The following is a 251,652-nucleotide window of genomic DNA, read 5'->3' as shown; positions in this document are numbered from 1 at the left end:
CCTCCGTCCATGGGATTTTCTAGGCAAGAGTACTGGAGTGGGGTGCCATTGCCTTCTCCGAGTACTCTAGAAGAGGATTATTTAAGAAATAATTAAACCCCAGGCTATGGGATGAGTTTGCCTCCTGACAGAGGATCTGCAATTTACTGTAAATTTAGAAGAGCTGTTTTCTAAGCAAAATCTACCCCCAAGGTTCATTTTCTTCCTATCTTGGGCATTTTGGGCTTCAGTCTAAACTTTGTGCCTCCTGCTTGCTATCTGACTTCAGGGCTCACCCCTGTCCCATTCACCTTGCCCGTTCTGCAAAGCTTCTGCTTTAAGGATATTGTTGCCATTGGAAAGAGATGGGAATGCTAAAGGTGAGGCTTAAAGCTAAAGAAATCTTGATGCTTTTGTCATGACAGTTAAGTAAAAGATAAAAGCAGAAGAAAATTCCCTTACTATGTGGCCCAGACTAGGAAAAGTTTGGTTTGAGAATCAGAGCATCCTTTGTCTGTCTTCCCACATGACCTTGCTGAGAGGGGCAGAGGATGCTCTCCTGGGCTATTTCTCACTAATGTTCTTCCCTCCACACCCTAAATCACTCTTGGGGCTGGACACTTTACATAAGTGGTCTTATCTGGCCCTCAAACAGCCTCCAAAAGAAGGAGTTCTTTGCCCACTGTACAGATGAGAGCCTGAATCTCAGAGGCATTGAGATCAAACCAAGCACAGACAGCTAATCAGAGGCAGAACTGAGCCTGGAATCAAGGCACTGAGGTTCAAGTTGATTCCTACTGAAGCCTCATACCTGGTAGAGCCACACAGGACACACACTGGGGAATAAACAATGTTTATTCAGAACACCCATGGGTCGTAGTGGAATAGCATGCATTTTTGAGTCTTGACTTCCCTAGCCCATCTTTGCTCCCTTTTGACCTTCACAGCAGGTCTACTATTAAGAAGGCCAATCCCAGGGAGTACCCAGAGGCCCTGTAAATCAAGATGCTTTACTGGGGAGATGGTCCTGAAAGTGCCTTTGATTCTAAATCTGCTGTCATAAGCAGAAGCCAGAAAGCATGGTACGTGACACATGATTCAGATCAGGTCGTCTGTGAGCTGATTCGTGTAATTCTGTGCACAAAGCCCTGGTATTAGATCAACTCGATTTGTGAGTTTCACTTCTCAGATGACTCTATAACTGCACATTAACAGAAAGAACAGAGAATACAAAAGCCACCATGAGGTTCACAGAAGAGGAAGGGGGTGGCGTTACAAATCAAGGACATGATAATAAAGTAAAACGCTGATAGTCCATAAACGAGAATACTGACTGTCTGGAAATTGAGAAAAGTCAAACTGCTAGTTTTACAATATAGAAGGAACAAAGAAGAAGCCAGCTTCAAAGCCAGCCTGTGCAATTCCTCCATGGCAGCATGCATTTGACTAAAGCCCCGCTGTTCTTCAGTGTGTTCCTATTAGTGTCTTAAGCAATCAACATCCCCAGTAATCCCCTCTGAATTGTCTAGGAATTCACCTTGTCATGGGGAAACTTGTGACCTTATGTTTTTAGAAAACTTCTTCTCTTTTCAAAACTGGACAGTTTTATTCCAAATAAAAGAACCTTATCCAATGTATCTCTAAAGAATATTTTCAAAACGTTTTCAGTTAAAAAATAATATAGGTTCACTGTAGGTTTGGAAAATATAGGAGAGTGTTATTCTAAAGCCTCATTCCTAATCTTACCATCAAGAAATAAACACTGTTGGAACTTCCCTGGTGATTCAGTGGTTAAGAATACGCCTGCTAATGCAGGAGACATGGGTTCGATCCCTGGTCCAGGAAGATCCCACCTGCAGCAGGGCAACTAAGCCTGCACGCCACAACTACTGAAGTCTGCACACCCTAGAGCCCGTGCTCTCCAACAAGAAAAGCCACTGCAATGAGAATAGCAACTAGAGCAGCAACTAGAGAATAGCCACTGCTCACTGCAACTAGAGAAAGCCCTTGAGCAACAACGAAGACCCAGCACAGCCAATGTACAATGCATTAATTAATTAATTTTTTTTTAAAAAGAAATGACCACTGTTATAGTTGGTGTATTTCCTTTTAGATTTGCATTTTACAGGCATAGAGGACAGAGCAAAATTTAGTTTTTAAAACAAAAATGAGAATCCTACCATATGTACTCTTTTATATTCTACTGATTGTTTTCTTGTTTGGGGCTTTTTTGGGGGCTGAGGGCAACAGTTACTGAACAAATATTAATTGAGCATCTGCTTTGTGCCGAGAATTGTGTTGGCCTTTGGGCATAGAACAGTGAGACAGGGGGAAAGATATGAATGGTCCCTCTCAAGATGAGTATGCAGTGCTATAGGGAAGATAATTTTTTTTAAATAACATACATTAGTATATAATTATCAAAAAGAAAAAGTGCTATGCAAACACGTTAGAAATCCTGACAGACATTTACTTTTCTCTCCAGGATCCATTCTCCCTGCTGCCTGAAATCCCAGTTTTGGTTTGGAGACCCAACATACACATAACTCTTCCCTTCAGGAGTAGCACATGGCCCGACAGCATCCTGGCAGATCAGAGTGTTTTTCCCCAACAGAGACAGTGATTGGTCCTGGAACAGGCATATGCTTGGAGTTAAGTAACCCAAGCCATCAAGACTGAATTCTGGGGTATTAATTGGAATCCTCTTGGAGAAGTATATCCACTTTTCCCACTAGATTTGAAGTTAAAGGAGGAAGCTGGAGCCGTTGCAGCCATCTTAGCACCATGAAGAAGGAACATCTCTTTGAAGCCATCACCAAAGAAATGGGGGCCAAGAGACAAGATGATAATCAGGTCCTCATGACACTTTTTGAGTCTCAGATCAAGCCTGAATTTTGCAGTTACCTGAACCAGTTTGGTTGTCACCGTTTGGCTGGGTAAGATGATTCAGGGAGTAAATGAGTCAGGAAAGGTTTCTCAGAGGAAGGGAGGTATAAGATGAGGCCTGAGGCCTGTAGCAGAAGCCAGCGTGAAGGAAGCAGCTGAACGGAAGAAACAGCGCGCAGGGTCCTGGAGCCGATGGAGCTTCAGAGCACTGGACAAAGAAGCTTGAGCACACGCAGGGCCTCGGAGGCGGGATTAAAGATGCAGCATATGAAATCAAGAAATGAGAAGCCATTGAAGGCTTGCAAGTAGACAAGGGCCAAAATTGTGGCTTAAAGATGTTTATTAACAATCCCACTTGCTGTGGTTTGGACAGCCGCATGGGCGGCAGACAAAAGAGGATTCAAAGAGACTTAAGTGGTCTTTACAATGTTTCAAGTGAGAGATGATGCAAGCTTCAACCAGGAAGCTTGGTAATACATTTTTATGTAACGTTATTTTGTGAGAATCTCTCAATATCAACTTCTAGTTAGACACACACATACACAGGGAATTCTCTGCTGGTCCAGTGATTAGGACTCTGCCCTTCTACTGCACGGACCGTGGGTTGGATCCTTGGTCTGGGAACTTAGATCCTACATGCCACAAGACAGGGCCAAAAAAAAAAAAAATTAATGAAAAATACATAATACTTAATAGTCCATTCTTGAGCTATTCATGTTCTAGTCCCTTATAAGAAACCCATCATGAAATTCTAGAAATCTAAGTCCTTACAACTAAATACTGAGATTGTTTCCACTTCTTATGAATATTACAATGGAAACCTTGTACATACAATTTTTCTCCAAGTTTCTGGTTACATCAGGATAAATTCATAAAATTCAAACTATTTTTCAAAAGAATAAACCTTTTGAAGCCTCTCTCTATATATCCATCAAAAAAGAGTGTCCCAGTTTATACTGGTCTACATTCCCACCAGTAACAAACACCCCAGGTAACTCTTGAATTAAGAATAAATTTCAGAACTTTCCTGGTGGTCCAGTGGTTAAGAATCCACCTGTCAATGTGGCAAACACAGTCCTGGTCCAAGAAGATCCCATGTGCTGAAGGGCCACTAACCCCTTGTTCCACAACCGCTGAAGCTCTCACTCTAGAGCCCCTGCTCTGCAATAAGAGAAGCCACTGCAATGAAAAGCTCTCGCACATCACAACTACAGAGTAGCCCCCATTCCCTGCAACTAGAGAAAGCCTACTTGCAGCAACCAAGATCCCAAGCAGTCTAAAATAAATAAATAGATAAATAAAATAAAAGTTCAGTTTAAACAAGGTTGGGGTCTCCCAGATGATGCTAGTGGTAAAGAACCCACCTGCCAATGCAGGAGAGTTAAGAGACACAGTTTCAATCCCTGAGTCAGGAAGATCCCCTGAAGGGAATGGCAGCCCACTCCAATATTCTCACCTGGAGAATCCCATGGATGGAGGAGCTTGGCAGGCTACAGTCCATGGGATCACAAAGAGTCAGATGCTACTGAGCAAACAGCATTAACTTACCCAAGTCAGTGTCTGGACCTCTCTCATTTTCACGCTCACTTCCAAGTTTAGCTGAGATGTGGTGTGAATTAAGATAGTGTTTCAAAGCCGCTAGTGTGGTTTTGCACCAATTTTTGAAGGGCACTAATGTCAGTCAAGGGCTTCCCTGGTAGCTCAGCTGCTAAAGAATCTGTCTGCAATGCAGGAGACCTGGATTCGATCCCTTGGTTGGGAAGATCTTCTGGAGGAGGGCATGGCAACCCACTCCAGCATTCTTGCCTGGAGAATACCCATGACAGAGGAGCCTGGCAAGCTACAGTCCATGGGGTTGCAAAGAGTCGGGCATGACTAAGCACAGCACAGCACAATGTCAGTCAAATAATTCCTGTTTCAGTTTTAGACAACAAGAATCTATTGATGTTTTTATAGCAGGGGCAAGGATGTCAGGAGGGGGAGCAGTGGAAAAGGTTAGCAGCGTGTGGCTGCAACAAAGCTGTCCTTGAAAGAGATAAACTTGAAAAGGTATTTGGCTGCAAGGCATAAGGACATGCTGCCAGAAGGAGTTGTTCAAACTGGATGCCCAATCAAGTGGGACCGTAAGTGTCTTTTTTGAGATCTGAAGAGAAACTAGTAACTTGGCCAAGAAATTCAGTGTGTGAATGTGATTTAATTTACTGACATGCATGTGAATTAACACACATGTGCATACACACACACACACATATTCCAATGAAAACAAAGTTTCCACAAGCAGTTCCTTCAGGTAATGTCTTTTATTGATTACTGAGAAAGCAGTACACAAACTTTCAAGTTGTTTCCATTTCTGTATAAGTGTGTTTCCAACATGTTTTTCATGCCATAGGGATTTATAGAAAGAGGGTGTGAACTCCAGAGCCAGAGCTGTGGTGAGGTTGGGACAGATCCTTGAGGAAGATGGGAAAGCCAGAAAGTCAGATGCTGTAGGTTCACCGTCACCCCTACAAGTTCTTGGTGGGGGTACTTTGAGTAGGCTCCTCCCTCTTCGGGGAAAGTCTTGGACTGCCAAGCCCTATTGGTCCCTCCATGAGTTAATTACATCTATTTTCTCTAGAGACCACAAATGGGCTTTAAAAGCATAGCTATGTGCATATCACTAAGAGTGGGCTGCTCTAACATCCCATCTTGACATACTGAAGGATTCGTGCAGACATTGCAAATCCCTGAGAATGTGAACTTATTAAAGAATGAGGAAAATATCCCTGTGGTTACCTGCATCTCTGCCTCAGAGGTTTAATGGTACTTAACCAAATGATATATTAATATATATTGATTAATACTATTCAAATGTTTCTTTATCACACTGTAACTTCCAGATTGTCTTTAGAAAAGAAAAAAGGTACAAAGTACGCATTTGTGTGTGTGTGTGTGAGATTAAGCAAAATGCTTCCTGATAGCTATTGAATTCTTAAAAGTAATCTTTGGAATCTGACTTTGGAATCTTTGGAATAAATGACTTACTAATGTCATCAAAGAAGATTTGTCAGGAAATGAATAAGGTTATTCTTTTTTTCTAATCATAATGGTAATTTGGTTAAAGGCTAACTAAAGTAAAAATAAATGGAATGGGAGGAGTAGTTCCTGGGTTTCTCATCTTGTTAATCTGGTCAAATACAAGATACTTCAACTAAAGTAGGCTGATGGTTATCACTGCTTCACTGAAGGAGAAAAGAAAATGGAATGCGGATACAACTTGACATTGGCTGGCAGTTACAATTACGATTAAAAGTGCAGAATATGTCAGTGTAATGGATGCCAACTAAGCTCAAGAGCCTTTGAAACAATTCCTTGAGAGCTGTCCTTTGATCCTCCAGTCATGTTCAGAGACTTGCCTTGGTTTCAAAGGATTGGCATAATTCCTGACAACAGCACTGCACTTTTGTCTGACTTATGCCACCATTTTCTCCTTACTTATTCCCACCCTACTTTGGAATTCTGAATGCTCAAACAATTGCCATGCTCCAGGAAGCTCTTGTGGCCACTCACGATATCCAGTGGTGATGCTGATGAGTTGCCTAAGGCATAGATATGTTGTTTGGGGGCAGATTTATAACTGGGGAGGAGGGGCCTTCACTGAAGCTTAATGCCACAGTGGTATCATCATTGCCAAGTGCAAGTGTTAGTCACTCAGTCATGACCGAATCTTTGCAACCCCATGGATTGTAGCCCACCAGGCTCCTCTGTCCATGGAATTCTCCAGGCAAGAATATTGGATTGGGTTGCCATTCCCTTCAGAGGATCTTCCAGACCCAGGGATTGAACCCAGGTCTCCTGCATTGCAGGTGGATTCTTTACCATCTGAGCTAACAGGGAAGCCCATCATCATTGCCGGTCTCCTGTGAAATATACTGGACTCCATGGTTGATATTTAAATTTCATATCACTGCAGAATCCTTAGTCCTGATGTTCCTGATAAGCAACAACCTTTGGTTTTGTAGGATTTAGTCTAACTCCCCAGGTAATCCTATGGTCATGTGTAGGATGAGCATGCCTTCAGAATCATTAGATCCATGTATATGTTGGGCAAGGGATTGAACCTCAAAGCCAATGATTTCAAAATCCAAGGCAGGGAGTGGGAAGGGTGATGAAGAGTCAGAATCACCTAGTCCTCAAGTGAGTAGGGACAGGGAAAGAGTGGAGAGTTAACATGGCCCAGGGAAATGTGCTAGGATTGTCTTACGGAGGAGGAGTTTCTGCAATCAGATGCCCTAAGTGCAGACCAGGTGAATTTGGGCAAGATGCTTAACCTCACTGCACCTCTATTTCCTCATCTCCAAAATGGAGATAACCATTGTCATGCCTCCAGGGATTCGTAGGAAATTAGGATTCCCTGGTGGCTCAGATGGTAAAGAATCCATCTGCAATGCAGGAGACCTGGGTTCAATCCCTGGGTTGGGAAGATCCCCTGGAACAAAGGGAATGGGTACCCACTCCAGTATTCTTGCCTGGAGAATTCCATGAACAGAGGAGCCTGGCAGGCTATGGTCCATCGGGTCACAAAGAATCGGACACGAATGAGTGACTTTCACTTTCACTAAAGACACTGGCTATAGACCATGGGGTCACAAAGAGGTGGACATAGCTGAGTGACTGAGCATAGGATTAAAAAGTTCACACTCAATAATTACAGTTGCTGCTACTAGTAGTAGTTAATTTAATTAGTGTTAACTTTATCTTTTTTAATTAATTTATTTATTTTTTATTTCTGGCTGGGCTGAGTCTTTGTTGCTGCCTAGGTTTCTCATTGCAGTGGCTTCTCTTGTTCTGGAGCATGGGTTCTAGAATGCAGGCTGCAGTAGTTGTTGCATGGCTTAATTGTCCCAGGGCATGTCTACATGCCATGGGCTTAATTGTCCCAGGGCATGTAGAATCCTCCTAGACCAGGGAATCAAACTCCTGTCCCCAGCACTGGCAGGCAGACTCTCAAGCACTGTGCGTGCATGCTCAATCACTTTAGCTGTGTCCAACTCTTTGTGACCCCGTGGACCATAGCCCACCAGGCTCCTCTGTCCATGAGATTTTCCTGGCAAGAATACTGGAGCAGGTTGCCACGCATTCCTCCAGGGGATCTTCCCAACCTAGGGAGCAAATCCAAGTTTCCTTCATCTCCTGCATCTCCTGAATTGCAGGCGATTCTTTATTGCTGAGCAATGGGGGAGCCCCTCAACTAGTGTACCACCAGGGAAGTCCAGCATTAACTTTATTTAAAAGCTGACTTATTTCCTTACTGATCAAAACACCTTTTCCAAAGTCTGATGTGCCTTCTTAAAAGCATGTTTCACAGAAAAAAAATTTTTTAAGCATATTTCAAAGCCATGGAAAGAGCTGAGTGGGATGGAATGGTAGCTCCGTGTCTCCAGCCAGCTTGTCCCCAGCAGTGCAAGCCACACTTGACTTTCACACAAAACTCAAGCAATAGGCAGAGTAACAGTCTGCACACACAAGCAGGACTTGGGTGATCACATGGTCTCAAGAGTGTTTAGGCTCAGTGATGTCAATGCATAGGGGAGATGATCACCTAAGAAAATGTCAGCTCACTGTCTGTTGCATTCAGGAACTTGTGAGAGAATGCTTTCCCTCCTTTGTTAAAAGAGATCAGGTTTTCTGCCTTATAATTTCTGTCCTTATAATGTTATGCCATCAAAATACTTAATTACATGCTGGCTTTTTTAAATAATAATAATTAACATTTACTAACTGCTTACTGTGATATCAGTGGAAGACTTTAAATGTATTGCCTTATCTAATACAGTTATCCATTGATATGGGTTATATGTTTATAATTGCATTTTTATTGAAGTATAATTGATTGACAATGTTGTGTTAATTTCTGGTGTACAGCAAAGTGATTCATTTGTGTGTGTGTGTGTGTGTGTATATTCTTTTTCATTTTTGGCAGTGCCTCACAGCTTGTGGGATATTGTTCCCTGACCAGGGATTGAACCCAGGCTTTCAGCAGTAAAAGCATAGAGTCCTAACCACTGGACCACCAGCAAATTTACGTTTCTCATACTCTTTTCCTTTATGGCTTGTTATAGGATAGTGAACGTCGTTCTCTGTGCTATATAGTAGGACCTTGTTGTTTAACTATTTTATATATACTGGTGTGTATCTGTTCGTTACAAATTCCTAGTTCATCCCTCCACTGCTTTCTCATAGTGTGTTTTCTATGTTCGTGAGTCTATTTCCGTTTTGCAAATAAGTTCATTGGAAATAAGTTCATTTGTATCACATTTTTGATTCCACATAAAAGTGATATCATATGATATTTGTCTTTATCTGACTTACTTCACTTAGTACGATAATCTCTAAGTCCGTCCATGCTGCTGCAAATGGCATTATTTCATTCTTTTATATGGCTGAGTAGTATTCCATTGTTTATGTATACCGCATCTTCTTATCCATTCATCTGTTGATTAACATTTAAGTTCCTTCCATGTCTTGGCTATTGTAAACAGTGCTGCAATAAACACTGGGGTACATGTATCCTTTTGAATAAGAGTTTCCTCTAGATGTACGCCCAGAAATGGGATTTCGGGATTATACATTTAGATTTTGTTTTACATAGTGGCTACACCAATTTACATCCCCACCAACAATATAGGAATGTTCCTTTTTCTCCATACCTTCTCCAACGTTTATTATTTGTAGGTTTTTAGTGATAACCATTCTGAATGATGTGAGGTGATACCTCATTGTAGTTTTTATTTATATTTCTCTAATAGTTAGCAAAGTTGAGTATCTTTTCACCTGCCTATTGGCCAACTGTATGTCTTCTTTGGAGAAATGTCTATTCAAGTCTTTTGCTCATTTCTTGATTGGGATGTTTTTGTTGCTGCTGCTGCTCTTGTTGATTTGTGTGAACTGTTTGTACATTTTGGAAATTAGGCCCTTGTCAATCACTTGGCTTTTTTCTATTATGGGTCAGTACTCTAAAAATAGTGTTAGTAGGTACTAGATAATGGCTGTTAATTTTGTCTTTAATATAAACATACTGCCCTTTTGATCTAGGATTTTAAGACTTGGGTGAAGCAAACAACTAGCCGGAATTCATTCAGTGGTGAGGTTTTCTATGCAGGCTCAGTCCCTTCTTTATCTATTTTCTTAAACCACATGCTTTTCCTCTTTGGCTACTCATTTCCTCTCTGGTCACACTTGTTTCATTTTGTTTCCACCCTGGTCACACATTTTGAAAAGTACTGAGATTGCTCCAGATATTGTGTATGCTGTTATCTCTCCTTTGTACATGAGGAAACTGAGGCTCAGAATGATGAAAAATTGTTAACATCCCCTCAGTGGTAAAGTGCAGATAGAGCCGGGGTTCAGATTTGGGTAACTGTGGCTTCTAAGACCATCATCTTTCAGCCCCCAGCACGTGTTTTATCCAGACTTGAGCCTTTCTTTAGTCTTGTCCCCTTCATCCCCAACTCCAAACCTTCCAGTGCGTTAGAGGACAATTCTGTGTTTTGTTTTGCCATGCCACATGGCACGTGGGATCTTAGTTCCCCAACCAGGGATTGAACCTGCACCCCTTGTGTTGAAAACTCAGAATCTTAACCACTGGACCATGGGGAAGCCCTCAACCACAATTCTGAAGAGGCTTCCCAGTCCTGCACACATCATTCATACCCTTCTTCAGACTGAGGTATGCAGTCTCTACCTTAAACATGGGTCAGAGTCCCAAGGATGGGAAGGGTGAACTCAAACCCATGAGAAAGGTCCTGCAGTGGGAAGCTGTGAGAACTCTGGCCCTGCTCACTAGAGCCACTGAACTCCAAATTTTGGTGGCACAGAAGTGAGAAGAGCCCATGCTACTTCTCCCCTGCCTAGAGAAACGCAGTCTCAGGATCTCTGTTCCAGGGCTTAGAGTGAGGGCTCAGATTCTACTACAGGCTTTGATTTCAGTCCTGGTCTCACCACACACTAGCTCTGCCACCTTGGACTGATTGCCTAGCTTCTCTGTGCCTCGGTTTCCTCATCTGTAAATGGAGATGTAACATCAACATACAATTCAGTCTTGTTGTGACCATGAACCACAATAATCGTACCTGAAAAATATCTAGTGTGGTGCCTGGTACATAGTTGTTGCTGTTTCAATCACTAAGCCGTGTCCGACTCTCAGGGACCCTATGAACTTTGGCACACCAGGTTCACCTGTCTATGGAATTTTCCAGGCAAAAATACCAGTTGTTGTTCAGTCACTAAATTGTGACTCCTTGAGATCCCACGTACTACAGCACACCAGGCTTCCCTGTCCTTCACTCTCTCCCGGAAATTGCTCAAATTCATGTCCATTCAGTCAGTGATGTTATCTAACCATCTCATCCTCTGTCACCCCCTTCGCCTCCTGCCCTCAATCTTTCCCAGAATCAGGGTCTTTTCCAAAAAGTTGGCTCGTCACATCAGGTGGCCAAAGTATTGGTGCTTCAGCTTTAGCAGCAGTCCTTCCAATGAATATTTAGGGTTGATTTCCTTTAGGATTGACTGCTTCCCTGGTGGTTCAGATGGTAGAGAATACTGGAATGGGATTGCCATTTCCTCCTCCAGGGGATCTTCCTGTCCCAGGGACTGAACCCAACTCTCATATGTCTTCTGCATTGGCAGGTAATTCTTTACCCCTGAGCCACCTGGGAAGCCCCTGGTACATAATTCAGTTCAGCTTAGTTCAGTCGCTCAGTCGTGTCTGACTCTTTGCAACCCCATGAACCACAACACGCCAGGCCTTCCTGTCCATCACCAACTGCTGGAGTCTATCCAAACCCATGTCCATTGAGTCGGTGATGCCATCCAACCATCTCATCCTCTGTTGTCCCCTTCTCCTCCTGCCCTCAATCTTTCCCAGCATCAGGGTGCTTCAAAAAAATTAACTGTTTGGGGGACTTCCCTGGGCTTCCCTGGTGGCTCAGATGGTAAAGAATCCTCCTGCAATGCGAGAGACCTGAGTTCCACCCCTGGGTTGGGAAAATGCCCTGGAGGAGGGCATGGCAATCCACTCCAGTATTCCTGACTGGAGAATCCTCATGGACAGAGGAGCCCAGCAGGCTACAAGTTCATGGGGTCACAAAGAGTCAGACATGACTGCGCATCCAATGGCTAATACTTCGTGCTGCCAATGCAGGCAGAGCAGGTTTGATCCTTGGTCAAGAAGCTAAGATCCCACAGGCTGTGCAGTGCAGCCAATAAATTAAAAAAAAAAAAAAAAACAGTTCTTGTTGATACTAAAAGTTTGTGATTTATTTCTTAGGCAAAAACAAAGATCTCATTCAAACTTTCTGTCCCCCAAGACCAGTAGAAAATTTGGAGTTCTGAGTTTGCCCTCTGTCCTGGCATCCACACACAAAGGCAGTTATTTTTCAGTTCACTTCTGTCTGGAATGCTCCCTATAGGAGGCTCTCCTCAAGAGCACTCCAAAGGCAAGGTAGAAACTACCCCTCACTTTCTAACATAAATGATTAGAGACCTCACAGCTTGTGAAGACCCCAGAGTCACTTCCTTATTCACAAGCACCACATCAATACGCCACCATTCCTTTCTTTGCTAAGCCCAATTGTACTATCCTGTACTTTGCCCCTACTAGTTGGAGAAGGCAATGACACCCCACTCCAGTACTCTTGCCTGGAAAATTCCAGGACGGAGGAGCCTGGTAGGCTGCAGTCCATGGGGTCGCCAAGAGTCAGACATGACAGAGCGACTTGACTATGTGCTGGGCACTGAGTTAGGTGCATAAGCCCCATTGGATGAAAGAGACAGCATCCCAGTGGATCATAATCTAGTAGAGAATGGAAAGTAACCAGTATACCAGCAAAAACATTATCACTGGAAATTGTGATAAGTTCTATGATGGATAAAATCAGAGACCAGAGTGTAATGGGGAATCTACCTAGAAGAGGAATAAAAGGAGAGACTCTCTGATGAAGAGACATTTAACCTGTGGGCTGAAAGGGGACCTGCCAGGTAAAGGGGAAGGGAGAGAACAGATGAGTGCTTGGAGGGACAGAAGGGAGGCAGGTGGAGCTGGAGCACACCAGGGAGCAGAGCATTTGTCAGGCAGGAGATCCTCCAGGTTCCACTTTTACAACTGGCCTCCTGTTTGCATCTCATGGGACGCCAAGACCTGAGCTTCAGGCTGAATTTTTACAATTAGACTCCTGTTTGCTTTTTCTGAGAGGGGAGATAGGAGGGCTCCAGGTAACGCATTTACCATCAGCCTCCTGTTTGCATTTCAAAATAGAAATAACAACAGAAACAGGGTAGACAGTCTTTGTCTCCTGTAAACACCTTAAGATAACAGTCAAGGCAAGAACAAAGAGGGAAAAAACCCTGTTTGAGTAAACGATTAAGGGATCACCACTCTCCCTCCCCCCACTTCTTGGGGCAAGGGAGACACTACGCATGCTAGAAAGCCTCTTTGGGGTCAAAAGTCAGAATAATGCCAGACTTGCTCCTCCCAGAAGCCTTCCCGTCAAGATCCATCTTGGCTGAGGAGTGAGTGCTCTGCTCAGGAGAGTATCTTAAGACAAATTAGCCAGAGGGGGACAGAACAAGATGATTGGCCTAAAGGAAGACAAAGACCCAAGAAACTGTCCCCATATACCGCAGCCATGAAATTAAAAGATGCTTGCATCTTGGAAAGAAAGCTATGACAAACCTAGGGAGCATGTTAAAAGCAGAAACTTTGTCAACAAAGGTCCATGTAGTCAAAGCTATGGTTTTCCAGTAATCATGTGTGGGTGTGAGAGTTGGACAATAAGGAAGGCTGAGTGCCAAAGGATTGATGCTTTTGAACTGTGGTGTTGGAGAAGACTCTTGAGAGTCCCTTGGACTGCAAGGAGATCCAATCAGTCAATCCTAAAAGAAATCAACTCTGAGTCTTCATTGGAGGGACTGCTGCCGACGGGAGGAGCTACCCCACGCCCCAACACCGGAGGCCAGGGGCAGTGGCCAGGAGGAGCTACCCCTCGCCCGGGACAGGGGTGGCAGCCGGGAGGAGCAACCCCACATCCAAGGAGCCATGGCTGCGCGGGTGCAGGAGGCCTAGAGAAGCTATCCCACGTTGAAGGTCAGGAAAGACGGTGGTGAGGAGATACCCCTCGTCCAAGGTAAGGAGCAATGGCTGAGCTTTGCTGGAGCAGCCGTGAAGAGATACCCCATGTCCAAGGTAAGAGAAACCCAAGTAAGATGGTAGGTGTTGCAAGAGGGCATCAGAGGGTAGACACACTGAAACCATACTCACAGAAAACTAGTCAATCTAATCACACTAGGGCCACAGCCTTGTCTAACTCAATGAAACTAAGCAATGCCCGTGGGGCAACCCAAGACGGGTGGGTCATGGTGGAGAGATCTGACAGAATGTGGTCCACTGAAGAAGGGAATGGCAAACCACTTCAGTATTCTTGCCTTGAAAACCCCATGAACAGTATGAAAAGGCAAAATGATAGGATACTGAAAGAGAAACTCCCCAGGTCAGGAGGTGCCCAATATGCTACTGGAGATCAGTGGAGAAATAACTCCAGAAAGAATGAAGGGATGGAGCCAAAGCAAAACAATACTGAGCTGTGGATGTGACTGGTGATAGAAGCAAGGTCTGATGGTGTAAAGAGCAATATTGCATAGGAACCTGGAATGTCAGGTCCATGAATCAAGGCAAATTGCAAGTGGTCAAACAAGAGATGGCAAGAGTGAACATCGACCTTCTAGGAATCAGCGAACTAAAATGGACTGGAATGGGTGAATTTAACTCAGGTGACCATTATATCTACTACTGTGGGCAGGAATCGCTCAGAAGAAATGCATTAGCCATCATGGTCAACAAAAGAGTCTGAAATGCAGTACTTGGATGCAATCCCAAAAATGACAAAATGATCTCTGTTCATTTCCAAGGCAAACCATTCAATATCACAGTAATCCAAGTCTATGCCCCAACCAGTAACACTGAAGAAGCTGAAGTTGAATGGTTCTATGAAGACCTACAAGACCTTTTAGAACTAACACCCAAAAAAGATGTCCTTTTCATTATAGTGGACTGGAATGCAAAAGTAGGAAGTCAAGAAACACCGGGAGTAACAGGCAAATTTGGCCTTGGAATACGGAATGAAGCAGGGCAAAGACTAATAGAGTTTTGCCAAGAGAATGCACTGGTCATAGCAAACACCCTCTTCCAACAACACAAGAGAAGACTCTACACATGGACATCACCAGATGGTCAACACCGAAATCAGATTGATTATATTCTTTGCAACCAAAGATGGAGAAGCTCTATACAGTCAACAAAAACAAGACCAGGAGCTGACTGTGGCTCAGATTATGAACTCCTTATTGCCAAATTCAGACTGAAATTGAAGAAAGTAGGGAAAACCACTAGACCATTCAGGTATGACCTAAATCAAAACCCTTATGATTATACAGTGGAAGTGAGAAATAGATTTAAGGGCCTAGATCTGATAGATAGAGTGCCTGATGAACTATGGAATGAGGTTCGTGACACTGTACAGGAGACAGGGATCAAGACCATCCCCATGGAAAAGAAATGCAAAAAAGCAAAATGGCTATCTGGGGAGGCCTTACAAATAGCTGTGAAAAGAAGAGAAGTGAAAAGCAAAGGAGAAAAGGAAAGATACAAGCATCTGAATGCAGAGTTCCAAAGACTAGAAAGAAGAGATAAGAAAGCCTTCCTCAGCAATCAATGCAAAGAAATAGAGGAAAACAACAGAATGGGAAAGACTAGAGATCTCTTCAAGAAAATTAGAGATACCAAGGGAACATTTCATGCAAAGATGGGCTCGATAAAGGACAGAAATTGTATGGACCTAACAGAAACAGAAGATATTAAGAAGAGGTGGCAAGAATACACAGAAAAACTGTACAAAAAAGATCTTCATGACCCAGATAATCACGATGGTGTGATCACTCATCTAGAGCCAGACATCCTTGAATGTAAAGTCAAGTGGGCCTTAGAAAGCATCACTACGAACAAAGCTAGTGGAGGTGATAGAATTCCAGTTGAGCTATTTCAAATCCTGAAAGATGATGCTGTGAAAGTGCTGCACTCAATATGCCAGCAAATTTGGAAAACTCAGCAGTGGCCACAGGACTGGAAAAGGTCAGTTTTCATTCCAATCCCAAAGAAAGGCAATGCCAAAGAATGCTCAAACTATTGCACAATTGCATTCATCTCACATGCTAGTAAAGTAATGCTCAAAATTCTCCAAGCCAGGCTTCAGCAATACGTGAACCGTGAACTTCCAGATGTTCAAGCTGGTTTTAGAAAAGGCAGAGGAACCAGAAATCAAATTGCCAACATCTGCTGGATCATGGAAAAAGCAATAGAGTTCCAGAAAAACATCTATTTCTGCTTTATTGACTATGCCAAAGCCTTTGACTGTGTGGATCACAATAAACTGTGGAAAATTCTGAAAGAGATGGGAATACCAGACCACCTGACCTGCCTCTTGAGAAATTTGTATACAGGTCAGGAAGCAACAGTTAGAACTGGACATGAAACAACAGACTGGTTCCAAATAGGAAAAGGAGTACGTCAAGGCTGTATATTGTCACCCTGCTTATTAAACTTATATGCAGAGTACATCATGAGAAATGCTGGGCTGGAAGAAGCACAAGCTGGAATCAAGATTGCCAGGAGAAATATCAATAACCTCAGATATGCAGATGACACCACCCTTATGGCAGAAAGTGAAGAGGAACTCAAAAGCCTCTTGATGAAAGTGAAAGTGGAGAGTGAAAAAGTTGGCTTAAAGCTCAACATTCAGAAAATGAAGATCATGGCATTCGGTCCCACCACTTCATGGGAAATAGATGGGGAAACAGTGGAAACAGTGTCAGACTTTATTTTTCTGGGCTCCAAAATCACTGCAGATGGTGACTGCAGCCATGAAATTAAAAGACGCTTACTCCTTGGAAGGAAAGTTATGACCCACCTAGATAGCACATTGAAAACAGAGACATTACTTTGCCAACAAAGGTCCGTCTAGTCAAGGCTATGGTTTTTCCTGTGGTCATGTATGGATGTGAGAGTTGGACTGTGAAGAAGGCTGAGCGCCGAAGAATTGATGCTTTTGAACTGTGGTGTTGGAGAAAACTCTTGAGAGTCCCTTGGACTGCAAGGAGATCCAACCAGTCCATCCTAAAGGAGATCAACCCTGGGATTTCTTTGGAAGGAATGATGCTAAAGCTGAAACTCCAGTACTTTGGCCACCTCATGCGAAGAGTTGACTCATTGGAAAAGACTCTGATGCTGGGAGGGATTGGGGGCAGGAGGAGAAGGGGAGGACAGAGGATGAGATGGCTGGATGGCATCACTGACTCGATGGACGTGAGTCTGAGTGAACTCCTGGAGTTGGTGATGGACAGGGAGGCCTGGTGTGCTGTGATTCATCGGGTCACAAAGAGTCAGACACGACTGAGCAACTGAACTGAACTGAATACTTTGAGCCCCTGATGCAAAGAGCTGACTCATTGGAAAATATCCTGATACTGAGAAAGACTGAAGGCAAAAAGAGAAGGGGTTGCAAAGGATGAGATGGTTAGATAGCCTCACCAACTCAATGGACATGCATTTGAGCGAACTCCGGGAGATAATGGAGGACAGAGGAGCCTGGCGAGTTGCAATCCTTGAGGTTGCACAAAGTCGGACACGATTTAGGGACAGAACAATATAAAGGAGTTAAACTTCCCAAAGGCGTGACTCTCTCTCTGAGTCCGCCTGTGGATCTTTCTGCATGTACTTTTCTTTACCAATATACTTCTTCCTTTTCTCCTTACCTTCTGCTTCCTCGACTGAATTCTTTCTTGACAAGGCAGGCATGGACTAGGGATCCAGACCCTAGCTGCTGGCCTCTGTGGTCTAATGGTTTAGGATTCCTGGTCTGGGAACTAAAATCTTGCTCCCTGCTACTGCTCAATGACATTTTCTGCTGTGTGTGTCCAAAATCAGTTGGAGAATATCTTGGTCCCAAGTGAGGCAGGCCTTGAGGACTCTGGTAAAGCTAGAATTTTATTTTTAAAAAACCTTACTTCTTTTACCTTTCTAAACAAAATGGGCCTTAGGAAGCACTGCTATCAATAAAGCTAGTGGAGGCAATGGAATTCCAGCAGAGCTATATAAAATCCTAAAAGATGACCCTATCAAAGTGCTACACTCAATAGGTGAGCAAATTTGGAAAATCCAGCAGTGGCCACAGGACTGGAAAGAGTCAGTCCTCACCCCAATTCGCAAGAAGGGCAGTATTTAAAGAATGTTCAAGCCACCGGACAATCGCATTCATCTCCCATGCTCCTAAGGTCATGCTCAAAATTCTGCATTCTAGGCTACAGCACTATGTGAACCAAGAACTTCCAGACATCCAATCTGGGTTTGGAAAAAACAGAGGAACCAAAGATCAAATTGCCAACACTGACTGGAACATAGAGAAAACAAGGGAATTCCAGAAAAACATATACCTCTATTTCATTGACTATGCTATAGCCTTTGGCTGTGTGTTGTGCTGTGCTTAGTCACTCAGTCGTGTCCAACTCTTTGTGACCCCATGGACTGTAGCCCACCAGGATCCTCTGTCCGTGGTGATTCCCCAGGCAAGAATATTAGAGTGGGTTGTCTTGCCTTCCTCCAGGGGATCTTCCCAACCCAGGGGTTGAACCCAGGTCTTCCACATTGCAGGCAGATTCTTTATCATCTGAGCCACCAGAAAGCCCAAGAATACTGGAGTGGGTAGCCTATCCCTTCTCCAGGGGATCTTCCCAACCCAGGAATCAAACCGGTATCTCCTGCATTGCAGGCAGATTCTTTACCAGCTGAGTTACCAGAGAAGCCCTAAACATATCTAGAAACACTCATTTGGAGAAAGATGTTTTCATACAGTTTGGGTGAAAATGAAGCCATCTGACAGAACCATGCCATAAACAACACTGACAAGTACAGACTTCCAGGCTGGAATCCTTCCCAAGCCCATAGTTCCCGATTGCCTCTTTCTGTCCAGGACCCTGGCCACACTCTGTGTTAAATGGTCACCACTGGGTACATCTTCTGTTTGCCGTTAGTGTGAGGGAAAGGAGCCTGGATCTGCTGGTAGCCCGTCTGCAGTCCGTCCAGGAACAGGGGCACTGGGGTGATGGGCACTGAGTCTGGCTGCATGGTGTACCCTGCAAAGCAGGAAGGCAGGTACTGCCCCTGATGGGGCACGATTTGGCTTGCTGGGAGTTGAGCATGACGTTCATGGGCATGTTCATGTACACCTTGTTCATGGTGCCCTTGGGCAAGCAACAGTTGGTCTGGGACCTGGTGAGGGGTGCCTGGGCCCCTGAGTTGGCCCTGGAGCTGGACTGTGTGGATCATAACAAACTGTGGAAAACTCTTAAAGAGATGGGAATAACAGACTATGTTACCTGTCTCCTGAGCAACCTGTATGCGGGTCAAGAAACAATAGTTAGAATCTTGTATGGAACAACTGACTGGTTCAGAACAGAGAAAGGAATACAACAAGGCTGTTTACTGACACCCTGTTTATTTAACTTATATGCAGAGCACATCATGAGAAATGCTGGGCTGGATGAGTTATAAGCTGGAATCAAGATTACCAGGAGAAATATCAACAACCTCAGATATGCAGATGATACCACTCTAATGGCAGAAAGCAAACAGGAATTAAAGAAACTATTGATAAAGGTGAAGGAGGAGAGTGAAAAAACCGGCTTAAAACTAAATGTTAAAAAAGCTAAGATCATGGGCATCCAATCCCATCACTTCATGGCTTTCTATTGAAAGGGAAAATGTGGAAGCAGTGACAGTTTTCCTCTTCTTGGGCTCTAAAATCACTTCAGATGGTGATTTCAGCCAGGAAATTAGAAGATTGCTTGTTGGCAGGAAAGCTATGACAAACCTAGACAATGTGTTAAAAAGCAAAGAGATCGTTTTGCTGACAAAGGTGCGTATAATCTAGGTTATGGTCTTTCCAGTCACATGCGGTTGAGACAGCTGGACTATAAACAAGGCAGAATGCCAAAGAATTGATACTTCAGAACTGTGGTGCTGGAGAAGACTCTTGAGAGTCCCCAGACAGCAACGAGATGAAAACAGTCAATCTTAACAGAAATCAACCCTGAAGACTCATTGGAAGGACTGATGCTGAAGCTGAAGCTCCAGTACTTTGGCCACCTGATGTGAAGAGCCAACTTATTGGAAAAGACCCTGATGCTGGGAAATATTGAAGGCAGAAGGAGAAGAGGGCAACAGAGGATGAGATGGTTGGATGGCATCATCAGTGCAATGGACATGAACTTGGGCAAACTCCGGGAGATGGTGGGGCACAGGGAGGCCGGGCATGCTGCAGTCCATAGGGTCGCAAAGAATCAGACATGGCTTAGTGACTGAACAACAAGAGACAAATGGAGAGACTTCTCTCTGCAGTCCAATGATTAAGACTCTGTGCTTCCAATGCAGGGGACAGGGTTCGATTTCTGGTTGGTGAACTAAGACCCTACCTACCGCAGAGGGCAGCCAAAAATTTTTAAAAACTTAAAACAAAATGGCACCCAAATCTCATTAGTTCCAATGACTAACAAATTCATGAATAGAATGTTTGTCCCCTACTCCTGTCTCCCTTCTCTGAATCCTTTTATAAATGGTGTCACCCATCTCAGCCCTTGGCAGTGGAGTTATTTGCTTATCTGAGTCCCCATAAGCAACACAGGAAATCATTTTTCTTGGAATAGGGAGTTTTCCACATTTACCACTGCTTCCATATGTAATCACTGAACATTTGCCCACATAGTTCTCTTGCATTAAACTACACTTCCAGGCAAAAAGAGGAGTATACATATTAGCTCAGAGCTTGTTTACTCCTTGCAAGGAAAGTTATGACCAACCTAGATAGCATATTCAAAAGCAGAGACATTACTTTGCCAACAAAGGTCCGTCTAGTCAAGTCTATGGTTTTTCCAGTGATCATGTATGGATGTGAAAGTTGGATTGTGAAGAAAGCTGAGCACCAAAGAATTGATGCTTCTGAACTGTGGTGTTGGAGAAGACTCTTGAGAGTCCCTTGGACTGCAAGGAGATCCAACCAGTCCATCCTAAAGGAGATCAGTCCTGGGTGTTCCTTGGAAGGACTGATGCTAAAGCTGAAACTCCAATACTTTGGCCACCTCATGCGAAGAGTTGACTCATTGGAAAAGACTCTGATGCTGGGAGGGATTGGGGGCAGGAGGAGAAGGGGATGACAGAGGATGACATGGCTGGATGGCATCACCGACTCGATGGACATGAGTTTGAGTGAACTCTGGGAGTTGGTGATGGACAGGGAGGCCTGGCGTGCTGCGATTCATGGGGTCACAGTCAGACACAACTGAGCGACTGAACTGAACTGAACTGATTTCTGGTGAAATGAAGCTCTCAGAGGAATAAATAATCTTTTCTGTCTCTGCTGGATTTAAAGACTAGATTCAAACAGTCTTAGGAGAGTTAGGTGTTAGTATAGCTTTCAAAGAAGACCAAGAGTGAGCTGATTTCAGCCAAAACATGGCAGGAGAGACCCCGTGTGTTCATTCTGAGTAATAGCGACTGGCATGAACCTGGTTTTCCCCTGATTAGAAACAGAAAGAATAAATCAGGAGCTTGGAATGAACACAATTCACTACTATATACGACAGATGACTGATGGGGACCTGCTGTCTAGTCCAGGCAACTCTACCTAATATTCTGTGATAACCTATATGAGAAAAGAGTCCATTTATTTATTAATAAAAACAAGTGACATTTCACATTAAAAAAAAGAAAATTATAGAAGTGTAAAAATGTTCTTTATGCACCAGAGCCATTCTTAAGAAGTTTATTTTTTTTCTCTGTAATTAGTTGCCATATTTCCGAATACAACTTAAGAAAGTCAGCTCAGATTCAGTGGCACTAAGAAATAGGAAGTTAGCCTTACAAATGCATTCCAATATACATTAGGTGCAGACAAGTACAGTTTGAGTCCACTTACATAAGTTACCTGCATGCATGCCTGCCAAGTTGCTTCAGTTGTATCTGACACATTCAACCCTATGGACTGTAGCCCACCAGGCTCCTCTGTCCGTGGGATTCTCTAGGCAAGAATACTGGATGGACTGATATGCCCTCTTCCAGGGGAACTTCCCAACCCAGGGATCAAACCTGTGTCTCTTACATCTCCTGCATTGGCATACATTCTAAGTTGTTTCAGTCACGTCCAACTCTTTGTGACCCTCTGGACTGTGGCCCGTCAGGCTCCTATATCTGTGGGATTCTGCAGGCAAGAATACTGGAGTGGATTGCCGTGCTCTCCTCCAGGGGATTTTCCCAACCCAGGGATTGAAGCCGCACCTCTTACATCCTGTATTGGCAGGCAGATTCTTTACTACCAGAACCACCTGGGAAGCCCATAGACAGTACCTAGAATAGTCAAATTCATAGAGTCAGAAAGAACATTGGTAGATGCCAAGGGCTGGGAATGGGGTGGGGAGCGAGGAGTCAGTGTTTAATGGGAACAGTGTTTCAGTTCAGAAAGTGAAAAGTTCAGGAGATAGATGATAGTGAGAGTTGCACAACAATATGAATGTACTTCGTGCCACTGAAATGTACAGGTAAATATGGTTAAAAGAGTATGTATTATATTATGTGACTTTTACAATAAAAAACATTAATAAAATAAATGGATCTGCAGGAAAAAAAAAAAGAAGTTGGGTCAGTAATGAGCTGTCTTTCAGCCTTGATGAGACATGGTGTTACCATCGGTGAGCATAGTACATTTGGTCCATGTACTATCCAGCGGCCATTTCAACTCTCAACTTTCAGGAGCCTGTGATGACAACTGGAGATCTGGGTTCTAGTCTTGCCTTTGCCTTGGGTGGTTATGTCACTGAGCTTCACCCGGTCTCAGGGTCAAGAAGGAACTAGGGGATTGGATTCGGTGCTCTTGTAGGCTCTTCTCAGCTGTGTTCAACTAGTAACTTTCAAAACTTCTACCCAAATTCCCAGGCCTGAAAGAGTCCCCACTGCAACTTGTCCAAATATATGGCACTCCCCAAGCTTGGCTGTCAGTGTTTGGGAACACTGTGGTCTCTGTTCCCAAAAAGACCTGAGTACAAAAGGCCAGTCAGGAACCAGGGAAGACAGATTCAGACATGAAACCATGGGAAGCATGTTGGACTCTTCAAATACCCTCTCATCAAGCAGGGCTGGGAACTGGGTGGAGGACCTGCTTGACACTATCTCTCCCTGGATAAGGACTCCCAGACTCCACCTGCTGGGCACGAGGGGCCTCTGAGTGTTTTGGAGGCCTCTGAGATACATTATTATTCCTTGAATTTCTAATCTTCTGGCCCAGGCTGGTGCATCAAAAAAGTGCAAATTTATTGGGCATTGAATGTGGCAGGCAATGTTCAAAACATTTTGCATATATTAACTCATTTCACCTTCACTACAAGACCCTCCGCAGGCAATTACTGTCCCCACCACCTGGGTAAAGAACTCTTAAGCCAGAGGTTAAATAACCAGTTTGAGACCACACAGCTCCTAAAGGAACCTCAAGTCCAGGCAGTCGGCTCCACAGCCCATGGTCTTGGTCACCACCAATACTCTGAACCCCCACAGCTCTGCAGAGTGGCTGCTTAATGAATACATGTTGAGTGAATCAATGTTGAGTGAATGCTTGAATGAATCAAAATGCAACTCACTTCAAGATTCAAGATCCCACTGAGCAGTGTTCCTAGGTTCCAGATTCTCCCAGCCCCTTCCCTTCCTTTCTGGCCCCTATGCGCTTCTTGGCCAGCAGGTCAATTCCCGGCCCATGGAAGGTGTTTGCCCTTCATGACTACAGATCACTCGTAGCCACCTTTGGAGAGGCGGCCTCACCCATAATCCGCAGTCCTGCTTATTCAGATTTATGTTTATTTTTCTCTAACTGATAACAAGTACCGCTGGGCCTGGGCTAAGGAACACCTGCGTGCCCTGCCCAGTATAGGCATTTTGTTAAAGCATCCAGTGTTCTCTTTAGGCTGTGAACCAGGAATTCAGGATGCCATCAGGCCACACACCTTAACTCTCCACCCTAAAGTGAGCCTTGCTTCAAGGAACGTGTCTCACACACACCTCTATCCCCCATCAGCCTCCCCAAAGCAGGTTCAATCTCCACTTTAACTCCATCACTTCTAGTGAAGGGAAAGAGGAGAGAGAAACTAATATCTAGTACGAATGCTAGGCTAGCTACTTCAAAAACTTTATGCTTTCACATATACAATATTATTGCACTGATTCTACAGGTAATTAAAGCAATGAACAGCCAGGATGTTTGCATAACTCGCCAGTGTTAACCTAGCCAGTGAACAGCAGTGCTGGAATTCAAACCAAAATACATGCTCTTTCTACCCCATGCTGTCTTTGAAGGTGCTTATTAGCACTTCCCCTGGGCTTCCTCTAGGATGCCAGAATCAATGTTTGGGTAGGAAAAACAAAACAAAACAGTATTTAAGGACCATTTATTTATCTGCAAAATAGGAATTAAAATAGTTCCTACCAGAAAGGGTTCTTAAAAGGGTTAAATGAAAAAACCCAAATAAAGAATTTAGCACCAAGATTAAAAAAGAATAAGCACCACGACCCTTTCTCTTCCATTATTTTCCTCCTCTATCTCCTCTGGACAACAGGTGAACAAAAACTGGACCTCACACAAGAGAAGCAGTAACACCAGGCCATTTGGAAGATGAAGGAGCAGTGTGGTGGTAAAAAAAAAAAAAAAAAAAAAAAGAAGTAGGTGGTGTAAACATGTAACTTTATATCCAGACAGGCTTGGTTTCTAATGAATACAATTTAAAATCATGTGCTGGGACTTTCCTGGTGGCACAGCGGTTGAGAACCTGCCTTCCAATGCAGGGGACATGGGTTTGATCCCTGGTCTCAGACGGTAAAGCGTCTGCCTGTAGTGCGGGAAACCCAGGTTCGATCCCTGGGTTGGGAAAATCCCCTGGAGAAGGAAATGGTGACCCACTCCAGTACTCTTGCCTAGAAAAGTCCACGGACTGAGGAGACCGGTAAACTACAGTCCATCGGGTCGCAAAGAGTCAGACACGACTGAGAAACTTCACTTTCTTTCTTTCTGGGAACTAAGATCCCTCATGCTGCTGGACAACTAAGCCCCTGAACCTCAATGAAGACTCAGCACAACTAAAGAAATAAAATAAGTAATCATATGCTAGCAAATTTGTTTTCAGTAGAGAAATTAGTTAAGTTCTGATTCGAAATTTTTTTTTGGCCACACCACTCAGATTTTGTGAGCTTAGTTCCTTGACCAGGGAGCGAACCCAGGGCCATTGCTAGGAAAATACTGAGTCCTTATCTCCGGACCACCAGGAAAACTAAAAATTTTTAAAGAACTGCCGGAAATTCAACAGAGAAAATCACACATGCAAAGAGAAAGCAACAAATAACAAAACACAGAGTTCTGAGATGCTGTGTTGTCAGAATTGGGCCAGCCCCGCTGCCTAGTGGGCTACAGTCCATGAGGTTGCAAAGAATCAGACACCACTGAGTGACTGATGTTCCCATACTGAAAGGTCTTCCAAGGTGGCACAGTGGTAAAGAATCTTCTTGCCAATGCATGAGTCACAAGAGATGTGGGTTTGATCCCTGAGCTGGGAAGATCCCCTGGAATGGCAATGCACTACTATACTGTTGCCTGGAAGATTCCATGGACAGAGGAACTAGTGGGTTACAGTTCATTGGGTTGCAAAGAGTTGGACACGACTGAGCACACACACCCACACACATCCATGCTAAAACACAAGCACTGGATTCAAAAACAAAATATAATTCAATTCTATGCCTACTTTTACCATTTTTTACAAATTTCAGCATAGCTGGTTGCTCAGTCATTAAGTTGTGACAGACTCTTTGAGACCCCATGGACTGCAGGACTACAGGCTTCCCTGTCCTTCACTATTTCCAGGAGTTTGCTCAAACTCGTATCCATTGAGCCAGTGATGCCATTCAAACATCTTGTCCTCTGTTGTCCCCTTCTCCTCTTGCTGACAGTCTTTCCCAGCAGCAGGGTCTTTTCCAGTGAGTCAGCTTTTCCCATTAGGTGGCCAAAGTATTGGAACTTCAGCTTCAGCATCAGTTCTTCCAAAGAATATTCAGGACTGATTTCCTTTAGGATTGACTAGTTTGGTCTCCTTGCTGTCCAAGGGACTCTCAAGAGTCTTCTTCAACACCACAGTTCAAAAGCATCAATTCTTTGGAGCTCAGCCTTCATTATGGTTCAACTCTCACATCCATACATGACTACTGGAAAAATCATAGCTTTGACTATGTGGATCTTGGTGGGCAAAGTAGTGTCTCTGCTTTTTAATATGCTGTCTAGGTTTGTCATAACTATTCTTCCAAGAAACAACCATCTTTTAATTTTGTGGCTGCAGTCACCATCTGCATTGATTTTGGAGGCCAAGAAAGTGAAATCTGACACTGTTTCCACATTTTCCCTATGTATTTGCCATGAAGTAATAGGACCAGGTATCTTAATTTTTTTAATGTTGAAGTTTTAAGTGAACTTTTTCACTCTCTCTTTCACTCTCATCAAAAGGCTCTCTAGTTCCTCTTTGCTTTCTACCATTAGAGTGGTATTATCTGTGAGGTTGTTGGTATTTTTTTCAGCTTGCAAGAAGCTATTCTTTGAAGGTGAACATTTTCAAGTTCATTTTTATAAAAATATGGCAAATGGTAAGAAACAAGCTTATTAAAGGGTTTTAAGATTACAGTTAGAGGGAGCCAATGTAGGAAAAGCTGTAAATTAAAGATGAAAAGATGAAATGGCATGGACCTCCTCATGGTTCATAACATTGTATAGGAGGTGGTGATCAAAACCATCTCCAGAAAAAGAAATGCAAAAAGGCTAAATGGTTGTCTGAGAAGGGCTTACAAAGAGCCGAAAAAAGAAGAGAAGCAAAAGGCAAAGGAGAAAAGGAAAGATATATCTATCTAAACGCAGCATTCCAAAGAATAGCAAGGAGAAATAAGAAAACCTTCCTAAGTGAACAATGAAAAGAAATAGAGGAAAACAATAGAAGGGGAAAGACCAGAGATCTTTTCAAGGAAATTAGAGATACCAAGGGAACATTTCATGCAAAGATGGGCACAATAAAGGATAGAAACAGTATGGTCCTAACAGAAGCAGAAGATATTAAGAGGAGGTGGCAAGAATACACAGAACTATACAAAAAAGATCTTAATGACCCAGATATCCATGATGGTATTATTACTCACCTAGAAACAGACATCCTGGAGTGCAAAGTCAAATGGGCCTTAGGAAGCATCATTACAAACAAACCTAGAGGAGGTGATAGAATTCCAGTTGAGCTATTTCAAATCCTGAAAGATGATGCTGTGAAAGTGCTGCACTCAATATGCCAGCAAATTTGGAAAACTCAGCAATGGCCACAGGACTGGAAAAGGTCAGTTTTCATTCCAATCCCAAAGAAAGGCAATGCCAAAGAATGTTCAAACCACCACACATTGCACCCATCTCACACACTAGCAAACAATGCTCAAAATTCTCCAAGCTAGGCTTCAGCAGTACATGAACTGAGAAATTTCCTTCCAAGGAATAAGTGTCTTTTAATTTCTTGGCTGCAATCACCATCAGCTGGTTCCATCACTTCATGGCATATTGATGGGGAAACAATGGAAACAGTGAGAGACTTTATTTTCTTGGGCTCCAAAATCACTGCAGATGGTGATTGCAGCTATGAAATTAAAAGACACTTACCCCTTGGAAGAAAACCTATGACCAACGTAGACAGCATATTAAAAAGCAGAGACATTACTTTGCCAACAAAGGTAGTCTAGTCACAGCTATGGTTTTTCCAGTAGTCATGTATGGATGTAAGAGTTGGGCCATAAACAAAACTGAGCACTGAAGAACGGATGCTTTTGAATTGCAGTGTGGGAGAAGAATCTTAAGATTCTCTTGGACAGCAAGGAGATCCAACCAGTCCATCCTAAAGGAAATCAGTCCTGAATATTTACTGGAAGGAGTGATGTTAAAGCTGAAACTCCAATACTTTGGCCACCTCATGCAAAGAGCTGACTCATTGGAAAAGACCCTGATGCTGTGCAAGATTGAAGACAGGAGGAGAAGGGGACGGCAGAGGATGAGATGGTTGGATGGCATCACCTGTTTGATGGACATGAGTTTGAGCAAGCTCCAGGAGTTGGTGATGGACAGGGAAACTCAACGTGCTGCAGTCCATGGAGTCCCAAACTGTTGGACATGACTGAGTGACTGAACTGAACTGATCCATGTTTTAAAAATCCTTAGTATGCAGTAGCTGCTGCATAACTTCCTACTCAGTTTTGTCATTTTTTCCAGAGAATGACTTTATTAAAGTTGTATATCTAGACATAGATCTATATCTTTATCCCATAGGGCTGTTTTACTAACCAATCTAATTAGTCCTTTGCCAACCATCTTCATATCCTACTCAGTGTTCCTGTATCAACACCAACTAAGGAGTCATCTCCAATTAATGGAAGCTTCCCTGGAAGATGGACTTTTCCTTCTTGTTAAACTCTGGGTATCACACAAAGACCCTGTAATTTTAATTAAGATCCAGATAGATTATCAATAGTCCCTGGACAACCAAAATTTCAGCGAATGATTTCCCTCATTCTGTCATGTGATATAAAATCCATTGCTATATTCCTAGTGTTTTTCTTAAAACGGTGCCAGAAACTAAATATGTGAAGAAGATATTTGAAAAAGTGAATAAATAAATAAACACATGAATCAATATTTACCCTCTTTGAAAAACGGGTTCTTCAATGCTCTACTTTTTAATTTGACTTTGTTGAAAGCACTAGTCGGCTCTAAGTAATAACCCAATATTCTTTCATTTCACCAAAGGTATATAGAAGAATATATTGGACATTTTTTTCCATTGAATTAACTCTGAACTCTCTGATGTTGGGAAAGATTAAAAAAGGGAACAAAGCTTTAAGAAGTACACATACTTCCTTTTATGGCATTTTGGATACTTGATTTCTAGACACTGAGCACAAACACTGAGATAAATTCTATAATGGTATCTTATTTTCTGAGATGTAAATGCCCTTCTGAATCCTGCCATGACTTAGTTTTGAGGCTTAGGCAATAGGTGGAAATATTCAACACTGGATTTAATTAGAAGCTTTCACTGAATTCATTAGGATGCAGATAAATAGTTTACATTGGGAGATTAAGGAACAATTAAAATGATTATAGGACTACAGAAACAACTTTGTAACTAGTGAGAATTCTCCTAAGTGTGTAATTGCATTTTCAACACAATTAGGTGCTTAATTGTGTACAATCCTTAATTAATACACTTTAACACATAAACTCTTAGATTGGGGGCGGGGGGGACTGTCTTTGTCTACTGCCTTTTGGCAATCTGAAAAATATATGGAGTTTTCTCTTTACCCTTTACCCAATAGGTTGCTCAAGTTTTGAATGGTGAACCTAGAGTATGTCATACAGAGTGAAGTAAGTCAGAAAAAGAAAAACAAATATCATATATTAACACATAAATGTGTTAGGGAAGCACACTGAAACAGCCCACCCTGGCCAGGCACCATAGTAACCATTTGCATGAGTTGTTTTACGACAGGTGGTCCAGATAAGGAATAAGGAACTAATAAGCCACCACCAACCGGTAGAGTTCAAGAAAGGTCAAAAAGTGACACCACATGTCCAACCGCCTCCCAGAATCCTTCTCTCTGCCAGCCATCTTGGCTGAACAAGGCGTGCACCACCAGGAAGGACTCTGAGTCAGAATGATTGGCTAAAGACAACTGGGAAACTAATCCCATCACCATAAAACCCAGATTGCAAGCCAGAGTGACAGAGCAGTTCTCCTGGGTTCCCTTACCCTACTGCCCTCCGCCCTGGCACCCTTTCCCAATAAAATCTCTTGCTTTGTCATCACGTGTCTCCTTGGACAATTCATTTCCGAGTGTTAGACAAAAGCCCACTTTTGGGCCCTGGAAGGGGTCTGCCTTCCTGCGGCATACGTGTCGACTAAAAAAGATGCACAACATGAGAATTGCAAGTTAAGTCTTATTTGGGGCAAAATGAGGGCTGCAGCCTGGGAGACAGCACCTCAGATGGCTCTGAGAGACTGCTCTAAAGAGATAGTGGGGGAAGATCAATATATGTGATTTCGGTTAAGGGAGAGTTCATGAAATCAAGTGTTTATCTTACTCTACCAGTCACAGGAAGCTGATGTCACCACGAAGGGATTCGGTGTTTTTCTAGATATGAGGAAATGCAAAGATTGGGATCATGAAATTAGTTCCTGAGAATGTCTATCTAAAGATCTGTTGCACCAGTTTTCCTGGAGCACAGAGTGCCTCATTCCCCATCCTGAACACCCTTTGGGTGTGTTGAAGGTCAGCAGCTACAGCAGCACAGGATTCCATCCCTTCAGAGGCAGATGGCAAATGCCTTTCCTTTGGTTCAGTTCAGTTCGGTTCAGTCACTCAGTCGTGTCCAGCTCTTTTCAATCCCATGAAATGCAGCACGCCAGGCCTCCCTGTCCATCACCAACTCCCAGAGTTCACTCAAACTCATGTCCATCGAGTCAGTGATGCCATCCAGCCATCTCATCCTCTGTCATCCCCTTCTCCTCCTGCCCCCAATCCCTCCCAGCATCAGAGTCTTTCCCAATGAGTTAACTCTTCGTATGAGGTGGCCAAAGTACTGGAGTTTCAGCTTTAGCATCATTCCTTCCAAAGAAATCCCAGGGCTGATCTCCTTCAGAATGGACTGGTTGGATCTCCTTGCAGTCCAAGGGACTCTCAAGAGTTTCTTCTCCAACACCACAGTTCAAAAGCATCAATTCTTCGGCACTCAGCTTTCTTCACAGTCCAACTCACATCCATACATGACCACTGGAAAAAACATAGACTTGACTAGACGGACATTTGTTGGCAAAGTAATGTCTCTGCTTTTGAATATGCTATCTAGGTTGGTCATAACTTTCCTTCTAAGGAGTAAGCGTCTTTTAATTTCATGGCTGCAGTCACCATCTGCAGTGATTTTGGAGCTCCCAAAAATAAAGTCTGACACTGTTTCCACTGTTTCCCCATCTATTTCCCATGAAGTGATGGGACCGGATGCCATGATCTTCATTTTCTGAATGTTGAGCTTTAAGCCAACTTTTTCACTCTCCTCTTACACTTTCATCAAGAGGCTTTTTAGTTCCTCTTCACTTTCTGTCATAGGGGTGGTGTCATCTGCATATCTGAGGTTATTGATATTTCTCCCAGCAATCTTGATTCCAGCTTGTGCTTCTTCCAGCCCAGCGTTTCTCATTATGTACTCTGCATATAAATTAAATAAGCAAAGTGACAATATACAGCCTTTACGTACTCCATTTCCTATTTGGAACCAGTCTGTTGTTAGCAAATGCCCTTCCTTGGTAAGTGCCAATTTGTAGTTGACATATGGAATCTAGAAAAATAGTACAGATGAACCTATTTTGCAGGGTAGGAATAGAGATGCAGACATAGAGAATGGACTGCACATAGGGTGGGAAGGAGAGGATGGGATGAATTGAGAGAGTAGCATTGACATATATACATTACCGTGTGTAAAACAGATAGCTGGTGGAACCTGCTGTATAGCACAGGGAGCTCACTTAGATGGGTGAGATGGGGGAGGTGGGAGGGAAGCTCAAGAGAGAGGAGATATATGTATACATAAGGCTGATTAACATTGTTGTAAAGTAAAAACTAAAACAACACTGTAAAGTAATTATACTCCAATTAAATATTTTTTGTAAGTTTTGAGTGGTTCAAATTCGTGTAAGTATAATCTGTTTAATATTTATAAACAATGGTTAAAAGTTTGACTTTTTTTTAACCTAGTTAAATATGAAGATTTGAGAGAACACTATATTGAAATGTACATTTCTTAATTTTCATTGATCTACTTTTACAAGTTGGGTTGAAATGTAGCAGGAAAAATTCTTCAAGTAAATCACTGTATATCAATGATGTCCAGGTTTTATGAAAACTAACAGGTTTTTTGGGAGCAGAGGCAGAAACACAAAATTTTTTAAAACAGTCAGCACTCAATAAAAAAAAAAATCAGTCAAGAAGCTAAGTATAATTTCAAAAGAGAAAAAAAAATCAATAACCTTCATATATACAATTACCAATTAGAGGATATAATGAGAAGCTTTCAAATCAACAAAATGAAAAGAAAAAAACATTTGGGAATAAATTTAATACAAAATGTGCAAAACTGTAAAGGAGAACCAAAATCACTGGTTGGGGAAGAAAGATTCTCCCACCAAAATAGTGGGTTTTGGGGGATGTGATCCTATTAAGAGTCTAGGAAGGTATCTATACGTGCTGTGCTGTTCTTAGTTGCTCAGTCGTGCCCAGCTCTTTGCAACCCCATGGACTGCAGCTTGCCAGTCCACGGTGATTCTCCAGGCAAGAATACTGAAGTAGGTTGTCATGCCCTCCTCTAGGGGATCTTCCAAACTCAAGGACTGACCCCAGGTCTCCCTCATTGCAGGCAGATTCTTTACTGTCTGAGCAACCAGGGAAACCCAAGAGTCCAGCAGACATGGGCATTTATGCAGCAGTAACTCCTCACCCAGCCCTGCCACTGTTTTTCAATATCCTCCTATTGCATAGAATAGAAGTCTATGAAGATTTAAGAAAAAAACGTAGTTTATCAGGCATTCCTAATAAACAGATCATCTGGCATCATAGAGAATTCAGATGTCAAAAATAAAATGGTGCCAAAATCAGCACAGCAAAGATCCAGAAACTATAGGTAACTTATATACCTATGCTTGGAAACCCTAGGTATTTATTACTAGATAACTATAGGTAGGACTCAAAGAAACTTGACTTCAACAATCTTTGGCAGCAATGTGTTCGAGCTATACAAGATAATACAACAGTAAGAACAGAAGCCATTCAAGTTGAATGGATTAAATCAAGTTGATTTGTAAGTATAAGGATACTGGAGAATATATTAGTTCAGAAAAATGATTTAGAAGGCAGTGACACTTTTTGTTGTTGTCGCTAATTTGTGTCTGACTCTTTTGTGACCCCGTGGGCTGTAGTCTGCCAGACTATAGGTGCTACAGTTCCTACAGGCCACAGGCTCCTAGGTCCATGATTTTTTCCATGCAAGAATACTGCTGTGGGTTGCCATTTCGTCCTAGGGGATCTTCCCAACCCAGAGATCCAACCCATGTCTCCTGCATTGGCAGGCAGTTTCTTTACCACTGCATCACCTGGGAAGCCCTGTGATACTTTTTAGTCAATATTTTTGTCCTACACAACTGCATAGTTAAGCAACATATTATGATAAAGTAATCGTGAAAATGCCAGCTGCTAAGTTCCTAGAAAAAGACCTTGATGCTGACCCTGATTCTGGGAAAGACTGAAGACAGGAGAAGGGGACAACAGAGGACGAGATGGTTGGATGGCATCACCAACTCAGTAGACATGAGTTTGAGTAAGTTCCAGGAGATGGTGAAGGACAGGGAAACCTGGTGTACTGCAATCCATGGGGTCCCAAAGGGTTGGACATGACTGAGCGATTGACCAACAATAACAAGGTCCTAGTGGAGGAAAGCTCCCTGCTCCCCCTCCCCTCAACTAGGGTGCAGCAGAATCAATAGGCAGTAGAGTCGAAATGGAATTGAATTCTGGCTCCTCCTCTTAGTAGGTTGGGCAAGGTCACTGAACTTTAATGTCTCTGAACCTTTCAGAACTTTAGTTTCCTTCTCTGTAAAATGAGGATTCATCCTCATTCATGAATGTTGTGTGAAATCAAGCAAAAATGCACAAGGAGTATTAGTTCAGCATCTGGACCAAATACGCTGGGTTCTTTTTTGTGGTATGAGGTTCAGATAAAGGTTCCCAGCATCTACTCTTCAGCTCAACAACTGATCATAATTCTGAGCTATATGTGAGCTTTGCCCTTCCAATGCTCAGGGCAAACCTTGGAGCCTTTTCTGACTGAGCCACTGTCACTTTTTGCCTCGATTACTCCCCATTCTTGCCACTACAGGCAAAGAACAGCAGAGTGGCTGGTGACCCTAATGTAAGAGTCAGATCACATCGCTCCTATACTCAAAACCTTCAGATGGCTCCTACCTCATTCAGTAAAAGCCAACATCCTTGCAGTGGCCTCCATGATCCAGCCCCCACGAAGCCCTCACCGTCTCTGCTAACTCTCTCCTTCATTCAGACCACTGCAGCCACTCTGTGCTCTTTGCTGTTTCCTGACACACCAACCTCACTCCTGTCTAGGAACCTCTGATCCAGCAGTGTTCCCTGCCTGGGAATTCTGACAAATTGCCCCTCACCTACACACTCCATTTGCAGAAACCTGCTCTGTAGCACCATTAGAGTATGGGCGTGTGCTCAGTCGTGTCTGACTCTTCGAGACCCCGTGGACTGTTGCCTGCCAGGCTCCTCTGTCCATGCCATTTCCTTCTTCAGGGGATCTTCCCAATTCAGAGCTCCAACCCACCTCTCCCGCACTGAGATTCTTTACCAGTGTAAAGAATTCTTTACCTGGGAAACCCACCTTCGAAGTATGCTATATAATTCATCTGTCTTTTACGTTTATTGTCTCCCACTGCAAGAATGTAGACTCCACAAGAGCAGGATCTTTGTTTAGTTCATTTTTTTTTTCAAGGATCTAGAATAGTACCTATACATGGTAGATTAATTTTTCAAAGAATGGTGTTGTGTCAACAGAAACACAATATATATGCATCTCATAGTATAATTCAGAACTCCCTATGCCCTAATCATGGTATATAATTTACATTTCCATAATGGGCAAAAACAGAGAAAATTGAGCCCCCTTAAATATGGCCCATATAAAATCTGAATGTGCTTAGTACAGACGGGGTTAATTCAAAACTAAAGTCAATGTGGCCAAAATGAAAACCTCAAAGAAAAATTTGGAATGGAAATAGAAGGATGAGGCTAGGTGGGCAGGAAAATGGAGGAAATCTGAAGAAAAAAATAACAAGGCTCATGACCCATTAGCTATAGGCCTGTAGAATACTCATGCAAAAAAACTCATTGTTTCTGAATCAGCTCACAATACTATGGTGACTTGGGTCCACTTTTCTTGCTAAGGTTGGAGGGGGAGGGGAGGGGTAGCGCTCTGCCCTCTGGTTCCCAGATGGGGAATTAATGGCTCCTTGTTCAGGTTACTCTATTGCTACAAAACAAATCACTCCACAACTTAGCAGCTTCAAACAAGTACTTTATTTTGTTGACAGTTTGTGGATCTGGAATTCGGGAAGGGCTCATCTTGGTAGTCCTCAGCTGCGTGTCTCTCCTGCTATGGCAGTTGGCAGCTTGATCTGCAGACATCTGAAAGCTCAGCTGGGCTAGACGTCCAAGAAGGCACACGCACTCGGCTGGCAGTTAATGCTTGCCATCAGCGAGAGCTCAAGCTTGGCGGCTGACCAGAACACCTGTTGGTCTGAGGTGCCTGGTGTCCCGCAGAGAACCAGGTGGAAGCAGCAGGGCATGTTCTAATCTAGCCTCAGATATTGCAGAGTCCCTCCTGCCACATTCTATTGGTGAATCACTAAGGCTGGCCCAGATTCAAGGGGAAGGTACATAAGACCCACCACTCAACAGAAGGAAGGTCTAAGCATTTGCAGAAATATTTTAAAATCACACACCGCTTCAAGCATGAAGCTACAGACTGGTTACATCTGATTAGGTCTTATGATGATCAGAAACCCGGAATTAGTGTTTGATGTTTTAGAAGTGTTTCATGTCCCCTGTGTACTTAGCCCCTGTAATATCTCCCCACTTTTCTCTAACTGTTCCTTCTGGCCACTGGAAACTGTTTGAGTAGCTTGGAAGGTAGGACAGGGTGGGCAGGAATGATGGCAGTGGAGGAACAGGAATTTCACACTACCGACTCACTCCCTAAGAAAATTCACCTAAGTTCCTTGTCATTTACGCACACGGCATCCAAACTGTACACATACAGGTAACATTATGTATTTATTTTTTAAAGTATTGCTAGTTAAAAATTTTTTTTTGGCTGTGGTGGCACAAGGCTTGCACAATGAATCTTTGTTCTCAGGGATGGAACCCATGCTTCCTGACGTGGAAGCACAGAGTCTTAAGTAAGCACTGGACCACCAGGGAAGTCCCACATCATTCATTATTGATTGCCTACCGAGGTCTATGCTGTTTGCACAAATTCTCTGTCCCGTAGCAGTTAGAGAGATGAACACAACAGCTGCGTGGCTAGACCAGAGTGAGCAAGGAGAGCAGAGGTCAGGGAGGTGATGACTGGATTGTTTACAACTAGGGTGTCTACTGTGGGTGGGGTGGAGTTTTGAGGGTTTTGTGTCCAACAATGGCATGATCAGAGTTGTGTTTTAACAGGCATGTTGAGAAAAGGCTGGTAGGGGCAGGAGCTGGGGGACAGGTTAGGAGGCCACTGGCACAATCCAGATGACAGGGAACTGAACCGTGGTAATAGGAGCTGGACGGTGAAAAGTGGCCGTACTGGGAGGATGCACTTTGAGGGCAGAGCCACTAGACTTGTACTGAGGCTTGGGTCTGCAAGCTTGTCTGTTATTTCAACACAGGTTTGCAACGTGGGACTTATTACATAGATACAGTTGATAGACTCCTGCAGCAAAAGACAATTCAATGTCAATAAAATACAAACAACAAGAAAGTACGTTAATAATGTAGAAATAAAGTCCCAAGTCACTTGAGCAAAAAATTATTTTTATGCAAGTAAATCCAAAAATAAACAAATTTGTTTGACCATATGCTGTTTCCTCTGGAGTGGGTTTCCATTTCCTCCTCCTGGGGATCTTCCCGACCCAGGGATCAAACCTGCATGTCCCGCATTGGCAGATGGATTCTGTACCACTAAGCCAACTGGGAAGTTCCCTTTTGACACCACACTGGGTTAAGTCCACCAGATATTTCTACTTCATTTTAGAAGCTGCTCTCTAATTAGTTCCTCCAACTCTAGGTAACAGCTCAAGGAAGAGCACACAAAACCAACGCATTCAGCCTAATGTGGCATTCTCAACGGATGGGGAGAAACTCGGGTATGATGGGCAATGACAACACAGAAAGGCTAGTCCGTGCCTTCCAGAGGCTGTTTGGCAGGAACCAGTGCACATGTTAGCAGGCCATCACCATGCACGTGGCAACTTTCCTGTCATGATTTAAAGTATGTGGTGGGTACAGAAGAGTTTAAATAAACCTGCAAGTGTTGGAAAATCATTTGCCTTTCTACGACTTAAGTTATCTTGAATTCAACAAATTGTGCAATCATGCAAGTTTTAATATCACTGCATTAACTGGGAACATCTACGGAAATACTTGGTTACCATTATATTGTCAAAAGAATTATCATATTTAATAAGGGAATGACACTCTGAATTCTGAAACAGTAAAATCATGAAACATGTAAATGTAACATGAGACTCCATTAGGTGAGTTTGATTGTTTCTAGAGTCTACAGGCTACTGGGCATTCTTAAATGTTGCAGGAATAGATGATAATCCTCATTATGAGGGCAGATCTAAATACAAATCTGTTACAAGTGTCATACGCTTTAACAGCCATACTTTAGAAGAGTGATTCCCAAGTTCTTTCAAATTTTTGATTTGGGGGCATGCCTACATTCTTTATTGTGCATTAATCTATTTCAGATAAAAATAAAATTTACTTTCTAGAAGGAATTTAACCACTGTGAAATTATGTAAAAATAACAGAGAATCATTAAGTATCATAAAGCATAGATTAAGGATCCCTGTTCTTCAGAATATATGGGAAATGATTGGCTTGTAAGAAATTTTGGCATTATGTCACCAAAGAAGCCACTTTTTAGGGCCACTGCTGATTCATGACTGGGGGGTAAATAGAGTCCTAATGGCCCTCTCGATCTCAAACACTAGGCTGTGGGGAAACATGCCACACAACCCTTGTTAACAGTATAAATAAACCTCTATTACTTCGTCATTCTTCAGAATGTCAAGTTCAGGATTTAAATGCTTTTCAAAGAAAGGTTTTTTTCAAAGAAAGAGCTAGATGGGGCACTAGAAAGAGGAGCATGGGTTTTGAGGTCAGATGGACCGCAGCTTGACTCTTCAGTCTTCCACTTGGGTTTGACCTGGTAAACTTTCTCTCAGGCTCCATCTCTATGCTACAAATGATAGGAATCATGGTCTCAACTTTTATGGGAAACCATATGTATCAGTATGGGACAAGCCTTCTAAGGGATGGTCTGTATGTGTGGTGAAAGGATATAGAAAGAGATCTAATTATACTGTTGTCAAGGAAACTTAGGGACTAAAGACTGGCAGTTGGGAAAGGAAGCATATCTCAAGTACCTACATTCTCCTCCTGAGAATGTTTTCACAAGGAAGCCAGGTAACACCTAAAAGGGAAGGCAGGACACAAGAACTCGTCTTGTGTCTTGCTTCCACTTTCCATCGTCTTGTGTCTTGCTTCCACTTTCCAAGTAGAGACCAGCTCACCCTCCAGCGACCTTGGAGACACGCCTATCAGGCCGTCGTGACAGCAGCAAGGTCATCCACAGAACTTTCTTCCTCTGCATCCTGTCCACTAAGCAGCCTTCCTGGGGTGACTGGGGTTCTATCTAGACTGTCCCACAGAAACTCAAACATTAATAAACTGGAATTTCATAGACTAGGACACTAAGTTATGCCTGTTTATTGCCTGTGCAAAGGAACCAATTCAAGTATTGGCAATGGTATGAGGATATTTGCAATAAGAGTTAAAAACTTAGAACAGATATTCTTTGACCTAGCAATTCCTACTTCTAAGAATGCATCCTAATTGGATGCATTGGAAATTCCAAAATAATTGGAAAAATGTGCAAATATGAATATACAAGCATGCTGAGTTTAGTATTTTTAAATGTTTAGTTTTATTTGAAAATTTAAATATTCTAAAAATGTATAACCTAACTTCAACTAATGGGATCAGTGAAATAAAGGATGGTTTAGTCACATAATGGAATAATGGAATACAGTTGTCCAGGCTAGATTATACTGCAGCTAAAAATCTGTGGTGTTGGAGAAGACTCTTGAGAGTTCCTTGGACTTCAAGGAGATCAAACCAGTCAATTCTAAAGACAATCAGTCCTGAATGTTCATTGGAAGGACTGATGCTGAAGCTGAAAACCCAATACTTGGGTCACCTGATGGGAAGAACTGACTCATTGGGAAAGACCCTGATACTGGGTAAGACTGAAGGTGGAAGAAGGGGACGACAGAGGATGAGATGGTTGGATGGTATCACTGACTCGATGACATGACTGTGAGCAAGCTCTGGGAGTTGGTGATGCACAGGGAAGCCTGGTGTGCTGCAGTCCATGGGGCCACAAAGAGTCAGACACGACTGAGCAACTGAACTGAAAACCCTTATCTCAGCAGACTAAAACAACAGAAGATTTAGTAACACCCACTGTAGATCCAGAGCACGTTGGGTTTCATGGGATGGCTTGGCATCCCGAAGAAACTGGTGGTTAAGCCTCTTACCTGCAATTAAACTCTCCTGACTGCACGTCATGGGCTGAAGCAAGTCACGTGGGCTTACCTACCTTCACAGAGTAGGAGGCTGACAGTCCCAGTGCATGGGCACAGAGCCAGCATCCACTTCGACTCTACAGCAGCTGATGAGGCTAATAGGGGGCACAACTTTTGGGCATGGGGCAAACTCTCCACACTACATCAGGTGTGGCAAGAAGGTAGGTACCCATTAACAACAGGTCTATAAGTATGTGTCCTATATGTACATATGCATTAAAAAAAAAAAGCAAAAATACTGGGAAGATATATGGCATAAATTTAACAGTGGTGTCTCTGCATGGTTGCATGCACTAAAGGACTTTTTAAAAATAAATATTTTAAATACTTTTTTGGTATTATCTTTTTATTTTCCTTTTTTTTAATTGCAATAAACATATTATTATATTTTTTTCTTTGGCCACACTGCACACTTTGTGGGACCGTAGCTCCCCAACCAGGGAGGGAACCAGGGCCCCTGACAGGGACAGCACTGATTCCAAACCACTGGACCACCAGGGAACTGCCAATAAACATTCTGATGATGAGAGAAAATAAAGCTTTGGTTCTTAAAAAAAAAAACAAACTCTCAATAAACTGCTGTTCTGATCTCTAAATCAACCCCTCAGTTAAGCCAAGGACTCTGTTCTCCTGGATCTGAATCATCCTGTTTCTTCATAAAACTGAGCTGTTTGTGAGGGGACCCAGGGCAGAGCTCATGCTGTCTCCACGAGGCTCAGTGCTCTCAGGGGGCCTGGGTATCCTGAGCAATCTCACTCCAGGGCCTCATAAACTTCAAGATAGATCATACCTACTTCCTTTATACCAAACCCTCATTACACGCTAGCACATTAAGGCACGCGATATAAAGAAGGCACGTGCTTTTGAGTCAGACAGACAGACAAGATTCACTTCGTTTTCTCATTTGTAAAATGGAGAAAACAGTGCCTTGCAGAAGTGTTGCCAGGATTAAATAGTACGAGGTCGGCAGGGCACCCAGCACACAGGCAGCACTAAACTCATGGTAGTTACTCCTGCTGTACTATGTCCAGGTCAAACAGAACAAAAGCTAAATTAAACAACCGGGTAACAAGCAAGGAACATTTTATTGTATGCATGTTCTCAAAAAACCCACAAAAACAGAACCCACAAACAGGAGCAAAGAACAAAGGTTTCTAGCTCTCTGGGACACGCAGGGCACCCTATCTTATAGAAATGTAGCTAGTAGTACAAGACAAAATGTACTAATCAACATTGCCCTTTGCCTCCCTAGTCAAAAAAGTCTAGAGAGAAAAACACTTTAAATTGTATTCTAATATAAATTTGTTGCACAATTAAACATCAACTTACTCAAAGAGTTATTGTGTAGTAAACTGCAGAAAATAGAGTAGGCATTCAATAATCTGCTCACAATTAACAATTAAGCAATAGACACACAAATACAGCATGTATTACTTATTTGTTAATCTTCACATTTAAAATGAGCAGACGGTTTATCATTAATAGTAACCGGTTTCTTACATTTTAAGAGATACCAGATCCAGGAATGAAGTAGGAAGTAATTAATGAAAACTGCTTTTAGAAAATAACTCCTTGAATCTGAGCCACTGTGGTTTTATTCCATACTTAGGCCAGTTTCAACAGTTTAAATCTGTAGGTACTACCAAACTGAATGCTGTAGGGGGAGAACAAAGTGACACCACCTTCTAAAGTATAAAGCAGTGTGTTTCGTTTATGGCCTCTAGGCAGCAGGACAGAACTAAGACACAGTAAACAGAGATTTACAAGTAATGAAGAGTCTGCTTCCATCTAATGCTACAAGAGTATACTCCTATCGCTTCCACTAATAAAGAGCAATTTTAAAACATGTTTAGAAGGAAGAACTGGCAAGTCTTGATCACGAACCTTTTGTTGTTGTTGTTCAGTCGCTAAGTCGTGGCCAACTCTGCGACCCCACGCATACTAGATCTAAACAGAAAGATCTTCTCTTAACATTCTGTTCTTCGTGATCCCCAAGTGGGACTCTGCAGGAGCATTCAGGAATGGAAAAACTGGTAAACCATTATTTGAAGAACTATATATTGTCAGTGACCCGTTTAAAAGTAACGCAGTCAAAATAAGGCAATAACCAGAAGTCTAACTATATGTGCCCAATCACTAAAATTTTTCCCCACCTCTATAAAAAATATTACCCCATTTACTACCTTGTGTGTGACAGAGACAAGGCAAGCCTACCACATGTGTGTTTAAAACAAAAAATGGTAGTAAGCTCTGGTGGAAAGAAAATACATTGAAACTTTCTCCTTTCCTTTTCCAGATACCTGGCTCCAATTCTTCCTGACACAGACCTCTCCCTCTTGACTTATGTTAGCTTAACCCCTAAGGAGGCACTGTATCAGCCTTACACTCTCTGTGAAACATTAGGTTTTTCATTAGGAATCTTTTAAAATAAAAAAAAGTCAAAAAGCTATGGCATATCCTTGACAGCTGCGAAACTGCTCAGTCTACCACAGCATCATAAAATCACATTTTACAGAGGCTGAAAGAAAGCAAAACCATCGTGTAGCATTCTTCAGCACGGCAAGGAATAGTTCATATTCTCTTTTCCTTTCAGGACTTCAGAGAATCCCCAACACAGCACCTTTGTGTGTATGAGCCAAACCATTAACTAAATTAAGCTGACATTCAACACTACCGTTCAAGTTACCACCACTCGATTTTTCTCCTGGATTATGTCAGCAACACACATTCTGCCAAGGGCCTAGGGCAAGTTTTGAAAGAAAACATCTTTTTCAGGTGATACAACACAAAAATTACAAGGAGCAATAAAACCCTTCAGTCTTATTTCTAAAGGCAAGTCGACATCTACTGCAGATCATTCTAGAACATGATGACCTGATCTCCTTTCCTAATTTGTGCCACTGGCCATTAAGACATCTTAGTTTAATTGCCTGTCTTAAACTGTTATTAAAAACACACTTTCATTAACAACTGTTATTTAAAACTATCAAGTCCCTTAGTTATGTCACACAGAATGATGCTGTCTTGGTTTGATCCCCTAAAAGCAATGCAGTAGTATTTTTCTATATCCATCAGTAAGACTAACAAAAATACTGCTGCTATCTATTTTAAAATCTATCCTTAAAATAGCCCTAAAGTAACAAGACACATGTACTGCCGGTTAAAAACAAATAAATATCTGAATATTAAAAGACAGGCTCCCCATTTCCTACCTCTTCCCCAATCCTAGTACTAAGTGGCCAAAAACTTTTAAATTAAAATGCCATTTGATAACAAGAGATTTTGCTAACTGTTCTGGGAATAACTTACAAGTTAGGAATACCTGTGCAGGACCTTGTTAATAGTCACTGCTCTGGGTTACCAATTTCCTTCTACGAAATAAGTTTTAACTAAAAGTCAACCTAGTTTAAAAAGCTTTGGAGTTCTCTTCTGAGGTGTCTACTGAAGTGTCACGGTATTTACAGGGGCTCATCTTGGGCTGCAAATAGACTGTGTCTTTCAGGAGGACTGGGCTGTTCCACGGAGCGGACTGCTCGTTTCCCATCCCAGTCACGCTGGTAGCTGGGTTTTCCATTAGTCATCCCTAATTGCAATGAGAAAAAGTCAGGCGGCTTGTGCGAGTCCCATGTTAACAGCACCATAGAGACATCTTGTCCTCAGAGCACATCTGGGGGACAGGGAAGGATGTGGACTCCCTTGGTTAGTATAGACACTGTACAGCTCACTTGGTGACAACAGTAAGGATCCGCCCACGGCACGCTGGCTGGGATGAGAAACAACTGAAGTGGACCACACACTAAGTGCACACATGGCACTACCTGGAGAGGACAGGTACCATCAAGAGGTTTGTCAGTGACTAGGGGCAGAGAATGTTCACAGACGCCAGTGGACGAGGAGGGGCTCTGGGTTTCTAAGACCCCTGCACCCCCCCAAGAGAGAACGCAAGTCCTCCTCCCTGGACCCCGGCTCTGACCACAGAGATGCGTGGGAACCCCCGAGGGCCCAGCAAGTCTGGGAGGAGGGGAGTGTGTTTGCACTTGGAATTGCTTGAAGAAACTTCTAGGCTTTAAGTTTTTCGTTCAGTGTTTTTCTTCTGAAACTCTCGTGTGCTAAATTACTGTCTCAGCACATATCAGCTCACTGCTCGTGGGACGTCTCGCTGGAGTAACTCCACTCCTTGGGGACCCGCTATGTCAGTCCCCACGGATAGTTCCATAAATGCCCAAAAACACACGTTCACGTTTTGTTCTTTATAAAAATGCTGATTTGATTTTAGTGGCTGGCTGTCCATCCACCTGAAAGGGACTGTGGAGCTAGAGGGAAGCGTTGTGTGTAGGGGAAGGTGGCCGCCGTGAAGACTCAGACCCCGCTGGCCCCTGCATCAGTGTGGAGAGAAGCCGGTTGCCAGACTGCAGCCCACCACGGGCGTCATGTCCCAAATCTGCAAGAGAAGGAGGGGGAGGACCTGGAGAGGTGGCACTGGCTACGTGGTCCCACAGGAGGACAGACAGCTGGTACACTGGCCCGCAGGTCAAGACACACAGCTCAGCCTCTTCTTTCCCTATAAAGCTTCTGGAGATTTACACAGTGACAAGACAATGTGGTTGGCTAGAACACAAAAAAAGCTTATAAGCAGTATTTCTCTCAACACCTGCGAATTACATCATAATAATGTTTCACTACAATTTACTTTTATTTTTAATAAAAAGCCCACTGGGAAAAAGTCCATTTTTAAAATTATGAAACAAATTATGACAGTTTTACGGGGTTTCTCAGGTGGCTCAGTGGTAAAAGAATTGACCTGCCAAAGCAGGAGCCACAGGAGACATGGGCTCAATTCCTGGCTTGGGAAGATCCCTTGGAGGAGGAAACGGCACCCCACTCCAGTATTCCTGCTGGGATAATTCCACAGACAGAGGAGGCTGGTGGGCTACAGTCCACGGGGTCACAAACCGTTAGAGACAAGTGAGCGGCTGAGCACTATGCAGGCATGGCAGTTTTATAACTCAAGAACAGTACTAAGGATAAAGCGCTCACACTCAGTTTCTGTGCTAGTCACTCAGGGATTTAACAAAGGAAAGTATGGTTATTTCTTATAAATGGGGAGTATTCTATCCAGGATAAAGGACCATTAGCCAGGGAAGGAGCGACCAGAGAAAGACGTCAGCTAAGGCCAGGCAGTGGGAGGGAGGACCCTGGGGCCGGCTCAGGGCAGATAGCGACAGAGAGGTGGCAGACCCTCACCAGCTTACTTGGAGAGACTGAGACAGTGCAGGGAGACCCCACTGGACTGAGCCACCGGGAAGGGCATGGAAACTCACAAACATGCAATTTGTTAGCCAGGGCTTTCACCTCGCCATGGGGAGTTCATCCAAAGGGAAGGCGAGCTTGTCCATCTGAACTGCCTTACACACTCACAGCATATCAGTGGAGCAGTCTGCACGGAGGTGCTAATTGGGACAATTAGGCAGCTTACCTTCACCACGCGGTCGGTCCCGCAGGTCACCATCAGGCCCCTAGCAACATCCATGGACATGTGGGAGATGTTATGTTTTCCTTCGTGGAAGGTTGCTAGAGATGTCCGACTAACAGAGAGAAGAGAGGCCATTTAAACTCACCCGATGGTTTCTAGAGCTGAGGGATGAGTCATCTTAGCAACATAAAGGAAATGTTTACGGTAACAGTGTCAAAATTTGCTCCCCGAAATGTGGCTATGGTTTTGAAAACCAATTTTAATTAAAGGATGACAGAAAGCCGAAGTTGCAGGACTGGTTTTCTGGGGGGTTTTTTTGGTCTTTCTGTTTGTTTTTGGTTGTGCCGTACAACCTCAGGGATCTTGGTTACTCAACCAGGGACTGCACTTGCACCCTCGGTGGTAAGAGCAGAGGTCTGACCACTGGACCTCCAGGGGATTCCCAAAGGCAGTTTTATAAAGGATTTTCCAAAATTCCCAAAATATTTGATTTTCTTTTAGTGGACAGGCTTGTACATTCCTAGACATCAGAATTGAGAGAGTCATTTCCTAGTCAGGTTGATAGGGAGTCTAGGGGTCCCCAAGGAGAGGGGTCTGGAATTCTCAAGGAGGAAGAAAGGACAAACTTTTTTTCTTTCTCCACATTCCTTAGGATTATATAACAATAATGTATCCTGCCAAAGGACAGTCTTTAGATTCAACCTTCTGTTATCTTAAAATGTTAATTATGGGAGTAGACCTGGTCTTTACAAGGATGTATCTTGCCTGAGGACAGTGTTATCTTAAAATGTAAATTATGGGAGTAGGTCTGTTAAGGTCTTTACAACCTCCAGACATTCTTTGGATTATATAACCTCATTGTCAACACTAGCAAGCGGGTACTCTTTCTGCCCCCTTCTGATGCCTATGTCAGAAGCTTTCTCTATCTCCTTTATACTTTAATAAAAGTTTATTACACAAAAGCTCTGAGCGATCAAGCCTCGTCTCTGGCCCCGGATTGAATTCTTCTCCTCCGGGGACCAAGAATCCCGGTGTATTCGCGTGATTCAACAACCTTTCAGAATGAGAACCTTTAACAGAGAAGAGGAACTACACTGCATGAGATCACAGGCTGCAGGCTCCCCGCTAATCCAGGCTGGAGAGGCAGTGCTGCCCCGGGGTGCTGACCCTCACTCTACTCCGAAGCCCACACCCTGGCCACATCACCAGCTCACTGACCAAGAGCAGTGGTGGTGTCACACCAGCCTTCCTACTTGGGCATCCACCAAGGTGTGCCCAGCTACTGCTTTCAAAGATGATTCAAAAATGAGCAGAAGTAGAGAAGGAAATGGCACCCCACTCCAATATTCTTGCCTAGAAAATCCTATGGACAGAGGAGACTGGAGGGCTATGATCCATGTGGTCGCAAAGAGCCAGACACGACTTCGCGACTTAGCATGCATAGCTGAAATTAACACACCAAAATAACTCAACTGCATTTCAATAAAATACATTTTTTAAAAAAAGGAGCAAAAGAAAATGCTGGTCCTGCCTTCATGGATCTATCTGATTCAGAACTGAATGGGGGACAGACATGTCTTATACACAGTTATTTAAGCATAGATCACTAGGTCAGACTTTATGTGGGAGAGAATGTGGGTCTCCAGGGTTTTCCCACTAATAAATTGTCCATGAGTGTGAGCACAGGTTGAAGCCGGGGTGCCTCTGTAGAGCGCCTGCTCAGCCACCCACCAGTGTACACACAGCCTTGACCCTCACAGCACTCTGAGTGGCTTGGAGTCTCAGGGCCGGCCACTCATGGCCTGACCGGTCTGAGCAGAATCATTCCTTCAAGTGTTTGGGAGAAACGTGTTAAGTCACAAAGCCAGGGCAGAATTCTCTCCTTGGAAACTGTTTACAAGAGACAAAAGATCAATACAGTGGATCCTTGAACAACACAGATTCAAACTATACTGGTCCACTTATATCCGGATTTTTTTTTTTACTAGTAAATATCATAGCACTAAATGATCTACAGACCCATGGATAGGAAGGTCTAAGTTATATCCAGATTTTTATACCCAGTCAGACCCAGAGGGTCTAAGGTATACGCTACACCCAACTCTTTAAGTTGTACCCAGATTTTCCACTGCATGGAGGACAGGACCCTAACCGTTGTGCAAGGGTCGACTGTGTATCCATGTCATTTCCCAGGCTCTCCCACTGCAGATGAACACACAGTAAGACAGAGACAGGCAAACACTCACTCCTCGTCCTTGATGGAGTCGTAGCAGGAATCACAGACTCGGACCTGGAACTCGAAGCCCATGACGGGGTAGCTGGAGCGCTTGCTGCTGCACTTGCCACAGACAGCCTGCCCACACTTCCGGCAGTGATGCTTCCAGAAGGAAGGAGGGAAAGGGGGAGTTAACCTCTTGTTTTAAGGTACGTGGTTTCCCTTCAGAGCAGGGGAATGGGATTGGGGATGATGTGCCTTGAATGATACTGCAAAGTCACTTCAGTCGTGTCTCTTTGTGACCCCATGGACCGTAGGCCGCCAGGCTCCTCTGTCCATAGGATTCTCCAGGCAAGATACTAGAGTGGCTTGCCATTCCCTTCTCCATGAATTATAATCACCCCTAATTCAGTGTATCAATTAACACACCAAAGGCTGACGATTTCAACACTTTTAAGGATTTCCAAATATTCTTGCTTTGTTATTGGTGAAATACTGATTTTTATTCTTTCATATTTTCGGCCTAGATGACAACAAACGACGTTTAAAACCAAGTTCAAGCTCACTTAGGAACCCAAATGGCTAGAGGCTTTGGGAAGGAAAAACAATCCTATAACAAAGAAAAGTTTTAAATGGAAGTAAAGTTTTAAATGTAATTTGCCCTCATTAAGAAACAAACATCCATAATCATGTTTTGTTCTTTCTTTTACTCTTTCAAATGATGATTCTGAAAATGAGCTTCAAGAACATTCCAAAATAGTTCAGCTATTATCACTACTTTTGACATATATATATTTTTAAACCACTGAAATTTTGTGACCCATACCTTTCCATGCTCTTCTATTAGCTGTTAACTCATAAGATTAAAATTAATTCTCCATGTTTCCTTTGAATTAGGGCCTACTTCACCCACCAGTTACTACCAGTCACGTGTTGTGAGAACGAGGCTAAAGACAGAATATTGCTGCAATTTCTGAGCGTTAGAATGTTATGAGTGATAAAATAATTCCTACACTGGCAGTCTTATATCTGACCTTGCTACAGAGCAGCTTCATAAGTAAAACTTTATTGACACACACAAACTGCACCAATTCCTTAGAGAGGGTACAACCCATAAGAAAAGCTATTAAAATTGGCATTCCATTTTTACTTACCTGCACAAATTCACATTCAGTCTGAGTGAGTGGCTACCTTCAAGCTTGCTATAGAACTATGCTTTTTGTAGAACTTTAGTATTACATGAATACCTAATGGTAACAGCTTCCTTGAAATCTATAGGCTATCTGGAACACGTTTTTTCAATTAATTTACAAAATTAAAAAACAGTACATACTTGAAACATGCTTAACAGAAATGCTGCGGGTATATGCACATGGAACAAGCTAAAATTCTTACTGTCAGAATATTTCAGCGAGGGCTAACCTGTTACTTTTCGTCTGTTCGTGAAAGTTTAAGGCTTAGAGGCCGAGTTCATTCTGACTTTGTGCTGGGCTGGTACAAATACTAACTTTAACAAGTAATAGCCCTAAACTCAGAGCTCTTTCATCCCTTTACAAACAGGCTCTGGGGGTTTTCTGGACATCCCTGCTTTTCCAGAGCAGGATGAGTGATGGCATACTTTGGGAAAGTTAAGTCTCACTATTACCCCAGGAAAGATCTGCTCATGTTTGTCACACAACGATGGGTGACATCACAAACGTAGGAATTAACAGCATTCATAGGGAAAAGTGTGATTCCAAATAAAATGTTAGACTAATCATATAAATAACAAAATATGAGATTAACACAGTGACAACTGGATGCCAGATACTCACCTGTCTCAACCCCAGTGTCTTCGTGTCCCACATCTGCTTAATATTCCAGAAAAAGGGCTGTTCACATTTCTGACAAGAATCACTTTCCAACCACTGAGGAGCCTGGGGGAGGAGAAAGTCAGACCCAACATCAGAGCATCTGCTGATTTATACCAAGTTTTCAGAAATTAATACAACAGTTCTAGACCTCACTGGGGTTCTTTTTTTTTTTTTTTCTATGTATTATAGCTGTTTCCATATTCATTCAATATTACGTTTGTGTTTTGAGTAATCTTTGCCATTTTTGCAATGTTTTCAAGATTGTTTAATTTTAGATTGTTCTACCTATAGACAGGAGGGAGGAATTCAATCTGCATTATGAACTCTTAAGAGTTGTCCTTGCATATTTGACCTCAATCACTTGGCATCATATATATGCAATAAAAACAGAAAATACTCTAAGGTTATACCAAAGATCATGAAGTAAGGAATAATCTTTTCTTGATTCTGAAAGTTAACACTCAAGAAAAGTTTATCTGATAAGAAGAGACAATATGGGAGAACCAGAGAAATCAAACTACACTGACTCTTAAAAAATCTTCAGTGAAGATGGTCAGCTTTACAGATTTGACAAGGTGGTTTAAAGAGTTGAGTGCCCCTAATTTTTTGTTTCCTATTGCATCAAAACCTTTGGCTTTCCTATTTCTTATTTTAGATATGGCATTACAAGTATTTCTACATAAGACAGCCATTACAAAAGTCTTTCCTCCTGGAGTGGGGGTGGAGAAGGGACCCACAAACAGAATGAAGCAGGCTAAGACAGAAGAGCCTTCCGTAAATGACTGGGGCAATGCTGGAAGTGGGAAGGGAGGACAGAAAGAGTGAAGAGGAAATGCATACCCACGTGACAAGGTTACTACCCGATGTAGAACTGCTCATTTCTGTGATCAGGGAAGAGAGGAGGGGGTTTGAGAACCCTGCCTGTGAACAACGTCCCTCAAGGAAAACCCGTGACACAGTGGGGCCTGCTGCCAACACCACAGGAATGTTTAATTGCAGTGGAAGGAAAGCAGGGCCACTGTCTAGTCTTAGTTTGTGACACAGGCCAGTGTAACTCCAGCAACACTACCCGTATGTGGAGCAGTCACATGGAACAATCAGCACAAAAATGTCTTCATGGCAGCGACATTCAAGCATGAGTACACCATGGGTAAGGCTGTGAGCATTAAATGCAGTGCTTTGCACAGTGCCTGGTATACAGCAAGTGCCATATAGTCCACCAGTGTGCTTCGTTCTCAACACAACCCTAGGAGATGCAGAAGAACATTCTCTCAGTTTGACAGGCAAAGACACTGTGGCTCAGAGACTGAGGTGGCCTGTCCACGGTTGGTCAGTGGGCGGAGCTCCCAGGAGATGCAGGAGTCCCGCCCACATCTTTGTGCTTGTCCACTGCACTCTACACAGCCTCTGGACATGGTCCTCTTCATTTCAACAGGGTCTCCAAACATGTTTCTGGAATATGACAACCAATGGGACTGAATTTCTGCCCTCAGGGAGCATAATTCTGTCTAAGGGTTAGGGAAGAATATCATTTTGCTGAGCTGGAAGGGACAGGGACACAAGGAAAGAAAAAATATGCTTAAAATAATCAGATAATGGACAAAAAAACAAACTCAGAAATATATTTTTGGAACATATTTTAATATAAGAAATAACCATGACTTTGTTTCTTTTAATAGGATTAAGTGTTATGGTATAGGCTCTCATGAACCATCCTACTGAATGCTCATTCTCTAAGGAGAAAAAATTTTCTTTTGTGCTGAGAAGAGCAAAAGAGAACATTATTCAAGTATTCTGACTATTGCACTCTCTTTTCTAAATCTTGTTCCACCTGCCTAACCTGGACAAAGATGATGTAACAAGAACCCCAGGGCACTGATAATCTGTTTTGCACTAATGTATAAAATACTTCCCATTCTGTAACCAGCTAGCTTCAAATACAATTTCTTCATGTGGATTTATTATGGCTACTTGCTCATTTACGTCTCTTGCCTCCTTCCAAAAAGGAGTCCCTTTGATTACAATCAGGCAGGGATCGTCTGCTTCCAACCTGCCTGTGTGGTGGCCGACAGCCACTGTGGGTTGGAGATGCCCCAGTCAGTGATTCCAGGTGACTCAGAAAGAAACTCCCAGCAAGGGCTGTGGGCCTAGAGAATCTGGGGTTAATCCTCTCAGCTGGTGCCTAAGGAAGTCCTACAAATTGTAGAAAACCCTAATGCAAGGTCAGAATCTCATATACCACAGGCTGCTTACTTTTGCACTTATATACTCAGTTGGTAAAAACAAAACAACAACCAAACCAAAAAGTCCTACTAAAAATATTGCATCATTTTGACATAATTTTATTTCCCACCAACACTGCCAACCACTGAGACAGTGTTACCAGCCAGTGTGCACATGATTTGGGATAATTGCCTATAAGTGATTCAGAGGAAAAGAGTCCTCCCCTACACACACAGGAAGCACCTTGAATGAATAGCCCCCAAAGAGAAGATGGGACTCTCTTCTTTCCCTAGAGGTACAAATAACCTCACACTCACATAACCTTGGAGGTAAGAACCCTGCTTCTACTTTCCACTTCTAAAAGGACTTAGCAAGGATGAGAACAGTGGACTGAAATCCAAGTAACTAAACCCTTACAAGAGCCACTAGTAGCATCAGGCCCCGATGGTCTCCTCCCTCCTGATTTAGGGAACACATCCTCTCCCCATCCTCCCCGAGTTCCTGCTCTCTCAGAATTAGACTGAAGAGCAACAAGTCTAGGAAACAGGGCCTGGTGCACTGCAGTGCATGGGGCTGCAGAGTCGGACACAAATGAGTGACTAAACTGAACTGAGGCAACAGTGCAGTACACTAGCTGCTGATGTTGCGTGAAACTAGGAGATGACAAATACATAACCCAGTTCAGATAAACATTTGCAAAGGCAGTATTACACATTCTGTAATACTGAGTCAATTTTACATATGTTTAATAACAAGTTATTCTAAGCCTTACCAAAAAGCTTTTTAGAAAATTCAAATAGAGAAATTAACCAGCAGATATGCCATCAATATTTCCTCTGACTTGTCTCACAAGGTCACTAAAAAACTAGCAATCAGTACTCCAGATTACAAACGAAATTTTATTATTTATATGGGAATCTACTTCCTTCATTAGATTGCAAGTTTTTGGCAGGCAAGAATCTTTACGTATGCTGCTGCTGCTGTTGCTAAGTCGCTTCAGTCGTGTCCAACTCTGTGCGACCCCATAGATGGCAGCCCACCAGGCTCCCCCGTCCCTGGGATTCTCCAGGCAGTAACACTGGAGTGGGTTGCCGTTTCCTTCTCCAATGCATGAAAGTGAAAAGTGAAAGTGAAGTCACTCAGGTGTGTCCGACTTCTAGCGACCCCATGGACTGCAGCCCACCAGACTTGTCCATCCATGGGATTTTCCAGGCAAGAGTACTGGAGTGGGTTGCCATTGCCTTCTCCGATCTTTATGTATAGAGCACAGTAATTATAAAGCCTGCAAGTGTAATGTCCTGTAAAGTAATGTCGCTGTTTTTTTTTAATAGACGGAACCCCTCTGATTATGTCCCCGAGGGTATGCTAAAGATGCAACTGTATTCAGGGAGAATCAGACTCGCAAGTAATCAGAGGCGACACAAAGCAGCATGTGCAGGGCTTGTGGGGAATGCTGCATTCACGCCCAGCATCCACTGCAGTGGGCAGCAAGCTGACCTACACGCTGTATAAAGGACAGCACTTGGAACACATCGCGTGACATCAGAGTATGAGTTGTTTCTGATTAGCTGCTCAATTGTGCAACCCCATAGACTGTAGCCCTCCAGGCTCCTCTGTCCATGGGATTTTCCAGGCAAGAATACTGGAGTGGGTTGCCACTTCCTTCTCCAAGGGATCTTCCTGACCCAGGGATCAAACCTGTATCTTCCTGACCCAGGGATCAAACCTGTGTCTCCAGCATTGGCAGGCAGATTCTTTACCACTGAGCCACCTAATATGCACCACAATACAATATCATTTACGAGGTATATGTGGCTAAGTTTCCAGACTTTAGGGCTACCGTTTAGCTAATCAGTAAATGTGTCTGAGGTTAAACCATAAGACCCTAACCCCCTCACAAAAAAATCTTTGGAATCAATGCCACTCTCTACACCACAGGTGGTAGACGTCACTTGGGAAAGACAAATAACACCTATGCCGGTAAAGATGAGAATGGAAATCCTGCCTGGAAATCATCTGACAACATCTAGAAAAAGCCTTAAGACTGTATATACCCTTGACCCGAAGGGTCTATTTTCAGAATTTTGTCTGAAATAAATAACTGAACAATCACACAATGACAAGGTCAAAAATGTTCACTGCAGCATTATTTAAAATAGAGAAAAAGGAGAGACTGTTTATAGTGTCTGTCTAAATAACTGGAGGAGAGCTTAGAAGTCGTCTCATTCAATTATTTCACTTGATGGAAGAAGGAACCGAGACGAGGAAATTAAGGCACTTAAACTCAGGTCTCCTGAAAAGAACACTAGAGTGACACGGACTCAGTGGGACAGAGCTCATGGGAAATAAAAGCAGAGAATGGGGAAATATTTTCCCAGATGAGCTATGTCCCTGGTGAGTGTCTTGGGGACCCCATGGCAGATGTGGAGCACCACCCTGGAGCACCTGCCTGCAGTCCATTCCCTGGACGGGCTGGGCTGTCTCCAGCGTCCTCTCCATGCACTTCTCTGTGAAAATCAGCCCAATGCCCCATGTGTGGTTACTGCTTGTCCCCGTGGAAACTCTCCAGTGAGTAGAGGACACAGTGACGGTGACATACAGGACCGCATTGGACAGCAACCAGTAAGCACAGCGGGGAGGAGCTGGGACTGCCTGCATCTCCAGCCAAAGGGTGGAAAACCAAGAGGCGGGCTGTGGGACCTCCCCGGGTCAGCCCTGCCTTGCTCCCTCTTACCTCCTCTCTGCTGACATCCATGTTCCACACTGCAATTCCACCATCCGAGGAACAGGAGACCAGCTGCCTCGTGAGCTGCAGGTAACACAGCGCCTGCACTCTGTCACTGCAAACAGACAGCAGTCACTGCCTCAAGCTGGGACACACGCAGTCTCTATGCAGGCTCCAGGGTCTCCCCTCGCTGGAATCAGCAACTGGCATTTTATCACTAACTAGTTGGTATGGTCATCTGGATCCCTGTATATACGTTACCAGGCATTCTATAATGTACTATACAGAATAACAGTTACTATGAAATAAATGCTACTGCTTTCAAGTCCGTCATTAAGAACTGCAGGTCAGAGAGGAGATGGTGACCATAGTTTTCTGGACCAACCACTATAATTTCTTGCCAGGTGCACAAGATTGTTTCTGAACAAGTAGGTCTTCAGAACTTGAGAGGTGTTCACCTCTTAAAGGAGGTGTAACTCCCTTACTTACATAATCCGTAAGAACTAGCAATTGAACACGATGGAGATTACTGGTGCGCGTGCGTGCACGCACACACTCTGACAGGGTAAGGGAGTCTGCCCTGCTCCTGCATGCTTGTCTGCTTCCTCTTCTGGACGCCCTAGGAAACAACCTCCTGACCTGTAGATTTGTGGGGAGAAGCTTTCCTCTCCTTGGCTGCTTTTCAACTTGACTCTGCTCGTAGCCAAGCAACAGACAAGCCTACCCAATGATGAGGAAAGGGTTCCTCTTCAAGACTAGATGGCAAAAACCTGAGCATTAAAATGCCATAGCTTAGGCGAAGCAGGACTGGGTCAATCCAGACATTATTCCTTAATGAAATTCACTAATGAGACTGGCTTAAGTGTCGTACCGCAGGCCATCTTCCAAGGTCAAAGTCCCCATCCATGGTCTCTAACTCACATTTGCCTGAAGCAGACATTTCACTGGGGTGACTCCTTGGCAGAGAAAGGTGGGAGAAAGCCCTATCACCTGGACAGCTGAAAGGATGCGATTTGGAGACAGTGGTCTCAGAGTACTCATGCCTCCCCCCGCCTCGCCCCAGCTCGGATTCCACCCCCACCCCCGCCCCCCAGTCACGCACTGGTGGCCCTGGAGCAGGAGTGTGCGGCCCTTCCTTCCCCCGATGTCCCACATGATGACGCTGTTGTCAGACGCTCCTGAGAAGAGTAACCGTTGAATAGGGTCCCACCAGAGGCAGGCGATACTCCCTAGGGGTGAGAGAGGGAGGTTAGCTGGAACACTCCACTGGCACACAACTGACAAGGGAAGACTGAACCAGGACCAGCTGAGTCTGGATGTAAAATGGATCTTCTTGGTATAAAAGGGCATCTAACACTTTATCATGTGTCACAGGGGAGACACAGCACAGTCCCTACCCAAGCTACAAGAAGAGGATTTTCAGGAGTTGTATATCAGACTACTCTGAACACAAAGGTGTTTAAAATAAGATTTTCCTCCTCTATACCAAAAAACTATTTTATAGCTGTAAATGAGGGTTAGTTCAGAAAAAGCTTTTGAAGGGGAAAAAAAAAAAATAGCTACCAGTATCTAAAGAGCAAAGGCAGTGAAGGTTTCAGGAGTTTTCTGATTTAAAAGTCTGGATTATTCCAGGTCTCTGGGACCTTGTGGGTGTCCTACTCCAGGATGCCTCTGTTTAAGGAAATTAAGTGTCTTAGAGGAAGGGAAAAAAAAGTGAAATCGTACCACACAATTATGCCAAAGAATGTAGGTAAAAATCCAAATCCTACGTTTCACATTCTGTATTGACTAAACTTACTAAATTTGATACCCTTGGGAAAACTCTTTCTTTCTACAGATTTCTCTTTCAACAGATCTCTTCATTGTTCCATTAATTGCTGCTTGCCTAGAAAAAGTAATAAACTTATTAAACCAGTCACACAAGCTAACAGTATTTTTGGTGGGTGTATAGAAAACTGGTAAAGCCATATTCAGAAGCAAACCACAAGAGACTTGTTTCTCACAGAAGCTTAACCAAAGTGAAAAAAGAAGTACTGTGCAAAACTGGCTTCAGGGATCAATTCTGTAGAAACCTTAGCCCTGTTTGATCCTATGACCCACGTTTTTCAGCTAGAGCCTAACAGCAGACAGGCCAGCTCTTTCTACATGAACCCTGCTGAGCAGTTATCAGAACTCATTCTGTCCTGAGCAACCCAGAGAATACTTAAGAGCCTGGGATCATGAGACCATGAGTCATACACAGAAAGTGGTTTCTGAGGGCCTGTGTTTTCCTGCCTTTAGATTTATCTACTCAAACTTACTGTCCTTCCCTCCCCCTTTTCCTCTACAAGGTCACAGACCCAGATTTATCTAAATAAATTACCTACAGAGGACATTTAAACTGGCTATACTTAAAAACACTATTTTCATAAATCAATCCATCATTAATTCCTTCAACAAACTCCTAATTCTTCAATCTGAACCAGATGGCCTCAAAGCTTCTAATGTTACGAAATACAGTCAATTGAGCTTTAAAACCTTTCCACGAAGCCCTGCCAGATCACTCTGCTACAGAAATAACAGAATTCCGCCCAATCATTCTTTTCCCTCGGTCCCTCCCCAGTGGATGTTTCCCAAATAAAGACAGAACCAGCTCATACACTTCCAATTGTACTGACGGACCTACTGTGTCTTGGTGTCCTAGAAAGCAACAAATTTAAAATAACAATCTTTTTCCAAAGGTCTTACCATTTATATAAAATTTTAAAAAGGGGAACAAAATTAAATTACTTTAAATTAAATTTAAATTTTAATTAAAGAAGGGGAACAGAACAGAAAGTAATGTCACATAAGTATTACAAATCTAGAAGGGATCATGACACCTAACCCCATACCTTGCCTTCACTTAGTTTTCATAAGATCTTCTGGGACTGAAGTCCCACATCTGGCCAGTCAAACTGAAACCTGACAAGATCTTAGGGAGCTAATCATTCATGAAACCACAGAGGCAAGAACTAGATTTGGATGCCCATATTGGGTGAAAAGGGCTTCCCAGGTGACGCTGGTGGTAAAGAAACCACCTGCCAATGAAGGAGATGTAAGAGACTCATTCGATCCCTGAATCAAGAAGATCCCCTGGAGGAGAACATGGCAACCCACTCCAGTATTCTTGCCTGGAGAATCCCCATGGACAGAGGAGCCTGGAGGGCTACATACAGTCCATAGGGCTGCAAAGAGTTGGACATGACTGAAGCGACTGAGCAGGCATACATGCACACATATTAAGTGAAAAACAGCAGTGATCACACAGCCTACCTTCATGTCCTTTAAGGGTGGTAATAACTGAACAGGTGCTCTGTTCAAGTTTCAGCAGGGTGATCTGTCCAGAGTAATCACCAACAAACGCATACTGAGTATCAAAGTCGTATCTGTGGAGAAGCAGTCAAGGATGTATAACACAATCCATCTCAAAGTTACAAAGCAGAAAATGTACATTCTATAAAGGGTAAGCACAAACCTAAAACTCTGAGAAAAGAAACACTCCACTGAAAATCATACAGCATGGAAACACCAAAGGAAAAAATGCTTTAAGCTAGAATTATCAGGAAAGTTAATATTCATTCATTCAATAAGCATTCACTGAGTACCTGTTATTATTTCAACTAATATCCTAGGAATTGGCAACAAAAAAGATAAAAGAGCTGATATATATAGAGAGAGACATAAAAATAAGTAATCATATTAAAGTTTTAAAATGTAAAATATTCAATAATGAAAACAGTCAAAAAGAACTGGAAGAAAAATGCTTTTTATGAAATTATCTCTGGAAATAATGTAAAACTGAGAGCAAATGATGGGAACTCATCTTTTGGGGGGCCTAGAGGATTTAGATTTAAGTGAAGAAGATGGTTTACTTTAAATTGCTGTGAAGAGTTTAGCCGTCCAAAAGGCAGTCATTTGGGGCAGTAGTAAATTTAAAATTTAAAAATATATTAACTATTGGTAACAACTTGCCATTAACACTCAGTTACTCTATGGCCATAGCAGTTTGTGGTAAATCAGGTGTCTACACACAATAAGATAATTACTGTTTTAATTCCAAAACATGGATCAAAAGGAAGACCACAGGCTGGACCACAAAGATGTAATTCTGTGCTATTTTCTATCAATCCATATGAAACACATAACAGAAAAGCCTATATAGCACATGATATATCTGAGTAGTCTTCCCTTGTTTGATTCTAAAGTGTATGGTACTATTTTAAGTATCTCATGATGTACGTTCATTTGTAGCAAACATTTTTATAAAGGCTCTCAATGGAAGAAAGAATTTCACTACACCAGATGTCCAACACGGAAAGAGAAAATACCATGGGGCGTTTGCCTGCGGCTGACAGCCTTGACCTTGCCAGCACTAAGATACATAGCTACCACAGGCAGCCTGATGCAAGAGCGCACTCTACATGAAACGAATACAGCAGCAGAATTTCAGAGCGGCAATTTCTTAACATCTGAGGGATCCAGAGGCACCTTCGAGAGTCATATAAGGATTATGAACCCTCTTCAAACACACACAAGAAAATGAAAAAACTCCTTGTAGCCCTTTTATGAATTCCAGGGTCACAAATTCTTATATTCTCTTGCCAGGTCTGCAAATAACCCACTACTAGAAGATTCATTCCTTTTTTTCCCTCTTTATGCAACAAAAAGTCTTTTCTTTCACTTCAAAAAGCAAAGGAGTGAAGGAGGGGTCTGTATTAATGAGGTTTAGATTTTCTGAGATTTCTATATTAAAACACCTATGGCACACCCCAGCAGAGAACAGCAATTCATTTATCACTTTTAATAAACCGTTTTTAAAAGTATTTCATTTGTTTGTTTTAATGTGGACCACTTTTAAAGTCCTTTCTGAATGTGTTACCATAGTTTTTCTGTTTTCTGTTTTGGGGTGTTGGCCAAGAGGCGTGAGGGATTTTAGTTCCCCGACCAGGGATCGAACCTACACCCTCTGCATTGGGAGGCCAAGTCTTAACCACCAAGTCCTAATAAACCAATTTTATACCCAAGAAAAAATTCTTCGATTTTATGTGAAATATGTAGGAATCATTCAGCCTTTAGGTCTCAATTAGCAGTTGAGGATCAGATGCAGAGCTAACTGCTGAGACTGGGAAGGATACTGCAGACACGAGGCCCAGGAAGAGAAGAAGTGCCTCCCGAGCATGTTCCCGCTGCGGGTGCACATCCAACTGACACACTTGTCGTGGCCAGTGCTGATCACCCACTCGGTGGCCAGGCTGAAGATGATCGCCGTCACCCGGTTCTGATGAGCTGCGGGAGCAGAGAAGAAACACGACCTGGGCAATCCAGTCTCAGTGGGTGGGAACTGGGGGTCCCCTTCTCCACCCAGTCAGCCTGCAGACTCACAGGCTGGACAGGCCCACCCTGGAAAGCCTGCACTCTCAACAGGCGGCAGAGAATCTGCCCGACCCCCAACCCATGATCTAATGGGCAGGCTCTCCGAGGCCCTGCCCTCTGCCTCCCTGCAAGGGAGGAGACCATCAGAAGCTACATATCCTTTAAAGAATAATGCTCAAGAGGGATTCAAATAGTATATCAGAGGACAGATTAAAAAAAAATCTCAAACAACTATCAATGAGTTTCGTATGGAAAGCAGTAGTCTTTTCTTAACAGAACAGGTTTGTTTGTTTTTGTCTGTACCTTTAGTGCTTTGACTCTTTAGAAAACAGTGGCATTGTGAAAAGGGCAACTGAAATTTTCTGAAATAAACTTTTTATTATTTCTAAGATGAAGCATTTGTAAAGTTCCACATTCCAAAGTAACAGCTGAGAATGAGGAAGTATTCTATTACCTAACTTCTGGAATATTTCTATCTCCAGGTCAATTTTAAGCCATACCAGGGCAGTGACCTGTCTACGTGGAGCAGGGTCTTGCATACAGCTGGTGTTTAATAAATGCCAAGTCTGATGAATGAAGTCAGAAGCTAGACAGAGACACATCTGACCTTACTCTCAGCTGTACAGGCTGCTTCAGAAAAACAGAGGGACTGTTTCTTATAAATTAACCAGAAAACACTACAACCCCCTGGAAATGCAGGCGTAGTCATGTAGACATTCATAAAACATAACAAATGGCCAATATCAAATAAAGTTTAAATAATTTTAAAACAGAACTATTTTAACTATCAAACTGGCAATAAGCATTTAAAAAGAACAATGAAGACTTAATGAACAGGCACTTTCTCGATCACTACTCATTAAAATATTTACACTATTGCTGGAAAGAGTTTTGCAAAATAAATCTAGAGTATTAAAAAAAAGTTTTAATGTTTGATCCAGTTATTCTACTTTTAGTAATCTATCTTAAAGTAATAAGAGTTATAGGATCTGAGTCAGTAACCATCAAGGACACACACACACATATATATGAAATCACTTTTATACATATATATATATATAAAAACACACAGATATATATAAACACACATGCCTATGTACATATCATCATATGTCTTAGTATGTGTTATCAAAAAATGGGAGCAGTACACATTTTCAAAAATAGAGGAATGGTTAAACTAAATCCGACACACGCACCCAGTGGAACAGTATACAAAATTTCAAATGTTAATAAGCAGGAAAAGGATGTGTAAATAACTCTGAAGAGATAACAGCCTCTCTTAATAACTGGGGTAACCAACCTTTTAAAAAGGTAATGTGAAAATCTAATTTTGATCATAAGACATGGTGTTCTAGTTTATTTTTGTGTGTATCTACATGTATATGTGTGCAAATGAGTGTGTGTATTATAATTACCTGGGTAGGTCTTGATAAAGTTCATTTTATTAAAATCTTCAGAAACGTGGAATTCCTAAAAGTAAAAACATGCAATAAGAGAACAGTTATAGTTTTAAAAACAATAGGAACTCATCTTCCAAAAGGATGTAAAATCTAAAACTGGCCATCACCAGCCTTATGACTCAAGACTGGCTCCCCAAGAACAGCAGAGAATTGCTTCTTGGTCCTGTCCTTGCAACACTATTTATTTTGGAACCAGACAAGTAAAGAAAGTGCTGCTGACCACCACAGAATTTTTGTCTACTTCTTCCTCTACAAATGAGTGCTCTACACTTCCTTTCCCTCTAATTGCAAAGGAGGCATCCTGTTAACTTTGCTGTCTTGGTATCACTAAAAGTTTCTCAAGGTGATACATCCAAAGCAAAGTGATATACAAAGACCCATTACTGACAGAGTTCTCAGTACCAGTGAAAATAAGGCATTGGGTATCTGAAGCAACAGAAGGGGCATATTACATATATTTAACACACAAACACACACAAAAAAAAGAAATTTAAAGATTGTGGTGATTTTCCTTTTTTATCTCCCAAAGTTTTTATGGACTGTGTAATACTTTCTAACTAGGAAAAATTAAAAGTATGCGCTTCTTAATGGAAAAAAAATGAGCCTCAGGCATAAGACTAAGATAAAACTCTAAAGAAAATACACTACTTAAAAATTCTATTGATCAGTGCTAAATTGGTAAGCTCTTAACTGTCTAGATAACATGGACATTATGAATTGTTGATTGGTCAGGATGAAAAAAAATCCACAAAGGAATACTGATTTCTTGTTCTTCATCTTGGTTCTACAAAGTACAAAAATGTATCGGCATTTTATACATACTAATCTTTGCTGGGACTCATAGCTCAGTCGGTAAAGAATCCACCCACAATGTACGAGATCCAGGTTCAATTCCTGGGTTGGGAAGATCCTCTGGAGAAAGAAATGGCAACCCACCCCAGTATTCTTGCCTGGAGAATCCCATGGACAGAGGAGACTGGCAGGCTACAGTCCAAGGGGTCACAAGAGTCAGACATGACTTAGCGGCTAAACCACCACCACAATCTCTGATGGGAAATCAACAGTTCAATACTAACTAATGCTAAATTGGACTTACAATGCCCCTTTCAACCGAAGAGCTGTAAGAGTTTTATATGCCATTCTATAATGGCAGTAGAGAGTACCCTTGAACCAGGAGCCACAAGAAGGGTCCCTAGAGAAAAAAATTCATGGCCACTGCCATTCCTGGAGATGTTATTTGAGGCCTGCACTCCTGGCCTCTTATTATGTGTAGGCACATCACCATATTCTGATAAAAATCTTCAGAAGGAGAAAAACGAGACCACTGGCATTTATTATCACACAACGGATTTACAGCAGCAAAAAACTGGTGGGCATCAACCCCCAACCATGCAGATCCCCTACCCCGCCCTCCGTTCTCACCGCCTGTCTATTATCCAGTGAACTTCTTATGCAGACAGCCTAGCAAGAGAGCCTAGCTCTTTCCTTCCTGGCTCTTAAACATACTCAAGACTTCTTCTAATTTAAAAAGCAAAACAAGTCAACAAAAAACCCTTTTAACAATGCTAAGAGTTTCTTTGCCGCCCCCCCCCAACCCATCCCAGCCAAAACCTTCTCTATAGATCAGCCCACACTCAACAACTGAGGCTTTCTAGCTCCTCACCCCAGTCACCCTTCAATCCACTGCACCCCAGGGCACCACCCCACTGCATGGAAACGGCTCTCCCTGCAGCCACCAGCTGCTAACTGCCATCCCCAAGGTCATGTTCCTGTCCTGATCTCATCCTCTCTCTGCCCCACCTGAAACCTACTGCCCCTCCAGCTACCATGACCACTGTCCTGGCTGGTCCTCCCACCCGTTGGCCCATTTCACATCACCCATGAATGGTGTCTCCCCGGTATCTTAACTGCACCACTGATTCCTCACTGTCCTTTTGCTCTAAATGCCCTCTCCCCGCACACCCTTAAGCCATTTCTTCTCAATGATGCACCATCCACCAGACACTCAAGCCAAAAACCCAGCTGTCATCTGGCTTGCTCCTCTCCCCACCCCTGCACCCAACCTGCCACAGCTGCAGCTCAAGACATCTGCTTCTGTCCGTCATCACTGCCACAACCTTCTCACCCAGATGGCGACAACAATTGATATTTCCGCCTCCATTTGTAAAATTTTTGTGGCAGTATAATTGATTTACAATGTGCGTTAGTCTGCGCTGTACAACAGAGCCGAACAGGCACACATATATAGCCACTCTTTTTAGATTCCTTTCCATTATAGGTCATTACAGAGTATTGAGTAGAGTTTCCTGTGCTATATGGTCTATTATTATTTACCTATTTTATATACAAAAGTGTGTATATTATCAATCCCAATGTCTCAATTTATTTCTCCCCTCTACTTCCCCCTCTGCTAACAACAAATCTGTTTTCTACATCTGTGACTCTATTTCTGTCTTGTAAATAGATTCATTTGTGCCATGTTTTACCATGCACATGGAAGCGACATCATATATTTGTCTTTCTCCACCTGGTTTACTTTGTATGATAATCTCTAGGTCCATCCATGTTGCTGCAAAAGGCATTATTTCATTCTTTTTATGGCTGAATAACAGTCCATCTTCTTCATCCATTCATCTTTCAATGGACAGTTAGGTTGCTTCTATTGTAAACAGTGCTGAAATGAACACTGGGGTGTATGTTATCTTTTCGAATTAGAGTTTTCTCTGGATATATGCCCGGAGTGGGATTGCTAGATCACATGGTAGTTCTATTTTTAGTTTTTTAATGAACTGCCATACTGTTTTCCATAATGGTTGTACCAATTTATATTCCCATTATCACTGTAAAGGGTTCCCTTTTCTCCACATCCTTTTCAGCATTTATTGTTTATAGATTTTTTAATGATGGCCATTGTGAGGTGATATCTCATTTTAGTTTTGATATGTATTTCTCTTGATGTTGATCATCTTTTCATGTGCCTCTTGGCCATCTGTATGTCTTCTTTGCAGTAATATCTATTTAGATCTTCTGGCCATTTTCTGATTGGGTTTTTGTTTTTTTTTTAACTTAGAGTTGCATGAGGTGTTTGTATATTTTGGAGATTAATCCCTTGTCAGTAGCTTCATTTGCAAATATTTTCTCCCATTCTGTGGGCTGTCTTTTTGTTTTATGGTTTCCTTTGCCTTGAGAATCTTTTAAGTTTAATTAGGTTCCATGTGTTCATTTTTATTTTTATTTTCTTTACTCTAGAAGGTGGATCACAAAAGATATTGAATGCGATTTGTGTCAAAGAATGTTCTGCCTGTGTTTTCCTCTAAGAGTTTTATAGTGTCTGGTCTTATACTTGCATTTAGGTCTTTGGTCCATTTTGAGTTTATTTTTATATATGGCGTTAGAGCATGTGTGGTTTTTTTCGCTGCACTGCATGGTTTTGCAGGATCTTAACTCCCTGACCAGAGAAGGAAGAACCTGGGCCCTGAGCAATGAAAAGGCCGAATACTAACCACTGGACCACCAGGGAATTCCCTCCCACCTCCACTCTTGTTGCCCTCCAATCCGTGCTCCACTGAGCAGCCAGGGGGATCTTTGTAAATTAAATGACACCATTCTTCTGCTGAAAACCCTGGAAGAGCTTCCCACGGGTTTACAAAACTGAAAACCTCACCCCGACCCACAAGGCCTTGAATGACCTGCCCTCAGCCCACCTCACCCCGACCCACAAGGCCTTGAATGACCTGCCCTCAGCCCACCTGGTCCCATCACCCCCAGAGCTGCCCTGTCACTCAGCACCAACCAGCCAAGAGGATGTCCTCCAAGTCCTCAGACACACAGAGACGTCCTGCCTTGTGCCTCCACACATACCTTCACTCCTGGAAAACCTGCTCTGCCTGGTTGTCTCCTGCCTGCCCTTCAGGCCTCAGCTGGACGTCACAGCCTTGGAGCGGCCCTCCTTCCTGCAGATCCTGTCTGCTGGGCGCAGGGCCACACACCTCTCTGGACCCTCTCCTTCCCACTCCTGTTCATTTCTCCACAGTGCTCAACACGACCTGCAATGCGATGCTGACTTGTGTATTACCTGTCCTCCTTACTAGTCCAAAAGACCCCTGGGAGCAGGGCCCATGTCTACTTCCTTCTTAATCAGCATTCTGCAGGACACCCAGTGCTGAGTAAAATCTGAACGCACGGCTCTCTCTGACCTGCTCTAGCCACCTCTTCAGTCTTACATGTTTCATGCTGCCAAACCACTTCATTCTTTCTCTCTGCACACACTCTGACCTTGAAAACCTCTCTGTCTTTGCTCGTACAGTCCTCTGTGTCTGCAAGTCCTCCTCCTTCTCTCCTGGTTAACTCCTCGCCACCCTCTAGGGCTTAGCACAGTTACAGCTTGGCCATGCCACTCTCTCCGGCCAGGTGAGTGCAGGCGCCGGCCTGTGCTCTCACTGCTCTGTGTGCATTCTTCACTTTACATGTGATGGAACCCCACTAGCCAAATCTTCCTTATTGTTACCATTCCCAGTTCTGTAAAGCAGTGCTACTCAAAATGAGGTCTGCTTCTTTAAAGCAGAAAATTAGGGAATGAGTGTTCAGAAAACTTTCCAGCAATTTAATATCATCATGACATTCAAGTGGATAAAGTTAAAAGTGAAAGTCATCCAGTCGTGTTAAGACTCTTTGCAACCCCATGGACTGTAGCCTCTGTCCACAGAATTCTCCAGGCAAAAATACTGGGGTGGGTTGCTATTCTCTTCTTCAGGGGATCTTCCCGACCCAGGGATCAAACCTGGGTCTCCTGCATTGCAGGCAGATTACCATCTGAGCCACCAGGGATCCTTCCAAATTTTCTCCCTTAATAATGTAATATCCAAAATATTAACCAAGCAAACTAAACTCAAAGCAAACCAAAGGAAAAATCTGAAACACATTATCAGAGACTAGAGAAATAATAGAGAAATCAACAGAGAATCAATGAAAACTGGTTCTTTCGAAAAAACTAACAAAATTGACAAACATGTAGCTAGAGTGGTGGAAAAAAAAGAGAAATGACTCAAACTACTAAACTCAGGAATGAAAAGGGGACTATTAAATCTTACAGAAATAAACAGGACTAAAAAAGGCTGCTATCAACAATGATTTCCCAACAAATTAGATAAGCTAGATATCATTTCACACTGACTAGGAAATAAACAAAATCAGAAAATAATAAGTGTTGGTAAATATGTAAAAATTTAGAACCTTCATAGATTGCTGGTGGGAATGTAAAATGGTACAGTAATTTCGAAAACAGTTTGGCAGTTCTGTAAAAAATTAAATACAGAGTTACCATATGACCCACAATTCCATTCCTAGATGTGTATACCCAATAAAATGGAAAACTCAGGTTCACACACACACTTTTATGTGACTGTTCATAGCAACATTATTCATAGTAGCCAAAAGGTAGATATAATCCAACTATCTATCAACTAATGAATGGATAAACAAAGTGTGGCATACAACAGAATATTATTCCACCACAAAAAGGACTGAAGGATTAATTCAAGCTACAACACAGATGAACCTTGAAAATATGATGCTAAGTGAAAGAAGCCAAATATAAAAAGCTATACATTTTATGATTCTATTTACATAAAATGTTCAGAATGAACTCAGAAAGTATATTACTGACTGCTAGGAACTGAAGAAAGGGACAATGCAGAGTGATTGCTAAAGGATATGGGATTTATTTTTGGGGGTGGGAGGCACTGATAAAAATAATCTAGACTATTAACAGTTGTATAATCTTGAAACTATACTATAAAACCACTGAACCGCACACGTCAAGCTGGTGAATTTCATGGTATATGAAGTATATCTCAATGAGATATATGCATATGCACCCTGTGGCTCTGACAGTAAAGAATCTGACCGCAATGAGGGAGATCCAAGTTCAATCCCCGGGTCGGGAAGATCCCCTGGAGAAGGGAATGGCAGCCCACTCCAGTATTCTTGCCTGGGTTATCCCATGAACAGAGGAGCACGGCAGGCTACAGTCCATGGGGTCGCAAAGTCAGACACGACTTTCAAGAGTGACTACACTTTCACTTTCAATTTTGTAACTATACTATAAAACCACTGAATTGCACACTTTGGTGAATATTATGCTATATGAATTACATCTTAATGAAATATATATATACACACACAATTAGACTTACAAAAACACCAATCTCTAATAAATTGAAAATTTAAATATCTGGTCCTTAACCAAAGATGGTTTGAGAAGCACTGCCTCAAAGAGTTACACGAGTTGTTGGCCGAATGACTGGTCCCTGATCTTGTTCTTCTTCTCCCTCCTCTGTCATACACACACACACACACACACACACACACACGCATGCGCGTGATCTCCCCCACGTCCTCCTTGCCCCAGTCTCCTCCTTCATGGGCTCAGGGATGGGGATGCCACGCGACTCATGTTTCCTGTACAAAGGCTGTGCATTGTGGGTTAGCCTGAGAATCAGCCATCAATCATCAGAGCTCCGTGGAGCTACAGCTGGTCCCTGACTTAGGATGGCTCAACTATGATTTTTCAGTTTTACAATGGTGTAAAAGCGGTACACATTCAGTAGAAACTATACTTTGACTTTTGAACGTTGATCTTTTCCCAGAAGGGTGATAAGCCGTATGATCCTCTCTTGTGATGCTGGACAAGGGCAGCCACAGCCCCTATTCAGCGTCCTGAGGGTGAACAACCGACACACTTACAACCATGCTGGACTCATACAATCATTCTGTTTTTCACTTTCAGTACAGTATTCAATAAATTACATGAGATATTCAATATTTTAGTATAAAATAGGCTTTGTGTTAGATGACTTCATCCAATGGTAGGCTAATGTAAGTGTTCTGAGCATGTTTAAGGTGGGTGAGGCTAAGCTATGATATTCAGTAGGTGTATTAAGTGTATTTTCAACTTACGATATTTTTAAACTTAAAATGGGTTTATCAGAACAAAGCCTCGTCATAAGTCAAGGAAAATCTGGAGTTTATTAATTTATTAATTAATGCTAGTTAATTCTAGAATTAATCCATTTTGGGGTCTACCATCTGTACTGAAACATTTCCTAATGCCAAACAACTGGGCATTCTTTGTTAACTTTATTTAAACTGTCCAACGGTGAACATGGGGAGGTCAATACAATGAATACATTCTGGAAGCTACCTACCATCACAGCTCCATTATCCTGGCCCACAAATATCCGTCTACTATCATGATGGTAAGCCATAGCAGAGCAGGGAGCTGCCAGAAAGACAAAGATCATATTATGAGCAGAGTTAAGCACGTTAAGTCATTGTTCAAGGTACTTTATTAAAAAGAGCTATATGACTTAGGTTAAAAAAAAAAAAGAGGGCAAAGATGTTTTATTTTAAAAAATGTTATTAAATTTCTTTCTGCTGTTTTAGTTTCAAATTTTAACTTTAATAACCTTCCAAGTTACTTTTATGACTTTGGGTGAAGCGAGTCAGCGTGAAGTTTCATCTGATTGAAATTCCTACCTAGTTCTGGAAAGGTGTGGGGACCAGTGTTTAGAGCAGGTGATCTGCCACCCAGACTCTGTGGGTCATCCTGCCCCTCCTCCCTTCCCCATCACAGGCAAAACAGTGGCGGGCATCTGTGGAAAGAGAGGTGTCCAGTACCACAATTCCCATTCCAAGGCATGTGAGCAAACTGGGGAGGCTACTTGGGGATTACTTGTTGTTGTCTTTTTTCCCCAATGGTCAAAAAAGGTTCCGTTTTGCAGTGACTCATACAATCCCAGCTTGTTTCTTTGTCTAAAGCAGCGTCATGTGACTGAGACAGCCTGACTCTTCCCTTAGACACGACCCTTCCAGGTTCCACCTAAACTTCTTCCAGAAAACGTGTGCCAGAGAATGAGTTTCAGAAAGGAGAAACTCTAAATCCCTTCCTTCTGCTAAAAATCAAAATTAAAGTGATTTAGAAAATGGAACACTTGGAAAAAGAAATATTTGGGTTCACTTCAGCCTTAAGAATTTTAATTGACCACGGAAAGAAATGAATGTCAGGAAGCAAACAAACAAACTCGAGCTTACTTTGAAATAAAACGTCTTATAAAAAAGTAAAAGAGAAAAATCCTATAAATGAAGTTACCACTTGAGAACAGTTTAAAGTTCTCTAACTACCATGGCGGATATTCTCCACCAAAGGCAGAAAACTGGAAGAAAAGCTGGATTGTACTCAAAGGCAGAAACAGAGTTAGCTGCATGATCAGACTATAGAAAAAGACTATTTCAGTTGCATTCCAAGAACTATGTCGTTGAAATGTAGATACTAAAATTGTCTAACACCTAACAATTAGAATAGACTACAAGTTTGTACACCCTTATCCACCATATTGATGTTTGAAACTACAAAGAATGGTCATGTTTAAGGATTATAACCACAAAGATACACGTTTGTTTGTTTTAGTCACTAAGTCGTGTCCAATTCTTGCAACCCCCCTGGACTGCAGCCCACCAGGCTCCTTTGTCCATGGGATTTCCCAGCCAAGAATACTGGAATGAGTTGCCATTTCCTTCTCCTGACCCAGGGATCAAACCCGCATCTCCTGCATTGGCAGGCAGGTTCTTTACCACTGAGCCACTGGGGAAGCCCAACGATAGATGCTATTGTCACACAAAATGCTCTTTAATAATCACACACAAAATTATCTTCAACAAATCAAATGCCTTTGATGATTTTAAAGATTCACTGTCATCATTTTTGCTTGCTTTTCAGTTGTTACTAAATCTTAATGTTTTAGTTTTAAGCTTCTTTTCAATTCTTTTATGCTCAATCCTATAACAAACTGCACATGAATATGCAAAACCTCTCCTTTGTGTAAAAATTACAACATGCTGAGTAATTTTATAAGGTTAGAGACATCTCACATTGAAAAAAAAAAAAAAAGCAAGCCTTCCTGGTTTATTTGTTTAGTATATAAAAATGCTCTTTTTTCCTAGAAGGGAGGCTTCTAGTGAGATAAACTTTTTTAAAAAAGATAATCTTTTTTTTTTTAATGTGAATGTTAACATAGTTTTACAAACAAGGAAAACACAAATCATCTTTCAAATCAGAGACCTTTTAAAAAGGTCAATGCAGTACAAAATCATTTGCTTTAAACTCTAGTTTTATAAACAAAGGGTTTTCTGGAATACAGCCAGTCTCATTCATCTATGTATTCTTTATGACTGCTTTTGATTCTGCAATGGTAGAGTTGAGAAGCTGCCACAGAGACTGTCTGGCCCACAAAGTCTAATATTTATGTCTGGTACTTTGTAGGAGAAGTCTGTGGACCCACCCCACACTGTGGTGAGCAGCCCAGTTCTGGAGTTGGATGCACATGGACTGGAATTCCAACCTCTGGCCTCAGTTTCCTTGTCTACTAAATGATGAAAATATCATCTTTCTTATAATAGCTGTTGTAATGATTTGGTAAAATAGTACCAAGAAAAATGCATGAGACACAGAGAAGATGGGCTTTCCAGGTGGTGCTAGTGGTAAAGAACCCGCCTGCCAAAGTAGGAGACATAAGAGACACAGGCTTAATCTCTGGGTTGGGAAGACCTCCTGGAAGAGGAAACAGCAACCCACTGCAGTATTCTTGCCTGGAGAATCCCATGGACAGAGGAGCCGGGCAGGCTACAGTCCATGGTCCACGGAGTTGCAAAGACTTGGACATGACTGAGCATCTGAGCAGCACACACAGTAGAAACAGAAACTGACAGTTACACTTCTCTTCAGCTAAAGAAGATTCTCAAAGTTCTTTTTGTTACGTGAGGATTGTTATGATTCATAATTGGTCCACGTACAGCGATATTCTAAGGTTTTACTTACTGATCACCTCTGTTTCATCATGGGGAACAGTTTAAATCCATGGATGACCACTAAAATGTCAACTGGTGAATCTGCAGTAGTTTTTAAATGCAACATGGCACTTTTCTTCTTGGGTTTTGAATTCAATTTTAAAAGTCACCCTAAAACAGACAAGCAAATTTCTCAACATTCATTCATTCTGTTTTCTTCTGGCAGTGTTCCTGCAGTTTCATCCACAGATACTGCTCTAGCTGGAGGTCATAACCACTATCCGGAAGCAAAAGGCTGCATGCATGTATACAAACACGAAGGTGTCAGTCACCCACAGCAGAGAAGCTGTGCCTGTTCTGTCCTGTTTTTTCCTGATCCTTCCAGCCACAGAGTTCTGGGAGCTACTTCCGGAGGATACAGTTAAGCCAAGATAGCAAGGGATGGCAATGGAGAAAGCAAAGCCATGTGCCCAAGACTCAAAAGGCAAGGAAGAGTGTGTGCTGCTGCTGCTAGGTTCTGGTGTCCCAAGAAAGAAATCAGTTACAAAGTGAACTAAGAATTTGGGGGAAATGCAAGAAAAATCCATCTTAGACTCTCCTTGTTCTAAAGGCATAAACTCCACAGTTGAGGTCTCAAGGAGACTGAGCTATGGCCAAAATCTGAAGTGTAAGGGAAGGAGGGAACAATCACAGTCAACAGCATTAATAAGACCATCTCCCAGCACTGTCAGAGGTCCCCGGGTTGCTGTGGCTATTTCCAGCTACGGACCCATCACTGGACCATTGGAAGTAAGGAGTTACTCATCTAAGAGAAGCCTTTTTTTTTTCCCCAGTTGAGTAAAAGGTAGGCTCAGAGGATGAGGGTGCTCCGTCTACCTTTGCCCCACTTCCCCAAAATCCCAAAGTAAATTTATTAAATGGAGAAATTTGTATACAGGTCAGGAAGCAACAGTTAGGACTGGACATGGAACAACAGACTGGTTCCAAATAGGAAAAGGAGTTCGTCAAGGCTGTATATTGTCACCCTGTTTATTTAACTTATATGCAGAGCACATCATGAGAAACGCTGGACTGGAAGAAGCACAAGCTGGAATCAAGATTGCCAGGAGAAATATCAATAACCTCAGATATGCAGATGACACCACCCTTATGGCAGAAAGTGAAGAGGAACTACAAAGCCTCTTGATGAAAGTGAAAGTGGAGAGTGAAAAAGTTGGCTTAAAGCTCAACATTCAGAAAACAAAGATCATGGCATCTGGTCCCACCACTTCATGGGAAATAGATGGGGAAACAGTGGAAACAGTGTCAGACTTTATTTTTCTGGGCTCCAAAATCACTACAGATGGTGACTGCAGCCATGAAATTAAAAGACGCTTACTCCTTGGAAGGAAAGTTATGACCAACCTAGATAGCATATTCAAAAGCAGAGACATTACTTTGCCAACAAAAGTTCATCTAGTCAAGGCTATGGTTTTTCCTGTGGTCATGTATGGATGTGAGAGTTGGACTGTGAAGAAGGCTGAGTGCTGAAAAATTGATGCTTTTGAACTGTGGTGTTGGAGAAGAAACTCTTGAGAGTCCCTTGGACTGCAAGGAGATCCAACCAGTCCATTCTGAAGGAGATCAGCCCTGGGATTTCTTTGGAAGGAATGATGCTAAAGCTGAAACTCCAGTACTTTGGCCACCTCATACGAAGAGTTAACTCATTGGGAAAGACTCTGATGCTGGGAGGGATTGGGGGCAGGAGGAGAAGGGGATGACAGAGGATGAGATGGCTGGATGGCATCACTGACTCGATGGACGTGAGTCTGAGTGAACTCCGGGAGTTGGTGATGGACAGGGAGGCCTGGCGTGCTGCGATTCATGGGGTCAAAAAGAGTCGGACACGACTGAGTGACTGATCTGATCTGATCTAAAGGACATTTACTGAGACAATGGCCACTTCATGTTCCACACTGAGTAACCAAGGTGACCCACCCACAAATAAAGGTGAACGTAGGACAGAAGATACTACTGCCTGCACAAGAGACCATGATTAGGGTTTCAGGTAGTCTTAACACGCTACATACATACAATGAAGTTTTACTTTTTATAATAGTTTTTTATAACTATTTTATAATTATATAAAAGGGTCCTTTTATAATAGTTAGCTTTATACCAGTATTCCAAAAAGTCTACTTCATTCTCATTGAATGGTTATCAAGACAGAAGGTGACCGGCCTGCCCAAGCTGTTAGTGGATGGTAGGACAAAGGAAAATCCTGATAAACTACTAATCCTTTGTGGAAATATTTATAGGATTGAAATCCTGCAGGTACCCTGCAATAAATGAGAAAGTGCTAGCAAGACAGGCAGTGCTTGGAAGGGTGACTCAAGCTGACTGAATAGAATCTGCTGAATAACTGGCTACTCTGCGTTTGTAACACACCCCACAGCCCCTGCAGTAACTCTTCATGGAGCTGCAGTGTCCGCAGAGTTTGGCCCTGGCAAGCGCTCTTCTTTGGAGAACTTCATAATGGTCTTCAGTAACAGACCATCAATCCTGCCCCAGAACCGTGTGTCTTTTCCCAGGGGGGGGCTTCTGCACATTGAAACCTTAACTGAGGAAAATCTCCTCATTAAGGACCAAAACCACCCAGAAATAAGCAGCTATGATGCCTTCCATGTGGCCACTGGGGCGGGAGGACTCGATTCCAGCTTGGACCTGGGTGGTACCACATCTTTTTTTCAAGAAAGGGATGGAGAAGTGGGAGAGAAGGAGGCAAAGCTTAGATTGGCAGGAAGGGCAGGATTTAATTGCAATTTTATGTCACTACATCTCAGGGCTCTTCTAAAATTTCAATACAAAATCTTTATATTTTGGGTTTATTTTTAGAACATGTTTGACTACTGAGAAAAAAAAATCTCCATTTAGGATGTGTCGTGCCTTGGACCAAACTTCCCAACAGTACCCACAGTTTAAGAAAAAGCAGCACAAAGGCCAGGAATGAGACAAAGGAGTGTTCAGAATCTGATTTAGTGTCAGTATCGGCTATTACTAAGTAGAAAACTACTACTAATATAAGTTGGCAAAATGAAGACAAAGGAAAATGGGGGAGGTGGGCAGCTTTCCTCTTCCTATTTTTTTTCCCCAAGTTTTGTTCAAGTTGATTCAGTTAAACCAGTTGACTCAGCTTCCTTTTTGCAAAAGAAGGGGAGTTTTCCTGCATTTTAACACAGAATGCTGTAGGTATTAGGTAACCAACAAGCTCATTTTGAAATTTAAATCATCAAAGACATTTTTCTTGGGTGGAACAGTGTGGCTACTCACAGGCCATTGTGTGGTAAATGCTGGGCCAGTACTGACCGCTGTCTCTTTTCAGCCATACTCGGATAGTCCTGTAGAGAAAAGAAAAGAATGAGTAGTCTTTAATAAATTTATCCTCTTTGTCACGCAAGTTAACTTCTTATTTTCAATACTATTTCCCATTGACCTTATAACATTAATCAATTGGACAAATTAGACAAATACACACACATACACACACATAGAGAACATGGTATATTATACTAGTATGTACATGTACACACATACTCTACATATTTATTGTTGCTATTCAGTCACTCAGTCATGTCTGACTCTTTGCAACCCCATGGACTAGAGCAAACCCAGGCTTTCCTGCAGGCTGGCCAGGAAGTTCACTTGGTTAAGTGACTACACTGTTCAATAAAGTTCTTGGTGAAAATGAAAAATATGTCTTTTATTTTTACTTACAAACAAATGAACTTTTTGGCCAACCCAATAGCTACCTACAGTTATGTCTATACATGGTAAGTTATGAAAGAACTAGGAGTCAGGATTCTAAATAATATCAATAACATGGAAAGTGCTCATTATATAGCGATATACAAATAACGCTGAGGACTACTGATTTCTTGGCAACCAACTGCAAACTTGGTGTCTTGGCCATCCCACCCAAATGAGGAAAGCAGCTGAGGTAAACAGAAAGAAAATGTTTCTGGAGAACTGGGAGAGACCTGCATACAGAGTGGAGCCCATTATCACTGTTCATTCACCGAGAGTTCCCAGCCATCTTGGCCTTGGGAGGAAACCCTTCCACACCAGTCCCTGGGCCTCTCCTTTCACCAGAGCACACGTGGGAGATGAGGAAGTCCTGCCCACAGGTGGGCAAAGGACACACGACCAAAACAGCCCAGGTTTAATATTTTGGCTCATTCTCTCAGAAGAACAATAAGGAATGCCTCTCCTGCACTCCACCTAGCCTCCTGGAAGCTCTCGGGCTCATCCCCTTCGGAGCAGGACACCGGCCGCCTTGCCCAGCACAGCCGTGCTCTGCCTTCGCCTTGAGTCCCAGCTCTCTCTTGTCCCTTACTGTCAGCTCTGTCACAGCCACTCTTGTATTTCCAACAGCAATGAGATTCTGGCTCACAGCCAGCACTGAATTAATGTTTACAACCTTGAGCTAGAATACATTAAGGCTAAGTGCTGACACTCTCTGTTTCCATTCTGTTTGAAGTTCGAGACAAGGAAGACTGGTCTCTGAGGATAAAAACTGGAACAGTGGCTGCTTCCGGGGTTGAGAAAGGACAGAACACAGCAAAGGGATACGAGGGAACTTTCTGGGGCCGTGTCAGGCTGTGGAAAGGTGGTGATGTGGGTGTATGCATGTGTCAGAATCTGCCTAGCTTATTTAAGATCATTGTGAATGATTAGACCGTAATAAAGAAAGACTAGATGTTGACCCTCATTTATCCAAATAAATAAGATGACTGAGCAGCACAGGGGGCATCATGCTATTTTATATGTGACCTGGAGACAGGCCTTGGTGTATGAACTGCCATTTGTACAACACGTCCCATCTTCCAGCCACGGCAGACTGGTCACAACAGAATCTTTGCCAAGTTGAATCCAGGATTTTCCTCTACATTATCCCACCTCTGATCACCACTGGTCAGACCAGAGAAGAGATTAGTCAGTTCCTTCCCTGGGAAATCAGAAACCAGGAGAGAGAAACAGACTCTACCTCTCCAGGAGTTGAAATGACTGTTTCTGGCCACACGTTTTGCAGTTTGGACTGGAGAATTCTGTACGTTAATAAATGGGGAAGAATGAAGCCGACCTATGAAGAGAAGCTGGAGACAGTTCAGGTGGAGGGGCCTCACACCGGCTGCTCTTGAGGCCCCTCTTGTGTTCTGAGGGTTCTGTGAGGCAGACACCCCAGCATCCTCACCACAATCACCCTCAGCAGCCTCAGCGAATCTGAGTGATTTTCATCATTTGCAATCAAGCAGGTACTAATATACCACGTCTGCATGGGCACCATGAAGACATGGTGACATGCAGTCTCTTTGTTCAAGCACCATCAAACGAGCTCCTACGTCACACGGTTCACAAAGCAAGAATCAGGCAGACTCCTCCATGAGTACCTGTACTGTGATAGGAAGTTCTAGGAAGTTCAAGTTCACATCCAAAATTAAAAGGGAAAGCGAGACACAGATCAGACTAAAGCATGTGTAAACAGATCTATACTGTTTACTGTTTGTAGTTCAACATCTTAAATCAAAATTTGACACTCTGAGGTAATGTTTAAACCGCTCTGTTACTATTTGTGGGTTCTTGGTTACTGTTCACGATTATTTAGTTTTCTTCTTCCACAAATCTCAGAGGTTAAGATATTTCCATGAACAGAAGGAACAGAACAGGAAGAGAAGGGGATGACAGAGGATGAGATGGGTGGATGGCATCACTGACTCGATGGACAAGAGTTTGAGCAAACTCCAGGAGTTGGTGATGGACAGGGAAGCTTGGCGTGCTGCAGTCCGTGGGGATGCAAAGAGTCGGACAGGACTGAGCAACTGAACTGAACTGATGGAACAGATCTTTCTAGTTGGAAACCATTTAAATGAAGTTATGAAACAGAAAAAATACTTAATGGCATGGGAAAATGTTCATTATACAATGTTAAGTAAAAGGCCCTATATAAAATTGATAAGTGCAGTATGATACCAACTTTATTTTACAATACATCTGGTCAAACCTCTAGATCCAACTATCAGTCTATAGGAAATGCAGAGGAACACAATAACCACCACCACTGGGGTTTATTCAGCAAAAAAGCAAGACTACAGGAAACTCTGTAGACAAATGACCTAGTTTCTTCAACACATAATTTGCAAGGGGGGAAACACAGAGATGGAGGACCAGCCTACCACTATAGAGGTTTAACAGACACATCAAGTAATCACCATGTGGAGACTTATTAGATCCTGATTCTGTCAAACTGTTACATATACATGCCTATATTATCATGCTGCTGCTGCTGCTACTAAGTCGCTTCAGTCATGTCTGACTCTGTGCGACCCCACAGACAGCAGCCCACCAGGCTCCCCCATCCCTGGGATTCTCCAGGCAAGAACACTGGAGTGGGTTGCCATTTCCTTCTCCAAGGCATGAAAGTGAAAAGTGAAAGTGAAGTCACTCAGTCATGTCTGACTTAGCAACCCCATGGACTGCAGCCTACCAGGCTCCTCTGTCCCTGGGATTTTCCAGGCAAGAGCACTGGAGTGGGGTGCCATTGCCTTCTCCAATATTATCATGAAACAGCTGATAATAGGAACACTGACTAGATATCTGATATTAAAAGACACTGTTCTTTAGATGTGATAACAGTGTTGTAGGTTTCTGCTTATTTTTTAAGAAGTAATTCCAACCTAAGACACTGGGCCTTGCCTCTGTTCTTGGCACGTCCACCAACATCCAACCCTCACCACTCATGCCTCAGTGCACCCTCCTCCCATGTTACCTGGTGGGCTCCTCCCTCCAGACCACCTTGGGTATGTCAACTACTGGCGACAACTCCCAAGGAGCCACGCATCCCATTGCCCCTGGGCTCAGAGACCACCAGTGGTAGTCTCAAATCAGGGGTTCAACTGACATGCTTGTGATTCCCACACCCAGACCCTGCATCCTAGCAAGCTGTCATCCTCAGGTGCCCAAAATACCGAGCTCAGGTTGTATCAGAAGCCCTCGTCCCTCACCTCCCTACCAAGGACTTTTCTCTCCAGGCAGTAGTCCCCCTGGGCAGCACACCACAGGATGAGTAGCATTTGGCATGGCCTTCCACATCTAAGGGCTTCCCTGGTGGCTCAGCTGGTAAAGAATCTGCATGCAATGCGGGATACCTGGGTTGGATAACTGGGTTGGGAAGATCCCCTGGAGAAGGGAAAGGCTACCCACTCCAGTATTCTTGCCTGGAGAATTCCATGGACTATATAGTACATGGAGTTGCAAAGAGTCAGACACAACTGAGTGACTTTCACTTTCTCTTACCTAAAATCATCAATAGACGCTTATAATGATGATCCTTAGGCCTGAAATGGGAGAAGGCAATGGCACCCCACTCCAGTACTGTTGCCCGGAAAATCCCATGGATGGAGGAGCCTGGTAGGCTGCAGTCCATGGGGTCGCTAAGAGTCAGACACGACTGAGCGACTTCACTTTCACTTTCCACTTTCATGCACTGGAGAAGGAAATGGCAACCCACTCCAGTGTTCTTGCCTGGAGAATCCTATGGACAGAGAAGCCTGGTAGGCTGCAGTCTATGGGGTCGCACAGAGTCGGACACGACTGAAGCAACTTAGTAGTAGTAGTAGGCCTGAACTACTAACACAATATCACATTTTGTTGACAGTATTTTGTTACTTAGTATAGAATGCTTATGGATACATTCCATTATATATGTTCAACACAGGGGATGAAACAGAAGGAATTATAAGAAGGTAAAGGCCAACTCTCCTCTAAGCATTAAATCTGCTCCAGGAGGGACTTCCCCGGTGATCTGGTGGCTATGACTCCATGCTCCCAATGCAAGGCCCCTAGGGTTCGATCTCTAGTTGGGGGACTAGATCCCGTGTGCCGTGAGTGAAGAATTCACACGCCTCAACTAAGAGTTCACAGGCTGCAACTAAGATCCAGTGCAGCCAAATAAATAAATAAATATTTCTAAAAATTACATTAAAGCCTGTTCAAGGATTCTACTCCACTCGCAAACAGGACAGTAAAGGCCAAGGCACTTGGAGATGAGGGTGTCGGGCAGCACCTTCCTTCACTCAAAGCGATTAACAAGCTCCCTATCTGTGTGGTTTTAAGGGTCTAAAGATCAGAATGCGGACATATTCTAAACCCCCCAAAATCAACCCCAAAAGTTGTAGACACAAATGCGTCAGTAGTTCAATGGAGGCCTCAGGGGACGTGCTCTTCCCTGTGTCTTCTTGAAAGAAGAATGATTTCAGACAGCAGAGAAGCTGCTGTGAGCAGAAAACCTTAAAGTCACCTCTTCCATTCAATCATCTAACCTGAAAAAATCACACTTAACTTCATGAAGCTTCAGAATGATAAACTGGCCCAAGGTCAAAATGCGACCTACCTAGACCCCAGGAACTCTGAAACACAGTAGTATTTCCTTTGGAGGACAAACATCAGACTACCATGTGGTCTGCACCCAGCTCAAGCGGACACACTAGAAAATTGGCAAGACTTGTACTATTTGTTGGGGGTGTTTCACCTGAAAAAATTTTTATCACATTCAGGCTGAGAGAAGACCATCCTTGCTTGAGAATCAGGTTTCAAACCAGGCAGCTGACCTTGATAGCTGGCTCTACTTCCATATTCACACGTTCTATCTAAAATTCCTTCTTGCTCTTTTTCCAGGCATACTCCTTTACTTCCTTGGGTGACAAATTAAAATCTCCCACTTCTGAGATAAAATCAAAACAATATTAAGTTCAACTCCTAATACTCCAGCACTCTCAAGAAACTGTGTATTAAACAAAGTTGTATAACTTTTATTAAGTAATACAGAAATTTGTTTTGTATTTAGGATACGTCTCATTGGTTTAAAAAATGGTTATTAAAACAGGCTTAAGTTGGGCTGTTTTATTTTTAAAAATCAACAAATTCCAGACTAAAAAAATTTACTATTAAGCAAACTGGAAACAAAATCTACTATTCACAACAATACAGTTTAGCAACATTTTATAGGCACAAGCTATTAAAAACTCCTGAATGATATTAATAAACTGTATCAAAGTATCAAGACCAGATGGCTTTATTTTTACAAAAACTACCTTCATGAATGTCTAAGCCATACTCTCTGTGTTACTCGATCAGTCGTGTCCAACTCTTCGCAACCCCACAGGCTGTAGCCCGCCAGGCTCCACTGTCCATGGGATTTTCCAGGCAAGAATACTGGAGTGGGTTGCCATTTCCTTCTCCAGGAATCAAACCTGGGCCTCCCGCATTGTGGGCAGATTCTCAATCATCTGAGCCACTAGGGAAGCCACGCTCTGCACCAAGATAAAATAGCTTCCTTTTCCTTCACTGTTTTGACAACTTACACCCACTCACCTAAACTCATTGTACGTTTTGCTTGCTGCTTATTCTACCCATTTTTCTAGTAGAGGGATTTTCTTGGATAGTCTAAGACTGTGTCAATGTAGAAAAAAAAATTTTAGAAACATGTTCATTTTGCCAAGCTCTATGTTTAGGTTATTTTAAAACAATAGCCTGAAACTTTTCCAAAAGGTACTTAGAAAGGAAATGTGTCATTTCTTCCAGAGAAGAAATGTGCTTTTAAAGTGCTTTTTAAACTTCCTTACACTCCTGCTGATCGTGTGGAGGGCTCTACCATCAGTGTCCTTTGCCCTCCTAGTCCGAGAAGCACGAACTCACGTAGGGCTGCAGAGTTTTTCATGGAGAGAAAACAAAGAGAGGTCTCTTCGTAAGAGATCAAATCATGATCTTATTTGTCTTGCTGTTCACCCCAGTGGATCATCATTCATTTAATTTCTGGGAAAATGAAAATGCCAAAGCTGGATTATATTTCTTTATTTTAAATATTTCAGACTGAAACTGCTGAGCAGGGCTAAGCAAGGAACAACTGAGAACAACAATAACGTGCCATTTCCAGGGTTCTCATGATGTTTTGTCAGCACTGCACATTAGAACTACTTCTGTGGCAAGAATCCTGTTCCATTTAGTGAGAAACACATTACCTACCTAATAATAATAACAGTAATGATGATGATGATAAAAACAATAAACTGATTTAGGAATTCCAGGCTTGGTAACTGATCTGCAGAAATTTTTTAATAGATGAAGAGAAAAGAACTATGTATTTTTAAAAGTTCATATGAGCCTTATTCAAAAGAGTAAAAATTAAAGGAAAATGCCATATAATCAAATCGGTTAATGACATATTAATTCAATAGCCTATATAGTCACTAAGATGAGTTATGATGACCATGGTAGCATGAAGAAATGTTTACAATTTTTTTTTAAGCATAATAAAAGATAATGGAACTAAATTCCACAGCCACTCGGAGTCAGGCTGGGCAGAGAGGGCAAGAAGGCTGATGAGGGGCAGAAAGAGAGAAGTGAACACGCCTTCAAGGTAGACTAGGATTTTGGCTTCTGAGGAGGGCAGGATGGGGGGTGGTCCCCAGAGAAAAGATGTGGAGCAGCTGAGAAGCAGGAGGACAGCAGGGCCACCAACTATTAAACACTTCGTCATAAGCCTTGGGGCCTCCCTGGTGGCTCAGACGGTAAAGAATCTACCTGGAATGGAGGATGCCTGGGTTCGATCCCTGGGTCAGGAAGATTCCCTGGAGGAGGAAATGGCAACCCACTCCAGTATTTTTGCCTGGAGAATCAATCCCATGGACAGAGGAGCCTGGTGGGCTCAAGTCCATGGGGTTGCACAGAGTTAGAAACAGCTGAACGACTAACACTTTCATAAGCCTTGAGGTACATAGGTCTTATTTTGTCTGATTTTTCAAGTGTGGCTATCTCAAATTCTAAATGTAAAAACCGTCCACTCCCTGGAAGTATGCTTAACAAATTGTTACCACTGAAAGCAAGAGAGGGTGAGGAGTAAAAACAGGATCAGCCTGAAGCTCTGGGCAGCTGCAGGCACTAGAATCAGTGCTGGCGTGCTCACTCGCTCAGTTGTGTCTGTGGTCACTGTCTGTGAACCCATGGACTGTAGCCCGCCAGGCTCTGTCCATGGGATTCTCCAGGCAAGAACACTGGAGTGGGCTGCCATTTCCTCCTCCAGGGGATCTTCCCAATCCAGGGACCAAACCTGCATCTTCCGCAGCTCCTACACTGGCAGGAGGATTACCACTGAGCCACCTGGGAATCAGAGGCAGTTTCAAACAGGATACAACCACTTTATTTTTAGTGTGGCAGACTCTGAGAGGCTCTGTGGCTGCTCAGAGTCCAGCTGATGTATCCATGGAGGTCAGCACAGAGGGGTGAGGAGGGCTTGGACACAAGGGCGAGAAGTGTTGGGTGGATGGGGCCTTGAGAGCAACAGTTACTCCCTGGGATCTGTGAACAGGGGCAGGGCAGAGCAAAGAAGTCTGGGGCAGAAAGGCAGGAAAGAGAAGGCACCAAAAGGCAGGGACTCACTGGCCTGAAAAATATAAGCAATAAACCATGCCTCTGTGCATTCAATATCATAGTAATCCAAGTCTATGCCCCAACCACTAATACCGAAGAAGCTGAAGTTGAACTATTCTACAATGACCTACAAGACCTTCTAGAACTAACACCAAAATAAAATGTCCCTTCCATCATAGGGGACTGGAATGCAAAAGTAGGAAGTCAAGAGTTACCTAGAGTAACAGGCAAGTTTGGCCTTGGAGTACAAAATTAAGCAGGGCAAAGGCTAATCCAGTTTTGCCAAGAGAACACACTGGTCACAGCAAACACCCTCCTCCAACAACACAAGAGACAACTTTACACATGGACATCACCAGATGGTCAATACCAAAATCAGATTGATTATATTCTTTGCAGTCAAAGATGGAGAAGCTCTATACAGTCAGCAAAAACAAGACCAGGAGCTGACTGTGGCTCAGATCATGAACTTCTTACTACCAAATTCAGACTTAAATTGAAGTAGGGGAAACCACTAGACCATTCAGGAATTACCTAAATCAAATTCCTTAGGATTATACAGTAGAAGTGACAAATAGATTCAAGGGTTGAGATCCCATTGAGTGCCTAAAGAACTATGGATGGAGGTTCATGACATTGTACATGAGGCAGTGATCAAGACCATCCCCAAGAAAAAGAAATGGAAAAAGGTAAAATGGTTGTCTGAGGAGGCCTTACAAATAAATGAGAAAAGAAGAGAAGCTAAAGGCAAAGGAGAAAAGGAAAGATACACCTATCTGAATGCAGAGTTCCAAAGAAGAGCAAAGAGAGGTAAGAAAGCCTTCCTCAGTGATCAATGCAAAGAAACAGAGGAAAACAATACAATGGGAAAGACTAGAGATCTATCTCTTCAAGAAAATTATACATAACACGGGAACATTTCATGCAAAGATGGGCACAATAAAGGACAGAAACAGTATGGGCCTAACAGAAGTAGAAGATATTAAGAAAAGGTGACATGAATACACAGAAGAACTATACAAAAAAGATCTTAATGAGCTAGATAGCCATGATGATGTGATCACTCACCTAGAACCAGACATCTTGGAATCTGAAGTCAAGTGGATCTTATGAAGCATCACTATGAACAAAGCTAGTAAAGGTGATGGAATTCCAGCTGAGCTATTTCAAGTCCTAAAAGATGATGCTGTGAAAGTGTTGCGCTCAATATGCCAGCAAATTTGGAAAACTCAGCAGTGGCCACAGGACTGGAAAAGGTCAGTTTTCATTCCAATCCCAAAGAAAAACAATGCCAAAGAATGTTCAAACTACCACACAATTGCATTCATCTAACATGCCAGCAAAGTAGTGCTCAAAATTCTCCAAGCCAAGCCGATGTTCAAGGTGGATTTAGAAAAGGCAGAGAAAGCAGAGATCAAATTTCCAACTTCTGCTGGATCATAGCAAAAGCAAGAGAATTCCAGAAAAACATCTACTTCTGCTTCACTGACAATGCTAAAGCTTTTGATTGTGTGGATCACAACAAACTCTGGAGAATTCTCAAAGAGGTGGGAATACCAGACCACCTTAACCGCCTCCTGAGAAATCTGTATCCAGGTCAAGAAGCCACAGTTAGAACCAGACATGGAACAATGGACTGGTTCCAAATTGGGAAAGGAGTATGTCAAGGCTGTATATTGTCACCCTGCTTGTTTAACTTATATGGAGAGTACATCATGCGAAATGCTGGGCTGGATGAAGCACAAGCTAGAATCAAGATTGCCAGGAGAAATATTAATATCTTCAGGTATGCATATGATACCACTCTTATGGCAAAAAGTAAAGAACTCAAGAGCCTCTTGATGAAAGAGAAAGAGGAGAGTGAAAAAGCTGGCTTAAAACTCAACATTCAAAAAACTAAAAGATCATGGCATCTGGTCCCATCACTTCATGGCAAATAGATGGGGACACAGCGGAAACAGTGACAGATTTTATTTTCTTGGGCTCCAAAATCACTGCAGATGGTGATTGCAGCCATGAAATTAAAAGATGCTTGCTCCTTGGAAGAAAAGCTATGACCAACCTAGACAGTATATTAAAAAGCAGAGACATGACTTTGCCAACAAAGGTCCATCTAGTCAAAGCTATGGTTTTTCCAACAGTCACATATGGATGTGAGAGTTGGACTATAAGGAAAGCTGAGCACCGAAGAATTGATGCTTTTGAACTGTGATATTGGAGAAGACTCTTTAGAGTCCCTTGGACTGCAAGGAGATCCAACCAGTCCATCCTAACAGAAATCAGTCCTGAATATTCACTGGAAGGACTGATATTCAGTTTGAAGCTCCAATACTTTGGTCACCTGATGCAAAGAGCTAACTCACTGGAAAAGATTCTGATGCTGGGAAAGATTGAAAGGAGGAGGAGAAGGGCACCACAGAGGATGAGATGGTGGGATGGCATCACCGACTCAATGGACATGAGTTTGAGCAAACTCTGGGATGTGGTGAAGGACAGGGAAGGCATGCTGCAGTCCATGGGTCACAGAGTCGGACACCACTGGACGACTGAACAACAATAAGAACAACTGCAGAAACGTGCTTAACTCTTAGAGTTCACAGTGAAGAACCCCAGTGGCACAGGCAACACCTGCCTTCTACCTCATCGGGAGTCTAGAAAAATTGTGGTCTGTTGAGTACATGCTGGCCACATCCTCTCGACAAAGATGCCAGCCAAGACTTCTGTTTTATACTTAGGGAAGCAGAAGCCAGGAGGGAGAAAGCCCTACAAATCAAACAAGCCAACAGCAGCACTGGATCAGATTTTCTGACTCTTGTCTACTTATTCTGCCAGAAGGTGATGAAAATTCACATTTCAAGACAACACCAATGTAAATAATTCAAAGTAAAGACGCTTCATATGGCAATTAATACACAGAACAATTTTCTAAGGGGCATTCAGAAAACTCTACATTTTATCCTCCAAAGCTGATTCCTTTTTTCTCCAAATAAATGCAGAATGTGGAAAAGTCTAGGTTCAACCCCAAAACTCTCACTTGGTTAAAAAAAAATAATAATAAAAACCCAACTTCTGCGCTAAACAGGAATAGTGATTCTAACAAAATTTCTCAGTACCTTAAGATCAACTGCAGTATCCAATATGGTATTTAAGTGCTTGGGGTGGTAAATTGCAAGAACAAGCCCAATTCTTACCCCTCCCTGCTTGTGTGCGCTTTACAATGTGCCCTTGCAGTTCTTCCCAACAAGAGGTGGAAACTATTGCTCCAACCTTGGAGATGGGCTGTCCTGAGACTTGCTTTGACCCAGAGAACGTGGCTGCAGCAATGCAGTACCGGCTCTATACTGGGCCTGAGTAAAGGCTACGTCTACATGAAGAAGAGGGGTTAGCCCGCTAGAGGATGGACCCCAAGGAAGAGAGCTCCAAGTGTCAGGTGATGCCATCCTCTACCAGTCTGTGGCCAGCAAGCCCCGTGAAAGAGACTGGCTGAAATGAGCAGGGCCAACACGTGTATAAGCAAGCCTGGCTGTGAGCAGGTGGACTGTCTAGGGGATTCACAGGCTCACAAGCAATGATGACACTTCTTGTTTTAAGCCTCTAAATTTCACGACGGCCTGCAACACAGCAAAGAGCTAACCGATACTATGCTGCCTGTTCCAAGTAGTACATCTTTAAGAATAATTAGGACTCTGACCTTAAAATTGGAAATAAAAACAGCATTTGGCATTGACCAAGTGCCAAAAATTTCAGAGTACTTAGTAAACACATTAAGTCCACTTTTAATTTTAACTGAGCTCTAGGATCCTCACTCTGCTGCTGCTGCATCGCTTTAGTCGTGTCCGACTCTGTGTGACCCCATAGACAGCAGCCCACCAGGCTTCCCGTCCCTGGGATTCTCCAGGCAAGAACACTGGAGTGGGCTGCCATTTCCTTCTCCGACGTATTAAAGTGAAAAGTGAAAGTGAAGTCGCTCAGTTGTGTCCGACTCTATCGACCCAATGGACTGCAGCCTACCAGGCTCCTCCGTCCATGGGATTTTCTAGGCAAAAGTACCGGAGTGGGGTGCCATTGCCTTCTCCTCACTCTGCTCAGATGCTAATTTGATTTCCAAGAAATTGAAGTTATGCAAAAGCACAAATGATCATATTACTCTTAATTAAATATTACTCAATATTTTTCATCCTATCAAGAATAAGAATTCTGTATGTTCCTTTAACTTACTGGAGTAGATACATAAAAAGCAGACTAAAACCAACAGGTTTGAGAAAGAAGCACCTATTCCAGGGAGATGAATCTGTGACCTGCTCACAGATACTCCTGATGAGGAACAAAGGTTCCTTTGATCTTTTCTAGCCCCTTGGTTTCACTCTGTCAAAGAACTGGTGAAAAGCGAGTTAAAAAGATACTTTAGGAAATCACCAAGTTTATAAAAATCTCATTTACATATGCTACAACACAGAGAAAAGACAGATTAAAGCATAATTTTCCTCCTGAAAAGCACTGGCTCTCAAACCAGGAGGCACCTTGTGCAAGTCACGATTAATACCGTTTTCAAACCTATCGCCCAATGAGAACATACATTTGGGTTCAGTACATATTATTTTCTGGTATGGTTACTTTGAAAATCATGCCCATACTTTGATAAAGAGATTCAAATAGCACACAGGTATTTCTATAAAATCCCAAGGCCAAATTCTACCTTGCCTGATACATCAGCATTTCTAAAACCGGCTCTTTCAAAACGCTCTCCAAAAAACACCCTAATCATCCCCAAATAGCTAACTCAAAGCAATTCAATCATCTTTAAATTGTAAACTGATATACAGGGCTTATTCATTGAATTGGCTTAAAAGAATACAGAATATAGCATGTGTTACAAATTAAGCCCCAAGCCTGACTTTTTTTAAACTTGGAAAAAATAGTAAGTTTGGGGAACTCTGATTTTCCAGTCGCTCTTAGGATTGCTGATGCTATTTTATACCTTGATAAATGACCAAACATTTGTGTTACCTATGTCAAAGGATGTGTTTTCCTAGTCTGACAGTATCTCCAGGGTTACAGATAAAAATGCATAACTCTGATAGCCCGAGTAATTTCTACTGATGTAACACTAAGATGTTGGCCTAAAAGGGAGAGGAGGAAAGGATACGGTACAATGCTGTTTCAGTGGCTTCAGTTGTGTCGGACTCTTTTGTGACCCTATGGACTGTAGTCCACTAGGCTTCTCTGTCCATGGGATTTCCCAGGCCAGAATACTGGAATGGGTTGCCATTTCCTCCTCCAAGGGATCTTCCCTACCCAGGCCTCCAGTATTGTCAGCTGGGTTCCTTAACAATGAGCCACCAGGGAAGCCCTAATGGTACTATCTGTTTTTATCAAACAAACAGCAGTTTCCTTCCAGCCAAGTCTCTTGAACTCTGCCCTATTCATTAGTATGACAGAAAGCAGCCTTCCTCTTTGAATAACAAAGGGAGAAAACACTAGATTTTTACTGAATTAACTAAACTGAAAGGCAGGGAAACTTGCCTCTTTTGAATAAAGGAAAATCAGATTGGCTTAGAAAATTTAAATTTCCATCCCCTTCTACAGTCTAGGGAAGGAATCCTGTCCATGACACTGGTGACCCTCAGACTGCTGATTCTGTCACCAGCAGACTTTTACCCAGGGGAAAAGGGCATGTGCACCTTTGCCAGCCCCTAAATTAGAATAATGGCTCCACAAGCCGGGTGGCTGGGTCTTCCACCTAGAAGATGTTTTCTTTCTGACTTGAGGAACCATTCCTGTTGCTGTTTCCACTGTCAGCCTCAAAATTATCTTTTGTGACCTCTGTGCCACCCAGGATGGTAAAAGCTATTTTACCCTGTGAGCCAGTGTGAGGGTAAAAGCTATTACAACCTCTGAGGAGCAGGAGGAGAGGATGGAGTCAGTCCAGGTAGGGTCCATGCAACATTAACTTCCAAATTACAAAAAAAAACCAAAAACATTCCAAACTCTTCACAGCCTTGAAGTCTTGAAACACAAGGGCAAACAAACTTAAAAGAAAAACAATTGGAGACAGTGAGGCTGTTTTGCAATTCTGGTCCATGCTTCTTCCAGATTTATTTACTGAGGGTTTTCTCAAATTAACATTTGAGCAACTTCCCTGGGGGTTCAGGGGTTAAGATTCTGAGCTCCAGATGCAGAGGGCCTGGGTCTGATCCCTGGTCAGGGAACTAGATGCCACACACCACAACCAAGAGTTTGCATGCTGCCACTAAGACCCAGCACAGCCAAATAATTAAATATGGGAAAAAAATAAAACAAAACCAAAACCAAACTACCATTTGAGAGACCAATGACCTCCTGCTTTCCTTCTGGGAGTCTGGGATTTCGGCACGTGTGAGGCAGAGGCTGCCTTCAGGAACATCCCCCAGTGAGAGCCTGGGTATCTTGAGCCTCTAAACAGCTTGGAGGTAGCCAGTGTGAGTATTTCACACGTGTGGGATGACTCCAGGCTGGGGGAATGGAACGTCTCCTGAGAGTTTCTACAGGGCCAGGACTCCTGGAAGCTCACGCTTGGTTTCCTCTGGACTTCACCCCATACCTTTCCCATCATCGATTTTGTTCCCTGTCCTCCCACTGAAATACAGCGAGGCCGTGAGGATGACCACTCAGTGGCAGTCCTCCTCGTGAATCAAGGAACCTGGCAGTGGTCCGGGGGGTCCCTTACACAGCAAGCAGGGCAAGGACTTTTATAAGTGAAAACATGTGACTGACATGACTTGCAAGCGACCAAATATGGAAATGCTGAAAAGGCATGACTCAAAGACAGTTATAAGGTCTGTAAGGGACCCCCAAAGTGGAAGTTCTCAGTTTATACACAAAACCAGAATGTTAACTGCTGTATTTTTGTTGTCTCGCAGTGCCTAAAAATAGACTTTCATTTGTGTTACAAAATAAAGTGAAGAAGTGAGAAGTCGGAAGCCTGGGCAGGAAGGCATCTATTGCTCTGAAACTGTTCTATTCAGGCAGGAAAAATTTCACATTATTTACACACACACATATATACCAGGGGCTTCCTATATGGCTCAGTGGTAAGGAACACACCTGCAATGCAGGAGACGCCAGAGATGCGGCTTTGATCCCTGGGTCAGGAAGATCCCCTGGGGGAGGAGATGGCAACCCACTGGAGGATTCTTGCCTAGAGGACCCCATGGACAGAGGAGCCTGGCGGGCTACAGTTCATAGGGTTGCAGAGAGTCAGACACAACTGAGCACGCACGCACATGCATACTCAAAAGTCACCGTAAGCAAAGACATGTTTAGCTTCTGATGAGATTAAAGCAATTAACTGCAAAATAAATGGGAATGAAAATAATAATAGCCAACACACATGAACTCTGTGCCAGGTACAGTTCTAAGTGTTTTACATGTGAATTCATCTAATTCCCACAATTAGGAGGCTGGAGCCTTTATTATCTCCATTTTACAGATGACAGAACTACAACACTGGGAGAAAAAAGTAACCTGCCCAAGGTCACATGGCTAGGATTCAAACTCAGGCATTCAAGATTCAGAATCTGTTCTAAACTATGCTATGAAAGAAAATGATCTTAACAATGAAAACCCATTCCTAACGACACAGCAATAGATGCTTTCCTGCCCAGGCTTCCAACTTCTCACTTCTTCACTTTATCTTGTAACACAAATGAAAGTCTATTTTTAGGCACTGCAAGACAACAAAAATACAGCAGTTAACATTCTGGTTTTCTGTATAAACTGAAAACTTCCAGCTACACCAGGTTTCTTCCCAAGGATAACACTTAAAAATCAAGTTGCTTGTTTATTTAGCATTGTTTCTATAAGAACAGCTACTAAATACACAATTTTCCTTCAAACCATCTTAATATGCCTAGAAATGTCTAAAAGGAAACAAAAAAATAAACAGCTAATGTTTATTAGGGGGGAAATGTTTATTGGCGGCGGGGAAGGAAGATGCTACCAAAAATATTTTAAAAGTTGGTCTTCTGTGATCTCTATTGCTTACCAGCCTAAGTGCAACATCCTAAAATATCTTAAAATATACGCAATCTCTCTTTGTTTGACTTAGGCCAGACAAAACAATTTCTTGCAGAAATCAACCTTGACCTTTAGGCCCCTGAAACAGTAGTATCAGCAGGCATCTCTCCAAACTCTATTTTTCAAAATTGAAGATAGCTAGCCCACAGCCTTAACTTACTGGTAAGACTTTTAGTAAGATTTTACCTTTAAAAAAATGCTATCTATCCTTTTCAACCAACTGTCTAAATATGTGGTGCAACTCCAAGAAGTTCAGAAAGCAAACGTGTCTGGGGGATCATTTCCAATTGCCTCACAACATTTCAGTTCTGTCCTGAAAGTACAGTCTCATTTCTGTTTCTCTGACCAGAAAAATGACTGCTGCAGTTAAATTCTGAAACGTAATACTGAGGTTATTACTTTTATTTTTACAGTTTCCTGACTAGAAAGACAGTCATACTCCACTGACTCAAGAATATCTTTTTTTTACTTTACCAATGTATCGTTTTTCTACGCTGCATGCTCAGATATTCTAGTTTCAACGTGCAACTTTTGAAAACTAAAATTTAAAAATACTAAGGTTTCATGAATAACGAAGCTTAAACAAAGGAATTTGTGTGTATGTGCTTAATCATTCAGATGTGTCGCTCTTTGCGACCCCATGGACTGTAGCTCACCAAGCTCCTCTGTCCATGGGATTTCCCAGGCAATAATACAGGAGTGGGTTGCGATTTCCTCCTCAGGGGATCTTCCTGACCCAGGGATTGAACCCATACCTCCTGCATTGGCAGGCAGATTCTTTTATCACTGAGCCACCTGGGAAGCCCCAACAAAATACAAATGAATCCGCGTGAAAGAGCAGCACGTTCTCTGTTAACCCTTCAGGGCACAGTAATCCCTGAATGTTTCTGATTAGACCCCTAAACTTGCTGCCCAAACCATTAGCAGTGACTCCAGGTCCCATGGAATTAAGCTGAATCCTCCATATTAGTTTATTACTCCTTGGGGGAATTCTCTGTATTTAGCACTACCAGATATAGCTCGGTTTTACTAGGAAATAGATGGGTATATGTAAATGGCTCCAGGCAAATATATCCCATAAACTGAAAAAAAAAAAAGAGGACAAGGTATAAACAGTATTCTTTCCCAGTGCCTCTCCACAGACAAGAACGACGAATAATTCTCTTTTGCGTAAAGCAATTGCCCTCCAAGTGTGACCAGCAGCATCAGCATGGACATCACTGGGAACTTGACAGAAAGGCAAACTGTGGGGCCCAGCCCCAGACTTACTGAACCAGGATCTTTGTGCTTTAACAAGATCCCTCTCCAGGTGACCCTGATGCACATGCAAGCCCTGAGAACCACTATCTAGGCAAATCAGACGAACAAGTACATTAAGCCTAGACAAGGGTTTCTCCAACTCAGCACTGGCATTAATGACATTTGGAGCTGGCCAATCCTTTTCATGAGGGACTGTCCTGTGTGTTACAGGATGTTACATCCTCTACCCGCTAGATTCCAGGAGTACCCTCCCCCAGTTATGACAACCAAAATATCTCCAGATATTGCCAAATGCCCCTCCCCCAGCGGGCGGAGGGGAGGGCAAAAGGCAGAATCCTAGCATTTTACACTTGTTGCTGGAGTCATCAACCACTGACACTGCCTCAACTCAGGTTCTCCAAACGTGTAGGCCCGGCAGAAAGAACCTGGGCCTCAGAATCAGACCTGGGTTCAAATCTCATTCCCATCATTTACTGGCAACGTGACCTCGGGTATTAATAGTTACTTCAGTGCCCCTTGCACCCCAGTTTTCTAAATGGCCAAATGCTCATTACAATCAGACACCTACACTACATGTTCCATAAAACTCCCAGTAGGACCCGCAATAAAATGCACTGATATCTCCACAGTAAAACAAATGAATATTCATGCCACACGGGATAAATACAGATTACAAATACTCTCATCTATTGAGGTCAAGTTTTAGCACCAATGAGTTTTCAGGCCTAACTCACAAAAACAAACAAACAAAAACACCTCTGACTTTTACAATACCTTGAATTTTGGAACTGTTGATAAGAGAAAGTGATTGAAACCATCTCACCAGGAGATGTGAGGACTGGATGCAGTCACACACACTGGTCCAATTCTCTACTGCAAGAGGGAGGGCACTTTTAAAGGTTAACTATTGCTATTTTTGAAGTACAAATGCTGGGGACTTCCCTGGTGGTCCAGTGGCCAAGACGCCATACTCCCCATACAGCGGGCCTGGGTTGGATCCCCGGTCAGGGAGCTAGATCCCACATGCAGTGGTTAAGAATCCGCCTGCCAATGCAGGAGAAGAGATGCAGGTTAGATCCCTAGGCCGGGAAGATTCCTTGGAGGATGAAATGGCAACCCACTCCAATATTCTTACCTGGACAATCCCAAGGACAAAGGGGCCAGGCGGGCTACAGTCTATGGGGTCACAAAGAGTCGGACATGACAGAGTGACCAAGCACACATGATGCAACTAAGACCCCCTCGTGCCAAATAAATGAGTAAATATTTTGAAAAAAAGAAAGATTTCACGTACACATTCTGAGGGTATCATTTGCTTGCTTTAAACTCTTTGATGGTCTCTCACTGCTCGCAAACTGAAGTCCAAATCTTAGCAGTGGCACACAAGGCAGATCCTTCTATAACTGGACACTGGGCCTTCAGCTCTCAGTACACTTTCCGCTCTGGGCATCTAGAAATAACCATGGTTCTGTACCGCCTGTGATTCCCTCCTGTCCTTTCCCTCTGCCTGGACCAGGGTAACAGAGACCACTCCTTTCACCAGTGATATCTCTTCCAGGAGGCTTTTCTTGAAACCCAGTGCTCACCCAAGGACCCTCCTTCCCCTGTGTCTCCCCAGCACCCAGGGAGTTGAGAGCACAGGGCCATCTCTTCACCATACCATCCAGCCCTTTGGGAACATCAATTTCAGCGTGTTTTCTACCCACAGATCTAAGACGGGCCTGCCACACAGAAAGTGCCCAATAAATGCTTGTTTGATGATAAATGGTGGTCAGTGTTCTATTTCCTGGCTGGTTCTAAAAGGTCGGGGGCCATAAAATCATGAATCAGAAGTTATATAAGGGCAAGTGCTATGACTTTTGCTCTTTGTTCTGTCCAGGGCCTGGCACTCAATAAGGAGATTATTTCTAAATCTATAAATGAGTGAATAAACAAACGATTGAAGAATATGACACAGACTTATGACAATGTGAAAACAAACCACCATATCCAACAACAAAAAAACCTCATAGCCATATGCTTTCATAAATCTCAGAAAGTGTAGAACCTGTTTCAACCAGTGTCCTGCCTCCCAGGAAGTTCCATGGGCCTGAAACACAAATTAAAAACCCAAGGCCCCAACCCCCACCTGGTCCAGTCCTCTGCCAGGACCCTGCTGTGCCCCCATGAAAGTGTTTCCTGCAACACTTCAGTCCCAGAGCAGCTAAGTAATCACTTTCCATAAAACACTGATCAACACTGCTCCTGGCCAGTAATCGCAAATACTCAGCAATTTACCCAACACACATGAGTCACGACTAAAATATTTTACTGAACAAAGACAGCTAACTTGTATAAAGTGATGTCTCCATCTATGTTCACATCATGCAAATATCATTATTGTGTCCTTTGTCTTTTTTTTTAAACAGTTCCCTCTTCTCCCTGAGAAGGACAGGAGACTTAGCAACTGAACAAGAACAATTTCACCCTGTGGCTCAGGCACCCCTCTGTCTCCCACTCCTTCCTGGTGACACACCCACATTCAGGTTTAACCAATCACTCTCCACCTCGTTGGCGGTCAGTGACTGGTAAATAGCCTGCTCACAACAAACTCACTCAAAAGCCAAATACAAAGGTCAAATAGGCACTGGGGGCTTCAGGTTTCCTCTTATCAGTGGGAGCAGGCCCTCAAAACTACCGACTTCAAAAACTAGACGACAAAAGGCTGTACCGTGCCTCCCGCTTTAACAAAACAGCACAACCTTCCTTCTTCCAAAAAGACTTTCCTCTTTTGCAATATCACCGTTTAAGAACACTCACTGCAGCAAGGAAACAGTTTCTCTCAAAAACACCAGTCATTTCCTCCAAATTCCCACAGTAAAGCCACTAACCTTTGAAACTTTTAAGGGTTTACAAAACGCTAAAGTTACAACACAAATAATGTCTCTCCCATACAATCACAAAACCCTAGAAAGACCAGAGAGCTGGACTGGGGAATCTTGGAGTGCATTTCTGGCGTCACCAGAATCTCTGTGCCTTTCTACGAACCTGTTTCCTCTTGGGGAGAATGAGAAAATCGCATAGGATCAGTGTTTCCCAAAGTATGATGGGCAAGACGCCCTGTTAACAAGACAAGAGCTGACTTTAGGTGCACAGAGATGAACGTTTTAGCCATCCATTTTTTATGGAAAGGGATAACTGGTTTTCCATTAACAGTGGAAATATCAAATTTCTTTAAAAATAAAAGCATTTTTATTATTCTTAGAGTCTTAAGTGAGTCACTTCTGGGGAGGGGCGGGGGGGAACCTTGTTTTGTAAATAACAATCCAAGTGGTTCTAACAGCTGGGGAAAAGTAACTGATCTAGAGACCTGGTGAGCGCCAGAGAGAGGTGTAAACCCCAGCATAGAGCAGAAGAGTGCTGAAGCCCCGGGAGGTTTGTTTCAAGAAAGGGATCCCTGGCACCCGGTCCCGCGGGAACCAGAGGCCAGTCCTGGCTACCAGAGAAGGCGGCTTGGAACGGACCGCGGAGGAGACACTTCCAGCTCTAGGCAAAGGGGCGGGGGAGGGGGGGGGGGCGGTGCGCGCGGGGGTCCCGGGCTCGAAGGGTATACCATGGGGGGTCTCGGACCGGAGGGGCGCGGCGGAGATGAGGGTCCCTGGCTGGGAGAGCGCAGTGGCCGGGGGTTGGGACAGGTGTCCCGGACCGGGAGGTGAGAAGCACAGACTGGGGTCTGAGACCAGAGAAGCGCGGCGGCGGGTCAAGGGTAGAGGACCCCACAGGCGGGAACTCGAGGGAGGGGGTCCCGGCGACCAAGAAGGTCTGGCGGGGGGCGACGGGCCGTGGGACCCGGGGACCGCGGACGCCCCCACGCGGAGAGGGCCAAGGCTGGCGACCCCCACGGCCCCCACACTCGGGAGCCGGTGGAATCCGGGCCGCCCTCGTCGCGCCTCGGCCCCGCCGCGCACCAGCCGCCGGCCCTACCTGTCCTCGCTGGCCGTGATCACTCCGTCCTCCTTGGGGATAAGCAGCGCGGCCGTGACGGCGTCCTGGTGCCCCTCTATCTTGCTCAGCAGCACCGGGCGGCTGCTCTGCGGCCTGGAGTGGATCTCGGCCGCCATGTTCGAGCGGCGGCGGCGGTCTCCGCGACGGGCGGCCCATCAGCTGACTGCGGGCGGGCGGGGACCAGTTGGGTTTCGCTCCGGCTCCCTCGGCCGCGTGGGTGCCGCGCCGCCGTAAGCTCCCGAGTGCGTCCGCCGCCTACCGTATTGGCTGCGGAAGCCGCGCAGATAAAAAAATTACGTGGCCAGGAGAGGCCTGTAAAGGGCTCGCCTGAGAAGTGGGGGAGGTTACAAAGTTCGAAAAGGAAACTCACGGACCCAGGAATGGATTGAGCAGTTGGCGGTGAAAAGGAATTGTCCCTCAAACTAGAACCTATCGAAAATAACAATACTATACTGTATCCATTCTAAGAAGCCTTTGTTTGGACCACACCTCCATTCCAGACATGTTAAAGTGCGAAAAATAAGAATGCAATTTAGAATCTTTGAAAGGCACTCATTGAGTGGTGACTGTATACCAAGCACGATCCTAAAATCTTTATTGGGTTCAGTCAGTTCAGTCGCTCAGTCGTGTACGACCCTTTGCGACCCCATGGACTGCAGCACGCCAGCCTTCCCTGTCCATCACCAACTCCCGGAGATTGCTCAAACTCATGTATCAAGTCGGTGATGCCATCCAACCACCTCATTCTCTGTCGTCCCCTTCTCCTGCCTTCAATCTTTCCCAACATCAAGGTCTTTTCCAATGAGGCAGCTCTTTGCATCAGGTGTCCAAAGTATTGGAGCTTCAGCATCAGTCTTTTCAATGAATATTCATGATGGATTTCCTTTAGGATTGACTGGTTTGATCTTGCAGTTCAAGGGACTCTCGAGTCTCCTCCAACACCACAGTTTAAAAGCATTAATTCTTTGGCCTCAGCTTTCTTTGTAGTTCAACTCTCACATCCATACATGACTACTGGAAAAACCATAGCTTTTTTACATGGGTTATCTTCATCCAGATAACAATTTAAGAGGTGAAGAGGTAAGTGCTCTCGCAGTCTCACTTTGGAAATTACAAAACTGAACCATGGAGAAGTTGAATCACTTGTTTAAGGTCACAAAGCTATGAGAAAGAGAAAAGCAGCCTTTGACTTCTAGGAGTTGGCTTGGTACTGTCAGTCAGACTTGGGTGTTGCTAGGAGCTGGCTGGGTGCTCACAGCTAGTATCTGTGGAGCATAAATGTTGCTGAACCAAATTTGGATCTGTTAGCCCCAAGCACAGCAAAGCTACTGCCACCACACTGTAGTGAAGGAAAGTCAGAGTTAATTTGCAGGTTGGCTTCCCTGATGGCTCAAACACTGAAGAATCTACCTGAAACACAGGAGACCCAAGTTTGATCTCTGGGTAGGGAAGATTCCCCTGGAAAAGGGAATGGCTATCCACTCCAGGATTCTTGCCTGGAGAATTCCATGGACAGAGGAGCCTGGTAGGCTATACAGTATGTGGGTTCACAAAAGAAAACACCAAAACAAAAAACATGACTATGCAGCTGTGTAAGAGAAGCAAGGAGAACAGGCAGCTCATGCTCAAAAGAGCCAATTCCCAGAATGGCTTTCAGTGAAGGTTTTAAAGGCAACATTTGGGGTAAGGGTTGCGACTCATGACTTTCTTCTGGTTGCTTGGTGGTGACTGGCTATGTTTAGAAATCTTAATCATCAACCTTCTGGTTTCCACTTGTCTAGGGTACTGGTACTTTTGGTCAGCCTGTAGATACCATTCTCCACCTGAGTGGAGCGGGTCTTAGTTTCTGCAAAACAACTCAAAGATATGCATCAGATTGCTAGACTCTCCCTTGAGGAGGAACAAGGACTGTTACCACTGAACTACTGTTTAAGCTACTATTACTTTTCTTGATGACCGCTTTTCCTTTGTTTCTGTGTTCCCTCACTCCCCTAATTAGTAACCACTCTTTGGAACTCAGGAAAGGTCAGTGACTCGAGCCTTTTTCTGTAAACAAAAAACTGTGGTCCCCCGTTTCCTTTAATACTCCTCTCTCCAACTATATTAGTAGATCATTTATTAGAGTATTTCTCTCAATTAATGAAATACTGCAAAAATAACAGTTCCTTGTGCTTTCTTCAATTTATTTGAATGATATTCCATGAATTTTCAGTATTTCACATGCAATGTAACACAAAGCCCAATCACAATCCCGTCTCACCTCTTCTGAGAGAACTTGCTTCACCCAGAAATACATAAGCTTGTTGTACCATATGTGTCATATCCCTCTTTTCTTCTCTCCCTCCCCATAGGGAACCCTTTTACAAACTGGAATGAACCATTCAGATTCTTCCTCTTGATAGGTTAAGCTAAGAGATCTGAACTGAGTTATATGACCTGTCAAAGAAAAATGAGAGCTGGACAGTAGTTAATACATTCTATTTAGGAACTATTTAGGAACTATTCCCCTAAAAATAGGGGAAAAGACACACCAGCATAGAACTGGGCTCAGTTTCCAATACAGCATGGACAAGTGGCGATTTTTGAACTGTGGTGTTGGAGAAGACTCTTGAGGGTCCCTTGGACTGCAAGGAGATCAAACCAGTCAGTCCTAAAGGAAATCAGTCCTGAATATACATTGGAAGGACTGATGCTGAAGCTCCAATACTTTGGCCACCTGATGCGAAAAACTGACTCATTGGAAAAGACCCTGATGCTGGGAAAGGTTGAAGGCAGGAAGAGAAGAGGATGACAGAGGCTGAGATGGTTGGTTGGCATCACCGACTCAATGGACATGACTTTGAGCAAGCTCCAGGAGTTGGTGATGGACAGGGAAACCTGCCCTGCTGCTGTCCATGGGGTCACAAAGAATTGGATATAACTGAGAGACTGAACTGAACTGAAGTGGGGATTTAAAGCCAAGGCGTAGGGTAGAGGTCAGTGACTAGAAAAGTACCAGGAGGAAACATCAGGGGTACTAAGGGATTCTGCCTAAACTAAGTTGACAAAATTTTTACAAAAGGCAGGCCAGGGTGATCAGACATAACTGGAGGATAGTAAGGTTTATGAATTTGATTAGATATCAAGGATTGTCAGACATTGGGTGGGAGGAGCCTCTCTAAACTGACTTAACTTTATTGCTGAAACTGTGATGCAGGCCTGTCAACAGGGCAGACTGGAGCCTGAGGTGGAAGCCTTGTTGAGAAGAGGGTTTAGAGAAGCCAGACTGAAGTTTGGTCAAGGAGAATCTTTGCCAGATCCTAACACTGGAGATTCTTGAGCTAAGTTGTAGCATGCTTTGGGATGGTTTTGGTCACCACCTCCTGTACATTGTTATGAACCAGTTTTCAGGGAGATGAATGTAAGTGAGATGTGTCCAGGAAGAAAGGAAGGAAGAAGATTGATTACAGTGGAGGCTGACTACAATAACCTGGGAGAGGGGTAGGCTGGCCATCAGGTAGCTCCTATGGAAATAAACTGAAAGCAGACTTGCCACCTGGACAAAAGAGGGTATTTGTGGAAATAGGAACAACTGAAGACATAGCAGTCCAACCTGGGTGACTATGGGGGATGCCATTAACAAGTAGAGAGATCACAGAAAGAGGTGCTCTTTCAATATCTACATGTTTTGTGGGCAGTTCAAAATTTGAGGATTCAGTCTTCTTTTGTGACTTAATATTAAGTTTAAAAAATAAATTAACAGTTTGGTAAGAAAGCAATATTCATTGGAAGGACTGATGCTGAAACTGAAGCTTCAATACTTTGGCCACCTTATGTGAAGAACTGACTCATTGAAAAAGACTCTGATGCTGGGAAAGATCGAAGGCAGGAGGGGAAGGGGACGACAGAAGATGAGATGGTTGGATGGCATTTCCTACACGATGGACATGATTTTAAGCAAACTCCAGGAGATGGTGAAGGACTGGGAAGCCTGATGTGCTGCAGTCCATGAGGAGGCAAAGAGCTGGATCCGACTGAGTGACTGAACAATAAAGAAAGTGATATAATGATATTGCTAAAGAGTGAAAGATAAAGAAAAAAAATGACATAAATCCACTGTTCCCATTTTGACCCATTTCTCCCATCCTCCTCCCCCTTTTGCTGTAAAACAGTTTGTACTTAGATTGTTTTTAAATAAAAATGTTTATTTTGGATTCAATAATCTCTTAGTCTAGGGCTCCTAAAAGGAAGGCTTCTCGAGACATGCCAGGTAAATATTTGTCCATAAACAGCTGCTAGATTCATTGTCTTGAACTCTTTAAGACTACGCCTTGATAAGAAGTATTTTCTTTTTAAGAATTTAAGAGTTTTCTTTAAACATGAAACAGCTTGTCTTACTTTAATTAGGACAGAAGGAACAAGAGCAACAGACAAGATGAAGAAACTTCTTCCAGAAATTTCTGGACCCCAAAGCCCATGAAGCTCTGTACACTCAAGAGTAATTAATATCCAGGTAGGAATAAAAAGGTCAAATTACCAGAGATAAAATTGTCAACATCCATTGGATCATTAAAAAAGCAAGAGAATTTCAGAAAAACATCTGCTTCACTGACAATGCTAAAGACTTTGACTGTTTGGATCACAACAAACTTTGGAAAATTCTTAAAGAGATGGGAATACCAGACCACCTGACCTGCCTCCTGAGAAATCTGTATGCACGTCAAGAAGCAACAGTTAGAACTGGACATGGAACAACGGTCTGGTTCCAAATTGGGAAAGAAGTACATCAAGGCTGTATATTGTCACCCTGCTTATTTAACTTACATGCACAGTACATCATTTGAAATGCCGGGCTGGATGAAACACAAGCTAGAATCAAGACTGCAGGGAGAAATATCAATAACCTCAGATATGCAGATGACACCACCCTAATGCCAGAAGCGAAGAGGAACTAAAGAGCCTCTTGATGAAAGTGAAAGAGGAGAGCAAAAAAATCACTTAAAACTCAACATTCCAGCTCGCGTCAGCACATATGCTAAAACTGGAACGATACAGAGGTTAGCATGGCCCCTGCGCAAGGATGATATGCAAATTTGTGAAGCATTCCATATTAAAAAAAAAACAACAACTCAACATTCAAAAAGCAGATCATGGCATCCTGTCCCATCACTTCATGGCAAACAGATGGGGAAAAAATGAAAACAGTGGCAGATCCTCTTTTTCTTGGCCTCCAAAATCACTGTGAATAGTGACTAAAGCCATTAAATGAAAAGATGCTTGCTCCTTGGAAGAAAAGCTATGACCAGCTAGACAGCATATTAAAAAGCAGAGACGTTAATTTGCCGACAAAGGTCCATCTAGTCAAAGCTATAGTTTTTCCAGTAGTCACGTATGGATGTGAGAGTTGGACCAGAAAGAAGACTGGATGTTGAAGAATTGATGCTTTTGAACTGTGGTGTTGGAAAAGTCTTGAGAGTCCCTTGGACTGCAAGGAGTCAATCCTGCAGTCAATTGACTGCAACCAGTCAATCCTACAAAAAAATCAACCCTGAATATTCACTGGAGCCACTGATGCTGGAACTGAAGCTCCAATACTTTGGCCACCTGATGCAAAGAACTGACTCTTTGGAAAAGACCCTGATGCTGGGAAAGATTGAAGGCAGGAGAAGGGGACGACAGAGGATGAGACGGTTCGTTGGCAAAGAGCCAGACACGAATGAGCCACTGGACTGAACTGAGGGAAAAACAAAACAAAACAAAACAAAACAACAACAACAACAACAAAAAAAATCCAACGTTTGCGCATGCCCACTAAAACACCCCCACTGGCCCCCACCCACCGGGCGCTGGCTCAGCCCCCGCCTCTCCGGCGTCTCCTGGTTTCCGGGGGAACTGTGTTACCGTGACACTACTCCGGCTCTCCTTTTTCCGCCCTCCATTGCTTTCTCCGGTGCAATGGCGTCCGGCCTGACGAGGTTGCTGCTGCGAGGTCCCCGTTGCCTCCTGGCAACGGCCGGCCTCACTCTCATCCCGCCTGTTCGGGGAGTGAAGAAGGGATTTCGCGCCGCTTTCCGGTTCCAGAAGGAGTTAGAGCGGTGGCGCCTGCTCCGGTGCCCGCCGCCGCCTGTACGCCGGTAGGAGCCACCGGGGAAAGAGGTTAGGGGTGGCGGTCCTGGAGCCGGGGCGCGCTTCCCCGCGGCTTCGGCCGGGTGGCGGGTAGGGATGCTCATCGCTCGTTTGCTCCTGGCCTGACCCTAGTTGTGCGATAGAGACACCCACGGGTCGTGGACGCGTGGCGGAGGTAAAGGGAATACATTTCTGCTGAGGAGTTGGGCTCATGGCTGCCCCCGACGCTCTTGGAACTCCTGTTTGGAGTCCTGTAGACTGAAACTTGTGAGAAATAAGGCCAGCTAGAGGGTAACCTCGGAGAAGGCAATGGCACCCCACTCCAGTACTCTTGCCTAGAAAATCCCATGGACGGAGGAGCCTGGTAGGCTGCAGTCCATGGGGTCGCTAGAGTCGGACACGACTGAGCAACTTCACTTTCACTTTTCACTTTCATGCATTGGAGAAGGAAATGGCAACCCACTCCAGTATTCTTGCCTGGAGAATCCCAGGGACGGGAAGCCTGGTGGGCTAAAGCGACGCAGCAGCAGCAGAGGGTAAACTATACCCGGGCTTGGGTGTTTTAGCCCCTTTATATTGCTGCCTCAGAATTCCTTGGGTACGGACAAGAGGGAGGAAAGCACAAAACAGTATTGCGATATAGGGCAAGAAAAAGTACACAATCACAAGTCCACTATCCAGAGGAAAGGGAAAACAGTTTGGCTTTAGGTTTTTGCCATTATTAATCTTGTTCTGCTAGTGGAAAGTCTGGTAGGAAGACCCTCAGATCTTTATATAACTCCAGAAAAGATCCCCTTATACGTGAGGTTTTGCATTTTTTAAAATAATGTTTCTTTGACGTGTGTCGTGGTCGTACAAATAGATGCACCTCACTCTTTGATGGCTCCGTTTGATGGGTGTTTGAGTTACTGTTGCTATTACAACCGATGTAACACCGAATAGCTTTGAAGTTACTGCTCCTTTGGAAATTTAGTATGAAAATTGATAGCTATTTTAATATTGCCCTCCCCCCAAAAAAGCCGATCTAGTTTATACACCTGGTAGGAATATATATGTTCATAGTTCTATATTTTTTCAACACAGAATATTAAGTTTTCTCCTAAAAACAATAGTAAAATAGTGTTCCTTCTTAATCTACATTTGGTTATAGTGAGGTTAGTCATTTCAGGCTTTAATAGTTGTTAGAAACTTTATATATTATATAGATTATATATATCTTAATGACTTACAACCCAGATCTTTTTGCAGCCCCTTTTTACTTGAGAGTTTTATTTTTGGTTTATTGTCTTTAGTTTTTAAAAGACCTTTTAGTCGTTCTTGAGAATGATTGTGAAGTTTTAACCTACTTACAATATTGATAACTAGATTTTGTTGCTAATTTTCACTGAATGCTTCCAAATCTTACAATAATGAAATACAAGATAACTATAATATACTTAGTGTTTATGACTTGAACATATGACATTATAATCTGTGTTTCATGTGTAAGTATAAAGCACAGTTCCGTGGTTATAACAGTAGAACCTAAAAGTGAGGCTAAGGTCTTAGTCTCTGTTGATGAACTGCTTTGATGTGGCAGTTGACTCAGAGGGACAATTAATCCAGCAGAGGACCATAAGTAATCAGCTGACATAAGTAATTTTTAGAAAATCAGATTCTGGAATTAAAATGAAGCTCAATCTTCATTTTAAAATTTTCTAAAATTTTATATAATTAAATAAAATTGCATCACAACGAGAAATGTTTGCATCACAGCAACATCTTGTTCTCTTTATTATCTCTTACTGTCTTCTGTTTTACATTTTCAGTTCAGAGAAGCCCAACTGGGATTACCATGCTGAAATACAAGCATTTGGCCCTCGGTTACAGGAAACTTTTTCATTAGATCTTCTCAAAACTGCATTTGTTAATAGCTGCTATATTAAAAGCGAGGAGGCCAAACGCCAAAAACTTGGTATAGAGAAGGAAGCTGTTCTTCTGAACCTCAAAGATAATCAAGAACTATCTGAACAAGGGACATCTTTTTCACAGACATGCCTCACGCAATTTTTTGAGGACGCGTTCCCAGACTTGCCCACTGAAGGCGTTAAAAGTCTGGTTGACTATCTCACCGGTGAGGAAGTTGTGTGTCACGTGGCTAGGAACTTGGCAGTGGAGCAGTTGACGTTGAGTGCGGACTTCCCTGTCCCCCCAGCTGTGTTACGGCAGACTTTCTTTGCAGTGATTGGAGCCCTGCTACACAGCAGTGGACCCGAGAGGACTGCACTCTTCATCAGGGTAGGTGATTGTTAGTTGCACATGCTGGAACATGCTTGAGGTAGAAAGAAACATTTCTTTTTGTACTTTACTTCTTTGTGCTATGACCTTGGCAGGTTACATGTGAATTATTCTCCTGATCCAAACTGAGAAAGACCTAAAGCTTTTTATCAGTTCAGCTCAGTCACTCAGTTGTGTCTGACTCTTTGTGACTCCATGGACTGCAGCACGCCCGGCCTCCCTATCCATCACCAACTCCTGGAGTTGATTCAAACTCATGTCCATTGAGATGGTGATGCCATCCAGCCATCTCATCCTCTGTCATCCCCTTCTCCTCCTGCCTTCAGTCTTTCCCAGCATCAGGGTCTTTTCCAAGAAGTCAGTTCTTGGTATCAGGTTTCAGCATTCAGTCCTTCCAATGAATATTCAGGATTGATTTCCTTTAGGATGGACTGGTTGGATCTCCTTGCAGTCCAAGGGACTCTCAAGAGTCTTCTCCAACACCACAGTTCAAAAGCATCAATTCTTCGGTGCTCAGCTTTCTTTAGTCCAACTTTAACATTCATACATGACTACTGGAAAAACCATAGCTTTGACTAGATGGACCTTTGTTGGCAAAGTAATGTCTCTGCTTTTTAATATGCTGTCTAGGTTGGTCATAACTTTTCTTCCAAGGAACAAGCATCTTTTAATTTCATGGCTGCAGTCACCATCTGCAGTGATTTTGGAGCCCCCCAAAAATAGTCCATCACTGTTTCCACTGTCTCCCCATCTATTTGCCATGAAGTGATGGGACCAGATGCCATAATCCTAGTTTTCTGAATGTTGAGCCTCAGGCCAACTTTTTCACTCTCCTCTTCCACTTTCATCAAGAGGCTCTTTAGTTCCTCTTCGCTTTCTGGCATTAGGGTGGTGTCATCTGCATATCTGAGGTTATTGATGTTTCTCCCTGCAATCTTGATTCTAGCTTGTGCTTCATCCAGCCCGGCATTTCACATGATGTACTCTGCATGTAAAATAAGCATGTAAATAAGTAGGGTGACAATATACAGTCTTGACGTACTCCTTTTCCTATTTGGAACCAGTCTGTTGTTCTATGTCCAGTTCTAATTGTTGCTTCCTGACCTGCATACAGATTTCTCAGGAGGCAGGTCAGGTGGTCTAGTATTCCCATCTCCTTAAGAATTTTCCAGAGTTTGTTGTGATCCACACAATCAAAGGCTTTGGCATAGTCAATAAAGCAGAAGTAGATGTTTTTCTGGAATTCTCTTGCTTTTTCAATGATCCAACAGATGTTGGCAATTTGATCTCTGGTTCCTCTGCCTTTTCTAAAAAAAGCTTTTTATGATAGTATCTTAATTATTTTTATGATAGTATCTTAATTATTCTTGAATAATTAGAGGTGAATTAAATATTAAATTTAGTGTTTACCTCATGGCAGGACTGCAAGCCATGTTTTTAGCTTTACATCCTAAGGGACAAGGGTAGTGCCTGCACAGTAGAGGCTCAGGAGTTTAGTGAGTGAATGAGTCCAAAGCACACCGCTGGAGGGCCTAGTGTGGTTTGGCAGCTCCTTGCTTAAGTACCAGCTGCTATTCTGCTTTTCTGAGTGATACAGTCTTGGATTTCTGAGTCCCTATTATGGGCTTTGCTGGTGGCTCAGACGGTAAAGAATCCCCCTGCAATGCAGGAGACCTAGGTTCAATCCCTGGATCAGCATGGCTACCCACTCCAGTATTCTTGGCTGGAAAATCCCATGGACAGAGGAGCCTGGCGGGATACAGTCCATGGGGTTGCAAAGAGTCAGACACAACTGAGTGAGTAACACTTTCATTATATACACCAAATTCCTTGTTAGCCAGTAGCTTGCCTAATTAAAATACTTGAGTAATTGGTATGATTTAACTCCACTGTCCTTTTAGAAGTTGTCAATTGGGAGAAGTTTTATTCTTTGCTTTTGGATGAAAACATGAGTTTTGGTCTTTCTTACATAAATCATTCAAGTCACAAAAAAGAGTCTTGACTCAGGCCTTTGAAATTAGTTGTTTTAAACTAGTTTCCCTTACTGTTGGAATCTATGTATTTAGTTTTGACACTTAAGTTGATCTGATCATTTTGATCAAGAAGGATACTTGCATTAACCAGCACTCAGACTTCATTCAGAGTTAAGGTCTCCCTTCCAACTTCCCAGCCAGGACTTATCTGTCTGTCTGTCTTATGGAAGCAGGTTTTTAACTGACACCTCTGGAGATGGAGCTGAGGGAAATAGAAGGAAGGGAAGGCAGAAGGTGTTTACTTGACTTGATGGCTGAAAGCTGGTTTAGTGCTTTCTGAGTCTGCTCACTGTTTAAACAGACACTAGTGAGCATTTTGTTCCCAGCTGGAACCTTACAACCATGTACCTTCATGTGGGCATTGGCTGTCAGCTTCTAGTTTTCTGGATAGGGTTCCTTTCAAAATGACATCCCTGCTATGAATCCCACCTCAGGTCTTAAGGATTTTTATACCCCTGACATCAGGTGCAGACTTCGGCCCCATTACTGCAGGTAACTTCTGCCAGACTGTCGCCTTAAGCGGGAGTGTTTGTTGACTGCCAGTTGACTGAACATCCATTGCCTCATTCGGAGGCCAGGGGACCCTTTGAAGCCCTCTAGGAGAAGGCAATGGCACCCAACTCCAGTACTCTTGCCTGGAAAATCCCATGGATGGAGGAGCCTGGTAGACTACAGTCCATGGGGTCGCTAAAAGTCGGACACGACCGAGTGACTTCACTTTCACTTTTCACTTTCCTGCATTGGAGAAGGAAATGGCAACCCACTCCAGTGTTCCTGCCTGGAGAATCCCAGGGATGGGGGAGCTTGGTGGGCTGCCGTCTATGGGGTCACACAGAGTTGGACACAACTGAAGCAACTTAGCAGCAGCAGCAACAGCAGGCCTGAGGTGAAAAGGAAAGCCTCGCTTGCCCCCTCTTTCCCCTGCAATTAAACATTTTTTTATAAAGAAATTCTAACAAAATCCTCCCTTGATTTCCATTCTCTCCCAATCACTATAGCTTATGTAGAGTCTTAGAACTATCTAAACAATTTTTGGTCACCATTTTGAAATTTTCACAGGGTAGTCATGAGACCATTTTGGAAATACTTGTTTACCATATTTTAGTGCCTCTGTTGACAGTTCCAATTATAGATCCTCAGGTCTCCCGCATTATAGATAGACGCTTTACTGTCTGAGCCACCAGGGAAGTCTATAGATCCTCAAAGAGATAGATGATTCAAATATCTTACTTCTCAGTCAAGAGCTGTGACATCTCCCATAGTAGAACTTACTGTGTTAGTGGTATAGTGTGAGGACAGCCACTCTCCATAGTGGAACTGACTGGTTTGAATGGTCTTATTTCATTCATTTGCTCACCTAATATTTATTGTTTCCTGTGTGCCAGGCACTGTGCCAAGCACTGGAACCAGAGTTTAATAGGATTCAGTCTTTGCTCACAGCTCATAGGCAGAGAGAGTAGAATGTGGACAGTGCCCTCAGGTATTATAAAGTGTAGAGGGAACTCAGGGGAGGCAACTACTATTTCCAGCAGGATTAGGGAAGTTTTAGAGAAGTGACATTTGCCCCAAGAAGGTCATTCCAGGAAGAAACCTTGAGCATATTCCCTTTGCTGTACAACATACGCTTGTACTTTATTTATTTTATATTGAGTTGCCCAAAAAGTTTCTTTAGGTTATTCTGTCACATCTTATGGAAAAACCCAAATGGACTTTTTTGGTCAACCGAATACATACTAGCTCATACCTTTTAATCGCATTAAATTTTAAAGTTTCTGTTAGAAGTGAACTTTAAATTATGGTCCTTATTTTCCTTATACTAATTTAAATGTATAAATTATGTTTTTATATGCAGGACTTCTTAATTACTCAAATGACAGGAAAAGAACTCTTTGAGATTTGGAAGATAATAAATCCCATGGGGCTACTGGTACAAGAACTGAAGAAAAGGAATATTTCAGTTCCTGAATCTAGACTCACTAGGCAATCTGGAAGCACCACAGCTTTGCCTGTGTATTTTGTTGGCTTATACTGGTTAGTAACATTTTAATCTTTATAATATTGATCAGAAGTCTTAAAAACTGACTTTTCACAGTTCTTTAATAAACCTCGAATTGCATTAAAGCATTTTTTGAAAACCTCATTCCCTTGGTGATCTAGTCACTAACTACTTCCTTTCCTGCTGGTCATCCTTAGGGGAAGGTAGGTAATCTGTGGTTTGCTAATAGTAGCTTTTGTTAACCAACCATTTACGATGGAAATCTCATAGAGTATCCTGCTAATCTAAACATTTCTTTAAAAAAAATTTGACTTGTAATAGAGATTTAACCCCAGTCCACACTTGTAACAGCTTCAATTGAGCCTAGAACTGAAAAAGAAATTGAACGTTGCCCATCAAAATAAGTCAGCCCATGCTGAGAACTTTTAGGTTTCTTAGTAACAGTCGACCTGCCTCAGGTTGATTTCAGGTGGATAGAAGTGTTAAGTGTAAACTATGAAAATATTTACGATGACTTTTAAAATTTAGGTAAATATTTTTCTGATTTTATATGATGTAGGACTTCATAGGTATAAAAGCAGTGGAAGACATTGCAAAGGAGAAAATTGATGGTGGTGTAAGATGTTGCATCTTTAATTTTAATTGAAGTGCAAAGCAAAATGAGATGCTCTTGCTTTTCAGATTGGCAAGCTTTAAATGCATCCTTCATCAGCAGTTCATACACTGCTGGTAGAAAGAAAAGAAAAGGCATGATATTTCTGATAGTTTTGGTGAATATTGCTGCGAAAATTAGACCAGGGAAAACTGATCTGTGTGCTTTGTTTTATGATGCACCGTGTAATTTCAGGCTATTGTTGGGTTTTTTTCCTAGTGATAAAAAGCTGATTGCAGAAGGCCCTGGGGAGACGGTACTGGTTGCAGAAGAAGAAGCTGCTCGAGTGGCACTTAGGAAACTCTACGGGTTCACTGAGAATCGCCAGCCCTGGGACTACTCTAGGCCCAAAGAGCCTGTGAGAGCAGAAAAGACCATTGCTGCCAGCTAGCCAGCCAGAGATGTGCAGCCTGAAACTTGTGAGCAAAACAGCGAGACTAACAAACGTCAAAAGATGATCCAAGCTGGACGTTTTTTAAATTGTAAAGAAATATGTCTTATTCCTCATACTGAATTCCTAAGATTGAACAAATGTTTATCAGGTCACTTCTTTTATTTTCTTTTTAGTCATTTTTGTTCTGTCAAAAATCTTTTGATCTTTTGGTATTTTCCTGATAAATTTTAACTCAAATTCTTCATCTTATTATTGTATTTAAATTGTACAGTTAGGTGTATTTTATTCCTTTCTGACTTTGAAGTATCATAATTTGTATATTTTACATGAAGTTTGCTGTAATGCCAATTAAAAAAAGTTATTCTTCATGTATTTCATTGTAGCTTAATTTGATTTACCCAGATTAGTGAACCCTGCCTCTCTAATACAGTTTTAGCTAAAATAGTTATAACTCTTAACTTTTAGAAATGTAAGGTGCTGATTATAACAATTAGGCATTTACGATAACTTAGGTGGCGACTACTGAGCCTGTGTTCTTAGAGCCTGTGGTCCATGGTGAGAGAAGCCTCGGTTTAAAATTCTGTATGCAAGTTAATTTCATAGCTATTTAATTTCTATAAAATGAATGGCAGGGATGTACATTTTATGCTTTCAAAATAAAACATGAAAATCAAAAGCAGATTAAAATGTTGAAGCTAATGGAAAAATAAAGTATGTATTTATCAATTTAGTATTCCATAATCATGGTGACCATGTCCCAAGCACAGCTCTTAAATATTTCTACACAGTTAATTCAGTAGAAGACACATCTTAAGAGTGTGTCTTTCTGATTCTTTAATCCTTTGTGTTTAATTTAGTAATCTTCCTACTGCAAATTCCCTTTATTTCTTTTAAACTTTTTGGCAACAGTAATAATTTTCAGTTTTAGTCTGCCAGCAGTCACTCCCCAGAAGTTAACAAGAAAAGTGGGAGTTGAGAATAGAAAAGAGGTAAAATGTTTAAATTGGTAACACTTTTTGCCATGAAATCTTTTTGTAAAGGAAGATGAAGAATCTTTGAAACTCCTAACCAGTCTCAGGCAAGCAGTTTCAAAGCGGACTTAATATCATCTAGGAGGACTTACTGAAGAAGGAAATGGCAAGCCACTGCAGTATTCTTGCCTGGGAAATCCCATAGATGGAGGAGCACAGTGGACTTTAGGGGTCGCAAAGGGTTGGATGCAACTTGGCGACTAAACAAGGTGAAAAAAGAAGACTTATAGCTATGACAGCTAACACAGAGACTGCTTTCGAAGGGGAGTTTGAGAATTACCTAGTTGGCTGGATTGGTTAGGTTAAGTGTAAACTCTTTCATCTTTCTTTTGAGAGTAATTCCAACTCCTCTAATAATTCAGCACAGGGATAGAGGACCAAACCCAATAGTGAAATGGTACCCTTAAACGTATCATCCACAAGTAAATACATCAAGTATCTCATTGACAACATAGGAGAAAAGAGATACTATATAAAAAGTTTCTGGGAAGCAAAAGATGGTATGTGTCCTCCAACCACTTCTCATCCAGCATGTGCTAGACCAATGTTCTAGTTTTATTTTAGTTGAATATTTTTTCCCAAAAGTCTTTGGAGAACTTAGTTGTAAACTGAGTAATCCTTTTTTTTTTTTTTCTGAATAATCCTTTCCTTCTCTGTAAATTCTATGGATATATTTCTCCTGCTCAGGGCAGTTTGCAGGACCGTAATCTACAAGTTTGGAGGGGAATTATCTTCACCCTTAGGTTTTTCAATCTGCTAATCCTTGAATGCTTTTAGGGTTACACGTGCAACAAGTCTAGGTCTCTAGTTCATAAAAACTACTTTGTAGTGTGGCGTTGGAGAAGGAAATGGCAACCCACTCCAGTGTTCTTGCCTGGAGAATCCCAGGGACCGAGAGCCTGGTGGGCTGCTGTCTATGGGGTCGCAGAGTCGGACACGACTGAAGTGACTTAGCAGCAGCAGCAGCAGTGTGGCGTTAGTTGCTCAGTTGTGTCCGACTCTGCGACCCCGTGGACTGTAGCCTGCCAGGCCCCTCTGTCTATGGAATTCTCCAGGCAAGAATACTGGGAGTGGGTAGCCAATCGTTCTTCAGGGGATCTTCCGACCCAGGGATTGAACCTGGGTCTCCTTCTTTGCAGGCAGATTCTTTACCATCTGAAACACCAGAGAAGCCGGTACCTTTAAAAAGCACCAATCAAAATACCATGAACTAGAATGTAGAAGACAATTAATACACTCTCGCCCTTCCATGTGAAATAGCTTGACACTTGGGACCAACTTGAACGACTACTTAATTTGCTATATGAGAGTAAGTATTACAGAAGTTTGATGTGTGGGCAAGAGGACCATGTGGGTATGAGGGTGTTGCCAAAGGACTGTACCCAAGAGCACTCAGTGACCATTCCAGGACCCCTTTTTGACTGATGTTTAGTCCATGTTGAGAAGACAGTCGTTATAACCGTGGGAAGTTGGTGGCATATGAAAGCACTGACTAAACCTTGGTACTGGAGAAGAAAGATGTTGAAGTTATTTACTTTGAAATTCAGACACTCCCATCCTCCAGTTTCCTCAGCCCCAAAAAAGTTCCTTATCCAAAAGTGTAATATTGATGTCTATAGACTCAGTTATCTAAGCCTTATTTTTTTTACTATAGTTCATATATTATTATATGCATATATAAAATAGGGCATATTATTCTCAAAAGTATCTTATGTGGTTTTAAGGAAGTGAAATATTAGTAAAAACTATCTCTGCAACTATACATTATAGTAAGTGAAGTAAGTCAGAAAAAAATACCATATGGTATCACTTATATGTGGAATCCAAAATATGGCACAAATGAATGTAATTATGAAACAAAAACAAACTCACAGATACAGAGAACAAACTTGTGGTTGCCAGTGGGGATGGGAGAGGATAGACTGGAACTTCTATATTACATATTGAATCGATAAACAAGGTCCTACTGTTGGGAACTGTACTCAGTATTCTGGGATAAACCAAAACGGAAAAGAATATTAAAGGAATGTATGTATGTGGATAACTGAGTCACTTTGCTGTACAACAGAAATTAACACAACATTGTAAATCAACTACACTTTAATTTTAAAAAGGCAAAAACTCTCCCCCAAACTTTTATCCTAGTTAGGAATGAAACAAACGAGACTGTTTTTTAGTGCTCAGCATTTTAGGGATTTTGGCCACAAGATGGTGTTCTAACCCTACTTCTCAGTGAAGTATTAGTAGCATGCAAAGTAACATTAGGGGGAACACTTTTCTCCCCAAACAGGAAAGACTGATTACATAGAATTATAGTGAAATATGACTTTTCTAGACCTCTTACAGCTCTCTTCTGCGAGCTCGCCTTTTCTGAGCAATTCACTTCTGATGAAAGAGCCAATGTTTGGAGCTCTTTTTATCTTTACTAGAAAAGTGAAAATTTAAGGGTTGTCATAGATAATATGTTCAAAAGACCTTTTTTTTTCTTCTTTTTTTGGCCCCTTCTTGTTATTCTTTCCTCCTCATTTTTATGATGGAAGAAAATGCACTGCAGAAGCAAGGGACACTGTCCGTCTTGACACCAGATGTTGCCATCCTTCTCGTGGGGGTAGGGAAGGGTGGGGTCCAGCTCACAGCTTTCCCCAGCTGCAGGCAGCCCCTTGAGGATGCCCAGCAGGCAGCATGCTGCACACCTCTGCATCTTCAGGCCCACCTTTTTCTTCCTTCAGCAGATCCCTGAGTCGTCTCCATTGGTGAAGCCCTCCAGCATGGTCGCTAGATTCTAGAACCATGGTTCACAACTTCTGTTGCTTCTCAGACATTTGAAAGCCACAGTTCTTTCTGGGATACCAAGGCTGATTGCTAGACTGAATTGAATCTTGCAAACTGAGGACAATTTTTCCAAGAAAAAATGCATGCAGTCAAAAATTATAACCACAAGCACACAGGCTCCTGAAAGAAGCAAGCTTTCTTGATATTAGTAGTATCTGTGCTTCCCACTCAGTGTTCATGGGCTCTTGTTCAATAACCTGGCTACCTGTTAGGTCTCACTAACGACCAAAGAGTAAGGGTTTTAAGAAAATTTTCTGAGATGGAGAAAATGGAATACGTTAGTTTATTCCCCTTCAATTGAGGAGGAACCCATTATTTGAGTATTCATAGAACACTTTTTTAACCTATCTGTTGTGCAGTAAAATTGCACAGTGAACCTGTGACTTTATTTTAATGAGTTTTGGAGAAGAGAAGAGAAATGAGGACATTGTCAGCTGGAGAAGGACATTTCTAGTTAGACGAGGAAGGTCTACCTGACTCTCTGATGACACTTCCTTTACATAAACTATTGGTATCAGCGTCTCTACAGCAAGACAACATGTCAGTAAGAGATATTTATCAGCAGACAATACAGTTAATGAGGCAAATGCAGTCAAAACAGCACAACCCTCAGACTAACAACAACGATCACCATTAGGTCAGGCTCCTGACAACCTGCCGCTCAGGTTTTGATCCTGGGATTGCTTTTTGTCCAAGAGGGACAAGCATGAAGGCCTCCAGTCTTCTCTTTACCTTCTGCAGATGGGATTATAAACTTCAAAGTTTTTGTTATTTTTTATTAAACTTTGTTTCTAATGTGGACCATTTTAAAGTCTTTATTGAACTCGTTACAATAATTATGTTTTGGTTTTTGTCCCCAAGGCACATGGAGTCTTAGTTCCTCAATCAGGGAATGCACCCCTCGTTAGAAGGCAAAGTCTTAACCACTGGACCACCAGGAAGACCCAGGATTACAAACTTTAGATGAAAGAGGTACAGCATTAAGAAGTTAAAAAACTTGTTTACATTTTGCTACCTCATATACAGTAATTTAATCTGCAAGCAACAATGTACCTGGTATTGTGTAGAGTACTGGTTTCTCATTTAGCAAATTCCTCCTTTAAATCACAACTGCCTCCTTTTTTCTTCAAGATTTCAGTGAGTGTGAGAGGTACGGTTTGGGGAATCTTGAAAGAAATGGAGCTTAGCCAGTGGTGTTGTCTACTCTTTGGCCGTCCAAAGTGGACTCTTGGTAGGACACAGTGTCTTTCTGCATCACAGGACGTCAAGGACATAGCAATCGGCCATCAGCTTACAAAAAACCTCACCTCTCCTAGGGAGTCACCACCAATCACAGCTACTCCGCTTGTTCCCAGCAAACTCCACCCTTCCTCTTTCAGTTTTTAGGTCCTTCAGTGTGGAGCTCAGGTGTCCTTCAGTTTTTAATTTTCAGAAAAACAAAGAGCTACAGGGACAAAAGCCACTCCTTTGTGTCTTTTTGTAAAAATGATTGGCATTTTTTTCAGGTCATCTGTCATCATTTCCTTTTCAGGACAAAGACTCAAAGGCTGACAAGACAGCACTTTCAACTTATTTGGGTCAGTGCCCACTCTTTTTCCATTGTGTCTCAGGTGAATTGAAATCCCCATCTCATTAAGTGTCCAAGGAGTGAGTTTCCTGGTTGTTGATCTCCACTTTTCCATAAGTTTACCATTTTGTGACCTTAGGAAATCGCAGCCAATCTCCTGTCCAACTTCAATGTGACATCTAATCCACATAAGAATTGTTTGCTCAAATATCTACATAGCAAATAAAGATTCTGATACCCAGTTCCAGCTTGTGCGGGGGTTTTCCCCACACCAGCTGAGGGTCCTACAATTCAACTCAATTCCAACACTACCCACCTGAAGAGAGCATCAGATTCCACAGATTAAGGGCTCATAAGACTGCTCCATTTGACATGCCAAGTGCAAGCCCAGGTTGCCATTGACCCACTGGCTATAAATGAGAGGTTTCCATGACCTCTCCTTGGGTTCAATAAATTTGCCAGAGCAGCTCCCAGAATGCAGAGGAATATTTCATTTACTAGATTACTGGTTTCTTATAAGAGGACATAAGAACAGCCAGATGGAAGAGACCAATAGGGCAAGGGCTGAGGGAAGGGCAAGGGCAAGGAGTTTTCAAGGAGCATGGTGCCCTCCCTGTATCTCAACTGTTGAGTTCACCAATCCAGGAGCTCTGCAAGCCGTCATCTTGGGTTTTCACAGAGACTTCATGTCATAACCTGCTGCTGTTGCTGCTGTTTAGTTGCTAAGTTGGGTCTGACTCTTGGCAACCCCAAGGACTGTAGCCCATCAGGCTCCTCTGTCCAGGGGATTTCCCAGGCAAGAATGCTGGAGTGGGCTGCCATTTCCTTCTCAGGGCATCTTCTGACCCAGGATTGAACTCGCATCTCCTGCACTGGCAGACAGGGTAGCCAATCGTTCTTCAGGATCTTCCAACCCAGGGATTGAACCTGGGTCCCTTCTTTGCAGGCAGATTCTTTACCATCTGAAACACCAGAGAAGCTGGTACCTTTAAAAGCACCAATCAAAATACCATGAACTAGAATGTAGAAGACAATTAATACACTCTCGCCTTCCATGTGAAATAGCTTGACACTTGGGACCAACTTGAACGACTACTTAATTTGCTATATGAGAGTAAGTATTATAGAAGTTTGATGTGTGGGCAAGAGGACCATGTGGGTATGAGGGTGTTGCCAAAGGACTGTACCCAAGAGCACACCAGTGACCATTCCAGGACCCCTTTTGACTGATGTTTAGTCCATGTTGAGAAGACAGTCGTTATAACTGTAGGAAGTTGGTATATGAAAGCACTGACTAAACCTTGGTACTGAGAAGAAAGATGTTGAAGTTATTTACTTTGAAATTCAGACACTCCCATCCTCCAGTTTCCTCAGCCCCAAAAAAGTTCCTTATCCAAAAGTGTAATATTGATGTCTATAGACTCAGTTATCTAAGCCTTTTTTTTTTTTACTATAGTTCATATATTATTATATGCATATATAAAATAGGGCATATTATTCTCAAAAGTATCATGTGGTTTTAAGGAAGTGAAATATTAGTAAAAACTATCTCTGCAACTATACATTATAGTAAATGAAGTAAGTCAGAAAAAATACCATATGGTATCACTTATATGTGGAATCCAAAATATGGCACAAATGAATGTAATTATGAAACAAAAACAAACTCACAGATACAGAGAACAAACTTGTGGTTGCCAGTGGGGATGGGAGAGGAATAGACTGGAACTTCTATATTACATATTGAATCGATAAACAAGGTCCTACTGTTGGGAACTGTACTCAGTATTCTGGGATAAACCAAAACGGAAAAGAATATTAAAGGAATGTATGTATGTGGATAACTGAGTCACTTTGCTGTACAACAGAAATTAACACAACATTGTAAATCAACTACACTTTAATTTTAAAAAAGGCAAAAAAACTCCCCCCAAACTTTTATCCTAGTTAGGAATGAAACAAACGAGACTGTTTTTTAGTGCTCAGCATTTTAGGGATTTTGGCCACAAGATGGTGTTCTAACCCTACTTCTCAGTGAAGTATTAGTAGCATGCAAAGTAACATTAGGGGGAACACTTTTCTCCCCAAACAGGAAAGACTGATTACATAGAATTATAGTGAAATATGACTTTTCTAGACCTCTTACAGCTCTCTTCTGCGAGCTCGCCTTTTCTGAGCAATTCACTTCTGATGAAAGAGCCAATGTTTGGAGCTCTTTTTATCTTTACTAGAAAAGTGAAAATTTAAGGGTTGTCATAGATAATATGTTCAAAAGACCTTTTTTTTTCTTCTTTTTTTGGCCCCTTCTTGTTATTCTTTCCTCCTCATTTTTATGATGGAAGAAAATGCACTGCAGAAGCAAGGGACACTGTCCGTCTTGACACCAGATGTTGCCATCCTTCTCGTGGGGGTAGGGAAGGGTGGGGTCCAGCTCACAGCTTTCCCCAGCTGCAGGCAGCCCCTTGAGGATGCCCAGCAGGCAGCATGCTGCACACCTCTGCATCTTCAGGCCCACCTTTTTTCTTCCCTTCAGCAGATCCCTGAGTCGTCTCCATTGGTGAAGCCCTCCAGCATGGTCGCTAGATTCTAGAACCATGGTTCACAACTTCTGTTGCTTCTCAGAGCATTTGAAAGCCACAGTTCTTTCTGGGATACCAAGGCTGATTGCTAGACTGAATTGAATCTTGCAAACTGAGGACAATTTTTCCAAGAAAAAAAATGCATGCAGTCAAAAATCATAACCACAAGCACACAGGCTCCTGAAAGAAGCAAGCTTTCTTGATATTAGTAGTATCTGTGCTTCCCACTCAGTGTTCATGGGCTCTTGTTCAATAACCTGGCTACCTGTTAGGTCTCACTAACGACCAAAGAGTAAGGGTTTTAAGAAAATTTTCTGAGATGGAGAAAATGGAATACGTTAGTTTATTCCCCTTCAATTGAGGAGGAACCCATTATTTGAGTATTCATAGAACACTTTTTTAACCTATCTGTTGTGCAGTAAAATTGCACAGTGAACCTGTGACTTTATTTTAATGAGTTTGGAGAAGAGAAGAGAAATGAGGACATTGTCAGCTGGAGAAGGACATTTCTAGTTAGACGAGGAAGGTCTACCTGACTCTCTGATGACACTTCCTTTACATAAACTATTGGTATCAGCGTCTCTACAGCAAGACAACATGTCAGTAAGAGATATTTATCAGCAGACAATACAGTTAATGAGGCAAATGCAGTCAAAACAGCACAACCCTCAGACTAACAACAACGATCACCATTAGGTCAGGCTCCTGACAACCTGCCGCTCAGGTTTTGATCCTGGGATTGCTTTTTGTCCAAGAGGGACAAGCATGAAGGCCTCCAGTCTTCTCTTTACCTTCTGCAGATGGGATTATAAACTTCAAAGTTTTTTGTTATTTTTTATTAAACTTTGTTTCTAATGTGGACCATTTTAAAGTCTTTATTGAACTCGTTACAATAATTATGTTTTGGTTTTTTGTCCCCAAGGCACATGGAGTCTTAGTTCCTCAATCAGGGAATGCACCCCCTGCGTTAGAAGGCAAAGTCTTAACCACTGGACCACCAGGGAAGACCCAGGATTACAAACTTTAGATGAAAGAGGTACAGCATTAAGAAGTTAAAAAAACTTGTTTACATTTTGCTACCTCATATACAGTAATTTAATCTGCAAGCAACAATGTACCTGGTATTGTGTAGAGTACTGGTTTCTCATTTAGCAAATTCCTCCTTTAAATCACAACTGCCTCCTTTTTTCTTCAAGATTTCAGTGAGTGTGAGAGGTACGGTTTGGGGAATCTTGAAAGAAATGGAGCTTAGCCAGTGGTGTTGTCTACTCTTTGGCCGTCCAAAGTGGACTCTTGGTAGGACACAGTGTCTTTCTGCATCACAGGACGTCAAGGACATAGCAATCGGCCATCAGCTTACAAAAAACCTCACCTCTCCTAGGGAGTCACCACCAATCACAGCTACTCCGCTTGTTCCCAGCAAACTCCACCCTTCCTCTTTCAGTTTTTAGGTCCTTCAGTGTGGAGCTCAGGTGTCCTTCAGTTTTTAATTTTCAGAAAAACAAAGAGCTACAGGGACAAAAGCCACTCCTTTGTGTCTTTTTGTAAAAATGATTGGCATTTTTTTCAGGTCATCTGTCATCATTTCCTTTTCAGGACAAAGACTCAAAGGCTGACAAGACAGCACTTTCAACTTATTTGGGTCAGTGCCCACTCTTTTTCCATTGTGTCTCAGGTGAATTGAAATCCCCATCTCATTAAGTGTCCAAGGAGTGAGTTTCCTGGTTGTTGATCTCCACTTTTCCATAAGTTTACCATTTTGTGACCTTAGGGAAATCGCAGCCAATCTCCTGTCCAACTTCAATGTGACATCTAATCCACATAAGAATTGTTTGCTCAAATATCTACATAGCAAATAAAGATTCTGATACCCAGTTCCAGCTTGTGCGGGGGTTTTCCCCACACCAGCTGAGGGTCCTACAATTCAACTCAATTCCAACACTACCCACCTGAAGAGAGCATCAGATTCCACAGATTAAGGGCTCATAAGACTGCTCCATTTGACATGCCAAGTGCAAGCCCAGGTTGCCATTGACCCACTGGCTATAAATGAGAGGTTTCCATGACCTCTCCTTGGGTTCAATAAATTTGCCAGAGCAGCTCCCAGAATGCAGAGGAATATTTCATTTACTAGATTACTGGTTTCTTATAAGAGGACATAAGAACAGCCAGATGGAAGAGACCAATAGGGCAAGGGCTGAGGGAAGGGCAAGGGCAAGGAGTTTTCAAGGAGCATGGTGCCCTCCCTGTATCTCAACTGTTGAGTTCACCAATCCAGGAGCTCTGCAAGCCGTCATCTTGGGTTTTCACAGAGACTTCATGTCATAACCTGCTGCTGTTGCTGCTGTTTAGTTGCTAAGTTGGGTCTGACTCTTGGCAACCCCAAGGACTGTAGCCCATCAGGCTCCTCTGTCCAGGGGATTTCCCAGGCAAGAATGCTGGAGTGGGCTGCCATTTCCTTCTCCAGGGCATCTTTCTGACCCAGGGATTGAACTCGCATCTCCTGCACTGGCAGACAGATTCTTTACCACTGAGCCACCTGGTTTCATAAGCATGATTGGTGAAATCATTGGCCATCAGTGACTGATAGAACCTCTAGCCAGCCCCCCAGCCCGAGGTTGGGGTGTGGGGCCCCCGAATCAGATGGTTGGTATTCCTCATGACCAGTCCCCATCCCTGGGAGCTGCAAGTTATTTTAACATATTAACATAACAAAAGGCACCTTTACTGTGCTTCTCACTTAAGACATTCCAAGGGTTTTGGGAGTTCTGTGCCAGAAGCTGGGATGAGGAACAAATACTGTATATATATATTTTTATTATAAATCAAAACAGCACAGCAAATATAATCTTTTACCCCAGGTCTGTCATATTTGTGGCAATCTCTGTATTTTAAATGTATTCGTTTCCTTCAAAGTTTTCATAAATGTTATCATTTGAAGGCAAGGCCTTCAGACCTACTAAGTGTATCAAAAGATAAAAGTTGAACTTTAGAAAAATAATTCGATGAACTTTCCCCCTAAATCCAGGAATTATAAACAAGTTTTACAAATCAGCTCTCTGGGCTGGGAATATCCCCTGGAGAAGGGCTTGGCAACCCACTGCAGTATTCTTGCCTGGAGAATCTCCATGGACAGAGGTGCCTGCAGGGCCTATAGTCCATGGGGTCACAAGAGTCAGACATGACTGAGCAACTAAGCACAAGCACAGGAGTCAGCCAGGATCGAAGCTGGGTATTGACTGGAGTATAAAAAAAGTTAAACTGAAGCCTATTGTACAGAGTGAAGTAAGCCAGAAAGAAAAACACCAATACAGGATACTAACGCATATATATGGAATTTAGAAAGATGGTAACTGCCGGGGTCCAGCCCCGATGGATCCAGGGGTTTCGAAGGGGAGACGGCATCGGCGATCAGGAAACAACAGCTTATTTAAATGTTAATTAAAGATATAAAGAGTGATTAAATAAGGATAGCTCAGTGAGGAAATTCAGTGGAGAAAAGAGGCTGAATAATTCAGCCAGAAGGTGAGAGAAAGAACGACATGGGGAGACCAAGTTTCGGTGAACAAGGCCCGTACTTTATTTTCCAAAGTAGTTTTTATACCTTAAGTTATTATGCATAGAGGATAATGGGGGAAGGGGTAGAGTCATGCAGCAAGCCAGGCTTTCTTCCTGCAAACTTATCATATGCAAAAGCTTAGGTGATTTGTATCATCTTCTGGCCCAGAGGCCTGTTAACATTTTAAGACCCTTTCTTCAGAAAACTTATTTTTCTCTAAAGGTGATTAGTCAGGTGCCACCCTCCAAAAGCATTAAAGTTGCATTCCTATAGGGCAAAGGTGTGGTGGGCTATAACAAGAAAAAGAATTAACTCAAGGGTCCAAGGTTACAAACATTAAAGCTACTACTAACACCAATCATATTAATCAATACACTGCCAGGGACACAGTAGTTAAGGGATATGGAGACTTAGCAGCAAACATTGGCCCAACAAGTGAAAAACCCTTCACCAATACAATTTCTAATCAATCTTTTAACTGCTCAGAGGAATCTGTATTTAGACAGTTTAGAACATCTCATGCCTCTCACAGTTGGGAGGCTCTGAGCAATCACATGTGGCCGGAAAAACCTATTCAGGCAGGCTAGAGGACTTCCAAAGGAGTTTGTAGGTTGAAACACTATCACACCCAGGAACTTTATTAACTGGAGCTGTAAGTTAACTCTTTTTTTCAGAGAGAGGTAGTGGGGGACAGCCCCCCGTAAAGTCAGAGGTGTAGGTGAGAGCACAAAGCAGAAAGTAGTCAGACTCTGGTTTTAGGGGTAGATGCTCGAGAATTTCCAGGGGGACTCCTGAGGCTCGATCCCGCCTTTGCGTATGCCGAGCCTCCTTCCTCATGACCTTTGCCATGAGTGGAGCTCCTCACCGCCGGCCGGCTCCCGGCAGGTAACGATAACCCTGTATGCAAGACACCAAAAGAGACACAAATGTATAGAACAGTCTTTTGAACTCTGTGGGAGAGGGCGAGGGTGGGAAGATTTGGGAGAATGGCATTGAAACATGTATATTATCATATGTGAAACGAATCGCCAGTCCAGGTTCTATGCATGATACAGGATGCTCGGGGCTGATGCACTGGGATGACCAAGAGGGATGGGATGGGGAGGGAAGTCGGAGGGCGGTTCAGGATGGGGAACACGTGTACACCTGTGGTGGGTTCATGTTGATGTATGGCAAAACCAGTACAATATTGTAAAGTAATAAAAAATAAAAACCTAAAAAATAAAAATGTTAATAGAAACTGCAATAGAAACTGGAGACCAGAAGAGGGAGCTCTCACACCTGTGAAGACAGATGAGCCCAACAAAGAAAAATACTTTTCTTTTCTGGCAAGGACTCAGCCAGTGGGAAGCCATGAACCCTTTTTATCACAGCTCCTCAACTTCCTGTTCTCCTCTATAAAAGCATTTCCTTCTCTTGCCACGGGTGTAGATAGTACTCCTCTCACCGTAGTTGCATATCCCAAATTGTAATTCTCTGCCTATCCTGAATAAACCCATCTTTGCTGAATGCCATAACATGGCATTCTACATGTTTTAGGTCAACAGGAGGAAGGGCTAAAGATGAGTAAGTTGAGAGGATAAAATGAAAAAGAGAGGATATACAAATATATTAAAGCTCAACATTCAGAAAACTAAGATCATGGCATCTGGTCCCATCACTTCATGGGAAATAGATGTGGAAACAGTGGAAACAGTGTCAGACTTATTTTTCTGGGCTCCAAAATCACTGAAGATGGTGATTGCAGTCATGAAATTAAAAGACGCTTACTCCTTGGAAGGAAAGTTATGACCAACCTAGATAGCATATTCAAAAGCAGATATTACCTTGCCAACAAAGGTCCATCTAGTCAAGGCTATGGTTTTTCCAGTGGTCATATATGGATATGAGACTGTGAAGAAAGCTGAGCACCGAAGAATTGATGCTTTTGAACTGTGGTGTTGGAGAAGATTCTTGAGAGTCCCTTGGACTGCAAGGAGATCCAACCAATCCATCTTAAAGGAGATCAGTCCTGGGTGTTCACTGGAAGGACTGATGCTGAAGCTGAAACTCCAATACTTTGGCCACCTCATGTGAAGAGTTGACTCATTGGAAAAGACCGTGATGCTGGGAGGGATTGGGGGCAGGAGGAGAAGGGGACGACAGAGGATGAGATGGCGGGATGGCATCGCTGACTCAATGGATGTTGAGTCTCAGTGAACTCCGGGAGTCGGTGATGGACAGGGAGGCCTGGCATGCTGCGATTCATGGGGTCGCAAAGAGTCGGACACGACTGAGCAACTGAACTGAACTGAACTGAGCTGAACTGAACTATACTAGCATGTTTGCTAGAATACAAGTGGTCTTAGGTAACCATTCAAAATAATTCTTTGGCATTTACACTTAAATCAGGAAAACAATTGTCCCCTTTCTCCCTTCTCTCTTGGTTAATAATCAAGGTTGTTATTGTTCACTTGCTGAGTCACATCCGATTCTTTACGACCCCATGGACAGTAGCTAGAGAATACTAGGGAAGGTTGCCATTTCCTTCTCCAGGGGATCTACCCAAATCAAGGGATCAAACCCGAGGCTCCTGCTTGGCAGGTGGATTCTTTACCTCTGAACCACCTGGAAGCCCTAACAATCAAGGTATCCACATTTAAATAGTTGCAAACAGCAAGACTCAGTCCATCTGACAAATAATTGTAAAGAACAAACTGGTGAAGAGTTGAATGTGAGGTTTTAATGTGCAAGGAGAGGAATAGAGCTAATAGGTTTAAAAAAAAAAGTAGTTTTTGATAACTACTGTTCTTACAAACTATTCTTATTTAGATAAGGGTACCCAAATCTCTAGAAAATTAATAAAACAAACAAAAAAAAGGTAAACTTAGAATTGTGATGAGTTTTCCAAAAACACAACAGACAAAGAAAAAATCCACAAAAACTTGCTTTGAAAAACAAGCGTTCTAGCCTATCATCAAAAATGAAACAGCCACTGTTCACCGAGTAATTTCCTTCTGCTCTTGCTACCAAACCCCTCCCTACCTTTGCTGGGAAGCCTCAGCCCTGGCCTGAGGAACCCTATCTGAAATTAGAGACAGGATTTCCCTGTGATAGTGGTTCCCCAGAACTGATGCTTTTGAACTGTGATGTTGGAGAAAACTCTTGAGAGTCCCTTGAATTGAAAGATCAAACCAGTCAATCCTAAAGGAAATCAGTCTTGAATATTCATTGGAAGGACTGATGCTGAAGCTAAAGTTCCAATACTTTGGCCATCTGATGCGAAGAACTGACTCCTTAGAAAAGACCCTGATGCTGGGAAAGATGGAAGGCAGGAGAAGGGAACGACAGAGGATGAGATGGTTGGATGGCATCACCGACTCAATGGACATGAGTTTGGGCGAACTCCGGGAGTTATTGATGGACAGGGAGGCCTGGCATGCTACAGTCCATGGGGTCGAGAAGAGTCAGACATGACTGAGCGACTGAACTGTGTGTGCTATGCTAAGTCACTCAGTTGCATCCGACTCTTTGCAACCCCACTGACTGTAGCCTGCCAGGCTCTTCTATCCTCAGAATTCTTCAGTCAAGAATACTGGAGTAGGTTGCTATGCCCTCCTCCAGGGGATCTTTTCCACCCAGGGATTGAACCCAGGTCTCTTGTTTCTCCTGCACTGGAAGGGAGATTTGGGGAGGTGCTGGGGCAGGAACAGTGACTGCCAGATTTAGGTGAGGGATGGGAAGGCCAGGGTTTTTTTTTGCTGTTTGCCTAAGTGCAAAGGTTTATTAGAAGAGACTGAGGTATTTTTAAAAGGCTGTTTCTTTTGTTGTATTTTCAAATAGCAGAGAAATGGCTTTTTCTTCTTCTTCTTTTTTTACTACTCATAACACTTTATTTTTACTTTGTACAAAATACAAAAATGCAAATCCAAAGAGTACAGACCAGTAGTTGACAGGCACACTGCACAACAGCAAACCTTGTCTAGCAAGACATTAGTTTTTTAAACTTTATTTTAGTGGATACATGCATTATATAAAATAACAACAACAAAAACACACAAAGAAGCTAAAGATTTCACTATTTCTACCCCCAAAGTAATGCAAGATTACTTTCAAGACTTTGGATGAGACCCAAAAAATTTTTTAAAAGGCCAATAATATTTTTTTCATATAAAAGTAAAAGCTACCATAAAATGTCCTTTTTTCCCCCTCCCCCATCACACTGATTAAATTTTTCTGAAAAGCCACACATATAAACAAAACAAAACAAAAATCCTGAACTGGACAGTAAATACTCAAGAGGGTTGTTAACCTAGGTAACTGCTCAGTAGTTTAAAGAATCTTTTAGACATTTTGAAACCTTTCTATTCATTTCTCAGTACAGTGTTCCACCATCCTGCCCCTTACCCCACTTAAGACTTCCCAGAACAGAAATGCTGCATCATTGAGTCTCTGAACCTAAGAACTAGTTTTGAAAAAGAAAGTCATGTACAAAAATATTTAACAGAACTAGGAAAGATGTAGGAAAGGAGTCTTTTCTTCATAGCAAAGTAGTCTTTGCTTTGCATGGTTCCTTCCGTATATTCTTCAGGGTTTGTTTATCTGCCCCATGAATAAGACAGCACCTAGAGAATTAAAAGGAAACAATACATAACTCTAGTCCTTCAGATAAGATGGAAGATATATCTAAGGGGAGGTTTCTGGGCTGTCTTTAACCCCACTGCTCTTAAGCAATGCTATCCAATGGAACTTTCTGCAGTGATGGGAGTGGTCTGCATCTTCATTGTCCAATATGGTAGCACTGGTCACGTGTGGCTATTAAGCCTTTGAAATGTGGTTTAAGAAACTGAATTTTAAATTACATTTCAATTGTTGTTTAGTCACTAAGTCACGTCCAACTCTTTGCAACCCCATGGACTGTAGCCTGCCAGGCTCTTCTGTCCATGGGATTTTCTAGGCAAGAATACTGGAGTGGGTTGCCACGTCCTTCTCCAGGGGATCTCCCTAACCCAGGGATCGACCCCAAGTCTCCTGCATTGGCAGGTAAATTCTTTACCACTGAGCCACCTGGGAAGCCCTTCATTTTAATTAAAGTTAAAAAGCTAAGTCTCACGTGTGGCTAGAGGCTCCCATTTGGACTGTTTGGCTCAGGAGCATACTAATTATAATGATTAAAGTGCAATGAGATAAAAGGATAGGAGGCAGCTTAGGTTATCGATCAAAAGCAGAATAAAAGCTAGAATATGTTAGTTTCTACTCTGTACCAACATGAAGACAACCTCTTTACAAAGACAGTCTTAATTATTCTTCATAACTGTACTAAGAGGTAGGAATTACTGTTATTCTAACTTTAAAGATGAAGCTAAAAGACAGTGCCAACTCTGAAGCCATGACTCACGGAGCTAAGACTGACTGAACTAACAATTCTCAGGTCATAACAGCAGGGTGCCCTTATAAAGGTTGAGGACATGTAGCTTCCTGAAAAATTTACCTAATTGCATTTATTTTAAAAAAAAAGTCAGCAGATGTCAAAAAGCCCCAAAGGACTGCAGAGCTCTTCAGATATTTAAAAAAAAAAAGCAAAGAGACAAAACCTAAAATCCTGTGTTTGAGAGATGCCATCACACCATGTAAAAACAGTCTGATTCTCCTTTCTCTGCAAAGGGGGCAGTTACATGACTCAAAGCGTTGGCACTTGTTGACACATGGCAGAGGGATTCAAAGCTGCACTGCTGGAGTTAACTCACAGCTACAGAACAATGGGAGAAGGCAATCACTCACCTGTGGGATTATGTCGGATGAAAAACAGAAAAGGTCTGTCTACTATAAACCAGGGAGGTGATGACCTTGCAATCAGAATTGCAGCTGCAGGAAGAAAAGGAAAACCCATTGTACACCCAGCATGAGGCCAGCAAAGGCAGCATGTAATTCAAGGCAGGACATCATTCCTGTCCCAGAGGCTGGCCATGAAACAACAGGCCCTGTGGTCACCACTGACAGCACAGCCACCATGGGCCAGGCCTTTTCCAATCTGCCTCATTTAGTTCACACAAGCCCATCTCCTTTAAAAACCATGCTTACTCCAGGTAGCACTGTTATGAGGATGAACTGAAACATATGACAGCTGTTAGAACAATGTGTGTGTATGTGCTCAGTCACACAGTTGTGTCTGACTCTTTGCAACCCCATGGACTGTAGCCCACCAGGCTCCTCTGTCTATGGGATTTCCCAGGCAAGAATACTGGAATGGGTTGCCATTTCCTCCTCCAGGGGATCTTCCAGACCCAGAGATTGAACCTGTGTCTCATGCACCTCCTGCATAGGCAGGTGGGTCCTTTAACAGTGTTTGCCACTTAATAAGCACCCAACGCACATTCACTGTTACTATGAACTGTGCTTCATTCATACCATCTACCTAGCTGAGGCCTGGCCCCTGGTCCTTCTGGCCTATCCAGATCCTTTCTTGGTACCAAGGACCAGCTCACTTATCCATTTTGTCTGTGCCTTCTCCCTAGGGCTCATCATCTAGACTTTCTTCATATTGGCAGTGTAGACTGCTCATCTGGGGCCTACTGCCTGACGCTGCTGTTCAGCTCATCTGGTGCGGACACTGGAAGCAAACGTATCTACGCTTATGGTCTTAGACACGTTTCCTCTGCCCTGTTTCCCAATGGTAGTTTTGATCTAATAAGCCAGTGATAAGGCCTTGCAGAAGGGTGGATACCTGGCATAACTGCCCCATGCTTGCTGCAATGGCCCAGTATTCTTCCTCAAACCCCTGGGAAGCCTTAATAACTTGGGCTTGATGTTGTAAGGGAAACAGCTGTAGCTATGCTTAGACAAACTCAACCTAGGGTTATTACAATCAAATCAAGAGTCAGTAAGAGATATGGACTGAACTGTATCCCTCAAAATCTGTCTGCTGAATTCCTAGCCCCAAGTGTGAGTGTATTTGCGTACAGGGTCTTTAGGGAAGTCTTTAAGTTTATTTTCAAATTTTTAAAATTTTATTTTGGCTGTGCTGGGTCTTCGTTGCTGCGCAGGTTTTTCTCTAGTTGCGGTACGCAGGCTTCTCATTGAGGTGGCTTCTATTTTTGGGGAGCACAGGCTCCAGGGCACAAGGGCTTCAGTGGGTTTGGCTCCCTAGGCTCCAGGGCAGAGGCTCAGCAGTTGTGGCACACGGGCTTAGTTGCTCCATGGCATGTGGGATCTTCCTGGATCAGGGATCAAACCTGTGTCTCCTGCACCAGCAGGCAGATTCTTTACCACTGAGCCACGAGGGAAGCCCCAGGAAGGCTTTAAGTTTAAATGAGGCCGTGAAGGTAGGGCTCGAATCTAACAGGACTGGTGCCCTTACAGGAAGAGAATGAGAGGCCAGGGATGTGAACAGACAGAAAAGGCCATGGGGGGGATACAGCGAGCAGGTGGCTGTCTGCAAGCCAAGGAGCGAGGCCTCAGGAGACACTGACCCTGACAACACCTTGATACTGGACTTCTGCCTCCAGAAATGAGAGGTAAATTTCTTTTGCTTAAGCCGCCTACTCTGTGGTAGCTTGCCATGGAGTCCTAGCAGACTAACACAGCAGGGCTGGCTTCAGGAGCATGTGACCTGGGCCGTCACAGGTCCCCACACTCACAGTGGCCCCATACTTGGTCTAGTGCTTTGTGGATGTTGATTTGAAATTGTTTTTTTTTTTTTTAAGTATTATTTACTTATTTGACTGTACTGGGTCATAGCTGTGGCATGCAGGATCTTTAGTTGTGGCGTGTGGGGTCTAGTTCCCTGAGGAGGGATTGAACCCAGGCCCCCTGCATTGGGAGCACAGTCTTAGCCACTGGACCACCAGGGAAGTCCTTGAAATTCTTAGTAAGTTTTGAACAAAAGGCTCCATGTTTTCATTTAGCACGGGGCCCTGCAACTTACGTAGGTGGTCCTGACAGTACTAATTGGCAACACTTCTCAATAACTTTGGCAAAATTTAGATGTCACTTTCTAGCTCTTTGTTTTAAATGTTATTTTAAGGAATAAAAATTAAATGTTTATTCTAGAAAGGCAATAAAGGGTCTATTTTGAGTACAAATGGTACATTTTAATGACCAGAAATATTTGACCCAGTTACAAGTAAAGCTAAGACAGTCAGTTTATGAGTTCACAGAGTTTGGCCAGATCTATTCATCCAATTTCATATGGATAATTAGGGGGTACAAAAACCAACCTAAGACTGTTCTGTTTTCTCCTTCATTATATGAGCCATTGAGGAGAAAGCAAATGTGGAAGTTCTAATTATCGAGGAAGGCTGCGGAGCAATCCTGCCAGAATTCAACAGTTGCTTGCTAATTCTTCACTTGGTCCTAGATAGACTCAATTGGCTATTTTCCTATTAGTAGTTGCTAGTATTTTGTGTTTCAATATGAAGATGGGGCTTTACTGCCAGTAAGAAGCCACAATATGCTTGATCCATCTGAGAGTGGGGGCGGGGGTGTCAGTTAAGCACCACCCTTAGGTCAAGTCTGAGGGGTCCTGTTCTTATGAAGAAAGACGTACTAGCACACAGCCGTGCCTATTTGCTTGTAAGTCGGTCTATGCTGCTTTCACACTGCAAAGGCAGAGCTGAGAAGTGGAGAGGGAGCCTGTACAATCCACAAAATCATAAACTAGGTCCCATCCAGCTCTTGGCGGAAAAGGTCTGCTGACCCCTGTCCTGGAGGAATTTCTACTGAAGTACTTTCCATAATGTAACAGACCCTGAGCTTCACGGACGCGGGTTTCCCCAAAGTCACCACTGTCTCCCGAGGTCAACCCGCAATGCCTGGCTAGAAATGCGGCTCAGGACACAGTAGCTGAGTTGATGAAGGAACTGGGTGTACTTGCTCCCAGCCCCGAGACCCAGGGCTTACTTACTTGTTGCTGCTGAAGCTTTGGTTCCATCTTCACTGACTTCGATTTTTGCTTTTTGCAAGATGTGAGAAACATGAAGGTTTTCTGACCCTGTTTCCAGAAAATAAAACAGAAACAGCATTTGCTTGATATGCAGGCCACTGGGTTGGGTGAGAGAAGTAATTTTGAAGCCATGGCAAGTTTCAGTCCTTAAAAGGTGCTAGGAGAGGGTGGGATGAATTGAGACAGTAGCATGGCCACATATACATTACCATATGTAAAATAGATAGCCAGTGGGAATTTGCTGTATGACACGTGGGGAGCTCAAACCATGATAACCTAGAGGGATGGCATGGGGTTGGAGGGGGTTCCAGAGGGAGGGACATATGTATACCTATGGCTGATGCATGTTGATGGATGGCAGAAACCAAGACAATATTGTAAAGCAATTATCCTTCAATTAAAAATAAATTTTAAAAAAACCCAAAAATCAAAACAAAGAAGTGTCAGAGGAAGTGACTTCTGACAGTCCCCATGATGGAAGGGTGTAGGGTGACTGTCACTGTGGTGAATTTCAGTCTCTGCTAAGTGAACTGTGACCTCACTTCACAGCAGGGAGTCCGGGACCCCAAGCGTGTTAGTGCCTCTGTCGGTTCAACTCCCATCACTTAAGAATTTTATTAAAAAAATAAAAAGAGCGGAGCTTTAAAAAGGTAATCTAGTTTTCTGGAAGAAGCAAGCCAACAATATTACTTTTCAATTACAGAATCTCACATCCAGAAAAAACATAGCACTTACACACAGGGAACCTGTGGCCCAGAGTGTTAAGAAACTGTCCCCAGTCACATGGCTCATTAGTGGCAGAGGAAGAGCCCTCTTTTCCTAACAAAAGTCCCTCACTTAAGGGCAGAGCAGTGACAGAGGAGGAGGAGCCAGGCTCAGAAGTGCAGCTAGGCCCCTGGGACCTTCTACTGAACACCCTTTCCTTCTCAGCAAATCTCACCATTCCAGCAACACCCACTGGGGTCAGAGTTTGAGGAGAATGCAAACAGAAGTTAACGTTGACCCTGATGGGACACAGGTCTGGTGCAAAGGGAGAAAAGTGCTTTTTGTGTTGTCTGCTTTTAAACCGTGTGCACTGGTGCTCGGCTCTAATGTGACTGATCATGAATGAGAGACGCGTTTCCAGGGCCCTCGTCACCTGCACGGTTAAACAGAACGTCTCAGGAGAATTTCTGGCATCTGTTCCTCCCTCGGAACCCCTGTGAACACCCTGTCACAGGTATCTAGTATGTAAGCTACAATGCGTAATCCTGAAGGGGAAAGTGCAGGGTAAAACAGCACTTCCCCGGCTTCACTGGGATGAGGAGCCTTGTTCAAGCAAAGACGCTGACTCTAGGTCTGAGTCAGACCCACGATCGTGAATTTCAGACAGGGTGATGCTAATGCAGCTGGATGAGGGAAGAGAGTTTGGTTAACACGGGATGAGAGTCTCAGAACATCCATGGAGCTGCAGTTTTACCAGGGGAGTCTCGTTAATCCCCACGACAGGTACCCAGGTGTTCACTAAAAGGCAACTGAGGTTGGTACTGAACTATTCTCTTATCACTCAGGGGGAAAAGTACAAAATAGAGCACAAATAATGTTTAAGTCTTGTCTGTGGAAGGAGCTGGCTGTGCTATCAATTAAAAAGACAAAGACCAAACATTGAGATATGACTCTAGGGAAAAAAATAACATGTAACTGGCAAATGAAGGGATATCATACCAGCTGTGTCCTAGATGGTGTGGCAAAGGCAATTAATCAGCCTCTTTTGAATTTATATTTCAGATTAATGGGATTGAGATGCCAAAATCCTATTTGCACATACTGGCACCTGCAGTTGTTTGGTGGAAGTTAAGCCATTTGAGAGCTCAAACATTCTTGATCTTGAAAATTTGAAAATACAGGGGAAAATTGTGCATTTGGAAAAAGAAGAGACTAATATCTAATTAAGAGCCAAATTTTTAGGTAATGGAAACAATACATGAAATGTTTCTTTAAATGCATGCAGTCACGTAGGTTTCCCATGAAATGTACATGGGAAATGTAAGGGATACATGACTCATGCTGATATAAGTGATGGAGGCTCGGCAGCGTCATTCAGTGAGGCATCCAATGAAACCCTGAAGAGTTTCACAGCAACACATCCCTAATGCTGACCTTTTCTTCCTGAACAAATCAGAAACTTGGTTTATAACACACTGTTCAAGTTTAAGAGCAAATTCTAAATTGAACATACTTGTTATTTTTGCAAAATTCGCCTTTGATGGATCAAACATATCAGTGATGCCAAGGACTTTCAGCGGCTCCTTCAAATCTGTCTGTGCTACGGCTGTGAACCTAGCACAAAAGCAGAAAACAGGGGGAACATCATTATAAATGATACAAAATGATATATTCAATGCCAGTGGGAAAAAATGTTTACAAACATGTTTTTAAATGTATACTCTGAACAGTCATATCTTAAATTTTAACCCCAAGATTAAAGTGCCAGGTAAGTAGAGAACGATCCATCTCTCAAACATATATATGGCAAAACGGAACAGTAACAGCAAGTAGGGGGGTCCTCAACCTCGTGGGCAACAGGCTCCCCATTCTAGCCTGAGGAAGAGCTATGGAAGTACTTTCTCTTATGCTGAATGGGGAGATGCAGGGTTTCGATAGGAAAGAATCTCTGTATTCTCTTACAAGTTAATTGCTAAAGGGATGTTGCCTTTACGCTTAAATTATACCTATTGGCCCATCTCTGGGAACCCTGCCTCCCAGGTAATCAACACTAAGCTAACACACTTTTGTTTAGCTCATAGGAAATAGGCCAGGCCCACCTTTGAATGATTGCAGGGAGGAAGAAATTGACACATCCCCTCTGGAGACTGATGGAAACCAGGAAATGTTCAACTTTACTCCCTCCCTTTTTAGTATAAAAGAAGCCTGAATTCTAACTCAGGCAAGATGGTTCTTTGGGACACTGGTCCACCATCTTAATAGTCTGCTGGCTCTCTGAATAAAGTCGCTATTCCTTGCTCCAGCAACTCATCTCTCTCTCTCTTCCCTTTCTTTTAGAATATTTATTTGGCTGCTCCAGGTCTTAGCCGCGGCACTTGGGATCTTTGATCTTTGTTGCGGCATGTGGGATCTTTAACTGTGGAATGTGGGACCTAGTTCCCTGACCAGGGATTGAACTCAGGCCCCTTGCATTGGGAGGAGGAAGTCTTAGCTATTGGACCACCAGGGAAGCCCCAGCAACTCATCTCTTTATTGGTCTGTTCTTGATGAGCAGTAGACTCGGTAACAGGGTCTTGACAAGTGTTCAGTATTCTACAGTCTTCCCCCGTATCCAACCACAGAACCACCATGGTTATTGGGGTTGTGGACGGTCAAAGGGAGGAGATACATTCCTGCTAGTTAAGTGTTTGCATTCTGGAAGCATTTTATCATTAAAACAGGGGTAAACATTAGGAACGATATTCCTTTGCATATGATATGGATTTGTGGGATGCTTGGACTATCTGGCATTATAGCTATACATGTGTAAATGTCAGTTATTAAATCTGTCAACAGAAGATGTGTTTACCAGATTTTATCACATCCTGTGGGAGAGCAGCAAGGGTAAGTGAGCAGACCCATCACAGATGGGCTGTAATGGTAATTTACTTACAATTATAATTTATGTACATCACCAGCCTATTCATTTATGGCAAGCATTGCCTTATGTGAAGGCTTATTTTACAACAAAAAACTCTTGGGAGGATTACTATAATACTTATTATGAATATATGCCTCTGATTGCTTATCTCAGTGATTAGAGAATTAAAAGCTATCAGAACTGGAAGATATACATGTGTGTGTGTTCGATTGTATCCAACGGGTGACCCCATACGTGTAGCCCACCAGGTTCCTCTTCTTGTCCATGGGATTTCTCAGGCAAGAATACTGGAGTGGGTTGCCATTTCCTATGCCAGGGGATTTTCCCGACCCAGAGATCAAACCCTCATCTCCTGCACTGGCAGGTGAATTCCTGACCACTGAGCCACCAGAGAAGCCCCCTATGAACAGTGAGATATACTATAAACCCTTGTAGTGGCACAGCAGCCTGTGGTCTGGTAGAGGGCTTAGTGACCAGGCTGTTTTCTCTGCTTCCCCATCATCATTATCCTGCCACAGAAGAGGCACAGGGATTGAAAACCAACTTCTACAAAAGCATAGCTTTGTATTCCCACCATGCAATTTCTGCAAAATAAAGTGGGGTTTCATGATGCGTCACCCTTCGGTTGTCCGGTATGTGACACAGTCACTCCCAGGGCTCGAGGGCTCCTGCTGTTTTCTCTTTTAGGGACAGGGGCTACTTACTTGGGCAGGATGACCTGCACCCGCTTGGGCACCATGGTGCTCACCCAGCTGTCGATGGTCTTGGTGCTGATGTGAGGGACAATGGCCGAGAGTGGGACAGAGCTCTCTGTTGGCAGCGCGATCAGCATGCTGATGCTTTCGCCATGGTAGGGCAGCTCGATGAAATTGTACCATAGGCCACTGGGGGTGCTTGTAGACCCTAAAGAAATCAGAGGCAGGTTCAGGGCACTCTTGGTGACCTCCAGAAGGGGCATGAGCGGTTGCTGATAGCCAGGGTAGTTTTTTATTTATTTCATTGTGTTGACTTTGGGGCACATACTTTTATCATTCTCCATTTTTTATATGCCCATTTCCCAAACATGTTTATTCACCTTTTGAATCTTTCAAATCTTCGGGGCCTACCATATAGTGTGTGTGTGAGTCGCCCAGTCGCATCCAACTCTTTGTGATGCCATGGACTGGAGCCCACCAGGTTCCTCTGTCCATGGGATTATCCTAGGCAAGAATACTGGACTGGGTTGCCATTTCCGTCTTCAGGGGATCTTCCTCACCCACCCAGGGATCAAATCTGCATCTCTTACGTCTCCTGCACTGGCAGGCAGGTTCTTTACTGTCTGAGCCACCAGGGAAGCCCCAACCACATACCACATAGGAGGCATCAACAAACACTTCATTTTCAAAGGATGGGCATCCATTCTCCTTTCAATAGTAAGAAGACAACTGATATTCAGGCCCCATATGCGTATTTTTAAAAGATGAGAAACAGCTCATTTTCAAAATCATGATAACATTCAGGTGAGTGTGTCAGGTGGTTGGGTCCTAACTGCTTCGCCTTTTATTTCATTTTTTGTATTATAAGATCTCTAGAAGACAAATAAATGCCCAGCCACGTTAGTCTACACAGCACTCACTGCTTTCCCCCTTCATTTTCTGTTTTTATGAAAGCTTCCAAAAACAGCTTTCTTAGAAAATAAAAGACAAGGGCAATTATTTTTTCCTTCCCTGGTAAAGAATTCTTTAGTCTAGACATGTCTAGAATGCCTTTGACCACACTAAATCTAAGCAGAATTAAACCAGATCACAAGGCATGTAGAATACAGTGCTTTGTAAGAAGTCGACCTGTATCAGATGGATGAAGGGGTGAATGTGAGCTGCCTAAGCATGATTCTTTTGGTGGAGCCTCTGTGTGTGTGAAGGAGTTATGGCAGGGGGGTGTAGTAAACAGCTTCCCCTGTTTAGGGTCCACTCTGTGCCAGGCCCACACCAATTATGCCAACACATTTAGAATCTACAGCACCCCACAAAGTAGATTTAAGCAGTCTTATTTTACAGCTGTGAAAGTGAAAGTGTTAGTCACCCAGTCATGTCTGACTTTGCAACCCCATGGACTGTAGCCAGCCAGGTTCCTCTGCCCATGGGATTCTCCCGGTAAGAATACTGGAGTGGGCTGCCATTCCCTTCTCCAGGGGATCTTCCTGACTAAGGGATCGAACATGGGTCTCCTGCATCGCAGGCAGATTCTTTACCGTCTGAGCCACCAGGGAAGAATTTTATAGCTAAGGAGGCTACAATTAGAGACACTAACTTGTCAAGAAGGGACACATGGCTGAGAAGTGGAGCAGAGCTCCATAATGACTCAGTACGTCTAAACCCAAAGGTGCTCCTCCTTCACTCCCAGACTCCCTACTCATTCTTCATCCATTCCGGTAATTACCATGAGGGCTTTCTGATAGTTTACGGTACCCGTGCTTACTAATAAAGACCCAAGAGTGATTTAAACCAGCACTTCTCACAAAGTCATCTAGAGAACACACAGCCTGCAAGACACCTGGTAGACAAAACGAATTCCACATCCCAGGAAGCTCCGGACACTTGATCCTTCTTGCACATTCATAATACACAACAGTTCAAGAAAGGCTCTGAGAGGTCCCGAAGAAAACTGTTTAACTCTAGTTATTCCCAGGTTTCCTAAATTTATTTGATCTCAGAATCCTTTTATCCCACGTGAAGGGGCTTCCCTAGCAGCTTGGTGGTAAATATTCTGCCTGCCAATGCAGGAGACAATTCCTGGGTTCAATTCCTGGGTCTGGAAGACTCTGGAGAATGAAATGGCTGCCCACTCCAGTATCCTTGCCTGGAGAATCCCATGGACAGAGGAGCCTGGTGGGCTATAGTCCATGGGGTCCCAAAGGGCTGGACATGACTTAGTGACTACATAACAACAACAATCCCATGTGAAACATTCAAAACAAAACTAAGCAGGACAACTGAGGATCGCCCATCAGAGAGAGCACAAGTGCAGTCATGGTGGGTGTTGGGGAGAAGCCCAGGGCGGGGGTGTGGGGCCCAGAGGGGCCATGAGCATCCCAGGAAAAGAGCCTTCCACAGAGTATGCCTGAGCATCCCAAGAAACCTTTACCTTAGCCATGCAATGGGACAGCTGTAAGAATTAACTACGTGAATGGAAACCCAGCATTTCTAGATTATGTGGAATTCTGAAATGTTTTCTTGAACACTTCCAACTTTAGAAGAAGACCTCAGTGATCCTGGTGAGGTTCCTTAACCTCTGTGCGCCTCCTGGTTTGGAGAACAGAGAGATCAGGAAAATAAAAAGTGTGAAAAAATGTAACCAACCAGGTCCTACTGTAACAGCACAGGGAACTCTGCTCAATGTTAAGTGGCAGTCTGGAGCGGGGACTTGACGGAGAGCGGATACATGTATATGTATGGTCGAGTCCCTTTGCTGCCCACCTGAAACTATCCCAACGTTGTTAATCAGCTATACTCTAATATAAAATAAAAAGTTAAAAAGTGTGTAGCCCACAAGATCATTGTGAGGATGAATGAAGCCATATACAAGGTACTCAGCGGGGTTTCCCTGGTGGCTTAGTGGTAAAGAACTCACCTGCCGATGCAGGAGGCGTGGGTTTGATCTCTGGCTTGGGAAGATCCCCTGGAGGAGGAAATGGCAACTCACTCCAGTATTCTTGCCTGGGAAAAATCCCATGGACAGAAGAGCCTGGCGGGCTATACAGTCCATGGGGTCGCAGAGTTGGCCACAACTTAGTGATTAAACAACAAGGTTCCCAGCAGGGCCCGGCCATGGTGGGTGCCCAGTGAATGCCGGGCCCCTCTTCCTCCTCCTCTGAATGACCAAGAAGGACAAAACATTTAAGGATGAGAGAAAAGAGAAAGTGAGTTTCTCTCATGATCCTCACTTGACTGTTTTTTGGGGATGACCTTTGCTAATTGCTGCATCTGAGACAAGGAACTTCAGTAAGCCCTTTCTCCAGATAGGGGTTGGGAGGGAAGTCCTGATGAAGGGAGAGACTGTGAACTTTGATACATAGTGAAGTGAAATGAAAGTCCCTCAGTTGTGTCCGACTCTTTTTGAGAGAGACTTCGAACTTTGATACATAGTGAAGTGAAATGAAAGTCGCTCAGTCGTGTCCGACTCTTTGCGACCCCATGAACTATATAGTCCATGGAATTCTCCAGGCCAGAACGCTGGAGTGGGTAGCTTTTCCCTTCTCCAGGCGATCTTCCCAACCCAGGGATTGAACCCAAGTCTCCCGCATTGCAGGGGAATGCTTTACCAGATGAGCCACAAGGGAAGCCCAAGAATACTGGAGTGGGTAGCCTATCCCTTCTCCAGTGGATCTTCCTGACCCAGGAATCAAACCAGGGTCTCCTGCCATTGCAGGCAGATTCTTTACCAACTGAGCTATCAGGGTGTGTAAGAAACACTTTTAGCTGTGTGTGTGTGAGTCGCTCGGTCCTATCTGACTCTTTGTGACTCTATAGACTGTAGTTTGCCAGGATCCTCTGTCCATGGAATTCTCCAGGAAAGAATGAGTGGGTAGTCATTCCCTTCTCCAGGAGATCTTCCCAATGCAGGGATCAAACCTGGGTCTCCCGCATTTCGGGCAGATTCTTTACCGTATGAGCCACCAGTAATATGACAAAATGGTGAAGCTCTTGGAATACATGACACTACAAGAGGACACGACAGGCTCTCCTTGAGGAAGAACTATGTGAGCAATTCGTGAGTCACTTGGTGTCTCCTGTTCCCACCATATGCTTCTGCCTGTGGAACTGCCCAGGCACCTGGGGTGCTGGTCTCAGCTCAGGACACACGTGGACCTCACTCTCACCCAGGTTCTGTCTCAGGGCTGCCTGTGAATCCAAGATGAGATTCTGTGTCTTTCCCCTGCATCATAAAATGGTCTCAGCAGAAACTGAAAATGATGGGAAAGAGGAAAAAAACAACAACAAACCACTTGCTAATAAGCCTTTTAATTCTCAAAGAAAACATTAGGTTCCTATGCTGGTAGAGCTCATTTTTGGAAACTGTGAAATCTGGGAAGTTGCTAATAAAGGACTGCTCCGTGGCATGAAATAAGGACCCGGAGGTGTTCATTAACCACTTCTAGAAGTGTTTTCTGTTCTGGTGAGAATCAGGGTCATGAAAAATGAAGTTATGAGCTGGAGTGTGTTCCAGGTGGGGCGAGAACTGCTACTTCTACCAGGGAATCCAGCCTCGAGGGGACACATCGTTAACGGATCAGTAAGGTGAATAACAGCTAATCAATTTGCATCTAGTCGCTCAAAGCTGCCTGATGTTCCATTTCTCCCCGGCCCCACTTCTCATCACAGGAGCAGATGACAAATGTCAGCTAGGAAGAATCCATAGACAGCCCCCTTCCATGCTTATCTTTGCTTGTGGAAAGTGAAAGTGAAAGTGTTAGTTGCTCAGTCGTGTCCGACTCTGCGACCCCAGGGACTGTAGCCCACCAGGCTCCTTTGTCCACAGAATTCTCTAGGAAATAATCCTGGAGTGGGTAGCCATTCAAGGGATCTTCCTGACCCAGGTATCAAACCCAGGTCTCCTGCGCTGCAGGCAGATTCTTTATCGTCTGAGCCACCAGGGTAAAAAAACACTTTTCCTCTCTGTCCATTCAATCATGGAAGTACTGCTTTCATAGCATGGTTTTACAGAGGGCAAAGGTTAAAGACACAATTATCTGGAGTCAGAGGACCTGGATTCAAACCCTGGCTCCAACACACTAGCTCTGGGACTTGGGCAAGTTCCTGAACTCCAAGTCTCAGTTTCTCTGTCTGTAAAATGGGATGATAGTACCCACCTTACACAGCTGTTGTGAAAATCTAATGAGATAACTCGTGCCTGGAGCTCAGCCCAGTGGCTGCACACAGCAAAAAGCCTTTATCTATGGGTATGAGCAGCTTTGTAAGATACTTTACTTCCTGAGTGCCAGAATTGATCCATCAGGAGAAACCACACCTGCTTCAGTGGGGCACAGCTCCTGGGTAGAATGAACCAGGCGAGGAAGGGGCATCTAGGGATTTTGTGTCAAAGCAGGGAGGCTGTTGCCATCCCAGACCTCTTTCTGCCCCAGGCCCTCTATCCTTTAACATCTGGGAAGCAGACTGAGTGTTCTCCAATGAGGAGAATTCCTGGAGTATATAGAGATGTGAATGGAGCAGCCCCATTCATTCTAAAGAGAAGGGAAAAGGTGAAAGAGGGAAAAATCAGTTTTTTCTTTTAGATGAATGAAAGTGAAAATGTTAGTTGCTTGGTATGTCTGACTCTTTGTGACCCCCATGGACTGTAGCCCACCAGGCTCCTCTGTCCATGGGATTCTCCAGGCAAGAATACTGGAACAGGTTGCCAGTTCCTTCTCTAGGGCATCTTTCCAATCCAGGGATCAAACCTGCATCTCCTGTATTCCCTACATTGCAGGCAGATTCTTTACTGCTGAGCCACTAGAGAAGCCCTCTTAGATGAATGGAGATCCACAAAATCTTTTAATGAACAGGCAAAGAATCAAACATTGAAAATACAGAGAAGATTTAGAACTTTCTGTAGGTGGTGCTTTGCGGATGGTCTGGTTTTTCTGGAAAGCCCTGTAAAGTACTCTGATTCCTACTTTAAGTCCTATAATGGAGGAGATAACCACAGTTCTTAAGTGTTAAGAGCCCTTCTCAGCCTGTAAAAAAGGAGAGAGAATATTTTAAATATTCAGTATCAAGAAATCCTTGTAGATGAAAGTCCGTCTAATTACTTCTACTACAAGCAGCTTTGTGGATTTCGGAGTTCTTAAGGAACTGTTCAGGCTATTCTTAAGTAGAAATCGAAATATATATTTGAGAAAAAGAAGCACACGATCCACTGTACATGGTAGTCTACAATCGGGCTGCAATGGAAAGGGAGTCTGGGGAGAGTTGATGGAGAAGGAGATGTGGTTTGAGCAACTGGGTTGAGTACTGGTGCCATTTGTTGGGCAAAGGAACACTGCGGGGAGAAGCAGATGGTGAGGGCAATAGCGTGTCTACCTGCGGGACGAGAACTTGGTAGACAACTAAGCGGACATGTCATATGGACACACAGGTACAAGCCATAAGCTCCGAGGAGAGTGGAAGCTGGAAACATACTGGGTATTCACAGAACACACGTGCACATATTCATATACATGTATGTCTGGATTCTTCTGTGGTCTTTTTCAAAATAAGTGAGTCTCTTAAGTCTAAATTCATAGCAATAAAAATAAAAAACTTGTTAACAACTTTGACTCAGCAATTCCTATCCAAGGAAATTGCCTTTATTGAATTATTAATTTATTCATTTGGCCATGCTGCATGGTTTGTGGGATCTTATTTCCTTGACCAGGAATCAAACCCGGGGCCCTGGCAGTGGAAGCGCAGCATCCTAACCACTGAACCACCAGGGAATTCCCAAGGAAATTATCTCTAGCAGTTCCAACACAAACATCTAAAGATTCATGTGCAAGAATGCTCATTCTAGTGCTGTCACAGAAAAAAAGTAAATGGCTATCCAGAGGATACTATGATATGCGGAATGCTATGTAGCTGATAAAAGGATCAAGCAGATCCAAAGAAATGACATAAAGTTTTCCAAGGGAGATTGTCTAATAAAAAAGGTTACTGAATAGAAATTATAGTGTAATCCCACGTATGCAAAAAGTTGCACAGACATTTTATATACCCACCGAAAAGGTCTCAAATGATACACCAAACACTTAATAGGAGTTTTTATACTAGAAAGGGGATTGTTTTTTTTCTACCTTACATACTGTTATGTTTGAAGATTTTGTAATGAGTGTGAAATATACTTCCACTAATTTTAAAGCTTTTTTTTAATGGAAAAATTTCTGCCCTCAAAGTACTTACAGTTTATGGAACTTAAGTCAGAAGGGTTTTCCCCTCTTATTTCCATCCTCTCCCTTACTGTTTTATTAAGTGAATCCTCTCAGAGACCTTGACATCTCGGGTGAAAAGTCAGGAAGGCTGATAAATGGGTAAATGGAACAGCAATGTTGCAGCAAAGTGGCCAAGGATGGCTCAGCTTGGCTGAGGCCCACGAGAAGCTGGGCAGCAGGCACCAGAGGCCATGTGAGTGACCAACTGCCAGGACCGCCTGCCTCCCAGCCCTGGCTGGTCATGTGGTCAGACAGTGATGAGACAGGCAGGAAATGGGTGACCCGCTGGGCAGTCTGCTGTCATGAAAACAAATGCCTGCCTGCGGCCACCATGGACTATTGGGCTTTCTTCACAAGACAAACTGGCCCCCTCTTTCCATGAAAAGCTGCCTTGCCGGCCCAATGGGGAAACCTGGGAACAGACAATGCCATGGAAGGCCCTGGGTTCCAATCCCAGGTAAAGAAAGTGGGGCAGGAAGGACGGCCCCGGGCCACTTGCAGTGTTGACTTGGGAGGGAACAGGACCGTCAGGACTTTCATGGTCTGCTCTGAATTCAGCACAGGTGAGTCAGGGTCCAACGGCTAACAGGCAGGACACCAAACGGGGCAATTAAATTCATGGAGGGACCATTTAGGAAGCAAGGGGAGAACACAGAGGAGTCATAGAATGGTACCCTGGACCACAAACCTGAGCACCATTACCAGCCCTAGGCGGGGAGGGCTGAGGGGAGGGGGTGTTGGCCCAGAGACAAAGGGCCCTAGGGCAGGTCCTGACAGCGGGAGACCTTGCCTGGAGGGATGAGGCGGCCCCGGTGATGCAGGGAGAGCCCTGGAGTGCCAATGCCTGACCCTGCCCTCCCCCTTTACTCCACCACCTGCTGGTTCACCCCATCAGCCAACCAACAGGAAGCCCAGGGGCAAGGAAACCCACTGATGCGGCCTCCTGGGGGCTCAGAAGGGAATGAAGGAACGAGAACATGATCAGAGAAGGCGGGGAAGAGATTCCCCACACCGTGGACTGTAAGAATGTATTTGTCTCGCTTTCTGTAAAGCACACACATATTCTTAGATAAATTAGTTCTTAATTGAGAAGCCACCTGGAGATGTAACTCCCTCCCAGGAAACATCCTATATGTTCAAGAAATTCCTACGAATATAAACATTTTGCTCTTCATGGGAATGTCTACAGAAGCCTTGCATTTGAATCTTTCCTGACTTATTCGTTATTTTTCAGCAATAGAAATATACAGTGAGGCCCTCTCCAATTTGGTTTATTAGAATGTACAAATACTGATCTAAAACAAAATAGCTTTTCTTCAGATAGGAGCTAGAGGCAATTCTAGTTTTCCAAAAGATGTCTTCCTAGGAAACGTAACCTGCAAGTGATTTATAGACAAAATGAGCCTTCTATTTTTTTTTTTTTTTTTGCCTTCTATTTTTAAAATTTTATTTATTTGCTTTTTTTCTTGGCCATGCTGCGTGGCTTGTGGGATTTTACTTCTCTGACCAAGGACTGAACCCATGAGAGTGTGGACAGAGTGGTTAGGACTCTGGACTGCCAGGGAATTCCCAAGAGATTTTTATTCTCCTCAGTTTCTTTGCATGCCACCTTTCTGTAGGACTTTTAAATACATATTATCTTTAAAAAAATGTACTGAGTGGGCGACAAAATACCACCTGGAAGCTTAATAGATGACAAGAGGAAGAAAAGTGACAGCGTATTGCGTCCCTCCCGTGAGTCATTCCTTACTCTAAAGAATTAGGCAGCTAGGGACATGAAGAGAAGTGCCTGATCTAATACACACTGTATACGCAAACGCAGTGCTTGGGACCCACACGTCCACATACAGATTGGAGACATGAAGGTTAACTTACAAATGAAAAGGTAGTTTAACTGGACCACAAGTATTTCAATGAAAGCAGGTTTATCAAATAATCACCAGCCTTAGTTCTCTGTGGTAATGAGGCAGAAATGGGTCATTCCCCCCTCCCCGCCCCGGCTATAAAACTGACATATGCTCATTTAAAAAATTTTCAAACTCAAAGCAAAAATAATCATTTGAAATACTACCACTTAACATCTTATTGAACATCCTCCAAGACATGACTGTATGAATATATAGAAAGTATTTTACATAAACGAGATGAAACAGCATCTGCTGTTCTGTAACTTGTTTTCTGAAATCAACCACATATTATATAACTTTCTACTTACATAAATCTAATTGTCATGTGTGTTCCACTACATGTACGTGTATAGCTTCTAGTTGTCCGCCAGTGTGTGATTATCTTCAGATTATAAATTCCTTGGTGTGAAACTGTTGGGGCACAGCTTCTAGGAAGTCAGTCAGACCACAGTCCCCCCAGCCCCACAGCACTCAAGGGCGCCCATGTGCCCGCACACCAGAGTCATGACTGGGCTGGCCTTGTCAACTTTTGCAATTTTTGCTAATCTGATCAGTGGAAAAGAAATCTAATTTTTACTTTCATTTTTAATTTGGTAATGTAAGATTGCTAATGATGAGTTGACAACGCATTCATACGTTTACTGTCCATTTATACTTCTTGGGTCCTAAATTGCCCTTTTATCCTTAAATTTCAACCTAAAAGGGATGCATGTGTTACATACTAATACATGTTGCTGTTTAGTCGCTAAGTGGTGTCCCACACTTTCATGACTCCACGGACTGTAGCCCACCAGGATCCTCTGTCCATGGGATTTCCAGGCAAGAATACTGGAGGGGGTTGCCATTTCCTTCTCCAGGGTATCTTCCCAACCCAGGAATCAAACCCACGTCTCCTGCAGTGGCAGGCAGATTCTTTACCACTGAGCCATCAGGAAAGCCCACAGTAATACATAACCTTTGTAAATAATGCCAAGACTTACCATGAGCTTTTAAAAAATCCTGCCCTCCCCTCCCCTGTGCTTTTTAAAAACTGAGAAGGCAGACTGCCCCTGAACTTAGTGACAGCACTCAAGGGCCTTTCCATGGCTGGCACATTCTACAACACAGCCTCACCCAGGGTGAACTTACCGCAGCGGAACACAGAGAGCTGGGCCAGCATGGGCACTTGGTAGGATTTCCCGTCAGCTGCCACAAATGTGCGCTTCTTGGTGTTCTCAGGCAGAAACCGTGATCTCCACAAACCCTTAAAATACACTGCGTTGACCAGGACCAGTCTGGTGAGGACGCCGTTGAGAAGATCTGGGGACAGCAGATTGTCGATCATACCTGTGCAGGCAGAGAACAGACATGGAGGACACTTGGGACCGGCCATCCATTAGCGGGCAAAGGCAGCTGAGGGGTCAGGGGGAATGAAAAAATCTAACAAGTTTTAAGATTCAAAGATTTTTAAAAGACCTTTCACAATATCCTCTTGTCCTTCTAATTGTTTTCCTCACTAAAAATTAAAAGCTGAAAAAAAAATTAAAAATCAGTGAACTAGAAAAGACTTCAGAGACCCTCTATTTAGAGTCACCAAACTTTTCTTCAAGAAATTCTTTTAAAGTTGTAGGATATAAGAGCAACATACTAAAAATCTCTGTTTCTGTACACTCAGAATGACCAATTAAAAAATAAAATGAGAACAAATCCACTTATAATAGCATCAAAAATAATCAAAGGAATATATCTGATAAAAGCACAAGACAAGAACACTGAACCAGAGATCAAATTGCCAACATCCGCTGGATCATAGAAAAAGCAAGAGAGTTCTAGAAAAACATCTATTTCTGCTTTATTGACTATGCCAAAGCCTTTGACTGTGTGGATCACAATAAACTGTGGAAAATTCTGAAAGAGATGGGAATACCAGACCACCTGATCTGCCTCTTGAGAAATTTGTATGCAGGTCAAGAAGCAACAGTTAGAACTGGACATGGAACAACAGACTGGTTCCAAATAGGAAAAGGAGTACGTCAAGGCTGTACATTGTCACCCTGTTTATTTAACTTATATGCAAAGCACATCATGAGAAACGCTGGACTGGAAGAAACACAAACTGGAATCAAGATTGCCAGGAGAAATATCAATAACCTCAGATATGCAGATGACACCACCCTTATGGCAGAAAGTGAAGAGGAACTAAAAAGCCTCTTGATAAAAGTGAAAGTGGAGAATGAAAAAGTTGGCTTAAAGCTCAACATTCAGAAAACAAAGATCATGGCATCTGGTCCCACCACTTCATGGGAAATAGATGGGGAAACAGTGGAAACAGTGTCAGACTTTATTTTTCTAGGCTCCAAAATCACTACAGATGGTGACTGCAGCCATGAAATTAAAAGACGCTTACTCCTTGGAAGGAAAGTTATGACCAACCTAGATAGCATATTCAAAAGCAGAGACATTACTTTGCCAACAAAGGTCCGTCTAGTCAAGGCTATGGTTTTTCCTGTGGTCATGTGTGGATGTGAGAGTTGGACTGTGAAGAAGGCTGAGCACCGAAGAATTGATGCTTTTGAACTGTGGTGTTGGAGAAGACTCTTGAGAGTCCCTTGGACTGCAAGGAGATCCAACCAGTCCATTCTGAAGGAGATCAGCCCTGGGATTTCTTTGGAAGGAATGATGCTGAAGCTGAAACTCCAGTACTTTGGCCACCTCATGCGAAGAGTTGACTCATTGGAAAAGACTCTGATGCTGGGAGGGATTGGGGGCAAGAGGAGAAGGGGACGACAGAGGATGAGATGGATGGATGGCATCACTGACTCAATGGATGTTGAGTCTCAGTGAACTCCGGGAGTTGGTGATGGAGAGGGAGGCCTGGCATGCTGCGATTCATGGGGTCGCAAAGAGTCGGACACGACTGAGCGACTTATGTGATCTGATGTGATAACTAATTCCCTATAAGCCCGTTTTAAGAACATTTTGCTGCTGCTGCGTCACTTCAGTCGTGTCCGACTCTGTGCGACCCCATAGACAGCAGCCCACCAGGATCCCCCGTCCCTGGGATTCTCCAGGCAAGAACATTGGAGTGGGTTGCCATTTCCTTCTCCAGTGCATGAAAGTGTAAAGTGAAAGTGAAGTTGCTCAGTTGTGTCCGACTCTTAGCGACCCCATGGACTGTAGCCTACCAGGCTCCTCTGTCCATGGGATTCTCCAGGCAAGAGTACTGGAGTGGGGTGCCATTGCCTTCTCCATAAGAACATTTTACTTATCCTCATAAGCTATACTCATTAATTCATTTCTGTGTTTGATAATAACTGACATGTATGACTGCCATTGAGGGCTTTGGTTGGTACAGGATAAACTGGTGTCATGTTGATTTGTTTTAACTCTTGGGTTGATTTAATCCCAGTTAAAAATAAAGGAACATTTCAGCCTATGCAATGTTATCAAAGCTAAATGCTTAATTTCTCTTAAGATTTTAGGAATGTGGAGCATTAGTTTGGAATCCCTGGTTATTACAAAGCTACTTAAAGAAGAGGTAGGACTAAAATCGGTGTCTATATTGATGGGTCAGGGATCCGTCTAGGCTCATATTACAGAGATTAAAAAGAACCAGGGTCTGTCTGTACGAAAAAACTATTTGTTAAGGAAGAGCTCTTCACAAGACATCGGGGTGGTCCAGCTTGTTTGTGCAGGAGTGAAGGAGCAAATATAGCTGTTGTGGTTTCAGGATGCTCTTGTGAATGCATGAAGATCCCCCTCAAGTGCCATCTCTGCCTGAAGCTTTGGATTTTCATTTAGGTTCCTTTTGCTTGGCGTATAAAGATTCAACTGTGTGTTGGTGTGTGTGTGCTCCTGTGTATGTGTGTGTATCTGTCTCTTTGAGTGTGTACAGGTTTAAGAGAGATCACTAATACCAAAACTATTAAAAATGAGTTCACTGTAGCTTTTAATCCAAAAAGTACCTAATATAAATGCCTGTTACAATACCTTAAACGGTGGGAATAAAACCAACAGCTTCTGAAGAAGCAAGACTATCTAATTCAGCAGAGAGAGCTTTAAGTCCTTTTAGATGAAGCTCAAGAAGACTCAGATGGACAATAAACAGATGTTTATGTGAGTCATGGTTAAGAAGCACACCAGGATGGATACCCTGACCCGCAGGGTTCTCTTAAGTCAGTCAGTGTCATCACTGTTCTTTACTTACACCAGGGGGCGCCAACGCCCCCTTATAGCAGGATCTGCAAGAACACAAGCGCTATAAATAGCCATTTTTCTATGCAAGCGGCCTCTGTGAACACTGGATCCTGTGGGAAGGAAGTGAGAATTCTGTGCTCCAGCAAGTTGGTTTCCCAATAGCTGTGTCTTGCCTTCGCTGGGACCATTATCCATCCAGTCCAACTCCTACATACCTTTGAGATACAGCTCAATGGTCCCCTCTTACAACTCTTGTCTGACCCTCCTCCCATCTCCCAGGAGTTTCCATAAAACCCAATGCTCAGCACTATTGTTACACTGCAGCATTTTATTCTAACCAAATGTAACATCTGTCTCCCTCAACTAAACTGTGAGCTGTACAAGAGCAAGCACCCTGTCATCAATTATTGAAAAATCACACCTAAGACGCTACGTTCACTCTTCTGTCGGTGCATACCAAGAGTCTGGAGCAATCTCTTCTGCCCTTTTTCCTGAGACAGATAAAGCCTCTTACGGCCACTAGGTTTAGGCTGGCTCAGTGGTAAAGAACCTGCCTGCCGATGCAGGAGACACAGGTTCAATCCCTGGGTCAGGAAATTCCCCTGGAGAAGGAAATGGCAACCCACTCCAGTATTCTTGCCTAGCAAATCCCAGGGACAGAGGAGCCTAGTGGGCTACAGTCCGGGGCAGGGGGGGTGGTCACAAAAGGGTCAGATGCAACCTAGCAATTAAACAAGAACACTGCTACTGGTAGAACTGAGATATAATAAGGGAGCACAAAGAAATAAGAAGAAAAAAATGCATGGTTTAGAGGCAAGGAGGGACCTGCCATCAATAATTGTCATGAACATGCATCCATCATCTATCCACGCATTCATTCTTTGATGCCTGCCTACCATGTGCCAGGGATTCTTTTAGGTAAGAAAACAAAACAAAAATAAACCCTGTCCCTCAAAAAGCTATAGATTAGAGGGAGGTGGAGGCTGACATAAGTGACTTGGAAATACAATTGTAATAAATATCCTGCAGTAAAAGCATGGATACTTAAGGATGTGAGGGCAAGTAAGAGGGGGATGCGATCTGGTCAGTGAGATCAGGGATGGGTGGGCTCCTTGAGGAAGTATTACATGAACCCACAGCTGTAAAAATAGCTCACATTTGCTGAACATTATTTCTAAAGTGTCAACTTTAAATGCCTTATGAGTATTATTCATATTCCCATAACAGCCTTAATGTTATTACAAGAATTCTAGTAGGCACCACTGTCTTTTTTTTCCTTCCGTCTTTCTTTTTTTGGCTGCACCATGAGGCTGGCAGGATCTTAGTTCCCCCACCGGGGATCGAACCCGTGACCTCGGCAGTGAAAGCACTGAGTCCCAATCACTGGACGTCGGGGAAGTCCGGTACCACTATTATATCATCTCCCCATTTTACAGAGGAGGATGCTGAGGCACAGGGAGGTTAAGTAACCGGCCTGAGGTTACACGGCCAGTAGGTGGCAGAACTGATATTCAAACTAGGCACTTAAGCTTGTAAGGGCTATGCCATTCATGAGATAGTGTGAAATGAACAGGCCAGGGGCTACTGGGGAGAGAAAGCATTCCAGGAAGCAGGATGCACGAGGGTGTCTGTGATTGGAGACAGGATGGCCGAGAGATTGGGAGGGGGCCCGCGTGGCTGGGTCCGAGGCCATGGAGAGGGTGTCCCAGGCAAGCCGTCACCATATCCCTGGCACACTGGGAAGTCTCCCCCACCCTCTGCAGGGCAGGATCTGTCATCTCCACGTGGTGGTCTTCCACACGTGGGCTGATTCACCTCCAGTGTCTCTCTGAGACTTCGCATGTAGCCAAGTGCCTCTGAGTGGGGCCGTCTGAAAATCTGTAGGAGTGTTTCTGGCTGAGTGGACAGTGACCAGAGATGCTACCTGTCTTGTAATGTTCAAAACAGCCCCACACCGTGAACGGTCCTGCTTCTGGCATAACTTTCCAACACTCCGCTGCAGAGTCATGTTGCTGAGAAACCTGCTCAAGGTCGTCTGAGCCCAGAACCTCACTCTTCTTGCTGGTAAACACAAAGTATCTTTTTTTAAAATAATTTATTTTTAATTGGAGGATAACCACTTTACAGTATTGTGTTGGTTTCTGCCATATATTTTGCGTACTGTTGACAGACACTGAATTTGCCAGGAAAGTGATGACCACGCAAACCAAGAAGGGCCTGTACTTGTTTTGGTTGGAAATTTACAAAGAGTTTTGCAGTGTTTTAGAAAAAAACTGCATCAGTGATGGCAACACAGCCTGTGGTTTTTATGTCACCAGTAGAGTGGGCCTGACTCTGCTTTTGTGGCTGTCAATTCACAGTCAGTGTGAATGTCAATTCCCATGTCAATTCTTATTCTAAGATTCTGTTGCATATTCAGGGGTGGCTGTACCCAAGGGTTTACCTATTGAACTACATCCATAAACTACTTTTGTTTTTCCTAGTATTACAGCTTGGCATTATATTAATTTTTTAAAATTTATGTATGTGTGCATAGGTTACAGGAGCTATGCATTTCACTTCAAGAGAGTATGAAAATCTTTTTTTGACAGCTAGTGTTAGGTCTGCAGGGTTGAAGAGTACTTGTTTAGCCTTACTGTTTTCCTTTCCCCAGATGCTATGAGCAATGCATTGAGTCAGTGTGTGTTCAAAATGGCCTGAAACTGTCGGGTGGCATCCTAAGGGACTTACTGCTCCCAGGACACAGCAGAGGAGAAGACTAGGTGGGATCTGACATGTCACATCACACAGCCACTCTGTATCTGAGTGCCATCAGCTTCCTGCCTCTGTTCTCAGTCCTACAGGCTCAGAAGTCACACTAATCCCCTCCCACTCGCTGGTCTCCTGATCATTTCGTGGTTTCAGGAAGGGAGCCTAGGTTGCACCGTGCAGGGTCCTGTTTAGAAGGGATGGCACAGGTTTACCAACACCACCCTGGCTCTCCTCCACCCTCTGGAGCATCTTTTCTAGCCCTTCATGTGGTTTGCAAATATTTGCCTTGACAAGTTTGGAGGGAGACTAGGGGAGAACTTGTTTTAGTGCAGAAGGCTAGGCCCCTGCCTCAGAGCTTCTGCCTCAGCAGACTGGGGGTCCAGGGATCAGAATTCTAAACACATGCCCCGGGCCATTCTGAGGCTGGAACCGTGCTTTGAGAGATGTGACTGGAAGAGACAGAGTTTCTCCAAGCTTCCTCTTTGGGCTTATTCTCCTTCTTGAGTCTCTTTTGCTTCCACTCTCATGACCTTAACTCCCCTCTTTGTGAAAGATGGTTTCCAAATCTCTGTTTCTAGCCTTAACTTTTCCCTGTTGTTCTGTGCCTATCCCACCTCCTGAATGTTTCCACCTGAAACTGCACTTCACATGTGAACAGGCTAAAAACACTGATGTCAGACATTTCTTCAGTTTCACGGGGGAAGAGACACACATGCACAAATGACCATCACGGTGGACGTGCTGTATCTAATGAAGCGCACAGTCGTGTAAGCACATGCCTACCACAACCCACCAACACACCTACTTCCTGCAATGACAGGCGAGAGGGGAGGAAGGGGAGGAGAGAAGCAACACAGGGGCAGGGGGCCAAGAGGTCCAAACGATTATGTAGAAAATACGCTACAAGGATGTATTGTACAGCACGGGGCATATAGCTAATATTCTGTAATAACCATACATGGAGTGCAACCTCTAAAACCCGTGAATTGCTACACTGTACACCGTACCTTATATAATACTGTACATCAACTATACTTCAATAAAGAGAAGCAGGAAGGTGTGGGGAGGGCTCAGTCCCGAACCTTACAGGCTGAGAAGCAAATTCTGGGCAAGGGGGATGCAAGTATAGAAGTAGGAAGAAATAAGCAAAAAAAATCTGCAGAACAGACAAGAGCCTGGGGGCAGGGACCTGGAGATGAGATGCATCGAGGAAGAAAAAGAATCCTCGGAGCTGTATTCTGCCCTGGTCCCTGAGCCACAGGGAGACAAGTCCCCGGTGGTGGGGGTGGGGACGAGCTGTGCCCACAGCAGGAAAAGGGAAGGAAGAAGACTGAGCCGTGGGGCTGCTAAGAGGGAAAGGATGGTGCAGTCAGTGGGGTCCAGGGCTTTCACCACGGACAGGCCGCTGGACTCACTGACCCCAGGTAGGGTCTCAGAGCCTAACTCACGCCTCTGTCCACAAAGCAGAAAACCACCCCCACTCGCCCTGGGACCCGTGGCCACTCACCCTGCGTCTCGTTCCTGACCCACGCGTTGATGGACGCACAGGCGGAGGCTGGGTCCTCGAAGTTCGCGTTCCGGACTTCACACTGGAACACGTCCTTGTTCCTCGTGACGAAGGGCACTTCCATCTTAGAGTCGTTCTTCACAAACACGGCGTTGGCCACCATCACAATGTCTTTATTCTTCTTGGAGACGATGGCCTTGTTGATCTTCTTTAACATCTTACCGACTCCTGAAGCAGAAAGGAGAAAATGCAGAGATATTTCCATAAGAATTCAAGGCTTTCTTTTTTAAAAAAAAAAAAATATATCATCTGTAGTATGGAAAATAAGAACAGTATAATAAAAAAGATGAGTATGAGGAGCAAGAGACTAAATCATCTGATTTTTCAGTGGCCTCCTGTTAAGAAAAGAGGGGAGGGTGGAAAATGATACATAACCATTCACAACCCCTCAAGATCAACTGCGGGCTTCCCAGATGGCTCAGTGGTAAAGAATCCGCCTGCCAATGCAGGAGATGCAAGTTCGATCCCTGAGTTGGGAAGATCTCCTGGACAAGGAAATGGCAAGCCACTCTAGTTTTCTTGCCTGGGAAATCCCATGGACAGAGGAGTCTGGCGGGCTACAGTCAGTCCATGGATCGCAAAGTATCAAACATGACTGAGCACACAGACAAACGAGATCAACTGTACGTCTTGCCTGAAAACAGGCCTCTCCCTGGGCTTCTCCACACCTTCCCCGTGTAGGCCTCGCTCTCCTGAAGAGGTTCCTGGCACCAGGCCAACAGGGAGACTGGAACCCTCGTCAGTTATGTACCCATGGGGGAATCAGCCCAAGGACTCTCCCTAATCTGTCTCTCTTTCTTCTGAAGCGCTATTTCCTTTCCTGACAAAGATTTAATAGTTCAATTTCTTGTCTCTATTTTGAAAAAAAAAAAAGGTATCAAGAAACGTCAGAAAGACTATGAAAAACTGCCACGCACCACCATCCAAGAACAATGTGATTTTTACTTGATACCAAGCTCACAAAGGGGATTCATTCTATGGCAACATAAGCTTTATTTTTGACTTCCCTGGTGGCTCAGACAGTAAAGCGTCTGCCTACAATCCAGGAGACCCGGGTTCAATCCCTGGGCCCGGAAGATCTCCTGGAGAAGTAAATGGCAACCCACTGCAGTACTCTTGCCTGGAAAATCCCATGGACGGAGCAGCCTAGTAGGCTACAGTCCATGGGGGTCACAAAGAGTAGGACACAACTGAGCAACTTTACTTTTCACTTTTCACTAAGCTTTATTTTACACAAGTGTCTTGTATGCGCTCCATCTGGTTTCAGGGCATGGAAAAGAGGGAAAGAAGTCACAGAGGATGAAATGCGTGCCTACAAGACAGCTCAACTTACAGATCCGTCTAACTCACTTGGGGTCCTTTCAAAATGACACTGTTCTAAAACAACCAGCAGGGTCACCTTGACGGTCACTCTGGAAAAGGGCAGGTGAGAGCCCCACGGTCCGGCCCTTTGTGAGGCCTCTGGGGACCCCACCCCTCATGGGTTCTGAGAGGCGGGCCCAGCAGGAGCGGGCAGGCCCCCTGTATGATGAAGGGACCAGCCGCCGCCAGGGCCCAATCCTGGCACTTGTTCCTTTCAGCTGCACAGCCTCCTCCACCGGCCCCGGCCCCCTCCTCAGAAAAGGTCAGGGTAAGTCCTCCTCCCCTGCCCTGGATTGCCTCACCCCCTCCACAACCCACGTACTGCCATTCTGAGTTCACAGAGGCTGAGCCCAAACCAGGGCCTGACAGCCCACCCGGGCTCCCCTGGATGAGTCTGTCGTGTGAACTGACTTCGGTCAGGGGAGGCTGCCCACCGACCGATATTGTCAACATTTTAGAAATACTACCTGACATGGATGTGGCTTGGCGGGAAAACAAACAAGAATCTAGTTGCTCTTTTAAAATGGTGTTGGCTGGCAGGGCCTGGCCGGCCCTGGGAGAGGCCAAGAACCCTATGGGTGGTTTGCTCTGAAGTTATAAATCACCAAGAGTTCTGTGGGCTTCCAACGAGGGCAGCACAGTGTGTTCCAAGCATTTAGTCCTCCTGTGCTTCCAACAGGTGAACGAACTGCAACTCAAGAGGAGGTTTCATGCTGTGTAAACAAGAGTGAGGGCCAGCGTGGGAGGGCGGGGGCGGGTAGGCCTCTGGGGCTGGTGGCCCCAGAGGAGGCTGCTTAGAGAAGAATCAAGCTGGGGTGCAGAGGGAGGCACTCAAGCTCCCAAACCCCCATCTCTCTCCTCTGCTCCGAGTGTCAACAGGGTCAAGACTCCTAGAACCTGATGGCAAGTGGGAATAGAAGAATGTGGGTGGGAAAGCACCTTCACTTCCCAATAAAGCAACCAAGAACCAGACGTGAGAAAGGAATTGTTCAAGGTCACGGTGCCTGCTGGTGCCAAAGACCAGCGCTGCCCCCCATACCCCATGCCCTGGAGGAGGTGGTGGATGGGGACTCAGGTAAGAAAACCTGAGCTAAGGCTGAGTGACAACGCTTAGAGATGTAAGCTCCTAAGTTTAGGCAGGTAATTCAAACAGGGTTTTCCTTCAAGAAAACGAAACCATTCCTATCGGGCCTTACTTGAAAAAGAAATCAAGCTTTTTATTTTGCAATAGTGAGAGAGTCACAGGACGTTGCAACACCATATATTTTTCCCTGTATATTTCTACCTTTCACCCGAATTTCCCAATGATAGTATCTTGCATGATGGTAGGATACAGACCCACAACCAGAAAACTGCCACTGGCCCAGGCTCCCACGCACTTGTTTTACATGCATGTGTGTGTGTGTGTGCGTGTGTGTGTGCAGCTCTTTGTAATTTCATCCCCTACGGAGACTCATGTGTCCACCACCAGTGAAGACGCAGATGGATTCCCTAGCACAAGGCTCCCTGCTGCTGCCCTCCATGGTCACAGCCACCTACCTCCCCAAGCTTATGGATTTAAAAGCATATTCACAGCCATAATGCATTCTGAGCCCTGTATACCATTGGGGTGGGGCAGATGGGAAGTTTTGTTTGAGATGAGAAAACAGGAGCATCCAGAGATCAAGTGCCTGCCTGTAGCCCCACAGCTGCAGAGCAAAGCCCAGAGCCCAGCTCTCCCAAGCCCCAGCGCTGCCACTGGCCCTTAGAGGAGGCTGGTCCTCAGGCCCAGGGTGCACTAGCGAGACCCCTCCTGGCTGAGCAAGGGGCCCTCCTGCCCGGGACGCCTGTACAGCCAGGCCCGGACACACGCACCGTTCACGCCGTATCTCATCACCGTGGTGAGCTGCTTCTTGGTCCTGCCATCCGCTCCCAGCTGTAGCATCCCCAGGACGGACGCAATCCCATGCGGAGAAATGATGATGTTGTCATGAGGCTGGGACTTGACGATCTGATTGAAAACTTGGATGCCCGTGTCAGAGCCGAGTTCCTCCAGAGATAGAGGGTTGAACTGGGAGCACACAGAGGGCCACGTCACGGAGGCCACCAGGAAGAAGGGGAAATGCCAATTCATGGTTCCTTCTGGCAAGGACAACCTGAAAGAGGAGACAGAGAAAATATTTACGTTCTATACTGAACAAACATTTATGGAGGAATTACTTTGTACTCAGGCTTCCCTGGTGGCTCCGTGGTAAAGAATCCGCCTGCCAATGCAGGAGACACAAGTTTGATCCCTGGATAGGCAAGATCCCTTGGAGAAGGAAATGGCAACCCTTTCCAATATTCTTGCCTGGAAAACCCCATGAACAAAGGAGCTGGCAGGCTACAGTCTAGGGGTCACAAAAAGAGTCAGACACGACTCAGCGACTTAACAACAACAAAACAACTCTGTACCCAGGTGGCTATGATTTATTAAATCCAGTGTAACTGCAGATCTTTAATATAGTCAAGATAGAACAGCATAGATGAAACTGTTTTCCTTTATATTTTGTGAGGGGGATGGGGAGCTACAGGAAGGAAACTTCCACTTGCTGGTCCCAAGACTGCAGCAAACACGACTCTAATCATTATTTCTTTTTCGTAACCACCCTTCATCCCATCATACCAATATTTACTGAGCACCCGCAGTGTGCCAGGCCCTTGTCTAAGTGCTGAGCACAGACTGTAAAGAAAATGGCCATGAGCCCTGCCCTCCGGGAGCTTATATTCCAGAGGAGACACAGAAAACCAGGAGGCAATAGAGTCATTACAGAGAGGGAGCAGGGTCATGACAGTATGAATGGTGATGTAAGTGAAGGAAGCAGTAGGGGTGGGGCAGCATGGGCCTGGATGGGCAGGGAAGTCACTTCTGCAGAGGGACACACGTGCCAAGGCCAGAGTAACCAGAAGAAGTGCGGATCAGGGGAAAGGATGTGCCAGGCGGAGGGGCAGAGGATGGGTTATCAGAGGTTGATGCGGCTGCAATATAAGGGACATGGGGAGGGGGGGTCGGGGAGGGGGTGAAGAAGCAAAAGGGGCCAGATTCTGAAGGGCTTGTCAAGCCCCGTCCGGCTCTTGCATTTCATTCTACAGGTCGTGAGAAACCACTGGAGGGTTTGAAACAAGGAGTGAATCTCTCAGGTTGCTGCGATTATCTTATTAACTACACATACATGACTTTTACGATAAGCATATGATTTTCTTAACTAAAGAATGCTTAATGAAACTAAATTTAAGTGAAAATAAATGTAAACCTGCAAGAGGGCAGAGCAATCGGCAAATTCAGCAACTGTGAAGACGGCATTGTTTACAGATATTGCCAGTTGTGGTGATTCCTTTGAAATACGCTTTCTTCCTTGATTACTGCTGAACTTTCTTTGGCTGTGACAAGTAAGAGGTATGAAATTTACATGTGTTTATGGAAAAGCAAATACTCTCGTTAAACAAGAACTTGGAAGTGACAACTGGTAAAACCAGCACAGAACTCAAGGTGTGGCTAACTTGGCTCCTCCCTAGATCTGAGCTCCTGATGGGCACAAGTTTCTCCAGGAAACAACTGGTCCTCCTGTTACATGCTTCCCTGGTGGCTCAGATGGTAAAGAATCTGCCTGCAATGCAGGAGACCAGGGTTTGATCCCTGGGTCGGGAAGGAAGATCCCCTGGAGAAGGAAATGGCACCCACTCCAGTATTCTTGCCTGGAGAATACCATGGACACTATGCATATTTGCATGGGGAAGGTAGAGTGTGTGTCTTCAGAGAATAAGACTGAGGGGAGCCTTTTAGCAGAGGTAACCTGGAGGGGAAAATAGTGTCCATGTGCTCCAGGGAAGGAAACGGAACCAGGACAGCATCAGGCAACACGGGAATGTGTGTTCCCTTAGTTCTTGTTTAGTCACTAAGTCGTGTCTGACTCTCTGCAACCACCAGGCTCCTCTGTCTATGGGATTTTTCAGGCAAGAATACTGGAGTGGGTTGCCATTTCCTTCTCCAGGGGACCTTCCCAACCCAGGGATTGAATCCACATCTCCTGCATTGGCAGATGGAGTCTTTACCACTGAGCCACCTGGGGAGCTCCGTGTTCTCTTGCCTTCCTCTCTATTTACTTTTCCTGCTCCCCACTCCAGTAGGTGTTCAATAAATGCATGTGGGATTAAACTTAATGCCTTATATACGTTCTATTTTTGTTATTTTTCATTGCATCAAAATAATGTTATTGAGCATGACTAGAAAATGATTCCTTTTAAAAAATGTATCTTATTTATATTTCTCTGGCTGCACACAGGCTTTCTCTGGTTGTGGAGCATGGGTTCTAGGCTCGCAGGCTTGAGCAGCTGTTATGCACACGGTTTAGTTGCCCCACAGCATGGAATCTTCCTGGACCAGGGATTAAACCCCTGTCCACTGCATTGGCAGGTGGATTCTTAACCACTGGACCACCAGGGAAGTCCTAAGAAAATGATTCTGTTTAGTCCTGAGCCTCACTCACTTTTAGCTTCAAACATTTTCCAACAGAGTAAAATGCACTGGAGTGGGAAGAGGCACCCACTACTTCCCCACCTGCTCCCCACCGAACACGCAGGGCCCCAAGGTGAACCACTAAGGCCATCAGTGAAAGGTGATGGTGGAATATTCTTTATATTGGGAAACAAGCACATTACAAAAAATTCAGAACATTCAGAGCTTAACTGTAGAATGAGTGTAAATACAGCCTGTCTAAATTCAAAACATGTAAGTGACCTACATACACTCCCACTCAGGGCTTTCCTATGGCCAGGGTGGCCTAGTCTGACTTTGGCACCTTGGACCGGCTCTAATACCACAACAATCCTCTGAGTTTCTTTGGGGCTGGTTGACAATGCAGAGCTTCCCAAACCTGACTATGGAAGCTTTACTCAATGCATCTAAAAATTAAACATTAGACACTGTATCCATCCCCTCTCCCTCCCTTCTTTTTTTTTTTTTTTTTTCTGGAAATAAATATCTGCTTTAACCTTTGAGATACTACAAAGCCAGCATAAATATAAAATAGTCAGTACCATCTTTGTTACAAATGGGCCAAATCCGGTGACTGGTACCAACTTAATCAATCTGAACTGTTGACTCTTGCATTTTGGTGGACTCTGGCAGCTGCCTTCAGTGTGCCATAATCCATACTCCCCAAACCTCCCAACAAAATTCTCCCGGATTAGCAAATATTTGAATCTGCATACTCAGAAAGGACACCAAATTGGTTTAGCCTCTAATAGCTTAAAGCTGATTTACCCAAACACTATAGATTTATGTAGAAGATTGTAAAACGGGTAGACAGGATCAGTAACCAGGAAAAGCTACATTCCAAGGTCTTGGAATCAGCAAAGACTGTCTCCCAAATAAACAGCCACCTTATTTAGCAGAATTTTGCTTGGTCGTGAATTTTAGCTAAAAGAACAGTTTCATTATAAAGTGGGGGAAGTCTGCCAGGGGTGTTTTTCTTGGTTCCTTGGGTTGGGAAGTTTTTGAGAGATGTCTGTGTGTAGTTTCATAACAGTACACTGCGGCAGGGTCCGGGGCTGTGCAGAACTTGGAATCAGAGCTGTTTGTGATTGATGTTCTGGGAAGAACTTCTTCTTGGCCTCAGTTTCATAGGCTAAATGCTCAGCTGTCTAAACTTACCTGGCTTGTGCGCGTGTCTAAGATTAAGCTTTTACTTCTTCCCAAAGTTCTGTAGCCAGGACAGTGAGTATTAATCCAAACATTACTATCGGCTGATAACATTCCTGATATGAATACATATTCATCTTCAAACAGTCTTTTACATGAAATAACTGTTAGAGTTATCAGGCTTTGAAATGCTTACTCTCTAGAAGGAAGAGATTCTCATTATGGGAGGAACATAATAACATCCTATTTTATTTTTTTGAAAGAAATCACACTTTAAATGTTCAGGTAAAAGAAGGAATAAAGATGTCGCCCAAATGTATTACACAGCATCAATATGGACGATCCTGCTGCTGCTGCTGCTGCTGCTAAGTCACATCAGTTGTGTCCGACTCTGTGCGACCCCATAGACGGCAGCCCACCAGGCTCCCATTTCTTGAATAATCTTTTCATAGTAGTGAAAAGTCTCTACTTTAAGCCATTCTTGTAGGGAGATCACAAACCTATAAATAAAGCCATTATTTCAGGTGAAAATGAAAGTCACTCAGTCATGTCCGACTCTTTGCAACAGTCCATGGAATTCTCCAGGCCAGAATACTGGAGTGGGTAGCCTTTCCCTTCTCCAAGGGATCTTTCCAACCCAGGGATTGAACCCAGGTCTCCCACATCGCAGGCATATTTTTTACCAGCTGAGCCACAAGGAAGCCCATTATTATAGGTATATCCTTCCAAATGTGGGCTTCTGTTTCCCCATGAACTTCTTGTTTCTGACTTCAAACCTTTCCTTTCCAGAGTGAGGAATGTTTTTGAGCTTTAAGTGAGATTTAGTGTTGTAAATCTGGCTTCCCAAATGGCACTAGTGGTAAAGAACCTGCCTGCCGATGCAGGAAACACGAGAGACATGGGTTTGATCCCTTGGTCGTGAAGATCCCCTGGAGGAGGAAATGGCAACACACTACAGTATTCTTGCCTGGAGAATCCCATGGACAGAGGAGCCTGGTGGGCTAGTCTGTAGGGTTGCAGAGAGTCGGACACGACTAAAGCGGCTCAGCACGCATGCACACACAGTGTTGTAAATAATGGGTTGGCAGTTTTGCAAACAGGGCTTCCCTGGTGGCTCAGTCAGGGAAGAATCTGCCTGCAATCCAGGAGAAGCAGGTTTGATCCCTAGGTCGGGAAGAACCCTGGAGAAGGAGATGGTAACCCACTCCAGTATTCTTGCCAGGAGAATCCCATGGACAGAGGAGCCCAGCAGGCCACAGTCTATGGGGTCGCAAGAGTTGAACACAACTTAGCAACTAAACCACCATCAGTCTTGCAAGTGCCAGACCCAGAGAGCACTCTGACCACCTATATAAATGTACCACCTATATAAATGTACCACCTATCAAGGGCAGCCATTAAAGAAACACACTCTTTACAGGGCCTGTGACTCAACCATCACTTCTAGGAAGACGATGGCTCCAATGTGCAGCTCACATGCTCAGCCAAATTTCAGTGCCATGCTTCCCACTGTTTGCTGACTATTCATCTGATTGTGCAGAACACTATCTCGGCCTGAAAACCCTTCCCTGGTGGGTCGTGGAGGGCCACTGGCCGAAATCTCTTACATTTATTTGGCCGCCCTGGGTCTTAGTTGTGGCACATGTGATCTTTGGTCTTCGTTGTGGGATCCTTTTTAGTTGCAGTGTGCAAACTCTTAGTTGTGGCACATGGGATCTAGTTGCCTGACCTGGCATCAAACACGGGCCCCCTGCATTGGGAGCGTGGCACCTTAGCCACTGGGCCACCAGGAAAGTTCCCCAACTCTTCTCTTAAACGGTTGGTTTCCCGTGGCTGGGTCTTGCTCTTGCCCCTGTCTGCGGCATTCCTTCTCTCCCTGGCCCTCCACCTAGCACACCAGAGCTTCCCCCAACTCCTTCCACGGCCTGTGGGAAGTACTCCCTTATTGTCTCCGATGGGACTAGCCACCCCCTTCTCTGAATTCCCACAGCATTTTCTATCTGCACCTCTCATTTTGTTTTTCACGTATTTTTTTCCCTCCCAACTAGACTGGAAGTTCACAGAAAGCAGGGCCAGAGCACTTTAGAAGCCCCATGCCCTCAGGCTCTCGTTTAGGGCCCTGAGGTCTAATCCAGCCATGTGAGGGTCTGGTCTGGAATACAAGGTGCTCTAGAAATATTTCGGGCCAGCAGTCCTCAACCTTTCTGGCACCAGGGACCAGTTTCATGGAAGACAGTTTTTCCATGGACCGAAGATGGGAGTGGGGGGATGGTTTTAGGGTGACCTGCATAAGGAACACACAACCTAGCTGTCTTGCATGCACAGTTCACAGTAGGGTTAGTACTCCCGTGAGAACCCATTGCACGGCTGCTCTGACAAGAGGCGGAGCTTGGGATGTAATGCGAGTGATGGGGGGCGGCTGTAAATACAGACATTTTGCTCACCTCCTGCTGTGCGGCCTGGTTCCTAACAGGCCAGTAAAGTTAGAAGATGTCACATACAATCTAGATGTAGAGTTCTTCTCAGGAAAAAGGAAAATTGATGGGCATCTGGTAACACAGGACCCTCATTCCCACGGCAGACATCCCGCACAGCAACCACCCCTGGAGCTGACGCCTGCTTTTCTGCATCCCTGGCTCCCACTGCACCCCACCGCCTCATCCCCGCCAGTTGCCGTCACTCACATTACCTCCCTTGTGGAAAGGCCTTGTGGCCAGATTCCTGCAATCGCTCATCAGTTAAACAACGGGGGACCAGTGGAGCTGGTCACAAAAGATGAAGCTTATTTTCAGTCTTATAAATTCTCTCTCTCCTTTTTTTTTTTTTAACAAAACATCTTTTACATATAACATGTGAGCAAATGATAAGTAATATACTTGTGAGCTCAAATGATGAATAATGTGAATATCTGCCGAGTCTATTTAAAATAACAAATAAGATGTCTATAAACAGTTTTGGGGGAAAAACACTGGAAAGACTTTTGGTGCCAACTTTTAGGCAGATGATTCCCATCTGTTTTAAGAGGACACAGGAGTGTCTAATAAAAAATGCTCCATCCCTTCTTATTCTCCAAAATATGTTTAAAGTGATGTATTTGGTAAAATGTATATATTTTAAAAATCTTTCTGTCATAAAAGATTTCAAGTATATGCAAAAATAAATCCTCAATACCTAACATCCAGATAAAATAACTGTTAACTTGTGGCTTATTTTCTTTTAAAATCAAAGATTATTTTGGAAGCAAATGCTAGACAGTATATAATTCAAAGTATTTTCAATACATACTCTAAACCCAAGGAATACATACACATATTATCCCCCTCAAAAATTAATAACTATTTATTATGTTAAATATCTAATCAGTGTTCAAATTTCCCCGATTGTCTTCCATTTTTGCAGTTTATTTAAATCAGGATCTAAATAATTAAATCAGGATCTCAATAAGCTCCATACCTGGCAACTGGTTGACATGTCTCTTGTCTTTTTAAAAATCTTTCCCTAGTTACTTTATTTTTAACTTTTTCCTGGGGAAGTCTTTCTTTGAAGAGACCAATTTGTCTGTTCCATCATTTCCCAGTTGAGATTTTGCTAACTGCATTCATGTGATGCTGTTTAACAAGCTCCTCTGTCTTCCTTCCTTTCTGTAAACCCATACTTGGACCTAGAACGTTGGTCTGCAAACTCCTGGGTCAGATCTGGCCACGCTTTGTTGCTTTGTCTCTGGTCACATTTAAGCTCTTACAGCAAGTTGAACAGACAGCTGCCCCGTTGGACCGCAAAGCCAAGAAACATTTACTACCTGGCCCTTCACAGGAAGTTTGCCAACTTCTGCTCCAGAGGCTGATCAGATTTAAATCTCTTTTTTTGAAAGAGTATTTCACAGAGGTTTTGTACAAGGGGCTGGAATCAGGAGACAGAGGCTGTCTGTGTCTTTTTTGTGATGTTAGCACTTACTCATGATCATTGCCTAAGTGCATTGTTTTATTACGGCTTGCCAAATGGTGCTGTTGTAATTCTTTCTTTCTTTATTAGTTGGAATATTTCTGTAAAAAGAAATTTCCCATAACCAACTAAATTTGGTTGTCTTGAGGTTCAGTTTGTATAGCAAAGGCAATAATCCATTCCTTATATCATTCTCCAAATAATGACTTGGTTACCCAGAATTCTTAATGTTAACCAGAGGGGGTTTCCTTGTTTGTTTGCTTAGTATAATTATGAACGCATGTTTTCCAACATATTTTAAGGCTTTTGATTGACTGAGATACTATTACTTTTATTGGTGCTCAGAACAAGCCTCTTCAGGCTGGCCCCTGAACCTTTTATATGACCCTGCAGTCTCAATAGCTCCCTTGTTTCTGGTTTGGCAAGATGTTCTAGGCTTGTTTGACATACTTCCTGTCCCAGTTGGAACCAGATACTTCTCTAGGGAACTCTGGTTCCTTTTAGTGGGAGACAGTATTTAGAGACCACAATCTTAGTATCCTGATCAAATAAACCCTAAATTAACCGTGGGGATACTGGGCAACAACAATATGGAAAAATACAAAATCCATTTACATCTCTCTCTGGACTACAGCCAAATATTAAAATTCAAATTATGGAAGACAGATTGCTTACATGTGAACTGGTTTGCTTCCCAGGGCTATACAGCCCTTATAGTCCTGGATGCTGAGAAGATGAGGGTATGAGCTGGGCATTAGAAGTTGAGCTAGGATAATTAAAACGGATCACTCTCATGTGGAGGTGGTAAGTCTCCTGGATCAACCCCATCCTGAGTGAGACCCTAACAATGCAAGCTCCTAGAATGAACAACTGGCCCACAGCATGACAAGGAGAGTCCCCCAGTTTATGAGGGGGAGAGGGGAGGCATGACAATCAGCTCCCTCCCCTTGATAAACACTGACATATTCTCAAGTATTAGGAAACTGGAAATGGTTAATATCCTTCTGATTTCAGTGCTTCTAGGATCCTGGTTCTTAGAAACTAAGACCCTTCATTAATTTGCCTCTGGATTAACCAATTCTTCTAGCAGGGGGCTACAGGAGGTAGAGAAAAAGAACAGCACATCAGATTATATTAGAATCATGACATCTCCCAACAGATTTCTTGATAGAGCTTCCCAAAGAAGTAAATGTGAAGGAAAGGTGTTGGGCTGCCGGACTGAGACCTCTAAGAGGCCGGAAGTAGGACTGTGCTGCCTAGCCATCAGGCCAATGTTTCTCACCAATGCTTTGCCAACAGGCAATGGCCCAACTGGTAAGGGTACTTGGCAAGAGGCAGCCTGGAGAACTTCAGGAGTTGCTCTACGGAGGTGAAGTCCGTGTCTGCAAAGTGACTGTAGCTGTTAAAGCACAAGTAACTGTGGTTAAGTCTGGTCCTATGATGGAGAGAGGGGGACTCCAGTCCCTCAAACCTCTACAAACATTACTGATATATGGCCACCAGAATCTGTCCTCGTTTCCAAATATCTACCACATTCTCTTAAGATAGAAAATTAGATAAACAAGCAAAACGAAAGGGCATCTTGATATCCTTCTTGGGAAGGTATGGAGTGTTATCTGAATGAGTTAGCATTCTTAAGACTTAAGAGAACAAACAGGAAATGCCAGCTGATCAAAGTGACAGCAGCTTGGTGGTTTTAAAATGTCTCCTTTCAGGTTACTGGAGAGAGGCTTAGAGAGACCTCTTTGGATTTTTTCTTAAATTTTTTAAGACTTCAAAGCAGATGCTTGATCTGTGACACTAATTCCCTTTGCCAAAAAGGAACCTAAAAATACCCAGGAAAGAAATGTTCAGCCACAGAAATGTATGGCATCAGCGTCTAAAAGGTTCCTTCAACCAAGAGACACACATTGTAAGTACACTCTAACCGACATCCAAGTGCCTTTCATCCACACACCATTCATTCTGAAATCTCTTTTGGGGTGAAAGGGAAAGGCTAGGAGAAAGAAGGTAATTGGGGTTTTGTTAGTTGTCCATCTCTTTTTTTATGGTTCTTTTCTTAAAAATTGAGAATTGTCCAATTTTTAAAATACAAGATAATGAGACATTTATTTTCTTTTCCTCTAAGTGTCAGGGTAAATTTATCTAAGGCTCAAATCCCAGTTTTACCATCCACTAACAAAGAGATCCAAGGTAAGTCACAATCTTTATCAACTTCAGCTTTCTCGTTTACTGTATTAGAAATCAAATTTCAAGGGTGGTCATGGGAATGCCATCTGCACAACAGAAAGGCAGACAGGACCGAGCACAGTGCCTGGCTCAGAGGAGGGGGCTCAGTAAATGTTGTTTCATCTCCCTTGATGCTCAAACAGTCTCTGATTTTCATTTCAATAGCTATTAAGAAAGTCTCAAGGATCGAGCTAAGAAAACAGGTCAAACAATACTTCCACCTTAATAGAGCCCTGTCTGTATCTTTACAACTTCTTTAGACTATTTACGAAAAAGGAGACAGCAACCCACTCCAGTATTCTTGCCTGGAGAATCCCATGGACAGAGGAGCCTGGCGGTCTACAGTTCATGGGGTCGCAGGAGTCAGACACGACTGAGTGACTAAACCACCACCAGACTATTTACACAGAGCAATACAGTGCTGGTGTGTTCCCAAATCTTTATAAGAGAAAGAAGGGGTTTTATATGGTGGGAGTGGAGATAGGTAGGGCTTCCCAAGTGGTGCAGTGGTAAAGAATCCACCTGCTGATGCAGGAGACGTGGGTTTTATCCCTGTGTCAGAAAGATCTCCTGCAAGAGGAAATGGCAACCCACTCCAGTATTCTTGCCTGGGAAATCCCACGGACAGGGGAACCTGGCAGGCTACATCCATGGGGCCACAAAGACTTTCACAAGACTGAGCAACTGAGCATGGGAGGCAGGTAAGTATGTTCCAAAAAACCTTTAATGGTTGTGTGAGATGTTTTTTTAGGCTGCTGATTTGGGCCATTAAATGTTTTACATGTGATGTCAAGTCCTATAGACTTCCTTATTGACAAATCTTTAAGACACAACAGTTTATATGGATGACTTTCTAATCAATAGCCTAAAATATTAGAGTGATACAGACTGGTGGTTCTCAATCTTTAGAACAAGGCAGCACATTTTTGAGACCTAAGAAAAGTATTATGGATGCTTCATGACTAATTATATTTTTAGTATTGGTGAAAAGACACAATAAAATACTACCATGAATCCATAAACACCATTAAAATGCAAATTATTTCTATTTATATATAGTAGCATCTTGATACATTTTAAGACAATCATGTTTTGAGATATTATTTATTCAGTCTATACTGAAAGTTAGACCAGGAACATGACTTTTCTGACCCTTGAGAATAACTCTGTTGTCGTCTACAGGTCTTCAATTCATAGGTCAGAAATCAATGCTCTCTAGACTTGTTGCTTAAAAAAAAAAAAAAGAGTGAACAGTAAGTGCTGAAAGTGTAAATTGATAAAATTCTTTCTGAAAAACAATTCTTGGTATGAAAATTCTTAAAAGTGTGTATACCTACTGGAACAGTAAGAGCTCTTCAATCTTAAAGTAACAATAATAATTATAAAAGATTTGAGCCTAAAAAGGTTCACTGTGGAGTTGTTTCTCGTAGCAAAATCACCACAATATTCTTTGCAATAGATAATTGCAACAGCAATGGTCACTGCAACCTAAATTTCCAAGGGAGGGACACTGTGGGTGACCTCTTAGCAGCTCTGTGCCCTTTTCCTCCAGCTTCTGTGTGCTTTGATGTTAACTCTATGTACCCGTTATTTTCAGAGGCTTGCCACTGCGAGTTGGAGCCCACAATCTTAGTGGGCTGTAAGTGCCTGGGAGGTTACATACACCATTCTGCCCAGAAAAATTAAATAAACCTCCCAGCTCATACAGATCATACAAGGTGAAGAGATGTCTGAAAACTGACACATTTAGCCAGTCTATCATGCTGACTCTTGGGATGCAGTTTAAAGGGTCAGCTGAGGGAAGAGTAAAGAAACACTGCCTTCTTTCTACCTCTCTGTCCTGTGCTTAAATCATCAAATACTCAGAGTAAACAAGTGACCACAGCTCTACAGAGCACAGGAACTGAACAGAATGCTTGTTCCTCTAGGGCCGTGGTTCCAACTGGGAGGGGGAGTGACACTGCCCCCCTCCCCTGCCCCAAGGGACATTTGGCAAGGTCCGGAGATGTTTGGGTTTGCTGTACATGGGAGAGGGCTGCTGGCTTTTCACGGGTTGAGGCCAGGGACGCTGCCTGAGCCGGCTCCCCGCTGTAAAGAGTCATCCAGCCCCAAATGTTAGTTGTGCTGAGGATAAGAAGGCTGTTCCAGCACAAAAAAGCACACATGTGCACTCTTCCCTCGTGTGTCATGACTGACTTTCCTTAACTTAGAATCGACGCTTCAGTCCGATCACAAGACTTGTTTCTTATCAAAGCGACAAATGTCACAGTGACTCTCCCTGGAACTTTGGACCCCAGGCTTCTCTACCTAGGGGAGGAAGGCAGCCTGCCCATCCCTTTTGGGAATCCCAGACGGGAAGCTTTGTGTTACCATTAGATAAAGCTGTGGCCTGTCAGCCGCCTTATCAAATCGGGCTCTTCTACAAGCCTGTGAAGTTCTGCGGCTGGAGCAGGGGGTGGTGCCCATGTCACCCCGAGCCCCCTGCAAGGAGCAGCTCGGAAGGCGTTAACAGCAGGCCCAGGTGCTCCTGCACCGCGGGAGGACCAGCCCGAGCCACCCTCTGCTGCGGCTCACCCTTGATGTTCCTCCCATAAAGCAGGAGTAACCAGTTATTACCCCCATCAGCCTGCCCGCTCCCCACTGCCTACTCCTCCACACCCAGCAGTCCTTTCTTTCTCCGCCCCACCGCCCACCTCAGTGGTTCAATGGTAAAGAATCCACCTGCCAATGCAGGAGATGCAAGAGACGCGGGTTTGATCCCTGGAGAAGGAAATGGCAACCCACTCCAGTATTCTTGCTTGGAAAATTTCATAGATGGAAGAGCCTGGCAGGCTACAGTCCATGGGATCACAAAGGGTTGGATGTGACTGAGCACGCATGCAAAGCAAAGCCCACTCTATCATTCAGGCTCACGGCACCAAAACTGCCAGGTACAGAGAAAAGCCTAAACTGCTCACACATACCCTACATTTATACTTACGGCTGACTGCGCTTACTCCTTGGCATGTTTCTGAACTAATTATATCCAGTTACATGCTTAGCTAAGCAAAACTGAGCCCAAACCTCTATTTTCCTCCCTTTTCTCATGAAAAGGGAGCAGAGGCCAGCAAGAGAGGGGAGGTGACTCAGCTGATGAATGCTGAATTGCGTCTCCAGGCAAGCCCTGCGCCAAATTACCCGCAAAATGCCACCTGCAGGAGGTTCCCGTTCTGCCCGTAGAGATGCTCCTCAGAAGGAGCATTGAGAGGTAGCAGGAGACCTCCTAGCTCTGGGAATGATGGAGATGCTTTTTCTAGGCTCTGAGGGCCCCTGCCCTGGCAGTGTTAACAGAGGATGTGGGCTTTAATCAGGCAGGAAGTCGAAGACTCCTGCATCCTTACTCCAGGCAGCAGGGGAAGGGAGTAAGGAAACCATACTCAGCTAAGAAGAGCAACTCTAGATTTCGAAGGCTCAAATTCACAACGAAACCCATTTGGTTCTTTTGAAATCAGGTGGTCTTTCTGAGGATGCCACCTAAAGACCTGTTTAATGAGGAGGTACCGTTCTTCCATTTATCAATGTCACAAATATTAACGAGGCACTGGTGTGCCAGGAGGACTAGGGGGAGAACCTGGACAGAACGGGCTCGGCGCCTACCCTCTGGAACAGTCTAGTGATGCGGTTCTCCACTGGGGTGGTCTGTCCCCCAGGGAACATCTGGAAACAGCTGGAGGTCTTCGGTCATGACAACTGGGTGTAGAGGGTAGGGTGCTATGGGCATCTAGTGGGCAGAGGCCAGGGTGGTGCTCAACACCCTCCAAGGCTTAGGACAGCCCTGCACAAGGACCTGTCCATTCCAAAACGTCAAGAGGGTCGAGGTTGAGAAACCTTGGACTAGAGGGAAACAGACTTCAATGAGACCATCATGAATCCTGGGTGGATGTTTACATTCACACTGACATATCTGCTTTGCAAGTGCTCTGACAGCAAGTACAATGGACAACAGAGGAGCCGAGACACACCTGGGGAGAAGGAGGGACAGGCAGGGGTTGGGGAGGTGCTCTGAGGAAGGGCCAGCCTTGCAGGATGAGCTCAAAAGGACAAAGGGGGAGGAAGCTGGGGGCAGGGGAGAGTGCTCCAACAGAGGATCTCATGTGCAAAAAAGTTTTGTGTCAGGAGGTACTGTGGATGGTTCTGAAAACAGAGATTTTGATTTTTTTTTTTTTAACACCATCATCATCCTATAGTCCTTGTAGGACCAGGTCTAACCTGGGGCCATAACCTTAAGAACAACTCATCATGACACACACCTCCTGAGTCTAAACTAGACAGAGGCTGGAAGAACAACGCTTCACAATCCAACATCCATCCTGTCCCCTCACCCCCGCCTTCGGGACCCACAATCAGACACTGCAAGTTAAAGGAGGCAGGAACCTATTTTGTCTTAGCTTTGAAATTAAAAGTATGACCCCCAAAATGAAAAACTGATGAACTGTACCTGGTGGCTCACTGGTAAAGAATTTGCCTGCCCATTTGCCAGGTTTGATCTCTGGGTCAGGAAGATCCCCTGGAGAAGGGAATGGCTACCTACCCCAGTATTCTTGCCTGGAGAATTCCAGGGACAGAGGAGCCTAGCAGAGAGTAGAACACTACTGAGCGACGAACACTTTCACTTTTTATTTTCATAAAAAATAAAAACATTTGCTCTAAACAAACTTATGGTTGCCAGGGGGAAGGATGGGGGAAGGGATAGTTGGGGAGCTGGGAATGGACATATACACACTGCTATATTTAAAATGGATAACCAACAAGGACCTACTGTACAGCACAGAGAACTCTGCTCAATTGTATGTGACAGCCTGGATGGGAGGGGAGTTTGGAGGAGAATGGATACATGGATATGTATGGCTGAGTCCCTTTGGTATTCACCTGAAACTGTCACAGCATTGTTAATTGGCTATGCCCCAATACAAAATAAAAAGCTAAAAAAATATTTGCTCTACCAAGGACTCTGCAAGGATGATGAAAAGACAAGCTACAGATTAGCAGAAAATATTTGCAAACATCCTATCTAACAAAAGTCTAATATGGTATTTAGAACACACAAACAACTCTCATAACAAAGAAGTAAAAAAAACACCAAACAATTCAATCTGAAAATGGGCCAAAGAAACAGACTGACATTTCCTTGAAGAGAACATACAAAAGGCAAATAGGCCCATGAAAAGATATTCAACATCATGAGCCATTCAGTTCAGTTCAGTCACTCAGTCGTGTCCGACTCTTTGTGGCCCCATGAATCCCAGCACGCCAGGCCTCCCTGTCCATCACCAACTCCTGGAGTTCACTCAAACTCATGTCCATTGAGTCGGTGATGCCATCCAGCCATCGCATCCTCTGTCGTCCCCTTCTCCTCCTGCCCCCAATCCCTCCCAGCATCAGAGTCTTTTCCAATGAGTCAACTCTTCGCACAAGGTAGCCAAAGTATTGGAGTTTCAGCTTCAGCATCAGTCCTTCCAATGAACACCCAGGACCGATCTCCTTTAGGATGGACTGGTTGGATCTCCTTGCAGTCCAAGGGACTCTCAAGACTGTTCTCCAGCACCACAGTTCAAAAGCATCAATTCTTCAGTGCTCAGCTTTCTTCACAGTCCAACTCTCACATCCATACCTGCACTGGAAAAACTATAGCAAAGTTTTAGCCTTTGTTGGCAAAGTAATGTCTCTGCTTCTGAATATGCTATCTAGGTTGGTCATAACTTTTCTTCCAAGAAGTAAGCGTCTTTTAATTTCATGGCTGCAGTCACCATCTGCAGTGATTCTGGAGCCCAAAAATCTACTTCCCATGAAGTGATGGGACCAGATGCCATGATCTTAGTTTTCTGAATGTTGAGCTTTAAGCCAACCTTTTCACTCTCTGCTTTCACTTTCATCAAGAGGCTCTTTAGCTCCTCTTCACCTTCTGCCGTAAGGGTGCTGTCATCTGCATATCTGAGATTATTGCTATTTCTCCCAGCAATCTTGATTCCAGCTTGTGCTTCTTCCAGCCCAGCGTTTCTCATGATGTACTCTGCATAGAAGTTAAATAAGCAGGGTGACAATATACAGCCTTGATGGACTCCTTTTCCTATTTGGAACCAGTCTGTTGTTCCATGTCCAGTTCTAATTGCTGCTTCCTGACCTGCATACAGGTTTCTCAAGAGGCAGGTCAGGTGGTCTGGTATTTCCATCTCATTCAGAAATTTCCACAGTTTATTGTGATCCACACAGTCAAAGGCTTTGACACAGTCAATAAAGCAGAAATAGATGTTTTTCTGGAACTCTCTTAGGGAAACACAAATTAAAACACCACCACAGGCTGGTACTACACTCCTATCAGAACGGCTAAAATAAAAACTAGTGATAATACCAAATGCTGGAGAAGATGCAGAGAATCTGGATTGCTTACACATTGCTAGTGGGAATGTAAAGGGATACAGCCAATCGAGACAACAGTTTGGCAGTTTCTTGTACGTGTTGAACCATACGATCCAGCTATCTTAGACTTTACTTAAGAGAAATGGAAACTTATCATCACACAAAAACCTGCACCAGTGTTGTAGCAGCTTTATCTGTAATAGCTTCAAACTGGAAACAACCAAGATGTCCTTCAACAAGTGACTGGTTAAATAAACTGTGGCACATCCTACATGGAACACAGCACAAAGAAGGGACAAGCCATGGATACACACTGCAACTGGGATGGGTCTCAAGGGAATTACTCTGAGTGAAAAAGTCCATTCCAAAGGGTTACCCACTGGGGAATTCTCTGGCAGCCCGGTGGTTAGGACTCAATGGTTTCACTGCTGGGGCCCAGGTTCAATGCCTGGTTGGGAAACTAAGATCCCCTACAAATCACACGGCACAGCCAAAACAACAACAACAAACCCAAGCCCCAAAATCATGTATGCTGTATGATTTCCTTGATAAAATAGTTCTCAAATAACAAAATTATAGAGATGGAGAACATACTAGTAGTAACCAGGAATCAGCGGTCTGAGAGGGAGGTGGGTGGATGTGACTATAAAAGGCTGACATGAGGGGTCCTGATGATGAAACTGTTCTGTGTCTTGACTATGGTAGTAACACGAATCTACAATATGATAAAGCTGCATAGGAGTCAATACACACACACACACAAGTACATGTAAAACTGCATGAAATCTGAACAAGGTGGAGGATTATACAATTCAATGTTAATATCTTAGTTGCAGTACTGTAGTTATAGTACAGTGTATATAGTACAATATAAAATATATTGCTGGGTACTACAGTTGTGCAAGGGCTTTCCAGGTGGTACAGTGGTGAAGAACCTGCCTGCTAATGCAGGAGATGCAAGAGACGCAGGTTTGATCCCTGGGTCTGGAAGATCCCCTGGCGTGGGAAATGACAACACACTCCAGTATTCTTGCCTGGAAAATTCCATGGACAGAGGAACCTGGCAAGCTACAGTCCATGAGGTCGCAAGAAGTAGGATATAACTGAGTGACTAAAACACACACACACACACACACACACACACACACAGTTGTGCAAGATGATACCTTTGTAGGAACTAGGTGAAGGGTTACAGGCAATTTCCCTCTACTGTTTTTTGTTATGGCATATCCATCTGCAACTATCTTAAAATGAAAAATTAAAAATAAAAAGCATTATTTTAAAATTTTAGTCAGCAAATGCACCTTAAGACAGACCTTTTCATTATTTACTTTCTTTTCCCAATACTGCAAGCACACTAAAAATATCAATATTCTAAAAAAAAAAAAAAAAGATGTCAAAACTATGTGTCTGAATAATTCTGCCTTTTCATAATTCTTTGAGAGAGCACCAATTCTTAGCTGTCTTGGCCGCTGTAAGCTCCGGAGACAAACCACTCAAATTCAAACTGGGTCCCCCACCAATTCACTGCCTGATTTCTGACAAGCACTATACTTCACCTGCCTACTGCACAGGGCATGTAACAGTAGTCCCTGCTGATGCGCTGATGTGAGGAATGAAAAAGGGCGACACAGCTCAGGTTCTTTGGACAGTTCCTGAACACCAAGGAGTCCTTGGGTCTCTGTCCTCAGTCTCTGAACATAGACTCTTGAGCCCATCCTAACAGTTCTTCCTCAACTGCAAAATTTCCCCAAATTCCAATCTCTGAAAATCAAAGGAAATTTTTAAAGCTGCCTTTTCTGTTTTATTCATGGTCTCTTTGCAACTGTGGGCCATTTCCTTCATTTCTTTGGGCTTCAAGGATCTACCGTCTGACTTTATCAGAGTTTCACGTGTGGGCACAGGTCCTCAGGGAAGGGACCTGAGAGCAGCCTTGCCCTCCCAGGGCAGCAGCTGGGCCCCGTGAAGCCTCCTGGAACAGCCCTGGTGATGGTGTCAGGGCTGCTCTAGAATTTTTTTTTTTTTTTTTTTAGAAAAATGTATCTGATGTCACTGGGTGACCTAGGATATAGGTATCAGGCTCCAGTGACTTTCTGGTGCTTCTTCTGAGACTGCCAGGCTCAGGCATAAGGAGACATGTTTCCTACCAGCTGAAAATGAAATAGGGCAGGACCAGACTGATAAAATTCAGAAAACAGTTTCAGCGTGGCAAAGCCAGACGAGCCCTGTTTCAGAAGCGTGAATGGTGAGCGGAGTCTCATTACTGTTTTATTTACCTAGGTAGAGGGGAAGTCTAATACAGAAAATGCTTGATGATTGCCCAAGGAAGCCATTTAGAAATCACTCTGAGCTGCACTGGAAAGCCTATTATGATGGTAACTGGAGAGAAGAAGCAACCCGGGAGAAATATGTTAGATTTTAGCTCACAGAGCAGACTCTAAAACCCAATGTTTCTTTTCAAAAGAGACACGAGGTAGAAAGATACAGAGAAGTCCCCTTACCGGTTTTCACAGAAATTCTAGGATGGGAAGAAAAAAGAGCCCTCCTCTAAACTTGCTGTTCCTCCCTGTACTACCTACATCCCAATAAGGGTAGCTCCCCATCCATCCAAGAGTCTAAGCAGAAAGTCTGGGAGTCACCCTGCATCTTCTCCCTGACCCCATTTAACCATCAGCAAGCTCTATCCTTCTACCTCTAAGATGCTTCCTGAATGGTCTATGTTCTCCACCTCCTTTGTACTCAGCAAGCCACCGACATTCATGGAAGAGGACATCAGTCTCCCACATCCAGCCCAGAGTCTGCCCTGTCCAGTGACCTTGCTGATAGGGAAGGCTGACCTTGACCCTCGACACCAAGACCTGCATCAAACAGGTCTTCCCTGAGCTCTTACCCTCCCACAGCCTCCAACCCGGCCAGTCTGGTCTGATCTGGCTTCCTCTGCAGCTACACTCTCCCCCTGGCAGTATGCAAAACCTGCCAGGCTCTCTCTAGCTTCAGGCGTCTATAATCCTGCTCTGACTACCACACTTGTTGCCTCCTCTTCTCTTTGTGTCGGGGGTGGGGTGGGGTATGGGGGCAGGGTGGGGGTGAGGGGAAGTGCACTTCTTCTGTCCTGTTCACACTTCCCCGGCATCCAGTGCTGCGCATGGGACACCACAGCGCCCTCTTGGTAACCAGGCCATCAGTGAAGAAGCCAGGCCTTTGGTGATCACCTGAATTCACCTCATGTAATAATACTGATTTGGGGCTTCCCTGGTGGCTAAAGAATCCACCCTGTGATGCAGGAGACATGGGTTAGATCTCTGGATGGGGAAGATCCCTTGGAGGAGTTAGATACAATTTAGCAACTAAACCACAGCTAACATCCATTACAGAAGCCACCATCTTGCAAGCACCGAAAGATTCGTTCAGATTTTTCCATTAAATGTTATGGAAAAATCCAAAGGAATCTTTTGACCAACCCACTATTTGGGGAGTCATTTCTTTTTTTCTAAAACAAAACAAAAAACTTTCTAGACCAGGGCTTCACAACTTTGGCACTACTGACTTTTCGTGTTGGATAGCTCTGTGTTGCAAGGCATGCCCTGTGTATTATAGGGTGTTTGGTTGTCTCCCTGGGCTCTCCTATCAGATACCTGTAGCATCACTCATGTGGCTGTGACAAACAAATGTCTACAGACACTGACAAACGTTGCTGGGAGAAAGGGGGCTCACCCCTGGCTAAGAACTGTTGATCCTGAGAAAAGTTAAATACTAGTGGTTAAGACTTCAATTCTGCTCACAGAATGCCTAATTAACCCATGCTTTGATTGAATTGCAGGAGCAAGAATGCATTTTTTCTAATATCTAAATTTTATTTTTAAAAAAACTTTTAATTTTGTATTGGGGTATATCCCTGATAGCTCAGTTGATAAAGAATCCACCTGCAATGCAGGAGACCCCAGTTTGGTTCTTGGGTCAGGAAGATCTGCTGGAGAAGGGATAGGCTACCCATTCCAGTATTCTTAGACTTCCCTTGTGGCTCAGCTGGTAAAGAATCCACCTGCAACGTGGGAGACCTGGGTTTGATCCCTGGGTTGGGAAGATCCCTTGGAGAAGGGTATTGGCCCGGAGAATTCCATAGACTGTATAGTCCACGGGGTCACAAAGAGTCGGACACGACTGAGCTACTTTAACTTTACACTTTCATAGCCAATTAACAGTGTTGTGATAGTTTCAGGTGAACAGTGAAAGGATTCAGCTATACGTAAACATGTATCCAAGGGATGCATTTTTGAGGGGCTTGCCATGTGGCATAGGGGATCTTAGTTCCCTGACCAGGGATCGAACACACACATCCCTGCAGCAGAAGCTCAGAGTCCTAACAACTGGTCTGTCAGTGAAGTTCAAGAATGCATTTTAATACAACGTTACCTAACCGGCATTTACATATTTTCAATTCGGTGGGAATATGCATTTCAAGCCTCTCGTAACATTTATGAACAACCACGGAGGGGCTGGTGGGTCCATTCTGAGAGACTCAAGCTAGCTTTCTGCACCAGTGCACTAGGTGAGGAGCTGAAGTGAAACAGGAAGAAAAGTATGGTGGGGGTGGGGGGATGGAGCAGGTAGTCCGAGAAGAACTGGGGGAAGGATGAGGCTTCTTATGTTTGATCTAACCTTCTATCTGTGCCTGGTGCGTGAAAACAGGAGAGAGCGCCAAGAGGACACCTTAATGCTTCGTTCGAGTCCTTGCTGAGTGCCCTCCCGCAGGCAGCCGCAAGTTCTCTTTCTTTCCATGCTGTGGCAGAGTCCAGGAATGAAGTGGGAAGGATGGAATCTCAACACTACTCTGACCCTGTCGACCACCTGCCCCTTAAGACTAACATAAGGCTATTGAGCTTGGAAGAATTCAAAATGACTTCCTACTTTTACCTGCCACACTGCAATAATATTTTCAATTATTGGTTAAACTGCAAATACTCCCACGAGTCATTTAAATAAGTCTCACATGTATGAAATAACCAATTGTGTTCTCAGAGCAATTCCCAGCTGTAAAAATAGACCCACACTGAATGTACTTTTTTCTGCAGCTAATTGAAAATACTGCACGTAGAATGCATGAGCGAAAGCCCCCAGGAGGAATTTCAATTTGCGTTCCCTGTTTTAAAACGTACAATCAAATGCTGTCTTAAAGTGTTTTGCACATTTGAGTCAATACTGCTTGCCTGAAGCCCCAACACTCTTAAATTTTCACACCAGGAATTGATGACCTGAGGTTTTTAATGCTCCAGGTGACTTTTTTAACAATGGCTTTAAGAGGGCTGTGTTTCCCAAGAATACAAACATTCCTGGACTTGATGGATTCAGACCTCTGTGGCCCAGAGAGGGCTTCCCAGGTGGTACTAGTGGTAAAGTACCCACCTGCCAATGCAGGAGACACACGAGATGCTGGTTTGATCCCTGGGTCAGGAAGATCCCCTGCAAGAGGGCATGGCAACCCACTCCAGTATTTCTGCCTGCAGAATCCCATGGACAGAGCCTGCCAGGCTACAGCCCATAGGGTCACAAACAGTGAATGAAGTGACTTAGTACACACGAGGCCCAGACAAAATCCCCCAGGAGACAGCAACGAGTATTTAAACAAAATCCAAAGGAATATTTAAGAAGATGACCACTCTATATTTATCCCATCTTCCCTGGTGGCTCAATTGGCAAAGAAACCGCCTACAATGCAGGAGATCTAAGTTCAATCCCTGGTTCGGGGGAGACCCCCTGGAGAAGGGGATGGCACCCCACTCCAGTATTCTTGCCTAGAGAATCCCATGGACAGAGGATCCTGGTGGGCTTCAGTCCACGGGGTCACAAAGAGTCAGATGCAACTGAGCAACTAACACACCACTCTATATGTATATGTTGTCTGTTGCCACACCCTGGCAAGAACCATCCAACCAGCAAAGTTACGCAAAACTTAGAAACCATCTGAAGTGATGGGAAGTACAATTTCAAATTTGGCTTCAGTCACCCAATACCGAGGTTCTTCCTTTAGGCTGGATCAGTTTTCCTCGCTGAGGTCCCTGCTGGTGCTTTCTGAAGGAATCTGGCGAGGGGAGGGGGAGCAGGGGAGGGGAGGTGTTCTAACCTATGTCTACTTGGACACGGTGATGGAATAAGACTATTGAGCCCTAGGCCTGCCTGTGTGGGATAAATTCCATCCCTGCTCTGTGACTCCGCTCTGCCATCAAATCAGTGATACCTGCCCCCTCCCCCAAACAGCAAAATCCACACACGAGACACCATCCTGAGAGGTGACCTGACAACTCTTTGGTCCCACAGAACTCTTCCTCATGGGACAGGCCTTTACACAAAGCTGAGGGAGAACAGGGATTTCTGGAATTAAAAATCAAGGACTTACAACACTATGTTGGTTTTCAGTTTCAGGTGTACAGCACTGTAAATCAATTATACTCCAATAAAATAAAAAAAAAGAGAATCAGTACCAGATATACCAAAAAAAAAAAAAAAAAATCAGTGACTTAATGGAAGTTCTCCTCACCCATCTCTAACCTCTGCTATAAGATACTGCAGTGAGAGATCATTAGGGATGGAGGAGGCTGGGCTTCTTTTTGTCAGGAAGTCACAGTTTTGGGGGGGGCTCCAAACTCACTGTGGATGGTGACTGCAGCCATGATATTAAAAGATGCTTGCTCCTTGGAAGAAAAGCTATGGCAAAACTAGACAGTATATTAAAAAACAGAGACATAACTTTGCCATATAGGTCCATATAGTCAAAGCTACAGTTTTTCCAGCAGCCATGTATAGATGTGATAGTTGGACCATAAATAGGGCTGAGTGCCAAAGAATTCATGTTTTCAAACTGTGGTGCTGGAGAAGACTCCTGAGAGTCCCTTGGACAGCAAGGCGATCAAACTAATCAATCCTAAAGGAAATCAACCCTGAATATTAATTGGAAGGACTGATGCTGAAGCTGAAGCTCCATTACTTTGACCACCCGATGTGAAGAACTACTCTTTAGAAAAGACCCTGATGTTGGGAAAGATTGAAGGCGGGAGGAGAAGGGGACGACAGAGGACGAGATGGTTGGATGGCATCACTGACTCAATGGACATGAGTTTGAGCAAACTCAGGGAGATGGTGAAGGACAGGGAAGCCTGGCGTGCTGCAGTCCATGGGGTCTCAGAGTAAGATGTGACTGAGCGACTGAAAAACAACAACAATACAGTTTGTAGGGGAGAATGTCTCTCCAGTTTCTGAGGACCAGTTATGTTCACCATAACTGGGGAGCTAGTGAGTCACTGCACACAGGAGAGGGGAGGGCTAGTTTATGAAGCTCTTCCTGTGTGCACAGCCCTGTGAATGCATGGTCTTACTGAATCTCACATGAGCCCTTTGGGTTAGAGCTGAATTAACAGGGGTGCAGAGAGGCTGAGTCATCTGTCTCACATCACACAGCAAGAAAGAGGCCTTAGACGACATGGACATGCCCACCACCACGTGACAGACATTGCCAGAGGCTTCTCCCGGGTAGAGTGCAGAGGTGGTCCCGTCACTTGCCTCCCCTCGTCCACTCCCTCTGGATCCTCTTTCACCCCCCAAGTCAGAGCTCAGGGTTGGTGCTGATTCCTTCCCCCAGCTTCGCCTTACCTTCTGCTCCTGGATGCTGAACAGTGTGTTCTGAGCACATCTGCCAAGCGTCCGCCACGCTGCTGCAAAAGGCGCCCCTTCTTCCAGCATGAAAGTCTGTTTTTTTATGTTCTAAGTATCATCTGTGCTTGAATACATAGTGTCTCCCAAAAAGGACAGTTCCCTTGTCCAGCGAGAGAATCCCAACACCTCCATCCCAGCACGCCCAACCCACAAGTTCTGGTCAACATGACTAAATAAACTTTATGACTTAGTATGTGAAATCACATATATTATAATCTAGAAATAGAACCTTTCCATTTCCACCTTCCATGAAGCAATTTAATTCAGAGTTCTCCCCACACGTCTTCTCCATGCCTGTCATCGCTTTTTGAGTCTAACCATTTCCTTCAGCACATTATTTACTTTCCTTCCGAGCTCCCTGTGATACTGTACTTTTCAAATCTGTGTGTGACACTTCATGAGAAAAGTCTATCCTAAGCCATAAGAAGCCCCTCCACAGATCATCAGAACAGTGGCCCTCACAGACAAAACTATATCCGCGATCCCCACAGCATATTACTGGCTGTGTTACATTTTAAAGTGACCCTTTGTGGCTTAAATTTGACCTGACAGAGTAGCTAACCTTCTCAGCAAACCTGTTTCCTCTTCTGAAGACAGGGCAATAGCTTGTGCTGTAGGTGGGAGTGACCACAAAACTGAAATGCAGTGAACAAAATGGGAGTAGAAATGCTGTCCACAGGCCTGGCCCATCCAGACCTGCCCTATGCAACCTGCCATGACCTTTCTGGTTCCACCAGCTTGATGCCGACCAGCATCATGCCCTCAGAATCCACCTGTTAAATGAAGTGGAACCACGTGATGGAAAGAGGCTGCATCACTGAATCACCAGGTTGGAAAAGAACGCACCAATCTGGGGCTTTATGCAAGCGGAGAATAACGTTCCATCACATCTGCACCATGGCACATGTTTGGGTTTACTTTTTACAGCAACTAGCATGACCATAACTAACACAACACATTCAACATTTGGTGACTGTGAAACCATGACCTCAGGAATAACGACTAAGCCTGTATTCAATTTCTCTGCCTTTTTAAAAAAATGCCTTTTCATCATGCAATCTCTCTAAGCACTCATACTAAGTATTGATAAAGGTGATTTCAGGCTTATGTGCTTTCTGTCTGTGTTCTCATGAGTCTCACCCATCCGGTGTTTTTGGTAAGCTGTGACCGATAATCATATCAAGATCTTTGCAAAATGGAATATTTTGTAAGGACCCCAATATAGAGCAAATCTCTCTTTGGCTGAGGGACAATTTCAGAAAAATTTTCACTTCATATTCACACAGGTTTTGAACTAGGACACTCTCTTTTTCACAGACAAAATTCCCCCATTTTAGTACCTCTGAGGGCTTCCCAGATGATGCTGGTGGTAAAGAACCCAGCTGTCAATGTAGGAGATGTAAGAGATGTGGGTTTGATCCCTGGATTGGGAAGATCTCCTGAAAGATTACGGCAAGGCAACCCACTACCGTATTCTTGCCTGGAGAATCCCATGGACAGAGGAGCCTGAAGGGCCACAGTCCATAGGGTTGCAAAGAGTCGGATACAACGGAAGTGACTGACTTAGCATGCCTGCAATGCTTTTTAGTGACTCATTAAGGCATCTCCAAAATACCCGTTTGGCATACCTGACCCAGAAAACAGCAGGCCTTGCTGCAATTTGGGACACTTCAGGGTCTTGAAGTCTAGAGTATTTACTGAAAGTGAAAGTAACATGCAAGTAACATTTTACACTTTCCAAAGTCATACATTAAAACTTCCATATTTTTTATGCGATCTGATCTCTCTGCCAGGAGCCCATAAGAGACTAAATGGCCAACTTTTATTATGGATACAAATCAGTAAATAGCAATTCTACACAATTTAGGGCAAAATGGATTTTGTGGAGAGTAACCTGAAAGAAAAAGAAAGGGCCACATTACCCAAGAGGGCCGTCTGCACGTTTGTGCTTGTTAGCCACAAGCCAACACTTCACACTGTGCACACTCTTACCTCAACACATACAGACACACGCATATGAACACACGTGAGTTGTAGCGACTGACATTTAGGAAACTCCTCTGAGTAAAGGGCTTTAGCATCAGCATGGCTGAGCCTTCCAGGCTCCTGGAAAGTAGGTATCACAGTGCTCAATTCAAGGGGGAGGAAACTGAGACCTGGACACAGTCCATTTCTTGCCCAGCTTCCTGACCCTCAGGAAGCCTCCGAGCTCCTCATTCACAGAACATCCTGCTGCTAAGTCACTTCAGTCGTGTCCGACTCTGTGCGACCCCAGAGACGGCAGCCCACCAGGCTCCCCCATCCCTGGGATTCTCCAGGCAAGAACACTGGAGTGGGTTGCCATTTCCTTGTCCAATGCATGAAAGTGAAAAGTGAAAGTGAAGTCGCTCAGTCGTGTCCGACCCTCGGCGACCCCATGGACTGCAGCCTTCCAGGCTCCTCTGTCCATGGGATTTTCCAGGCAAGAGTACTGGAGTGGGGTACCATTGCCTTCTCCGACAGAACATCCTAGGGCTGGTCAAGTGACCTAATTCGTAATACTTCCTATTTCCGTGTCTGTAAAATAGGAACAGTTCAATCTCTCTCTGCAATGAAGCTGCATCCTTTATCATCTCCATTCTTTAGCTTTGGAAATGGCGCTCAGGACTGATGGTGGGGGCGGGGGTGGAGGACGCAGAGAGTATTTTGCAGATATAAAACTACTAAGCGTAGAACAAGACATTTAAATCCAGGTTCATTTGACTTCCCAAGTCACCCTCCATCCAGCCATGGTCTGTGGGTTCAACCACCATTGTTTAGCCTTAGTTGTTCCCTGAAAACACTGTTTCAGAATCAAAAATCTCTACTGAGACACCCAGACCTGGAGTGAACATCCCATGGGCAGGAATCTCAGAAGGGTGCTTCACACACTTGAATCTCAGTTTTCTCACCTGTGAAGTATGACTAATTTCCACCTTACTTAATTTCCTTCTGTTTAGATTCAACAAGATCATGTATAAAAGGTGTCTCACAGCAATTGACACCCTAATGACCCAGTGATCTTTCACTTCATTCCCCATTTCAAGCATCTTCTGGGCTCCTCTGTGTCAAGTACTGTAGAAGGAGACCAGAGGAATAAAAGAGACTACAAAAGCCTGAAGATTTCCTAGTGGGGCAGAGAAGACACACTCAAATAACTAGAACACATGATAGAGGGTATGAGAAAAGCACATTTTTACCAATGTATATATAAAAAATATATTTATCCTTCTTAAAGAAATTTTAGACTAATAAGTGATATACGTGCATGAAACAACTCTGTGTTCAGTAACTGCTGAATCAATTCACATTAGTATGACTAGCACTGGTCATGATTAATGACCTAGCTGCACAAGAAGAGGTTCACTATGAACAGTTCAGCATCTCTGGCCAATCTTCTGAGTTGCTATTTTAATTAACGTGTCTTTAAGAAACAAACACAGGTTTGGCAAGACATGATATGAGTCTATCACTAAAGTAACCTCAAAGAGAAAATTCACACTTTTAGAAAGAAAACTCTTTCTAAATTAAGTCATCACCCAGAATCTCCTTGGCATTTCCCAACTCTCTGTCCGAGCAACAATTTAGGTTCGGGCATACACTGGGTGCTATAAAAAGTCCCACGTGGATATTTGCCAGTAAAATTCTTAAATCATACTAATGGCAGTAGAAAATACATTTCCTATCTAGGAATGTTGGCAATGGTTAATCCAACATTCACAGAACTCTTTTGTATACTGAAGGAATCAAATCATAATTAGATGACCATGGGTTTTAAGTATGTTCACCATGTGCTTAAAATGGCTATTTCTGGATATATGGACATCACTGAATACAACAGAATGACTTTTGCACAGTCGGACAAATAAGAACAAAAGGAGAAGACTTTGGATGCTACATCTGCAGAAACCTAAATATTAAAGCTTACTTTTACCTAAGATTACTTTTCCTATTGTGTAATTTATTCATTCTTCATAACTACAATAAGAAAAAAAAAAAAGCACCCAGTCTGACAAGGCGAGCCTGCAATGCACTCCTATAAAGACCTAATGGTAACACTGCTGCTTACATTTCCTCAAAGGTGGACTAGAAGGGAGTTGATTTCATGCACCAGCTATCCTTTGCTCTGTGGCCAATACTGGAGGAGCTGGAAGCCTGTGGAAAAGACAGATGACCAGCTGATCACTGGGAACACTGCTCAGGAGAGTTTTACAGAAAAAGGGTCTGGAAACTAAGCATGCAAACACAGACAGCAAGTCACTCATTCATGAGGTCAAAGGCACAATGAAAACGCAGGTCCCAGAGGAGTGAAACATTCACATGGACTACTGTGACAAATAGAACCCCACCTCCATCTCATGTCTTGGAAGTCAACTCCATTCGAGACTCTGTGCTCAGCACCTAAAGCATACTCTCCATTGCATCCTCACAACACTTAAGATATGATTACCTTCACGCCCAGTTCACAGATGAAGAAACTGAGGCTTGGAGAAGTCTAGTAAATTGGCTACAGCCTCCTGACCTCCAGCTAGTATCCGATATAATCTAGATAGAGATGAAAGCCCATTCATCTCTACATCCTCCATACTCTTAATTACTACACTATACAAAGGAGGAGGAGGAGGATGGGGAGAATATATACCACAAGATATGACAAACTCTGAAATAAAGTTAAATACAAAGAAAACCATAAAACAAGTTAAATCTCAATGTTTTCACCTACGTCTCTAAACAGTTGTGGAGTAGACCTCCTTTAAAAATGTCACATTTGTTCTTTAGTTTTATCCAGCTTAAAGATATGTTATTCCCTTGGACTCTGGGTATATGCACTCTACCCTTTCAATCCAAAGGTCAGTATTAATTTTTAGAGTGTGAGTCCCAGGAAATAAAACAAGTATCTAAGAAACAACTGGGCCCAGGGGCCCAAAGGCGTGAAAACATAACTTCAAAAGTAACACAAAAGTATTAGCCTCTTTCCGTCTCTGTTTTGTTTGTCTTATTGAAGGACATCATAGAGCAAGGAAAGAAGATAATCTCTTGAAAGGAGGCCCATGGTTTGACACGGGTTTCTTCTTGAGAGGTTATAAATATTGATGAGTCATAAATCTTTGGCGGTTCATAGTATGAGCTCAGAGCTCACGCGTTTACAGACCTGGGTTCAGCCTCTGGCACTGACACATACAGGCTGTATGAGTAACCACGGATACCTGGGCTGCTCTACACTCTTCTGCACAACTGTCTGAATGGGAATGATGTTCGTATCTGTCCTACAAGGAGCCATGAAGCTGGAGGAGACGATGCTGAGCCTCTGTCAACTGCATACAAATACTAACCAGCACACCTCTCTCAATACTCCTTCCTCCTCTGACAGCAGGCTTTGAACATGTGACTCAGAACCTGGCCAATCACAGTCACTTATTCCTTTGACCACAGCCATTGGTCCAGGGAAAGGCACAGGACTCAACCTGAGCCAATCAGAGTGCCTCCCTGGGATTTTTTTTCTGACCTGAACAGCCCGGAAGCTCATCTTTCCTCTTTGATCTTGAGGCTGTAGGGAGGTCAGCCTGAAGGTGCCTGCAGTCATGTTCAGAGACAAGACAAGACAGGGTGGGAGAGAAAAGAGGCTCAAGGACGTGAGTCTCTAGTTCCGGTCACCTCCAGGGCCAAAGCACCCTTGCCCTGGCTCGGGGTCAGCAACGTAAGCCAGTAGCTCCTCCCAGGCTCTGCGTGTTTTTGAGTCAGTTATTTTGATTACACTTGATTATACTTCTGCACTTGTAACCAAAAGATCAGACGTAATTAAAGCGCATATAATCAGTAACCAAATCCTCAATAAAAATAATTTTCTCCTAAGTGGATTCATTGGTTATAAAAGACAAACACTGCCATTATTTATACTCATTTTCTCAAAAGAAAGAAACATCTATTTTCATTTTCAGTCACCTTGTTCATTTTCCAGTGGGGTTCGTATTCGGCGTTAAACTTTCTCACTTGCCCATATTCACTTTCAAGATTTGGCCCATAAAAACTGGGGCCAAAAACAGTTATTTTTTTCTATAGCTGTATTCAGTTCAGTTCAGTTCAGTTCAGTCACTCAGTCGTGTCCGACTCTTTGCGACCCCAAGAATAGCAGCACGCCAGGCCTCCCTGTCCATCACCAACTCCCGGAGTTTACTCAGACTAACGTCCATTGAGTCAGTGATGCCATCCAGCCATCTCATCCTCTGTCGTTCCCTTCTCCTCCTGCCCCCAATCGCTCCCAGCATCAGAGTCTTTTCCAATGAGTCATCTCTTCGCATGAGGTGGCCAAAGTACTGGAGTTTCAGCTTTAGTATTAGTCCTTCCAAAGAAATCCCAGGGCTGATCTCCTTCAGAATGGACCGGTTGGAGCTCCTTGCAGTCCAAGGGACTCTCAAGAGTCTTCTCCAACACCACAGTTCAAAAGCATCGATTCTTTGGCGCTCAGCTTTCTTCACAGTCTAACTCTCACATCCATACATGACCACTGGAAAAACCATAGCCCTGACTAGATGGACCTTTGTTGGCAAAGTAATGTCTCTGCTTTTGAATATGCTATCTAGGTTGGTCATAACTTTTCTTCCAAGGAGTAAGCGTCTTTTAATTTCATGGCTGCAGTCACCATCTGCAGTGATTTTGGAGCCCCCCAAAATAAAGTCTGCCACTGTTTCCACTGTTTCCCCATCTATTTCCCAGTTGACACTAAATCCAGAGGGTATGTAGGGGGTGGGGCACTGGCCGGGAACAAAGGACTGATGCTATTTTTATCTTGCTCATAGAAATTCCCCAGGTTACTGGACTTCTTACTGCTGTAAGGTGGGGGAGGGCATTACAAAAACAAAACAAAGTATATTCACCAAGGTTTACAATCACTGTAAGAAATCCTTTCTGCCTTTTCATAGGATTTAATTCTGTTTTACATTAAAATGTCCGCATATTATCATTCTCCCAAAAATGAACTGATAAAAATAAAAAGGCACAGTGGGCTCCAATTTTCCAATTATCTTCTGAGTCAAAAGGGCAAAGTCTGAGGTCAGACTGAGGCAGGAGCATGGGGTGTTCCCGGTCTCATCTTGAATTAGGGCATCCACCCCAACCTTTGAAGGAATTCAGGGAGGAAATGGGGATGAAATGTTTGTCAAAATGCATGAATGGAATTACAATAGAAGACTGCTGAGGCTCAGTGGCCATCCCCATGCACAAAAAAGAGGCCCAGAAGGAACGCCAACTTCTCTGGACTGGGCTGACATCCAGACCTGGAAATCTAACAGCAGAATAAAGGGAGAATCATTTACTGTGTAAATTGACTTGGCCTGTTGGGTGAAAGGTAGCATTTCTCAAAAGAGAAATAAAATTGTCCTAGTCTTTCAGTGTTCTTAGACAAATTGTAAACTTAGAGATAAGAAATAACCTAAAGATGTAGTTTATTGCAATTGACTCCATTCCATACCTAAGGGTATTTTTTTAAACACAATATTGATTTTTAGATTAGACATGCAATCTACTCATGAGGAAAGATAGTTCTGCAAAGAGAAGGCAGACACATTTATGAATGGAGACAGAGGTTTACAAAGAAGATCCCAATACACGGGACTCAATGTATCACACATTTTTATAAATGCCTCCAAGTAGGAATACAAACCAAATACATCTTCCTGTTGGGCCTCAATGCTATTCCTGAGCCCTAAAGAGCCAAACTGAATGATTTACTTGGTTCAAAAGAAAAAATGAAAGAGAAGAATTAATTTCATGCAGATAAACATCAAACTGCATTTAAGAAAAAATTTCATTTAGGCCTGATATTTATGAGAAAGCTGGATCAGAAAGGAAAATAAGCCAAGAAGTTAAACTGGTTTGTTTTTTAAATAAGACATGTTTGAGATCACTATTTCAACATACCTATTGTATAGGTAAGGAAATTAAGATCCAAATGATCAACTATATAAATCCTTTATGGCACAGGGCAGACCCTCTCCCAACCCAGGCCTTCTTCCACTAAGCTTAGCTGAAGACATTAGCCCAAAAACTGCCCTGGCAAAAACTGAAAGAAAAAAAAAATCATAACAACAAAAAAATGGGTCACAAAGAACGTATGCCATTATTGAAAAGGTTAGTGGAAATAAGCTAGAAGGTATTCTACCTTGTGGGCTTCCCTGGTGGCTCAGTGGTAAAAAATCCACCTGCTAATGCAGAAGACATGGGTTCAATCCCTGGTCTGGGAAGACCCCTGGAGAAGCAAATGGCAACTCACTCTAATATTCTTGCCTGGAGAAACCCATGGACAGAGGAGTCTGGTGGGCTATGGTCCATGGGATTGCAAAGAGTGGGACACGACTCACAAACTGAACAAGAATTCTACTTTGTACAAATTGTGAAATATGAAGAATAGCCAGTGGACTTCAAGGAAGACAGAACGAAGCCAAAAAGGGTTCAAATGGGGATAACTGAACTGAACACAGCCACGGAAGCCCTTCTGTGTTAGACTTCCACTTTTTTCTCAGTAATGTTCTGTCTTAGAAGACATGGTTGATCAAATATTCTTTTTATGTTAGGATATAGATTGATTAAGTGCAGAAATATCAGCACCAGGGGTAGAAGTCTAGAGGCAAAGCTCCCCTTTAAGCCCAGAAGACAAGCACTGTTTCATAAAATGTGCAGCCAACTTATGAAAGATATGAAAATGGTTTAGTTCAACATCCATTAAATGCCTTTGGGTCATGCACCATTGCTGGTATAAATGTAACCAGAACTCAGGCACAACTTCACACCACTTGGGAATCTGGTGGATAGAGCATGTTGCTATGACACAGTAACCACCATCAGAAAGGCATTCACTGCGTAGTGTACATGCGTGTGTAAACACACCACATGTACATCAGGGAGGACTGGCGGACACTACCAGTCTTCAGGAAAGATTTTTTGGAACAGGTGACACTAGCCGTGAGTCCTGAAAAAGTGGAAGTTGGCCAGACAATGAATGCAGAAGATGGAGAATGAGAATTCCAGACAGAGGTCCAGTAGGAGCCAAAGTAAGGAGGCAAGGGCAGCATCATGGTGTGAGAAGTCTGCAGGGAGTTCAGTTTTGCAAGAAAATAAAGTTGTGGTGTTAGAGAAGACTCTTGAGAGTCCCTTGGAGAGCAAGGAGATCAAACCAGTCAATCCTGAAGGACATCAACTCTGAATATTCATTGCAAGGACTGACACTGAAGCTGAAGCTCCAATACTTTGGCCACCTGATGCCAAGAGCCGACTCTCCAGAAAAGACCTGGATGCTGGGAAGGATTGAAGGCAGGAGGAGAAGGGGGTGACAAAGGATGAGATGGTGGGATGGCATCACCAACTCAATGGACACAAGTTTGAGCAAGCTCTGGGAGATAGTGAAGGTCAGGGAAGCCTGGTGTGCTGTAGTCCACAGGGTCACAAAGAGTTGGACACAACTTAGCAACTGAACAACAACAAAGCAGGAAGGTGGGAAGCTTGGCCTTTGTAAGGTCATTACTAATGGCCAGCAGCCTGGGGAGGTACTGGAGAGAAGGGCACTGTGGAAAGTTCCCTGGCTGAGTGCTGAGGACTTCTGGGATAGGACTGCCCAAAGGGAGCTAAGTGATCTTGGGAACACAGCACATGACTCTGGGCACCACGTGAAATGAGCTCCGCCGTGTTCCAAGGGCTGAGGTCTAATGGCCTTGGGACGTGGAATTCAGCCTGCCCTGTCTCCTCCAGGGGTAATGGGGCAGGAGGAGTGTGGTGAGGTCTATGGACATGGTTTATAAACAGCAGAGACTGCATCTCAGCACAGGTGAGACAACACCAGAATTATGTATCAGCAACCCTCCTTGAAGAGGCTCAAAAGTATTTTGAGAAACTCTGGTACAGCACCTTTAAATGTGAACAGAAAGATCACCTCTTCAGTCTGAGATACCTACCTTGTGACACAACACAGCTACTCTTTCAGAATAGGGCTTTGTCCCCAAGAGGGAGGCACTGAGTTTTCTCGGGAGGGACACAAACGGATTCTGATTTAAGGGGCCCACGGCAAGTAGGCCCAGCACCAACGTGGACGATGGTTTGAAAGGGGTACAAAACTAGCGTGAAAGACCAGGCAGGAGATGGTGCCGTCAGTCACTCAGGACTGCCCGTGGTCATTCCCCAGCCTGTGGTTGCCAGCTCAGAAGACCATGGGCACTGGGAAGTTGCTGTAAGCGGGGACCAGGGGTCCAGGGGGAGTGGAAAGCAAGCAGTCTCCAGCCTCCCGGGCCCTGGGAGCTCCATGCCAGCCACGTGCTGCTACATGGCAATGCAGGCCTCCTGTTCCAGGGCCCCTGGTTTTTAAGAGTAGCTGTAAATCCAAGGGATAACTTAACCTTTCTAAAGATTAAGTCAATTTCTGTAGACTTGTGTTCAGGCCAACGACATGTCTGCCAGCTAGAAGTGGCACACTGGCCATCACTGTGCCACTTCTGGACTGCAAAGCAGAACAGGGCCACGGTGACTGGAGCAGAAGCTTAATGGATTTCACAGCACCAGCACTAGGACAGGACTTGGTGACTGTCTGGATGTTGGGGGGCTGGTGGTTGCTGGAGGAGTCTGGTGACCCTGGGAGGTCCCTGCTTTAGCACCCTGGTCAATGGTGGCGCCATCACATAAAACGGGACAGGTTTTCACTAAGGATGAAACAGGTGTGGGGTGCGTGATTAAAAACTAAAATTGCTTTTGGACTTATTGTGGGTTTTCTACCTCAAGAGCATGGATCAGCCCACTAGACTGTGGGGAACTAGGTGGAGATACAATCTGGGACTTTGAACTGGTGAAAGTGGAAGCCATGGGAAAATGGTAACTCTAACACTCCTCGTAGAGCTCAATATGGATGAGAACTGAGCCCCAGGAAACCCCAGGAGGTAGTGGAGTTGCCAGGGAGGCAGAAGGCAAACCAGGAGGAGATGGCAACTAGGGAAGAGGAAAAGTACCCATGAGAAAAAGAGGAAAGATCCATACCCAGTCCTGCAGAAAGGTCTACAGGACTTCCTCAGATCCTTCAGGAATTGTGGTGTCTAGATAGGTAAAAAATGGAAACGGTGACAGACTTTATTTGCTTGGGCTCCAAAAATCACTGCAGATGGTGACTGCAGCCATGAAATTAAAAGATGTTTGCTCCTTGGAAGAAAAGCTATGACAAACCTAGACAGCAAATTGAAAAGCAGAGACATCACTTTGCCGACAAGGGTCCATATAGTCTAAGCTATGATTTTTCCAGTAGTCATGTATGGTTGGACCATAAAGTAGGCTGAGTGCCAAAGAATTGATGAGTTTGAGCTGTGGTGTTGGAGAAGACTCTTAAGAGTCCCTTGCACATCAAGGAGATCAAACCAATCAATCCTAAAGGAAATCAACCCTGAATATTCACTGAAAGGACTGATGCTGAAGTTTAACTTCCAATACTTTGGCCACCTGACGTGGAAGAGCTGACTCAGTGGAAAAGACCCTGATGCTGGGAAAGATTGAGGGCAGGAGAAGAAGGGGGTGACAAAGGATGAGATGGTTGGATGGCATCCTCAACTCAATGGACATGAGTTTGAGCAAACTCTGGGAGATGGTGAAGGACAGGGAAGCCTGGCGTGCTGCAGTCCATGGGGTCGCGAAGAGCCGGACACAACTGAGCGACTGAACAACAACTCCTACTGTGGTGAGATTGGCCAGGTTGCAGAGAGTTGAGAAGAAAGGGAAGCCTAAGGAAGGGTTAACTCACTTAAGAAGACTTGGATACACAGGTGGTCACTGTAGCTGAGTTGGGGATGCAGGGACAAGGAGGTTATGGTGTTTTAAAAATACTGATAACATGTACACCCGTGGCTGATTCATGTCAATGTATGGCAAAAACCACCACTACATTGTCAAGTAATTACCCTCCAATTAAAATAAATAAATAAATTTTTTAAAAAGTTCATGGGGAGACATGGAGCACTGTCATATATGTGTCTGTCTCTCTGATCTTCTCTTAAGTCCCTGACCATCCCCCGATTTTTCTTCTATTATTCTACCTTATTGCAACTCTATCAGAGCATAGTTACGTTTGCTTTCTGTCTGCCTGCTTCCACAAGAAAGACTGTTCTAGGAGAGCAGGGACCTGCTGTTTACCATACATCAGGGCCTAACAAAGTGCTTGGACACAACAGCTGCTTAAGATTTCCTGGATGTGGGTAACTGTGGAAAAGTCTGCGGGAAGGAAATGGGGTAGGACATGGAGAGACATCAATCCAGTGATTCCTGTTTTCCTGGCAGAAGGGGTCATTCAGTTCAGTTCAGTCGCTCAGTCGTGTCCAACTCTTTGCAACCCCATGAATCGCAGCACGCCAGGCCTCCCTGTCTATCACAAACTCCCAGAGTTCACTCAGACTCACGTCCATCAAGTCAGTGATACCATCCAGCCATCTCATCCTCTGTCCTCCCCTTCTCCTCCTGCCCCCAATCCCTCCCAGCATCAGAGTCTTTTCCAAGGAGTCAACTCTTTGCATGAGGTGGCCGAAGTATTGGAGTTTCAACTTCAGCATCAGTCCTTCCAATGAACAACCAGGACCGATCTTCTTTAGGATGGACTGGTTGGAACTCCTTGCAGTCCAAAGGACTCTCAAGAGTTTTCTCCAAAACCACAGTTCAAAAGCATCAATTCTTCAGTGCTCAGCTTTCTTCACAGTCCAACTCTCACATCCATACATGACCACTGGAAAAACCATAGACTTGACTAGACGGACCTTTGTTGGAAAAGTAATATCTCTGCTTCTTAATATGCTATTTGGTTGGGCATAACTTTCCTTCCAAGGAGTAAGCGTCTTTTAATTTCATGGCTGCAATCGCCATCTGCAGTGATTTTGAAGCCCCCAAAAATAAAGTCTGCCACTGTTTCCACTGTTTCCCCATCTATTTCCCATGAAGTGATGGGACCAGATGCCATGATCTTCGTTTTCTGAATGTTGAGCTTTAAGCCAACTTTTTCACTCTCCTCTTTCACTTTCATCAAGAGCCTTTTTAGTTCCTCTTCTTTCTGCCATAAGGGTGGTGTCATCTGCATATCTGAGGTTATTGATATTTCTCCCGGCAATCTTGATTCCAGCTTGTGCTTCTTCCAGCCCAGCGTTTCTCATGATGTAATCTGCATAGAAGTTAAATAAGCAGGGTGACAATATACAGCCTTGACGTACTCCTTTTCCTATCTGGAACCAGCCTGTTGTTCCATGTCCAGTTCTAACTGTTGCTTCCTGATCTGCATATAGGTTTCTCAAGAGGCAGGTCAGGTAGTCCAGTATTCCCATCTCTTGAAGAATTTTCCACATAGTCAAAGGCTTTGGCATAGTCAATAAAGCAGAAATGATGTTTTTCTGGAACTCTCTTGATTTTTCCATGATCCAGCGGATGTTGGCAATTTGATCTCTGGTTCCTCTGCCTTTTCTAAAACCAGCTTGAACATCAGGAAGTTCATGGTTCACGTACTGCTGATGCCTAGCTTGGAGAATTTTGAGCATTACTTTACTAGTGTGCGAGATGAGTACAATTGTGCGGTAGTTCGAGCATTCTTTGGCATTGCCTTTCTTTAGGATTGGAATGAAAACTGACCTTTTCCAGTCCTGTGGCCACTGCTGAGTTTTCCAAATTTGCTGGCATATTGAGTGCAGCACTTTCACAGCATTGTCTTTCAGGATTTGAATGGGTCATGAGTCACCTGCCAAAGTGGAAGGTGGGTAGGGAAGAGATCTCCTGTGGTCAAGAAGAGTTGTGATGGGAGGACCAGTCTGCAACCCGGAAGGAAGGAGCTTGCAGTGCAGAGACACTGAGATGCTGATTTCAGAAGCTGAGCAACTCTGGGTGAGGGCAAGACCCGGATGTACAGGACCCAGTAGTGAGAGTGGGTAGAGGTCCCTGGAATTGAGATGGTCAAAGAAGCAGGCATGGGAGCATCTTCCACATGAACTGTGGGACGAGGGGAGGAGAGAAAGCCCACGGGTCAACTGTCCATGCTGTGGGACAGGTTGGCAGAGGACAGCCACAGAGACGGGTAGCTGGGACCTGACTAGGTCCCCACCTCATTTCCAACTCTGCCACCTCAAACAATCTCTGACTAGTATCTAGTTACTGACGTGTGGAACTGAAAATTACTGTCCTTTAGAGACTGACTCATTTCTGTCCTTTAAAAATTACACTAATAAGTAAAGTTCACGGGGGATGAAATTTTCTGCATAGATTTGTTTTTTAAAGAATTAAAAAAAAGAAAGATGACACCTTGCTGACCTTCAGTAATTGCCCTACACTGTACAATATTTTTGAACCTCATTTCAAGAAAGAATCAAAACTCAGAGTTGAAAGAAACCTTACATGATTTCAGCTAAAACCTTTATTTGCATGCCTGAAGAAAATTTTCACTAAAACACTGCAAACAGCACATAATTACTGATTTAGATATGCAGACAGCATGGAAGGTATCTTCAATTTCTGAAGTGTGCTTTATATATACAAATTAGCAACGCTTACATTTTTCCCAGTTATCAGTGTTCAACTTTCGATATAAAATCTCCAAAGTATAAAATTATCACGTAGATTGCTCCTTAACAGTTCAGAGGAGTAAACTGCTTCCTGGCTTGAAAGAGGAAGTCAAATCTTCAAACACCTTTTTATGTTGATGCTAAATATAAGAATATAAATATAAAAACGCTCCCTGAGAAGTAGTCAAAGCAAGCCACAGCAGCATTAGAGATTTCTCAAGAGAGACATAGGCGAAGATTATTTTTCGTTCATTAAAACAGTAAAACCTTTGAGAGCATCTTCCATGACACCTGAAGGTGGAGTGCTATCTTATGTAATAGAAGCCTTCCCTCCGCACTCAGTTTGTAGGCAAATTAAACACCCAGTTCCCCCAGAATTTCTGAGTACTTTCACCTTACCTGTAGGCACTAATCAGTATTGCAAGTCCCATTGCGACAGGCGATTAAAAAAAAAAGAAAGAAAGAAAGATCTGCTCCACAGGGTTAAATCGGAGGCAGGAAACCAATTTAAAGGTTCTCCCCCAAACCACCGGTTACCCCTACCCTGCTCAGGCAGCGGTAACAAGTAGGAGTCCGTAGGAGTCCTCCCTAACAGAAGGTGCACCAGTAAAGTACGGGGTAGGGGACGCCCGCGAGTACCTGGGTACCCCAAGTTCAGGGTCAGGGGCGCCCGCTAGGACGGACCGGCAGCAGCCACGGCGGCTCCAGAACTCCCGGTCGCGGGCACACCTGGACGCCACCGCACGCGCGGCCCCTCGGCTACCAGCCCTGGTCCCACCCCGACTCCCCGCGGGGCCGGGCCCGCACGCCGCGGTGGCCGAGGCAGCCCGGTCGGGCGAGACTGAGAAAGTTCCTCCGCCCGACGCCGGCGCCCTCGGGCCCCGCTCGCCCCGCAGCCTCCCGGCCGGGCGCAAGGTCGCGGCGCGGAGCCTGCGGCGCGCTGAGCCCCGGGACCGTCCCCGGCGTGGCGGGCAGCCCCGGCCGCTTCCTCCCGCCCCTCGGGCGCCCGGGATCGGCCGCGGGCGCGCAGCCCCGTACTCACCGCCCCTCGATCGTGATCCCCAGGTGGCTGCCGCGGGGCGCGGCGCGGCCCGAGCCGGAGCCGGGTATTGGCGGGGCGGGGGAAGTCTGAGGAGGAAGAGCGGCGAGGAGAGAGGCGGCGGCGCCTGCACAAGCCGCGCAGCCCGGCAGCCCTACAGCGCGAACCGCCGGCCACGGCGGCGGGGGCTTTATCGGCTGCCCGCGCGGCCCCCGCCCCTTCCTGCCGCCCCCGCCCCCGGCCCGCCCCGCCCCGCCTTCCCGCCGCCTTCTTTGTGTGCCGGCGGCTGCCGCGTCCCCGCGCCCGCACTCCGGGGCGCCCCCGCTCCCGCCGCCGCCCCGCTGAGGCCACCCCCTCCCCGCGGGTCCCCGTCCCGGGGCTGCGCCCGGAAAGCGCCGGGAGACACGCCGACCCCGAGGTGCGGCGCCAGCCCGGGCCGTGCTGCACGTGGGTCGCCGGGCTCGGCGGGGGGTGTGGGAGGTGGGGAGGGACCCGAGGACTCGCGGTGCGTCCCTGGGACGCCAGCCGAGTCGTCTGGGCTTGTTCCCCAACCCCGCATCCCCCAGCCCACCCCAGGAGAGACGGGTTGGGACGCCCGGGAGACTGCCTACCGTTCCGGGTGATGGGGTGAACGGTGGCAGGTCGCGGCTGGGGACGGACAGATCGCCGGGTGCCCCAGAGCCGACTTCTCCCGGCCTCGGGGACAGAGGAGCGGCCGCTGGTCGCCCTAGGCAATAGGCAGACGAGGGAATCCAGAAAACTGAATTCCTGCTTGTGGTGACAGCGTAAGGTAGCCGCAGAGCCCAGGGCATCTGGCCCTTCCCAACCGGTTACTGCCGCCGATGGGACCTTGTGCGCTGCAGAGAGGCACAGACCCCAGAGGCTGGCGACAAATCACTGTCCCGCTTCCATCTGTGTTACCCAGATCTCCCGTATTCAGCCCTCCTTTGCGTCAACTTAGGTTCGTGGGTACCCAACTTTAATGACATATAATTTATGTCGCCCTTATACAGTGCGGAATCCTCATCACCAGGCCTACGGCCCCAACTGTGAAAAAAAAAAAAAAATGTAAATCTGAAACACATCCTTGAACTAAGCTTGCACGTACTGATGAGAGCATCTTGGACTCTTAGAAGGGTTTTCACAGCCTCTCATATAGGGAAACTATCTATGGGAGGTTTGGTCCTAAAACAAAAAGGAAACAGTCCACAAAGAGAAAATGCCTTTCACTACTTTACTCTCATGTCTAGTATTTATATTCAGTTATATGCATGATACAGATCCTTTTTTCTTGTTGTTCCCTCTGCCAGAAATGCTTTTTTTTTCTCCCTACGGTCTTCCTCATGACTACTTCCTTTTACCTCGGGTCACAACTCAAATGTCACCATCTCTAGAAAACCTTTCCTGGTCACTTGAGCTAAAGCCACTTCTTCCTTTCTCCAACCCATTACATTCTTCGTAACTCTCATCATGATTTTTCTCTTCCACCTGTTTCTTGGCTAGTTTTTTCCCCATCCTTCTTCATTAGAATATATACTCCCAGAAAGCAGGGAAGAGAAACCAGTTGAATATGGTTTCTAACTCACCTAGTTCTTAGTGCCTGAAGCCAGTACTCCATCAAAGTAGTTGCTCAATAAATATTTGTTGACTAATGGGTGGACAAGTGCCAAGTGACTCTTAGCAAGGTTAGGTATTGCTCCAGGGACAGGGTTATCGCTTGGTCTCATCTGGCAGGGTGAGCTGGAGCTGGGAACAATGAGATGGAGGTGGAAGAGGCTAGAGGAGAAAGCCCAGAGATGGAGAAACTGGGATTCATGTGTTTGAGAAACTGGGATTAATGTCTTCCAGATAGGAGTCATCCAGGGGACTAGAGGAGAAACAAATGAGAACCAAGATGTAGGTGAAGCCAGCTTATGAAAGCCTGCATGATCCCCCCCCATCCATTTCTATCTCTATCACTTTTGAAAACGTTTTATTTATTTTTGGCTGCACTGGGTCTTTGTTGCTGTGTGTGGGCTTTCTCCACTTGTGGCGAGTGGGGGCCACTCTGTAGGGTCAATGCACTGGCTTCTCATTGCGGTGGCTTCTCTTGTTGTAGAGCACAGGCTTGAGGGCTCGCGAGCTTCAGTAGTTGCAGCACGTGGGCTCAGTATCTGTGGCACACTGGCTTAGTTGCTCCTGTGGCATGTGGAATCTTCCTGGACCAGGGATCAAACCCATGTCCCCTGCATTGGCAGGTGGATTCTTATCTGCTTACTCCATCATGTTTTTTAAACTGAACACTTTTATTGAGATAATTGGGTAGCATTTTGTGAAACTACTGTATAATATCATAATCAGGATATTAACATGCTAGATTGATTCATGTCTCAAACACTTTGGTAATTACTTTCAATTTCAAATTTTTTGGTAAAATTACTCTGATTTTTGAAAGAAATGAATATTATTTTAGAGGGTGTCAGTCTCTTGTTTTAATGGAATCAACTTTTTTTTTAAGGTGAAAAATGTTTTATTTTCCCAATTAGAACATAGTGAGGGTTCAGATTCTTCATCTCTAAAAGACAGTCCGAAATCTTTGGAACTTGTCTCTGACCATTCACTTCTCCGCTCTACCCAGGACTGTCGAAGGAATGTTTTGAGCAATACTGTACATGACTTGTCAATTCTGAAATCAGACAGGATGCAGTGTTAACTAATATGCTGAACTATGCCTAGCCACTAATGGGCCTTTCTCTCTCCTTGGACATTGGATGAGACTGCCAATGAGTGCCTCCCAGAGGGAAGTGATTCAAGACAAAGACCCATTCTGCCAGTGCGATATGCTGGGAATATCAACTATGCTTGCTACAGAATGTGCATGGAGGCTGCTGGCCAGTCTCCCCATTGCCAGCAAGAGGACATAAGTGCAATCTCCCAAGCTTTCCATGTCACTCAAGTGACCAGGCACGTTGATACCCATCATTAGGGGCTGCCCAAAAGTAGCTGTGTTGTTCCTACCTCACTTGGTGCCCATGAGCAGCAGTTCCTCTGGTGTTTAACCCTCACTGAAATGGATTTTTCACTGGTGTGCATTTTCAATCAGCATTTCCCTCCTGTCTCTACCTCTGTTTTGTTTGAAAAATCCAAATCGTTTAATGCTCCTATCCACTTCTTTTTTTACGACTTCACATTCATAGCAGGATTTCATTTTGACCTTCAATTGTGTGGCTTGCCTTAATCCTCTGATAGAGCTTCAAATTGTTTATTCCTTAAAAAAATTTTTTTTTCAAGTGACCTGGAGTTTAGCCAGCTCCAGCCAGTCTCTGAGTTTGGCTTTGTGTCCATAAGCTGCAGTTGGGAGAAATGCAAGAAAATGCCCAAACAGAATAAAACAAATGATCTATTTAGTCTCGTTTCCTCTCTTGGAAGAGGTCCAGCTTTGAGTGCTTTGGAAGAAGATGAAAATCCACCCCCCCCGCCCCACCCCCACCATTCCCTCAAACACCCAAACAGTATGACCTTGTATTTAAATAAAAACTACCCTTAGCTCCCAATGGGTGATGGTGTTTTGTCTGGAAGAACTACTGATGTTTCTATAATAAGATAATAATGGTTGCTCCTCTCCTATCTAACCTCTATTTAAAATACATTTCATCACAACTCGACTTGTTACACAACTTCACAGATGCAAATGCTGTTTCATAAGATGGTTTTAACCAGAGGCAAGGAGATTGGTTACAATAGTTCACTTAGACAATTAGTTTCTGGGGCTGTTGCATTGGTCTAATTTCTTTCTTTTTCTTTTTTTTTTTAGCTTGTAATAGGCAATTGTCTTTTTATTTCTCTTTCAAGTTGGCTTTCAAATAAATCCAGTTTCCTCTTGCTGTAACTTCTGAAACAATTCACCCTTTCCCATTGTCATCAATACTTTTCCCCAAGAGCTTCAGAGAAAAGATATCGCTAGGTGCTGTGTTGAGGATGACTTGCTACTTGTATTTGACCAAAGAAAATGGAAAGCCCTGGGCGCTGAGGGTCATTGTGATGCTCACCCATTAAAACAAGAGCCTAACTCTTCTTCCTTTTATCACTGAACAGGGATGCCACGTCTCTTTTATACTCTCTCTGCCCTCTCTTCATACCTGCGTCACTGTATCTCCCTCACGACCCTTCTCTCTAAGAAGTTACCAGTAACCTCCAATGCCAACCCCAGTGGTTTTCCATCATTCATTATCACCCTTGTTCTCTTAGCACCATTGAACTCTGCTGTTTTGTCCATTTTTGAAATTCCTTTGCTTTTTCTCTATCCTCCAGTTCCTCAGCCAGCCTTTATCTTTGGCTCATTAAATCTTCCTCCTGCCACATATGCCACATGTGCCATATACTTGTCTGCCCTTAGCTGTCTCCTCTCCTTCAAATATTCTGTCAGTGGCAGGACCATTGACTGGTTTGTGGTCACCCCTATCTATTCCCTGTCTTTTGATTGCCAAATCTGGTTGCCTTTGGAGAATTACCTCTCCTGCTTTATGCATCACCTTGTTAGCAGTGGATGACATGGTGTCTTTAACTTCTTCTAGCCAAGGGATGGACATATGACCAAACTCACTGGATCCCTTCCCAGGACCCTGAATACTGAAAGGAGTGGGGAAAGTAGTTGGAACTGACTCATCCTAGCTTGCTAAGATTGTTTATGAGTTCTTCCCATCTGGATCTCCAGAACCACCTTGGTCCCTGACTCTTCTGATTAAAAGTCCTCACTGGACTCTTCTTTAGTTAGATTTGGTTTCTGTTGCTTGTAACCAAGGACTCTTAACAGAGACATTCTAGATGCATGTAATTTTTCTTAGTTCTGGATGATTTTCAAGCCTGTATCTACAGATGGCCTTGACCCCTGTCCAAGTTCCTTCTCCTATTATCTCCAAATACCTGGCAGATACTTCTAATTCATATCCCACCATCACCTCCCACCTAACATGTCTAAAGCCAATTTATTATCTCCCTGCCAAAGCATCTCTTCCTCCTGAACTCCATAAGGCAGCAGTCTGCAACCTTTTGGGCAACAGGGAACAGTTTCATGGAATACTATTTTTTTTCCATGGGTAGGGGATAAGAGGGCTGGTTTCAGAATGATTCGAACACATTACATTTATTGTGAACTTTATTTCTATTATTATTATGTCAATTCCACCTCAGATCATCAGGCATTGGATCTAAGAGGTTGGGGACCACTGCCACAAGGGTTTTAAAGGGATGACTACCATCTCAGTCACAGAAACGAGAAGATGGAAATGAATTCTGACAACACCTCTTTCCTTTATTTATCCTATATCCAGCCATTTCCTGGATGGGATTAATAGCGTCTTCCTGATGTCTCTCATCACTCCAGCACTCTTGCCTGGAAAATCCCATGGATGGAGGAGCCTGGTAGGCTGCAGTCCATGGAGTCGCTAAGAGTAGGACACGACTGAGCGACTTCACTTTCAGTTTTCACTTTCATGCATTGGAGAAGGAAATGGCAACCCACTCCAGTGTTCTTGCCTGGAGAATCCCAGGGACGGGGGAGCCTGGTGGGCTGCCATCTATGGGGTCACACAGAGTCAGACGCGACTGAAGGGACTTAGCAGCAGCAGCAGCAGCAGATGTCTCTCATATTTATCCCTTGCTCTTTTTTTTTTTTTTCAAATTAGTTCACTCTTTTCACTTCATACCTGGACCACTCCAATGTATCCTAAACTTTCTGCTTCCAGATTCTATCCACCTCTGCCTGCTTAATTTTCTAAAGCACTGCTTCAATTAGGCCACTTCATTGCTTAAAATGGTTTCATGCTTATCACTAAGGACCAAATTCTTTGGCTTAGGCCATCTTTTGTAGAGGTTGGTGTCATAGGTTCTGGAGTTAGAGTGCCTGAGTTCAAATACCAGTCTCATCAAAACATTTTTTTTTTCAAGTAACTTAACCTCTGAGCCTCAAGTAATAGTATAACCTACACGAGAGTTATGTGAGAACCAGCTGGTCCATGAAAAGGGTTTAGCTGAATGTAGATAGTAAGTGCTCAGTAAGAAATTATTACATTGAAACCTCACCACACTCTAACTCTAACCTACCTTGCTAACCTTATCCTCTTATTTTTTCTAATATGTTCATAAAGGCTTTACCAATGAGAATTGCTCATCTAAATTTATATTATAGTTTTCTACTATTGTACCCTTGTTTGAACCATTCTATCTACCCCAAATACCTTTTCTTTCCACCTGTATCAATTTCTAGCCTTGTATTATGTACTATCCTAATCTTAATGGCTTAAAGTAGCTACTTCGTTAGTTCACAGTTTTATGGGTTAGCTGGGCACACTTCAGCTAGGATGGTTCATCTCTGACTCACCTAGTGTTGTCGGACATGCGCAGTTGCAAGATTTAAGATGGTGCCACTCACATATATGGACCCTAAACAGGCTTGGCTGGAACTCCATCTTCTCTCTCCTCCACTTCGTTCATCTTTATGGGCCTTTCCCCTCCTTTCATATTTCAAACTAAGAGGCTTCTTTCTACATTGATTTTCCAGCAATATGCAGACTTCTTTACATGATAGCGCAAGACTCTGAGAGGGTGAAACCAGAACTTGCAAGACCTCTTAAGGACTAGCCTTGGATTTAGTACAGTGTCACTTCCGGTTGCAAGGCTTCCCTGGTATCTCAGTTGCAATGCAGGAGACCCCAGTTCGATTCCTGAGTTGGGAAGATCCTCTGGAGAAGTGATAGGCTACCCACTCAAGTATTCTGACCTGGAGAATTCCATGGACTGTATAGTCCATGGGGTCACAAAGAGTCAGACATAACTGAGCGACTTTCACATACATACACCTCTGTTGCATTCAGTCACTTCTGTGACATTCAAAGTAGGACTATCTCAAAGAAGGAGGAGTAGTAGACTCTGCTTCTCGATGAGAGAGACAATAGTCTCCTAGAGCTGCCAGAATAATATATCACAGACTTAAACAACAGACATTTTTTCTCACACAGAGATCTTAGAAATGCAAGATCAAGGTACTCTTAGGGTTGGTTTCTGGTGAGACCTATCTTCCTGTCTTGCACATGGCAGCCTTCTCACTGTGTCCTCCTGTAGTCTTTTTGTGTGCATGAAGAGAGAGAGAGAGAGATCTTTGTTGTTGTTTCCTTTTATAAGGACACCAGTTATATTAGAGAAGAGCCTCACACTTGTTTCCTCACAGATATGCAGAAAATAGCACTCTAATGGCAGAAAGCAAAGAGGCACTAAAGAGCCTCTTGATGAAGGTGAAAGAGGAGAGTGAAAGTCTGCCTTAAAACTCACCGGTCCCATCACTTCATGGCAAATAGATGGGGAAAAAATGAAAATAGTGGCAGATTTTCTTTTTATTGGGCTCCAAAATCACTGCAGTAGTGACTGCAGCCATGAAATTAAAAGATGCTTGCTCCCTGGAAGAAAAGCTATGATAAATCTAGATAGCGTATTAAAAAGCAGAGACATCGCTTTGTTGACAAAGGTCTGCATAGTCAAAGCTATGGTTTTTCCAGTAGTGATGTACAGATGTCAGAGGTGGACCGTAAAGAATGCTGAGCAGTGAAGAATTGATTCTTTCCAACTGTGGTGCTGGAGAAGACTCTGAGAGTCCCTGGGACAGCAAGATCAAACCAGTTAATCCTAAAGGAAATCAACCCTGAATATTCATTGGAAGGACTGATGCTGAAGTTCCAATACTTTGGCCATCTGATGCAAAGAGCCAATTCATTGGAAAAAACCCTGATGCTGGGAAAGATTGAGAGCAGGAAGAGAAAGGGATGACATAGAATGAAATAGTTGGATGGTATCACTGACTCAATGGACATGAATTTGAGCAAACTCCAGGAGACTGTGAAGGACAGGGAGGCCTGGTATGCTGCAGGCAGTAGGGTTGCAAAGAATCAGATGTGACTTAGCAACTGAAAAACAATCCTAATTACTTCCCTGAAAAGCTTATCTTCAAATTAGCCCCACACTGGTTGGGGCTTCAACATATGAATTTTGGAGAGACACATTTTAGCATAAAACAAGAGAAGTGGAAAAATCACTTTGCAAAGGACCCGTAGGTTGGGAGGTATCAATTTTGGACTTAGTTCACTATCTTTCTCTGCCACTGAATTAATGATTTTCATGCTTCACAATTTCCCCTTCTCAGCCTAGCTGGTGTTGAGATCTCCTCACTCAGCACTCTAAGTATGCAGCTCTAAGTATGGGTTGTTTATGTCTCATGACCACATCCTGTCTTGGTTATAAGCTTTTGGTTTAGGCTGTAACTTGAAGGCAATCACAATTTTTTTCATATCTTTAAGTTTTCATTTTTGTGTTCTCTTCTAGCTCCCTATACCATTGCATGGGGGTAGAACTAGAAGACCAGACACTGGGAACCAGAAGGCCTAGGTTACTGTCCCATTCTGCCTCCTCTTGATTGTGTTTGTGAGCAAGTAATTTGATTTCTCTGAGCCTCAGTTTGAAAGAAGAATAGCAATGCCTTTTTAGGTTTGTCATGAGAGAGAATATGATATTTAGCAGTAAGCATTTTTTGAAATCCAAAGAACTTCACAGATATTATTACTTATATTACTCTGGTTGGGCTGCCATAACAAAATACGTAGACTGAGTGGCTTAAGGAACAGAAATTTATTTTCTCTCAGTTCTGGAGGCTGGAATTCCAAGATCAGGGTGCCAGCATGGTCAGTTTCTGATGAGACACTCCCCCTTTGGTTCTGGGTGCCTTCTTTCCATTGTGTGCTCACATGATCTCTTCTTCGTGCCTGTGAATGGGAGAGAGAAAAAGAGAACTCTGAAGTCCCTCTTATAAGGAAACTAAGCCTATTGGATCAGGGCCCCACCCTCACGACCTCATTTAATCTTAGTTTCTTCCATAAAGACCCTGTTTCTAAATTCTGTCACACTGCAGAATAGGGCTACAACAGATAAATTTTGGGGGGACAAGCATTCATTCATAACATTATTTGAATTTTGGGGCATCTCAGGTGGCACTTAGAAGTAAAGAACCCACCTGCCAATGCAGGAGACATAAGAGATGTGAGTTCGATCTCTGGGTCAGGAAGATCCCCTGGAGGAGGAAATGGCAACCCACTCCAGTATCCTTGCCTGGGAAATCCCATGGACAGAGGAGCCTGGTGGGCTACAGTCCAAAGGGTTGCAAAGAGTCAGCCATGACTGAAGCGACTTAGCATGCACGCACTGTTGTTCTTTCTGGGAGAACACAAACATTCAGCCCTCAACATTATTATTGTTAATTCTGAAACACACAATTGATTGTTTTTGGTTTTTTTAAATGTTTATTTATTTGGGTGCTCCAGGTTTTAATTGCAGCATGTGAAATCTAGTTCCCTGATCAGGGATCAAACCTGGACACCTTGCTCTAGGAGAACAAAGGCTACTGGGCCACTGAGGAAGTCACGCATTTGATCTTCACTGGTCTGTCTTGGTTCTTTGTTGATTCTGCTCTATACCAACTCTTCTGGTGTGCCTTCCATAGTGCCTGGCACATCATAAAAATCAATAGATAATAGCATTTATTATTGTTTTTCCAGTCCCTATGGACAGATGTTTGGGAAGGGGAAAGTGAAGCCAAGTGTTCTGAGATTTCCAGTTCTAAACAGAAGGAATGTCTTTTTCTAGGTTCCCAACTTCACCAAGTTAGAAAGCTGTCTTCAAGTGTTCAGGAAGACCCCTGAATTAACAAAGGTGACTCAGATTGCAGAGAGAATAACTAGGGTTTAAAATCTCAAGAATGGCTTCTGAGTGAAAAAAAAATTGAAAAAAAAAAAATCACAGTGTGTTTAATAATCTCTGTAGCCAGTCACAGGGCAGGAGCTGAAATGCACTGCCTCTTGCCTCCCTGTAGGGCAGTTCTTGCTGTCCCAAGCTTCCAGCATCTTTATTGTGCAGAAGGTCCTTGTGTTCTACCCTCTTCAGCTTCCCCCTTATCAGCTCTCCTTATACACCATTTTAGATTTAATGCGGATAATCATGTCCCATCCTTATGAGACCCTGAGATAATAATAATAAGACTGGTTCTTATTAAAGAAAAAGTCAATTATTAAATCATACCAGACATAGAAATCCATTGTCATTTTTAAAGTAATAATTCCATAGGGGACCACTAAAGAAGCCTCTGTAGTCTTTCCAAACTATGCTTTGTGCATTTCTACCAAAATCACTGCAGGTGGTGATTGAGCCATGGAATTAAAAGACGCTTACTCCTTGGAAGGAAAGTTATGACCAACCTAGATAGCATATTCAAAAGCAGAGATATTACTTTGCCGACAAAGGTGCGTCTAGTTAAGGCTATAGTTTTTCCAGTGGTCATGTATGGATGTGAGAGTTGGACTGTGAAGAAAGCTGAGCACCGAAGAATTGATACTTTGGAACTGTGGTGTTGGAGAAGACTCTTGAGAGTCCCTTGAACTGCAAGGAGATCCAACCAGTCCATCCTAAAGGAGACCAGTCCTGGGCATTCTTTGGAAGGACTGATGCTAAAGCTGAAACTCCAGTACTTTGGCCACCTCATGCTAAGAGTTGACTCATTGGAAAAGACTCTGATGCTGGGAGGGATTGGGGGCAGGAGGAGAAGGGGACGACAGAGGATGAGATGGCTGGATGGCATCACTGACTTGATGGACGTGAGTCTGAGTGAACTCCGGGAGTTGGTGATGGACAGGGAGGCCTGGTGTGCTGCGATTCATGGGGTCACAAACAGTTGGACACGACTGAGTGACTGAACTGAACTGAACTGACCCTGAAGGATCTAGGAACCAATGACTGAACCTGTAAGTGTGATCTTTGACTAACTGTATCTATTAACACATGCTGTTGACGTGTTAATGCTGTATCATCTTAGCATTGAACATTTCTTCAAAGACTTCTGGAGTGAAGAAGGAACCTTACTGATCAACAGGCCAGCATTTCTTAAAAGTATAATCCAAAGATGGCTGCAAGATCATCTTTGAAATTCTTATTAAAGTTGCACCTGGGAATCCATCTCAAGATCTATTCATTCAGCAGCCATCTCAATATGAATTTTTTAACAGGCCTATCATATACATCATTTATACACATACATCTAAACACTGATGTAGTCCAAGCCTTTACTTCTTTAAAAAAATTTTAATTGAAGTATAGTTGATTTATCAAGTTGTGTTAGTTTCAGATGTACAGTACAATGATTCAGTTATACATGTTTATATCTATTCTTTTTCAGATTCTTTTCCCTTATAGGTTATTACAAAATATTAAGTAGAGTTCCCTGTGCTATACAGTAGATTCTTGTTGTTTACATGTGTGTGTGTGTGTGTGTGTGAGTTCCAAACTTCTAACTCCCCTCACCCCTTTATCCTTTGGTAACCATAAGTTTGTTTTCTGTGTCTGTGGGCCTGTTTTACCAAAAGTTTTACTTGAGTTTTAGGTTTGAAGGATTTGTTAACAAAATAAACCACTCTTTATTCACAAATAAGCAATTTCAGTTTTTTATAGATTATTTGACTTAATCTCAATATACAGTCATTAAAAGGAAAGAAATAGAAACAACAGAGAGAAGTAACAGCATCAGTCAGTTCAGTCAGTTCAGTCGCTCAGTTGTGTCCGACTCTTTGCGACCCCATGAATTGCAGCACGCCAGGCTTCCCTGTCCATCACCAACTCCCGGAGATCACTCAAACTCATGTCCATTGAGTTGGTGATGCCATCCAACCATCTCATCCTCTGTCGTCCCCTTCTCCTCCTGCCCCTAATCCCTCCCAGCATCGGAGTCTTTTCCAATGAGTCAACTCTTCACATGAGGTGGCCAAAGTACTGGAGTTTCAGCTTTAGCATCAGTCCTTCCAAAGAACACCCAGGACTGATCTCCTTTACAATGGACTGGTTGGATCTCCTTGCAGTCCAAGGGACTCTCAAGAGTCTTCTCCAACACCACAGTTCCAAAGCATCAATTCTTCAGCACTCAGCTGTCTTCACAGTCCAACTCTCACATCCATACATGACCACTGGAAAAACCATAGCGTTGACTAGATGGACCTTTCTTGGCAAAGTAATGTCTCTGCTTTTTAATATGCTACCTAGGTTGGTCATAACTTCCCTTCCAAGAAGTAAGTGTCTTTTAATTTCATGGCTGCAATGACCATCTGCAGTGATTTTGCAGCCCCCCAAAATAAAGTCTGACACTGTTTCCACTGTTTCCCCATCTATTTCCCATGAAGTGATGGGACCAGATGCCATGATCTTCATTTTCTGAATGTTGAGCTTTAAGCCAACTTTTTCACTCTCCTCTTTCACTTTCATCAAGAGGCTTTTGAGTTCCTCTTCACTTTCTGCCATAAGGGTGGTATCATCTGCATATCTGAGATTATTGATATTTCTCCCGTCAATCTTGATTCCAGCTTGTGCTTCTTCCAGCCCAGCGTTTCTCATGATGTACCCTGCATAGAAGTTAAATAAGCAGGGTGACAATATACAGCCTTGACGTACTCCTTTTCCTATTTGGAACCAGTCTGTTGTTCCATGTCCAGTTCTAACTGTTGCTTCCTGACCTGCATATAGGACAGCATATACATCACCAAATTGGGCCGACCACCAGAATTGAACAGTGCTGGGAAGTCCCCCGTTAACAGCAATCTGGAATCCCAAGTGAGAAAGTGTCCTGGGAGGTGCATCCACTCCACGGGTGAGAATTTGAATTGCAGTTTGGGGGGCTCCCCCTTATAATCTCAGGCCAGAAACTGATATCATTAGTTTGCATGCAAAAATGCAGCTCTGGTTTTACATTTGCAGTGCTGCTTGTTTCACCTTGTAAGTCACAACATTTCTTAGGCCCTGGGCTAAGGCCCTAAGGGGAGAGGGGTCCTGGCCAGACCCTCAGGGGTTTAAGAAATTATAGGGCCCGCTCTCTTTCTTATCTAAAGTGCTGCCTGATCTGCTGTGCTTACAGGCAGTCACAGAATCCTGGCAGTGCCCAGGCAGGTCAGAAGCAGGTCAGAGGCCAGCTCTCCTGCTTATGAATTCTGAATAAGATTTCCTCAATTTTAATTTAACAGGGTCTATTTCTGTTTTGTAAATAAGTTCATTTGCTTCACTGTTTTTTAGATTCCACACGTAAGCGATATCATATGTTATTTTTCTTTCTCTGTTTGGTCAAACCCTTACTTCTGAAGACATAGTCCTTAGGCTGGTGGTATCAGTATCACTGAGTAGCTTGTTAGAGATCCAGAATCTCAGGCCTTATCCCAGACCTAGTGAATCAGAACAAGATCCCCACTTGAGCCATATGAACATTCAAATTTAAGAAGATTGCTCAAACTCACTTATATACAAGGCAGCTGGGATCCAAGAACCCAGTTGACTTGCCCAAGGTCACATGGGTAAACCATGGGATGATATGGGTAACTGGATAGGAACCTATGGCACCCCTATCTTCTAGCCTAAAATCTTAGGTAAAAGCCCCTGAACATAGCACTAAACTTCCTGTTATTCATTGTTAATGAGGTTTCATAGGCCTGTTGAAAAGGTAAGATGAAAAGCATGTAAAGAGCACCTGAAAAATTCTCAGTAAACAGCTCTGATGATCATTACTCTAACTTGGATTTCCTGATTCTGTGCTGCCTCCTGGGCATCCCATGTTGCTTGCAAGAAATGGGAAAAGAAGTGCTTTGGATAAATTTGGTCTTTTTGAGACTATTCTATCTAATTTACATTCTGGGGTTTGAAAGAATGAGGACAAGGGTGGGGGCCCTCAAAAAGAAAGTAAACGCAACATCATGCAGCTTCTTCTCAGACCCTGCTTCCCAGCTCCTCCTAGCTTGGCCCTTCCTTCGTGTCCAGCAGAGACAACCACCCCCTGGAGAAATGATCAGGTGAGTGAGGTGTTTGTTTGCACATTTCCACTGCCTTCAGGGGCTTCTCCCTTTCTTCACCCTCCTCTGACCCCCAGCATTCCCACACAGACTCCCTACAGCCTTCCTAAAGGGGGCTCCTCCTCTTCCCATCTCCTAAAAGCTCAATAAACTTAGGATCTTACCCTGACACATCAAAAGTCACCTTCTCTGTGCCTCATTCCAGAGGATGGGCCAGGCAAGGTGATAAGCAAATGTAACACTTGCTTCATGCTAATGTTAAGTTGCTTCAGTTGTGTCCGACTCTTTGCAACCCTATGGAATGTGATCTACCGGGCTTCTTTTTGTTGATGGGATTCTCCAGGCAAGAATACTGGAGTGGGTTGCCATGCCCTCCTCCAGGGGATCTTCTGGACCCAGGGATCTAACCCGAATCTCTTATGTCTCCTGCATTGGCAAGGCAGGTTCTTTACCACTAGCGCCACCTGGGAAGATTCACTTCCTTTCAAATAATATTTGCATTTTAATAAGCTCTTTTCTTGTCTTAAACACTAAACAGTGAGCAATATATTATCAAGTTGTTAGGGCATTTATATGATGGTATAGGCTCATCTTATATTCTCTACAGAGTCCTAGAATCAGTCATTTCTTCAAGAGCCCTGAGTCCTTTTATTGGGGAGCAGCATTTAGAAATGAATATCTGGGCACCATGCGTGTTTGTTGCTGCTGAGGCATGGGGCATCTCCAGCGTCGCTATGCTAAAGTTTTAATGCATAAGTTATATCCGTATATATGATACCCAATGGCTCTGAGAGTGTCCCATCTCTTGCTCACTGTACATCTCCTGCTTGACCAGCTTCACCTACACTTTGTTTCCCTAACTGACCTTTTCTCTTAGTCGTAGAGCCCAATCACTGAATGCTAACATACTTGCCCTCAGCCCCAGCTGGTGATTGTTCTAAACTTTAGATCAGAACCATCTCTACTAGGATAGTTTATCAAAGGGCCATCTCCTTCTGTTGGTTTCCCTAACGTCAATTCTCTGTATAGATGGTGACCTCCCTCTCCCCCTTCCCAGCCCCTCTCCTCTCCCCGCCGGTGAAGACTGCTGCCTAGTCCTGCCTATTGTCTGCCACACACGGTGGACTGTCACTTCAAGACCTTGCTTCCAAAGTCTAAGCTCCTCCCTATCCATTAAACCACTGAAGTCTCTGTAACTGATTCTGGACTCTTTTTTCAGTCTTGAGGCTGAGCAAATAAGGGCTTGCAGGCCTGTGGAGTACATCCTAAGACGTAGATGTGAAATAACCCACTCAGTGCCTCTTTAAACCTATATCCTGGACGTTTACTCTGATTTACTCATGAGAAAAGGTCTTCATGTGTTCTAGAATACATATCTTTGTAACACTGAATGCTTCTGACTCTTATTCATGGGAAAATACACTCTGTACTACCCTACAGCAAGACAACTAGCTCAATAGCAATTTTATCTGACACCTATTAATATATCAAAATATATATTCACATAATACATTCTGTACTCAGATCAAAATCTGGCAATAAGTCTGTAAAGTTGCCAACCACTGTGTAGCAACAGTGGTTTGTCTGTGAATGCCATCCCCCTTTCTTGCTAGCAGAATCAGAATTTCATTCAGGCATCTATCCATCTATGTCTCTGATACCTATCTTAGAAGTAAATCCTCTTTAATCTTGGTCAGCAATAATTTTATTATCTTTGCCAGTGCTTGGTTTAGAGGTAGAAATTATCTGTAGGGAAGTCAATTGGCAGGAAGCTTCTGAAAAAGGTTGTCTTGATGATAAAAAGTGGTTTGTACTGAAAGAGGGGATCACTTCTATTTGTTGCCCAGAACTACAGCAATCACCTTGTGACTATGGGAGGAACTAAGTTACACGCTGGGGATGGAAGAGACAAAAGAAAGACTCTGAGTCTTTGATGATGTCACTGAGCTGCTGAATTAACCAACTCAGGAGATGCCCTACCTAGGAACACCAAGTTATATGAGGTAATAAATAGCCCATATTGTCTTGGGAATTTTGAATCATTATTTCTTTTACTTGCAGCCAAAAGCATCATCATGAATACATCCTACTTTAGAATATTTTAAAGCAATTAACTTTGGGGAGAATCCAAAGCCTTTTTTAGAATTCACCCATTTGCTCACTCATTCATTTTAAATAAATATTTACTGAGAAGTGGCAGCAAAAAAGAGATTGATCAATAATCACATACACATAAAATGAAAAACTGTGATAATCAGTAAGAAAGGAAAGCATAAGAAACTATGTGAGGGAAAACTGGAAGGGTATAATTTAGACTGAAAAGGAGTGATGTTAAGACTTCACTTAGCAAGTGACGTGTGTGAACAGAGGTCTGAAAGCAGGTATAGAAGGAGGAAGGTATAGGGATGGGGCACAGTGTATGAAAAGCACTAGCATGATGCCCTGGAGGAAACTGAAGATCTATAGGATGAGGCTGAGAGGTTGGGGGAGGGCGTGGTACATCGCAGACTGAAGAGGTCTGCAGGCTCCAGATGACACAGGATGGGTCCTGGAGACCATAACAATTTCTCTCTTTCTTCTAAAAGAAAGAAAGAAATAAAGTTATGTGCTCTAAGCTGTGCTTCCCTAGTAGCTCAGATGGTAAAGAATATGCCGAGCCTGCAATGCAGGAAACTAAGGTTCAATCCCTGGGTCAGGAAGATCCCTCAGAGAAAGAAATGGCAAACCACTCTATTGTTCTTGCCTGGAAAATTCCATGGACAGAAGAGCCTGGCAAGCTACAGTCCATGGGGTCGCAAAAAGTTGGATATAACTGAGCAACTAAACACACACACACACACACAAACACACACACAGTTGTGCAAGATGATACCTTGGTAGGACTAGGTGAAGGGTTACAGGCCATTTCCCTCTAGTGCTTTTGTTATGGCATATCAGTCTGCAACATACAACCTGCCCAAGCCTGCAGGGCCATGGCTTTCCCATGACCTCTCCTTTTAAAAAAATTTTGGCTGCACCACACAGCTTGTGGGTGGGATCTTAGTTCCCTGATAAGGGATCAAACCTGCATTCCCTGATTGGAAGTGTGGAGTCTTAACCACTGGACTGCCAGAGAAGTCCCCAACCTCACCTTTTTCCTCCCACCTCTCTATGTACCATCTCTCCAAATATTCATCTTGAATCAGGATCACAAGAATCATGAGAAGTGCGCTGACAAAAGCAGAACACCCATGGAGAGCAGAGCAAAAGGGAAGAAATGAAAGAAGCAAAAGCAAAATATTTCAGTGGATGAATGGGAGTGAAAGGGTGGAACCCTCTAAGTCAACAGGCTGCCCCCATCAGCACTGCATTTTAAAAGATCATTCTGGCCCTGGTTTGAGTCTGCTGGTAAAGGGTGGCATGAGCATAGGTCAGGAGGCCCCTGGGAAGAAATTGCAGAAGCTCTGATGGCTCAGACCATGGTGATGGAGGAAGAACACAGGTGCAGATATAGTCCAGGAAGAGTAGTGATAGGATGGAGAAAGGGTGGGCGGAGGGTAGTGTCTCGTCAAAGCCGTGGATCCCATTTTCAGGAAAATGAACCTTCACAACCTTTTATATAAATACAGTGACTCCTATTGTGGACTCCTGAAATTCACTCATTCCTGAGCTTAAAAGTCCTGCCTCAAGGGGCAGAATTGCAGACTTTTGGGAAAAAAAGTACTTCCTTCATCCCCACTTCTGATAGCAACTGAGCAACAGCGGGGCTGATGTTATTCTTTGTGAGGGCTGCCCCGAGTGGTTCAGTTTGCCTGACCTGAGTAAAGCCATTGGCTTTAATAGCCCAATACCTGTAAGACCAGGGTGCCACCTGCGAGGAGCCCGGTCAAGAGGACAGCACAGGAAGGGCTTTCATAACTTTTTTTTCCTCCCAAAAATGCAATGAGTAAAGAAGAAATGCAGTTTCAAAATGGGAAAAGCCAGTGGATATCTAGGGGAATTCTGGGCAGAGGTGAGAGGAGGCAGGCCCCCGAAAACAGAATATCCAGGACAGATCCCGAGAAGTGGGAGGGCGTACAAGAGGGAGCAAGGTCACATCAGGTCCCGTGACTCCCAGCCCTGCTTGTGTGGAGCCAGGCAGCTCGCAGTGGCCCTTGTCCTGGTGGCCTATGCTAAGGAGCGCAGTGCCTGCCCCTCATCATGTAGGGCTGGTCCATCAAACCTGCCTTCTGTTTGCAGCCTGTGTTATGACGACATATTCCAAGTTGGTCCCCAAGGATGTAGGGACTCCTCCACAGGCCTGTGGGGCAGGTAAGCAGACTCAGACTGGGCTAGAGCTGCAGGGACTGGAACAATTGGGAGTGACCATTTAGGAGATCCTGCCCAAGGAAGGTAGCTAGCCATCTTAACTATCAGGTAAGATTGGGTTTAATCAGGCCTGGCATAAGCAGAAAGCTGGTCCAGTTTGAAGACCAAGGGTACAGTAATAAGATCTCTGAGTAGCCATAGTAACCAACATCAATGGTTGGTATTTTGAATCCAGGGGGGATATATCCAGGATGAAGCAGCGTTACTGACAAATGGCTGTTGGGTTGAGGAACAGGGTTCAGCTCACTGGAGAAACAAGGAGGCAGTAAGGGGCTGAGCAGGTTTTTAGGGTTCTAGTCCAGCAGGGAATGGATCAGGATCTGGCTGGATCCAGTGAGGGGCCACACACAGTGCTGGCTGTGAGCAGAGCTGGAGGGAGTATGCAGGTTCTGGTTCCCGCTCTGATCTTTTAGGTAACTGTTGGCTCTGGGTCAGACACGAGTGTGGCTCTGGTGATTTGGCAACTGAATATGTTGCCAGGCTTGTCTCTCATTGGCTCATGAGTACAGTTTGAACAACACCTACCGGGTCTCTGGTCTTCATCCTGGGCTTGCCTGAGACAATCAGACTTCGACACTGCCATATGGATTTTTGCTGAGGTGTAACACTAGAACTGCCCATGCCTCCATTCATTAGACTCTCCTCTCCGCAGGATTTCCCTTAGCCTGCCCGGTCCAGAAATTGTTCTCTTGGGGTGCTGGCTATTCACCGCCTTCCTCCAGAATCCTCAGGCAGCTTCCCACCAGACTGGGCACTCCATCTCCACCTCCAGCACAGGGGATCACCCTGGTATCACCCAGCCATTTCTAGTCTGGGTCTTGGAGCCAGATTTCCTGTTCTGAGTTCTGGCTCTGACACTTCCTATGAAGTAAAATCTTGAGTAGATTTCTTCACCACCTGAGCCCTAGTTTCTTTACCCATAGATGAGAAAAATAACCCTAGAGCAAGGGTAGATAAAAGGATTTCATGAGGCCATGCATGTGAAGCACTTGACCTAAAGCCCAGCACACGTAAATACTGTGTGATATTATTACTATAGCGCATGATTGGTTGGTCTGGTTGGTCTTAGAACTGGTGCTGCCCGCTGCCTTTGCCCTGGCTCCTTATTTTGACTTCTGTCCTTTCTTCATCAATCTAGAATGCTGCGATACTCTCAGGCTGAGGTGCCTTAATGTGCCTTAGGGAACTTCTGCCATTGCATTCATGTGAGAGGATATTCACATGTATATTAATATATATGCATGTATTTTTACAATGTTATTTATTTATTTTTGGCTGTGCTGGGTCTTCATTTCTGCATGGACTTTTCTCTATTTGTGGGGAGCAAGGTCTACTCTCTAGTTGCCATGTGAGGGCTTTTCATTGCAGCAGCTTTTCTTATGGAGCAGGGGCTCTAGGCTGCATAAGCTCAGTAGTTATGGAGCATGGGTTCAGTTGCCTCAAGCCATGTGGGATCTTCCCAGACCGGGGACTGAACCCATGTTGCCTGCATGGGCAGGAGGATTCTTTACCACTAGGGCACTAGGGAAGTCCCACATGCATATATTGTAAAGGAAGGATAGGGATCAAATTCCATCAGTTCAGTATGATTCTTCCTTTTTAAAAAATCGTTTCCATCCTGAACGGAGAACAGAGGGACCTCTACCCCTTCTGAAAACATAGTGAAGGTTTCACCTTTTCTTTCAGAAAACTTGTTAAGGGCTGAGTACGTAGGATTGATGAGAAAAGATCATTTGATCCTTCAGCTTGGTTCACAGCAGGACTGGAATTGGTTTAATAATGGTAAGCACACAAGGAGATATTTGTAGGAAGGGCAATGACATGTTATTCCCCACCATCACTAATAATAACAGTATAAAAGTAAGTTAATTATAAGAGGCAAAAGTCAAGGCATCTGGTCCCATCACTTCATGGCAAATAGATGGGGGGAAAATGGAACCAGTGGCAGATTTTATTTTCTTGGGTTCCAAAATCACTGTGGATGGTGACTGTAACCATGAAATTAAAAGACACTTGCTCCTTGGAAGAAAAGCTATGGCAAACCTCGACAGCATATTAAAAACCAGAGACATCACTTTACCGACAAAGGTCTGTATAGTCAAAGCTATGGGTTTTCCAGTAGTCATGTATGAATATGAGAATTAGACCATAAAGAAGGCTGAGTGCCAAAGAATTGATGCTTTCGAACTGTGGTGCCAGAGAAGACTCAGAGAGTCCCTTGGACAGCAAGGAAATCAAACCAATCAATCCTAAAGAAAACCAACCCTGAATATTCTTTGGAAGGACTGATGTGGAAGATGAAGCTCCAATACTTTGGCCACTTGATAGAAAGAGCTGACTCACTGGGAAAGACCCTGTTGCTGGGAAAGATTGAGGGCAGTAGGAGAAGGGGACGACAGAGGATGAGATGGCTGGATGGCATCACTGACTCGATGGACATGAGTTTGGGTAAGCTCCAGGGGTTGGTGATGGAGAGGGAGGCCTGTGTGCTGCAATTCATGGGGTTGCAAAGAGTTGGACACGACTGAGCAACTGAACTGAACTGAGCTGGGAGTTAGTAAAGAACAAAGAAGCCTGATGTGCTGCAGTCTATGGGATCATAAAGTTCAGACTTTGCAGCTGAACAACAAGAACAACAAAAGTCAGTTTAGGTTCAAAGAAGAAAGGACAGAGATAGTTTTAGCAGAATAAGCTTAGAAAATACAAAACTTGGAATTGTCCTTGAAGTCACATTTAAGATATAGAGTGCAGCGATGTTACCATAGGTAAGCACTCAGTGTGGATCTGTTTAGTCTATATGGTCTCACAGGGAAGTAGTAATTATCATGGCATTTTTCCTCATAATGGATCAATTTCCTTCTCCTTCACCTTTTTTTTTTTTTTAAGGATATTTGAAATACAACTTTACTTTGATTCTAAACAAGATTCCACCTCTCAATATTGTAATATGACTATCAGATCAGATCAGATCAGATCAGTCACTCAGTCGTGTCCGACTCTTTGCGACCCCATGAATCGCAGCACACCAGGCCTCCCTGTCCATCACCAACTCCCGGAGTTCACTCAGACTCACGTCCATCGAGTCAATGATGCCACCCAGCCATCTCATCCTCTGTCGTCCCCTTCTCCTCCTGCCCTCAATCCCTCCCAGCATCAGAGTCTTTTCCAATGAGTCAACTCTTCCCATGAGGTGGTCAAAGTACTGGAGTTTCAGCTTTAGTATCATTCCTTCCAAAGAACGCCCAGGACTGATCTCCTTTAGAATGGACTGGTTGGATCTCCTTGCAGTCCAAGGGACTCTCAAGAGTCTTCTCCAACACCACAGTTCAAAAGCATCAATTCTTCGGCACTCAGCCTTCTTCACAGTCCAACTCTCACATCCATACATGACCACAGGAAAAACCATAGCCTTGACTAGACGAAACTTTGTTGGCAAAGTAATGTCTCTGCTTTTGAATATGCTATCTAGGTTGGGCATAACTTTCCTTCCAAGGAGTAAGCGTCTTTTAATTTCATGGCAACTGTGTTCCAAAACACCTAAATATGCAGGTCCAAAAAATGAAGGTATTTTTTTTTTTAAACTGCCATATTCACTCCAAAGCCCATCCATCTCCTTCAGCATCTAAAGATTAAGCACATGTTCTGCTTAGATATATAATAAAGTGGCAAACACACCGCACCACTGACATCACAGGACAGTTGCCTATATAACTAGACTTCTGACACTGGGCCCCAGCTTCACTTTCTCACAGGTCACGAGCTTCATCCAGGAGAGCATTTGTCTGAGCAACCTCTAAATCGTCCTTGTACTGTGCGGCCAAGGCTGGGTCCATGAACACCTCTGGCAGGGCAAGAGCAGGCAGGCATGGCGACAGTCCCCAAGTGAGGATCTCCAGTCAGTTTTCTAGCAATCCAGAGGAAGGGCTTTTCAAAGTTGTAGTTCGTTTTGGCAGAAATGTCATAGTCCTGAAGATTCTTCTTTCGGTGGAAGACAATGGACTTTGCCTTAACCTTTCTGTCCTTAATATCCACTTTGTTGCCACACAACACAATCGGGATGTTCTCACACACTCGTACCAGATCTCTATGCCAGTTAGGCACATTCTTGTAAGTGACTCTCGATGTTACATCTCCCGACCAAGCTGTATCCCATACATTGAACTTAATCGGTCCTCTTGGTATGGAACAAAAGAGGATGGACCTCAACACCCAAGGTAGCTACACACTTCTCAAATTCACCAGTCAGATGACATTTCACGAATGTAGTTTTTCCAGTACCACCATCACCAAGCAATACAAGTTTGAACAAAACTTGGGGTTCTCCTTGGGCAGCCATTGCGAAGCATCTCCACACTCGTCTGACTGAGGCCTCCTTCACTTTTTAAAACTGAAAAGTTTCATTATATTTTAATTGATGTATAGTTGCTGTATAATATTATGTAAGTTACAGGTGTGTGATATAGTGATTCACAGTTGTAAAGGTTATACTCCATCTATGGTGGTGGTGGTTTAGTTGCTAGTCATCCAACTCTTTGCAACTCCACAGGCTATAGCCCTCCAGGCTCCTCTGTCCATGGAATTTCCCAGGCAAGAGTACTGGAGTGGGTTGTCATTTCCTTATTCAGGGGATGTTTTCAACCCGCATCTCCTGCATCTCCTGCATTGGCAGGTGGATTCTTTACCACTGACCCATCTGGGAAACCCCATACTCCACTTATAATTATCGCAAAATATTGGCTATCTTCCCCATGTTGCACAATATATCTTTGTAGCTTTAAAAAAATTAAATTTAACATTTTATTGGAGGATAATTGCTTTACAATGTTGTGTTAGTTTATGCTGTACAACAGTGTGAATCAGCTATATATATACATGTATTCCCTCCCTCTTGAGGCTCCCTTCCACCTCCCCCATCCCACCCCTCTAGGTCACCACAGAGCACTGAGCTGAGCTCCCTGTGCTTCTGACTAGATATCTATTCTACACGTGGTAGTGGATACCTGTCAATGCTACTCTCAGTTTGTCCCACCCTCTCCTTCCCCCGTTATGGCCACAAGTCTGTTCTCTATATCTGCATATCTATTCTTGCTCTGCAAAGAGTTTCAGCAATACCATTTCCCCAGATCCCCATATATATGCATTAATATATGATATTTATCTTTCTCTTTCTGACTTTCTTCACTCTGTATGACTGAAAGATAATATTTAATCCATATGATTGATTACATATTTATTTATTTGGCTGCACTGAGTGAGTCTTAGTTGCACAGCACAGGGATCTTCAGTTGTAACATGCAAAATCTTAGCTGGTGGCACGTGGGCTTTAGTTCCCTGACTGAAGATCAAACCCAGGACCTCTGAGTTGGGAACACAGAGTCTTAGCCACTGGACCACCAGGGAAATCCTACTTGTAGCTTGTTTTATACCTTATAGCTTGTATCTCTTAATGCTCTCCCCCTATATTGTCCCTCCCTTGCTTCTCCCACTGGTAACCACCAGTTTGTTCTCTATGTCCATGAGTTGGCTTCTTTTTTTGTTATCTTCTTCACTTTTCATTGTTTATGTGTCTTTTTACTTCCCCATATTCTCTACTCCCTTTTTCATTTTGCCTTAGTGACTATGTTGTTGTTTTCAGCCATTCAGTTGTGTCCAGCTCTTTGCAATCCCATGGATTGCAGCTTGCCAGGCCTCCCTGTCCTTCACTGTCTCCTTCACTCGTGTCCATTCAGTTAATGTTGCCATCCAACCATCTCATCCTCTGTCACCCGCTTCTCCTCCTGCCTATGATCTTTCCCAGCATCAGGGTCTTTTCCAATGAGTCGGCTCTTTGAATCACGTGACCAAAGTATTGGACTTCAGCTTCAACATCAGTCATTTCAATGAATATTCAGGACTGATTTCCTTTAGGATTGACTGGTTGGATCTCCTTGCTGACTAAGGGACTCTGCGAGTCTTCTCCAGTACCACAGTTCAAAAGCATCAATTTTTCGGCACTCAGTCTTCTTTATGGTCCAACTCTCACATCCATACATGACTACTGGAAAAATCATAGCTTTGACTACATGGACCTTTGTTGGCAAAATGATGTCTTTGCTTTCTGATACACTGTCTAAGTTCATCATGGACTTCCCTGGTGACTCAGATGGTAAAGCGTCTGCCTCCAGTGTGGAAGATCTGGGTTCGATCCTCGGGTCAGGAAGATCCTCTGGAGAAGGAATGGCCAGTTCTTATGGCGACCCCCAGACAAGCAAGTATTTTAATTAACGAGTGGGTTTCCCTATGGGACCACTGCATGGTATGAGGACTAGGCCTCCACCACGTCCGTAAATTTCTCAGGCACCTGAGAAAACCAAAACTGGCCAGGAGGAGTCTTGTCCCTTTCCTTCAGAGCAGAGCTCTCAACTATTTTCCTCACTTTTATCCTCACAAATTCTATAATGGCAGTCAAATTGAGGAAAATTGTTAGATCAGACTCTTACTTAACCAGTTAGCCAAGACCATTCAGTCTCCTACAATAGAGTAACCTCGGCATCTTTCAGCCGAGCCCCAGGTATTTCTTGATTTTTTTCCACTCAAGCCCCCCTCCCCAGGACCTTTCCACTGGGTGGGCAATTCCCCTGCCATCTGTCAGCCAGCCTCCTACCCAGTATCTTTTGACTGGGTGAGAATTTCTTGGTATCTTTCAACCAAGCCCCACTCATTGTCCAGACCAAGAGTGGGTGTGCCCCAGATGTTTCACCTGGGCAACCCCCTGCCAGTATCTTTTCTACTGGGAGGAGGCAGGTAACCTGCTCCACCACCAAATAAAACTCAGAATCTCAACCAATATGGGAGATTCGAGAACCAGGAGAGTCTTACCCAAATTCATCTGCACTCCCCAAGGAGGTGGATGGGTACAAGTGGCCACTGCTGGTACCAAAGCTCCAGTTCCTCGCAGAGTCCAGTGGAAGGAAGGAAGTCCACTCTGGGTCCCTTCACAGTTGCCATAACTTAACTCGCAGCTCTCAAGTTGTACATCTTTTTTTAGTCGACAGTTATGGCAACCATGAATCAAGAAATACCTGGGGCTTGGCTGAAAGATGCCGAGGTCACTCTGTTGTAGGAGACTGAATGGTCTTGGCTAACTGGTTAAGTAACAGTCTGATCTGACAATTTTCCTCAATTTAACTGCCATTGTAGAATTTGTCAGGATAAAAGTGAGGAAAATAGTTGAGAGCTCTGCTCTGAAGGAAAGGGACAAGACTCCTCCTGGCCAGTTTTGGTTTTCTCAGGTGCCTGAGAAATTTACGGGCATGGTGGAGGCCTAGTCCTCATACCATGCAGTGGTCCCATAGGGAAACCCACTCATTAATTAAAATACTTGCTCGTCTGGGGGTTGCCATAAGAACTGCCCATTCAGCAACCTGAGCAGCCATGGTGGGATCGCTGGAGGCAGAATCTGAGACACGTAAGAGGAGCTGAAATGACTTTGGGGAGGCTCCAGGAGGAGTTAAGCTCACAAGCAGCACATGGGCCCACTACACAAGTTCATGAGTGATTTTTATACCTGACAAATTCAGCTTAAAATGGGAAACAGAAGGGGTGTCAGAAAGCCAGCCTCTGACTAACTCTCTAGCCAGATTCATGTACAATACGTACGGAGCTCATACTTGGAAGTACCTAGTTAATTGGAGAAATTATACTAAAAGAGATCTCAACCTAAAATGGTCAAATTGGGGTTGTTTTGATATTCTAAATTGATATTTTTGCACACACGATTAGAAAAGCCCGGCCGTGATTTGACTGGTATCTAGAAGCTTCTAAAACAGGAAATGATAGAGTAAATTCTTCACAGAAAATCAACATGAAATTTCTTGAAACTATATCAAAACTAAAAAAAGGCTGCTAGAACTGACTTTGCCAGATACAGGTCTAGTCGAACTGGGAAGTCACGTTTGGCATTTATTTGGCTTTTGATTTCTGGGCATCTCTTTGCCTTTTGTTTCATTTGGAGTGTGACTCCTGGCTGATGAAGTTCTGGTTTGGTTTGCTTTTGTTGGTTTGGTTTGAGTACACAGATATCTGGAACAAACTGCTCGAGCTAATATGGGAATTGCTCACTGTAAGGTTCCACACTCCTTAAGGTTCCACACTGCAAGGTTCCATCTGGGAACCCCTTGGGAAAAAACTAAAAAAAAATGTTGATGGGTCAGTCTATAGCTGTGATCCAATGACAAGAAAAATGGCCCAAAAAATCTTAGATCTTTATTGACATAGGATAGGAAAATGGACTGAAGTTCCCTTATGTCCAGGACTTCCTCCTATAATCAACAGCCGGGGACTGATCAAACTAAGACCCCTACTTCCCCAGAGGGATAATCCCTGCTAAGACAGATCTGCCCTTGTTATCAGCCAAGTTGAGCACTATCTGGTCTAAATTTTGGCTATAAAACTATGGTCACAAAAAGATATGATTTTTGACAATTTGGTCACAATATTCTTTAGACTCCAGAGGAAGCTTGAAGAAAAATATCTCATTAAGAATTCTTGCCCTGAGGAAATAACTTCTCCTATACCTTTAGACCAGAGCTCTCTGGATCACTTATCTAGACCATCTCTAATTCCTGAAACCAAAAGGAAAAAAAGGGGAACAAAGCCTTTTAAAATTGTATTCCAACTATTTTTTATTCATAACTAAGTTTGGAAAATAAAGCTATAGGATCTCTTGTGTCTATTTGAATACATGTATGTCTCAATGTGTGTCTTTGTTTTTTTTTTATAATATTGTTGATTGCTGAGATCAGTTTGTAAATGAGCTCTAACCTAATTGGCCTTATAAGCACTTACAAATCAAATAATTCTAAGTACAAGAGAAAGTAACCTAAATGAATTTCAGGTTCATGTGAACTGGAAAATATTCAGTATTAAATACCTGATATTAATGTTTATTTGTTGATCTAAATAATGTAGTCATGTCTAAGAGTAATTAACATTAAGGAGAATATTTTCATTGTACCTAGGTTTAATATGTTAAATATCATTATATCTGTTACAAGTTTGTCAGCAAGGAAATTACCTCAAGTGAAGAAACTTCTAAAACAATGTAAATGAGATATGAGCCTTTAGATAGACTCTATCAAAAGTAATTATGCTCTTTAGGAATATGTTTATAAAATAGTCTCTCCGGATTGGGGTAACTTGAACTTCTAAGGGTTGTGCTAAACTAAGTATTGGAAGTCAATTGAATAGCTATGTCATTTCCAAATAAAATAAGATTTTGAAACATTTGCTACTAAACACTGATTTCCTCTTACAAAGAAACTAAAGAGATTTAGGATTAAAAATAAATGATGTTTGGTGCTATCCTAAAATGTTCTCTCTAAGAAAATAAGGTTTTAGAAATTATCACTGGTATTTATTCTCACAATCTATAAAATGCTAATATGAAAATCAGTTCTTGGTTGCCTAAGGGAAATAGGAAGTGTGTTTTTGGTAAAGAAGGTATGGGGAATGGAATTGCATTTTATGAAGGGAAAAGGAAGTAAGCCTGATTTACAGGTGGCTTTTTAGGATGGGAGAAGACAGTAATGGGTACAGAAAGTGGTAAGTTTTGTGAAAAGTGAACCATGAAGAAAGAGTTTTGCATATGGTTAGGTCTAAGTTTAAAATAAAGTTAATTAAATTTACCTTTTAAGTAAAATGAGCTCATGCAAAAGCTTGAATTTAGCTTTTCTCTCTGTTAAGAGGACATCTTTTCTTCAGATATTGAACTGCCTGTGATAATAGATTTAAGTTTCTTTATCTCTTAAATGATTTGTTCTGAAATCCTTTATTGTTACTTTGGCGAAATGAATAGCTATTGTTTCACAATGGCCTATAAACCTATCTGAGTGTTTTAAATCATTTTGATATTTGTTGACAAGACTTCCTGAATCATTCTAATGAAGAAGATTTCTAGCTAACTTTGGGATGCTTCAGAGGGCCCTGAAACATCCCAAAGAGAGATATTACACTAATTAGGTTCATTTTGTATACAGAATTACATGGGGAGTATTGTCAAGTGAGTAATAAGTCTCAGATTATAGTGTATGGTGAAAGTGAAAGTGAAGTCGCTCAGTCGTGTCTGACTCTTTGCGACCCCATGGACTGTAGCCTACCAGGCTTCTCCATCCATGGGATTTTCCAGGCAAGAATACTGAAGAGGGTTACCATTTCCTTCTCCAGGGGATCTTCCCGACCCAGGGATGGAACCCGTGTCTTCCGCATTAGGCAGATGTTAAATGTTACTAATATAGATATCCTAGAAACTGTATGGAATTTCCAAAATTCTGATATGTTTGGGTAAAATGTTATCAGGTATAATTCTAGTTACTGTTTCAAAATATTGTCATAGCACTAACCAAATTTCGCAAAAATGCTTCCTCTTCAAGAAGATTTATAAAAAGGACTTTTGGATAAATACCAGTTCCTGAACTGGGTAAGGATTCTAATGGAAAACCTGATGACTTCACAAAGGTTAACAAAAAGACTGAATGAACTGGTGAATATGCTTATAACTTTTATGGTTTCTATCTGAAAAATTACTGATTTGAATCTGTGTTTTCCAGGTGTAAGAAAAAAAACCTTCCCCTGAAACTAATTATGACAGTAATTTGGTAAAATTATATTTTATAAACAAATTGAAACATTTATCTTTTCTCTCTATCCGAACCTTCCAGAGACTGGAAGCTCTTAGTTTCCAGTAACTTAATCAGGTAAGTTAGGAAGGTTATCCCAATAACAGGTACAGAATCTCAAGGAATTTTGGAGACCTTGAGACGGGAGAAATTTACTTAGATCTGTTAGGCAAAATCTGTGATAAGCCTTTGGCATGACTTTCCTAGCCCTGAAAAGTCTTATTTTAAAAGTTCAGTCTGAGACTCTGTAAAAGTCCCAGCAAAAGCAAGAGTCTATGATCAATTATGGTTATATAAATCATCAGGCCAAGATTATTGAGACCAGACCTATATTACAAACAGGTCTTAGTTATATTTGGTAAAAATGATGGTGATTTTAGGGAGAAAGAGATGTTTCAATGAATGTTAAATCCCAGTTTGTTAATGGAGGTCTGTATCTACTAAGACTCATTTCCTGGATAGTTCTTTGCTGTTAGGGTATATTAATGTAAAATTTAATTGAATTATTAAAGGATATGCTAAGGTTGTTTCTGAAGCTTATCTCAGTAATCTGTCTTTGGATGAAGATCAGACACTTCACACATGACCTGCAACCAAGACTGGAAGCAGACATAATTCAAGAAATTGTCTCAAAAAAAAAAAAGAAATTGTCTCCAACCTGGATGGAAGGACCTTTCTATCAGGTACTCTTAACTAGCTCATGGCCAGTGAAATTGAAGGGAAATTAACTCTTGGGTTAACTCCCACTTTCAAAGGCCCCTAAGCTGGACTGGTCCATAGAGAGGCTTGCTGACCTCAGACTCACCTTAAAACAATGTTCAAACAGAGAAAACTACACTATACTAGGGTGAGGAGAAGATGACATCAGAAGTAGACAGCTTGCCCAAAATGCTGATCTGACTCTTATGGTCATTTATGATGTCCCTGAATCCTTGGACCTATGCCTATCAATCAAATGTTTTCTATCATGGACACGAGTCTATGCTAGTTTAAAACTCAAACCAATTGTTTGGTTGTGGCCAATAACCTGTGTCTAGTACTTCTGGGTTCAGAGAAGGCAATGGCACCCCACTCCAGTACTCTTGCCTGGAGAATCCCATGGATGGAGGAGCCTGGTGGGCTGCAGTCCATGAGGTCGCTAGGAGTCGGACACGACTGAGCGACTTCCCTTTCACTTTTCACTTTCATGCATTGGAGAAGGAAATGGCAACCCACTCCGGTGTTCTTGCCTGGAGAATCCCAGGGATTCTTCCAGGGGGAGCCTGGTGGGCTGTCTTCTATGGGGTCACACAGAGTCGGACATGACTAAAGTGACTTAGCAGCAGCAGTACTTCTGGGTTACCTTGGTGGATTTCTGTGCTCTAGGGCTCTGATTGGATACCCCCTAGGAAATTTATTTTAGATGAATGTTCAGTCCTATTCTATTTTCACAATATTACTGGATGGGATCCGTTCACCTGGCAAATTAATAATACCTGCTCTGATGCTGGCCATAGATTTAAGTTTTCTCTTAGGGTCATTCAAATTCAATCAGAGTGATGAGCTAAGTATCAATAAAAAAAATTAACCTCTCATCTATTAAAAGGAAAATTCCCACAATTATGGGGTGGATCTACATGGTTAACACCAGGCTATGGTCATTTAAGTTTAAAAGCTCCTCTATGTTGGGAAGGGTTAAATCACACTAAAAATGATCAACCTGGTAATTATGAGACAAGACTGGGTGCTTTATAAGCTATGTCTATTTTTACCCTTAGAGAGAGTGATTGGTATAGAACTCAGTGGATTTGTAGCATTAAGTTATAGCCTTCACATCTACAGAGATGGATACGAAGGTGTAACCTGGGATTCCCATAAATTTAAGGTCATACAAGTTAACAAATTAGAGGTAACCCCAACCAATCTACCACTGGTATGATCACAGTGGGTCAAGGATCTGTATTCTACTGGTATGACCATTTAGCAGCTGTGTGTGTGTGTGTGTGTGTGTGCACTTGTGCCTTGATGGGGTTAGAGGATAGCCTTAACAACTTTCAAAAGCTTTAAATGATAGTAATTGGGCTATTAGCCTATTGAATTCTGAGATCTTTATGATGAGAAAGGCAATGTTACACACTGCAAGGCCCTTGACACCTTACAGCATCTCAGGGAGATATCTGTGCTATAATTCAAACTGAATGCTGTATTTTCACACCTGATAAATCCTTTAATGTAACACATTTGAACCACATGAAAAATCAGATTTCTGCTTTAAGTGACCCATTCCCTAGTTTTGATGATCTTTAAAAAAAAAACTGGTTTGGTGTGGGAGGCTCATGGTTAAAATATTTGCTTTTAATTCCACTAATATTATTAACATTTGCATTTTGCTTGTTTCACAAGATTATTATTTCTTATATTCCAAGGGTATGACTGAACCTCCAACGAAAATGATGATAGACTTGAAGCAGTTGATCAAATGTATGGCTCGATATATGATCAGTGATTGTAATAGTATAACTCTAGGTATGAAAAGATGCAGTGAGAGAGAATACTTTCCTGGACCATAACTAGAAGACAGGTGTCCAGAGATCTTTGACTATTAAGACCTAGTCCAGTAATAACACATTGTGTGGCTTATCAACCAAAACCTTCTTCAGAACTGGGAACAAGCCTTCCCAGCAACGTGGGACAAGATGGTTATGAAATGTCCCCCAAAGTATTGTCGGATTTATGACTACAACAGGCCATGTCAACTACAAATTGGCACTTACCAAGAGCATTGCCAATGACTGAACAACAAAGGCATTTGCCATCTGCCTCTATGGAGACTGAACCCCATTCTGCTATAGCTGTTGACCTTCAACAACCTCTGAGGGAGTTCAGGGTGGAGAGAGGCACTCTGTGCTACAGGGGATCTGGTGGAACAGGTATTTAAATAGTTGGATGTTTTTAGGAACGGATTTTATGATCTCAATCCTTGCATCTCCTCATATCTAGAGAAGCACCAAATCCCTTGATGGTGACATCAGATCCTCATGACTAACAAAAGAAAGTGAAAGTGAAGTTGCTCAGTCGTGTCTGACTCTTTGGGGCCCCATGGACTGTAGCCTACCAGGCTCCTCCACCCATGGGATTTTCAAGGTAAGAGTACTGGAGTGGGTTGCCATTTTCTTCTCCAGGGGACCTTCCCGACCCAGGGATCGAACCCTGGTCTTCCGCATTGCAGGCAGACGCTTTTACCATCTGAGCCACCAGGGAACCTTTTGTAAAATGAGTGCTTCATGGCACTGAACTCCCTCTTCACCAAAACCTTGTATATTGACTTTCCCCCACTGCAGCTTTGGGGCAGTCTCTCAGAGCTATCTAAGATGCTGCCTCCTGGGCTGCAGTCCTCATTTTACCCCAAATAAAACTTAACACACAGCTCTCAAGTTGTACATCTATTTTTAGTTGACACAGGGAAGGTGGTCTGGTATTTCCATTTCTTCAAGAATATTCCACAGTTTGTTGTTATATACACAGTCAAAGTCTTCAGTAAAAGTGAGTGAAGCAAAAAGCAGATGTTTCTCTAGAATTCTCTTGTTTTTCCTATGATCCAATGGATGTTGACAGTTTGATCTCTGGTTCCTCCGCCTTTTCTAAAACCAGCTTGAACATCTGGAAATTCTCAGTACACATACAATTGAAGCCTCACTTGGAGAATTAGAGCATTACTTTGCTAGCGTGTGAGATGAGTGCAATTGTGCAGTAGTTTGAACATTCTTTGGCATTGCCTTTCTTTGGGATTGGAATGAAAACTGACCTTTTCTAGTCCTGTGGCTACTGCTGAGTTTTCCAAATTTGCTGGCATATTGAGTGTAGCACTTTAACAGCACCATCTTTTCAGTTCAGTTCAGTTCAGTCTCTCAGTCATGTGTGACTCTTTGCAACCCCATGAATCACAGCACGCCAGGCCTCCCTGTCCATCACCAACTCCCAGAGTTCACCCAGACTCATGTCCATTGAGTCAGTGATGCCATCCAGCCATCTCATCCTCCGTCGTCCCCTTCTCCTCCTGCCCCCAATCCCTCCCAGCATCAGAGTCTTTTCCAATGAGTCAACTCTTCGCATGAGGTGGCCAAAGTATTGCAGTTTCAGCTTTAGCATCATTCCTTCCAAAGAAATCTCCTTCAGAATGGACTGGTTGGATCTCCTTGCAGTCCAAGGGACTCTCAAGAGTCTTCTCCAACACCACAGTTCAAAAGCATCAATTCTTTGGCGCTCAGCCTTCTTCACAGTCCAACTCTCACATCCATACATGACCACAGGAAAAACCATAGCCTTGACTAGATGGACCTTTGTTGGCAAAGTAATGTCTCTGCTTTTGAATATGCTATCTAGGTTGGTCATAACTTTCCTTCCAAGGAGTAAGTGTCTTTTAATTTCATGGCTGCAGTCACCATCTGCAGTGATTTTGGAGCCCCCCAAAATGAAGTCTGACACTGTTTCCACTGTTTCCCCATCTATTTGCCATGAAATGATGGGACCGGATGCCATGATCTTTGTTTTCTGAATGTTGTGCTTTAAGCCAACTTTTTCACTCTCCACTTTCACTTTCATCAAGAGGCTTTTTAGTTCCTCTTCACTTTCTGCCATAAGGGTGGTGTCATCTGCATATCTGAGGTTATTGATATTTCTCCTGGCAATCTTGATTCCAGCTTGTGCTTCTTCCAGTCCAGCGTTTCTCATGATGTATTCTGCATAGAAGTTAAATAAGCAGGGTGACAATATACAGCCTTGACGTACTCCTTTTCCTATTTGGAACCAGTCTGTTGTTCCATGTCCAGGATTTGAAATAGCTCAACTGGAATTCCATTAACTCTACTAACTTGTTCATAGTGATGCTTCCTAAGGTCAACTTGACTTCACACTCCAGAATGTCTGATTCTAGGTAAGTGATCACACTGTCATGGTTATCCGGGTTCTTAAGACCTTTTTGGTACAGTTCTTCTTCGTATTCTTGCCACCTCTTCTTAATCTCTTCTGCTTCTGTTAGGTCCATACTGTTTCTGTCCTTTATTGTGCTCATCTTTACATAAAATGTTCCCCTGATATCTCTAATTTTCTTGAAGAGATCTCTAGTCCTTCCCATTCTATTGTTTTCCTCTATTTCTTTGCATTGTTAACTTAGAAGGCTTTCTTATCTCTCCTTGCTATTCTTTGGAACTCTGCATTCAAATGGGTATATCTTTGCTTTTCTCCTTTGCCTTTCGCTTCTCTTCTCTACTATTCGTAAGACCTCCTCACACAACCATTTTGCCTCTTTGCATTTCTTTTCTTTGGGGATGGTTTTGATAACTGCTTCCTATACAATATTATGAACTTCTGTTCATAGTTTTTCAGGCACTCTGTCTATCAGATCTAATCCCTTGAATCTATTTGTCACTTCCACTGTATAATCATAAGGAATTTGATTTACCAGGGAATGTCCTGGTGGTTTTCCCTACTTTCTTTAATTTAAGTCTGAATTCTGCAATAAGGAGTTCATGATCTGAGCCACAGTCAGCTCCAGGTTTTGTTTTTGCTAACTGTTCTCCATCTGTGGCGGCAAAGAATATAATCAGTCTGATTTCAGTATTGACAATCTGGTGATGTACATTTGAAGAGTTGTCGCTTGTGTTGTTGGAAGAGTGTATTTTTCTCTTGGCAAAACTGTTAGCCTTTGCCCCGCTTCATTTTGTACGCCAAGGCCAAACTTTCCTATCACTCCAAATATCTGTTGACTCTCTACTTTTGCATTATAGTCCGTATGATGAAAAGGACACCTTTTTTGTGTTAGTTCTAGAAGGTCTTGTAGGTCTTCATAGAACTGTTCAGCTTCTTGGGCATTAGTGGTTGGGGCATAGACTTGGATTACTGTGATACTGAATGGTTTACCGTGGAAATGAACCAATATCATTCTGTCGTTTTTGAGATTGCACCCAAGTACTGCAGTTCGGCCTCTTTCATTGACTATGAGGGATATTTCATTTCTTCTAAGGGATTCTTGCCCACCTTAGTAGATATAATGGTCATCTGAATTAGTGACTATAGTAAGATCTTTTTTATGCCTAATTAAGCTGAAAGCTAATACCTTCTCTCCTTTCAGATTGCCCTTAACATATTTTATCCCCCATCTTCACTCCAGGCCTAGTCTATGAATTGTTTTTAGTGATATCTTAATCTTGATAGGCTTCCCTGGTAGCTCAGCTGGTAAAGAATATGCCTGCAATGCAGAAGACCTCAGTTCATTTCCTGGGTTGGGGCCCACTGCAGTATTCTTGGGCTTCCCTGGTGGCTCAGATGATAAAGAATCTGCCTGCAATGTAAGAGACCTGGGTTCAATCCCTGGGTTGGAAAGATCCCCTGGAGGAGGTCATGGCAACCCACTCCAATATTCTTGCCTGGAGAATCCCCATGGACAAAGGTGCCTGGTGGACTACAGTCCATGGGGTTGCAAAAAGTTGGACACAACTGAGTGGTAAGCACAACAGGTAAGTCTTGACATAGAGCTGAAGATGATGGAGCAATGGGAGGGAGATATTTCTTTAGGTTTTATTCAGCTTTCCAAAGTCTTCTGGGCGTAATTGTCTGTGTAGACTTCTGACGTTTGAGTTCTCAGCACCTGCTTTTTGTTATTCAGATTACGGAGCCCTGATTTGCTTTGGGGACCCACCTCCTTTTCTTCTATACACACCACTGAATGCACTCCTTTCAGATCTGAGGCAACCTAGCCCTCCCTTGGGCAAGAGTAAGTAGGTGTCACAAGTTAGGCCAAGTGTCTTCCTGGAAGTGGAATCATAAAGAAAATTGGCACAAAAAGACTGAAAACAGCTGGAGGCTGTTCATCAAGACAATGACAATCTGAAGGGGTGACATAGTAAAGAGATCCTGGCACCTCATACTTGGAACTACTCTGTTTCTTGTCTTTTCAGTAGTCTGTGGGGGCTGTTTATTTGTTCATTTTAGCTTTTCTTTTGATTATGACAGTCATCCCATAGCCTTCTCAACAAGTTCCTTTTTGCTTAATTTAGTTACAATTGACTTCTGTGCTATAAGCACAGAACCCTCACAGACACTCCAGTACACTGTTCTTTAGTAGATTATTAAATATTACAAAACAATTCCCATATGTTCTTTTAAAAAACATCTTTTCTTGCTTTAAGGCACTAATAAAAATGTTGATTATTGGCATGGAGATAGTTGTAACATTTTGGAGAAGTCACCAGATGGTGACATTACATATTATTTCCTAATCCAATTTATCTTGAAATGTGTTTGTTAAATCTTGAGGAAATGCCTTATCATCATTATTATGTTATAGCTCTGCTTTAAAGAAAACAAGCTACAGAATATCTTCTGGGGATAGAATTTGGATGTGATGTAAGCAGTTCTTTGGCAGTATCTCAGAAGTATGTACTCTAACTTCAAAAAATTTATGTCTGAAAGCAAACAAATATCCTCTGAAGGGGAATATTTCCTAAGTGGATGAGGCCAATATGTAGATTTTATTATAGTTCTGTCAGGAAGCAATGACTTATACATTGCTGTTGCTCACACATAAACCTTTCACAGAATATGATTAATGCTTTTTTGATATGTAGGCACTACTCTCAGCAAAACCCTCAAGCAGTGGACTCTGACCAGAAGCCACGTGTGTGATAGAAAAGACCTTTGCTTTGGATTATATAGAAAATTGCAGATTAAATTGTTATTCAATATGATAAGTAGGGGCTGGAGAAAAGTTTTACATTTGTCATGTGAAGTCCATGGGTACTTTTTTTTTAACCAGAGTTATTTTGGTAGATCAGATCAAAAGAAGAAGGTGATGGTAACACTGAACTCAGTGCTGCTGACTATGAGAAACTCTCATTGGTAAATATCAGCTTCTACCAGGAGGGAACAAAAACATTTTTTTAATTTATTTTTTTACTGAAGTATAATTGCTTTACAGAATTTTGTTCTTTTATGTCAAACCTCAACATGAATTAGCCATCAGTTCAGTTCAGTTCAGTCGCTCAGTTGTGTCTGACTCTTTGCAACCCCATGAATCACAGCACGCCAGGCCTCCCTGTCCATCACCAACTCCCGGAGTTCACTCAGACTAACGTCCATTGAGTCAGTGATGCCATCCAGCCATCTCATCCTCTGTCTTCCCCTTCTCCTCCTGCCCCCAATCCTCCCAGCATCAGAGTCTTTTCCAATGAGTCAACTCTTTGCATGAGGTGGCCAAAGTATTGCAGTTTCAGCTTTAGCATCAGTCCTTCCAAAGAACACCCAGGACTGATCTCCTTTAGAATGGACTGGTTGGATCTCCTTGCAGTCCAAGGGACTCTCAAGAGTCTTCTCCAACACCACAGTTCAAAAGCATCAATTCTTCGGTGCTCAGCTTTCTTCACAGTTCAACTCTCACATCCATACATGACCACTGGAAAAACCATAGCCTTGACTAGACGGACCTTTGTTGGCAAAATAATGTCTCTGCTTTTGAATATGCTATCTAGGTTGGTCATAACTTTCCTTCCAAGGAGTAAGCATCTTTTAATTTCGTGGCTGCAATCACCATCTGCAGTGATTTTGGAGCGTATACATATATCCCCTCCCTTTTGAACCTCCTTCCCATCTCTCTCCCCATCCCACCCCTCCAGGTTGATACAGAGCCCCTGTTTGAGTTTCTTAGCCAAATTCCTGTTGGCTATCTATTTTACATATGGTAATATAAGTTTCCATGTAACTCTCTCCATATATCTCACCCTCTCCTCCCCTCTCCCCATGTCCATAAGTCTGTTCTCCATGTCTGTTTCTCCATCGCTACTCTGTAAGTAAATTCTTCTTCTAGATTCCATATATATGCAGAATTGCATATGAATAACAGAATGACATATGAATGTCATATGAATTTGAAATTTTTTATGAGGATTTTCTTTTTCTCTTCTGATTCTGGTTTTGATTTCTCTCTTTCACAAATGTTATCAGTCAGCTAGTGCTGTGTAACAACCACTCCAAAAAGCAGTGGCTTAAAACAGCAAACATTACTTAGCTCATCAATTTGTGTGTTGGCACGGTGGTTCTTCTGGTCTCAGCTGGACTTGCTCATGCATAGGTGATGGGTTCATGGGCTGGCTGCTGGCTGGCTTTGCTGATATTGGCTATACTCTTACATGTTTTGGAGAAAGAAATGGCAACCCACTCTAGTATTCTTGCCTGGAGAATCCCATGGACAGAGAAACCTGGCTGGCTCCAGTCCATGGGGTTGCAGAGAGTCAGATACGACTGAGCAGCTAACACTTTCACTATATATTTATCTAAGATGTTCTCAGATGGAACAACCAGGCTCTCCTCTACTCATCTTCCAGCATGCTACCTATACTTGTTCATATAGCCATGTCCAGGCTGAGAGAGACAGAGAGAAATGCGGTGGTGGGGGGTGGGGGTGGCAGGGAGGGAGGAAGTTAGAAAGAGAGAACAGGCAAGGTATTTTTTGAACTCTAAACTCAGAATTGGCACATAGAGCCTTCTATGTCCAGAAGAGGAGATACAAAATCACATTGCAAATAGTATGGATATAGAGAAGCATGAACAATTGTGGCCATTTTTTATTTCTCACACTTAGGAATGTTGCAATGCTGCTAGTCTGGTTGTCTATATGTGTGTGTGTGTCTGTCTGTCTCTGTGTGTGGTGTCAAATGAGAAGAATGGATGGAGAGGGATAGTGGACCAGAAAGGAGGGTGGAAGAGAAGAGAGTTCATGTGGGTTGAATGTCAGAAAGAAATTTGGGGATTTGGTAAATGAGAGGCTTCCAACAGCCTCAGTGTAGAAGAGAAATAGGCATAAGAGGAAACAGGATTTGGATACGCATTCCCATGATTTAAGAATTTGATCTCTTGATATTCTATAAGAGATGCAAGTAAAAAATGAAATTTCTATTATGTAATCTTTTTGGCTGTTGAGCCATGCATTTTTAAAATGCAACTGTGTAAGGCGAAGCACTGTGGAGTCCCAGGACTCATTTGGATTAAGCATTTAGTCTTCTAAAGGAAGATCTTTTTTTTAAAAAAAGCTCTACCAAACTTGAGGAAAATTAAAACATTGACTCTCTGCACCGCCCCCCACCCCCATCCCCCAGGAGGACAATCAATCATATCTTGATGTTAAATATTTTCTGGGTACTCTCAGGTTTAGCAAGTCAAAATTTTGAGTGAACGTGGTGTTTTCTGAAGACTTTGTGATTTGAGATTTTTCAAATATCCATGGGAATGTAAAGAAATCGTGTATTGACTAATTTCTAGGCTCATGATGCTGCCAGTTTATTTGAACATTTGACAGCTCCTGTGAGCCCACACACTTTTCTTCACCATTTTCTATAATAATGGTGTTAGTGCTTAAGATCTGTAATACCTACAGAATGAATGGGAAATGCCCTGAAAGTTAGACCAACCTGTAATTCAAATCCTGACTAGCTACGTGAGCTTGGGCACATTTCTTACCTGACTAAGCTTTTCTAAACTCTTAACATGAGGATAACAATCCTTTTGCATACATTTGTAATAAGGATTAAAGATAACGTATAATCAATGTTAAGCACATACATGTTTATTTTTGACTCCTTAAAAAGAGTCTATAAACCAGCCTTTATTGGACCAATGTCAAGATAATAGGATTTCCCAAATTTGATCAAATAAGCTTAAGGCCAGTATTGTGAACCAACAAAGACCCCTTTTCTTCTAGTTACTTATAAGAGAAAACCAAGGGTGTAGCTATGAACTTAGGTGTTGGTGTTAGGTTTTATATGTTATGCCACTGGGGCCATTTACAAATAAATCAATCATCAGGTATAGTTTTTATTTTCTGTGTAATTATTCAAGATCTCAGGGTACTTACAATTTACTTGGTTAAAAAAACAATAGAAAACTTTAAAATGCAGTGAGTATTTAATGAAATGCTTAAACTTGGAGCTTTCCGGTCTTCGAGCAGAAATCGATAAAGGCTTAAGAGGATCTTGAAAATGAGGTAAGTTTTAGGGTATAGACATGTCAAAGAGAGCATCTGAAAGAATGCCTGGAGGGTAATATAGACCAGAAAGGCAGGTAGAAATTAGAGATATGAGTGGGTGCAGGCTGATCTGGTGGGGAAAAGTAGATGATGGAAGGTTTTGAATGCCTTTGAAGACTCTTGTTTGGGCAGAAGCTATGTTATCACTACAATTTCTGAATAAGTGGAAGACATCCTGAAGATTAATGCATGGCAGGGACCCCCAGATTCTTGAGGCAGAGCCTGGACTCAAGTGTTGGTTGGCAGGAAGTCAGGCACATAGTGACAGAACCCTGCCCAATGTAGTGGTGGTAGGGGCAGGGAGAAGTCACAGAGACTCTTCACTACTGGAGTTTTGGAGGGCTTTGGAGTTTTGGGTTCTCCTGGGCCCCACTTAGTCAACTGACCACCAGTGTGATCCTGGCTCCAATATCTGCTTTGGGTAAAGATTCCAAAGGCAAAATCTGTCCTGTTGGATACTGGCTGGATGAACTCAGCATCCCTTTCCTTGTTGTCAATTTGCAGCTCCTGAGGGACCTGCCTATTACATGTTTCCAAGCAATGCCTAGTCCTTCAAGTGCTAGACAAATAGGAATCACAACAGTGGGCCTCACCTGGCAGTTGATGCAACAGCTACAATTTTCTATCTGAACTCTAGTAAAACAGGCAATTCTCTCCCCATCCCCAGGCAAGGGACAAATAGAAAATTGGAACATGGGATGAAATAACATGGGTCATTCCCTTAATGACTAACGTTCATTTTTGCCTTCCCTAGATTGTTAATTAGAGATAAATTGGTCCTCAGGCCACTTCAGGGAAAAGTGAAGGTCAAATGAATCCTCTAATTCAAGAGTCAGCTGGACTTCTAATGCTATACTTTTCTGACAACTAAAGGATGAGAACTTATACGTTTTAAACAAATGATTTCTACTTTGTCCATTCATCTAACTACAGACACTTAGATTACTTCCATATCTTAGCTATGGCAAATAATACTGCAGTTAACATTGGGGTACATATGCTTTCTTTCTTTCCTGGGTGTGCTGACTCTTTGTTGCTGCACATGGGCTTTCTCTAGTTGTGGCGAGCGGGGACTACTCTCTAACTGTGGTACTCGGGCTTCTCATTAAGGTGGCTTCTCTTGTTGCGGAGCACAGGTTCTAGGGTGTGTGGGCTTCAGTAGTTGCGGCTCCCAGCTCTAGAGCATGGGCTCAATAGTTACGGTTCATGGGCTTAGTTGCTCCTCAGCATGTGGGATCTTCCCAGACCAGGAATGAGCCCATGTCCCCTACGATGGCAGGCAGATTCTTAACTACTGCACCACCAGGGAAGTCCTGCCTATGTTTTCTTCAGGTAAATACCCAGAAGTGAAATTGCTGAGTCATATGGCAGTGCTATTTTTAATTTGTTGAGGAATCTCCATACTTTTTTCCATAGTGGCTACTCCAATTTACATTCCCATCAATAGTGCGTATGGTTCCCTTTCCACCATATTCTTGTCACTTGTTATTTACACTTGTTCTTTGCAGACTTTTTGATGATAGCCATTCTGACAGATTTGGGGTGATAACCTCATTGTGGTTTTGACTTGCATTTCCCTGATGATGAGTGATGTTGAGCATATTTTCCTGTCTGTTGGCCCTCTGTGTCTTTGGAAAAATGTCTATTCAGGTCCCCTGGCCTTTTTTTTTTTTTTTCTTTAACAGTGTTGTCTGTTTTTTCGATGTTGAGTTGTATGAGCTCTTTGTCTATTTTGGACATTAATTCCTTAGGGGATATACCTTTTGCTAATATGTTCTTCCATTCAGTAGGTTGCCTTTTCATTTTGGTGATAGCTTCATTTTCTATGCAAAAGCTTTGTGTATATATACATATATAGTACCCATGCACAAATATACACATATACAATGAAATAAAATATGAAATCTTGCCATTTGGGACAACATGGGCAGATCTAGAGGGTATTTTGCTAAGTGAAATAAGTCAGACAGAGAAGGACAAGTATGATATGATCTCACTTATATGCAGTATCTAGAAAACAAAGCAAACAAAACAAAATGAAAACTGATATACAGATATAGAGAACAAGTGGGTGGTCACCAGAGGGGAGTGGGGTGGGGTGGGGAAAATATTAAAGAGCATTAAGAGGTACCAACTCAACAGACATGAGTTTGAGTAAACTCCGAGAACTGGTAATGGACAGAGAAATCTGGTGTGCTGCAGTCCATGGAGTTGCAAAGAGTTAGACACGACTGAGTGACTGAACTGAACTGAACTGAAGAGGTACAAACTTCCAGTTATAAAATAAATGAGCCACAAAGATGGAATAAACCACATTAGGAATATAGTCAATAATGTTGAAATAACTTTGTATGGGGGCAGATATCTGGCTACCAGACTTATTATGGTGAACATTCTATAATGTATGCAAATATTGAATCATGACATAGTATGCCTGAAACTGGCATAATATTGTATATCAACTATATTTTAAAAAACACTTCCATGTTTCAAAGCTGGATTTCACCATGGAAGAAAGAAGGTAAAAGATTCGACTGGAGAAAACTATTCCCTTCTTGTTTAAGGTGTTTTCTTATGGATAGGGTCTGTCATGATGTGAGAAGGGGAAGGTGAGAGAGACTATTTTCTTGATAGAATACAAATATTAAAATCTAACACTTAAATATTTACCTGCAAATCATCTCTGGACTTCCCTGGTAGTGCAGCTGGTAAAGAGTCTACCCACAATGTGGGAGACATGGGTTCAATCTCTGGATTGGGAAGATCCCCTGGAGAAGGGCATGGCAACCCACTCCAGTATTCTTGCCTGGAGAATCCCCATGGACAGAGGAGCCTGGTGGGCTGCAGTCCATGGGGTCGCAAAAAGTTGGACACAACTGAGCAACTAAGCACAGCACACAAATCATCTCTATAGAAATCAACAATTTAAAACAAACTGTGGAAAATTCTTAAAGAAATGGGAATACCAGACCACCTTATCTGTCTCCTGAGAAACCTGTATGTGGGTCAAAAAGCAACAGTTAGAACATTGCATTGAACAACTGATTAGTTCAAAATTGTGAAAAAAGTACGATATGGCTGTATATTGTCACCCTGTTTATTTAACTTATATGAAAAGTACATCATGCAAAATGCCAGGCTGGAAGACTCACAAGCTGGAATCAAGATTGCTAGGAGAAATACCAACAACCTCAGGTATGCAGATGATACTACTCTAATGGCACAAAGTGACGAGGAACTAAAGAGCGTCTTGATGATGGTGAAAGTGGAGAGTGAAAAAGCTGGCTTAAAATTCAGCATTAGAAAAACTAAGATCATGGCATCTGGTCCCATCACTTCATGGCAAATAGGAGGGGAAAGAGTAGCAGCAGTGACAGATTTTCTTTTCTTGGGCTCCAAAATCACTGTGGGTGGTGACTTCAGCCATGAAATTAAAAGACACTTGCTCCTTGGAAGAAAAAGCTATGACAAACCTAGATAGCATATTAAAAAGGAGAGACATCATGTTGCTGACAAAGGTGCATATAGTCAAAGCTCATGTATGGATGTGAGAGATGGACCATAAAAGTCTGAGCACTGAAGAACTGATGCTTTCAAACTGTGGGGCTGGAGAAGACTCTTGAGAGTCCATCAGATAGCAATGAGATCAAACCAGGGAAGCCTAAAGGAAATCAACTCTGAATATTCATTGGAAGAACTATTGCTGAAGCTGAAGCTCCAGGACTTTGGCCACCTGATGCTAAGAGCTGACTCATTGGAAAAGACCCTAATGCTGGGAAAGATTAGAAGAAGAAGGCAGCAGAGGATGAGATGGTTGGAGAGTGTCACCTACTCAATGGACATGAACTTAAGCAAACTCTGTATTATAGTTGAGGACAGAGAAGCCTGATATGCTGCAGTCCCATGGGGTCGCAAAGAGTTGGACACAACTTAGAGACTGAACAACAATAATAAGCCATTGATATTTATTTATTCAACAAACAGTTGCTAAGGATCTATCCTGTGCCAACTCTGTCTCAGGAATGAAAAAAAAAAATGTCGGTAAATGAAACAAATCCCTATTCACGTGGGGTTGACAAGGCAGGTAGAGAATCTGGACAAGAGCCTTATAAAAATACTCTGTCAGGGGGTCCTAAGTGTTAAGAAGAAGAATTAGTTTGGGAATGGGGGTGGAGAGGGATGGAGTTGATGATGGTGACCTGCTCTTTTAGACAGAGTGTCCAGGGCAGCCCTCTCTAATGGGATGCTATCTGAGGGAAGTGAGGAATGGAGCCATGTAGACTGGGCCCAGGGAAAGGGTGGTCTGTGTGGCAGAATCACCACATAGGGTAGCCAGATAAAATATAGGACGTCCAGTTCAAGTTGAACTTCAGATAAAAAACCAAATTATTTTTAGTATAAGTATGTTCCCAATATTGCATGGGACATATTTATACTAAAAAAAATTATCTGAAAATCAACTTGAGCTGGGCATGCTGTATTTTATTTGCTGAATCTGGAAAGGCTTGTTAGGTCTTGAGGAAAGAGTACACTTGGTGTGTTCAAAGAACAACAAGAAGGCCCAAGATATGAGCAAGAGGAAGACTGATAGGAGATGGGGTCCTATAGGTGGCAGATGGCTGGGTCGCAGCGAGTCTTTAAGCTACTGTACTAACCTTGACCTTGGCCTTTGAGTGTGATATGATAGCAGGAGGCTTTGAGCAGAGAAATGTCATGATTTATTCATTTTTTCCCCCAAATGCTTAATGAATTCCATTCTATACTCATTCAAACAAATTACTGAACATCTACTAGATTTCCTGAGCTAGGACAATGTTAGGATCCTGTCCCTGCACTTAACAAAGTAGGCAAATAACAATATAGATGTACGGGTCAGCATAGGTGGCTCAGCCCAGAGCACCATCGGTAGATGGGTTACTTGGGCCAGAAAAGTCTGAGAAGCATTTTGGAGGAGGTTGGACTAAATGGCCCAGGAAGGATGGGTGGAAAGGATCATATTCTGCTCCCTCTCTCCCCCTGTTTTAAGCCCGTAGATGTTGTCCTCTAAAATGTGAAAGGAGCTCCAGGGAGCCTTTTAGCTTCTGCACCCAATATCCCCTAGAGACAGAGCTCCCTGCTACATCATACAGAACAGCACATTCAGAAATAAGCAAATCATAGGAGGAGCATCCATCCCCAAGTAACAGGTCAGACAGAGGACTAGAACTCTGAACAGAGTCAAAATGGATCTTCACCCCACTGACATACCACATGCACAAACCTTGTCTGGAGTGAGAATATGCACCTCAATAAACCATTTTATAGAAAAAAAAAATCATTACTTTTCGCTATGGAGTCCTATCTCTGTTAGCACCCTGGAAAATTCCTGGTGCCCCAGAGAAGTTGAAAAATGATTGTGGAATAAATATCCATCTTGTTCATCAATTTGCAGAATGCATTTTGAAATGCTTCCAATAGAGTAATCAGCTTCTTCAATTAGCTCTAATTTAACTCATTTTTTTCTCCCTAGACTGCCTAAGTGAGTACAGAAGAGATTCCATCTCCTTTGGCTTCTCTGAAATGGCCAGAGAACCTCAGAGAAGGATAATGCTTGTGGTCTGGAGCCAGGGGACCAGTGCTGAGGATCTTCTGGTTCTCAAGGTGTGGTGTGCCTCTGCCAGTCAGGGAAATGCAGTCAGTGTAGATCCTCGAAGGGAGAGCCTGGGTAGGACTGGAGGACTGGTCTGTGTGCAAGCTTCTTTATTCCTCAGTAAAAAGCTGTCTTTGGAGAAGGCGATGGCACCCCACTCCAGTACTCTTGCCTGGAAAACCCAATGGACGGAGGAGCCTGGTGGGCTGTAGTCCATGGGGTCACTGAGGGTCGGACATGACTGAGCGACTTCACTTTCACTTTTCAGTTTCATGCATTGGAGAAGGAAATGGCAACCTACTCCAGTGATCTTGCCTAGAGAATCCCAGGGATGGCGGAGCCTGGTGGGCTGCCGTCTATGGGGTCGCACAGAGTCGGACACGACTGAAGTGACTTAGCAGCAGCAACAGCAGCAAAAAGCTGTCTTAGGCTTCCCTGGTGGTCCTGTGGTTAAGAATCCGCCTTGCAATGCAAGGGACACTGGTTCGATCCTTGATCCCAGCAGATCCCACATGCCACAAGGCAACTAGGCCTGTGTGCCACAACTACTGAGCCCACACTGCAACTGTGGAAGCCCAGGCACCTAGAGCCTGTGCCTTACAACAGGAGAGGCCACAGTAATGAGAAGCCCGAGCACTGCAGCAAAGAGCATGCCCCACTCGCCTCAACTAGAGAAAGCCCACCTGTAGCAATGGAGACTCACCACAACCAAAAAATAAAATAAATAAATCTTAAAAACAAAACAAAAAGGCTCTAAGAGGGCAATGGCTACTGCCCTTCTCTAAAGAATGCCAAACACATTCAGAAACAAATTTATGGAGACTTCCTATTTTCATTTCCTAGGCCTGCTATGACAAATTGCCATAAACTGAGAGGCTTAAAACATCAGACACAAATTGATTCTTTGCATGGTTCTGCAGTCCAGAAGACCAAATCTAAGGTGTCGGCAGGGCTGTGGCCCTCCAGTCTTTAGGGAAGAATCTTTTCCTGCATCTTCCATCTTCTGGTGGCTCCAGGTATTCCTTGACTGTGGCAACATCAGTCCCATCTCTGACCCCATGGTCACATTGCCTCCTCCTCCTCAGTCATAAGATTCTCTATCTTATAAGGACATTTACCATTGAATTTAGGGCCCACCCAGATCCATATCTCAATATCCTTAACTGACTTACATCTGCAAAGACCCTTTCTCCAAATAAGTTGACTTTTACAGGTCCCAGGGGTTATGATGCAGTTGTATCTTTGTGGGGGGGACACCATCCAATCCACTATGGGGCTTCTCTGGTGGCTCAGGGATAGATAATCTGTCTGTAATGCAGGAGACTCAGGAGATGCAGATTCAATCTCTAGGTCTGGAAGATCCCCTGGAGGAGGGCATGGCAATTCACTCTAGTATTCTTGCTTGGAGACTCCCCACGGTTAGAGGAGCCTGATGGGCTACAGTCCATGGGGTCATAAAGAGTTGGACACAACCGAAGCAACTGAGCACACATGCATGCATACACCCAACCCACTATACTCTCCCAAACACAAAAAAGGGAGAGGATCAGAGAAAATGAAATTGTATGAATAAAGTGAAAATGTGTAAGAAGATTACTGTTAATGTATAACATGTGCAAACGCAGACAGCAGCAAGTGCTGTCATTGCCTCGCCTGTAAACCCCAGCATCCACCATTCCCACACACCTATGGCTTCTAACTGCAGGCACCTCTCACACTCTGCCTGAGTATTCCCTCTCTTTGCTGGATTGTGTTTGCTCCAGAGCAGGTGAGGCAGAATGAAAATTACCAAGGAATTAACACTCTAGGGAAAGGATCCGGCAGATGACAGATAGTAGTTAGGGGCAAATGTCCCAGCTTCCTTACTTTTCTTTTTTTAATAAATCATGTATTTATTTATTTTTGGCTGTGCTGCATCTCTGTTGCTGCATAACCTTTCTCTGGCTGCAGTGAGCAGGGAGCTTCTCTTGTTGTGAAGTGTGGGTTTTCGATGCTTGGGCTTCAGTAATTATGGCATTCGGGCCAAAAAGTCACTATGCATGGGCTTTAGAGCCTGGGCTCAGTAGTTGTGGCACAGGGCTTAGTTGCCCCTGAAGCATGGGGGATCTTCCTGGACCAGGGATCAAACTGGTGTCTCCTGCATCGGCAGGCGGAGTCTTAACCACTGGACCACCAGGGAAGTCCTTCCTTACCCTTCTTGAGGAAAGCGAGTTCTACCCAACCTTTCAGAGTTTCCTGGTGGGACTGAGTCCTAATTGCCCATCATTAACTATCTTGTTGACTTCCTTTTTTTTCTCCATCTCACATACTTTTTCCCCAGTGAGTGCTTCCTGGGATCACCTCCCCAATAATCTACCCACACTGAAATAACTAGACTCAAGGTCTGCTTCAGGAGGAACCCAACAGAAGGCACATTTAAGCATATGTGCTTTCATTTGAGTGCTTATTATGCCAAACACTGTGCTAACAACTTTATCATATCTAATTTACTCAGCAGCAGCAGCCATTTGAATGCCACATTCTTTTTTTTTTAATTTATTTATTTTAATTGGAGGCTAATTACTTTACAATATTGTATTGGTTTTGCCATACATCAACATGAATCCGCCACGGGTGTACACATGTTCCCGATCCTGAACCCCCCTCCCACCTCCCTCCCCATACCATCCTTCTGGGTCATCCCAGTGTACCAACCCCAAGCATCTTGTATCCTGCATCGAACCTGGACTGGTGATTCGTTTCTTATATGATATTATACATATTTCAATGCCATTGAATGTCACATTCTTATTATCATTTTACAGATGCAGAAACAGAAAGTAAGCATCTTGCTTACAAGTTCACAGGTAGTAAGTAGTACATGGAATTGGAACTAGCTCTATGGATCTTCAGAATCCACACTCTCCTTAAACCCTTTGTGATACCTGATTTTTATATTCAAGCTCCTGTCTTAGCTTCCCCAGGGAACAGACTGTGAGTTGGAGGTTGGTCAGTAAAAAGTTCATTGGGGAGTGTCAGCAATCTTAGTACTCATGGGAGATTGTGAGTTGGTCAGAGAAACAAATTGGACTGTAACACACCATAAACAAGAGTGAGCACTAAAGAATGGATACTTTTGCACTGTGGTGCTGGAGAAGACTCTTGGGAGTCCCTTGGACAGCAAGGAGATCAAACTAATCAATCCTAAAGGAAATCAACCCTGAATATTCATTGGAAAGACTGATGCTAAAGCTGAAGCTCCAATCCTCTGGCCACCTGATGCAAAGAGTCGACTCATTGGAAAAGACCCTGATACTGGGGAAGATAGAGGAAGGGAGGAGAAGGGGATGACAGAGGATGAGATGGTTGGATGGATCACCGACTCAATGGACATGAGTTTGAGCAAACTCTGGGAGATAGTGAAGGACAGGGAAGCTTGGCATGCCGCAGTCCATGAAGTTGCAAAGAATCATACACGACTTGGCGACTGAAGAACAACAACAGCAGCAGTCACAAAGGCCTCACCCTGTTTTATGGGGAGCTCAGAAACTGAGATGGTCCTTCAGTGAATCCTGCCTTGAGGCAAAGGGGGTGGTTATTTATATTCTCCTAGGATTATCCAGTCACTGAACATGGGCTGCCAGTGAGAAGAAGGCATGGTTTTGTGTGAAGTGGCTCTACTTGGCAGAGGACAGTTTCTGGAAGACGACTTATCTGAAAATCCTCTGCTGTCAATTTGCAGCAATAGAGGGCGAGGGTATCAGAGTCTTGAGAGGGAGGATCTGGGTTGTACCCGAACATGTGCACAGCTGTTTACCCTCTACACTGCTTGGATCCACTCTTTGTCATATAATACATTCTGGGGATAACTCTCCTTGGATTCTATTGATCTATTTCTCTAGAGATACTTGGAAGAAAACTGTTAGTAAGATGAACTATGGGTCCCATCACTTTAGCTCATCTCAGAGCTGCCACTAATCTGCTTATTCCAGATCTCTCACACCCTCAGCTGTCACTTCTGCTGGTTCATCAGGGTTCCTTGGTGGGATGACCCAGAACCCCCAGCCTGAGAGGTCTGAACATTGGTCAGTCTGCCCTTCTCAGGCTGCAGCTGCTACCATTACCCATTCACTATCAAAACTGGGCATGACATTACCAAGAGAGGCTCAGGTGGGTCACCTGGGTACGAAATATAATCTTCCTTCTGGAACAGCAGCCTCATCTCGTGTGAGTATCAGAATCAACCACTCCTGCCAGGGTAGAGGCAACTTGCTTTACCTTCTTGTTTCTTGGCACAAGGAGAGCGAAGTGACTGGTGCAGCCCAGTAGCTTAAAGTTTAGTGGGACCCTTGCCTTGCCCCTTGGTGCATGTTTCCATTCTGGGAACTAGGACCTTTACATCCATAGGAAGTAGAGTTTTGAAGACCAAGAGCATTTCACTGGGCATCATGGCTGATGGGACCACTCCTACTTCCGCCCATTGATTCTAGATACCTGTGTTCTACCTTCTGTGAGCCAACATCATGCAGTGGTGACTGATTTAGAGTATATGCTGAGTCCTGGCGGGGTGGAGGGGAGGGAAGGTAGCTCCTTTTCAGGGTATCACCTTCAAGATGGTGCCTTAATTATACCTTATAAAGTCCATTCTAGTTCTATCAGGCCAGCAGTTTCGGAGTGGTATAGTAAGTCATGGGACCAGTAGTGCCCATGGTCATGTGACCCCTGCAACACCTCTGTGCTCTATAGTGGGTTCTTTGGTCCAATATGACGTTATGCAGGACCCATGTCAGTGGATCAGATGCTCACGCAGTGTTGCTGGGTGAGGTCCTGTGGGAAGAAGAGGCCAACCCAGACCCCATAAAATGTGTTTATATGTCTGTCAGGGTCAACTGCTGTCCCTTCTATGGTGGAGAGTCCAAGGTAGTTCTCATCAAGAGATGGTGTTGTGTCACGGCATTTGAAACAAAGGTTTCTGTCCATCCCACAGAGGGCTTGGGGAAAGGATGGTCCTGTAGGGTGGTCTTAATTTAAGGAGAGAGGGCTGACACTTTATACTCACTTCTCCACCAACCAGTCATTGCATGGGGTCCCCAGAAAGGTAAAGACTTCGGGACAGACAGCTGCTTTCAGCTGCCGCGGATTCCCAAAGAGCAACCCAGCTGAACGCCTTCACTTCCAACCGCTCCAGCAGCTGGGGAAGGAGCTGACAGCACAGCCTCTACTAGGGCTCATTTATCTTCTATGAGCAAGACTATGTTTGCCACTGTTTTTCTTCCCGGGAGAATAGATTGGCTCTGAATGGTCCTTTCTCAGAGCATTTAGCAGATTGTTGGAGGTTTTTAGAAGGAATTATTTCAGTGAAGTGTTAGGAGGAGGTAGGAATCCGGGCATAGAAGAAATAACTCTGAAAAAAAGGAAATTGAGCTAATGACTCTAAACATCCCTTGCAAGAAAATGTCGAGAAGAAGAGGGAGTCTGTAGATTTGGGGAGAGTGAGTTAGAATACCTTCCTTCCCCAGTAAGTGCACTTCCAAAATAGATGGCTGGGGTTGTGGGGGAAGTTTGGACAAATTTTTTCTCTGTGATAAACTAATTAGTCCTCAGGGGAACCAAGTCTGTAGTCCCAGTTTCGTTACTTCCATTCCAGCTGAATCGGCTGGCTGGAGAGCAACCAGTCTTCAGGCAAGCTGCAGCAGTTAAATCCAGGATTATCTGGGAGGTCAAGTTATTGACTGAGTCAGACAGACAGGGTGGGTTTAGATACGCGTTATCTACAAAACATTTATATCATAGCGTGTGAGGTCTGATGTTATGGAGTCTAGTGGGGTTTGGCTGAAACTTTGAGGAAACAATCCTATTTATGCCCAAAAGGGAGAATAGATTTATTTTTCAAAAAGATGAACATAAGTGACTCTGGGATATTTTAACAGAACAAATTTGAAGGTGGCCGATAGATTCAGATGCAATCAGAAGTTTCCATGTTGTCAAATGAGCAAGTCTACTGTAATTGTACTTTCTGGGCATCATTTTTGCTACACATCTGTTTAGTGTATAAAATATTGAAAAACAAGCTCATTATGCAATAAGTATAACTGTTGGCCTGTATCCCTCAGGCCTGCCAGCCTTGTAGCTGCTCAGCCTCGAGACAGAAGAAAGAGCCTGAGACAGTGACAGAGACACCAGTGATTTAACAGATGGGGGCTTACACAGCTGATGCAAGGTCCTGGGGCAATGAGGCTCCCACAGCGTGCAGTTGACAGCGGGCAGGACAGAGCAGAAGGCTTCGTTACCTGTGGGAGAGGAGGTTACCTCTTATAGGGGAATTGACATCAGGGTAGTGCATCAGCTACCAGGGAAACCAGCAGCGGGGGGAATGTCCTTCACAGACCCTCAGGTTAATGACCTTCACAAGGGTGAATGGTTCCCTTTGTCCAACCAGCAGGTGGAGCTCTTCTGGTCTGAGGGACAAGGAGCAAACACATTTATGGAAGTACCGTGTAGGTGAAGCAGGGACTGTTAAAGCCCGAATGTACAGAGAGCAAGAGAACAGCCATCTTGAGTGGCCTGACCATATAATACCTGACGAGAACAGGTGGGATTCTCACCTGCTCATGAATCATCTGAATAATTTCCTAAGTCCTATATTTGATTTTTTTTCCTCTTGCCAGGAAGCCCAGCTCTCAGTCTAATCGGGAAGAAGTCAAGCTGGTTTGAGCAGAGCTACGAGTATGAAACTGAGCAAAGCTTCAGCTTCAGTCCTTCCAGTGAAAATTCAGGGTTGATTTCCTTTAGAATTGACTGGTTTGATCTCCTTGCTGCCCAAGGGACTCTCAAGAATCTTCTCCAGAACCACAATTTGAAAGCATCAATTCTTGGGCTCTCAGTCTTCTTTATGTTCCAACTCTCATATCCATACATGACTACTGGAAAAGTTATAGCTTTGACTATATGGACATTTTGTGGGCAAAGTGATGTCTCTGCTTTTTAATTCTCTGTCTAGGTTTGTCACAGCTTTCTTTCCAAGGAGCAAGCGTCTTTTATTTCATGATTACAGTCACTGCAATGATTTTGGAGCCCAAGAAAATAAAGTCTGTCACTGTTTCCATTTTTCTATTTGCCATGAAGTGATGGGACTGGATGCCATGATCTTAGTTATTTTAAATGTTGAGTTTTAAGCCAGCTTTATTATCTTGAATTGAATGAAGAGTTGAACCAGATATATGTAAGACTCAGGCATGGTTCATCCTTGGACATCTTAAGCATGTCAGAGAACAGTCTGGATTGACCTTCATGCTCAGCAACATTGAAAGCACCTTTGTATGCTCAGAATCTTTTTCTTATGCCCCTCCGAACTCTTCTCATGGCTATCTCTTTTTCTCCCCTCAGAGATCTGACCTTAAATGCCTCTTGTGTCTAAAGTTGGGAGCTATTATTTGATAGGCAGCTGCTGTATCTAAAGTAGATACTTCCCTGTTTTTCTCTTCTTCCTGTTAAAAAAATATTTTTAAGAGCTTATAGGCTAATTAGTAATCATCTGGGAGCTTTCTAGGTGGGGCAGTGGTAAAGAATCCACCTGCCAGTGCAGAAGATGCAAGAGACACAGGTTTGATCACTGGATCGGAAAGAGCCCCTGAAGGAGAAAATGGCAACCCACAGCAGTATTCTCGTCTGGAAAATTCTATGGACAAAGGAGCTTGGTGAGCCCATGGGGTCACAAAGAATTGGACATGACTGAACACACACACATTGTAATCATCTTACTTATGTGTTCATCTATTTTACCCAGCCAGATGTAAGCTCCATGAGGGCAGTGACCAATTCTGCATTATTTCACAGTCAAATCCCAGTGCCTGGTACTTTGTAATCAGCCAATAAGCTCATGCTGATTGAATAAATAATAATGAACGGGTTTGGCTTGAAAAGGATGTGAAGGCAAAAGCAGGGCTTCATTTTAGTGTCAAGGTATAGAGTTGGTCTTGGTCTGTTAGTAACCAGCTCCCTAACTTTGGACACAGCTTTCAGTCTCTCTGGTCTTCACCTGTAAAATGAAAGGTCAGAAGGGATTCAGCCTGACTGCAGTTATGTGACTAGAACTGACACAGACTGGAGACATTTTGGAGTTTCACAACTGTGCTAGTTTATGCTGTAGCATCACCTCAGGAGTTTCTCTTTCTAAGTGATTTATGTACCTTATTTTTCATAAAGCAGCTTGTTCTGACCCAAGGTGTATCTACAGCCAAAACTGAACAAGTCCTTATTGGAAAAATACATCCATGTAATTAAATTCCAGGATTCATGATTTCCCAAACCACTTTACAGAGAGGATACGGTCAGTTAGTGTAGAAATTTCCAATACAAATTCAATCAAGCAGTAGGATCCACCATTCAAAATGGTTACAAATAACATACAGGAAACTCAAAACTTTTGTGGTGTATCAAAATATTTCACATGCTTGAAGCAATGGCCTTATTTACTAAGGTATCAACAAATTATTCTTTAATGTTAAGAACAAAGGTATTGAGAAATCCCCTTGGCAGATTTGTTGGTGGGGACAACGGCACACTATTACCACTATGTTTATTCTTTGACCACAGAAAAGTGGTCATCAGGGTTCAGAAACACATGACCTGCACATGAGTTGCCAGTTGAGCCTCAGTTTCAGGTTCTTTTGTATGGGTCAGTGTCACTTTCACTAGCACCACAAGTAGAAGGAAGTCAGGTCTGCTTCTCTTGGTTTCTGTGATATCAGCAAGTCTTTTCTGGGGTCGAGATGATTTCTAGGACCTAGCTATTCATTTCATCACCCTTAAAACTCTAGTGGTGGCTTCCATGGGGTTGGGGAGGGTAATGTAAAGCAAGTCCCAACATCTATAATGGTTGGTAGCATTATTTACATTTTCCTGAGTAAGTTGCACTTAGTTGACTCTGTGGCATAAATACTACTTAGAGCACTGAAGTGCTGAGTTGGAGAAATAGGTAACAGGGTAGAGGTGAGCTCAGCTGCAAGGACTCAAAAGACCATATCATCTGGGAATGGCTGGTCTGGAAATGAGATGCCCTAGATAACATCACTGACTCAATGGACATGAATTTGAGCAAACTCCAGAGATAGTTGAAGCACAGGCAAGCCTGCCTGCTGCAGTCCATGGGGTCGAAAAGAGTCAGACACGACTTAGCAACTAAACAACAACAAGGCTACTGTGGCCAGGCTACTGCGTAGAGACTTCATCCATGGAAACATGGATGACCTAGTGCCTTTATTAATAGGGCACTATGATAGAGTTTTTACTTTGGATTCATACTCAGAGGGTGATTAAATGCATTTCTGTGTTTTAAGAGGGATTAGCAAAAGCCTATAAACCAAGAGGGTGTGTCCCAGAAGAAGCAGACTTTTTTTAAGAAATATAAATTCCGTTGATATTGACTAGACAATTCTTTGAGCCAGTGGTAAAGGATGTATTTATTCAGACTTCAGATTCAAGTCTTCATAAGATCAAAGAAAACAAAAATGTTCCAACAAGTAAACACACTTTATACCCTTGTTAGGGCTTCCCTGATGGCTCAGACAGTAAAGAATCTGCCAGTAATGTGGGCGACTCGGCTTTGATCCCTGGGTCGGGAAGATCCCTTGGAGAAGGGAATACCTTGGTTAATCTGCTCCAGGAGAAAGTAGTTCCCTCCAGCCTTCCTCTTAGAACTCATCAAGATTAAGAAGGCTTTGCCCCATTTTCCTTTTTCCCATTCATCTTTACTTTTTGTTTTGCACACCGAATGACATGTGGGATCATAGTCCCCAGACCAGGGGTTGAACTTGCACTCTCTGAGCTGGAAGCATGGAATCTTAACTACTAGATAGCCAGGGAAGTCCCTCTCCTTTTCTTGTGTTTTCCCACTTTGCTCTCTCCCTTATCCCAAAGCCTTTCATGAAAATTTCTCCAGAGTGCTAGACTATTTGCCTTTTCTCTTCTTTACTTTTAATCAAGAAAAATCTATTTTTCTCTCAGCCCCAGAACCTTCTAAAAGTGTGCATTTTAAAGATTCCTTTCCTTTCATGAACACATTATAAGAAATATGAATATAGATAGGAAATACAGGGTGTCCATTAAGTATAGAAACATAATGTTATGCTATTTCTTTATATACTGAGGGTCTCACAGAGAATATTTTACTTATTTACTTTTTTCCCAGACTCTACGGACACCCCATATATTGCCTAAGTCCCCCGGCTTCCAAGGCGGAGATCTATAGCCGGATGTTTGAGGCTTTGTTGTTGCTGTTCAGTTGCTAAGTCACGTCTGACTCTTTGTGGTCCCACGGAATGCAGCACGCCAGGCTGCTCTGCCTTCCACTGTCTCCCAGAGTTTGCTCAAATTCATGTCCATAGAGTCGGTGATTCTATCTAACCATCTCTTTCTCTACCACCACCTTCTCCTCTAGCCTTCAGTCTTTTCCAGCATCAGGGTCTTTTCCAGGGAGCCAGCTCTTCGCATCAGGTGGCTAAAGTATTGGAACTTCAGCTTCAGTATCAGTTCTATTAAAAAGTTATTATGTTAAGCTGTTCTTAGTCACATACAACAGAGTGTAGGAGTTTATTCGCTCCTTCCTAACAGCAAGTTTTGCCAGGGCAGAGAGTGGACAACATATAGTGAAATGGAAACTGGGAGATGGGAGGAATCATACAAGATGGTTAAGGCGGAGGTTCTGGTCCCCTCCTGCCACTCCAGCTCATCACCTTCTCAGTTTCTGCAAAAAAGAAATGGTCAGTGCCTAGTAGGTTAAATTCTCCCTACTTTTCTTAGCCTGGTTAATAACCAAGAAGTCCTAAGTTACTTCTTTCTTCTGGCTAACTTTATTCAGTCATTTTTCTTTTTTGTTTTGGTTTTAACTTTTCATTTTATATTGGAGTATAGCTGATTAACAATGTTGTGACAACTTCAGGTGCACAGCAGAGTGACTCAGCCTTACATATTCATGTATCCATTCTCCTCTAAACTCCCCTCCCATCCCGGCTGCCACATAACATTGAGCAGAGTTCCCTGTGGAAGCTACAGAGTTCCCAGTAGGACCTTGTTGGTTATCCATCTTAAATATAGCAGTGTGTGCATGTTCGTCTCAAATTTCCTAACAATCCTTTCCCCAACTCTTCCCCTTGATAAGAGTCATTTTTCATTCTCTACAATGTGCCAGACATTGTGCTAGTTGCTCGATGTGTGTTAGCAAATAATGCATGTCCCTGAGTTCATGGGTCTTACAATCTAGGACTAACAGGAGACAGGCAAAGAAATAAATAAACCTATAGTCAAGTGTGATCAGCCCCATGAGGGAAGCAAATGAAGCTCTATAATAGAGAATAACAGATAAGTGGCCTTTATTATACATCAGGCAAGAGAGCTTCTCTGTGAAGTTGAAAAGAAAAGGGAGAAGGGATATAGATGTGAAAAGAAAGATGGATGTCCCAGGAAGGGAAATAGGAAGTGTGAAAACCATGACTCAGAGGGCAAGCTGGAATTTTAAGAATGTTCTACCATGAATCACTGACTCTACCTAAAATCTTCAGCAAATGTTTTTAGGCTGAGTATTGAGTATTCAGTATTAGTATTAGTATTGAGTATTCAATCATAGGATGATTCATAGTTCTCATAACAGTTGACTAGCTTCTGGGTTGGGGGATATCTGAGTAAGATAGAAGGATAGTATTTAAAAAAATGTTTTTAACCTCATTTTAAGCAACTGAATACTAGAGGTGGGGGGATTGGGG

General features: G+C 43.5%; 3 protein-coding genes and 2 pseudogenes across 6 annotated transcripts; 2 read left to right on the top strand and 3 right to left on the bottom strand.

The window, feature by feature from the left end:
* Positions 1–35,223: 35,223 nt before the first annotated feature.
* Positions 35,224–95,727, bottom strand: WDFY1 (WD repeat and FYVE domain containing 1). 4 transcript variants are annotated; one of them, XM_070385890.1, is made up of 12 exons: positions 95,507–95,727; positions 74,078–74,145; positions 68,131–68,204; positions 60,881–60,935; positions 59,228–59,378; positions 57,366–57,478; positions 55,174–55,300; positions 54,081–54,186; positions 49,085–49,186; positions 47,302–47,432; positions 45,059–45,167; positions 35,224–36,638 (listed from the first exon to the last, which is right to left on the bottom strand). In XM_070385890.1, the coding sequence occupies exons 1-12, from the start codon at positions 95,641–95,643 to the stop codon at positions 36,369–36,371; spliced, it is 1,443 nt and encodes a 480-aa protein (XP_070241991.1). In that variant the 5' UTR covers positions 95,644–95,727; the 3' UTR covers positions 35,224–36,368. The 4 variants fall into 4 exon arrangements, with proteins under 4 accessions (XP_070241991.1, XP_070242001.1, XP_070242011.1 ...); XM_005896698.2 differs by lacking the exon at positions 35,224–36,638 and adding an exon at positions 40,649–44,023 and having other exon boundaries at positions 95,507–95,720; XM_070385900.1 differs by lacking the exons at positions 74,078–74,145; positions 95,507–95,727 and adding an exon at positions 70,800–70,924.
* A 4,799-nt stretch (positions 95,728–100,526) lies between these two features.
* On the top strand, positions 100,527–100,621 carry LOC138984945 (U6 spliceosomal RNA; annotated as a pseudogene).
* Positions 100,622–101,429: 808 nt separating this feature from the next.
* Positions 101,430–109,356, top strand: MRPL44 (mitochondrial ribosomal protein L44). The gene is made up of 4 exons (XM_005896697.3): positions 101,430–101,640; positions 103,441–103,909; positions 107,795–107,973; positions 108,810–109,356. The coding sequence occupies exons 1-4, from the start codon at positions 101,462–101,464 to the stop codon at positions 108,979–108,981; spliced, it is 999 nt and encodes a 332-aa protein (XP_005896759.1). The 5' UTR covers positions 101,430–101,461; the 3' UTR covers positions 108,982–109,356.
* Positions 109,357–124,524: 15,168 nt separating this feature from the next.
* On the bottom strand, positions 124,525–194,517 carry SERPINE2 (serpin family E member 2). The gene is made up of 9 exons (XM_070385863.1): positions 194,345–194,517; positions 154,657–154,937; positions 151,381–151,608; positions 144,075–144,272; positions 133,802–134,000; positions 131,691–131,791; positions 129,434–129,520; positions 126,313–126,396; positions 124,525–125,156 (listed from the first exon to the last, which is right to left on the bottom strand). Exons 2-9 carry the CDS (start codon positions 154,913–154,915, stop codon positions 125,119–125,121), a joined length of 1,194 nt encoding a protein of 397 aa, XP_070241964.1. The 5' UTR covers positions 154,916–154,937; positions 194,345–194,517; the 3' UTR covers positions 124,525–125,118.
* Positions 194,518–216,323: 21,806 nt separating this feature from the next.
* On the bottom strand, positions 216,324–216,913 carry LOC106700819 (GTP-binding nuclear protein Ran-like; annotated as a pseudogene).
* Positions 216,914–251,652: the final 34,739 nt, after the last annotated feature.

This window comes from Bos mutus, chromosome 2 (genome assembly GCF_027580195.1).
Source record: "Bos mutus isolate GX-2022 chromosome 2, NWIPB_WYAK_1.1, whole genome shotgun sequence".
Taxonomy (NCBI): Eukaryota; Metazoa; Chordata; class Mammalia; order Artiodactyla; family Bovidae; genus Bos; species Bos mutus.
This window is presented reverse-complemented; position numbering and strand designations above follow the sequence as displayed.

Coding starts and splice junctions, on each gene's coding strand:
- WDFY1 (XM_070385890.1), bottom strand. CDS start 95,643: ATGGCGGCCGAGATCCACTCCAGGCCGCAGAGCAGCCGCCCGGTGCTG. Junction 60,936..68,130: donor AGGATAATGGAGCTGTGATG/GTAGGTAGCTTC, acceptor TTTTACTTTTAG/GAATTCCACGTTTCTGAAGA. Junction 55,301..57,365: donor CACCCTTAAAGGACATGAAG/GTAGGCTGTGTG, acceptor TCTCACCCCTAG/GGAGTATCGCCTGCCTCTGG.
- MRPL44 (XM_005896697.3), top strand. CDS start 101,462: ATGGCGTCCGGCCTGACGAGGTTGCTGCTGCGAGGTCCCCGTTGCCTC. Junction 101,641..103,440: donor CCGCCGCCGCCTGTACGCCG/GTAGGAGCCACC, acceptor TTACATTTTCAG/TTCAGAGAAGCCCAACTGGG. Junction 107,974..108,809: donor TATTTTGTTGGCTTATACTG/GTTAGTAACATT, acceptor TTTTTTTCCTAG/TGATAAAAAGCTGATTGCAG.
- SERPINE2 (XM_070385863.1), bottom strand. CDS start 154,915: ATGAATTGGCATTTCCCCTTCTTCCTGGTGGCCTCCGTGACGTGGCCC. Junction 151,609..154,656: donor GATGAGATACGGCGTGAACG/GTGCGTGTGTCC, acceptor TTTCTGCTTCAG/GAGTCGGTAAGATGTTAAAG. Junction 144,273..151,380: donor GGTCAGGAACGAGACGCAGG/GTGAGTGGCCAC, acceptor CTGCCTGCACAG/GTATGATCGACAATCTGCTG.